The sequence below is a fragment of the Muscardinus avellanarius genome (assembly GCF_963383645.1).
Source record: "Muscardinus avellanarius genome assembly, chromosome: 4".
NCBI classification, from domain to species: Eukaryota; Metazoa; Chordata; class Mammalia; order Rodentia; family Gliridae; genus Muscardinus; species Muscardinus avellanarius.
In genome coordinates this window covers 1032947-1311425 of record NC_137789.1, presented here as the reverse complement: position 1 = coordinate 1311425, position 278479 = coordinate 1032947, and the positions used below count along the sequence as shown (strand labels likewise).

Here is a 278479-nt window from a genome sequence, read left to right as displayed (position 1 = left end):
GAGCTGAGCTTGACCAGCTTGCCCCCTCCCGAGGGCACACAGAACCTGGGCAGCCCAGAGCGAGGCGAACCCGCTCCCCAGAGCCCTCCAGGCAGTGTGCCCGCTCCCCAGAGCCCTCCGGCAGTGTGCCCTCTCCCCAGAGCCCTCCGGCAGTGTGTCCTCTCCCCAGAGCCCTCCGGCAGTGTGCCCGCTCCCCAGAGCCCTCCGGCAGTGTGCCCTCTCCCCAGAGCCCTCCGGCAGTGTGCCCGCTCCCCAGAGCCCTCCGGCAGTGTGCCCTCTCCCCAGAGCCCTCCGGCAGTGTGCCCACTCCCCAGAGCCCTCCGGCAGTGTGCCCCAGGGAGGGCTTCCGGTGCCCTCCGTCAGTGTTCTCAGCTCAGTGGCACTGTGGGGTTTTTTCAGTGACTCTCAACTGGTCTTCAAGAAGGAATAAATACATGTATCTGTTCTCCGGGGCTTCCGACAGCCCTGCGCGGCTCGTGACTCGGGGACGGATGGCCTGTCTCTGCGGGAAGCCAGGTGCATCTTTTACTAAAGGTGGTTTCCAAGTGATGGATGGCTTTCACAAACATGGAATCGTTGATGGTATTTACAAACAATTCATTTTTCACATTCTGTTGAACCCACCCCGGCATCCTCAGAGAATACAGGTGCATGTCAAGACTCCATGTGTGCACGCGTGCGTGTGTGTGTGTGTGTTACTGGGGGAATTTAACTCAGGAACATTTGTGTGTGTGTGTGTGTGTGTGTGTGTGGTACTGGGGTTCCTAGAAGCCCTTCTACCTCCGGGCTACACTCCCAGACCTATTTTTACATTTTTATTTGGAAACAGGGTCTCCTAAGCCAGCACACACGGCTGGCTTCGAACCTACGCGATCCTCCTGTCTCTGCCTCCCGAGCGCGGGGATTACAAGTGTGCGCCACCACGCCCGGCGAACTCAGGAACATTTTTACCTGTGAGCTACACCCCCAGCCCTATTTTATTTTTATTTTGAAATGGGTCTCACTAAGTTGCTGAGGCTAGCCACAAATCTGTGATTCTCCTGTCTCAGCCTGGCTAAAACTGAACTTTTTTTTTTTTTTTTTTTTGTGGGTCTGGGGAGGGAACCCAAGGGCATTTGACCTCTGAGCTACATCCCTGCCCTACTTTTTATTCTTTATTTTGAAACCGGGTCTCACTGAGTTGCAGAGGGCCTCACTAAGTAGCTAAAGCTGTCCGTGAACTGCGATCCTCCGGTCTCAGCCTCCCGAATGCTGGATTACAAGCGTGCCCACCACGCCCGGCTTAAAAACTGAACTCTTGATGTTCACAGCAGCGAACAAATAAAGAGCTAATTAAATCCTTCACCTCTGGCCAACATGTGCCCCCAAAGCCTGCCTCCTCCGCTCCCTCATCCTGAAAATGCAAGTGTAAATAAACAGCATCAGCAATGCCAAGTGACGGAGAACGGAGCCTGGTGGGACGCGGCGTCAGCGCGGAAGCAGAGAGAGAAGGGGTCCCAGAGTCTCCTCCAAGGGCACAGCCCACTAACCGAACTTCCTTTTTTTTTTTTTTTTTTTTGGAAACCCTTCTACCTCCGGGCTACACCTCCAGACCTATTTTTATATTTTATTTGGAAACGGTCTCTTAAGCCAGCGAGGCTGGCTTTGAACCTGCGCGAATCCTGTCTCCGCCTCCCAAGCGCGGGGATTACAAGCGTGCCCCACCACGCCCAGCTTAACTGAACTTCCTCCTACGAGCCCATCACCTACACTTCTGGACAGCACCAGGAGCTGTTGGCCAAGGCTTTAATGCATGGGCCTTTGGGGGTCATTTCATAGACACACCATGGCAGGGCTGAATCAGAAGATCACTGAGCTAAGTTCTCCAGTGCCCTCCGGGGCAGGGCAGCCACCGAGATGACCTCATCCTGGCCAAACCGGGACTTTCTGGAATCAGAGGCTTTCTCCAGATGGCTCCAGCTGGACCACCTGCCTTCAGTTGCACATCTGTTTCTGCGGTGACATCCCGTCACTGTGAGCATGGAAGGGGCCAGACCCCTCTAGGAGGGCTGACTCCTCTCCACGGCCAGTCTATCAGACAGCGTCTCCACCAAGACATACAAAGGCTCAGGAAGGAGCCTGGTTCCTCCCACACCAAATCTACATGTTCCAAATAGCATCAAGAGCCTGCCAGGAGCGCTGGCCACACTCGCCACCCCCATCCACGACAGCCTGCCCCGCTGCTGCCCCGCTGCTTGTCACACCAAAGCCCCCTCCACCTCTGTACCCCATCTCCCCTCCTCTCCTTTCCTCTCCTCCCCTCTCCCTTCCCTTCTCCCTCTCCCTCTCTCTCTCTCTCCTCTCTCTGGTATTGGAAAAGGAACCCAAGGGTGTTCTACCTCTGAGCTACAACCCCAGTCAGTGTCCACCATGACTCCTGGCATTTATTTATTTACTTGTTTGTTTGTGGTACTGGGGGTGGAATCCAGAGGCTTCCTACCTCTGAGCTATACTCCCAGACTTATTTTATATTTTATTTGGAAACAAGGTCTCCCTAAGTTGCTAAGAACCTCACTAAGTAGCTGAGGCTGGCTTTGAAACTGTGCAATTCTTCTGTCTCAGCCTCCCAAGCACGGGGATTACAAACTTGTGCCACCACTCCCGCTTGTTTTTACTCTGTAAAAACGTAGCAATGCCAGTCAAGAATGGTGGCGCACGCTTGTCATCCCAGCATTCGGGAGGCTGAGACAGGAGGATCGTGGTTCATAGACAGCCTCAGCTACTTAGCGCGGCCCTCTGCAACTCAATGAGACCCTGTTTCAAAATAAAGAATAAAAATAGGGCTGGGGTGTAGCTCAGGGGTAGAATGCCCTGGGCTCCATCCCCAATACCACACGCACACACAGTGTTCAGACATGTGCCAAGCTCAGTAATACAGAAGAACATAAAGAAGCTCCTCTCACCCTGCGGAGCCGAGGAGGACTCTGGTCTGTGCTTTGTCAACACACAAACAGGTGTGTAGTTTCTTCTCTTTATAAAACTATCAGCACAGGCCGGGCGTGGTGGCGCACGCTTGTAATCCCCGCGCTTGGGAGGCAGAGACAGGAAGATCACGCAGGTTCGAAGCCAGCCGCGCGCGCTGGCTTAGGAGACCCTGTTTCCAAATAAAAATATAAAATAGGTCTGGGAGTATAGCCCGGAGGTAGAAGGGCTTCCAGGAACCCCAGTACCACAATAAATAAATAAATAAATAAATAAATAATAAAAAATAAAGTGAGATGAACCCAAAGCCAGCATTCTCCTTCTGAGCGACACCTCCAGCCCAATTTTATTTTTTATGTTGAAATGGTTTGCTAAATTGCCAAGGCTGGTCTCGAACCTGCGATTCTCCTGTCTCAGCCTCCCAAGTAATCTCCCAATTCTATGCACCCGCTTCTACCCAGCTCCTCCTTCCTATTCCTGGAACATTTTGTGTGCAGTGGTGGAGATTAAGCCCAGGGCCGCAGGCTCTCCTGTGTGCTAGGCAAGCACTATCACTGGCCAAACCCCAGCTCTGAACTATTCTTTTCTAATTTAAGGATTACCTGCTGATACACCCTCTCCCCTCTACTCATGACAAAATTGCCTGGGTGTCAGGATGATGTGGAAACACTTGAATCTGGCAACAGTCAATGGCTTTTGTTTTGTGCTGGGGATTGAACCCAGGGCCTTGCCCGCGCCGGACCACGCTCTACCGTCGCACCACACCACAACCCCCGCTCCGAGGGCTACTTTCTCCATAGCGGGAGCTCGCAACTGTCTGACCCTGACATCACTGGGATGTTCAGTGCATCCTTCTCACAGTCCACTGACTCAGGACATCACCTCGCCCTGAATTCAGACACACCACTAGACTTGCCAATTTTACCTTCCTGGATGGGTACTGGGGAGTAAACTCCCACCTCCAAGCCACACCTCCAGCTCCTCCTTTTTTTAAATTTTGAAACAGCCAGGTGTCGTGGTGTACACTTATAATCCCAGCATTTGGGAGGCTGAGGCAGGAGGATTGCAGTTTGGGGACGGCCTCAACTACTTAGTGAGGCCCTTTGCAACTCAGTGAGACCCTGTTTCAAAAAATAAAAAAGAAGGCCGGGCGTGGTGGCGCACGCTTGTAATCCCCGTGCTTGGGAGGTGGAGACAGGAGGATCACACTGGTTTGGAGCCAGCCTCGCTGGCTTAAGAAACCCTGTTTCCAAATTTAAAAATATAAAATAGGTCTGGGAGTATAGCCCGGAGGTAGAAGGGCTTCCAGGAACCCCAGTACCACCAAAAATGAAAAAAAAAAAAAAGACTAAAAAAAAATAGGGCTTGGGGTGTAGCTCAGAGGTAGAATGCCCCTGGGTTCCATCCCCAGCAACACACACACACACACACACACACACACACACACACGTTAAATTTTGAAGTAAGGTCTCACTAGGTTGTGAAGGGTCTCCTTACCTTGCTAAGGCTATTCTTGAATCTGCAATCCTCTTGTTTCAGCCTCCAAAATACTGGGATGATGATTAATAATTTTTATGTATTAATTTTTTGCAGGGCTGAGGATTGAACCCATGGGCATTCTACCTCTGAGCTACACTCCCAGTCCTATTTTGTTTTTTATCAGGAACAGGGTCTCGCTAAGATGCACCATCTTACTGTCTCGGCCTCCCAAGTCCTGGGATTACCAGTGCGCCCCACCACGCCGCTCTCAGTGCTGGGATTTGGCAGGTAGCACCACGCCCAGCTTGGACAAGCCTCTTCTGACCTGCCGCCGGCTCCCTGGCTGTCCTGGGCAGGGCTCCTGAGTCTGTCTGGCGTCTCCCCTGCCCATGATTCACCCCACAGCGTGCTGTGCAGCTCTTGTGCATCTCTTCCCGTGTTGGGAGTAACTCCCAAGTAGATGCCAGAAGGGGGGTGTCGAGCGCGCAGCTCGTCCTTGGCCCTGGGCCGCCAGCGGCTCACGAAGAAAGGGGCAGTCGAGCCACAGCCGATAGCTACTCTCCAGCCTGATTTTTTAGCTGAATCTAGGATTCTCATTCTGAAATCTTTTCCTTCAGAAAACAAGCATCCCTGAGGGGGTTCTTAGGACCCCAAAGTTTCAGTGACCTCCTAGTGGCCTCGGGGCTGGACTTACAAGCCCTGCAAAGCTGCTGGGTGACATGAATACTCAAGGCCGGCTCTTACTGCAGCCACAGGAGCAAGCTGGAGGGAGGGGGAGGAGCCCAGGGGGCCTAAGTGGGTCTGGGTCTCTGCTCACTGGTACAGGATCAGGCCCAGACCTCACAAGACAGACAGGAGCCGCTGCCCTGGAGGGAGCTTGGGCCATGGAGCTGTAGGTGGAGGGAGAGTGAGGACGGCTGGGATCCCCCAGGCAGGGGAAACGCTAAGGGTGAGCAGGGAGCAGCTGCCGAGGGGCCCCAAGAGGCCACCGGGGGGGGGGGGGGTGCAGAGCTTAGCTGATAGGATTAGATCTGGAATGACGGGGCGCTGGCCGGGGGTGGAGTGCGTGGAGGCTGAGCCCCAGCTCGACGGCGGGCAGGGTGGGGAGTTGGCACCGGGAGGCCAGGCACAGGGCTGCGGTCCCTGCCTGCGCCCTGCTCTTCCTGCCCGCAAAGCTGCGTTCCCGGGCTAGCGAGCCCGCCAGAAACCAGAGTCGCCGGACACCTGCGGGCAGACCTGCAGGGCCAGCCCTGCGGGGAGCGCCGGGTCTGGAAGCCCAAGGCTGCCCGCAGGAGGTCGGGGAGGCAAGTGGGCTCCGGCGGGTTCCGAAAACGTGTGCCCGGGAAGCAGGCTGAAGCCGCGGGCGTGGAGGCGGCCCGGCTCGGCGGCGCGGGGAATAAAGCCGGCTTTGTTCGGGAACTCGCACACGCACTTGCGTCCAACGGCCGTCTAAAAAAGTCATTGTACACATTCTCCGGCCAGTCCTCGGAGGGTCCGGTTGCCGAGGTGACGGGAGAGGGCCCAGCAGCCCGGCCATCCCCGGCGCGGCGCCGCCCCCGCGCTCCAAGTCGCACCCTTCGGCCAACTTCGGCGCGGCCGAGCTGCCCAGGGCGCACGCGCACTGCGCGCGCCGCGGCCCGCGGTTGCCAGGGGTTACCGGACTCCGCGGGACCCCGCCTTCCTCGCGCTCTGCTTGGCAGCAGTTGCTGTCCGTCGAGGCGGCGGCCGCCGTCTATTGGTCATCTGCAGCCCTCGTGGGCGGGGCCCGGCTGCGAGCCCCCGGAGCCGCCGGGGAGGGGGCGGTGCTCGGCGCGGGCGGGCCTCGCGGCCGGAGGAACCTGCTGCGCGCGGCTTCGCGCCGACTCCGGCGGCGGCGATGATCCTCGAAGAGAGGTCGGAGGGTCCGGGCGCCGGCGAGGACAGCGCCGGGCTGCAGGCGGCCGGCAGCACCCTCCAGGTGGGCGCGCGTACTGGGTGCAGGTCCCCGGCCTCCTGCCCGGCACGGAGCCGCACGTTCCGGCTCGCGGCCTCCCGGGTCGCTCCCTCCTGTCGTCCACTCGCCCCTGCATGCTGCGGGGTTTATCCGCTGGGGAAACTGAGGCCAGGAGTGGAGGCCCGAGCCTGCGTCCCTCCTCCGCTGGGTTCCTCTCCTGCCCCCATTGAGGCACCCAGTGGGGAAGAAGAGGAGGCTTCCAGAAATCTGTGGGACCACCCTCCCCCTGAATCTAGAGGCCCTTTCCTTGGCAGTTGGCTCTGGTCAGCGACAGGCTCCTCCAGCCAGCTCAAGTTTGCTTCTGGCGCTTGTACAGCCTCCGTCCCGCCTAACCCGGTGTCCATTGGACGTAGCTTGTAGTAGCAGGCAGCCAAAGCCTCCTGTCCTCACTGCCAGCTTTCGTCCCAACTCCTCGTCCCTAACCCGGGGCTGGAGATTCAGGGTTTCCAGGTGCACCAGGGAAGTAGAGGCAGGTGTGGAGACCCGTCAGCGTCTGGGGCGGGAGTGCTTGCCCAGCCGAGCCTGGCGTCCCAGGGGGTCAGAGAGAGGCTGCCCAGGGTTGCTGTGGGCCCTGGGCGCTCAGGTGGGAGGTGCTGCGCTAGTGCAGGTGTCTGTCATGGCTCCTCGCCTCCTTCCCTCCCGGTGTCAGGCTACACACTGTCCTGGCTGGTTCTGTTCCGCTTTTGTGTTCCCCGGGCTCAGGTCTCCCAGTGGGCAGTGGGGGGCGGGGGAGTGGGCCAGGCTGCAGGCCAGGGGGAATGAGCCAGGTGGTGCTGAGCAGACCCCCAAGGGCAGGCGCCTGCCACAGTACCTAGTGGGTACTGGAGAGAGAAGTGGCCTGTCCCCTGCCTGCCATGAACTCTGCCTCACAGGGTAGCCGTGCCTGCTGGTGGCCTTTGGAGGGAGCAGGTGTTGCTCTGGGTGGAAGGAATATCAGGGAGGTTGCACAAACAAGATGTGCCAGGAGGGCCAGGTACTTAGTACAGCACTTCTCAGCCTGTGGGCTGTGGCCAGGCCCTGCCTTTGCTTTCACTTGGCTGCCACCCCACAAGGGGAGGCAGAAACCATCTCCTGTGGCTTCTCTGGGCCTCTGGGTCCTGTGTGCCTGTCCTGGCGTGACCCAGCAGTCAGGATATTTGGGGTGGGCCGTGGAGGCGGCCTTGGGCCCTAACTCACACCACACGGCCCAGATGCCTGCTCTTGGGCTAGAGTGAGGCCACGTGCCCCTGCAGCTCCTCTAGCCAGCCCTGTTGCTTAGTCAGCTGGGTATAAAAGTCATGCTGGGTGCAGGCCCCTGTGGGCAGGCCTGGGTGACTCAGACATGCCCAAGAGTAGAGTTCTGGCCTTCTGTGAGCACCTACCTCATGCAGGGCCTAGTGAACACACTGGTGGGCCACGTGGGTACCCTGCTGTACCCTGGGCCTCAGTTTACCCATTTGAAGAACCAGGTGAGGATGTGGTTCGAGGGTGCTCAGCAGGGACGTGGAAAAGCCTGGTCACAACCTGAGGTTGGTTGACCTCACGGTTTCCCTCTCCAGACCAGAGCCTGAGCCTTTGGGAGGAGGGTGGCCAGCATGGACAAGCTTCCCTGCGTCTCTGGGTTTCCTGGGAAGATCAGGGGCTGAGGGATCAAGGCAAGCCAGCGGGAGAGGTGGGGAGGACTGGGGACAGGGCAGTGGGCCGGGAGGGCGGGGCCTCTCATCGGTGTCACCCACAGGCCGAGGCCAGGCTCCCCCGTCCGGGTGGGCCCAGCCCAGTTAGGTTTGGCTCTGAGAGTGGAGCGGGAAGGTGTCCAAGTAAACATGGAGGCTGGCAGCACCCTTGGGACACAGGCCCCAGCTTGGAGCTGCTGTGCGCTCCACTCTGCTCTGTGTCCTGTGTAGCCACTGCCCTGAGAGACCCTTTGCAGCGATGTCTGTAGGAGCCCGTGGGCAGCGTTTAGGAGAGAGGCGGCCGGTCTGGTGGGTGCTAGCGTCGTCCCTCAGGAGGGACAGTGCTCCCTGAGAGGCGTGGGTGTCTCCAGGCAGGTGGCCCAGCAGTCGGGATATTGGGGGTTGCGGAGATGGCCAGGCAGGTTGCTTAGGCCCTGGGCCTGGGAGGAAGAAGCTGGTCTGCAGGCATGGATGCCTCTCCGAGGCCCCTGTCTCCAGGCCTGTCCTGGGACGGACATCTGCTTCCTGTGCTAGTCCCAGGGGCGGCCCAGTTCTCGCCAGCCATGCCAGGCCATGGCCAGGCCCTGCCCCTGGCTGCCGCACCCCTGTGGGAACACCGAAGGCCGCTGAGGGCAGACTCGCTCTTTCCTGGAGAGGCAGGAACAGTCGCAGTGGGGTCGTGGCACAGGGAGGGTGAGGCGGCCTTTGTTTCCACGGGGCAGGAGGTTGTGTGAGGAGGAGGCTGATTACCCAGTGTCCATGCCCCTCCCTGCTGGGCACGTTCCTCAGCCCAGGGGGGACGCTGGGTGTGGGGCCTGCAGGCCCAGCCCTGGCCCACTGTCCACTCCCACCCACTCAGTTTGGGGGCCCCTTGGCCTCCTGGAGGGAGCATTCAAGGTAGAAGGGCTGAGGAAGGGCCCAGAGCCGTAGGCTTGCGCCTGCAGAGGGCACCCCCACCCCAGATTCCCAGCCCCACAGAGGGCGCACCGCCAGGCCTCACTTCCCCTCCCTCTCAAGCAGTGGGGGCGCCGTGGGGGAGGCGAGGAGGAGGCCGCGTGCCACCAGGTGGCCAGCTCCCTCGGGAGGGCAGCCAGCTCAGCCACTTTTCCTGTCCCATCTGAGTGCTGCCTGGAGGTCCTGCCTTCAGCTCCAGCCGGGCAGCCCTCCTCAGGAAGCCTTTGCTGCCCGGCCGATTGGCTGTGAAGCTGGCCCTGGAGGAGAGGGGCCGGGGCTGGGATTGAGTACCCATGCGGGGCACGTGGTCCTCCTTAGGACATACGCTTAGAGGAGCTGGGACAAGAGAAGGCCCCAGGGTCTGAGACTGTCCTGGCGCGACAGTAAGCCAATCCTCTTCCAGTGCGCAGCCAGCACTGGCTGTGCATAAACCAAGCCCCACCCCCGTCCACACCATCAGGACAGGGTGCAAGGCTCTCCAGCCTCTCCCCGGGCTCGGTGGCCATTGTGGGGGTGCTCCCCAGGGAAGGAGATTGCCGAGACATCCTCGCCAGCTCCTGGGGGGGCAGGTGACCTAGGCCAGACGAGGCCCCCAAACAACTCAGAGACCTTGGGCTGCGCCTTGCTCCTGCACCCCAGTTCCCTGCACCCCACTCCCTGGCAGTGATGGGAAGAAGCCCCAGGTTGACTGGCCCTGTGGCCCGAGAGGAGGGACGCCACCTCCTTGATGTCCCAGAAGGAACCTGCTGGGGCGGGGGGACACTGGGACCTGGCGCCTACTGGCCACCCCACAGCACTGGGCACCTGCTGCACCTCGGGGTTGGGCCTCCTGTTTGGCAAGCTCACCCTGGGCCGCAGTGGTGGGCGCTCTGGGAAGGCGGCCCCCGAGGTGGACTGTGCATCTGCATGGACAGGGGACCAGAGAACATGAGGTGGCAGTTAGGGAAGGCTTCCTGGTGGAGATTCACATCTGCCTTGAAAGGTGCGCCATGGGGATTACAGATAGAACTCCAAGGAAGAGTGCCTGCCTAGCGCGTGAGCCCTTGGAGTTGATCCCCAGCACTGCAGGAAACAAAACAAACCCGTAATCACCTACAGTGTTTGGAGAGCCAGGAGACCACCTCGGCTACTTGGGAGGCTGAGGCGGGAGACAGGAGGATCACTGGTGCCCAGCCCTCATCTTTAAAAAAAAGTGGAGTGGCCGCAATTGTAATCCCAGTACTTGGGAGGCTGAGACAGGAGGATCTCAGGGTCAAGGACAGCCTCAGCAAATAGTACAGCTCTCATCAACCTAGCGAGACCGTTTCCAAATAAAAATAAAATAAAATAAAATATGGCTTGGAAGTAGAATGCCTCTGGGTTCCATCCCCAGTACCCCCCAGAAAAAAAGGTGGGCCACAGGGTCCTGGTGTGAGGAGAGTGGGCCATGCAGGAAGCCACCGAGGATCCCTGTCCCCACACAGGCCCCGCCCCTCCCTGCCTGACAGAAGCCAGCCTGCTGGGGCTAGGCGAGCTGCCTGCTTCCTCCCCGCAGGGTTCTGACCCCCTGGCGCAGACTCCACACAGCCGGCTGCAAAGCCGCAGGGCGCGGATTCACCAGCAGATCGGCAAGGAGCTGCGGGTGCGGGCGGGCGCTGAGAACCTGTACAGGTGAGCGGGCTGGGGGAGGCAGGTGTCTGCCCAGAGTTGGTGCAGGAGAGAGACGCAAGCAGGTGGCGGCCACTGGTGCCCACGCTCATCCCGGCAGCCGGGCGGCACACTGGTCTGCCCAGCCCCCAGCAGCTGTCCTCAGGGACTGGTCCCTCTGTCGCCCCCACCCCTGTGCAGCACAGAGAGGGGGCCTGGTTCTTCCCAGCACTCCGGGAAGTGTGTTGGAGTAGCAGGAGGAGTAGCTGGAAAGAAGCCCAAGTCAGAGAGGTGGGGCCCAGGCACACGCAAAGGAGCATCGGGTGGAGGAGGGAGAGGGAGGCTCAGCACGGCCCCCGGGTGAGCTGCGCAGCTCTGGCTGGCAAGAGGGCCGTGGGGCCTGCCTCGCTGGGGCTTCTGACCTCCCCTGGCCTCTCCCAGAGCCACCAGCAACAGCCGGGTCAGAGAGACAGTCGCTCTGGAGCTGAGCTACGTCAACTCCAACCTGCAGCTGCTGAAGGAGGAGCTGGAGGGGCTGAGCGGCGGCGGCGTGGATGTGGACCAGCCCGAGGGGTGCGCGGGGGACTCGCCGGAGCACGCATGGGCGCCCCGGGCTATGGGCGTGCGGGTGGCGGTCCCAAGCCTATGCTTCTGGTTCCAGTGAGGGTGTTGCTGTCCCCATGATCCCCCTGGGCCTGAAGGAGACCAAGGAGCTGGACTGGGCCACGCCCCTGAAGGTGAGGTGGCTGCGGCCAGTGACAGCGTGCGCGAGGCCTGGACTTCCTGGTCCTGCTGTCTCCTGGGACAGACTAGGATGCCGAGGCCAGCAGGGCCCCGGGCCTCCCCTGGGCAAGCTGCCTCCCTCCTCCTGAGGGTCCCCTGAACTGGCTCAGGGTGCCACTACCCCAGGGGAGCCTGTGCTCCCTGCGTTCTGGGGGGCTCGGACCCCAGATGCGGCCCTGCCTCAGCTGCCACCGCCCGTCAGGGCCCGTGGGGCAGTGACCCCGCCCATGCCTCGTCCGGGCCCCCAATTGGCAGATGGCCCCTACGTCTTAGGGCCGCTGTGGATTAATAAGGGAATTCCTGTAGAACTTGTACCAATAAGAGTCCCAGTGCACTTCTGTAGGGGGGGCAGGCATCGATACCTGCCCCACTGCCCGCCAGGCTCCTCCAAAGCCCGGGACCCCGCCTCTGCTGAGGCCCACTAGGGCCCTGGCCCCTCGTGGGAAGCTGGCCTGCTCAGTGCCTGGACTTCCCCCCTGCGCGGCAGCCTGCGAGGCCCAGGGCCCAGAGACCAACAATGCCCCTCTGTCAGGAGCTGATTTCGGGGCACTTTGGAGAGGACAGCACCTCCTACGAGGCAGAGATCAGGGAGCTGGAAGGCCTGCGGCAGGTAGGTGACCGCCCCCACCCGCGCCCCACCCACCCGCAGCCCCAACACCCAGCCTAGAGGGCTGGCGTTCTCTTGGCAGGAGAGCCTGCCACTTGGGAGGACCTGGCCTCCTGGATGCCTGGGCCTCCATGGCTCCGTGCCTGCCTGGCCTTCCAGCCATCGGTAGTGACTACTCTGCCCGTCTTGGGCCCCGCCTGAAGCTGCCAGAAGCTCACTGGGGTGGTTCCCCGGGTAGCATATGGAGGGGTCCCGGCAGTGGGGCCCAGCCGGCTCCTCCCTGCAGGCCATGCGGACCCCCAGCCGGGACGAGGCGGGCCTTGAGCTGCTCACGGCCTACTACAACCAGCTTTGCTTCCTGGACGCGCGCTTCTTCAGCCCTGCCCAGAGCCTGAGGATATTCTTCCACTGGTAGGACTTTGGGGTGGTGGGGTGCCCTGGCGAGGGCGGGCCCAGTTGCCATGGGAGCTGCACCTAGCCTGACCCCCTCCACAGGTACGACTCACTCACTGGGGTCCCGGCGCAACAGCGGGCACTGGCCTTCGAGAAGGGCAGCGTGCTGTTCAACATTGGCGCCCTCCACACACAGATAGGGGCGCGCCAGGACCGCTCCTGCGCTGAGGGCGCCAGCCGTGCTGTCAAGGCCTTCCAGAGGGCCGCAGGTGAGAGCAACCCAGACCTGCCACTCGAGGGGCCACGTCCCAGCTTCCCTGGGGCAGAGGCTGCAGGCAGGTAGGGTGGCTACGTGGTGCCTGCTCCATCCACAGGTGCTTTCAGCCTCCTGAGGGAGAACTTCTCCCATGCACCGAGCCCAGACATGAGTGCTGCGTCCCTCTCCGCACTGGAGCAGCTCATGTCTGCCCAGGCCCAGGAGTGTGTCTTCGAGGGCCTCTCGCTGTCAGCGCCCGCCACTCCCCATGACTGCCTGGCTCAGCTGCACCTGGCTCAGGAGGCTGCACAGGTGAGGCCGGGGAGGCCTGCCTGTGCCTGACCCTCAGCAGCTCGGCCGGACTGTGCTTGCTCAGTGTAGGAGGCCTGGGCCCAGGTCCCGAGAGCAGGGTCAGCAGGACCGCAGAGCCGTGGGCAGCGGTCAAGGGGAGAATCGGAGCAAGAGCCTCACCTCCTCCTGCGTTGTTCCCAAAGCCAGTGCAGTCCCGGTCCTTGGGGTAATAAGGCAGGACTGGGGCCCTGAGTCCCCAAGGCTCGGCTCAGCTTGGGGAATCCAGAGTAGCCACCAAAATGTGGGTGGGCGTAGATGGAAGCCGGGCCTGGGTGTGGAGAGGCGACAGCTCGGGCGACTGCATGGAGTCCTGCTGGCCTCGTGGTATGAACTCTCTGGGCCCCCAGGGAGGCCAGAAGCCCTCATGTGCCCATGTGCCTGTTGGCAGGTGGCAGCCGAATACAGGCTCGTGCACCAGGCCATGGCCCAGCCGCCCGTCCGAGACTATATGCCTGCCTCCTGGTGCACCCTGGTGCATGTCAAGGCTGAGCACTTCCGCGCCCTCGCCCACTACCATGCGGCGCTGGCCCTCTGCAACGGCTCCCGTGAGTGCCTGCCCTGTGCCCATGTGCGCTGGCCAGGGTGCCGTGCTCAGGGCTCACGGCCTCTCTGACCCCCGCGACAGCTGAAGGAGAACCTCCCGCGCGTGAGCAGATCTTCCAGCCGCTGGCCCCCAATGAGCCCCACGGCCCCACTCTCCCCCAGCAGCCAGAAGAGCGCAGGAAGCTTGGTGAGGCCCCGTGGACGGAGTGCGTGGAGGCCCGGGGCCCCCAGGTGGCTCCACACCCACCCTGTGCAGCTGCCCGTCCCCGTGTTGGTGGACACTGCTGAGGGCCGGGTGGGGGAGAGGCACCCCTGGGGCTGTCCTTCCCCGGCCCACCTTTGCACCTAGCAGAACCCCGGTCCAATCTGCCTACGCAGCCCGCACCCTCCGCCCGATGGGGGCCTCACAGCAGGTGACAGGGCTGTGCCTGTGTGCAGCCAAGGCCCACCTGAAGCGCACCATCCTGGGTCAGGAGGAGGCACTGCGGCTGCACGCTCTGTGTCGCGTCCCGCGCACGGTGGACCTGCTGCAGGCCGTGGTGGCCCAGGCGCTGCGGTGCTCTCTGGCCAAGTACTCGGAGCTAGAGCGTGAGGATGACTTCTTCGAGGCTGCCGAGGCCCCCGCCATCCAGCGTGAGCAGCCAGGCCTAGCGGGATGGGTGTGCACCACGTAGGGGCTCAGTCCTGGCCAAGCCCTGCGATGAGGTCCCAGGGATGGCCATGAGCTCTTGCGCCTAGAGGAAGGCCACAGCTCCTCCCACACCTCCCCAACCTGTCTCTTGCCCCAGGAGACAGGCACCGGGGCTTCTGGAAGGGCTCCCGAGAGCCCGGGCCAGGTGGGGGGGTCACGTTCAGGGATCTGGGGCAGCTCTGCCTATCGGGAGGGCCCCATGCAGCTGCCCCTCTGGGGCCGAGTCAACCTCGGACTTAGTTCTGTGCCTGTTTCCTCTCACCCTGTCAGCTAAGACCTGTCATAAGCCCCAGGTCAGGATGCCCAGCCTGAACCAGGCGACGGTGGCTGACATCTTCCACCGGCTGGTAAGCGCCTCATCCCGCCGCTGCGCCCACGCAAAGGTGTGGGCCAGAGGCCGGGCCCCTTCCTGATGGGAGCCCTGGCTCCCATCGTGCCTCAGCAGGTCCCAGGCTGGGAGGTACAGGTGGAGGTGGGGCATACGCAGGCCAGGACCCCTCAGGCTGCAGCCAACCCCGGCTCCTCCAGGGGCCCCTGTCTGTGTTCTCAGCCAAGAACCGGTGGCGGCTGGCAGGGCCTGTCCACGTGACGCCAGGAGAGGGCGGCTTTGGCTTCACTCTTCGGGGAGACTCCCCAGTCCTCATTGCAGCTGTCGTTCCTGGGGGCCAGGCTGCGGTAAGGCCCCCCAGGCCTCGAGGTCATGTTCCGGCTGCCCGGCGAGGGGTACGTCCCCTCACTGGGCTGCGTCCCCTGCAGGAGGCCGGCCTAAAGGAGGGGGACTACATCGTGTCGGTGAACGGGCAGCCGTGCAAGTGGGGGAAGCATGCAGAGGTGGTGGCCCAGCTGAGGGCCGCGGGCGAGGCAGGGGTCAGCCTGCAGGTGGTGTCGCCACTGCCCAGCCCAGAGCCACGCAGCACGGTGAGCCTGGGGCCCCGGCCAGCGTCCCCAGCCCCTGCCCTGCCTTCGCCAGGCCTGCCCCGGCTGCTCAGGAGACCTCAGAAAGAACAAGCTGTGCCCTGTGCAGCTGTGCCCTGCTCCCCAGCATGCCTCCTGCCCAGCACCTTCAGCGCTGACTCACCCACCCAGTACTCCAGCCCAGCACTGTGGCCCAGCACGGTCCTGGATACTCCACCGCATGCCCGCCTCCCAGGCCACGCAGGCAGGGTAGGCAGCAGTGGCTGACCACATCTGTTTCTCCTGGCTGCAGGGGGACCGCCGGCTGGCTCTGCTCGGCCCCGGGGGACTTCTGAGGAGCCAGCGGAAGTGTGCTTTTGAGACGCCGGCCCCTGGACGCGCCAGCCCCCGGTCCTTCCTTGGCTGGAGTTGCAAGGCCAAGCGGGGCAAGACCCAGGGCTGCCCTCCCCCAGTGCCAGCGGACCCTGCCAGGCCTGCTCCTGAACCAGGCCCGGCCCCCGGACCTGCTGAGCACCCAGCGTGTCTGTGAGAGCCAGGAGCAGCCTGTGCCTTCGTCCTTTACCTGGGGGACCTTCAGCTTTTCCTGCCTGCTTCAGGCCAAAGCTGCCCATTAAAGATGTGGCAGATGAGACCGGTCTGAGGCTAGTGCTGGGACCATGGCCACCTTGCCCACACCAGCTCCCCTGAAGAGGGCAGCAGGGTGGACTGAAAGGCCTCAAGTCTTTCCTGACAAGATGCCGAGGCTCTGGGGTGAGGGTGCCGCCTCCACCCCATGCATGTTCCCCCCAAAAGCCCCCATACCTTGTACACACTCCCTCCAAGCCCCCCACGCCCTGTGCACGCTCCCTCCACGCCCCGTGCACGCTCCCTCCGAGCAGTCCACCCTGCTGCCCAGCTCTGGCCTCGCCCCCCCAGGCCCAGCCTTGCCGGGCCATGCTTCTTCCCAGTGCGCAGTACTCCTGCTGGGCACCCTTCATTCCCTGCCTGCCTGGACACTGCTCCCTCTCTGGCCAGCCCCTCTTCACAGGGCTGCAGCCAAGGCCCATCCCACGAAACAGCTCACTGCACCTCTTGGAGTGGCCAGCAGTGAGGCCTGGGCCTCCCGGCCGCCTGCACCCATGTGCCCTTGCCCAGGCTCTGGCGGTCCTGCCCTTATCATGGGTCCCCAATGCCACTGGCAAAAACACTCGGGTCCCTTGGGGGGTGAACCAGGCCCAGTGAGGGAGTGAGAAGGGCCACATGCAGACCTGAGGATGGGCTGGCCGCTGGCACTGCTCCCTGCAGCCACCAGGGGGCGGCCGCCGCCACTCAGCCAGAGGAAGTGATGGTTCCCGGGGAACAGCCCCCTCAGCATTGGAGACCCCGCCCTCTGCCAGCCCCTGGGGAGGGGGCCCCAGGTGGGAGCAGCCCACTCTGCCTTCCAGCTCTGGTTCCATGGCACAGGGCCCTGCCATCCCTCACCGCACACACGCACACACTCACTCTCGGGCATTGGCTCAAGGCTCCAGGTGCTGGGCTGCACGCAGGAGTCAGGAAGACCTAAGCATAGAGATGCCGCCTTCCAAAGCCAGAGGGGAAGGGTCCCCAGCCTGCGAACCACTGGGGGTTGGGGGTCCAGGTGTGTCCTTCCCACCCGCCCACCCTCCTGGGAGACCCCCATCAACAGAAGGGCCAGGCCTCCAGGCAGCACGGGTTAACTTGATTAACAAACCGCAAGGAGGAGACCTTACAGGATGGCCAGGGCGGGCAGCCCCGCCCCCTCACCTGTAGGAGTGGGACGGCCTGGGACGCACACAGCCCTGCCTGCGGGCTGCTGTGGTCTCTCACCAGGCCCGCACCCCTGCTCAAGCGGTCCCCACTTAAAAGGTCTCCCCAGGGCTGTCTGCTGTCCCCTGCCTGCCATGGGCTCCTCCCTGTCCTCAGTCAACACCTGGGGCAAACAAGGGAGTCAGAGCACTGCGCCTGGCCGCGGTGGTGGCCGAGGTCCAGCCGCAGGGAGGAACACTCCTGGAGTGGGGACCCTGAGGTCCAGAGCCCTACCAGGCAGACTAGGCAGAGCGTAGGTGCTGGGTGAGTGGCAGAGCTGCACAGTTCTGGCCACCAAAGGGGGCAGCAGGGAGGCCTTGAGTCCCAGAGGGCACTGACCCCGGTCCTTGCCCATGGGAGGCCGCTGGCAGCCACCTGGGCATGCTGGGGTGGACTCCCCGTCAGCCTCCCAGGCATCTATCCACCAGACAGACGATGGCTAACTCGGCAGCCGGTGGAGTCCAGCTGGCCCAGGAGGCCTCAGGGGCCAGCAAGGTCAAGGGCCTGGCTCAGCGGGGCCGGTCGCAGCGTCACCCAGCGAGCCAGCTGCCCAGGCAGGGCGGCCCTCCAGGGATCATGGGGCGGCACCCTCGGCAGCCGCTCCCGCAGCTCTGGGTGGTGGGGTACCCCCCTGCATAAGCCCCAGGTTCCGCTGTGTTAGGGGCTTTCCAGGCTGAGCCAGGGCGGGGGCCCAGCTGCTGGGAGAACCTGTCTGGCAAACGCTGCCCTCACCACCTGGACCATGGCAGGGCACCTGTCTGGCCTGCCCCTCGCCTTTGGCAAAGCACCCCCGTAGCCAGCCACTTCTCTTTCCGCCGGCTCCTTCCTGGGGTCCACGTGTCCCCACGGAGGGTACACGGCAGTGCCCCACAGCTGTGCCGCCCGTGCTGAGGAGCCCAGGGACCCGCCTCTCCGTGGCGCCCAGAGAGCCGGCCCTGGGGGGGAGCAGGCAGGTGGAGGCGGGGTCTGAGATGGGGCCTATGCGGGTGGGTGCACCAGGCCTGTGCACACCCTCCCACAGGCAGGCTTGTTTCCAGAGTGGATCCCTGGGCGGGAGATTGAGGTGAGTGTGCGCCGAGATCCTGTTTGCTTTGCCAACAGAAAACTGCCGAGAGGGGAAAGGCAGACTCCGTTTTGCTAGGTCAGCAAAGCGCTGCAGAGATTAATGTGGGGAGAGGGAGGAGGCCCAAGGCAGGCATGTGGGCAGTGGGTGCCCGGGGCAGTGGGAGGTGGGTGGGAAGGGGGCTTGGGTGCAGTGGAGGACTGGGGTCCACAAGGCGGGGGGATCCCTGGGACCAACTGGGGTGGGGCAGGAGTGGGCGTGGGGGTGTGGCGGGAGGAACCCCTTCCCACTGCATTCTCTCCCTATCCGGCTCCTGCCAGCCCTCCCAGCTACAGCTTCAGGACCAGACACACGCCCTGCCTATGTGTTGGGGGCTGAAGCCCAGCACAGGGCTGCCAGCCCCTGTGCTCGCCCTGGCTCGGGCTGCACCCCAGGGACCAGGCATTTGGGCGCTCACCTGGCAGGTCAGAGAGCCCGTGGGAAGGTGGGGTGAGCCCCGCCAGGCCCCCCAAGGAATGTAGGTTCCTCCTGATAAGCTGAGAAGGCCTGATGGGACCAGCTAAGGTGGAACAAAGGTGCCACCTGGGCCTGTGGCCGGCCGAATAGAGCGGGCGGCCAAAGCCCCCGGAGATGTGTGCAGGACAGTGGCGGCCAGGCCAGCACGTGGGCAGACTTAGAGAAGGGCAAGTCGCCTGGGCTTCCCGGCACAGGAGGTGTGAGCTGGCCCCACACCTGCCCGCCCAGCTCCAGGTCCAGGGCAGACCAGGATCTGGCCCTGTCAGCCTCGCCCCGAGGGCCCCTTCCCCGCTGTGGTCCACAACAAGCCGCCTCTGCTTCACGAAGTGGAGCCTGTCCCCCAGGACGCAGGGCTGAGAGAGGAGGGGGCGCTGTCCAGGGAAGGTCCTCTGGCCACCCTGCACCCCACGGAAGGAGCAGGCCCTCAGGTCCCATGGACCGAGCTCCTGTTGAAAGGGACTCCAGCCCAGCCCGCCTGCGCCTTGCTGGTTCCCGTTTCCAAAGCCCTGACAGTGCCCACTGCACCGCCTCTGCGAGGGACATGACCCCCTCCTTCCCAGCCTCCCAGTCCCACTCTCACTGAAGGCAGCGCACCCGCCCCGCCACACCCACCCTCACCCTCACCACCACTGATGTCTACTCACTCCAGCCACGCCCCCTGGTGTTAACGTCACTGCCACCATCGCTGATGTCAGCAACGTCACCCCCTCCACCACACTCTCGTTAGCGTCACCCCAGCACCACCGCACCGTTGTTGGTGTCAACAACATTGCCCCATCACCAGCGCGATGTCAGCAGCGTCACCCCATCACTGCTCTCAAGGTCACCCCAACATGACTGTCACCATCCCTGCCGTCAACAACTCACCCCATCACGATTGCGACCTCACCCTCGCTCAGTCGCTGGTACAAGTTCCCAGCCGAGTGAGTCCTGGACAGCCGTGGGGACCCCAGGGAGAGGAGGCGAAGCTTAGGAGTGGGATGAGCCTGGCTGGCCCTGTGGCCCTGGGCGGCAGTGGTGCCAAGGAAACCGTGCCCAGGATGTGGCCGGGCACACTCGGCGGGGGTGAGGTCACTTCAAGCCTGGGGGGCAGAAGAGAGGTGGCCTGGGCACCTGGGGGAGAGGCAGAAGGGGGGAGGGAAGAACTCCACCCGCCCCAGGCGGGCTCTACTGGGGCTGTTCTGGGCTGCAGGGCCTGGTGGGTAAGAGAGAGCAGTGGTGCCCACTAGCTGCCCCCAGGCAGGGCTGGGGGCAGCCCTTCTGCGGGAAGGGCTCCGAGTGGTGCGGAGGCTGAGGAGAGACCTGGGCTCCTGCCCACCTTGCTCTTCTGGGTCAAGTACCCCCAGGCTTGAGCACCCCATCAGGAAGCGGGGTGTCGCCTGCCAGCTGCCTGCAGGGCCTGCCCCAGGGAGAGGGCCCCACGCAGCCTGGGCCAGGAGGCACACTGGACACTTGCCCCAGCATGGCCTGGACTCCACGGCCCATGCATAATGCAGTGTTTACCTGGGGGTGATCGGCGGCCCCCGGCTCCGGCTCCCCTCCCCCGCGGCCCCCAGACAGTGAGCCAGACGTGCATTAAGACGGGAGTGACTTATCGAGCTGTCAGGGGGAGCGTTTTAAGACAGAATTATAGGGGAGAGGAAAAAGATTTTTACCAAATTAATGAAAAATCAATCTGGCCTCAAAAATCCATTAGCCTTCATAATGCACCGGTTCCAGGCTGAGCCGCACAATCCAATGCCGGCTGTTAAATACCGCCGCGGCTCCCCCGCCGCCCGCCATTCATTAGGACCGGTGTTTACTTCTGAGAGTGACACCTGCCTCCAGCTCCAGCCTTGTCCACGCTCTGTCCCCACGACCCTGGGGTCAACCTGGGGGGCGGGGCAGGGGCCACAGGGAGGGGTGGAGAGCTCAGGGGAGGCCGTGTCCAGGGCTGGGAGTGTGCTGCTGCTGCTGCTGGCCGTGTCCATGGGAACCGGCCACCATGGGTCGCTGCCGCATCGGCAGAGGGATGGCTGTGGGGCCAAATAGAGTGGCCAATGGGATGGTGGAGAGTGACCATAGAGTGAGTGACCGTGTGGGTGTCTGTAGAGTGAGGTGACCGTGGGGGTGATGTGACCGTGGGGGTGATGTGACCGTGGGGGTGAGGTGACCGTGGGGGTGAGGTGACCGTGGGGATGAGGTGAGGTGACTGTGGGGATGACCATGGGGTGAGATGACCGTGGGGGTGAGGTGACAGTAGAGATGAGGTGACCATGGGGATGAGGTGACCGTGGGGATGACCATGGGGATGAGGTGACCATGGGGATGACCATGGGATGAGGTGACCGTGGGGGTGAGGTGAACGTGGGGATGAGGTGACCATGGGGGTGAGGTGACCGTGGGGATGAGGTGACCGTGGGGTGAGGTGACCGTGGGTGAGGTGACCGTGGGGTGAGGTGACCGTGGGGATGACCATGGGATGAAGTGTCCGTGGGGGTGAGGTGACCGTGGGGGTGTCCATGGGGGTGAGGTGACCGTGGGGATGAGGTGACCGTGGGGGTGAGGTGACCATGGGGGTGACCATGGGGGTGAGGTGACCGTGGGGATGAGGTGACCGTGGGGGTGAGGTGACCGTGGGGATGAGGTGACCGTGGGGGTGAGGTGACCGTGGGGGTGAGGTGACTGTGGGTATGAGGTGACCGTGGGGATGACCATGGGATGAGGTGACCATGAGGGTGAGGTGACCATGGCAGTGAGGTGACCATGGGGATGACCATGGGATGAGGTGATCATGGGGGTGAGGTGACCGTGGGGGTGAGGTGACCATGGGGATGACCATGGGATGAGGTGACCGTGGGGGTGAGGTGACTGTGGGGATGATCATGGGATGAGGTGACCGTGGGTTTAGGTGACCGTGGGGGTGAAGTGACCGTGGGGGTGAGGTGACCGTGGGGGTGAGGTGACCATGGGGGTGACCATGGGGGTGAGGTGACCATGGGGATGAGGTGACCGTGGGGGTGAGGTGACCATGGGGGTGAGGTGACCATGGGGGAGCAGATGACCTCCCATCCCTCCTCCCACCAGACAGAAAAGCTGAGACCCAGCACCTGAATGGTTCATGCTGGAGGCCCTGTGCCTCACTGACCCGGCGCATGCTGGGCAGGCGAGGCCAGCCTCATAGTCCAGGAAGACCAGGCAGGCCGTGCCTCTGTGGAGGTCCCGGGCCTGGGGGGCAGAGACAGGCTTGGCTGGCTCTCCTTCCACCCCTGTGTTCTGAGCTGCCTACTCGCCAGGCTAAATAAAAGTGTCTGAGGTCACTCTGAGCCTGACACACACCTGGAGGATGGATTGAGTTGAATGTAATTGGCAGCCCCCCCCACGAATCCCACCTTCAACCCCTCCCTGGCACCCTGACAGCTGCGTCCCCCGCAGCCACACTACTCCCCTTGAAGGAGGCGACCCGCACCTCTCAGTGCCTCTGGGCTCAGCCTGGGGCCTGGCCCCCTTGCTGGACCCTGCTCTGCCCGATGCCATGTAGTGGCCGCTGGCCCACCTTTCCACACACAGACAGGTGGTTCTGCCATAGGCTTACGTTCTGGGGTGTCGACCACCTGGTGCCGGCCTCCCGAGTTCTCTGGGTCCCTTCTTGCACACGTTCTCCAGAGGTCCCGAGGCTCTCCCGGACCTGCCCTGTGTGCACGGCTCCATCCTGCCTCCTGTCCTCCAGGAGTGGGCGGCTGGCAAAGGCCCAGGGCCCAGAGGTGGAGGCCAGGCATGGGACAGAGGCTTGGCTGGCAAGCAGGACGTGGAGAGCCAATGGCTCAGCTGGGGATGGGCCGGGAAGGCGTGGAGAGGCGGTGGGGCTGTGGGACCCCAGGTCCCCGTTAGGGCAGAGCTGAGAGGACCCCGCACCCCACCCTATGGCCTGGCCTAAGCCAGCTCAAGAGGTTGTCATAGGGAGCTCTGGTGGCCACGGCCGGGCTCAGAAGAAGGGGATACAGAGGCCCGCGCGTACTCCAGCCCAGAGAGGGCTGACAGCCCAGGGCATGAGCAGGAGGGGCAGCAGGCAGTGCCAGCGGCCCCTGCAGACCCTCAGCCAGCGGGGCCAAGCTCGAGGGACTGCGGGCAAGGCTCCGGCCCCCGCCCACCCGCGCCTTGCCTTGCTGGAGCCAGGTTGCCGCAGCTGAGACCTCCTGGATTAAATCCCAATTCATTAGTGGTGGGGGTTGTGTGGGAGGGGTGTGGGCAGCCCTGGGCCCTGTCTGCGGTCTCCAAGTGGTCTGGCTGCCTGGCTCCGCAGGCCGCCAAGCCCACCCAGCAGAGCTCCTTCCCACGATCAGTGTGTGGACGATGATGCGGCCAGCTGACCGCACGGGCCGCACCCCTGCCCCCGCCTGGCCTCTGTCTCGGCACCTCTGCTGTCCCCCACATCTCTACCTCCGGGTCTCAGGCTACGCATCTTGGGGCCCCTGGTCCTACCTTCTCTCTGTGCCTACCTTCTGCCTCAGCCTCTGGGGCTCAGCTGTCCCCTCCCTCCCTGTCATGGGACACCCTCCCCCACGGTCTCCACAGAAGCACCTGTCCGCTCTCTGTCACCGTCTCACACCTGGGGAGTACAAGCATGCCAGGGCTAGCCACAAGAGAGGGGGCGGGACTGCAGCTGCCAGCCAGGTGTGGTGGCCACAGCCCTTCCCCCGAGCCTGGAAGTGTGACCACCCAGCAGGGCAGGAGGCTCAGAAGGCTCCATCTCCAGCTCTGCCCTGTCCCCAGCAGCATCAGACTCCATCAGAGTCTCCATCTGGAGCAGGGCAGAGTGGGGGTTGGAGAGGGACCCCGTCAGCCAGGCCAGCGTCCGGCTGGTCAATGGCCCAGCACATCCTGAGCCCTGAGCGGATCTGCTGACCCAGGCCCGGCCTGCCCCCATCCCCCCGTCCTCATCCCATCAATAGTGGATCTTCCAGAGAATGATGTCCTCAGCCCCCTGGGGAGCCGCGGTAAGGACCCGGCCTGATCCTGCAGCCCTGCGGGCGCCACCCTGAAAGAGCTCAGTGGCCAGCTGGTGGCCCCTGGCTTTGCCCATCTCCCCAGGACCCCAAGTCCATCAGGATGGGTCCCCAGGCTGGCCGCAGGACCCCTCCACAGACCCTGTGACCAGCCTCAGGGGCCTCGAATGTTGGACCGAGAGCCAGGGCAGCCTCAGGATCCCCCAGGGACCTGGAGGAATCGCTGGACGGGACCCTTTCAGTAGTCCCAGAGGCCAAGGGGGCCCCACTCCGGTGTCCACCAGGAAGCCAAACACCCTGCCTGACCAGAGGGCCCGGCCCGCTGTCCTCTCCAGGCACGCCCACTCCTCTCCTCTGCCCTGGACAGCCCGGGCTGGTGGTGCAGCAGGACAGTGAGGCATGGGGGAGATCAAATCGGTGTCCTCTCCACCCCACCCAGAGGGGCAGGCAGAGGGTCTTGCTTCCCAGCCCCGCGAGCCCCCAGGACCCCGAGGCAGGTGAGGGTCATGGCAGGCGGCGGGGCAGGCAGGGAGCTTCCCAGGAATGGAGCTGTGGAGAGATGCTGGCAAGCATGGGAGACCCAGGCTGGCCCAGGCACACGGCACCTCAAGCCCCTCCCCTGGCCTGGCCCTCCGAGACCCTGCCCTCTGCCTCTGGCCGGGGTGCAGGACTGGACCCACTGCGGAGACCTGACCTTCTAGGAGTAGGGGCACCCCACCAAGATGCCCTCAGGCCCAAGGTGTCAGAGCAGCGGTCAATGCTGGCCCCAGAGCAGGTGCGCCAGGGTCAGCGCAGGGATCTGATTCAGGCCGCCTTCCCTCGCCCCTGCCTCCTCCGCGAGCTTCACAAAGCAGGTCAAGCACAAACGTTGAACAGGTGGACGCTGACCTGGGCTGCTGACCGACCCACTCAGGAGTGCTGTGAGCACTGTGCGCACCACAGAGGAGCCGCCTCTGAGCTCCTGTCCAGCGAGTCAGCCAGATGTTCCAGGGAACGGTGGGGCTACCCGGGGCAAGTCCAGCACCTGTGCACGGTGCGCCGGGCACGAGGGTGGACTGTGCCCCCCCCCAGGAGGTACAGGGGCGGCACACAGGGCATGGTAAAGAAGGCGCAGAAGGATGCCAGGCAGGTCTGGGCTGCGTATACGGGAGGCCCCAGCAGGGCTGGAGCTGTAGACAGTGTCACCTGGCCGCGGAGGCGGTGCCCTGGACCTGATGCAGACTCACAGGTCCCTGGGTCAGCTCAGGCTCCTGTTTTAGTGCTCAGAGAGCTTCAAGACCTGCCCAGGTCACACAGCATTTGGGCCAGATGAGTGGGACCTGGACATTCACCTCCAGGCCAGACGTCCCTGGGGAGGGCAGCTGAGCGCCGCTCCTTCTGCCCCGGGGGAGGAAGGGCTGCCTTGGGTGTTCCCCCACTCCAGGAGTGACTTGGCCTGGACACTGGGACTTATCTGTTCTTGGAACCGGTGTTTACGACGGTTCCTAAAGAGGAGAGTCAATCAATTATCCCGGAGCACAGTCGTTTCTCTAACTGGGAGAACAAGCAGCTTCCTACACCTCGGAAGAGCCTCCGGGTCGATCGTCGGATAGGGAGAGTGCTGCCCTCCAAATCCTCTCTGGGCTGGCGGCCGCCTTCCCTCGCCCCTGCCAGGTCAGTGGCTCTGGCCGGAAGACTGACTCCTGTTCTGCCCCCACTACCCTGCCAAGATGGAACCCTCACCCAGCCCAGACCTCGCTCTTCCTTGAAATCCTACGTCTGCTGGCAGGCCTGCCCTCCACCAACCTGCTTCCTCACGGGGCCAGAGAGGTGGCCCTTGCTGTCCCCTCTGCCATTCCTCCTGGGGCAGCGACTGAGGCTGCCCCACCTGCTGGCGCACCACCCCCAGGCACCGCCAGAGCCCCGCAGGAAAGTCAGGCCGGCATGAGCCACCCAGCAGGTAGGTCTGTCTCCTGCATGGACAAGGCCACGGCCAGGGCCCGCAGCTGGCGCCATGGCACAGTAGGTTCTTTTTTTTTAATAGAAATATCAGCCAGTGGGGCCTCCAAGGCCGGGATTGGAGCCTGCCGAGGGGTTAGGCCGGTGCTGGGGCCAGCGAGGCCGGCATCGGAGCCTACCGTGAGGCAAGGCCGATACTGGGGCCTCCGAGGCCAGGATAAGAGCCTGCTGAGGGGTTAGGCCTGTGCTGGAGCCAGTGAGGCCGGCATCGCAGCCTGCCGTGAGGCATGGCCCGTGCTGGGACCTCCGAGGCCAGTATCGGAGCCGGCCGAGGGGTTAGGCTGGTGCTGGGGCCAGTGAGGCCGGCATCGGAGCCTGCCGTAAGGCAAGGCCGGTACTGGGGCCTCCGAGGCCAGGATAAGAGCCTGCCGAGGGGTTAGGCCGGTGCTGGGGCCAGCGAGGCCGGCATTGGAGCCTGCCGTGAGGCTAGGCTGGTGCTGGGGCCTCCAAGGCCGGGATTGGAGCCTGCCGAGGGGTGAGGCCGGAGCTAGGGCTAGTGAGGCTGGCATTGGAGCCTGCCGTGAGGCAAGGCCGGTGCTGAGGCCTCCGAGGCCGGGATCGGAGCCTACCTTGAGGCAAGGCCGGTACTGGGGCCTCCGAGGCCAGGATAAGAGCCTGCCGAGGGGTTAGGCCGGTGCTGGGGCCAGTGAGGCCGGCATCGGAGTCTGCCGTGAGGCAAGGCCAGTACTGGGGCCTCCGAGGCCAGGATAACAACCTGCCGAAGGGTTAGACCGGTGCTGGGGCCAGCGAGGCCGGCATCGGAGCCTGCCGTGAGGCGAGGCCAGCATCAGAGCCTGCCGTGAGACATGGCCAGTGCTGGGGCCTCCTAGGCCGGGAACAGAACCTGCCGAGGGGTTAGGCCGGTGCTGGGGCCAACGAGGCCGGCATTGGAGCCTGCCGTGAGGCTAGGCCGGTGCTGGGGCCTCCAAGGCCAGGATTGGAATCCTGCCAAGGGGATAGGCCGGTGCAGGGGCCAATGGCCAGCATCGGAGCCTGCCGTGAGGCAAGTTCACTCCTGCGGCCTCCAAGGCCGGGACCAAAGCCAGCTTAGGGGTTAGACCGGTGCAGGGGCCAGCGAGACCAGAACTGGGGCCTCCCATGAGGCAAGGCTGCTGCTTGAGCCAGCGAGGTCTGGATCAGTCCACTGAGTAGCCAGGCCACTACTGAGACCATCAAGAGTGGGATCGGTGCTTGCAACGCAGCATGCACAGAGAAATATCACAGAAAATATAAATCAGACACTTCTCTTAATCAGCAATAACTAGGAGGAAAAGGGCAACAGGAAGAGGTTGAGCTATAGAAAGGGCCCTATAGTGAAGCAACTAATGTGACCAATCAGAGGGTATAGAATACTGGAGGACGGAGCCTCTTTAAAACGCAGGAGGTACATAAACAAATGTATCAAAGTAAATCACCAAAGAAGCCTGCGATGGAGGGAGGGGGAGGGAATGGGATGGGGGCTGGAGGAGGGCTAATTGGATGATGTGTGCTTGTATATCCTCTCAAGTCTTGTACTCCAAAATGATTGATATATGACTACAATGCACCAATTTAAAAAATAAATTAATAAAAAAAATAGAAATATCAGCCAGGCGTGGTAGCACACACTTGTAATCCCAGCATTCGAGAGGCGAAGACCGGAAGATCACAGTTCGTAGACAGCCTCAGCTACTTAGCGAGGCCCTTTGCATCTCAGGGATTTATTTTTCAAAAAAAATAAAAAGACTAGCTGGGCATGGTGGTGCATGCTGGTAATCCCAGCATTTGGGAGGCTGAGACAGGAGGATCCGAGTTCGCAGACAGCCTCAGCTACTACAGTGAGGCCCTTTGCAACTCAGTGAGACCTTGTTTCAAAATAAAGAATAAAAAAGTGGACTGGGGGTGTAGCTCGGAGGTTCTACCCCCAGTACCACACACAAAATAAAAATAAAAATAAAAAGACTAAAAATAGGGCTGGAGATGTAGCTTGGAGGTAGAATGCCCCTGGGTTCCATCCCCAGTACCCCCCCAAAAAAAGGAATATCAAAGTCACTATTTAGCTGTTTTGAGCACATGTCCAGGGGCATTAAGCACACCCACACTGTTGTCAGCCAGCCCCATGGTCCACCGCCAGGACTTTCCACCTTCCCCAGCTCAACCCCCACCTGCACACGGCTCCCCAGGCCCGTGGGAGCCCACGGCTGTCCTCTCCTGGCTGTCCTCTCTGCGCCTCGGTCCTCCAGCACTGCCACCCGGGCATGTGTCCCCAAGGCTCTGAAGGAGGGGCCCAGGCCAGGGATGGCGGGGAGGGAGGAGGAGGAGCAGGGGTGGAGGGTCCGGCAGCAGATAGACTGCACCGGCGGCCAGCCGGCGGGCAGCAAGAGGGTTTTTAATGGTCCCTGAAGCCCTTGGTCAGCCAGCGCTGAGCTCAGCACTGGCCCTGTGTGCAGGGAGGGGCACAGGCCGCCTGTGGCTCACCTCCGACCTCCTCCCCCACCCTCTGCCTCCCTCCTGGCCAGGGCTCCCAGAACTTGCCAAGAACTCGGGGTGGTAGAGCCCCATCCTGTGCCCCGGCCTGTACTAACCCCCTGGGATGGGCCGGAAACGCCCTGCCCCTGGGGCCCTGTGGAGGAGGGACAGGTTGGAAGCCCCCAGCACCCCACCCCATCTGTCAGAGGCCCATTAGGTGCTGACAGCTGCTTCCCGTCTGCCCCGCTCGGGGCGGGCGGAGGCCCCCAGGTGCCCATCAATCACGAGCCTCCACGTTGGCCTGGGCTGGGGGCCTCTGCAGGCAGCCTCCTCTGCCCCACGTGCATCCGGGAAGGACCACTGGACACATGGGGGAGGGGCTCCCCACGCCAGAACCGGCAGGCCGGGCCAGCCCGGGCACCCAGCATGGTCCGCCCTGGTGGATAACCAGAGCCTGGCACCTGCCTGCACCGGGGCAGGTCGGGCCGACTGTTGGCTTCCCACATTCACAGTCCACCCAGTAGCGCTCTGTTTGCCCAACACCTGGGCCGCAGGCCACCTGGCAGGGTCCAGCCATGACCTCCTAGGCACCAGGCAGGGGACCAAGAGAGGGCCAGGGACTCCTCGGCCCTCCTTGGCTGCCCACCTCACCCTATGCCTCTGCCTGGGGTCCAAGGGCTTCTGGGATCCCCTTGTGAGCCCCTGGGAAGGCCCAGCAGGCCCTCGCTCTTCCTGGAGGCTCCTGGCAGCCCGGGCTGCTCCACAGCTGCCCCTGCAGACAACAGTTAATAGACAACACAGCTCATATATTTATACCCCTTGATGGGAGGCGCCGCTTCTGTCTGAGCCCCACTGCAGAAGCGAAGTGCCCCACCCTCAGGAGCAGTCCCCAGAGCCCCAGCCTCCTCCCCCAGGGCAAAGCAGAGCCCACGAGGGTGTGCCAACCAAGGGTGGTGGTGACATCTACTGAGCACCTACTAGGCCTGCCCAGTGCTCCGTGGGGACCTGCAGGATCCACCGGGGAGGTGAGGACGGCAGACAAGAGACTGGGGGTTTGCTCTCTATCCTGGGCCCCTAGAAAACACACAGGTGCCCAACACTGTGAGGCTTAGATAAACAACAAATTGTTCCTTTTTTTTTTTTTTTTTTTTTTGAGGTACTGCAGCTTGAACCCAGAGACATTCTACCTCCGAGCTACACCCCCAGCCTTACTTTTTTTTTTTTTAATGGGTCTGGAGATGGAACCCATGGGCATTCGACCTCTGAGCTACACCCCCAGGTCTATTTTTTATTCTTTTTTTTTTGGTGGTACTGGGGGTGGAACCCAGGGGCTTTTCTACCTCTGGGCTATACTCCCAGACCTATTTTATACTTTATTTGGAAACAGGGTCTCACTAAGTTGCTGAGAGCCTCACTAAGTAGCTGAGGCTGGCTTCAAACCTGTGCGATCCTCTTGTCTCAGCCTCCCAAGTGCTGGGATTACAAGCGTGTGCCACCACGCCCAGCTTATTCTTTATTTTGAAACAGGTCTCACTGAGTTGCAAAGGGCTTCACTAAGTAGCTGAGGCTGTCCTCAAACTGCGATCCTCCAGTCTCAGCCTCCCAAATGCTGGGATTACAAGCTTTATTTTTCATTTTGAAACAGGGTCTCAGTAAGTTGGGGAGGGCCTCACAAAGTAGCTGAGGCTGGCCACAAACCTCGGTCCTCCTGTCTCAGCCTCCCAAATGCTGGGATTACAAGCGTGCGCCACCATGCCCCACTCAAATAGTTTTTTCTCATATCTTGAATAGTGCATGGGCCATACTTATATTGCATTGGTATTTTTTTTAATCTGAAATCTGAAAGTACCAGGGCCTCCTGAGCTTCCTTGTGCTAAGTCTGGCTAATGCCCAGCATGGGGTGAACCCCCTCAGGGAACCCAGTGGGCAGAGGAAGGCGCACACCTCAGCAGACAGGATTTGGAGGCTGGGAGCAGCTGCCCCCACCCACCTCTTCCCACTCGCCCTGTCTCCGCCTCTGTAGCCCAGATTAATTTGGGAAGGACAATGTTTATATTAACCACTCACTTATTGATGTCCGCTTGCTGGGTCAATGGCCAAATTTATTGTCTCACAAGATGGGCCGTATCGAGCTGGGCGGCCTCCCTCCCCCGCAGCCCTAGGGTGGACAGATGCCATCGATACCCAGGGTGCTGACCTTGGGCTTGCATGTCTGGGGGTACAGGCAGGGGAGGGCAGTGGGGACGTCCCTGCACCCACCACCGCTGGGGTGTCCCCGGCGCCACATGCACCCTTGCAGCTCAGGGTCATGGCCACAGGCTGGGGTCTGACCAAGGCAGGGGAGGCCCGAGGAAGGAGAGGGGGCCTGGGGCAGCACCACCCACAGGCATGCTGCTGCCAGGCTGCCGGGCTGTCGGGGGAGGCAGCCACCAGGTGACCCAGGAGTCAGTGTCCCTCACACACACAGTGGGCCGAGGCAGGGCCCGGGCCTGAGAGGTCTGTCCCCGGGCCTGGGAGCCTGGCAGACGGGCAGAGAGGCTGGTGGCCGCTGCCCTCTCACACCACCAGGCTGTGCCAGCCTTGTGGGGAGCGCTGAGGAGCCATGAGGGGTAGATATAAACACCCAGACCCTCAGCCTAGGGGTTGAACATGGCGGCCGCTGGCCTCTGGGCTGCAGAGCCGAGCTTCCTCACAGCCCAAGACTCAGCCACACCCGGGGGCCTGGGGCCTGGGGGTCAGGGTGGCCTTGGTCTTACCAAGTGCTACCCAATGGCCCTGCTCTAGGAGGGAGTCCAACTCCCAGCATGCCCTTGGGCTGTCCAACCTCAAAAGATGTACGCTGAGGAGCTGGCAGTCAGCACTCAGGGTCCTGGGGAGGGAGAGCCGGCTTCAGCCCCACCCGGCTCCATAACCACTGGGCTCTCCTTCAACAGCGGGTACTTACCGAGCACCTAGTGTGTACCAGGCCCCGGGAACAGCCCCTTAGCCAGCAGGGTGAGCTAGGCCTGGCTGCAGGGCCAGGGGTTCTAGAGAGGTGGGGAAGTGCGGAGCCAGGGCAGGCTGGCAGGGGCTGGCAGGCTCTGGGGCCCGCTGGGTGTGGGGAGGGAGCACTGTGCATGGAGGAGGGTCCTGTGGGCTGTGAGGGAGAGGGTCAGGGGCAAATCGCTCGGGGCGGGGCCGCTGTGCCTCCTCCAGGCAGCACACAGGCACCTCGGTCCTTCCCCGTGCTCCCGCTCCTCCCCTCTCCCCGCTCCCCCTTCGCTGTCCTCCCGGGCTGGGAGCTGTGCTACCGCCTGCGGCCACCAGAGGGCGCGGTGCAGGCCCGGGCCGCGCGGCCGAGGGAGGCGAGGGCCGTCGACTCGCTCATTTGTCAGATGGCCGGCAGTCCACAGTGCACGCTGATTGAGGCCACACTTGAGTTAGAACCTCCCGCGAGCAGTGATGAGCGATTGATCGGCTTGCCAGGGAGCGGCTGGAGGGGGGGAGATACAAGACCAGAAAGGAGGGGGGGAGACGCAGGGGAGAAGGCACAGCCCGCCCCACCTGCAGGCCTCGGTTTCGCACCTGGGACCTTAGGGACAGTGAGCCGCCCTTCCCCTGTGGCCCTCCGGCGGGGTTGGGGCCCTGAGGTCCCCACCTTGTTGTGGGTCCTATGTACATAATCAATCAGCTATATTTTGTTTATTTATTTTGCAGTACTAGGGATGGAACCCAGGGACCTTCTACCTCCAAGCTACACCCCCAGCACTATTTTTTATTCTTTATTTTTGAAACAGGGTCTCACTGAGTTGCAAAGGGCCTCACTGAGGCTGGCCACGAACCTGTGATCCTCCTGTCTCAGCCTCCCAAATACTGGGATTACAAGCATGCGCCACCATGTCCGGCAGTCAGCTTTATTTTTTGAGCAGTTTTAGATTCATAGAAAAGTGGACAGGAAGTCGAGAGTCCCCTGTTGCCCTCAGCCATGCCTCGGTTTCCCCATTACCACTCTTGTCCAGGGTCTGTGTGCTACCGACGACGACCCCAAGCTGACAGCTCGCCCTGGGTGGCATGATGCATGTGTGACCCGCCAGGCAGTGCGTCCACCCTCCCCAGGGCCCTGCCCACCACCGCCCTCACTGTCTCCACAGAGCCACAGAGCTGGAGCCGTGCAGCTGGAGCTCTCACCAGCCTCGGCCGCTCGGTGCTAGGCACGTCTGGTGCCCTGGCTCCCTGGCTCCCTGGCTCCACGGCTCCCTGGCTCCGCGGCTCCCTGGCTCCCTGGCTCCCTGGCTCCGCGGCTCCCTGGCTTCGCGGCTCATTTCTTTTTAGTGCTGGATAATATTCCACTGGGTGGATGGACCTCAGTTCACTTATCTGTCACCTGAAAGCCTCTGGGCCTTCCCTTGGCGCGGTGCTGTGTGAGGCCATCTCTGCCCCGTGGCAGCTCCCCGGGCCCGGCCTCCTCCTTCGCGGCTCGCTCCATTCCTGCAGCCCTCCTGCCCTCTGCTCCTGTGGGGTGGTGTTCTGTCCTGCGGAGGATGGGGCTGGCTGAGAAGGGCCGCGCTGTGGCCCTTCCAGTTTCCTTCTTTGTGACCTGCCCCGGCCTGTGGAGGCTCCTCGGTCTTCCCTGTCCTCAGGGTGGTGAGGTTTGGCAGCAGCCGGGCACCAGCCACAGGCGGAGCCTCACTGCAGTGGGCAGCAGGGCAGGGCTGGACCGTCCACCCCACCTTGGTGTGTGGGGGCCAGCTACAGGCACGTGAGACCCATGAGCAGGCTCCCACTGCCCACAGGGCAGAGTGCCTCTGAGGGTCCTTGTCCCCACACTGCCTGTCCACCCAGCCCTGGGTGGCAGCTGCCCAGGGGGACCCAGTGGGGCATCCAGGGACGCTGGGCAGTGTCCGGGCAGCGGGGAGGGGCTGGGGAGGCATTGGGTGTGCCTGGGCTAAGGTCACCTTCCAATCTCAGTCAGCTGCAATATTCATGGCCTGGCAGAGTAGCCTGAAACCCAAGCTCATGGCTCCTCTTCCCTCTAGCAGACCAGGGAAGGCTGGGCTGGCTGGGGATGCCCCTGAGCCCAGTAGCCCCCCGGGGCCCTGCCGAGGCCGCCAGAAGAGGCCGCCGCTGCCCAGGGCGCTCAGTGGGGCTCTGCCCACAGCCCTGCCCCTGGCTCCCCTTCACACACCCCCTCAAGAAACCTCCCCCTCTGCCGCCTTCCTGAGGGCCATCTGTCCCTCCCCAGACCCCAGGGCAAATTCTGGGCACCTGCCTGACCCACAGACCGCCTGCCCCACGACCTTCTGCTTGGAAATCAGTCTATGGCGATGGGCCTGCGCTGCCTCCTGGCAAGGCCTCTGGTGCCCTACAGGCAGGTGGCAGCATTGCAGGGGTGGGGAGGTGTGCAAAAATGCAGATTCCCAGCCAGGCGTGGTGGCACACACCTGTCATCTCAGCATTTGGGAGGCTGAGACGGGAGGATCGCAGTCATGGCCAGCCTCAGCTACTTAGTGAGGCCCTTCCCAATTCAGTGAGACGCTGTTTCCTATTTCAAAATAAAGAATAAAGCCAGGCGTGGTGGCACACACTTGTAATCCCAGTATTCAGGAGGCTGAGACTGGAGGATCACAGTTCACAGACAGCCTCAGCTACTAAGTAAGGCCCTCCACAATTTAGTGAGACCTGTTTCAAAATAAAGAATAAAAAATAGAGCTCAGAGGTCAAATGCCCCTGGGTTCCATCCCCAGACCTGCGAAAAATAAAAAATAAAGAATAAAAAAAATGTAGCTCGTAGGTAGAATGCCTCTGGGTTCCATCTCCAGTACCACAAAAATGCAGATTCTCAGGCCTGCCTTGGCCTCGGCAGCCCAGGGCTGGGGACGCGCACTCTGGCTGGTCGCTCTCTGGGCTAGGCCCATCTGCGGTCCTCCTAGGGGCCTGGCACAGGACTCCCCTCAGAACCCCTTTGGACCCTACAGAATCCGAGTCCCTGGGAGTTCTCAGGAGAGGAACCTTTCACCGGCCCGCCCCGCTGCGCTGTGCACCACTTCCTGACTTGAGTCCCTTTCTTCAAAAAAATGTGGAGTAGATTTGACTGAGGAAACAACTGAGCTAAGCTTTGTTGTCTTGAGAGCTCCCCTGCACTCTGGCTGGGGTTGGACTCTTTATTATTTATTTAAATATTTGCGGTACTGGGGATGGAACTTAGGGGCATTCTACCTCCGAGTGACACCCCCCAGCCCTATTTTTTATTCCTTATTCATGGCCAGCTTATTTGTTTACATATTTTTGTGCTGAGGTTGGAACCCGGGGACATTCTACCCCTGAGTCATACCCCAGCTCTATCTTATTCTTATTTTGAAACAGTCTCGCTAAGTTGTAGAGGGCCTCTTAAGTTGCTGCCGCCTGCCTGAGGCTGCGATCCTCCTGGTTCAGCCTCCCACGAGCTGGGATTGCAAGCGTGTACCGCCAGGCCGGCTCACACTCGGTTTTACTAGTCCTCTGAGCCTGGAGCCCGTGCAGACCTACGGGGCCCTCTCAGGCCTGGCTCCAGCTCACTGTCCCTGCCATTCCTGCAGGCCGTGGATCTGAGGCAGGGTTCTGGTCTGAGTCCCTGTCATAGCCCAGGGCAGCAGGACACGGTGGGGCAGAGGAGCCAGGCTGAGGCCCCGCACCTCCAGCCAGCGCCCTGGTCTCACCCCGCAACACCCTCCACCCGGCAGCACCACTCTGCCCGACCCTCTGCTGAGGCCCCTGGCCGCCCAGACCCCACGCCATCACCTTTGCCCACGGCACCCGGCTCAGAGCCAGCGGCACAGGGGCTCAAGCCACACCACTGCGGTGAGAAGGAAGGCCCGGGCCACGGGGCGGCTCTGTCCAGGCCTGGCCGCAGGCCCTCTGGGGCAAGGGAGCCAAGACTGCTCTCACAGGCCTCCTGTTTCCACCCGGCAGTCTGGGTCTCCACCAGAGGCTGCTGCTGGACCTCCTGCCTCCCTCTGTCCACCGTGGGGGGGGGAGGGGGGCTTCTGGAGCCGCTCAAGCTCTGCCCACCCGGCCTGGGGGCTGCTCCCCCTGGCTCCAGCCAGGACAGGCAGGGCCTCTGGTCACCAGCACCTCCTCTCCCTTGGTGTCCAGCCATCGAAGGCTGTGTCCCTATACACGCTGGCTTCTGGAGAACAGGGCCTGCTCACGCATCCTGCTTCCCCTTGGGCTGCCCTCCCTGCTGGCTGCTCAGCATGAGGACCCCCATGGCAACAAGCCCCCAGAGAGCGTCCCACGTTCTGACAAGGAGCAGGGAGGGCGGTGAGCTGAGCTGAGCTGGCCTCACACCAGAGAGGGTGTTCCCAGGCTCTGTCCTCCCTCCTGAGCCCTACCAGCTTACCTGGGACACGGGAAGCTGGGGTGGGGTGGTGAGAGCCTGGGGTCCCGAGTGCGCCCTGTCTCCCCTCGTGAGGGAGCAGGCTATCTTGCTTGCTGGCTGCCCCCCAAGCCCCACAGGGAGAGCAGACAGCTGCCTGCACGGCTCCCACCCCGCCCACCCGTCCGCCACAGCTCAGGACAGCCCGGGGCACCTGTGTCAGCGCCCCACCATCACCTCTCCCGCCACCTGTGAGGTGCAGCGGGCCCCTCCAGATGCGCAGAGCTCTGGGTGCGCCACATCCCTGGGGCTGTGCCACCTGACACCCCACCCCGCCGCACCCTCCCCAAGCCCCTGCCATCTGTCTGGTGGAGCTGCGCCAGGCCATAGCTTGGGGCCAGCCGGGAGCCCCACCCCCACGCCCACGCCCCAGACCCAGGCTGCCCTGCGGACCTCCTATTTCTTCCCAGTGGCGCAGGGCAGGGAATTCGACCAGAGGACCTGGGGAGGCACCCCGCCCCGACACCCAGAGGCGCTGCCTACCGGGGTGCCACCCACCTGGGTTCCCCATCCCCGCAGGGAGCCTTCTAGGCCTGCCCACCCTCCCACCCACCCCCTGCGCCACTGCTGCTTGTCCTCCAGGGCCAGGAGGCCTAGCTCAGAGGAGGAGGAGGGCTCCTCCAGGCTCCAGGGCCTCAGTGTCCGCAGGCCCCTGCCGGGGTGAGGCTGCTGCTCCTCCCAGCACCCAGGGGTGGGCCTGGCATCTCCACCCACTCTATGCTGGGGAAACTCAACTGTAGGCTCAGAGGCAGCACGGCTGGCTCCTCCAGGGGTTGGAGGGGCGTGGTCCTCTCCCAGGCCTCACAGGGATGGAGGTCACTGCGGTCACTGCAGTTCCCTGCTTTGAGGGCTGGACAATGGAGGGTGAGCTCAACACCCAGCCTCCTCGCCCACCCCAGCCTCCCCAGCCCAGAGAGTGACTGTCCATCACTGTGTCCTCCCTTCCACCTGAACCTGAGCTGCCTGGAGTGGTGGAGCAGAGTCCAGAGGGCCCCAGACAGCCAGCGCTGGGGCCCGGCCCTGGGGGAGGGCCAGAAGGCCTCCCGGTGTCACGGTGGCCAGAGCCCGGCAGAGCCCCCTCTGCCAGGAAGGCCGTCTCCAGGCAGGTTTGGCAGGCGCCGTGGCAGGAAAGGGGCCAGTACGTATGCGGAGGCAGAGTGGACGCGGCCACCAGCAGCAGGAGGGCACTAGACGTTGGGAGGATGCAGGAGGGAGGCTGGGCTGGGTAAGGTGAGGCCAGCGCCACTCCCTGGGTGGGCCGGGCCAGTGCATTCAGGGTGAGGGGCCACCCAGGGTCTAGCCAAGGTTGAGGTGGCAGTTGGGGTGGGTCCTGGGGCTGCAGAGCCGGGCAGGCAGGGGGTGCCGAGTGCCCTTCACCCTCCTCCACTCTCAATAAAGCCACTAATTAGCATCCTGACCACTCGATTAATTAGGCTGCATGTGCCTAATTATGACGGAGTGGGGGCAGCGCTGTCAGCCCCACCCCAGGAGCTGAGGTTTATTGAGCAGAACAGACACAGGAAGAGAGTGCGCCATCAGCACCACGCCTGGAGCGTGTCCCCGGCCCGCGGGCCGCCTCTGCCAGACGCAGGCACCCAGGATCCCTGAACCCAGCCACCGTGGGTGTCTGAGGCGGCTTCTCCCGCCACCTCTGTCCCTGCTGCCTGCAACACCACGAGTGTTTTAATCCAGGCAGCCCAGGGACTCATCGGCCTCTGTTCCGTTCATCAAATGTTCTTCCAGACTGACAGCCACAGTGGCTGGCCGGCCAGACAGGGCTGTGACGGCACAGATCGTCAGCTTGACGGCTTTGCTCAGAGATTCCAGAGGTCATGCCTTATCTCTTACCTCCATCATAAGGCTTGCGAGCCTTGGTATGCGCAGAACCGACGGGAGTGCTAGTGGTGATGGTGGTGGTGTGGTGGTGATGATGATGGTGGTGATGGTGGTGGTGTGGTGGTGGTGGTGTGGTAGTGATGGTCGTGGTGTGGTGGTGATGGTGGTGTGGTGGTGATGGTGGTGGTGGTGATGGTGGTGTGGTGGTGATGGTGGTGGTGATGATGATCGTGGTGATGGTGGTGTGGTGGTGGTAATGGTGATGGTGGTGGTGTGGTGATGGTGGTGGTGGTGGTGATGGTGGTGGTATGGTGGTGGTGATGGCGATGGTGGTGGTGTAGTGTGGTGGTGATGGTGGTGGTATAGTGGTGATGGTGGTAGTGTGGTGATGGCGATGGTGGTGGTGTAGTGTGGTGGTGATGGTGGTGGTATAGTGGTGATGGTGGTAGTGTGGTGATGGCGATGGTGGTGGTGTGGTGTGGTGGTGGTGGTGATGGTGGTGGTATGGTGGTGGTGATGGTGATGGTGGTGGTATGGTGTGGTGGTGATGGTGGTGGTGCGGTGATGGTGGTGGTGATGGTGATGGTGGTGGTGGTGGTGATGATGATGGTGGTGTGGTGGTGGTGATGGTGATGGTGGTGGTGGTGGTGGTGTGGTGGTGATGGTGGTGGTGGTAGTAATGGTGGTGGTGATGGTGGTGGTGGTGGTGTGGTGGTGGTGATGGTGGTGGTAGTGATGGTGGTGGTGATGGTGGTGGTGGTGGTGTGGTGGTGGTGATGGTGATGGTGGTGATGGTGGTGGTGATGGTGGTGGTGATGGTGGTGGTGGTAGTGATGGTGGTGGTGGTGTGGTGGTGGTGATGGTGGTGGTGGTGATGGTGGTGGTAGTGATGGTGATGGTGGTGATGGTGGTGGTGGTGTGGTGGTGGTGTGGTGGTGGTGATGGTGGTGGTGGTGGTGTGATGGTGGTGTGGTGATGGTGATGGTGGTGGTGGTGTGGTGGTGGTGATGGTGGTGGTAGTGATGGTGATGGTGGTGGTGATGGTGATGGTGATGGTGGTGGTGGTGATGGTGGTGATGATGATGGTGGTAGTGTTGGTAGTAGTGACAGTGATGGTGGGGTGGTGATGAGGAAGGAAGAGGTGACAAGCGGTGTAGGCAGTTGGGTGGTAAAGACAAGGGGCTGCTGGGACCACGTGGCTAGGGTTGAGGATGGCCCAGGCGCCGGCCATTCTGCCCTGCAGGGTCCTGCCTGGGGATGCCTTCACCTGCTCTGGCGGCCTCTTTCCTGACCACACCCTGGGACTGTCAGGGCCACCTCCCTATTGGCAAATGCAAGACAGGGCTGTGGGCTTCAGAGCCCCCGGCGCCTGGAGCACATTTGGGGAAGGGGGTCCTTGCCAGAGGCTCGGTGGGCTCTGGGTTTCCTGCATCTCCTGAGACCTCATCCTCTGGATGGGGAGCCTCAGAGCGGGATCTGGCTGACCTCTGACCTCTACCCAGCTAGCTGGCTGGGTGCCCTGGAGGGCCAGTCCTAGCAGGGCTGTCAGCAAGGGGCCCGGAGTTAACCAGCCTGGGGTTGCAGAGAGTGCGGCAGAACTGGGGGTGCAGAGGGGGGCCAGAGTGGCTGGGGGAGTAGCTCCCCAGTGAAGAGGCTGAAGAGAAAGTCCACCATTCACAGGGCTTCACACCACTGGACCAGGGCAGGAACACGTCCCAGCAGAGACAGGCCAGCCGTGCCCACTCTGCAGAGCCAGCAGGCCCGGGGCTGTCTGTGGACAGGGCCTTAGGGCCTGTGGGGAATCCTCGTGGACACCTAGGCCCAAAGGAGTGGGGGGCAGAGGCTTGCCCGGCCCTGGGCTGATGGCCACACCATGGCTCTGAAGTGGGGTCCCAGGGAAGCAGATGGCCTGGAGGCTTTGCAAAGCCACAGGGCTCCGGGTGGGGGCTGGTGGCAGCAGAGGGCAGAGCTACACAGGCCAGGAGGGCCACGTCCCTCCCTCGACCATGGTGGGCGCTGGAGTCAGATACAATTACTCACCCCGTGTATCATAATTACTGCAAATAGCCCATTAAAGAGAAATTATCATCAGTGTGATATTAGCGGACAGCGGGGAAATGAAGAAAGAAAAGTGCTTATTCTCCCTCCCATTGTCCCCTTAATGGGGACGCAGAGAGGAGCGGCAGAGGCTTCCCTCACTGGCAGCCCCAACCTGCCCGCTGCCTGGGGAGAGCGCCCCAAGTGGGCCCCCGGCCCCCAAGAGGAGAGGCTGAGGGGTAGCGAGCTCAGCCTCACGCTCAGCCACAGGCTGGTGCTGATGCAGGAAGTGAGGGACCCCAAAGCCAGCCACGGGGGGCAGGACCCCCAAAGCCAGCCATGGAGAGCAGGACCCAGCCAGGTGGCACTCCATGAGAAAAGTGGAACAGGGTGGAGAGGGACAAAGAGACAGAGACAGAGAGACAGAGACAGAGAGACAGACAGAGACAGAGAGGCAGAGACAGGGACAAGAAAGATGGAGAGACAGACAGAGAGGTGGGGAGAGATGGAGACAGAGACAGACCAGGAGATCAAGATGAGGAGAGAGAAACACAGAAAGAGACAGGGAGACAGGGAGAGACCAAGATACAGGGAGAGACAGATGCTGACAGCTGGAAATGCGGAGAGATCGATGCTCTGGGAACGGGGAGAGTGCTCAGTGGGAGACAATCTCACCAGCAAGATCTGAGAGGAAGCAACAGAGACACAGAAAACAGGAAAGGGGTCTTTTAAAAGGTAGGCTTGACCCAGGAGGTCCGGATTTCAAAAGGAGAGAAAAAGCGGGCCCTGGGTAGCAAAGAGCAGCCCAGCCGAGGCCTGGGCTGGGAGAGCCCCTGACCTGCGGGAGCTCCCTGTGATCCCAGTGCCTGGGAGACGGAGACAGGAGGCTCACAGGTTCCAGACAGGCTTCAGCAACCTCGCAAGGCCCTCAGCAACTGGGTGCGAGCCTGCTTGAAAAGGGCTAGGGCTGTAGCCAAGAGGCAGAATGCCCTGCATTCAATCCCCTGCACCGAAAAAGAAAAGGTGCGAGCCTCCGAACAGAGCCGCGTCTGCGCCCCGCGAGATGACAGGGAAAGCCTGAACTTTATTGTGGAATTTTAGACCACTCATACCAAGAAATATCCCAAAAAACTCCCAGGGAGAAAAAATTGGTCACATGCCAAGAAGCAGCAGCGGACTCCCTGGAGCCACACAGACGCTCAAAGCGTATTAAAGACGGGAGGAGAGCACCCAGCCCGTGCGGCGCCGCTGTGCTGCGTGTCCCTCCGAACACTTCCCTCCCCGCACCTGTTCTCAGAAAGCATCTGGAGATGCTCCCCAAAGGAGGAGCCCGCCAAGAGGGGCAAGGGGCCACGCAGGCGGGCGAGAAGGGCGTCCCGGGCCCTGCTGCCAGAGGTGTCGGGAAAGTGGGCTCCGTAGATTTCCTGGTGCGAGGCCTGTGGAAAGCAGGTCCACGGAGATTTCTAGGATGCTGAGAGCACTTTTACAGGCAAGAGCGGTATTTACATAGTCATAGTAATGTGAACTTGGGAGTCTTTTAACTAAAAAGGTCGACATGGAATACGGGAGGATGTGGGGAGGGGAAAGTGAAGTGTGATAGTGAACTCTTGAAATATTTATCCATCCACAGACCCACGCACATTTCTAAAATCAAGAAATCTGCCGGGCGTGGTGGCGCACGCTTGTAATCCCCACGCCTGGGAGGCAGAGACAGGAGGATCGCGCAGGTTTGAAGCCAGCCTTGCTGGTTTGAGAGACCCTGTTTCCAAATAAAAATATAAAATAAAATAGGTCTGGGAGTGTAGTCCGGAGGTAGAAGGGCTTCCAGGAACCCCAGTACCACCAAAAAAAAAAAAAAAAAAAAATCAATAAATCAAGAAACGGTCACGCACGCCCTTCCTTTGGCGAGCTGGAGGAGGCCGAGAAGGCGGTGCGGTGTGAAGTCTGGCTCAGGCGCTCTGGAGGTGCCAGGCTCCCCACAGCACTGCCGCCCGTCATCACCGCCCATCTCTCTTGGCCCCTTTTCCATTACTATGACCAAATGCCAGGGCCGCGCTACTTATGAAGAGAAAGGGTTACTTAGCGCATTGTTTTGGAGGCTGAAAGTCCAAGTGGCACAATGTCAGCTCCAGCCAGGGACCCGGGACAGAAGCGAGGGCCTCCTCCCCAACCAGCTCGGGCTTTTGTAACCAGCCTCTGGCGAGAACTCAGTGAGGGCTCCTCCCAGAACGACCTTGCAGTTATCATCCCAGCACTCCGAGGCTGAGACTGGAGGATCATGGTTTGCAGACAGCCTCAGCTACTTAGGCCCTTCACAACTTAGTGAGACTCTGTTTCAAATAAAGAATAAAAAATAGGGCTGGAGCTGGAGCTTGAAGGTAGAATGCCTCTGGGTTCCACCCCCAGTACCGCAAAAAGAAACAAAAAAAAAAAAAAAAAAAACCACACACACACACACACACACAAAAAAAAAAAAAAACACAAAAAACAAGGCTGGCCACAAACCCAGATCCTCCTGTCTCAGCCTCCCAAAAGCTGGGATTACAAGTATGCATCACCATGCCTGGTTTTTATTTTTTATTTTGGTCCTAAGGATTAAACCCAGGGGTAGTCTACCTCTGAGCTACATCCTCAGCCCTATTTTATTTATTTTCTTGAAACAGGTCTCAGCCAGGCGTGGTGGCGCACGCTTGTAATCCCCATACTTGGGAGGCTGGGACAGGAGGATCGTGTAGGTTCGAAGCCAGCCTCAGCTACTTACTGAGGCTCTCAGCAACTCAGTGAGACCCTGTTTTCAAATAAAGAATAAAACAATAGGGCTGAGGATGTAGCTCGGAGGCCCCTGGGTTCTATCCCCAGTATCACAAAAAATAAAGAAACAAAGAAAGGAGGGAAGGAAGGGAAGAAAGAAAGGAAAAAAGAAATGAAGGAAGGAAGGAGAAAGAAACAGGGCCTCACGAAGCTGCAGAGGCTGGTGAGGAACCTGTGATCCTCTGGTCTCAGCCTCCTCCTGTCTCGGCCTTCCATGTACTGGGATTATAGGTGTGCACCACCACCCTTTGCTAGGGCATTTTACCCCCTCCCGAGCTACAACCCCAGTCCTATTTTATTTGTTATTTTGAAACAGGGTTTCACTAAGTTGCAGAGAGCTCACTGAGCTGCTGAGGCTGGTGTGGAGCTTGTGGTCCTCCGTCTCAGCCTCCCCAGCGCTGGGATTTCAGGTGTGCACCACCACCCTGGCTGGGCGGTCTTCTCTGGGCTACACCCCCAGCAGGGTCTCACTGTTACCTCATGTTGGTCTCAAAGTTATAACCCTCCTGCTCAAAGTTACTATGCAATGCATTTTATTCATCTATTTATTCATTTTGCGGCACTGGGGATGGAACCCAGGGGCATTCTACCTCCAGCTATACTCCTAGCCCTATTTTTTATTCTTTATTTTGAAACAGGGTCTCACTGAGTTGCGAAGTGCCTCACTAAGTAGCTGAGGCTGTCACAAACCATGATCCTCCGGTCTCAGCCTCTCGAGTACTGGGATTACAAGTGTGCACCACACTCCGCTTGCAATGCTTTTTTTTTTGGTACTGGGGTTCTAGAAACCCTTCTACCTCCAGGCTACACTCCCAACACCTATTGTTTTATATTTTTTTATTTGGAAACAGGGTCTCTTAAGCCAGCGCAGCTGGCTTCAAACCAGCGCAATCCTCCTGTCTCGGCCTCCCAAGCCTGGGGATTACAAAAGTGCGCCACCACGCCCGGCTGCAATGCATTTTAAATGTTATTTAATGAGCAGGGGACAGATTTGATGGCTAGAAGTGCTAGACAGTGGGGTCTGGGAATGTGGCTGGGCTTTTCACATGAATCCCTGCAGAAATAATTCTCTTTCAGTGCTAAATGTCTCTCCTCCCTGGATCCTGACCTTGACATGGTCCTAACTTCTGCAAGGGCCCAGAGCTCTGAACTCTGCCTAACTCAGCTCTGCAAAGCTGAGGGTCCTGCCCGGCTGGCCAGGCCTGGGCTCCGCCTGCGCTGATGGGTGGGGCCAGAGTGGGCTGGGCATGGAGGTGCATGGTAGAAGGTGAGTCACCTGGAGCTGTGCCCCCAGGACAGGCAGCTCTGGGCCCCAGGAGCCAAGCTCCCTGCAGGTGATGGCTCCGCCCTCCAGCCCCTGGCACAGGTGGCCCAGATCCATGGAATGGCAGCCATCCCTGCACACCCGCTCCATCCCCTCCTCTTCAGGGAAGCCTTCCAAACCCACCAAGAGTGCGCTGGGCTCTGGCCTCCTGGTCCTTGCAGGACCCCATGTAGATAGAGGGTGTTAACTGGGGATGGAACCCAGGGGCATTCTGCCTCTGAGCTACACCCCCAGCCCTATTTTTTATTTTGAAACAGAGTCCTACTAAGTTGCAGAGGGCCCCCTAAGTTGCTGAGACTGGCCACAAGCCTGCAATCCTCCTGGCTCAGCCTCCCAAGTACTGGGATTACAATGTGCGCCACCACTTCTGTCTGCTTAAAGCCTTTTTACCGATGGGGCATGAGGCCAGGAGGTTAACCCTCAGCAGGGCACAAAGCTGGGAGTGGGCTCAGCCTGACCCCAGCCCAGCCAGGGGCCCTGGACTGGGAATGGAGCAGGGGAGGTGCCCCAGCCCGGTCTAGCTCCTAGGCACCTCCAGGGAAGGGGCCCTGGTCCAGAAGGCCCTCAGGCCTTTCCTGGCTCCAGCCTCCCTCCAAGCGCTGGGTGGGGTGGGGGCACTCACAGCACCTGGGTCTCACCCCACAGGACCTGGGCAGTCAGCGGCCTTCGCCCTGGCCCACACTCCTAGAACCCAGGGGCTGAGAAAGTATAGGCAGAGGCCATGAGAGGGACAGAGGGTGAGGCCGGGCCCCAGGGCCTCGGCCTGCTTAGTCCTGGGGAGCCAGGAGCAGGCTCAATGGCACGACTCCACCTGAGCTTGTTTTGTTTATTTATTTATTTATTATTTTGCGGGTCTGGGGAAGCTACACCCAGCTCTATTTCATTTTTACTTGGGAGCAGGATCTTAATAAATTGATGAGAAGCTCACACTTGCTGAGGTTGTCCTCAAACCTGTAATCTTCCTGTCTCCGCCTCCCAAGTACTGGGATTACAAGGTGTGCCACACACAATCCCATTTTATAGTGGTACTTCTCGTGTGTGTGTGTGTGTGTGTGTGTGTGTTACTGGGAATTAAACCCAGGGGCATTCTACCTCGGAGTTCTACCACCAGACCGAGTTCCTTTCTTCTTTTTCTTTCTTCTTTCTCTCTCTCTCTCACTCTCTCTCGCTCTCTCTCTCTCTCTCGCTCTCTCTCGCTCTCTCTCTCGCTCTCTCTCGCGCTCTCTCTCGCTCTCTCTCTCTCTCTCGCTCTCTCTCTCACTCTCTCTCGCTCTCTCTCTCTCTCGCTCTCTCTCGCTCTCTCTCTCGCTCTCTCTCGCGCTCTCTCTCGCTCTCTCTCGCTCTCACTCTCTCTCGCTCTCTCTCTCGCTCTCTCTCGCTCTCTCGCTCTCTGCTCGCGCTCTCTCTTCTTTTTCTTTCTTCTTTCTCTCACTCTCTCTCGCTCTCTCTCGCTCTCTCGCTCTCTCTCTCGCTCTCACTCTCTCGCGCTCTCTCTCGCTCTCTCTCGCTCTCTCTCGCTCTCTCTCTCGCTCTCTCTCGCTCTCTCTCGCTCTCTGCTCGCGCTCTCTCTCTCACTCTCTCCTTCCTTCCTACCTCCCTTCTTTCTTTCTTTTTTTTTTTTTGTTCTTTCTCTTTTGTGGTACTAGAGATTAAACCCAGGGGCATTCTACCTCCAAGCTACACTCCCAGCCCTATTTTTTATTCTTTATTTTGAAACAAGCTCTCACTAAGTTGCAGAGGGCCTCGCTGAGTAGCTGAGGCTGGCTATAAACGTAGGATCCTCCTGTCTCAGCCTCCCAAGCGCTGGGATGACAGGCCTGTGCCACCAGGCCTGCTTTCAAAGTGGTGAAGACCAGGGTCCTCAGGGGTCAAGGTCGCAGCCCAGCCAGCCTCCTCCCTGCACCCTGGCCTCTACCTCACCACTGGTCCACAAGAGCAGAGGCCCTGCTGACCCCACTGGGCCTCTCTGCACCCTCCCTCCTCCCTAGCTCCTCCCTAGCTCCTCCCCCTCCCCAGCCCCCATGTCTTCCCTCCCCCTCCTCTCCTCCCCCAACCACTCCAGCTCCCTCCCCTGCCCTCCCCCTCCTTTCTCTGCACTCCCCTTCCCTCCTTCCCTCTCCCTGCTCTGCCCCTGGGGGCACTGGCTGGGCCGCAGTGGAGAGCGCATCCCTGTGAGGGAGTGGGCACCAGGCTGGGGGAAGGCGGTGGCAAGGGGCAGTGCCAGCGAGGTGGGGCCAGAGGGCAGAGGTGCCTGCCCACTGCGACGGTGAGGGCCAGGGGGCAAGGGAGGCAGAGGTGGGCCCAGCTCCCCTGTCCAGGAAGGCGGTGGCCAGTGATGGGAAGAAATCGCTGGAGGCCAGTCGAGTGGCCTCAGGACTCCCGTGCTGTTGTCTTTCCCCTGCAAGGGCACTGGAGTTGCAGAGGCCAGCGTACAGGCCGTGGCACAGGGACGGGCGGGCAAGGGGCAGGGGTGGCCGGCAGCTCCCCCGGGCACAGCGACACCAAGAAAGCAAAGCCGGGCCCTGCGGCCCGCCGTCCCCACACCCTGCCCAGGGCCGCCGCCCGGCCGCGGGCTAATTGGCTGTGACAACCCGGGCCCTCAGCAGCCGAGCGGTGTCATTGCGAATTAGGCCGGCACTGAGCCCGCCAGCCGCCAATTACTCTGTCACCGCCGCGCTTACAGCCCGCCGAGTGCTGAGCGTGCGGGTGTGCGGTGCGCGGGGCTGGGGCGCCCCTCTGTCCCCTCTCCTAACTTGGCCCCGGTAGAATCCCCGACCTAAGCTCCCTCCCTTCCGCCCACCCACCCAGGTCCGCAGGTCCTCCCCAATGGCCTCCAGCAAGGACTGACTGTCTCAATGGACTCTGGAGGACACCCCCAGCTCCCAGGATCCACCTTCCCACATAAGGGCCCTGAGCTGGGGCTCAGCCAGACCCTCCCTGCCCACCCCAGCATCCTCCAGGCCCTGAAGGCGGGACCCCAGGCTGCCTCGGGGCCCCTGCGCACACCCCATCCTGCTGGGAATGCTGCCCTCACCTCAAAGTTTAGACTTATGTCCCCACCCCCTAGAAGAGCCCTCTGCAAACAGTAAGTGCTTAATCAACGCTGGGATAAGTTGCTCCTCCAGAGCCTCTGGACACAGGGCAGGGGACTGGAGAGACCGTTCCTGGGTGGGGACTAGGGACTGAGCCCCAGGCCCCATCCCTGCGCCCTAACAGGGCCTCCTGGCCCCTGGCCCAGCTGGGTGGCCTCAGGATCTGCTGACCTCAGGATCTGCTGTCCCCTGCTGGGCCTGGGGACAGGAGAGGCAGGTGGGTCCTGCAGTCAGAGCAGCAGGCAGGGGGGATGGGCGGAGGAGGGCAGTGGACCCCCGCAGGCCAGGCAGCCCTTCCCTGCCCCAAAACCCAGCCTGTCTCCATGAGCGTGAGCAGCTGGCGGGTGAGGACACTGGACCCTCATGTGGGGCGAGGCCAGCTTCCTCCTGACACTGGCCCGTCCTGGTCCCGGCCCTGGCACAGCAGCCCCACAGCAGAGCCAGGGGATGGCTTCACCCTTTCTGGGGGCCCCTGGGCCAATCCCCTGGGGAGCCTGTGTGACCTGTCAATCACGTGGACACTCTGCGGCCCCTGGCCAGGCTGACCAGGTTCCCACTGAGAAGACAGGCGCTGTAAGAGGCCCCCGGCCCTGCACGATTGTCTGGGCTGGTGGGTGCTGATCCAACCAGGGTGCGGGCTGGTCCTTGTACCCCACTCTGTCCTGGAAGAGAGCAGGTCCAGGGAGCTGAGTGAGTTGGGCCACGAGGCTGGGCGGCTGGTGTCAGGGCCCACGGTGGCCCGCGGACAGGACAGGACAGGACAAGCCAGCCGTGGGGTCTGGGCTTGCGCTGCACATGGGTCCACACAGGGATGCAGGCAGGGTAGGCGCGGGGGCACTGGTGAGCGCCTGTGTTCTGTGCATGTGTGTGCATCTGCCACATATGTGGCTTCATGCACAGGTGTCCGTGTGTGCCATGCGGGTGTGTGCGCACATGGCTGTGTGCTCTTCCCAGGGCTGGGGAAGAGGGCAGCTGGAGACATGGGTCCACTGCAGTAGGAGGCAGGGCGGGGCCTGCTGCAGCCGCTGAGGAGCAGAGAGCCAGTGCAGGAGGGATCGCAGAGCTGGGGCGCAGGCGGCAGGAGAGGGGGTGCCCCAGACGGAGCAACCAGGTTGCCCAGGGTCAGCAGCAGGGATAGAAGGCCGGACCAGACATGGCCTGACTGCAGCCAGGAGGACTGATGGGGTTTTCTGAGCCCTTGGGGAAGCTGGAGGAAGCAGGCCTGGCAGGGTGGCTGTGCGGAACGGAACGGGGCGGCTGTGGGGTGCTAGCGGAGGCTGAGCCCTGAGCGGGCAGGGGTGGAGCCAGGAGTCTAGGCCCTGGTGTGGGTTGTCTCGGCTGGGCTCACTTGCTTGGTCTGGAAGCTGAATGGCTGGTGCAGGGGCTGCCCCAGGCCCAGCACCTGGGCTCTGAGGTTGGGGGAGGTGAACTGGGTACCCCCTCCCTGTCCAGGTCCTGCTGGGGCCCAGGTGGGGAAAGGGCGGGCAGGAGGCGAGAGCTTGGGAGTGTGTGTCCAGTGCAGCCCTGAACTTGTCAAGGACGTACACGCTGTGGGCCCTGCAGTTGTGGGATGCACAGCTGGCCCCTCCAGCCTCTCTGCCCACAGCTGGAGGGAGGGGAACTTCCGGAGCTACAGCTCCAAGCCCCTTCCAACAGACCTCTCCTCAGGCCGACCCTCCTGGCTGCCCCACATCTCCTGGGAGGGGCACCTGGCCCCTGCAATGCCAACTTCTGCCCTTCCTCCAGGGAATGGTGGCCGCCTCCGGCTTTACTTGGGCTGGTTTTACTGTGGTCATTTTGGCGCAGCTCTACCCTGGGGGCCTCAGGCTGCCTTGTCAGCAAGCTGGCTCCCCGGGTGTGAGAGGCCAGGCCTGCTCTGGCTGCACACTCTGAGGGTACTGAGGCACAGCTGCCCCATCCTCTTGGAGCTTCGGCGGGGGTGGGGCTTGCAAGGGCCAGGTGGAGAGTGGGGTGGAGAAGGGATGCGGCCTAAGGCACAGGGCAGACCTGTGGTCCAAGCTCTTCCCACCTGGCCACGGCGAGTGACACACACTGGACACCTGTTTGCACACTCTGTTCACAGAGCTCTCAAAACCGTCCTGTCTGAGGCCCCAGGCCGTGGAGGTGGGGCTCTGAGACTCCCAATTTCACACCCCCCAATCACCCCAAACCTCCTGGGCCCTGAAAGCCCAGAGCTCCCCTCTCCCTGCCTGCACTGCACAGCAGTCCCTCCCTGCGGGGACACACTGTCCCGTCAGCCCCTTCCAGGGCTGGTGGAGTGCGGCAGGTGACCCATAGGAGCCCCCAGCGCTAGCCGCTCGAGGGCAGGACAAAGCAGGAGCTGGAGGCACTTCCCACACACGGGCTCTCCCAGGGGGCTCAGAGACCCCAAAGAGTTTCTCAAAGAGATCTGTATCTGGAGACTCCTCTCGCCCCACAAATCCTTGGTTGTCCTTTCATTTTTCTATTCCATCTGTTCTAGGAGAAAACCAGATAAAAGAGAAAGGAAGGGAGGGAGGGAGAGGGGCAGAGTGAAATCAAACGCAGAGGGCGGCAGCAGGCCTGGGCCCGGTAGAGAAACGCCCCTCTGCCGCCTTCGAGGGTGAATCCAGCCCCAACGACCCTGAAGCAACAGGGTTCCCAGACTCCAGCACCAGGCGGAGGGGAGGAGGACAGGCAGCTGCCACTGCCCCTCCCTGAAAAGCATCTGTGTGCCGGGCCCGCCCTGCGTTCTCCTCTACAGTGGAAGGCTCTGCGCCTGGCCCCTCAGGACAGGGGGGGGACGGTGAAAACGGAAGTGCCCCGTCTCTGCTCTCCACTAGGGCTTCGACCAACTGACCCGGGCCAGCGGCCCCCAGCCACGGTCAGCATGCCATGGTCAACATGCCAGCGCTCCTGATACCCAGGCCTGGCGGCTGCTTCCCTGGACAAGCTGCAGCGGCCGTGGTTAGTCCCTTTAACACGGCCGGCAGAGGTGGAGGCTCCAGGCGCTGCTCTTCTCTCTGGCCTGGGATTTTGCTCCAGTGCCACAGGGCCCAGGAACTGCTTTTTGTGGCTCCTAGAATTGAGGAGATAAACTCAGTGCCCAGGACAAGGGGGAGCCTCTGCTTCGCCAACAGAAGAGCCTCCTCCTGGAGGCACCGTGGAAAGCCCACCACAGATCCAGCCAGTCTCCAGGTCTGCAGAGCGGTCCTCACTGTACTGTGGTGACCCCGGCCAGCAGCCTACAAGCCCTGCCCCTGGGCCACTAGAGGGTAAGGTCTTCAGGGGCCCCAGGCCCTGCCTCTACCAACTGAAGGTGGAGGGCGGGAGGCAGCAGGCGCGGAAGAGCCGCCGACAGCTCTTGCCACCAGGCCACACCGGCCACACTTGGGGTTACCCCTGAGGGCGCTCCTGGCCAGCACCCCAGCCAGCCTTAGCTTGGTGGGGGCCTGCTCCCCTGTGGTGCGGAGCTGGTTGCCACCTGTCAGCCTCGGGTCACCCAGAGGCAAGCAAAGCCCAATCCAGAAACCCCCTTTTTCTTAATGTTCAGGCAGAAACATGGCAAAAACGAAAACCACGGACAAACCAGCCAGGATCCAGTGACTTTGGGATCTAAATGGATTTATTTTGTTTGTATATTAATTTTCCTTTCCCTCAGTTTTGTAGCAAATGAAAAAAAAAACAACAAACAACTGAATTTTGAAGGAGTTGGCGCAGAAGCGTCCTACTCCAGGAAGGCTGGGCAGGAGGGGAGCGGGGAGGCACGGGCACCAGGACCTCAGAAAGCCAGGGCTCCACCCTGGGAGTCTCACCCAGCTTAGCCGTGCCTCTCTCCAGCCGGTCCAGAAAGTGGCCCAGCTTTAAAAAGGGTTCCACAAACAAAACGAAACACAACTTAAAATAAAACACTTTCTTCACCCGCCCATGCCAGGAGGTTCAGGCCTAACCCTCCTCTTTAAATTCTTTCTTTGAGAAATACTGTGCATTGTTTTTCTTTCACTTCTCTTGAAGGTTAAAATAAGATATATTTCCCCAGGAGTCATAAATACGATCTGGTGCATAGAGAAATAGCAGCGCGGGAGTCTGGGCCAGCCCCACCCGGCTGAGCACGGCGACCCCCTCCCCCCCACCCCTCCGTCGAGTACAGCTGGGCAGCAGGCAGCGTCCCCTCGGCTTCCATCTCCAGGGGGCCGGGCAGGGTGGGGGGCAAGCGGGCAGCGGGCAGGCAAGGGCCGGGCCCCCAGCGAGCGAGCAGGCGAGAGAGACGCATGCGGGGACTCGGGACGTCCGAGGGCGCACCGTCTGGGGAAGGAGGGCCTTCCTCCGAGTTTTCTAACACCAAGCAAAATAAATAAAGATGCTTCGAAAATAAGACCGCTTTAAGGAGGAGGAGGAGGAGTGAAACAGGGTAAGGAGAGGGAGGCGGGAAGAAAACGAAGGAGGCGCGGGCGAGCAGAGGCCGCCCGGGAGGGCGCGGCGGCTCTCCGCGGCCAGGCGACGGTGGGCAGGACAGCCGCGCTCGCCCGACTTATGCACAGTGGACGCTCGCGCGAACGTAAGACCCGGCTCGGGCTTCCGCGCCCCCGGGACGCGGCCACCTGGACGGCGGCCGAGGCTCGCGCGGCGGGAGGGCCGGCACCGGGCGGGCGGGCGGCCGGCCACTGCGGGCCTGGGCTGGGGCCGCGGCACGGCGGCCGGCGCGAACTTGTCCCCGGCCGCGCGCGGACCGGAGCCCGCGCTCACAGGAAGAACTCGGGCGCGCTCTTGGCCCCGCCGGGCCCGGCCTGCGGCGGCGAGGGCGCCCGAGGGAAGCCGCCCCGGCCCGCCAGCTTCTCGAATTTCTCCTTGTACAGGTCCCGCTCCTTGGCCAGGCGCCCCACCTCCAGCTTCAGCTGCTCCACCTGGCTCTGGAGCTGGCACTTCTCGCTCTCCAGAATGTGCCGCTGCTGCACCCGCTTGAAGCGGCACGACTGCGCGTAGCCGCGGTTCTTGAGCGTGCGCCGCTTCTGCTTCAGCCGGATCACCTCCTCCTTGCTGAAGCCCCGGAGCTGCCGGTTCAGCTCCCGCACCGACATGGACACCAGCTGGTCGTCGGAGAAGCGCTCCTCCAGGCGCACGTGGAGGCCCGCGCCGCCGCCGCCGTGGTGGTGGTGGTGGTGGTGGGCCGCGTGGTGCGCGCCGTGGTGGTGGCCGGCACCCATGTCGTCGGCGCCGCCGCCGCCCGCGAAGCCCTGGCCCCGGAAGGCCTCGTAGGCCGAGGCGGCCGCCGGGGGGTGCGCGCCAGGGTGCCCGGAGTGGTGGCCACTGCTGATGAGCGCCTCCACCGCGTCCTCGGGCGTCAGGTTGAGCGCCTCTGGGTGGAGGTGGTGCTGATAGCCGCTCATCCAGTACAGATCCTCCAGCGCGGGCTTCCCCGCGGCGCCCCCGACGGCGCTGGGGCCCCCGCTCGGCGGCCCCGAGGCGCCCCCGGCCTGGGAGGCAGCGCCGCCGCCCCCAGCGCCGCCGCCGCCGCCGCCGCCGGTGCCCGGGCTGGGCGCGCAGAAGCTGGGCGAGGAGGGCACCGAGGAGCAGGGCGTGCTGAGCGGCGTCGAGGACAGCGAGCCGGGCGGCAGGCGGTGGCAGAAGCGCTCGGCCTCGGGCGGCTCCTTCTTCACCTCGAACTTCATCAGGTCGAAGTCGTTGACGTACTCGATGGCCAGTGGGCTGCTGGGCAGCTCGGCGCCCATCGCCAGCTCCGCGGCCATCGCCCGGGGCCCGAGCCCGCGCCGCGCCCCGACGGGCGGCCGGGGTGTGTGTGGCCGCGGGCCGCTCGCCCCCCTCCCCAGGAGCTGCGGTCCCGGCGAGGGGGAGGGCGGGCGCAGGCGGGGCAGGCTCCGGGCTGGGACGCCGCAGCGCACCAGGAAAAGTTTCGCGCAGCCAACTCCGAGGCGGGGCGCTGGGGAAGGCCGCCGTCCGGGCCCCTCGGCGGGCCCGGGCCCGCTCCCTGCGGGCGCTCGGGCCCGCGCCTGCCCCTCCTCGTCCTCGGCCGGGACCCGGCCCGCGGCGGTGCGGCCGCGCCTCGGGCCGTGCCGCCCCGCCCCGCGCCCCACCCGCGCTGGCGGCCGGCCCCGCCTCCCAGGCCGAGCGCCGAGCCGCGCGCGCGCTTTTATAGAGCCGGGCACCCGGGCCCGCCTCCCCGGGAGGGGGCGCGCGCCCGCGGGCCAATCGGAGCCCCAGCCCCGCCGCCCTCATTTGCCTATCCCCATGGCAACCCGGAGCCCAGCTGTCAATCTCCTGCGGGAAACAGCTGTGGGAAGGGGTGGGGCTGGGCCGCTGGCCCGAGGAGTGGGCCGGGCCCCCTGGCGGCTGCGGCGGAGGCTGCCCGGCCGGCCCGAGCTGGCGGCGGCCTCCCGGAGCCCGGCGTCCGCGACGGGGCAGCGGCAGAGTTTCCGGAGCAGAACCGGGCGGTGCCCTCGGTGCTCCCGGCCGGCCTCCGGGCCCCGCGCCGGGCCCCAGCCGGGAGCCGCGTCCCCGGTGCGGGCGGCGGCCGCCCTGCCACGGGGTGACACCGCGCGGCCCGAGCGCCGCTATTTTTAGCCGCGTGGCTCGGGCGGGTTCAGGAATCCAGTCAACAAAGTTTCCGGCGCCCCGGGCGGCGGGACGCGAGGCACCCGCACCTGCGGGCCGGAGCGCGGGAGCGGGCCTCCCCAGCCGCGGGCGAGCGAGGGCAGGAGGTGCGGTGGCCGCGGGACACATGGGCCAGAGCTGCAGAAGCTCCGCTTCGGATGGCCCGGTGCGGGTCTTTCGGTTACCTAATTTTGAGTATTGCTGATTTTTAATGACTTTGACAATTAAGCTAAATGTTAAATGTAACCACCTATGTACAGAAGAAGAAAACACCTGGAAGGAGGTGCACTGGAAGCCAGGGATGCGGCGCCCCAGGCCTGGGCTGTGCCTGCTCCTGCTCCTCCGCACAGGGCCAGGGTGCAGCGCACCGAGTGCTTCCTAGCATGCGGGAGGCCCTGGGGAAGGGAGGGAGGAAGGAAAGGAGGACGGTGGGAGGGAGGGAAGAAGGAAGGGAAAAGCACAGGTTCAGGGGCACATGCCTGTAAATTCAGTACTTAGGAGGCTGAGACAGGAGGATCACAGTTCAAGGCCAAACTCTGCGACTTAGCAAGGCCCTCGGCAACTCAGTGAGACCCTGTTTTCAAATAAAAAAGAATGCAAAAGGGCTGGGGTGTAGCTCAGAGATAGGCTGCCCCTGGGTTCAATCCCCAGTACCAAAAAAAAAAAAAAGCCCTGAGCTCCTCCTCCCTGCGAGGCCCTCCTCATCCTCCCATTCCTCTGGGTGGGGCTGGGACTAGGGCTGGGCTGGGGACTTGGAAGGCCAGTCCTTTTTCTAGGAAGGGCCAGGGACAGCTGAGCCCCCCTGCCCAGACTCCCCCACTCTGTGTCCAGAGGGGGCTGTGTTCCCTAGCGGTGCCTTGCTGTGAGAGCTGCAGTCTCCTGCAGCGGAGCCAGAGGCCTGGAGCCAGGGGACCCTGCCTGAGTCCCAGGAGCCCAGGACCCCCAAGAGCTGCATGCCTAGGTGCTGCACCCCATGTGGCCCTTGGGTGTGCTGGCAAGGGAGCCCAGGGGGAAGGAAGGGGTGCGGCCTTGGGTGGCCTGACCCCCTCACCAGGCCCCCTGGTGAGCTGCGGGAGGGGGCTGCCTGCCTGCCTCAGATGTGGCCCCAGCCAGGTGGTGTGGGGACTCAGTCACAACCCAGGAGGACACCCCAAACTCTCAGAGAAGGGAGGACCCCCAGGCTGGAACAGGCAGGGACCCTCCCAGGGGCCACAGCCCCCAGCCTCGGGCCAAGGGACACGCCCACAATGCTGTGGCAGGAGGCACCCCAGCCCCACCCAGCCTGCCTGACCAGTGCAAGGCTCACACAGCTCCTGGACTCAGTGTAAAAGCAAATGTTGGAGGGCTCTGGGCCAGAGCCAGCCCCTCCCTTCCCACACTCCCAGGCCCCACAACAGCACTGACACTCATTCTCCTCCTTGCTGTGGGGGGCAGGGGACTCACTGGGACGAGACCCTTCTGGGAGAGGGAGCGGCCAGTGTGGGGAGAGGTCAGCTTGGCTCTCCCAGGACCACCCTGGTGACCGACACTGAGATGAAATGACCAGGGCCCGCGGGAGCTGGCGAGCGGGGCTGCGTGCAGAGCTGGCTGGGGCCGGGACCCTCCTACTCCTGGACAGGCTTGGTGCTGGAGGTCGGCAGCTCTGTCTGGCATCCTAGAAACTCTTTGGCCCTCAGCTCTTGGCCCCTTGGTGTGGGAGGCCAGCCTTCCAGGGCTCCTGCCTGTCCCTGCCACCTAACCCTCGGTACTTGCAGCTTGGCCTCTGGGTGGGCCCCCCTGTTATTCCAGCCAGGCCAGGAGCAAAGGGTCGAGGCCCCCAAAGGGTTCTTCATCCGGCCAGACCATGGATGCCTACAGAGCAGGCGCACAGGCTCCAGGGCTCAGGGGCCCGAGGCCTGCCAGGCCCCTGTACCTGTAAGTGGCCCTGTGGCCCCAGCGAGGGCCCAGGTCCACTTGCCACCAGCCTGGAGTGGCTGAATGGGTGAGGTGGAAGGGAGCAGACGCACCGCAAGCCCATCACGGCCCACGCTGCCCAGGGCTTTGCACGCCAGCCTTCCAGGCTGGCAGAACTCTGGAGAGGCTGCTGTGTGGTTTGCTGATTAAACACACTCCACAAAATCTTTTTTTTTTTTAAACTGGGGGTTGACCCAGAGGCATTCTACTTCTGAGCTGTACCCACGGCCCTTTTTATTTGATCTTATTTGTTTATGGCACTGGGGATTGGACCCAAGGGCATTTTATCTCCACTTTATACCTCCAGCCCTATTTATTTATTTATTTATTTATTTATTTATTTATTTATTGTACTTGGGATTGAATCCAGGGGCATTTTACCTCTGAGCTACACCCCTGTCCTATTTTTTAAACAGGGTCTCACTAAGTTGCAGAATACCTTGCTAGGTAGCTGAGGCTGCCCACAAACCTCCAATCTTCCTGTCTCCACAAGTACTGGGATTACAGGCATGTGCCACCACACCTGACTTTATTTTTTATTTTGAAGCAGGTCTCAAAATAATCAACAACTAAATTGTTGAAACTGGACTTGAACCTGCACTCCTCCTGTCTCAGCCCCAGGTGCTGGGATTCCAGGTGTGTGCCACCGGTGCCTGGCTTGCACTCCAGAAAGTCTTTCTTGAGCACCTACTGCCCCAGGGATGGGCTTGGTCAGGTAGCATGTCATGTCTGTTCTAGAGCGTCTGTTCTAGAGCGGGGGGTTTGTCCTTGGGGTTGGGGACAGCTGGGGGGGAGGGAGCAGGAGGCTGGTGTAACTGGCAGCGGGTGTAACCTCACGGAGCGGAGCTCTGCGTGCTGGGGGTTCCCTCCCTGCAGGTGTGAGCACCCCAGAGAGAAGGTTGTGTCAGAAGCCACGCCCACCATCCAGGTGGCACAGGTGTGCGTGTGTGCACGTGACAACCTCATGCTGGTTACACTGAGGAGGAGTATGTGGGCTGCCAATACCTGGCCCCCCATATTGTTGGAAAATGCAGTCTGTAAGAGTGGGTGTCGAGACATAAAGTCACTTGGTAAATAGTTTTCTACTGCTGACGGCTGACCAGGGCTTGAGCAGCTCAGAACAGAACAGATTCCTTGACCTCTCCAGTCAGGGGCCCGGGAGGACAGGTCTCCCAGGCTGCAGTTTCACGGGGGCTGGAAAGATCTGCTTCCAGGGCCCTGGGGTTGCAGGCTCAAATCTCCTTGACTCTGTGGGTGGCTCCTACGGTGGAAGGCTGGAGGCTGCTGGGCTCCTCCGCATAGGAGGGCAGGTGGGCTGGCCCCATGCCCCGACTCCCCCGGCCAGTCTGCAGAGGAGATGTGGTCTGTGGGTAGACAGCAAGCCACAGGTTCTGCCCAATGGGGGGCACCAGAGCAGGGACCCCAGGAAGGGACCGGGGTCACCCCAGGGCGTCCTCCATATAGCGAGGTGGAGGACGGCCAGGTGAGAGGGCGGGGGCATTGAGCACGCAGAGGGTGGCCAGCGCCTCCTTCTGAAGGCAGGGGAAGGAGCCCGTGCCTGGGCAGGGTGGCTGACATGGGATCAGGGAGGCTGTGGCAGGGCTGGGTGGCCCGGGCCAGAGGGGCGCCCAGCACAGGGCCCACCAGCTAGCCAGCACCGAGCTCAGTGTATCCCAGCACCCCGAAGGTCCCCAGGGGCTGTCCTAGCCCGGGACATGGTGTCACAGGCAGGACAGTCTGTCTACACTCCCCGGCAGGTGTGCACCCATCAGAATGCTGGGTGTGGTGGCACACGCTTGTAATCCCAGTACTTGGGAGGCTGAGACAGGAGGATGGCAGGTTCAAGGACAGCCTCAACTACTTAGTGAGATCCTTCACAACTTAGTGAGCCCATTTCAAAATAAAGAATTAAAAATGGGGCAGAGGGTGTAATTCAGAGGCAGAATGCCCCGTTCAATCCCCAGGTCCGCAAAACAAAACAAAACAAAACACAAAAACAAATGAAAGTATTCTGCATTGATGCCTCTGTGTCCAGAGCCTACATGTCCATCTTGTCACGGGGATCTCGTGGGGACACAGCTTCTGGGTGTGGTGGCAAGTGCTGAGGTGCTGGTCACCCCAAGCCAGGGGGTGAGAAGTTTGGTTGCTTCTCTGTTCTGCAGAATGATGCTCAGGTCTGGGTCCAGGCTGGGGGCTGTGGGTCCCAGGGCGGGTCAGCTGAAGTGACCCCCCGGGGACTCACTTGCCAAGCCTCTTAGCAGAGATGAGGCTCCCTGGGAGTGAGCCCGCCCTCAGCCCCCCCACTGTTGGGCACCTTCCTCATGCCCTGCCCCAGCACCCATGTAGCACCTGCTGTATGCCGGGCACCAATTGGGGTATACTGGACCACAAACACATCCCAGTTCCTTGCCCTCCCGGGGACAGAGGGCAGCACTGCGCGACAGGGACATGCTCACCAGCAGGGAGGAGAGGGTGGAGAGCAGGGGGCCGCCAGGACACCCTCCCAGCCCCTAGGCGAGCTGGCCAGCACCCTGCCACACACAAAGCCTCTCCCAGGCACACAGGGTGGGGTGCAGAACCACACCCAGCCCACTGCCCTCCCTCTCTGTCCCTGTCCCCCAACCTCAGGGCTCAGGGCTCCCTTGGAGGAGGCCACAGCCCTGGGCCTGCTCTCAGCTGCAGCAGAAAGACCGGCCAGCTGGGGGCTAGGCTGTGAAGCCAGCCCTGCTCCCTCGGCCCAGGCCCTGCATGGGCTCTGAGGACCTCTCAGGTCGCCTACAGACTTGGGGGCTGGGCTCCTGCTGTGGCCACCTGCCTGCTGATGGGCCTGTCAACTGCCGGCTCTGGGACCAGCAGCGCCCCCTAGGAGGCCAGGCCACAATGGCCAACCTCCCAAGGCAGCCTGCACCCATGCACCTCAGCTCTGGCGGTGCAACAGGGCCCTGGTGTCCCTGTCTCAGCAGGAGGGCTAGGCCCTGGCAGGGCAGATCTGGAGAGCTGAGGGTGAGGCTTCCCAGAAGTCGTTGCCACCCTCTCTTCTGGGTGGTGGCCAGGTGACCTCACCTGTAGCCCAAGCTTCTGCTGGCCCCAAGGCCCCTCGGTCAGTTTCCTGGAAGAGGCTCATCCATCATCACCTGCTGACTATTACATGTGAAGCCCAGGGTAACCAATGGACACACACAGCTGAGGGACCGCAAGGACTGACCAGGCCGGCAGAGCACTTCCCAAGCCTTCTTGCCGCTGCGTGGGGCAGAGGGGCCTGGGTCCCGAGCACTGTCCTACCCTTGCTGTCTGACAGTGCCGGGGCCTGCGTGTGGCTGCTGGGCCTTGGTAAGCCCTGGCCATGGTGGAGTGGGTGAGCTGGGGCCCGAGGAGCACACCGTCAGAGTGGGTTCCCAGTGCCCCTGGCAGGCAGGATCTACCAGCCCTCTTACAGCCTTCCCAGGGTTGTGGCTTGCAGGGCCTCGCTGCAGGGACACTCAGCTCACCTGAGCACAAACAAGAGGCCCCGGAGGGAGGCTGGTGCTCCCAGCAGCCAGCCAGCCGAGGCAGCAGCCTGTCCCTGGGCTGGCCATGCGCCGTCACTGTCTCCAGCTCACCTGGCCTGTGACCGTGCTCCTCCCCCGGGAGAGGAGAGCACAAGGGAGGCACCCTGGCTCCTCCTGGCTTGCCGTTCACCCAAGCCGAGGCCCTTGGCCGCGGGTGCCTACTGGGTGGGTGGCACTGGGTGGTTCCAAGGTGCACTTCACCTGCTCTCCTGCACCTGGGGCCAGGGTGGCTCTGTGCCCACCACCCCGGAGGTCGCTGCTGCCAGCCACCCAGGTTGTCTGCTGTGGTAGCATGCCCCCACCCGCTGGCGCTTAGCCCTGGACCCCTGCTCCCCGAGACAGCAACATGTCAGCCCACTCGCTCCGTGAGAGTTGGGCTGCAGCTGCTGCGAGGCCCAAGCGAGGTGTCCCAGGCTCATGTGTGGCTCTTGTGTGCCCAGCAGAAGCAGCCCACCCCATCCCGGCGGCGCAAGGGCCAGCAGCAGAGGCTCCGCCCAACACTGCCGGGCGCACTGGGCTTTCCTTTGGGCCTCCTGACCAGCTACCAAGTCAGGCAGGGAGTCAGTGGGAGTGACAGGGCGACTGCTCTGCTGGGCTGGGACCAGCCCTGGCCCTTGCCTTTGAGGCTGGTATCAAGATCCCCACCTCCTGGCAGGGGCCGCAGTGGAGAGCAGGACCACGGCCTCCCTCTCGCCTGCTGTGGGCTGGCCCCGGGGCCTACAGAAGCCAGGGACCCTCGCAGACATGGTGTAGGCAGAGGCTGGTGCGGTGGCCAGGGGACCAGCCGTGTGGGGGCCGCTAGGTGGGGAGGGGTAGCAGCTGCCCCATGCCAGCATAGAGGCGCCAGCCCGGCCTGGCAGTGTCCCCAGAGTGCATTCTTGGCCTCCCCATCCAGAAGGCTCCCTCCCAGATCCAGGGCTGGGGCTGGCATGGTGGTGGTCAGATGGCCAACTGACACAGGACAGACCTTTATTGCTGAACATAAAATGCCCACCAGGGGCCTCTCCCCTCCCGACAGGAGTTCTGGGTAGAGAGGGCTGTTGTGGAGGCTGGGACGGGGTTGGGGGGGTTGGCGGGGCTGGGTGTGAATCTGCAGGCCCAGGGCAGGGGAGTTAGGGGGCAGGGGGCCTGCTGGGCAGGGGCCTGGCCAAGGGAGGAGAAGGCCCTTGGCACCCTGGCAGCAGAAGGCCTGGGTCCTGGTGGGCAGACTGGTACCACTGCAGGCCCCGTGGGGCTCAGTGGTGGGCAGTCCTCCTCCGGGGCAACGTGGTGGGCACAGCCTCCGTCTTCTCCAAGGGCTCGGGTCTGAGGTAGGTGCGGGCTGGTCCCCGAGGCCCTTCACAGACGCGGTTTGATGTGTAGCGGCTTCCCTACACAGAGAGGGCAAGGTTCAGGTGCCAAGCCACCCAGCCAAGAGGAACCACCCGCTTCCAAATTCCTACTTGAGCAGGGCTCAGGACAGGGACGCCATCAGCCCAGTCCTGCCCCTTGGGGGCTGTAAAGACCTGGCCACTGTCTCCCAGGCCCTGGCCAGCCCAGGGACCTGCCCGGGCCCCAGCAGCTCCTGCATGGTGGTGGGCTCACAGGTGGGAGCCACAACTTGCTGCAGGCTGAGCTATAAATTCTAGGCACACACAGATACACCGGCACACATCGCGCTCACACCGAGGGGGGCTGCCAGACACGAAGGCAGGGCGCTGTGCCTCTGAGTGGGAAGCGGGTGCGTGTGAGCAGGTGGCTGGGGGGCTGAGGACAGGGGTGTGCACACGCTGGGCACCGGCCTGGGCCACCCCCTCAGGAGCCAAGCGCCTGCTGACTGCAGCGGCTTAGTGTGGCTGCCCGTACCAGCATGGTCCGGCCCAGGTGGCCCCGGAAGGCCCCTCTCCTGAAGGTGCCCCTCTTCAGCATCAGGGTTGGGGGCAGCTCAGCCAGCCACAGCCACTTCTACCAGGTGACACATGGCTGGCGCAGCCTGACCTCCTGCCTCCATCCCTCAGCTCCCCTCCTGGCTGAGCCCTTCATGGTCACTGGAGTCTTTCCCCAGCCAAGCTGCTGGCAGTCCCCAGAGCCCTACACCTCCCAAGGTCCTAGGACTGGCAGTTAGGTTCTCTGTCCCCACCCCACTCCACCCAGGGGCCGCCCACATGGGAGGAGCTGGCAGCCCACCCGGGTCCCAGGCGAAGAGGATGAGCCAGGAGGCGGCCCCTCCCAGCAGGCGCTGAGCGTGCTCAGCGGGGCTGTTAGAGAAGCCTGCCGCAAGCATCTTCCATTAACGTTACGACCGTGAAATATGACAATAAAATGATAGCCGTATGGTCGCAAATTTGCAGCCCGCCGAGCTGCGTGGGGTTTATCGTCACTCAAACGCGCAGAAAGCTGTAAAATGTTTACAGAAAGGGTCGTTTGCAGCCATAAAATCCTCTTTTCTCTCCTAAACAAGGCTGAGCGGAGCCATTTACCAAGCCCCAGATGCTCATCGGGGAGAGGCAACATCTGTTCTCTCCAGGAGTGTGCGGTGATCTTCCAGAACAAATTAACAGAAATGGGTGCTTTCTAATTAAATCAGCCCTCGCTGCAGTGGTCTGAGTAGCGGCCACTGCCGCACTCGCTCTCCGCTGGCCCCGCCCCTGGCCAGCAGGTGCATACCCTCCGCCCACTGACGCACCAGGTCCCACCTGGGGACCCCTCCGGTGGCTCTGCTTGGGCGTCAAAGACCCCTGCGTGGCAGAGAGGCTGGGCTGCCTACCTGAGTCCTTGCTGGGGGGCATCCTGGGGGCCCGGGGGCCCGGCTGGCTTGCTGGGCTGGGTGAAGACTGCAGGGAGATGAAGGACGGCAGCTTGCAGAGGCTGCCAGGGCCCCTTCTTGACAAGGCGGCCTTGTCGCGCAGAGATGGCTCCTCCTGGCCCAAGCAGGGAGGAGAGGAGGGAGACGAGGAGGAGGAGGCAGCCTTTGATGACAAGGAAGAGGCCAAGGCCAGCACCCTGGGGGCACGGGGAGGGGATGCTGGGGCTGCAGCCCTGGAGCTGGGGGAGCTGGGCATCTGTCTGGCAGGGCGCTGGGCAGCCGAGGGCTTCCTGCAGGAAAGGAAGGAAGGTGAGGGCAGGCAGCTCCTCTGCCAGCGGGGTGGAAAGGGCTCCAAGCATCCCCGGGTGGCACCCGGCCAGTGGTGGGCTCTGGATCCCTCCTACCCACTTCCTGCCCAGCAACCAACTGGCTCCACACTGAGCCCTGTCCCCCACCTTCAGGGCCTCAGCCTTGGCCCAGGGGAGCCAAGGTGTGGGCATCTCTACAGGCCACCTCACCCCCTGCCTTGAACTGAAGTTTCTTTTTGTATGTCAAGCCCAAAGAGCCGGGCTGGGGCTCACCCCAGAGGGTACTCAGAGTCCCCAGAGCATGGAGGAGCCACCTCTGGCTCAGGTGCAACACCCACTGTCCCATCACCTGGGCCCGTGGCCAGCCGAGGCCCTGCTCCTGGGGGCGGCATCGCTGGGCCCTGGGATGGGAGGCGCTGCTGCCCGCCGGCCAGGGCGCCTCTGGTTGCGATGCAGCAGCTGGCACTGGGTGCCCCGGGGACATGCACCTCTGCGAGCGAAGTCAGGGCACAGCAGCGTGTGTTTCTTCTTGCACTGGGGAAGAAGGGGCACAGCTGAAGGGCACCACGTGGGGAGGCCCAGGCTGGAGGTTCCTGTTGGAAGGCCTCTGGGCACGACCTGAGGACGGAGACTGGCCAGCTAGAGGCTTCCCAGAGCCCAAGGACTGGCACTGCCTGCAGCTCTGCCTGCCTACCACCCCATATGACACGCCCACCCTGGCAGTTCTGGAGCCCAGGGGAAGGGGTGGGGCTCCAGGCCTCAGGGGCCTCTAGCAGGCAGGGCTCAGGCCTGAGCCCAGGCCAGGGCTAGGGGTGCAGTGAGCGGGCCGGCTGAGGCCGGGCAGCACTGGCTCAGGGTTGGGCCAGGCACTTGATCCATGGCACCTGTTATGGGGCTAATTATACCCGTGGGGGAGGGGCACGTCAACAGGCAGGTGCCCGGGCATCGGCTGAGCCTCAGCTCTGTCCACCAGGGCACAGGGAAGCGAGAAACCCTTTCCCTTCCAGCAGCGGAGCCTGCCAAGGGAGACTCCCAGAGAGGGCCAGGCAGTATGGCCTGCCTTCCTGGCCTACCACCCCTCCTGGCTCCACTCTGCAGACCCGCTGTGAGCCCAAGGTCTTTCCAGGGAGCCCCCACTGGAACGTGGCCGGTGCACCAACTGGGAGTTCATGCCATGGCTGAACGCCACTTTCCCAGGCTCTAGGGCTGCCCTGACAGCATGGGTCCTGTGGGAGTGGTCCCGGGCCTCGCGGGGAGCACAGTCCTCTCCTGGGCCTGCAGCAGCAGGGCTGGCCGGGGCAGCGGCCCTGTTCATCTGCTTCCACCACCCCGCCACACAGGAAGGGCCCCGGCCTTGCTCGTGTGCTCCCTTGAGGGTTCCTTCACACAGCGTGGTCCCTCTGTCCTGGGCCTGGGCGGGCACTGGACCCCAGGGCGGAATGGCCAGCAGAGGGGACAGGAGATACGCAGCCAGTGCCCTGAGGCAGGAAAGCCCCCGCCAGCAAGAGCCTCGGGGTGCACTTCAGAGCCAGCAGCAGCCTCAGACAGCAGGCTGGTGGGGCGAGAGTGGACGCAGGGCACTGGCGGAGAGTGGCCGGGCCGCCTGCACCGCATGGTCCCAGAGGGTGGCCACTGAGCCCCTGGAAGCAGCCGATGTGCTACAGCGATCAACACTGGCACTTAAGACAGGAGGAAAAAGCGCTCCCTTCCATGGCATGCACTAAAATTGGAATGAAAAAGAAACAGGTAAAGACTCCTGTTTTTTTTCTTTTTTCTTTTTAATGTGGTACTGGGGGTGGAACCCAGGAGCTTTTCTACCTCTGGGTTATACTCCCAGACCTATTTTATATTTTATTTGGAAACAGGGTCTCACTAAGTTGCTGAGAGCCTCACTAAGTAGCTGAGGCTGGCTCCAAACCTGTGCGATCCTCCTGTCTCCGCCTCCCAAGCGTGGGGATTACAACCGTGCGCCACCACGCCCGGCTCAAGACTACTGTTTTTTCTTGATTACACTTTGAGATGCTTTTTTACTTTTCTTTCTTTCTTTCTTTTTTTTTTATGTGGTACTGGGGATTGAACCCAGGGGCATTTGACCTCTGAGCTATACCCTCTGCCATGTTTTTTATTCTTTATTTTAAAGCAGGGTCTCCCTAAGTTGTGGAGGGCCTCCCTAAATAGCGGAGGCTGTCCATAAACCGCAATTCTCCAGTCTCAGCCTCCTGAATGCTGGGAATACAAGCATATGCCACCATGCCTGGCTTTCCAGCCCTGTATTTTATTCTTTATTTTTGAAACAAGGTCTACGAAGTAGCTGAGGCTCCCACTCACTGGGATTACAAGCATGCATCACCATGCCTGCTGAGATCCTTGATATAGTGAGTTAAATAGAATATATTTCGTGTGTGTGCGTGTGAGTGTGTGTGTGTGTGTGCGTGTGTGTGTTGGGGGGAGGGGCTGGCAAGAAACACAGGGCCCCAAGCATGCTAGGCCAGTGCTTTATCACTGAGCAGTACTCAGTTCTCTTACTTCTCCAGTGCTGAGGACTGAACCAGAACCTCAAATAGGCCAGTGCTCTACCACTGAGGTGCACCCCAACCATTTTCACTTTTTATTTGAGCTGGGGTCTCAGCAAGTTGAACAAGCTGGCCTGAAACTCGAGATCCTTCTGCCTAGCCTCAGGAAGAGAAGCTGGGTTACAGAGGTGCACCACTGTGTTTTTGTTTTTGGTGGTGCTGGTGATAGAACCCATGGGGACCTCCTACCTCTTGCCTACACCCTCAGACCTATTTTATTTGAAAACAGTGTCTTTTCAAGTTGCTTAGAGCCTCCTCGATAAGTTCCTGAGGCTGACTTTGAACCTGTGATCCTCCTGTCTCAGCCTCCTAATTACTGGGTTACAAGCATAGACCACCACATCCTGCTTGAGTCTAGCTTTTTAAACTTTTTTAAGGTAGCTACTAGATAAACAAAAAATAGGGCTGGGGTGTATTTTGGAGGTAGATTGCCCCTGGGTTCCATCCCTAGTACTACAAAAAAATAAAAAATAAAAAATAAGCCGAGTGTGGTGGTACACACTTGTAATCCCAGTACTTGGGAGGCTGAGATAAGAAGGACTGCAGGTTTGAAGACATTCTCAGCAAGTAGTAAGACTCTCATCAACCTAGCAGGACCCTATATCCAAATAAAAATAAAATAGTGCTGGGGGTGTGGCTTGGAGATAACATACCCCTGGGTTCAACCCCCAGTGACACACACACACACACACACACACACACACACACACACACACGGAAAAACATGCTTCTACTGGGAAGGGCTGCTCAAAACTAACCTTCCTCCCCAAGCATCCTGAAACTAGGCTGGAATGTAAACACCCTCTTGGCTCACCCGGGAGGATGAGGACACGCAGAAGGGTGGAGCAGAAGTCTGGGCGCACAGGCAGAAGCGGCCCTGCCTTTCTTTGCTGGGCCACACTCCCGAGACCCAGAGGAGGACCGCTGCCCCGGGAGCTCACCAGGACGCGCTGGGCGGCGGCGACCGGCTGCAGCCGCACCTGCCGCAGTGTCCTCAGAGCTACGCAGCTTCATCCTGTGTGGAAAGAAGACCCTTCTCCACGGCAGGGGAGTGACAGGAAGGACCAGAGAACAGGAGGGAGAAGAGCAGGCGACAGTGCGGGGAGTGGGGAGAGGCGGACGACTAAAACAGCAAGAGACACCAACGCACAGGCTTGGTCGCGCAGCCTGCACTCCCAGGACTCCGGAGGCTGAGGCAGGAGGATGCAGGGATGAGGACAGCCTCAGCAAGTGAGGCTCTCATCAACCTAGCGAGACCCTATTTTAAAATAAAAAGCCAGCCGGGTGTGGTGGCGCATGCTTGCAATCCCAGCATTTGGGAGGCTGAGACAGGAGGATCACAGGTTTACAGCCAGCCTCAGCTACTTAGGCCCTTTGCAATTCAGTGAGACCCTGTTTCAAAATAAAGAATAAAAAAATAGGGTTTGGGGTGTAGCTCGGAGGTAGAATGCCCCTGGGTTTCATCTCCGGTATTGTAAAAATAAATAAATAGCCAGGCTTGGGGCGCACGCTTGTAATCCCAGTACTTGGGAGGCTGCGACAGGACGACCACAGGTTCAGGACAGCCTCAGCCACTTAGTGAGGCCTTCACAACTCAGTGAGACCCTGTTTCAAAATAAAGAATAAAAAATGGGGCTGGGGTGTAGCTCAGAGGTATAATGCCTCTGGGTTCCATCCCTAGCCCCCCCCCCCCAAATACATCAAATCCCATAAATCTGAAATCGCACAGCAATAAACCTGAAAACCATCTGGGTGTGCAGTGGCCCTCACCTGTAATCCCAGCACCTCCACCGGCCACACCCCAGGCCCTTTATAGAAGTTCTTACAAAGCTCAAGTGACCCAAGTGTGGCACTGGCTCAGGCATAACCATGGCAGAACAGAGCCCGAAGCAAACGGACACCACGGGAGGGCTCAGGGTGTGGGGCTGGCCGCAGGCCTGACCACAGTGCGCGGCAAGTGGGGCTGGGCCCTGGTCACAGGGGCTCAAGACCCTCCCCGTCGGACTCAGGAGCCGAGCCTCAACGCAGAGGCCTTTAGCATGATTTAGGGGAGAGAGCTTCTCATATAAGACACTCAGGTACAAACTCCAAAGAAAAGACTGACAGAACTATGCATTACGATTAAGAGTTCCCAGCCAGGCGTGGTGGCGCACACTTGCAATCCCAGTATACGGGAGGAGGCTGAGACAGGAGGATCACAGGTTTGTGGCCAGCTGCAGCTACTTAATGAGGCCCTATTTCAAAATAAAGACGAAAAAGTCATGTCCCTGGGTTCATTCCCCAGAAAAAAATAAAAAATTAAAAAATTAAATAAGAATTTTTGTTCTTTAAAACACACCTCAAAGAAACAAAGCACAAATCAGGAAAAGATTCATGTCACTCATGTGACCGACAGAAGACCCCAGCCAGGGTATTTCCTATTTCCTGTGTTGACGCTCCTTTGAGTCAGTAGATAAAAGGACTTTGGGGAGGATGGCCCCTCACCAGGCAGCACCATGAGGGCGGCCTGGGCGACGCAGAGGGCTGCAAAGGACCACAGGAGGCTAACTCAGCCGACAGCAGTGAGAAGGCTCAACACCCCGTGGTCGCAGGTCCTGCCTGGTCCGCACGGCCCACCCCGTGAGCATCCTCGGAGCTGCCCAGGGCTCTGCAAAGCCACAGATCTGCTCCAGAACTCGCGCATCACCTGCCTTTCTCAGTGGCACCAGGCATGGCCAGCCACGGCGCGAGGCCTCTTGGCGATCCTGCGGTGGTGTCAGACCGCGCACACACAGATGCAGCGGGGGTGCTCTCTCAGCCCCCACCCACCAGCTGGCCCGGCCACAGCGGGTGCAGGTCCGCCACAGGTCTGCCCTCCTCCTCCATGGCTCTGCTGGTGGCCCTGTTCCTGGAGGGCTCACCAGTCTCCTTCCCACCCCACCCGAGGCGGCTTCTCTGCATTGCTGCTGCCTCCCCTCCCCTCTCCACTCACCCAGCACAACGTGGAATCCCAGAACAGAACATGAAGAATGGGGAGATGGGGAAGAGCCCCCGCCCAGCCTGGGGGAGGCCAGCAGAGGCCGGCAGGCTGTGCGCACATGGGCTTCTCAGGTGTGTGTGTGTGTGTGTGTGTGTGTGTGTGTGTGTGTGTGTGTGTACTGAACCCAGGGTGTTCTACCTCTGAGCTTCACCCCCAGCTCAATTTTACTTTTTTTTTTTTTGAAACATAATTTCACTAAGCTGCTGAGGTTGGCCTCAAACCTATGATCTTCCTATTGCAGCCTCCCAAGTACTGGGATTGCGGGTGTGCACCATCATGTCTAGCCAGCTCTGTCTTGAGGTTAGCCGTCTAGCTGTGGTTATGGAGGATGTCACCAGGAGGGAAGACAGAAGGACCAGAACTGCCCGTGGGAGCTTTGTGCATTTTTGGCAAATCTAAAGTAATTCCAAAGTGAAAAGCTTATTATTTTGGATTTGCCAAAATCTATTTTTTCCCCGCATCTGGGGATGGAACCCAGGGGTATCCGACCTCCGAGCTACACCCCCTGCCCTATTTTTTTTTTATTATTCTTTATTTTGAAACAGGGTCTCACTAAGTTGCAGACGGCCTCACTAAGTAGCTGAGGCTGTCCACGAATCACGATCCTCCGGTCTCAGCCTCCCGAGTGCTGGGATGACAAGCGTGCCCACCACGCCCGGCTTAGATTTGCCAAAATCTAAATGCCAAAATCCTTCAAGTCTCGGGAGGGGCCCTGGAGGGGAAGCGAGGGTGAGAGTGGTAGTCAGGCAGTGGAGGCTGGGGTGGGGACTCGTCAGGTACCGTGAGATGCTCCACAGAGGTGAGGATGAGGAGGGCGCGGTCCAGAAGCCCTCCCAGGACTGGCTGGGAGGGCCTGGGAGCAGGGAGGGAGAGAGCACTGCGAGGCCAGTGGAGCGGCTGAGGCTGACCGAGAGGCTCTGTGGGGACGTAAGGTGGCAGAGAGCTTGTAAGAGCCGGCTCAGGGTCACAGGTTTACAGCCAGCTTCAGCAGCTTGGAGACCCTCTGCAACTTAGTGAGACCCTGTTTCAAAATAAAATTGGGCTGAGGCTACAGCTTGGAGGCGGAACAACCCTGGTGCAATCCCTAGTCACACACAGAGTCTGTGAGGAAGCCTGGATTCTGGAGAGAGGTCACAGGTGACAAGGTCAAAGGCTGGAGGTGGTGGCAGAGCGCGCCAAGGCTACCCAGCGGGGGGATGAAGGTGTGGGCAGGGGCTGGGGCTCTGGATTAGGGTCGGCACTAGGGGAGAGCGGGTGACGCTGGGGGTGACAGGCAGAGGAGGGCAGTCAGTGCAGGAGAGGCGAGCCAAGGCCCAGGGGCAGTGGGTGGAGGACAGGTGAGAGTGGTGAGGACCATGCTGTCTCTCTCACCAGGACTCCCCTACCCCAGGCTGGCCACACATCCCGAGCAGAGGAGCCTGGGCAGGACAGGCAGCTGGGAAGAGGCTCCAGGGAGGGCCAGAACCTGAGCCCCTCCACAGGAAGACAAGGGTGGAGCCTGAGCCCAGGTCCCGAGTGCTCACACAGGGGACGGAGGGCTGGGAACCCCAGAGGAGGGAGGAAATAGAGAAAAAGGGCGGGGGTGAGGAGAGATGCCAGGGACACTGAAGCGCTCTCCTAAAGGGGTGGCGAGACTCAGCAAGGGCACGGGAAGGGCACGGGAAGGGCACGGGAAGGGCACGGCCCGACGCCTCCACACCCGAACACCTGGGTGGATGGATCGCCCTCTTGGGAGAAAGAACCCAACATCAGCAGAAAAAGCAGCCGTAGGGACGCGCAGTGCTGGGAAGTCAAAGCAGACGAGCCGTCCCTGCCCTCTGCCCAGCACAAGTGTGCAGGCCCTCATGATTCAGAGGCCCACTGCGTGCGGCCCAGCTCCTGTCGTCCCGCACATCCCAGGCCACCTGCAAATGCTGTGTGTGAGCAAGGGTCAGCTCACAGACAGGAGCGCTCTGCTCCCACCAAATACCTCAGGAAACCTGCCTCCCCGCCACACCGCTGCAGCGGCTGGGGTGCAGCCTGGACCTGACGCCTGGCCACGTGCCAGGAGGCTTCTCTCCTCTGCGCCGGGTGGAGGAAAGCCAGGCCTCTGCCCAGCCACCATGTCAGGGCAGCGTGCTCCTCCTCACCCAGGAGGCCTGGGCGCAGTGCTCCCTGCTCCCTGGGGTGACAAGCAGGGCCTCTGCAGTGCCGGCGGAGGCCAGCAGGGGACAGCAGCTTCTACCTTCAACTGGCCATAAAATGGTAGCACCTCCTCCAACAGCCAAAGTGTTCGCGTTCCCATAGAAAGTGATGGGTCGTACCAAGAGCAAGAAGATCTCAAGCAGAATACTGAAGCCACTGGCACAGCAAAGAGTCAGAATTGCCTGACGAGGGTTTTTAAAGCAGCACCGAAAACGCGCTTCAACAAGCAAGAACAAACATGTTTGAAACAAATGAATCAGAAACCATCAACAAGAACAAGAGGATACAGTAGAACCAAAGGGAAATCTTCAAACTGAAAACACAGCAGTAACTAAAATAAAAAACTCCATGTATGGGTTCAACAGCAGAATAAAAGAGCGCTGAAAAGGAACGCAATATCGAAACGACAGGGACAAAATCAGACTGTGAAGACAGACAGAAGCTCCAAAACCTGTGACTGCAACAAAAGCCTGACGTCCAGACACCTGCAGACGAGAAGGGGAAGAGAACAACTCACAGAAACGAGGGACACCTCCCTAGTCGGAAGAACAAAACACATGCTCAAGAAGCTGAGTGAACCTCAAACAGAATAAAGAAATCTACCCAGAATACATCACACTCATAGAACAAAACGCATGCTCAAGAAGCTGAGTGAACCTCAAACAGAATAAAGAAATCTACCCAGAATACATCACACTCATAGAACAAAACGCATGCTCAAGAAGCTGAGTGAACCTCAAACAGAATAAAGAAATCTACCCAGAATACATCACACTCAGACTTCTGAAAATTAGACACAAAGAAATAACTCTCAGAGGAGCCAGAGAGAAGCCGGGCGTGGTGGCGCCCACTTGTAAACCCAGGACTTGGGAGGCTGAGACAGGAGCAGCGCCGGTCTGAGGCCAGCCTTAGCAAACTAGTGAGGCTCTCAGCAACTAGCAACCCTGTTGCCACAGAAAAAATAAAATAGGCTGGGGGTATAGCCCAGTTATAGAAAGCCCCACCCCTAGTAAAACACACACACACAAAGAAAAAAAGAAGCCAGAGAAAAAGAACATTTTATCCACAGGAAAAAAAAATTAAATGACAGTAAACTTAGCAGACACCATGGAGGAGAGAAGAAGGCAGTGTAGTATTTTTCAACCCAGAATTTTACATTCAGAGAAACACCGCTTAGGAATAAAGGGAAATCAAGCTGTTTTCAGATGGGAGGGGAAAAAGCCTAAAAGAACTTGTCAGTGGTGGTCCTACGCTAAAAGCAAAGACCCAGGTGTAGTGGAGGTACCTGGAGTCCCAACTACTCAGGAGGCTGAGGTGGGAGGATTGCTTGAGCCCAGGTGTGAAGCCAGCCTGGGCAGCAGAGCAATACCTGGTCTCAAACAAACACACACACAAAGATAAACTAACACAGAAACGAAAATAAATTTAAAGGAAATTCTATCTCAGAATAAAAAAGAAAAAGGGTTGGGGAAACCAGGCATGGTGGTGCACGCTTGTAATCCCAGCATTCGGTAGGCTGAGACAGGAGGATAGTGGTTCACAGATAAACTCCAGCTACTTAGTGAGGCCCTTTGCAACCCAGTGAGGCCCTGTTTCAAAATGAAGAATAAAAACTACTGCTGGGAGTGAGGCTCGGAGATGGAAAATGCCCCTGGGTTCCATCCCCAGTACTGGAAAAAAAAAAAAAAAGAAAAGAAAAAGGGTTGGGGAGCAGGCATAGTGATGTACCCCTGGTCTCAATGTTTTGGAGGCTGAGACAGAGGATCATAGGTTCAAGATCAGCCTCAGCAACTCAGCAAGTCTCTTAGCAACCTAGTGAAACCCTGTTTCAAAAACAATTTTTTTTCTTTTCTTTTTCTTTGCAGTACTGGGTATAGAACCCAGGAGCATCCCCGGCCCTATTTTTTTATTCTTTATTTTGAAACAGGGTCTTGCTAAGTTGCAGAGGACCTCAGGAAGTAGCTGAGACTGGCCGCAAATCTGCAATCCTCCTGTCTCAACTTTCCAAATGCTGGGATTCCAAGCCAGCGCCATGACATGGGCCTCAAAAACAAAAATGTGAGCTGGTCATGGTGGCGCACGCTTGTAATCCCCGCGCTTGGGAGGCGGAGACAGGAGAATCGCGCTGGTTCGAAGCCAGCCATGCTGGCTTAAGAGACCCCATTTCCAAATAAAAATATAAAAATAGGTCTGGGAGTGTAGCCCGGAGGTAGAAGGGCTTCCAGGAACCCCAGTACCACCTAAAAAAAAAAAAAAAAAATGTGAAAAATGGCCTGGTAGTATAGCTCAAAGTAGAATGCTCTGGGTTCAATTCCTAGTAACACACACACACACACACACACACACACACACACACACACACACACTTAAAAAACTGTAACAGGCCGGGCATGGTGGCCCACGCTTGTAATCCCCGTGGCTTGGGAGGTGGAGACAGGAGGACTGCACAGGTTCAAAGCCAGCCGCACTGACTTAAGAGACCGTTTCCAAATAAAGTATAAAAAATAGGTCTGGGAATGTAGCCCGGAGGTAGAAGGGTTTCCAGGAACCCCAGTACCACCAAAACAAAACAAAACAAAAAACCAAAACAACAACAACAACAACAAAAAAAAACTATAACAGTGTCTAATATAGTTTTTTTGTTTTTTGCAGTATTGGGGATGGAACCCAGGGGCATTCTACCTCTGAGCGACACCCCCAGCCCTATTTTTTGTTCTTTTTTTTTTGCAGGTCTGGAGATGGAACCCAGGGGCATTCGACCTGCGAGCTACACCCCCTGCCCTATTTTTTTTTTTTTTTTGAAACCGGGTCTCACTGAGTTGCAGAGGGCCTCACTTAGTAGCTGAGGCTGTCCACAAACTGCAATCCTCCGGTCTCAGCCTCCCAAATGCTGGGATTACAAGCGTGCACCACCACACCCGGCTTGTTCTTTATTTTTGAAACGGTCTCATTGAGTTGCAAGGAACCTCACTAAGTAGCTGAGGCTGTCCACAAACTGCGATTTTCTGGTCTCTGCCTCCCCAATGCTGAGATTACAAGCATGCGCCTCCATGCCCGGCTAATATAGTTGTAAATGTATGCCAAGAAAACATTTAAAGCAATTACAAATGGAAGAGAATAGAGCAGAAAGTAAGCTCCCTGCACTTCACTCAAACTCATACAACGCCAAAACTAAGACTTGAACACTTCTGATTTATAACATAATGCCTCGGGCAAACACTAAGAAAACTACATAAATGATTAATCAAAAGACGATTTTTTTTTTGTGTGTGTGTGGGTCTGGGGATAGAACCCAGGGGCATTTGACCTCCGAGGTGCACCCCATCCCTATTTTTCTTAAATTCTTTTTAAAATTTCAAACAGGGTCTCACTAAGTTGCAGAGGGCCTCACTAAGTAGCTGAGGCTGTCTCCCGAATGCTGGGATTACAAGCATGAGCCACCATGCCCAACAGAATACGATTATTTTTAAAAGGTTTAAATAATTCATAGAAAGGCAAGAAACAAGCCAAGAATGGTGGTGCACACCTGTAATCCCAGTACTTTGGGAAGCTGAGACAGGAAGATTGAAAGTTCACCACCAGCCTCAGCAATTTAGCAAGGCTCCCAATAACCCAGCAAGACTTTGTTTTCAAATTTAAAAAAAATAGGAAAATCAGGCTGGGATGTAGCTCAGAGGCAGAATGCCCCTGGGGTTAATCTACAGCACCACCAGAGGGTTTGGGAGGGGGAAAAGGAGAGAGGAAGAGAGGGAGAGAGGGACAGAGAGAGAGAAAGAGAGAGGTAGAAAACAAAATAAAAGAGAAAGAAAACCCAGAAAAACAAAACCAATGGCAAACTAAACCCTTAATAGCTCAATAACTACACTAAATGTAAATGTCATAAAGAGGTCAATTACAAAGATAGGACAAGCATGGGGGCACACTCCTTTAATACCAGTACTTGGGAGGCTAACATAAGAAGATCACAGATTCAAGGCCAGTCTCAGCAATTTAGTGAGCTCCTATTTCAAAATGAAACATAAAATAGAGCTGAAGTGTAGCTTAGGTAGAATGTCCCTAGGGTCAATCCCCAGGTACCACAAAAAAAAAAAAAAAAAAGAAAGAAAAGCAAAAACAGAGATAGGCAGAAGAAACTTAAAAACAGGACCCAAAGCTGGGCATGACTGAAATTCCAGCATTTGGGAGGCTGAGACAGGAGGACTGCAGGTTCAAGGACAGCTTCAGCTACTTAGTGGGGCCCTCTGTAACTCAGTGAGACCCTATTTCAAAATAAGGAATAGAAAATAGGACTGAGTGTATAGCTTGGAGGTAGAATGCCCCTGAATTCCATCCCCAGTACCACCAAAAACAAAAACAAAAACACAAAACAAAACAAAACAAAAAAAACAGGACCCAATTATTTGCTGTCTACATGGTCACTTCAAATACAATGTACAATCTGGGCACAGCGTTGCACACCTGTAATCCTAGTTATACCCTCAGTGAGACCCTGTTTCAAAACAAAAAACAAAATAGAACTGGAGGGGTGTAGCTCGGAGTAAAACTCCCCGGCTTCAATTCCAGTGACACATTCGTGTACATGCATGCACGCACAAGCACACACACATGAACAACAACAAAAATGCATAAGCTAAAAATAAAAAGATGGAAAAATGTATCATGAATATTTGATCCAAGTCAACAGGAGCGGTGCTGGTCATGGTGGCGTGTGCCTGCAATCACAGTCCTCGGGAGGCTGAGATAGGAGACAGCAGGTTCAAAGCCAGCTGCAGCTACGTAATGAGGCTCTCGGTAACTGAGCAAGACCCTGTTTCCAAATAAAAAATGCAATAGGGCTGGAGGTGTAGCTCAGAGGCAGAATGCTCCTGGGCTCAATCCCCAGCTCCACAAAAACAAAACGCTCCGGCAGTGGTTATATAGTATTTGGTAAGAACGCTTCAGAGGAAAGAAAGTTAGCAGAGACAGAGAATCTTAGACAATAACAAAAGGTTGATTTATGGAGAGGACATACCAATTCTAAACATACATGCGCCAAAGAGATGTAAAATATGTGCAGTAATAGTGACAGACACAAAAGTAGAAATATACATCGAAACTATAATATAGTTAGGTGTAATATAATATAGTTAGCTGGGCGTGGTGGCGCACGCTTGTAATCCCCACACTTGGGAGGCTGAGACAGGAGGATCGCGCGGGTTCAAAGCAGCCTCACTGGCATAACAGACCCTGTTTCTAAATAGAAAGTATAAAATAGGTCTGGGAGTGTAGCCCGGAGGTAGAAGGGCTTCCAGGAACCCCAGTATCCACACACACACACACACACACACACACACACACACACACACACACACACTCTCTCTCTCTCTCTCTCTCTCTCTATATATATATATATACATATATATAATTTAAATATAATTTAATAGATAATTAATATGGTTAGAGACCTCCTTTCTCTCACCTAAAAACTAAACAGAACACTGGAAAGGATGCAAAACTAAAAATCATCTTCAGCGAAATCTATGAGATGTTTACAAAACACTCCATCCAGCAACAGAAAGAACACATTCTTCTTGTACACTGCAGCACTTCATTTCTCCGTAACACAGCTGACAGTGCTGGGGCCTTATGCGCTCACATCACAATAGAAAATAAAGATCTGTGGTCATCTCTTAAAGAGTTGAACACAAGACTCTTCACTACATTAAAGTGATAAGCCAGGCAGGGTGGTGCACACTTGTAATCCCAGTACTTGGGAGGCTAAGACAGGAGGATCACAGGTTCAAAACCAGCTTCAGCAACTGCAGCAAGCTCTCAGAAACCTAATGAGACTCTGTTTCCCAAGTAAATAAAATTGGGCTGGGGCACAGCTTGGAGGGAATGCATCTAGGTTCAATTCCCAGTACTAAAATAAATGATTAAAAGCCAGGCGTGGGGGCTCACAACTGTAATCCTAGTACTTGGGAGACTGAGACAGAAAGGTTGCGGGTTTGAGGCCAGCCTCAGCAACTTACATAAACCATGTTTCAAAGTTTAAAAATAAAGGGCTGAGCCAGGCGTGGTGGCGCACGCTTGTAATCCCTGCGCTTGGGAGGCAGAGACAGGAGGATCGCGCAGGTTCGAAGCCAGCAGCGCGCGCTGGCTTAGGAGACCCTGTTTCCAAATAAAAATAGGTCTGGGAGTGTAGCCCGGAGGTAGAAGGGCTTCCAGGAACCCCAGTACCACCAAAAAAAAAAAAAAAAAAAAAAAAAAGGGAGCTGAGGGTATAGCTCAGTGATAGAATGTCCCCAAAACAAAAATAAAAAACAGGTTTAATGCAAACCATTTCCACCTCAAGGCGAGTAAAAGCCCATGTGTTCTGGCTGGGAAACATCAGGTAAGGACATGAGGGCTCAGACTTTCTCACCTGTAGAAAACACATTCTTTCCAAGCAGACCTGGAGGATATAGTAAAGCAGGCCATATCCTGAGCCGCAAAACCCAAGAAGCTTGGGACAAATAAAATTGTACGGAATATATTCTTCACCACCATTAAATCAGATTAGAAATCAAAGACAGAACCGGACGTGGTGGCGCCCACTTGTAATCCCAGCATTCGGGAGGCTGAGGCCTAAGGATCGCAGTTCGCGGACAGCCTTAGCTACATAGTGAGGCCCTCTGCAACTCAGTGAGACCCTGTTTCAAAATAAAGAATAAAAAATAGGGCAGGGGGTGCAGCTCGAAGATCAAATGCCCCTGGGTTCCATCCTCAGTGCTGCAAAAAAAAAAAAAAAAAGAAAGACAACAGGAAAAACTTCGAGAGGAAGTCTCAGAGGAAAAGAAAAGGCAGAACTGAATGAAAGCACATCTTAAAACTTGTGACAGAACTAACTAAATTCATATATTTGACAAAAGAAAAAATTCCAAAGCAATGAGTCAACAATCTAAGAAAAGATTCGCTCCTACCTGAAGAAGCTAAAGAAAACAAAGAACAAACTACCGCCAGCGGTGGTGGGCGCTTGGGAGGCGGAGGCAGGAGGACGCACGGTTCAAGCCAGGCTCCGCTACTCAGTGAGGCTCTCAGCAGCTTGGTGAGACCCCGCCGCCAAATAAAGTACAAAACAGGTCTGGGAGTAGAGCCCGGAGGTAGAGGTAGAAAACCCCTGGGTCCCACCCCTAGTACCACAAACAACAACAACAACAAACTAAATCCAAGCCGATCAGATATAAAATAATAATAATAATAGCAGAAAGTAATGAAACTGAAAAGAGAAAGAAAATAGAGAAAAAGCCAATGAAACGAAGAGCTGGCTCTGGAAAGACCAATGGGACTGGCTGGCCTGCCTGTAACAAGAGCCAATGAAGCAAAGAAAGTCAAAAGACTCCAACCAGGAGTGGAGCCGGCGTCACTGCAGACCCTCGACAGCAAGGGAGCGACTGCAGCCGGGCGGCGGCACACCCGAAGCCTCCGTCCTTGGGAGGCTGACAGGAGGTGCGCAGCTGAGGCCTCCACACGGTAACTTAATGAGGCCCTGTTTCAAAAGAAAAAATAAAAACCCCTGGGTTCAATTCCCAGTACCAAAAAAAAAAAAATTTAAATAACTTAAAAAGTCCACATACATAAGCTTGTCAATTTAGATGAAATGGACCAATTTCTACAAGTGTAAAACCTTCCAAAAGTGACTCAGGTAGAATAACAAATCTAAATAGACCTCCCATAGTAGTAATAACACTGAATCAAAGAACCTCTGTGGGGGGCAGGATCAGAGGCCTTGCTGATTCTAATAAAATTGTGTGTGTGTGTGTGTGTGTGTGTGTGTGTGTGTGTGTGTGTGTGTGTGTGTTACTGGGGATGGAACCCAGGGGTTTTCTATCTCTGGACTACACTCCCAGGCCTACTTTATATTTTGTTTGGAAACAGAATCTCACTAAGTTGCTGAGAACCTCACTGAGTAGCTGAGGCTGGCTTCGAACTTACCTCATCCTCCTGTCTCAGCCTCCCAAGTACTGGGATTACAAGCATGCGCCACCATACCCAGCTAATAAAATAATTTAAAGAAGAATTAGCACCATTTCTCCTAAAACTTTTTCCCAAAACTGAAGAGCAGTAACTTTTCCCCAACTCACTCTACAAGGCTAGCATTACCCTGCTCATCAAAGCCAGAGAAAGTCAGTTTCAGAAAAGGAAAGCACAGCTGGGTGTGGTGGCGTGCTCCTGTGACCCCAGTACCTGGAGCCACCACACCTGGCTGGAATGAAGGGAAAACCACAAGGCTGAGCCAGGCAGGTGGCGCAGGCGTGTAATCCCAGCATTCGGGAGGCCGAGACAGGAGGATCACGGTTTGCAGACAGCCTCAGCTGCTTAGTGAGGAGCTCCACAACTCTGTGAGACTCTGTTTACAAATAAAGAATAAAAAGTAGGGCTGGGGGTGTAGCTCGAAGGTAGAATGCCCCAGGTTCCATCCCCAGTGCTGCAAAAAAAAAAAGATTATCTCAGTAGAAAGAGGACAAAATTCAACACACCCTTTTGTGATGAAAACACCCAATCAACTAGGGATAGGCACGCTTGTAATCCCTGTGCTTGGGAGGCGGAGACAGGAGGATGGCGCAGGTTCGAAGCCAGCCTTGCTGGCTTAAGAGACCCTGTTTCCAAATAAAAATATATTTTAAAAAAATAGTTCTGGGAGTGTAGCCCAGAGGTAGAAGGGTTTCCAGGAACCTTAGTACCACCAAAACAACAACAACAACAACAACAACAACAAACAACAAACTAGGGATAGAAGGGAATTTCCTTAATATGATAAATGCCAAATATGAAAAACCCAAAGCTAACATCATATTCATTATGAAAAACAAAAGCTTCTCCTAAGATGAGGAAGAAGACAAGTGTCACTCTTAACATTTCTATTTGACACAGCACTGGAAGTTCCAGCTAGAATGATTAGGCAAAGAAAAGAAATAAAAGGCATCCAAAATAAAACAGAAAAAAACTATGTCTGTAAATGATCTGCTCTTATATATTAAAATATCTAAGAGATTCATCAAAATTCTAATCAATGAATTCACCAGCGACTGGTGGAGAGAGCGGCAGTCTCCCGCACTGCAGGCGGGCGCGTGAAGGACCCAGCCCCTAGGGAGCGCAGCTTGACCGCATCTCCAAAGGCGCAGTCGAGGGCCACCGCATGACCTAGCAGGTCAGCTCCTGCGCGTGCACCGTGGAGGGGAAGGCAGGCACCTGCGTGCCAACGGGCATCGCACCACTATTCACGACAGCCAAAACACGGGGACGAGCCGTGTGCTCGTGGACAGACGCATGGGCTACCAGAATGGTGTGCAACACGGAATGCAGCATCATTGAGCCGACGGTGGGATGAAGTCCTGCTGCACACTGCAACGCGGATGGATCTTGAGAGCAGATGCTAAGTGGCCAGATATGAAAAGACAATACTGTATGACCCGATTTACATGAAATGCCTGGAACTGACTGTCAGAGGTCAGGGGTTGTAAAGAAAGGAGAGTTGTTGCTTAATTTTTATTATTTGTTTAAAGTGATAAAAAAAACTTTTAAAAATATTTGTAATTAGGAACCGGGCGTGGTGGTGCACTCTTGTACACCCAGCACTTGGGAGGCTGAGACAGGAGAATCGCACAGGTTTGAAACCAGCCTCAGCTACTGAGTGAGGCTCTCAGCAACTTAGTGAGACCCTGTTTCCAAATAAAGTATCAAATAGGTCTGGGAGTATAGCCCGGAGGTAGAAAAGCCCCTGGGTTCCACCCCAGTACTATAAAAAAGAAAAAAAAATTAAAATTAGCTAGGCATGGTGGCTCAAACCTGTAATCTCAGTACTTGGGAAGCTGAGACAGGAGGATGGTAGGTTTGAGGACAGCTTCAACAAGTAGTGAGATTCTTACCAACCTAGAGAGACCCTGTTTCCAAATAAAAATAAAATAGGGCTAGGGGTGTAGTTCAGAGGTAGAATTCCCCTGGGTTCAATCCCCAGTGTCCCCATTCCCCCCCCCCAAAAGGGTTAATATTGGCTGGGCCTGAAAATCCCAGTACTTGGGAGACTAATACAGGAGGATTCCAGGTTCTGAGGCCAGCCTTAGCAACTTAGCAAGACCCGCCTCAAAAAAAAAAAAAAAAAAAAAAAGGCCATGGCAGAAAACCCCTGGGTTTAAGCCCCAGCAAAAGACAGACAGACAGACAGACAGATACACACACCCCTAAGGATCTGGGCTGAACCAAGGACACACACTGCTGACAAAGCTAATTGTGGTGGTGGAGGCCAAGAAGCATGCTGTCCATGGGGGATATACGGAGCTGGTGGCTCCGCTGCTGCTGCTGCTGGAGCTGAGCCCTAACACTCAGCAGGTCGCCGTGGGATGGGGCCAGGCATGCGAGGGGGGAAGGCGGAGCAGGAGGCCAGAAGTGGAGCGAGTGAGTCCAGCGGAACACACGTCTGCACCAGCCCCAGCTCGTGCACTGGAGCTGGCAGCACTGACACCAGCCGCACTGAGCACAGTTTTAGCCATGCTCCTTGCCAAGTGCTTGCCAGAGCTGGAGTGTCCTGAGAGGGCAGAAAGCAGGAGAGTGCTCCAGACACCTTGGGGTGCGTGAAGACGACGCACCCAAGGCCTCCTGCTGGCCAAATCTGAGCAACTCCAAACTTAAGTTTAAAAATGAGCATGAGCCGGGCATGGTGGCGCACGCTTGTAATTCCCGTGCTTGGGAGGCTGAGACAGGAGGATTGCGCAGGTTCGAAGCCAGCCTCAGCTACTGAGTGAGGCTCTCATCTACTTAGTGAGACCCTGTTTCCAAATAAAATATAAAATAGGTCTGGGAGTGTAGCCCAGAGGTAAAGAGCCTCTGGGTTCCACCCTCAGTACCACCAAAAATAAAATAAAATAAAAAATAAGCATAAGAGCAGCACGTGGTGGCACACGCTTGTAATCTCAGTACTTGGAAGGCTGAGACAGGAGGATTGCAGGTTTGAGAACAGCCTTAGCTACTTAGTGAGGCCCTCTGAAACTTAGTGAGACCCTGTTTCAAAATAAAGAATAAAAATCAGCTGGGGTGGAGCTCGGAGGTAAAATGCCCCTGGGTTATTCCCCGGTATCACCCCACACACATACACAAAAGTGAGTGTAAGGGCCCTGAGCACAGGGAGGACACACAGGAAGAAGTGCCAAGGCGGAAGCTGCAGGCTCCTCCACACAGGGGCGGCAGGGAGGACGGAAGCAGCCTGGGCAGCCAGAAGCAACAAAGGCCGTCCAGAGCCGAGCTCGCCCCCACCAGGCGTGCACAGCTGGCGTTACAGCCATCCGCCGGACCAAGGCGAGCCTGCGCTAGCGCCAGGACCCGAAGGCAAACACTGAGGCCCGCACCTGCCACGTCCTGCTTGAGCCACAAGGACACGTCAGGACAGCCACTGTGACTGTCCTCTGGTCTGCAGGGCCGGCTGGCCTGGAGCAGCTGTGGCCCCCGAAAGGGAAGGCACGCAGATTTACCCCAGCCTAAATTATTCAGAAGAAGAGGGAGTGCACCTCTTTAACAAGCCATGGCTTTATGAAGCAAGGTTAACAATTTCCCTTGATTCAGTGCAATATTATAAACTCTCTGGGGCCTGTTTGAGGACTTCTACTTCAGGCGCGAGGTGACGACTCAGCACTTTTTATATTATTTAGAGAATAAAATTAACCCTCACGGGCCCAGGCTGCTGCCTCTTCCCGCTGGATCTGGCCTGCTCAGCGCTTTCCCCATATATAATTACAAGCTGCTATCCATCATGTGGCAGCGACGCTGCGCTGACATGCGGAAAGGGGCGCAGTAAGCACTTCCACTAATAGAAGCAGGACTAAATATCGCTTTGATATTTTCATTTACATTGGAATACTTTACAATAATCATCTGTGGCCTCTGTGGGGTCTGGCCCATACCTGGGCCAGCCCACCTCCTGCGCAGCTTCCCTGGCCAGTTCCTGCGCCCTTCAAGGTGACCTGCCATGTGGAGAATCAGCGCTAGCTTCAGGCACCCCCAGCCTCGGTGCCCTCCCTGGGAGGGGCGTTCAGCACCTTGGTGGCAGATGGCCGAGAGAAAGCATGGAAGGGCTGTGCCCAGGAGAGAGGGAGGGTAGGTGGGCAGGCGAGCCATGCTTGTGTGTCCCATGGTGTGAGCCAGTGGGCGGTGCTAGCGTGCACAGCCCAGGCTTGGTGACCTCAATGTCACTGCGGGGCCCTGAACTGGTGGCTCCACACTCACCCATGGCCCTGCTGACCCCGGTCCCTGTGTTTCCTGCACCCCACAGCATCCTCTTGGGGGCTTTACAGCCCAGCCCCCACTGTTCAAGGCTCTGCGGACAGAAGGTGCGGCAGGGAGCCTTGCCTAGCCCCCAGGCTGCCATGGCTCCCTCTCAGGGTGCCCAGGACCCAAGGGTCCTTTTCTCTCAGATCAAACCCCACCTTCCCTGGTGCTGTTTCCCCTGGGCAAGTTGCTGGACTCAAGTCAGCTGTAAGGCAGAGAAAATGTCAGGCTGCACAAGGGCTACACAGACCACCAGACAGCGCTGGGAGCCTTTGGGGCCTCCCATGGATAGCGCCAGGAGTCTTTGGGGCCACACAAACAGCACCGGGAGCCTTTGGGGCCTCCCACAGACAGCGCCGGGAGCCTTTGGGGCCACACACAGGAAGCACCGGACGTCTACAGAGCCCTCACCTTCGCACCCAGTGGGCAGTAACCTTTGAGGAAGTCCTTGCAGACCTCGGCCTTCCGGGACACATACACGTGGCTGTAGGGGCAGTTGCTGTTGCTGCAGACCCCCTTCAGGAAGTAGGAGCACACAGGCATCTGTGGGAGGAAGGCAGGCAGTGAGGCCGCGGACCTACTCTCAGCATAGACATCTGCTTCACGGGCAGGACTGCCTGCCACAGGTACTGTCCAGGGCCCACAGCCAGCATCGGTCACGCAGACCCTGCCTGGAAACCCTACCTTTGCCTTCCCGAGGGTGAAATGGGTGCTCAGTGCTGGACAGCAGGAGCCAAGGGCAAGGGCTATCTGCTCAACTGAACCACTGCTCCCCAAGTGACCCTGAGCGTCGCCCACACTCGTCGGATGAGCACAGGTGGTGAGCAGTCTGCAGCTGTGGCACGGGCCTGAGTGTGCACCCCTCACCTGCTCTCAGCGTGAGCCCCTCTGACTTGCTCTGAGCCTGCCCGGTGATCAGGGCTGCCCACCCAGTGGAGGCCACCTATGCCTTAGAGCAGGCTGGGTCTGACGCTGACCGCAGGATGGCACTGACACCTGGCCCATCAGCAGGAGGGCACAGAGCGGGCGGCAAGGACCCATCCTGGCTGCTGCTGACAGGCAGGCCCAGGCAAACTGTGCTGCTGGTTACCACCATCTGAGCCTGAAGAGGTAGGAAACAGCCCATTCCTCTCCCAGTCTGGCGAAACCAAGGTATCAAGGGGCAGAGGTGGCAGAGCCGCCCAGGGAAGGAAGCAGGGGTGTCTCTAAATTTTCTACGTGACCGCTCCCTGCCCCTCCTGGAGCTAGCCACCAGCACTGTCCTGGGCTGACTGGAAATGGGGTGGAATCTGTGTCTTGGCTTAGCATGGAGCCCACAAGGAACAGCCATCGGACCTCCCCTGGCGTGGCTTCCTGTCACAGCGTCACATCCAGGCCCCCCCTGTCTCAGGCTGGGCTTCCTGGCCTGCCGAGGGCGGCGCAGCACTGAGGGCCAGAGCAGGCCTAGGGACAGCCACGGTCCTTAAAGAGTCACCTATCTGAGAGAAGTGGAGAGGAAGAGGCAGGGGCTGCTGAGGCCAAAACGGGTGCGGGAGAAGCCTGGGCAGCAGCTCTGGAGCTGAGAGGGAAGGAGGGAGAAATCAGAGAAACAAAGGGTGATTTACTGAGCAAGAGTTTATTTTTAATTGTCTTTTAACTGCAGCCGCAGAGGGGAGAGGGGCTGGGGGCCCTGTTTGGGGCTGGCAGTGGTGCGGCTGTAGACAATTCCCTTAATGTGGTTTTTGATATAGAGCCCAAATTAGCTCTAATAAAAAGGGATAATAAAGCCAACTCTTACACCAAACGGAGCTCCTCCTGGCTGTCAGAGCGGGGCTGTTACCAAGAGGAAACTGTGTTCTCATTTCAATTAACCTTGTTTGCACCCCACCACGTCCACACAAATAACAATAACATTAATTCAGGGCGCTGGTGCGGCCCACACATTAGACAGCTTGGAGTGTGTGCCGGCTTTGGAGCTGGCGCTTAATGAACCCGAAACTCGACGTGAATTTCCAAATTGCTCACGACAGAGTTTCGAAGCTCGATTAGGGAGAAAAATGCTGATTCTCTCCAAGCTCCTCAAGGGGAAAAGCTGTCGGAGCAGCAGCGGGCCTCGCCCACACCGCCTCCCTCACGCTGCTGCCTGAGTCGGCCCTTCCGTACCCCGTGGCCAGGCCGTGTCCTGGGGTGGTGCCCAGCCAGCTCTGAGACCTGACCACAGCATGCCCTGCAAGTGTCCCCTGAGCTCCCAGGGGAACCTCCAGCCTCCTTGGTCAAGGCCAGGCCTAAGGAGGCTGGTAAGACCTCAGCCCTGTACACCAGAGCACCCACAGGGCCACCTTCTTTGCACATGCAAGGGGTCAGAAGCAGCCTGGCATCACTAGGGGGACAGGGACGGGAGCTCCCTGTGTATGGAGTATGGGGAACTAGGCTGGTGGCACAGTGGGCATGGGGATGGAGGGAGCGGCACGCTGGCTCCATGCTGACATCAGAGCAGGGCTGCTGCCTCAAGCCCAGAGAAAGCCATGCAGCACCATCTGCCTGGAGGCTGGCCCACCCCAGGGAGCATCTGAGAAAGTGGGCTGCTAGCCAGGAGACACTTACCTTCTCCTTGGACACGTGGTGGGAAAAGGGGCAGGTCCCGTCGGTCTTCTTACACGTGCCCCGGAGAAACCTGTGGCATGGGATGGGGGAGTCTGAGTGCTGGTGGGGCTGGGCAGAGGAGAGGGTCCTGCACAGACCTCCCAACCCCACAGGCAGGCCGGGTCGGGCACCTGGTGCACACGGCCACCTTCTCGGGGTCATGGATGTAGGGACAGCGTTCGCCGCGGTTGCACCTGCCGAAGCGGTTGTAGTACATGCAGTACTCTTTCCTCTTCTCCTTCCTCTGCCTCGCCTGCCGGATGATAGCCAGGCTGCGCTGGACGGCCCGGCTACGGACGGACAGAGACTCATGAGCCCAGGAGCGAGCAGAGAACCCCACCTGCCCAGGCCCAGATACACACCTGGCCAGGGAGCGGCTGCAGCTGCTGGTAGGGTCCAGTCGACCTGCAGGGGGAACGATGAGGGAATCCGTCGGGCCATCGCCCAGTCTATAGACCTGCCCAGCCTCCCCTGTGCCCTGGCCAGCGTATGCCCTCTCCCAGCTGACAGACTCCAAGGCTCCCTTGGGGTCCCCAGCACTCAGCCCAAGCATGGCGACTCCTCTAGAACACTGCCCACGGCCCCTCCCTCCAGGGACATGGCTTCGAGGGTGGGGCTCTGCAGGTGGCCACCCAACGGAGCAGTCTGCTCAGGGATAAGATCTGAAGCAGCCTGTACCCCTGCTGCCTCCCCAGCCATGCACAGGGCTGCCTAGACCTCTCCATCCACCTCTGGCCTCTACTCCCCCTCCAAGCCCACCCAGCAGCCAGAGGGTCAAGGGACAGGTCCTCAGGGTGGGGGGTCCCGGCCCATGGACATCTCTCCAGGTCTGTCCTCAGCCTGGCCACCCAGGGGGCGGCCATACAAATGGCACACAGAGCAGCGGTGTCTCCCCCCTCTGCCAAAGCCCCAGAGCAGGATTGGAAGGGCCTGCCTGGACCAAGAGGTGAATATGGCCCTGTAGGAATAAGAATAGATTTCACGTTTTCAAAGGGCTTATAAGGCAAAATCAGAAGCACATGCAGCAGAGACGTATGTGGGGGCAAGCCTGCAAAGCCGACTGGTGGCCCAGGCCTGGCCTGTGGGTACCACTTGAAATTCCAGAGGTCCCTTCAGATGGGCCTGAAACCCCAAGCGCAAAGACTGACGCAGGCTTTCTGAAGCCAAAGTACGTCATGAACAGGACGGTGGGGACAAGACAGGAGCCGGGCGCCCACACGGTGGCGGTGGGTCCACAGAGGGTGGGTCCTGCTCACCACACAGCCATCTGCCTGTTAGGGGCACAGGCCAGCCCCAGGGCTGTGGGCGGGCAGGCTGCTCAGACTGCTTCCCCAGGTTCCTCAAATACGCACATGACCCTTCCCAGACCAGATCCGGTTTCCTGCAGGGCAGCTGCTGAAATGAATACGGCACAGAGGGGCAAAAGTGACATCACTCAGAAATTCTGAGGACCTGAGGTGATGACAAAGCCATCCGGGTTCAAAAGGGGATCTCCACACAGCTGGTCCCTGCGGCTCCAGAGTGCGGCATGGGTTGGGGAGACTGCCCCAGAGCAGCCCTCTCCCTCCAGGCCCTGGCAGGCAGGCCCCTGGCCTGTCCAAACCCCAATGCCTCACGCCACACAGGCTGCAGCCTCAGACCCTGCTCTCTGGGCATCTAGTGACCGCTTGGCCTGGAGAGCTCCCCAAGTCTTCCCTGGGCCCCGGGTGTGATGTCACCACACCCTGGCACCTGGGGGCCAAGCAGAGGACCTACTGGGCAGAGGCTGCCTGCTGCAGGGGATCCCAAGGCGTACTCGCTGGGCAAGCCGAGAAACTGGATGCTGCCCTGCTGGAGCTGCGGACCCCTCTGACCAGCGCTCCCCTGCTCTCAGCCTCAGTTCCCTCAAGTTCAGCAAGGGCACCCAGGGCCGAGCGGGGCTGGCAATGGTGCCTCAGGGTGGTGGGGCTGAGAACACAGCAGGGATGAGGGGAGAGGCCCTGACAAGCGTCTCAGGGTGTGGGAAGCAAGGAGGGCAGGTGCCCACAGTGGCCCGGTTCCTAGTTGGGGGCATCTGTCCATTGGGTGGCCCGCGGAGCCCTATCCAGGTGGCACGGAAGCGCCCTTGCACCAGCCAGCCTTCGTAGCGAGGGATGTGCAATTTGATAGCCCGTCAATGAACGCGGGTTCTCGGGCTGTCACCAGGCTGCTGGTGACACTGGCGCCATCTGCTCCCAGCCAGGGACACACTGGTATCACGTGCTGCCTGTCAGGACCCGAGGGGGACAGTTTTCTCCTCTTTCCACTTGTGCTCTTAAAAACACGGCAGCGTGGAGCTCACGGTGGGAGTTTTGACAAGAGCGGGAGGCACCTTTCCAAATGCTCTTCTGCAGTGTTAAAAATGCACATAAAGTAGCTGGCTTGAAAAGAGGCAAGTGGAGGTGCCAAGAGCTCCGCTCAACAGCCCGACCTCAGGAGCACAAGGTGCTGCCGCTGCTGCGCGTCTGGAGAACGCGCATTTCCCAAAATAGGTGCTGCTCCCTCCAGCCTCACCCCCTGCTTGAAGCCCCATCTGCTCCCTGCACCTGCCCAGCAGTCCTCCCAGGAGCCACGGGGTGTCGGGCTCCTCTCCCCATCAAGTCACTAAGAAATGCCCTTCTCAGCCTGGCGGCAAGAGCCAATCTCCTCGGCCCTCCCCTGTCCACTGTGCCAAGCTGGCCAACCCCTTCCCAGAGGGTCAGAGGAGTCAGACGAGGGGCTGCCTCAGACCTGGTCTGCTCGGCTTGAGAGGCCCCACAAAGCCACACAGCCGGCAAAGGAAGGAGAGGCAGCAAGGGGCAGGGTCTTGGCAGCACAGGCCCCTCACTTGGTAGTGTCACCTCGTGGCTCCCTGGCAGGGTGGCCAGGGTACAGATGTGCAGCAGGGAGGCGCCTGTGTCATATCCCTTTCCCCTGGGGCTTGGGGCTCAGCCCTGGCCTGCAGCCTGCAACCAAGCCAGAAGCTCTGTGACAGACTCGGGGCTCCTGCCCACTGCAGGGGCCGCAGCACAGACCAGCCAGCTGAGGACCCAGCCCCAGGCCGGAGTATGTGGGGAAGCATCCAAGGGTTGGGCCCTAGAGGCGGCAGGTGGACCTGAGAGGGAGGGGCTTACATCACGGGCCCAGGGAAGCCAAGGGCTGGTGCGGACTCTGCCGACTCTGCCCTCCAGAGCCCGGGGGGCAGCAGGAAGAGGAGGTGAGCTCCACCCCAAGGAGGGCTACACTTCCTTGCTGAAGTCAAAGTTTTGCTGACACCAAGGGAGGAAATTTATTTCTTTAATTACAAGTCATCTAAGTAGGCCAGTCAGCAGCGGCCCACAGCTGGGAGCGATCGACCTTCCTCACAGCGAGGTGGCCATATGGGGTCCAGGCAGCTGGGGCCACTACCCTCACCTCCCACCTGAGGAAGGCTCTCCAGCCTGCAGGCCCCACATCCTGCCCACGGGCAGGAAGGCTGAGCCCCGGGGCTGTCCCATCGTGGCCGCCAAGGCTGGCTGGCAGGGTGTGGGTAGCTGTAGCCCTGCCTGGGACCAGGCAGAGCCTCTCCAGGGCAAGGCTCCAGGCCCCGCGCTGCTCTCCACCAAGCGCTCCCTCCTAAGGCTGAACAGAGGCAGGCTCTAGGTGGCTGCCGGGGCACAGGTGTGATGCATGAGGGGCTGGAGGCATGGGGACTGGGTCTCAGCCAGTCGAGGGCGAGAAAAGGGCTGGGCAGAGGCGGGGGCTAGGGGAAGGGAGGCCGGAACGGGCTGTCCATGGCAGGGTGATGCCAGGAGCTCTGTGCCTGCCAAGGTTCTGCCACTGTGCCAGCGGGAAGGCAGCTTCTGCAGAGCTCAGCACTTGGCCCCGAGGGTCCTGGGAGGGGGCAGGCAGCTCCCAAGGAGGAGTGACAGCCCTGCCGCCCTGCTCTGTGCTCGACCAGCCCAGGGCGGCAGCCTGGCTCTCATGGAGCACACCATGTCCGTGAAGAGGCCAAGACAAACCCACCGCTCACCCCGCTAGCCTTTTGTCTATCACACCTCGCTAGACTTGAGGGGAATGAGGATCTGGAGAGGCAGGTGCAGCCCTAGCCCAACACACACGGGTGGTGGGACCCAGCCGCAGGGAGAAGGTGCTGAGGTCTAAGGTCAGGACCTTGGGGAGAGCGAAGAGGAACCCGAGCCCTGGCGAGAGCCTGCTGGTCCAACGTGGCTGGAGCTGCAGCAGCGCCAGGCCATGCGCTACACAGGAGGTCTTGGGCACGGAGACTGTGGCGGGGAGGAAACGGCTATCAGCAGAGGGCAGTCGCTCCCCGGGGAGGCATGACTCAGGTCAGAAGTGACCAGAGTGGGACCGCGGGGTATTGAGAGGCCCTGTCCCACAGGCTGGGGGAGATGACAGGACGGGATAGGGAAACAAGCCACCGGCAGGGCAGAGCCAAGTCCTCCAGTGTGTACTGAGCTCTCTCGCCCCAGGGGCCACATCGCAATGCATCCTGCCTCAAAGCCCCGGTCTCAGGGACAGGCTCTGGGAGCAGCTAGGCGGACCCAGCCACAGGGTTGGCTTCCAGGGAGGGGCACTCCTGCAGCTGACTGGACCCTGGAGGGGCCTGTGCCCGGTGACCCTGCTCCTACTAAACCACACTCCTCTGGCCCCTCCGGCAGGTGGCTAGGCTTGCTGGTGCAGCGGGCTTGAAACCCACAACTGCCTGCCATCACACCTCTCTTTTGATGGATGAGGAAGAAGGTAAAATTGGACTGAAACCAAAATATTTTTCTAGTTAATTTGTACAATAAACGCATTCAAAGCATTTCCTTCTTCTTAGCCCGCTTCCCCAAGCAGTAGAGGCTGGGTGGCGGCAGCGGCTGCCCCAGACATGGTTGGCGAGGCGTCACCAATGCGATTAGGGGTGTCTCGGCCCCAGGTGTTTGCTCACCCGGGCGTGTTTACCATACCTGGCTCATCTTTTGTCCAAGAGTAAAACATGGGACTCAGGCACAGCTCCCATGGATAATCAGGGCTGCTCAGCCGGGCGAGAGGCAGGCACCTCTTGGGGTCTTCCCGGGGGAGAGCGCGCCTGCAAGGCGTCCAGCACCCTCCTGCCCTGGCTGCCCCTTCTGGTCTCCTGAGGGACATCTACAAGGCTGTGCATGTATCTAAGAGCGTGTAGTCAACTGTGAAGCACTCATCTGGGTCAGTTCCCTGGGGCCCCGGGCCCCAGGCCCCGTCTTGTCCCCCACACAGGACTGGGTCCACTCCTGGGGGAGGGGGTTGGAGCTGAGGCCCGGGGCCCCATATGCTCTCCAGCACCTCCCTCTCACCTGTGCGGAGGAGGGTCCTACTGCCCCCATCACCAGGCCGGCTGGGGCCGGAGGTCTTCGAGAGCTTGTTGGCTGACACTTTGTAGAGGACTCCTCCTATGCAGCGGTAGCCTTTGCTCCGCCACCGAGGGGAGCCAGCCGGGGCTTTCCCGCCCCCGCTGGCGGCACCCCCACTGATGGCTGGACGCAGGCGGTTCAGCACAAGGGACCTGCAGAGAGAGCAAACGGTCCATCAGAAGTAGCCCAGGCTGGGTGTGGTGGCACATGCTTGAACCCCCAGTACTTGGGAGGCTGAGATGGGAGGACCCCAGGCTCACAGCCAGCTCAGCAACTTAGCAAGCCCCCCCAGAACTTAGTGAGACCCTTCCCAGCCAGCCATGGCCCAGCAGGGGCGACTGCGATCAGAGATGCCGAGTAACCGCTGTGAGGGCCTACCTGCCGGCTGGACAGGGTGGGCTGCAGCATCGTCACCGCCAGCCTGCCAGCAGAAATGTGGGCGGGGAGGCGTGGAGCGGCCCCGCTCTTAGGCTCGGCACCTCGGCCCCCTGGGCCTCGGTCTCCCCATCTGCAAGCTGGGCTGACGCTCACCAGCCCATTAGTGAGATAATGTGAGCAAAGGGAGCCAGGCACGCAGGGGCGGGGCTGCAGTGTAAGCACAAGCCGCAGCGGGAGGCTGCAGAAGGCACTTAACCCAGTTCCCCTTAATTAAAATTCAAGTTCATGAACACCAATCTTGGAGGGAAAGAAAGAGTCCCACCGGGGGCAGGCTGCGGTGAGCGGTCTGCTGGGTGCCTGGCCCCCCCCCACTCCATGCTCCAGTGGCCCCACAGGGTACCATGTGGGCAGGAGGGGAGCGCCAGCTCTCCCGCACCCCTCAGGGAAGCCCGGCAGGCTCAGAGCTTCTGCCCTCATCAGACCTTGAGAGCCCAGGGCCTCCTGGGACCTGACCCAAAGGGCACCTGCCCTGTGTCCTCGGCTTGCACTGGAGCTGGGCCAGGGCACTGAGCAGGCCGCTTACTTTGAAACACCCACTAGTCCTGGAGGAGCTGCAGCTGCTGCATGAGGGATAATCAGCGTGACCCCAAATCCAGTCAGAAACGCAGCCCAAGGAGTGGCCACTCAGGCTTGCCTGGCCTGAGACAGGCGGACCCCTCCACAGCTTCCCCGCCCACAGAGCAGCAACCCAGGACACTAGCCTGGGGCAAGCAGCTCTGGGAGGGTGAGGGCTGTGGCTGGAGGTAGGCACTGGTCTTCCCTACCGGGGCCAGCCCCAGCTCTGCCTACAGAACACCTGTGTCTGCCCCTGGCCACCAGCCCTGGGAGAACGCCTCACCTGTGGGGGTACGCCGACTGAAGCCCCAACTCCACCTCCCTCCAAAGGTGTCCTGGGGCTGCCACGCCATGCCTGTGGAGGCGCAGCCTGCTCCCCACCAGCCCCTCCCCAGGGACAGCCATGCTGGTGAAGCCACATGGTTAAAGCAAAGTGATACAGCCACAAGGCCAGCCAGGCCCAGCGCCAGCACCACGGAGAGCTCCTCGGCTTCCCGGAGTCTCTGCAGCGGGGCGGGGCCTGCAGTCCCTGCCTGGTCCTGAGCCTCACTCAGGCCGGGCGCTGTCAGGGGTCCTCCTGGAGTGCGGGAGCCAGCTGGGCTGCGGCACATACACGCACCGTGTGCACCCTCAGGTGGCGGAGTCAGCGTCCCTAACTGTCCTTAACAGCCGCTCCTCAGAGGCAGAGGTGCGACGCTTCTGCCTCAGACTCTAGACTATTCCATATTCATTCATTCATTCATTCATTCATTCATTCATATTCTCTCTCCCTCTCTCTCTCTCTCTCTCTCTCTCTCTCTCTCTCTCTCTCTCTCTCTCGTGTGTGTGTGTGTGTGTGTGTGTGTGCGCGCGCGCGCGCCCACAAATGTTACTAGGGATTAAACACAGAGGCATTCTACCTCCGAATTATACCTCAGCCCTTTATTTTTACTTTATTTATATATTTATTTTGTGGTACTGGGGTTCCTGGAAGCCCTTCTACCTCCGGGCTACACTCCCAGACCTATTTTTCCTATTTTTTATTTGGAAACAGGTCTCTTAAGTCAGCACGGCTGGCTTCAAACCTGCGTGATCCTCCTGTCTCCGCCTCCCACAAGCGTGAGCCACCACGCCCGGCCCTCAGCCCTTTTTTAAAACTTTTTGTTTTAAAGCCGGGCGTGGTGGCGCATGCTTGTAATCCTGGAGCTTGTAATCCCGGAGCGTGGGAGGCGGAGACAGGAGGATCGCACAGGTTCGAAGCCAGCCTCAGCTACTTAGTGAGGCTCTCAGCAATTTAGTGAGACCCTGTTTCCAAATAAAGTATAAAATAGGTCTGAGAGTATAGCCTAGAGGTAGAAAAGCCCCTGGGTTCCACCCCCAGTACCACAAAAAGAAAAAAAAATTGTTTTAAAACAGGGTATGGAGACACACATTTGTAATCCCAGCATTTGAGCAGCTGAAACAGGAGGATTGCAGTTCACAGACAGCCTTGGCTACTTAGTAAGGCCCTTTGCAACTCAGTGAGACCCTGTTTCAAAATAAAGAATAACATATAGAGCTGGGGGTGTAGCTCAGAGATAGAATGCCCCTGGGGTCCACCCCCAGCACCACAAAATAAACAAGCAGGGTCTCGCTAGGTTGCTCAGAGTCCACTAGATTGCTGAGATTGTCCTTGAACCCATGGTCCTTCTGTAAGTCTCCCAAGTGTTAGACCTACAGGCGTGCACCACCATGCCTGGCTCAACTTTATTTTTATTGTGAAACAGGCTCTCACTAAGTTGCTGAAGCTGGCCTCCAACCTGCCGTCCTGCTGTCTCGGCCTCCCAAGTACTGGGATTCCATGTTTATTCTTGTGGATGATCACAAATGATCTACTTGTCCTCTTCTCTTGCCCCTAGAACCGGACTGCCTGGATTCTGACAGCAGCTACCAAACATCTGAGATCCATCCGGGCTGGCTGCAGGCTCCCCCCATGCGCTGGGCCCCAGCAGCAAGGGGTGGCATGGAGCCCAGGGCTTCCCAGGAGCACAAGCCGGGTGCTGATGCGGGCCACCTACCTGCCCCGCCCCGCCCCCTCCCCTCAGGGCCTGCAGCTCTGGAGCCTGCAGAGGGCGGGTGCTGGGCGGGGCCTTGTAGCTTTTCACTGCCACCGTGTCACAGCACTCCAGTAAATTGTCACCCTAATGGAGAGGACAGCCTTTGGAAACGAACTGTACAGAGAAGAGGGGATAAAATTAATGAGATAATAGCAGGGCCAAGGACCCTGCGAGCGCCTGCCCTCACGGCACGGCTCTGTAATTCCTTTTCTGCAATGGGAGCCGCAGATCTAAAGGCTTCTCCCATCCGTCCGGCAGGCCCATGCCGCCAGGAAATTTCATTAACGCTGGAAAATAGGAAAGGTATTAAGCGTGGATAATGAAGGCCAGGGAGGGAACAGTGCCTTAAGATAGTCTTCTTTCTCGCCTTTGTAATGGGAGGCATGAACTTTCCCTTCAAATCCATTTCTAATCCATTTGAAATACTACAGCAAATTATCTTTCCTTCAGCCCGAAAGCGGCCAGCCAATTTACTCCGAATAGAAGTGACAATGCCCCAGGATTTATCACCATAACCTTGACTACACCAGGGTGAGGCTGGGCCTCCCCTCTCCCCCTGGGGGGCACAAGGATGGACGGGGCGGGGGGATAACATCTGAAATGAAAAGCGGTGGTGATAGGGAGAAAGACACACACACCACAAAAGTAGGTTTATAAGAAACTGCGTGTCCACAAAGCAGTGGAAACTTCCAGAACAGAGGCTGCCCAGGCCAAGGGGGCCTGAATCTTCCCCACTTGGAGAGGTGTGAGCATGGCAGAAGGGGGCTGTCCCTGATGCACCTCTCTGCTGGGTGTGCCCACGAGCAAGGCCTAGAGTGGTGACCTAAAGGGCTCCCACACCCTGCAAGGGTCCAGGATGACTTGCGCAGCCAACTGGGCAGTACTCGGGGTCCAGGGCTGGCCCAGGATGACTCGCACAGCCAACTGGGCAGCACTCGGGGTCCAGGGCTGGCCCTGGAAACCATGCTCTGCCCTCCCTGAGGTACTCCTGGGGAAAGGCCGGCACAGTCCCCAGCACACTTCGCGCGGGTCCCCACCGGGTCTGCACCTCAGCCTGCATGCCCAAGACCAAGTCCAAGACCACCACCTCTTGGGCGTGTGTGCACACATACTGGCCCTCTCTCACTGGCAGCGTCTCATCCAAGGCTATGGGTGTGCATGTGCACACGTGTACACACAACTGCCCGCCTCCCCAGTGGGGCCTCAGCAGCAGCCCGGGCTCAGCAGACGTGCACTTGACAACTTGGGCTCCTGCCCTCTGCGAGCACAGCCCCAGGCCCAGCCTCCGGCACCCAGAAGGTCACATGCCGTTCCCTTGGTCCTGAGCTGTCTCCATGCACGGGACTCGGCCACAGGACTGACTGGAGAGGGCCAGTGCCCCTCTCCTGGAGACCCGTCTGCCTGGGCAAAGGGGACAGTGGCTACTCAGGTAAGGGGCCAGGGGCCCGGAACACCCTGGGCAGTATCAGGAGGCCTAACCTGGAGCCCCATGCAACAGCCCCACAGCCTTTCAAACTCAGACATTGCGTCCCACACTGGCCACAGTCAATGGCACCTCTGACCTGCCTGAAGCCCAGGGGTGAAGATCCTCTCGGGGAGCTAATGCCTGACCTGGCCCCTGGCCCGGGAGGCAGGGACCAGGAGCCACCCAGAGTTCCAGAGAAGAAGCCAATCGGGCTCTGGAGGGACGAGGGCAGAGTTTGAAATTCCTTTTCTTTCAGCACATGAGGAGGCCACATAGAGTACAGCAGGCCACAGGATGTGGACATCCCTCAGGCCTCAGGACAGTAAGGTCTCCACCAAAGTCCCATCCGTACCTCCCAGCCAAGCTGTGCCCTGTGCCTGCCTCCTGCCCTGGGCCCCTCCCCAGGACCCTCAGCCTCGCTCCAACTGTGTATGAGCCTCAGCATCAGAAGCTTGCTGCGGCCCTTCAGACACCACACGGCCAGCCTGGCCTCTCGGCAGTGTGGGCTAGCTAGGTTTCTGCCCTGGCTCACAGCTCCCTGGTGGGCTCCCCCAAACCTACCCAGCCCTGACCCTTCGTCTGAAACTACATGTTGACCAAGTCCCCTCATTCCCACGATGACTGCATCACGAGGCCCTGTGGCCAGGCCCTCCTGTCCTCCCTGGATACTGCTCCCACCCGCTCCCTCTAGCCCAGAGCTCCACTCTCCCTGGAGAGCCTGGAAAATCCTAAATCCTAGAAATTACTGAACACGTCGCTCCCCCGCCTGATGCCCCTCCTCCCCCACTGCTGATGGCAGTGAGACTCTCCTGGCCTGGGCACTGTGGTTCTGGGCTCTGCCCAGCCAGCAGCCTGTTACCCAGGGATCCCTGAGGCCTGGCCCTGTCTGCTGAGTGCACTGCCGTGCCCACCCTGTGCTGTACAGCCCATGGGCAGCTCTATAAATCTGTGCAGAGGACACATGCACAGTGGAGAGCGGGGCTGGGGAGGGCCACCGAGGTGCCGGCCGGAGCTCCCAGGGCCCCTCAGGTCCTGAGGCTCTGCTCAGTTCCCGGTCAAGGGCAGGGGCCACAGGAAATAAGAATGAGGTAGAGGATGGCAGCAGCAGTCACACACAGCAGGAGCAGCATGGCGGGGAGGCAGGGGCCACAGGAGCAGGGGCCATGGACCTTCTGACCCTTAGAGTCAGGGTGGGGACCCTACAAGGTTGGCTGGAGCAGTGTCTGGGCCTCAGGGTACCCTGGCTGCTGGTGGTGCAGGAGATGGGCAGGCCAGCTGGGGAGCGGAGAAAACCAGGGAAGCATTTTTCAGGAAATGGAGCACGGTGTTTGAAGCCTGGAGCTGAGCTAGCGGGAGTGCGCAGTCAGCAGAAGAGGCAGCTCGCACGGCGAATCCCCAAGTAGGTCAGGCGGAGCCGCCGTGACAGGCGCTAAACTGCTTAGCGGGGCTTTCCACGGGAAACGACGACCGCCCCACCGCGCCACTTAGCTGGAGAGGCCAGTGTGCTTGCGGCCGCTGTGTGGGCGCATGCGTGACAAGGCCCAGCCCACAGGCTTCTCCACTGGCCTGCACCACACAGCCTGGGCCAGCAGGAAGGGCCCCGCATCTCAAAGGGTCCAGCCCGGCAGACCCAGGGCAGACCCCAGCATCCGAGGCTCCTGGGATGGAGGCAGTCTTTCAGGAGGGTCTGACGTGGCCAGGGGTGGGCAGAGCAGAGATAAGAGGCGCAGGTGAGTAAATAGGCTCATTCCCACTGACTGTGCCCAAGGGGCCAGGCCTGCCTCTGAACTGCCGAAGCAGAAACTATCAGCTCAGTAGACCAGGCATTACAGTGCTACGGCCTTCTGATCTCCAGTGACTGTCCTCCACCCATATACCTGGCTCCTCTAACCCACCACGGCCCACACCCCTTCCCCCGAGCATGGGACACAGGCAGCTCCCAGCACCCCCCTAGCCCCGCTGTAGCACCATGACTGGGGCTGTCCCGTCTGCAGCTGTACTCCCCAGTAGCACCACCTTGGAGACCATGTGCAGTGACTGGCCGACAGCCCGGCTTGCCAAGACATGCCCCTAGCAGGTGGGCAGGTGGGCAGGTGGGCTGTAGGCCTGGGAGGGAGCTGGGGCCAGGCTGGAGGTCTGGGGTACCTGAGAGGGAAGGACCCTGGCTCAGGCAGCACAATGGGAGGCATCGGGCTCGCCTTGGCGGGGTCAAAGCCAGGGAGGGCCAGATGGCGAGGACAGGCTGATGGGGCACCAAAGCAGGCTCTGTTGCATGCCTGAGGACTCCGTCAGGGTGCCAGGGACCCCGGGGATGAGCAATGATCCGGGGCACCCTCGGCAGCCCCACTGCACGGTGGGGGGACACCAACGGCACTGCCTCTGCTACCAACGCCACCGCTCCACTCTGAGGCCAGGACTACTTTATGTATTTTATGTGCTCGCATCTATTCAATCGGTATTTCGATCAATGGATGCATTACAAGCTTTCCCTTTAAGAGCCTAATAAACAACAAGATGGAAAGTAAAATTCTCCATAAAATGACACTTTTAAAAATCCATTTCAGCGAAGCTATTGGTGCTTTGTACATATAGCTGCAAAAAACAGGTATTGCTGAGCCTTAATGGCCCTACTCGGGAGGGCAGAGTTCAACGTGATGGGCAGAGGGCTGGGGCCTGACAGTGTGCTTGCCCTTGGTGGGCCTGCTTGGTGTGGGCACCAGGCAGTACCTTCAATCATCTGTATCCGGTGCTGCCCAGGACCCACTTGGTACGTGCCAGTTGGTGGGAACCCGCAGGCCACTGCTGTCTGAGGGGACTCACAGCCATACTCCTCCCCTGACTCAGGAGATGGCCCTCCTAGGATCATACAACGAGTCCAGCTGGCTGCCCTGGTGAGGGTGGAGACCTCAGCAAGCCTCCCGCAGCCCCCAGGAGTCTTACGATGACACGCTATCCATACAAACACCAGAGAACAGCCCACGGGCACAACAAAGTGTGTTAGATTTCGAGGGTGAACAGGTGACTGATGATGAAGTAGAGATGTGGAAACCAACACCCTTCTTAGACATCAGCAAAACCAGGCAGCACACAGGCAGGATCACACAGCAGGTGTGTGGCCCCACGTGGAACAGAGCATGCTCCTGAAGCACTGTGGGCAGGAGCCACGCAGAGTGAGGCTGGGTCCCGGGTGGCACGGTGAGAACACAACGTGATTTCGCTGATTTGGAGGGCGGTTGTTGAGGGATGGCTGAGAGCATGACCCAGTGCCCCTAAGGTCCACCTGGAGGGACGAACACTCGGCAGTAACTGGGAAGTGCGTCCACAGCAGGACGGGGAGGCCAGAAACAGCCCCACCAGGCATGTGGATGACAGCTGATGCTCCAGCACACTGAAGGGTCAAGGGGCTCATCTCAACAAACTTGGGGAGACGAAAGAACCTTGATCCACACCTCCTACTTTTGCACAAGCAAAACTCAACCCCAGAAGGATGACAGAGAGCTGAGCTTGGTGGTGTACAGCTATAATTCTAGTACTTGGGAGACAGAAACAGGAGGATTACAGGTCTCAAAAACTTAGCAAGACCGTTTCCACATTAAAAAAAGAAAAAGAAAAGAAAAGTGGGGTATAGCTTGGAGGTAGAATGCCCCTGAGTTCAATTCTAAGTGTTAAAGAAAAAAGGGCCGGGGAAGTAGCTCAGTGGGAGAGCACTCTTGGGTTCCAACCCTACCACCACAAGTACAGAAAGATCACAGATTTAAATGAGCGCACTTATAAAAATAAAAGACTGATCAAGCAGACATCGTTTAAAAGCAAGCCCTAGGGCTAGAGGTTTGGCTCAGTGGTAAGCACGGGCAAGAAGCACTGGGTTCCATATGTACAAACAGAGGCAAAGGCCTCCACAAAAAGCACCGCCACAAAGCACTCGGGGAATGAAACACCACACCTTGCCCTGCCGGGCACGGGGCACACCTGTACTCCCTGGACTTGGGAGGCTGTGCCAAGAGGCCAGCACGCAGTAACTGAGCAAGACCCCATTTTAAAATAAAAAATAACAGGCTGACCGTGCTGGTGCACACTTTTAATCCCAGTACTTGGGAGGCTGAGACAAGAGAATTGCAGGTTCAAAGGCAGCCTCAGCAACTTAGTGAGGCTCTTAGCAACTTAGTGAGACCCTGTTCCCAATTAAAAAATAAAATAAGGCTGGGGGTATAGCCCGGAGGTAGACTGCTCCTAGGTTCAATCCCCAGTACTGCAAAAAGTAATACTAATAAATAAGTAAACAAGTAAATAATAAAATATGCCTGGGACTAGCTCAGAGGCAGACCATGTCCAGCATCATTTACTCATCAAGGCATGCAAATTAAGCCCTCAGGGTGGTGTTACCACACCCCACCTGCCTGCTCCAACAGGAAAGGCTCAGGAGAGCTCCCTGGAGCTGCGGGACAACTGAACACAGCAATGACTACAGGCTGGGAGCCACCGCAGGAAATGGGCTGGCCTTATCTACTGAACTCAACACCACCCCCTGGAGGCAGCAGCTTCACAAAAACAAGGCTCAGGGTCAGCGAGAGACTGCCCAGCAAGGCTTCTCGAGAGCAGGGCTGTGCACAGCCACAGAAACAAGAAGTGTGCCGAGGCTGTGCACGACAAAGCGGGGCCGCGGGGCACGGAGGACTGGGCCACTTAGGAGCTGTGGACGCTGGCCAGCTTGGGCTGCTCTGCGGGAATGCCGCAGGCTGCACGGCATCAACAGTGCACTTCCCGAGGAGCACGCGAGTCCGGATCAAGGTGCTGGCCGCCTGGGCCCTGGAGGCCGCCGCGCACTCCAGTGTGGCTCCTTCCTCCGTCCACACGTCCTAGTCTCTCCTCCTTCCCATAGGCACGTCAGTCTGAGAGGATCAGGGCCAGACACAGTGACCCCCCTGACCGCGCGCCTTAAGTCGTGTTGGGAGTCAAGGCTGCGACTCGTGGATCTGGGTGGGCACATCAGGCTACAGCAAGAGGTGAACGAAAGGAGCGAGCGCCTCCCTGTGCTCCTCCCGCAAGCCCAGGACTAGGCCCAGGGAGGTGAGAAGCGGTGCCGGGTGCACAGGGCCTAGGAGGGCTGGTCTCGGAAAGCCAACACTGTCTTAAGAGGCTGGCAGACCTAGGGCACTAAGCGCCTCCGGTATTTTAGGTCCTCACCAACAGAAAAGTAGAGCTGATACACTGAGGAACATGGCCAAGTGACTTCCGGAGTGCTGAAAGGGCCTCAAAGTCCAGAGAAATGGGCGTGAGCATGCACCGCGGCCGGCCCGACAAAGACCACGCGCCAGACTCAAACGAAGCTGGACCACTCAGTCTGCATCCAGGTGTCTGGTGACCGCTGACATGCCTGGCAGGAAAGCACCAATCCGCCCGACGCTCCTGCAGGAGTCCAGCCTGGCTCTGCCTAAACCAGGGCCAGCCCTGATCACCAGGCCCAGCAGCGGCCCCTACTGTACCTAGTGCCCCGGCACACGCCAGCGTCACCTAGACGAAGTCTCGGGCACACCACGGCAGCAGGAGCCTCTGCCTGCCACTCTGCTTTGCCCTCCCCTCGTGCCTTGCAGGCCCCGCTAGCACCTGCGGGCACTGCCAGACACATGCTGCTCTGCCAGGCCCTGCGCAAGCAGGAGCCAGGAGGCCAGGGCTAAGCCACCAGGCAACCCCATCCCGGCTGCTCAGACCTGCACCTGCAGCCCCTGGAAGAGCAGGAGCCGAGCCCCACAGGCTGGGGCCTGCCCCCAGCTCAGGCTGACTGCAGCACGGGAACCGCTGCCCCACCCGAGCCCACCCACCCTCTCAGACCCCAGCAGAGGGGAGTTGTGGGCCATAATTTATGCTCCCCGCCTATGCTTTATGGCTTTCTTAATTCGGCTCCTGCTACTATTAATGTAGTTAATGCTGAGATTATATCTATTTTCTGGCGTCAGGCAGTGATTTATTCAAGCCATTTTTCCGGTGGAGGCTCCCACGCTGTTAAATCAAGCGCCTTGCCAATTAAGTGCTGACTTGGGAAGTGGACGCAATCTTAACAGACATCCCACCGCAAATTACACCGGGGCCGCAGGCCCTGGGGAGTGGGCAGGCAGCCACGGCACCCTGCTGACTCCTGGCAAGCCAGCAAAACAACAGACCTGGCTGGCCGGCTGCACCCCAGCTGCCTCACAGCCAGCCGAACATTTCCCACAACACTCCCCTGATGCCTCCACGATCTCCATGTGCCCCAGGTGGCACCTGTCACGGAGGGAGACCTCTGACAGCCTGGGCAGGGGCAAGAGCTGTGCAGACGTGAGGTGGAGAGGGGCGGCCTCAGGAGCCAGGGCAGGAATCCTCCCACAGGCGCAAGGAAAGGCAACCCCATGGGCTAGGGAGAAGTCGTCACCAAAGTCCCATCTCTGAAGATATGAGTGCTACAGGGACGAGTGCTGCGAAGGACACCCTCGCCGCTCCCCTCCGACAGACGTGGGTGCTCCAGCACCTGCAGCTGAGTGGCTGCTCAGCCAGGCCCAGCACAGGAGGGATGTGGAGAGGAGGGGGCCACCTGTGAGCCCCGCCCAGCCCAGGGCCCCTGCCCCGCTCCTGCCTCACAATGTCACTACCCATGCAGCCCTCTCACCCACATCACAGCGGGCCGTGGGCTGTGGCCACCCAGGCCCTGAGCGAGCACTCAGCAGGAGCCCTCCTGATCCTGGGTGGCCCGGGCAATGGCTGTACCCACCATCACCGGACCTCGGCCCCATGCAGTAAGGCCAGTGGGATGAGGTCAGTTGGAGGGTTGATAAATGTGAGGAGTTAGGTATGATATTGATTATTTGACCCATACTTTACTACCACCTCTAAAACCAGGGTAAAAGTGCCATTTAAAACAGTATTTAATGGTGTAAGGCATCTGGGTGGCACTGAGTGACAAGGATAACTTGCCTTTTGATGTGGGTGTCTCCAGTCCCTCTGCCCCATGCTTCTTCCAAGGACTGTCCTTGCCTGCCCTCCCCATGGGGCTTGGGCAACTGCAGCCACACACACATGGTCCTTCCTGTTGGTCAAGGGCGGCTGGGGCTCAACACATGGGATCCCCTTGGGCCCCACAGGAGGAACCTAACAGGATCTTTCCCAGACTTCCTGGCAAACATCTCACAAGACGAAGGGAGGTGCCCTCCAGCGCTGTCACCAAATCCCCAAAGCTCATCCCTATGGGTTGCTGCTGGACCACAGGGGCCACGATGTGGCCTGCGGTTTAGCTGCGGCAGTGGCTCACCAGGGGCTTCCTGGGTCCTGCCCGAGGCCTCTCCCACAACAGAGATGGGACAGCCACCCATAGCCCGGCCCTGTGAGGTCACACCTGTACACTGCTCCCCACAGGACAGCCTGGAGACTGTAAAGGCAGGACCCAGGCTGCACACAAACCAGTAAGGACAAGGGGCCAGGCAAACTGGCCCACATCTGTAATCCCAGCATTTGGGAGACAGAGAGAAGGATCTCAGGTTTAAGGCCTGCCTCAGCAACTTAGTAAGGCTGTCTGCAATGTAGTAAGACCCTGTTTCAAAATGAAACAGGGCTGGGGGTATAGTATAGCTCAGTACTATTAAAGGGGGGGCAAAGAAGTCAATTTCCTATTCCGGGGGCCCGAGTCCCTGTGCTACACACAGGCTCAGGACCCAGTGCCACCACCAGCCCCTTGGAGGCCAGCCCAGATCTGGAGCCCATGAGTGTGCCGGTGGGTACAGAGAGGGTCCCTGGTGCTCTGCCCACCCTAGCCCGGCAGGCAGCCGTCCTCGTGCAGCAGGGCCTAGGGGCCTAGGCTGTCAGGCAGGGGCATCATCCAGGCTCTGGGGTGTCTCTGCCTCCCTCTGCCTGTCAGCAAACCCCTTGGGGGCACTCCCTCCTACCCGTGCGGGGGCCGCAGCACCAAGGCCCAGATGACAACTGGGAGAGAGGACTGCGGACGAGGAGTGAGGGCAGAGAGGGCATGCTACGACACAGCCACAAAGAAAGACAGAGGCAGAAGAGAAACAAGACACGCACGGGCACGCGGACAGACAGAACCAGGCCACACGGTACTCAGAGACAGACAGAGGCCCGCAGGAGACGGCCGGGGGAAGAGCCTCAACAGAGCCCAGCTCAGGGCTGCAGGCCCTGTCTGGGCAAGACACCTGCCGAGCCCAGGCATCCTCGCCACCGCCTACGGGGCCCACAGCCCAGGGGCAGCCCAGTGGGGTTAGGGAGCAGGCAGGCATGTGGCCCATAGGGCCATTTCAGGGCCATGGCCTAGCAAAGGGCTGACTGTCGTGGTGTGACCCTGCGGAGAATGACCCTACGGGTGCACCCTGGCTCTGCCCCGCCAGACCTGTGCTGCCTTGGGTGGCAGCCGAGGCACAGAACAGGGGCTCTGTGGCTGCCCTGGGGGCGTGCTCTGAGAAGCTGCCCACCCAGGTGGGTACAGTCTGGGCAAAGGAACTGACCTAGACCCACGGCCCAACTGGCTTCCTGCTGATGTGAGAGGGCCTGAGGAGGGCATCAGCGCTTGTGTGGCACCGCACCTGTTGCACCGCTCACCAGAAGAGCAAAGGGGGCGGGCAGCCAGAGTCTTCACCACCGGGGCCAGCTGGGCCCTGGCACCCTGGGCTCCCTCCTCAAGGCCGGGGCTCAGCTTGGATGTGGCTCACCTACCGGTGAAGGCTGGGTTCTAAGATCTCCAAAAGAAAGTCCCCTCCCTCCTTCCTTCTAGAGGAAATCCTAGAGGACCTAGCTGTCCCTCAGAGACACCCCAGCCTTGGTGCCAACTGGGGCCAGCTGATGCGCTGGCGAGACTGGCCCTCCCCACCCCACACTTCCCCGAAATCCAAGAGCAGCCCACAGCCCACATCCAGCTCAGGAGGGCACCAGCTCAGCCCTGCAGCCCCAGTACTGCCGAGGGCCCGAGCTAAAAGCCTGCCTGTCTCAAACAGAAATAAATAAATAACCACAGTGCGCTCCAAAACGACTTCCAAATTAAGAGTTGCCGCCGCGCTGTCAAGCCCCTGCTAGCAGCTTCCATGGCACCTTCCGTGCAAAAATGCATCTCAGCCCATTTATTAGAATGATGAAGGCAAAGGGATCTAAAAATTGCACTCCTTCCTTAATGAGCAGCCGAAGGGATCGGTAAGCATAATTCCAGAGGCCAGTAATATTTTATATAATCGCCGAGTGGTTTAAATTGAAAACCCCCAACTGAATCAATATTTACTGCATTGAAACGAAATGAATAGTAATAAGTCACTAAGCTCCCTGTCCTGTTTCATAAAATAAAAAATTATAAAAATGAGCACAGGCGCACGGAGGCCATCACATTAACTTTTACAGCACTCGGGGAGCCGTAACCGCCTGTTCTCATAAAATAAAATTCTAAAAATCCTGCTGGAGGAGACCTGCTTCAGCACCACGTGGGGAAGCCTGGGGCAGGGCGCACCACGCTCCTGCACAGAGGTCAGAGGGCCGCGTCTGCAGGCACCCGCCACCACAGCGAGCGTCCTGCACTGGTCTAGTTACCTGCTCTCTCGAGTTCCAGAGCGGCAGAACATGGTGAGCAGCACTGGCAGTGGGGATGTGGGGATGGACGCGGCCAGCCGGCCTACGTCTCTGACAAAGCTGAGGGCCGCGGGGGCCTCCAGACAGACACGTGGGGACAGCAGTCACAGGAACGGGAGCCCCTGTGCCGACTGTGGGACTCCTGCGAGGCAGAAAGCTCCACCAGGGCTGGCTCAGCAAGGGAAGGAGAGGCACAGGGCCTTCAAAAACTAAAGGCAGAGCCGGGCGTGGTGGCGCACACTTGGAATCCCAGCATTTGGGAGGCTGAGACGGGAGGTTCGCGGTTTGTGAACAGCCTCAGCTATTTAGTGAGGCCCTTCACAACTCAGTGAGACCCTGTTTCAAAATAAAGAATAAAAAAGTGGGCAGGGGTTGTACCTCAGAGGTCAAATGCCTCTGGGTTCCATCCCAGACCTGCAAAAAAAAACTAAAGGCACCCGGGCATGGTGGCACACACCTGTAATCCCGTACTGGAAGGCTGAGACAAGAGGAGCGCAGGTTCAAGCCTGGCCTCAGCAACTCAGCAAGATTTTCTGCAACCTAGCAAGACCCTAGGAATGAAAAGACAACTCCTACTGAAAAACACCCACTCCACACATGAATGGGTCTTTCTCGAAGGCTGAGAGCAAACGGCCTTCGAGCAGCCTTCCTCGAGGTTGAACACCATGGGTCACCAGGGGAAGGCAGGGAGGCTGCCACACATCGACACCCACTGAAAGGGGACAGAAGGCGTCCCGTTGCTCCGAGTCAGGCTGGCTAGTCTTGTGTACACTTAAGCGTATGTCTTCCCCTGTCCCAGCAGCCGCACAAAAAGGGAAGCGAAAGCGCGGGCACATCTGAATACCCCACAGCCCTGGCCACAGCCCCCGGGGGGGAACAGCTCAACCATCTATAAGGGACTGCAGGCCAGAGCGGAGCAAGCAAGCTCACTCCTTGCCAATGAGGAGTGAGCACAGACTCCAGCACAGGAACGCGAATCAGACCACGCAGAGCCTGGAGACGCTTGTACCTGCAGCATCCCAGAACAAGCAATGAGCCACTGTGCAAACGTCCAACCGGGGCTGCCGCCAGCGCTGGGGCGGGAGCTGGAAGGAGCACAAGGGGCAACCCAGGGTGGTGGGACTGTGCCTCCGTGAGGTGTGCGCTGCACAGCCGCAGGCAAGCGCCAAGACCCACAGCCTGGACCCGCAGATTTCTGTATCTAACCATGTGAATCTGACCTAAAGAGAGAGCCGCAGGGAACACGGAACTCCAGTCAGTAGGCTCACCTTTCCCCATGGCATCAGTCAGTCAGCAGTTCTAAGACCGTATTTCAGGCTCAAACAAATGAGCACACAGACCGAGGCTGACGGAGGGCCTCCCCACAAACACAGAACAGGGTGGCGTGGCGCTGGCACCTGAGTGCAGTGTGCGTGCACGTGGCAGGAGTGTGCGCCCAGGCCCGGGGCTCGGCACACATGGCCCCCAGCAATGAGGGGCTGTCCTGCACACTACAAGCAGCCGAGTACCCTGCACTGCAAGGAGCCAGGGTCCTGGAGAAATGGCCGATCCCAGGCCAGTAGAAGGAAAGTCGAGGTGCACCCGAGACACCTTGCTGCACAGGAAGTGAGAGGGTGTCTAGAGAATGATAGGACTGTGTCAAAGGGCCCGGGTCGGCCTGAAAGGGCTTCCCCAGGAAAGGGGGGGGGGCAACTGGGGTCCGCAGCAATTACTGAGCATAACAGATTCTAACCTATAGAATAGATAGGACCCAGGCCCTTATAAGTAAACGTACACATAAGGAGTCAAGGGGGACTCCTTACAGGAGAGCCACCTAGCAACACAGAAGGAAGGGGGCTGGAAGAAACCAAGGGAGTTAGAAGAGGGGATGCATGGCCATAGGGAACAGGACACTGGGAAGTCCTCACTGGCCGCCCACCGATCACTGAGGACCAGCACCTTGGAGGCGGGCAGCAGCTCCTGGTCCAAGTGGCTATGCAAGGCTGCCTGCTACCCGCATACCAACATCTGTACAGCTTTCCTGACAAAGCAGCGGGTCCAAACACAATTCTGAGAAGCTGTCAGACGAACCCAATGGAGGGGCAGACCGCCACAGACCGGCCACTCCTCTCCACATGTGCGAGTCCAAGGCCAAGTGAGGCCCCAGAGGCCCTCCTACCCAGAATGAGGGGACAGATCCAAATGGCTGGGTGTAAGGGAGCGCAACACTGAATGGCGCAGTGTGCAGTGGAAGCTTGAAGAATACGTGGGAGTTCTGTATGCTACTTCTGCAACTTGTTTGTACATGAAAGTGTACCAAAATACAGTTACCAAACAAATTAAATGCAAGAAACTAGTTAGGAAGGGAAATGGAAGTAAACCCAGGACCCATGCGTAGGGTGCTGCTGACACAAACAAGAAGGGGCCACCTACGGCGCACCTGCGCCAGGAGCCCCGGCCACACCAGCCTCAGCAGGCAGCCGCCCTGGCTCGGCCTCGCTGCCCCACCAGGCTCAGCAGCTGTGCTGCGGTCAGCAGGGCCCCAAGAGGAGCTAGGCAGGGTGGCCGCCGGCCATTTCTAACCCTCACACTGTCCTCCAGGACAGCCCCTCTGCGGGAAGCGGCAGAGCCTGTGCTGGCTTTGCCTGGCCCCCGGGCAGGCTCCTTGGCGTCTCCCAGGGCAGTGCAAGCCAACTCCTCTTCCAGGGGAGCCCCACTGTGCCCGCAGCCCTCTACTCACTGGCGCTTCAGCTGCACAGATCCCACGAGTGGTCCTGGCCTGCTGCAGCCTCAGCCTGGGCTGTGACCTGCTCAGGTCTGGCCTCTGCTGAGCAGCATCGTTGGGCAGGCACTGGGACCATGCCTGATGGAGGAGTAGCAGGGCCTGGGGGGAGCCATGGTCCCAAGGCAAGCCACCAAAGCCTCCTCGTGAGGGCCCTGCTCTCAGCACGTAAGCCACCTTCTGAGATGCTCCCCAGTGAGGGCCACGGCTCTACCCAAAGCTGGGAGTGCTGAAAGGCTTGGCAGAGCAGACTCCAGGCCTCAGGGGAGGCCCAGAGCAGAACTGGGTAGGTCCGGGAGGCCGGCTGCTCAGCAGCACTGGGGCCTCCGCACCCAGGGGCTTCGCTGCAGAAGCAGCCTGTGAGGCCCAGCTCCGCCCTGCCCGGCCCACCAGTGTGCGACCTGGAAGTCCAACTTTTCACTGGAAGGGAAAGGAGAAATGGGCTGGGGCGAAGAGAAGACGGGAAGAGACAGCTGGAGCCAGGCCCAGGCCTCTGCTCCATCTCACAGGGAGCTTCCAGGCCACGCTAACTCCAGTGCTCACAGCCTCAAGACCAGGACCCTACCCCTTCCGGCCAGCGGGCGGCCACAGCGGGGCTCCCTCACCTCACTGGAGACTCACACCTCCACTGCTGGCTTTCCCTGGTGATGTGCTCACACAGCCTCCGGCCAACAGCAACCTCCTGGGGACCAAGCAAGCAGGTGCGGAGCGGCAGGGCCCTTCCCCCATTCCTGGGGGGGTGTCACACAAAGGCACCCACCCATGACCCTGCTCAGCCCCCCATCGAGTGCAGCAAGGCAAGCCCAGCCCAGAAGAGGAAGCACTGGGCAGAGGCCGGGGGCCCCAGGCCAGGCCAGCCCTTCCCGCAACACAGAACCAGGATCACCCCTGGGCCAGGCTGCCCTGGCCACACAGGCTGGCCTGAAGCCGCATCCTGGACCAGTCCTGGTGCTGGCACACAGCATAAAAGCAGCAGAGGCCCTCCCTGAGGTGGACACTTTTGTTTTTAATAGAATCAATTCAAATCTCTGCTACTCCATTAACCTAAACCAGAAACACCAATCTCATTTTTTTTTTTTTTTTTTGTGGTACTGGGGTTCCTGGAAGCCCTTCTACCTCCGGGCTACACTCCCATACCTATTTTTACATTTTCATTTTGGAAACAGGGTCTCCTAAGCCAGCGCACGCGGCTGGCTTCGAACCTGCGCGATCCTCCTGTCTCCGCCTCCCAAGCGCGGGGATTACAAGCGTGCACCACCACGCCCGGCAATCTCATTATTTTTAAGCCTGTTTACAGGGCCTCTTCAGGCAGTTTGCATGAGCTACTCTCAAGCAGAGCCATCCTGGGACTCTCAGCCAGCAGCCAGTATTTGGGGGTCAGACGGCACCAGGCACAGCAAACAGCAGGGTTTTGGCGCTTCCTCCTGTGTCCTGAGCTCTGCGTCCAGGGAAGTGGGGGAAATAGGCAGACGCCTGGGAACATACCAGCAGATGCACACAGTCTCGTGACCCAGGGGCTGAGGAGTGCCCGCAGTGGTGCTGCCACTCGGGCAGGAGGGCACAGCCCATCCTGATACCCTCCCGGCTGACGCGGCACAAGTCCCCGTGGGTCCCACCTCTCCCTCCAATCTCCCAGGCCTGTCCTCTCAGCAAACATTCTGGGCCCTTCTCCAGGTCCACAGGAAGGCCCTCTGGTGTGCCTCTACTCCACCAGTGCAAGCCCCCACCTCCAGATGAGCCTTCTGGGAGCCCCACCATCCCGGCAGCCAGGGTCTCAGTGTGTACCCCCGGAAGCCATCCATGAAACCACCTGCCTCCTTTGTTTACCTGCTCCTGACCACCCTCCCGAAGGAGACCGGCTGCGCCGATCCAATCTCTACAAGCCGAGGGGACTGGGGAGTGCCTCTGCATCCTGCCAGGGGTGGGCTGAGGGCACGGCGGCCGTTCCAAGGCAGTGCAAGACCCGGGCGTCAACAGGGAGGGAAGCAACACTTCCCATGGCACACTGAGGGAGAGGACACTGGCCTCTCAGGCGTCACCGGGCACCTCTCACCACAACCCTGTGACATGGCAGAAGGCTGTGGGGATTCTTGTGCCACCTGGCCTCAGCACCACATGCTCGGCCCTGAGCTGCATGCGTGTGCCCCTCAAAATCCCTATGTTGCTGGGCATGGTGGCACAGGCTTGTAATCCCAGTACTTGGGAGGCTGAGACAGGAGGATCACAGGATCGAGACCAGCCTCAGCAATTTAGTGAGGCCTTCTGCAACTTAAAGAAGAGACCTTGTCTCAAAAAAAATAAATAAATAAAAGATAAGAAAGAAAGAAGATAGAATAGGGCTGGGAATGTAGCTGAGGTAGAATGCCCCTGGGTTGCACCCCTAGTACAAGAAAAAAAATCCTTATGCTGAAGCTCTAACCTCAATGAGATGGTATTCAGAGATTCAGAGATGGGGTCCTTGGGAGGCAACTAAAGGTCAGCAGAGGTCCTTAGGGTGGGGGCCCTCAGGATGGGATTAGTAGCCTTATAAAAAGAAACTCCAAAGCTAGGCATGGTGGCAGACACTTGAATCCTAGTACTTGGGAGGCTTAAGATGGGAGGATCACAGGTTCTCGGCCAGCCTCGGCTACTTAGTGAGGCTTTCCACAACTTAGTGAGATCTTGTTTCAAAGTAAAGAATAAATATATATATGACTGGGAGTAGTGGCACAAGCTTGTAATCCCAGCATTCGGAGGCTGAGACCAGAGGATCACGGTTCAGAGAGCCTCAGCTACTTAATGAAGCTCTCCGTAACTTAGTGAGACCCTGTTTCAAAATAAAGAATAAAAAATAGGGCTGGAAGCCGGGCGTGGTGGCACTTGCTTGTAATCCCCGTGCTTGGGAGGCTGAGACAGGAGGATCGCGCAGGTTCGAAGCCAGCCTCAGCTGGCTTAAGAGACCCTGTTTCCAAATAAAATATAAAATAGGTCTGAGAGTGTAGCCCAGAGGTAGAAGGCCCCCGGGTTCCATCCCCAGTAACACACACACACACACACACACACACACACACACACACACACACAAATAGGGCTGAAGTGTAGGTTGGAGATAGAATGCCTCTGGGTTCCATCCCCAGACCTGTAAAAAAAAAAAAAAAAAGGGCTGGGAGTGTAGCTCAGAAGTAGAATACCCTTCGGTTCAATCCCCAGTTCCCCCCCCCCGCCAGAAAAAAACAGAAACTCTAGGCCAGGCATGGTGGCACACACCTGTAGACGGAGGAGCTCAGGTTCAAGGCTGGCCTCAGCTACTTAGCGAGGCTCTTAACAATCTGCTTCAAAATAAAAAATAAAGCCAGGCGTGGTAGCGCACGCTTGTAATCCCAGCATTCAGGAGGCTGAGACCAGAGGATCACGGTTCGCAGACAGCCGCAGCTACTTAGTGAGGCCCTCTGTAACTTAATGAGACCCTCTTTCAAAATAAAGAATGAAAAAATAAGGGGGTGTAGCTCAGAGGTCAAATGTCCCTGGGTTCGATCCCCATACTCGCCAAAAAATAAATAAAAATAAAAATAAATTCAAGCAGAGCGTGGTGGCACATGCTTGTAATCCCCGCTCTTGGGAGGCAGAGACAGGAAGATCGTGCAGGTTCGAAGCCAGCTGGGCTGGTTTAAGAGACCCTGTTTCCAAAAATAAAAAAAAGTATAAAATAGGTCTGGGAGTGTAGCCCAGAGGTAGAAGGGCTTCCAGGAACCCCAGTACCACCAAAAAAAAAAAAAAAAAAAAGAATAAAAATAGGGCTGGGGTATATCTTGGAGGTAGAATGCCCCGAGGTTCCATCCACAGTACCACAAAAAAAAAAAAGAAAGAAAGAAAGAAAAAAAGAAAAGGTGACAGTTGGCAGCCTGTCCACTAGGCTGTGGGTGGGCGAAGGGGCAGGCTCCATCCTCGCCATACTGCACTAGACAGAGGAAGTTGGGGACGTTATCCTCTAAGCCTGGTCCCCTGACCTGGAAAATAGGCCAGCCGCACTGGCTTAAGAGACCCTGTTTCTAACTATAAAAAAAATAGGTCTGGGAGTGTAGCCCCGAGGTAGAAGGGCTTCCAGGAACCCCAGTACCACCAAAAAATAAATAGGGCTCAAGAGTATAGCTCAGAGTATAGCCCCTGGGTTCCCTCTCTAGCACTACAAAGAGAGGTGGGCACGCCATATGACCTCTCCCTCCCCTTCCCCTCCTTCTTTCTCTCCTTGCCTGGGAAGACACAGTGAGATGCCCAGCATGCCAGGGACAGGCCCCAGCAGACACCAATCTGCCAGCACCCTGATCTCGGCCCCCGGCGTCAGGGTCAGCTAGAGGCAAGCGCCCGCTGCTGAGCGCGTATGCGGCGGGTGGTGCTGTCACAGCAGTCCCTGACGAGAGCAGTCCCACGTGGAGCAGGGCGGTGGCTGGCGACAAGGCCATGTGGGCGCACCTGCTCATTAGGGAGGCCCGTGAAGGGAGCACGCAGGAACCGGGGCCACGCGGCAGGCACCTCCCATCCCAGGCTGAATCCTCTTTAATGAGACGTCACTTTGGAGACGCGTTCCAGAGCCTTTCAAAATCTAGGCCTAAGCCTCGTCAAACCACAGAGAGATTACTTAAGATTTACCGCACAGACACAAAATAAAATAAAATAAGGCAGCCAGCAAGCAGCAGCCCTATGACAGGACCATTTGTAGTCGGGATGGAAAAGCCTCCCGATTCATCTGCTTAAGCACAGTGGCTTCTGTTTATTTCGCACTTTCATGTCAAATGAATTTGGGGAGAGAAAAAAAGTGACAGGCAGTTTAAGGATATAAGTCACACTTCAGCTTCAGTCCAGATTAGTGAACTTGGAAGCCGGCGAGGGCAGAGGCAGATCCACAAATCTTAGGACAACGAGGAAATTAACTCTACCCGACGCAAGCCTCAGCCCTCCGTCAGTGGGCTCTCCAGGGCTCCGCACTGGCTCCTGCCTTTGCACCCCAGAGCTCAGGCCCACATGGAGACCCTCTGCGCCCTGAGCTGGGCCTGGGCCTGGCTCCCCAGGGACGGCCCACGCCAAGGTAGCAGCGGTGCACCGTCCTTAGGACCAGCGTGGGGGCATGGAGGGCCAGCAAAGCAGTGTGTGCAGTGGGCTCCAGGCGGCCCACGTCCTAAGCCACAGTCCCACCAGTCCTTGGCAGAGCAGCCCAATCTAGACCGCATCATCCGCCCCACACCCAAGCAACCCCAACCCCAGCCGCAGATGCCGCCACTCGACGGGCTGCTGTCCCTTCACACCGTCTCTCTGCCCCTAAGCTCTGTGTGCTCACCTAGCAAGCAACCCCCCCAGGGCCTTGGCAGGCGTGTCCATCCTCGGAGAACCAAGGGCTCTGCTCAGTAGGGACAGGGGCGGGCGCTGGCCAGCTGGGAGAATCTGAAGCCACTAGCTGGCTCCAGCTGACCTTCTGTGCCCGCCCCTCCATGTCAAGCCCGGAGAACGCCAGTGGTAGAAGGGGCTGCCTGTTCCCTCCTAAGAGCATGACTGTCAACATGGCCCACAGTGCCTCCGGCGCTGAGGGTAAAACCACCTCGCAGGGCAGAAGAGCACGCCTAGAGACAGCAGCCACAGCTGCAGATCTGTGCCGAGCACCACCCACTGCAGGCTCCAACTGCGCAGACTGTGGGAAAGAAGAGTTTCTGGCACTTGCCTCAGGCGGAACAGGACGATCACCTGGTGTCCTCTCCCCAGAACAGAAGCTGCATCAACAGCTCAGTGTTGGTGCCGAGGACCTCCCACCTGGCCAGCAAACAGCGGGGGGCACGGGTGCAGAGAGGAGGCAGCAGGGTCAGGGAGGCTGCCTTGGGCAGCAGGAGTGGGGCCTTGCCACACACTGCCCTGCATCCCCTGACCCTGCTGAGGCTCCAGGGCCCTCGAGGTGCAGGCCCTGCCCTGTGCGCCACCAGAATCAAGCCTGGCAAGCCTTCCAAGAGGGCAGAGACACGCCAAAGCCCCTGCCTGTTAGGGAGGGAGTATTGGTTGAGCCTGGCAGGCCCTGCTCTCCAGGGAGCACTGAGGCCTGTCCTGGACCCCTAGATCCTTCTTGCCCCTCAGCTGCCCATGGCCTCTGCCCTCACCACCCTCCATCCTCTCTGCAGCGAAATCTGAATGATACCGTTTACAGGGTCTGGTTGGGGAAGGCTCTGAGCAGGAAGAGGCTTGCCAGAGTCACTCAACCCACTGGGGTTTCCTTGGGGCAGCAGCCACCCCTCTACCCATCACATCCCTGCTTCTTTCCTGGAGTGACCAAATCTCCCAGCACAGTGCGTGTCTGCAAAGCATGGGCAAGGACTGTGCCATGGCCATGCTAGCAATCAGCCCACTCACGGCCCCTCCAGGAGCATCTTCCCTCCAAGGTAGGGGAGAGACCTAGGGACCCAAGGAGAGCCCTAGTGGGTGGCCTGCCTTCCTGCCCTCCCTCTTCCCTGCCTCCAGCTGAACCCAGGGGCATTCTACCTCCAGGCTAGACCTCCACCCCTTTTTTATTTTGAAACAGAGTCTAACAAAGTTGCTGAGGGTCATGCTAAGTGCTGAGGCTGGCCTTCAAACCTGCAATCCTCCTGTCTCACCCTCCCAAGTACTGGGGTTACAGGCGTGCAGCTCCACTCCCGACTAGCAGCCCTGCTCGCTCATCGGTGAGTGGCCCTGGCGGTGGTGGCCTAGCTTGTCCCATTGCTAGGCTGCAGTGTCAAGGCCAGTGAGGGAGCCTGCCAGCCAACGCAGGCAGCCCTGGCTCTCACAAGGGAGAGGCAGTGGGAGAAGGCCCAGCTCGGCCACCAGCCCCAGACAGGCTCTTCCTGCCGCCTCAGCAAGCCAGCCAAGACACAGGGAGTGGACGACAGGCAGGCAGCTGGCTGGCGGCAGTCACAGCAGGCCCAGCCCACTGGCAGCCACTGTTCCCAAGACTGCTCAGCTCAGCTCCCTCTCCCAGCAGGCCCAAGGGTCCCAAGGGCTGGGCTGGGCCAGGGGCTGGACAGGACCAGGGTGAGGTGGTCAAGGAAGAAAGAGAAGGCCCCGCTCACATACCCTCCTGGGGTAGACTCCACCTGAGGAGGCGCCTGTGCTGGGAGGGCTCTGAGGCCTGAGACCCGCGGTCACCGGCACGGTCAGGCCACCAGACGTGGACTGACTTCCGGCCTCTATCGTTGCCCTCCTGGTCTCCCGCCCCCATGCTCACAGTGGAGCCATGCCCGCCACCACCTTCATACAACAGGACACCTAGAACAGCTGGCCTACCCTTCCAGAGCCCCAGCTGAGGCTTTGCAGGAAGCCATACAACTTGGGGCTGATATGCACGTGGCCCCCTCACCCCTACCAAACCTGCTCGCCCAGGAGGGCCTGGGCACAGTGTCTGCCAGTGACCCCTTGAGGCCCTCCTAGACCCGAGAGCAGGGCTTCCTCAACCCTCAGAGGCGGAAGGGAGAGGTCCGCTGGGTCCCTGAGGAAGGTCACGGCAGGCCCTCAGCCATGACCCTGGGAGAGGGGGGATGTCAGGCCAAACACTGGCTTCAGGAGGGGGAGGATCTCAAGAGTTGAGAATCAATAAATCTGAACCTCATTCACGATGATCTGGGGCTCTTATTAAGTAAATTAATTTAAGTTAATTTAGCTCGATCATGACTCCCGATCACAGTGATTTAGTGAGGGGGAAATTGCATTAGGAAAGGCCATGCTCACCAGATAGAGGAACGGAAGAAAATTAGATCCACTTAGCAATGTGAATTAATATGGAAATAGCAGGTGTAAATTTAACCTTATCGAGAGAGTAAAAATTATCTTCATAAATTTGTAGAAATAGCCCCCAAGATGCTTATAAATCTATTTAAAACAAAAATATTACAAAAAGTGCAGTAAAATTAATTTAAAATATACTTCCAGCTATTGCCTCCAGAAAAGTCAGAAGCAGGGCCGAGCCTCACACAGCCAGGAGTAAAGGAGGCCGCAAACCTTGGTCAGGTGAGTGGTGGGCTCGCTTGCCACAAGCCTCCGAGTTGGTGTCCCCTGGGCTGGCCTGGAACCCTCTGGACAGAGCAGGAACAACTATGGCCAGGCAGTCATTGCTCCAAGGGTAGCAGGCCCCTGGACGTGTGCTCAGCCCGGTGGGTCTGCCCCGCCATAGTCACTAACCCTCTCATGTCCCCAATTCCACCACTGCCTGCTTCCCGCCTACCCATCAGGCCTCCCCAGACCTAGAGGTAGACACTTCCACTTCAGCAAAAGAAGGGCCGTGCCCTCCAGAGCCTGGCCTCCTGGAATCCAGAAGGTGGGCCACCTCTATCAGTGGGTGGCAGGGTCTCGGCTGTGGGCCCCAGAAGAGAAGCCCAGAGCACGTCTCCAAGCCCCCACCCCCACCCCCGCCTGCTGCTCTCACACACGGTAGGGACAGCAAGGCAGCCATACTCAGGGCAAGACCCTGAGAGGAAGCCTGGATGAGGCAGAGAGGGGCCCCACTACCACCTGGACAACCAATACACCGCCAGCTTCCAGACATACTGCTCAGAGCCAAGCTTTTCTCGCCACAAGTTTCTCCTAGAAAGACGCCCAGGGGCAGCTTATGGTGTGAGCCCCAACCATCGGGGTGGCCTCTGCTCCCCCAGCACAAGGCCCAACAGCTAACGGGCATGCAAGCCACTGCAGAGGACATGCATGCATGTGTACCTGCGGTATACGTAGGCTGGCCATGTATCGGGGCACAAAAAGCTAAACACACAGAAAAGTTAGGCTGTTTGCCAGCTAACAGCTGTACGCCATGCTGCTCTCTGGGGGACACTGGGTTTCTACAGCCCTCAGGCCCCACTGCAGCCTGAGATGCCCAGATAGCCCAGTGCACAGGCCTGCAGGAGCCTGACCAGGTCTTCCTACCTGGAGAGTGAGAGCCGCCGGGACCGCCAGGAGGGAAGAGCCAGGGGGAAGGGTGGGGTGCTGAGAGGAGAAGCCGGGGTCTTCTTGACGATGCGGTAACGGCTCTTGATCACCTTGCTGGTGGGTGGAGTCCGCAGGGTGTGTGTGGTGGACACTGCAGAGAAAACGCACAAGGTTGGTGGCAGTCAGCAAGGGCCCCAGGGGCCAAGAGCTGGCCTCAAGGCTGGCCTCACCAGCATACCCTCAGGGGTTACAGGGCTCTCCCAGCCCGACTCCAGTCTGGCCCCACACAGCCCACATAAGCACCCAGAAGGCCTGACAGCCAAGGTCAGGAGCTGGCCAATGTGGCAGGGTCTAGGCCCAACACATCCTCACAGCTGCCCAACAGGCAGGATGGACTGCTGAGCGACTACCCGCCGGGAAGCAGGAGACCAGGCCCCAGGTGACCCGGAAGCAGGAGTGCCAGCCTTCAAAGTCCAGGGCGGAGCAAGGCCCCTGCCCTATGCCCCATGTGTGGGAGGGCCCAGAGAGGGCACCTTCTCTTCAGGCGCCTCCCACCGCCGTGCCCAGGCAGATTTATGTACTTAATCACTGTTTTCATAACATTCTGCAGGGCGATATCCACAGCAGCTTTTTTTCTTGCTGAATGTTTCATGCAATTAGCAGGGATCTGTTTTGCCTGAGTTCCCTTCCACTTGATAGCCGGCAATTTCTCCATAGCTTCGAGGAACGAGTCTAATTGCCCGACTTTCATAATGTACAGCTCTAACTGCCCAGATAATTAAAGCTAACACGGCCACCGCTCAGGGCTGCTCCCCTCCATCCCTGGGCTCAGGGCCCCAAGCGGGCCACCCTGAGCCCAATGGCCTTGCCTCCCTCCCAGTCTAAGCCCAGCTTCCCCCGCCCTGGGGACCCTTGGTGGCACCCAGCACCCCATGGCTCCTGAGAACTAGCACCAGCAGGCCTCCTGAGGCCACGTCAGCCATGTTGCTCTCAGGGAGGCTGGGGACAAACACCCCACATCTACTAAGCCTGCACCTACACAGCCAGAAGTGTCATCACCTCTCCTCCCCAGATGCTAGCAAGAGCCCCTCCATCATATGCCCCCCCCCAAGCATCACACACATTGGGTGGGTCGGGGCGAGGGTGAGAGCCACCCCAGGGAGCCCTCCCCACCCTCCTGCAGCCCCTCAAAGGGAGGCGATGCAGGCTGTGCATGGCAGCCTGGCTCAGGGAGTGATAGGCAGGGCGGCCCTGAGCGTGGTGGGCACGAGAGCCACTCCTGGGCCTGAGAACCAAAGGCAGGAGCCAGAGGCAGCCGCTCGCCAAGACCAGATGAGGCCAGGCTGGAGTACCCCACCCAGTACCCTACCCTGCCACCACCCAGCAGGCCCCCAGCACCTGCCGCACCCCTCGCCATCTGTCTCCCCGTGTCCTCCCCACTCCTTTCCTCTCTCTCCCTCTACCCTGTCTCTCTTCTCTTCTCTTCTCTCCCTCCCTCCCTCCCACCAAGAACTGTGGCTCGAGGACAGGCAAAGGAAAAAGAGCTGAAGAAAAGAACAAAAGTCCTGCCTCTGGGACTGCCTGGTGCTCAAGGAGGCCAAGGCCAGCGGCTCACTCTGAGCACCGCCACCCCCCACACGCGCTCGGGACACAGGGGACTGCAGGGTATACAGTGGGCGTCAATAAATAAATGTTTGTTGAATTGAATTTTCAAGGTCTTACAAGCAAGGAGAGACCAATGAAAATCAATAGTAGCTTGTTCCAACTAAGAGCTCAAGAATGTAAGATTCCTTAAGTTATCAATAACCCCGAGCCGACCCCATCGCCAGCGAGCCCAGCCCCAGGCTCCTTTTCCGCCCAAAAGGACAGTAGCCACCTGGCCCCACTCCCGCCAACCCAAGATGGCTGGGTGGCAACCGGAGGGAGATATGCCCACTGAAAATAGCTCAGAGCCCCCTGCCTGCGCGCCCAGGTACGCAGAGAAGTCTCAGGCTACCACTGGCTGGTCAGCAACCATTCAGACCACATACAGCTTACGGGCCTCGCAGCACTGCCCTTGACTGCTTCCAGGACACAGATCACAGAGCTATACCCCCTTGGGGCCACACGACGAGCTCTGCCATCCCCCTTTCAGTACTGTAGCCCTTCCTGCAGCCTGGACCAGGGCCGCAGACCAGCTGGGCTCCACTCCCATTCCCAGTGTACAGCATCCACTGTCTAAAACCGCATTCTCCTGACCACAGGGGTCGAAGCCCACCCTTTTTCCCTGGCCAAACAGATGCCATATCGTATCTCCAGCACAGGACCAGACTCTGAATTCTAGAAAGCCCCTCTGCGTGGGGCGGGCCTGTGCACTGGCACTTGGGTGGGAGGCAGCACCTAGGCCGAGGCCTCTAATGGGTCTTCACACCTGCCAGCCCGCCAGTGTCGGTATGAACATGTTCCTGTCCCTGCAGCCAGGTCAAACCCCTTCACCAACTCACTGCATTGACTTCAGTGCCCACAACAAAAAAAAAACAGCAGGTAATAAAGCGGGCTCCCTGGCAGAAGGCGGCCCTGGGCCCTGTAGTCTCGAAGGATACCGTGAGGCTTCACTGAGGACAAGTGGAGCCTCACCCTCCACAGCCTGCCAGACCAGAGTCTTGTCTTGCCCAGATGGGCAGCTCAGATGCGCTTGTGACAGGGACCCTGGAGGGCACAGCACAAATGCTCAGATGGGCTGTGGGGCCACACCAGCCAGGGCCCAGGGCTCCTGAGACTGCCTGGTGTACAGGGACCCCGAGAGTCGGCCGGAGGGCGCTGGGCCCCTCCAGTGGCCAGGTGCAGAGCTCAGGGCTGCAGGGCTCAGGGCTCGCACACTCAGGGGCAGCCCTACCCTCTCTCTGAGGACACAGGCGGGCACAGCCCACCCCTCCTTGCTGGCTGAGGGGTTTTGTGTAGATAATCATGTTATTTAGATAGGATGTTGGTTTAATTCCCTTCATTACAGACTCCCAGGGTTGTAATTTTTTTTCTCCGCATGATGTATCCCCCATGGCACGCTTCACTCAAATCAAGCCCCTCGTGCCTTTATTGCCGACGGTGCCCGCGCCGCGTTATCAGGCCCACACACGCAGCCCTCTCCGCCCGCCGTCCGGAGGTCACTTCTAATGACTAATCGATCTCATTAGCTTTCCTAATTAAAAACTTTACTACCGCAATGGAAGACAAACTACAGAAAAACTGCTGGTATCATATTTGAATGGGATATGAGCCCCATCTATCAGAAGGCTCCAGCGCCTGCCCGCAGCACTGCCCCTCAGCTGGGGCCTCCGGCCTCTGGCCTCCCCCTCCCAGGCAGGGCAGAGGGCCAGCCGGAGGACATCAGAGCGTGGCTGTGTGCTGAGCGCCTCACCAGAGGGCAGGCCACCGGGAGGGAGGCCACAGGCCCAGGGAGGTAGACTGCACGGGTCGAAAACCCGGCCGAGTGTCCGCTCCGACTGCAGCGCCTGCCATTCGCAGGCTCTCCCTCTTTGGCAGCCCCACCACAGATGGCAAAGCCCATCAGATGGAGGTCATGCTCTCTCTGTTTTAGTGTAGGAGGGAGTTGAGAAGAAGTTCAGATTTTTATAGAACTTTAAAACAAATTAACTAAGAAGAAGCCAGGCGTGGTGGTGCACGCTTGTAATCCCCGCGCTTGGGAGTCAGAGACAGGAGGATCGCGCAGTTCGAAGCCAGCAGCGCACGCTGGCTTAGGAGACCCTGTTTCCAAATAAAAAATGTAAAAATAGGTCTGGGAGTGTAGCCCGGAGGTAGAAGGGCCTCCAGGAACACCAGTACCACCAAAAATAAATAAATAACTAAGAAGAAAATGAGTTGCTGTGCCGGGCGTGGTGGCGCACACTTGGAATCCCAGTACTTGGGAGGCTGAGTCAGGAGAATCACAGGTTCATGGCCAGGCTCAGCTATGTAGTGAGGCCCTCCAAACCTTAGTGAGATCTTGTTTCAAAATAAAGAATAAAAAATTGGGCTGGAGTTGCAGCTCAGATGTAGAATGCCCCTGGGTTCAATCCCCAGTGCTGCAAAATAAAAATGAGTTGCTAAGTGCTAATTTCATGGCTGGTTAATGGAAAAGATGGAACTAGAGCTACTACCTGTGCAAAGACCAGCACAAGACCGCCGATCCGGAGGAGAGCCGCTTCCCCTCCACCAGAGGCTGTGAGCAGCTGGCTGCCTGCAGCACCACCCGCCCCAGCAGCTACCACAAACAGCATGGCTCCGCAGAAGACAGAGCCACTGAACACGGAGCCTTGCCCCAGGCAGGCGGCCGCAGCTTCCCGCCCCAGCCCCGGCCTCGCTGACCACACCTGGAGACGGAGCACAGGCTCTTCCAGGAAGCAGGCAGGTAAAGCAATAGACCCTGTACTGAGGAGGCTGGCACCGAGGGCTCCGGCCAGAGAAAATGCCCTGTTCTAGAATCCCCTTCACCCCGGTTGAGGGATGGGGACAGCTAAGGAAGAGGTGAGAGACTGGACCCTGAGCACACCACTTGCTAGGATCAGCCATGAGGCACCCGTGCCGGCAGAACAGGAAGGAGGATGTGCCCTGCCACCAGGGCCTAGGAAGCCCTGCCCTGGTGCTGAAGCAACAGCCCTGGGGAGCAAGCCAGGCAGAGGCCTGGCCGCAGCAGGTCCATGGGCACCCAGCCGCCATGGACATGCAGAATGGGCCTGGTGGGCAGTTGGTGCCGGCTCCTCAGGGCCGCTGCGTGGACCACCCAGATGGAGAGGCCCTCCTGGCATAGGACAAGGAGCCAGGCCGCAGGGTGGGTGAGGCACGCCATCTGCTGCCTGGCCGGGCTCTCCATCCGATTTTGGTATGATTCACTCTCTTTGTATGTTGCCTGATCTGCTCTTTACCAACGGCTGCCCTGACACTTCTTCAATACCTCGAGCTGTCTATACCCTTCACTGGCTAAAGACAGCTCTGAAAGGCTGTCGTGCTCAGCCCTCTTAGAAACCGCATTGATTTCTGCTCCCCTGCCCCATAAACCATCCTCCCTTCCTGGCCAGCTCAGGTCCCACCTGGCCTGTCTGCCCGTCAGTGAGGCCCTCTCCATGGCCTCTGACGCCTACCCAACACAGTTGCTCCCTCTGCTCCGGCTCCGGCACACACGGCCTCAGCCATTCGGTGTGGGGAGGCAGTTCTGCAGGCGCGCTGCAGGGAAGCGTGGCAGCGGTCTCAGGTCTGCTCTTCCCCTCCTGCTTTTCTGATGAGCTACCAGCCCTGGACTGCTCAGGACCTGGCCTGCATGCTGGTGCCTGTGATCCAAGGGAGGTCTGAGTACTGGAGGGAGAACCACCACTGGCTGGCCCACTGGCATAGGTGGGTGGGTGGCAGAGGGCTGCAGGGCACCCATAGGCGCCTGGAGGGAAGGCAGGGCCAGGCAAGGCCCCGGGGCAGAAAGCCAGCAGGGTGGGGCTGCCTCACCTCCCTGTGCCCATCTCCCCTACAAGACTTCCTCCTCTTCCTCAGGCACTGTCCCTGTACCTGCGGCTCAGGTGACCACACCATTATCCCCACAGATCCTAGAATATGCTAGGGCCAAAGCAGAGACGTGCTCCCAGAGAAGCGACTTCTCACAATTAGCTGCCTAATTAATCACACTTAAAACAGTGTTCGGGGTGCCAGGAACACACAGCGGGCGAGACTGGGAAGCGACCGTCCAGAGGAGCTCTGAAACTGTCTTCCAAGGGCAGCAGGGGCTGCAGCTTTCAGGAGCAGGCAGTCCTAGGCAGGGGCACCCTGGCTCCTCCTGGCAGAAGTGGGAGGAGAGCTGGGAGCAGCTAGGACTTGGTCCAGCTCCCGTGCTGCCTCAGAGCTACTGCCCGCTCGCCGGGCACTCAGTAAGCACTGCCATGCCCAGGCTTCTTCCCACCCCCCTAGGTGCCTGGCTCAAAGGTCCAGGCTAAGGGAGTGTTCAAGGGCAAAGGCTGGACGGCGGGCAAGGTGGGGACCCCTGGCCCAGCTGGGCCCAGGATGGACAAGGTCCAGACCATGGCAGGAACAAGGAGGAGCCTGAGCTCATGGCTGCTGGGCAGACCCTTGGAGGCTAGGGAGCTTGGTGGGGAGACTCCCAGCCCCTCAGGCCTCCTGCTCCATCCATCCGATTCCCAGAGGCCCTATGCCCTGCGCTGCCAGCCCTCCCAAGCCTGCCTAGGGTGCTGCAGATCTGTACTCCACCCAGATCACAGACAAAGGCCTAAGAAGACAGACTCACCAGCCAGCACAGCCCTGCCACGCCGCCCCTTCCCCAACAACTGCTGAATTGCATTCCTGGAAAAATGGCCACAAAATTTTAAACAGAATGTGTGGCATACACTTCTCAGGCCTCTGCTTCCACATTTAAAACCATGACGTGCACCTGAGCTGTCTGCGAGCCTGCGGGAGCAAGATGCCCACTACCACAGCCAGAGAGGAGGCAGCACCAGCAAGAGTTCTCTCTTGCTGAGGGCGACACAGGCTAGCTGCACCTGACAAGGCCAAGGGCCAGGACAGCACATCATAGCCCGTGCAGTGGCCAGCTGGGGGACACAGCAGGCGGGGCTTGGAGCCATGGCAAGGCCCAGGCAGGTGAGGCCTGCAGAGTCAGCCAGTCCCTCCGCAGTGACTCAGCCCAGCCTCAGCAAGGGCGGCTGTACAGATAAGCCCTGACACAAGAGGTGAGAGCGGAGACCACCAGAGCAATGAACAGGTGGCGGCACACGGGCTGGGAGGATCACAGAGGAGCCCTGTGGGTCGGGCTTGCATCCAGCCTGCCCCTCTGCTGCTCCCACTGCGCACCCAGGTGGCACTCCACCGACCTGGACCCGGCCCACCCAGAAGCCCAGCCTCCGCCCTCAGCTCCCCAGCCCAGCCAGCGCTTGAAGCTGCTTCGTTTCCCAGGCAGAACAGAGGGGCCTGTGCATGCCCCACTCGGCCTCGGCCCTCCATCACACCCAGGGAGCAGCAAGAGGACGCGGTGATCAGTGCTGATGAGCACCGAGTCCCGGCTGATCACGCATGACACCCGCTTCCCTGCTGGTGGCACCAGCGGGCTGGGGACCCTGCAGCCTCGAGGGAAAGCAGAATTGAAGTGGCTACTGCACGGTTTGGAGGGGAGGGGAAGGACCCAGGGAGGAAGGACTGCTTCTGCCTGGCTCTGGCAGCTCCAGTGGAACATCCCAGGCTTGAGGAGAGGAGCGCCCTCCGTCTCTCATGTCCTCACGCAGGACACACAATGCCAAGCCGGGAGTGCTGGGCACACCTGTAACCCCAGCACTGGGGAGGCTGAGACAGAAGGATTGCAGGTTCGAGAAAAGCCTCAGCAACTTAGCGAGACTGTCAGCAACATACAGAGACCCCGATTCAAAATAAAAATAGAAAGGCTGGCAGTATCGCTCAGGAGCAGAGTGCCCCGAATTCAATCCCCAGTATCAAATAAGTAAATGAAATGAAATGGGGCTGGGGGTGTAGCTTGGAGGTAGAATGCCTCTGGGTTCAACCTCTAGTACCAAAAAGCAAACAAACAAACAAAAAAAAAAACCTCACCCCACTGGCTGCACGGCAGAGCTGGGCACAGCCTCTCAGCACACTGACATGAAGACGGCCTGGACGAGAGGTGCAGTGGCCCCGACACCCAGCACATGGGGCAAACAGCCTTCCAGTGCCTCTCAATTCCCTGACACAATCAAGGAGGCACTCTGCATTTCACCCTTGACAACCTGCTAGAACATGCCTGCCCACCTCCACCTGCGCCCAGAGGTGCACCTGTGTGAGCAGAGCCCAGATGTGCTGCACACAGGCCCACTGGCCACCTGGAGCCGCCCCAGGGCCAGCTCCACTCGGCGCAGCAGCCCAGGCCAGCCCAGGCCTGGGCAGCAAGTGTACGGGCACCTGCTTCCGGCCCTTGTCTGTGAGCATGAGCCCTAATACTATAACAAAGACCCTACCCCCACCTGCCCTGCTTTGAGAACAGCAGTTCCTGTGCTTCCAGGGGCCCGTCCATTTCTCTAAATGAGCCAGGATGGCAGCCAAGGCAGGGGGCGGCTGGTGGCTGCCCCGCCCCCACGCTTGCGCGGCGGGAGCTGCCAGGGACGGTGCTCTAACAAGCTTCAGATGCGGAATGACTAGAATCACAAAGTGTGAATTTTTATGAGTCTAATAAATCACTCCACTTTTCCTGCGCTTGATATCTCCAGCACTCAAACATGGGAACAGGCTCACCGCGAGCAAAAGGGTCGGGCCCTCGTGTCTGGTGCCCCTCCTAGGAATCCACAAACACCAGCTGCACCCAGAGGCCAGAGGCCAGATGCGCAGCAGGCCCGTGGGACAGCAGCGAGCTACTGAGCCAGGCGAAGGGCAGACAGGAGCTCACAGCTGCTGGCAAGGCCCTGCCAAGGCCCACAGCGGACGCCCGGCCCAAGGCCTCGCCGGCGAGAAGGCAGCCCAGCCACGAAGGAAGGGTCAGATTCCGCCAGCAGACACCATTGTGCACATGCACAGACACACGCACGTGCACGCTCACATGCTTGCCCTCAGAAAGACCCAGGCGCTGGGCACGACTCCCTGAGCACGACTGGGAGCTGGGAAGTCCAGCCACTCTGCCCCTGGCCACACAGGCAAGCCCAACACTGCACCCGCTCGCAGCTGGCCTATCACCAGTCCTCTTCACGGCACCAAGGAAACAGGCCTCCATCCTGGGTTATCAGATCCCAACGGCAGCCCCAGACGGGCCATAAGTCACTGTAAGCGGCTGTCCGCACTGCAGTGTGAGGAGCTGGGCAGCTCCGTGCTAACAGATAACTGCTGCCGCCGCCCGTGCCCCACACAGGGCCGCGCTCTCTGCTGTTCCACAATACCCGGTGTTTAATGACAACACTGTCAGCCTGAGACGCACTGCCACCGAAGCTGCCGCCGCTGCCGCAGACTGTCAGGGCCCTATTAGAGAGAAGATTGAGACCCTGCTCTTCCCAAAGTCACTCAAGCAACACAAGCCGCTAGTTCCTGTAATTATTGTGCGTGAGCCATCGATCGCGTGCCGACACCTGACCTGCTAGTATGAAATGGGAGTAGTTTGCTCTGTGACAGTCACTATAGATTACGGAGGGTGGGTCTCCACTCCCCTTCAACCACCACTCCGCCACCTCAAAAGCAGAGGAGGCAACTGGGTGTGGTAGCACAGGCTCGTAATTCCAGTACTTGGGATCACAAGCTTACGGCCAGCCTCAGCAACCTAGGGAGACCCCGTTTCAAAATAAAAAATAAGAGCCAGGCATGGTGGTGCACGCTTGTAATCCCAGTGCTTAAGAGGCTGAGACAGGAGGATGGCACAGGTTCAAAGCCAGCCTCAGCTACTTAGTGAGGCTCTCAGAAACTTAGTGAGACCCTGTTTTCAAATAAAGTATAAAATAGATCTGGGAGTATAGCCCGGAGGTAGAAAATCTCCTGGATTCCACCCCCAGTGCCACAAAAAATAAAAAAAAAAAAATAAAAAGGGCTGTGACTTAGAGGTAGACTATCCCTGGATTGGATTCCCAGTACCAAAAAAAAAAAAAAAAAAAAAAGCAGGGAAGAGAGGGAGAGGGGGAGGTGGTGCTGCCCACCATCACAGAGCCCTCCCCCCCACAGGTGTGCAGCCTCGTGGGCAGGGGCCCACAAAGGCTGCATCTGAGAGGCCTCCCTGGCCACCACACGCCACAGAGTGGACGGTGTGGGATGGCTAAGGGAACACCACGAAGGTGGGCACATACAGGAGGGCAGCGCCAGGAGGCTGGACCTGGTGCTGCCAGCCTCACCCCACCCTCCCGCACCCCTTCAGAGAAGGGAGCAAGGCCAGCACACGCTCACTGAGCAGGTCCACTCAGAGCCCCACCTCCCCCAGCAGGGCTCCAGGCCCCAAAGAACGCCTAGAAGAGCATCTTCTTCTTCCCCTGGGGCTGGGAGCCCAGCTGGGCCCTCAAGGCCTCTTCTCCTTGTCTCTGCTTGGCCTCCAAGCTCGCAGCCTGCAGCTTTCCCCAGGTCCCGCTGTGGCAGCACCTGCAGGAGAGATGGAGGCCTGCTGCTTGCCTGGCACCGCTGTGCCTACACCACAGGGCTGTAGCTCATACAACGGGCCTGTCCTTTCTCCTCAGTGCCTGATGATGGGCTCCCTCAGACCCTCAGGAGTCCCTGCCCAACCTGCACACCTGCACCACCCAGGAACTGGCCTGGCTGCCAGATGTGTGGCCAGCAGGGCAGTCCCAGAGGACAAGGCCTGCCAGGGCCAGTACAGGAGCTCAGGCCTGAGTAAGAAACAGAAAGAGCCCCGCCTCTCCTCTCCAAGTGTCAGGGGCAGCTGGGAGGCGGCCCCTCGGGTTCAGTCTCCGTCCCCTCTGCAGCTGAGGGAGGCCTGGAGCACACGCAGCATGGGCAAGTTTGGCCCAAGTGAGCGGTAGCTGCCATAGAGCCCAGGCTGCCTCCCGGGCCCAGGAAGGCGGCCCTGCTAGGGCGGCTGGGTGGGGAGTGGCCTCGGCTCGCTCCAGGAGCCACAGTTCTGATCAGCACTGGGACTGTTCCCGCGAGCCAAGCTGTGAGCCTGTGGGCAGTGTGGCTGGACTCCGTGGTCAAGAGGCCAGCCCGGGAAACTCAGTGGCTGCCGCGTGGCCTGGACCCAGCTGGAACTTGCAGCCCTGCCCCAGCAGCTCCCCACAGCCTGCCTTCCCTCGGCATCCCTTCCTGAGTCAGGGCCAGGGTGCTCCTGAGAGCCTGGAAAGCAAACGCCACAGCAGCAGCTGCAGCCAGGAGCAGCAGGGCCCTCAGAGACAAGAGGCTGTCACAGGTCTCCTGGCCACTGTGCCCTCCACGCCTTCCCGATACCAAGTTGGGGCTGCAGGGCAGTGAATGTGCCACAGAAGGGAGCCCCGGGGCAGGCCTCATGCACCTCTAGGGCCCTTGGGAGAGCGGTGTCCCAGCCACTCAGCACACCTGAGGTCTGGAGACAGGGTGGGTGGGACCTTCACTCTCAGGAACGTCAAGTCCATGGCGCAGCTTCTGGGCATTCACATAGTCCTTGTGATTTAGCATGTGTGCGAGCACACACACACGTGTACAGACAAGAACTGCCCACAGAGCTTCGGCACGAAGACGGCAGCACAATGGGAGCTTTGAGAGGGTGGCGAGGCCCTCCCCTGGCCTCAGCCCCGCAGAGAGCGGGCCCCAGCCTCAGATGGGGCTGCACTGGTGGCACTGCGACGGCACCCCTGCCTTCGGGGTGGGGCATCCCTCCTCTGGAGCTCCCTACCCCGGCAAACTGCACAATCCTGCTCCTGGCTCCTGGTGACCTCGCCCAAGGATCCCAGGAGCAGAGAGGCTGCTTGTGCTGCAAGGCAAGGAGCAACAGGAGCAACACAGACCAGACACAGGGCCCTGCTGACGGTGCACTGGCAGTGCCCACGGGCAGGCCTGGGGGGGAGAGCTGCAGGTAAGCCCTCAGCTGCCCTAACCACACGCCCTAACAAACAGCACTGCTGCCCGGAGCCTGGCTGCTGGCCAGGCGAAGGCACCCAACACCCCTCTCTCAGCATTACGGCACCACCTGGCCTGCAGCCAGCCTTCCCTTGAGGTCTAAGCTGAACCCTGAGATACAAGTGAATCTCTCTGGTCTCAGGACCAGATCACTGCAGTACTTGGAAGGCTAAGACAGGAAGATCACAAGTTCAAGGCCAGAGCGTAGTGACTTACCAAGACCCTATCTTCAAGGTCAAATAAATAAATAAAATAAGATAGATGAATACATTTAAATGGCTGGGGAAGCTGGGCATGGTGGTGCACACCTGTAATACCAGTACTTGGGAGGCTGAAGACAGGAGGATCACAGGTTCACAGCCAGCCTCAGCTACTGGAGGCCCTCCTACACTTAGTGAGACCCTGTTCAAAAAATAAAGAATAGAGCCAGGCATGGTGGTGCACACTTGTAATCTCAGTACTTGGGAGGCTGAGACAGGAGGATTGCGCAGATTCAAAGCCAGCCTCAGCTAGTGAGGCTCTCAGCAACTCAAGTGAGACCCTGTTTCCAAAAAACATAAAATAGGTCTGGGAGTGTAGCCTGGAGGTAGAAAGCCCCTGGGTTTCATCCCCAGTTCCACACACACACAAAGAATAAAAAAAAAAAAAAAAAATAGGGCTGGGATGTAGCTCAGCGTTTGTAAAATGCCCCTAGGTTCAATCCCTAGTGATGCAAAAAGTTTTAAAAAGTAAAAATAAAAAATAATAGGTCTGGAACGTAGCTCAGATATAGAATGCCTTTGGGTTTAATTCCCAGTACCAAAAGAAAAGAAATGGTAAAATAAAAAAGGGATGGGGTAGTGGAGCTCAGAGGTAGAACTCCCCTCTTGGTTCAATCCCCAATTAAAAAAAAATACGTACTGTCTTTAAATTCAGCAAGAGTTCAATCCGGAGCCATTTAGCAACCACCTAGCTAGCCCCCCTCCAGAGACAGCAGCCACAAAAGTGCTGGCAGAAAGGACCCGGGCAGAGAGCATCTTCCTACAGTCCAGGGCCAGCTGGAGGCAGAGGCTGGCGGGGGGTGGGGAATTCCTCTCTCTGCCGAGTGCTCTGTGGCACCATCTCCCCATTCGCCCAGCACTCTGGCGGCAGAGCTGGCCCATGGCCCACCCGTGTGCACCTCCATCGGTGTGCCCTGGCACCAGCACTGCAGGGAAGGCAGGCACGAGTGAGACCCAGAGGCCTGCAGAGCCAGCAGTCCTGAGGCAGGCTCAGGGCCCTGGAGGCCCAGCATAGACGGGAAGGTGACTTGGGGAAGCGGTGCTTGCACAACCTCCCAGCAGAATACGGAGGGAGGACGGCCACTGGGGACCGTCTTGTGACTTGGAGCCGCATGGGAACAATCTGCAGGCTTCACGGCCCAGCCTGGTGTCTTCCTGGGACAGCTCGGGACTCCAGGGCATTCTTGAGTCAGGCCTGAGGCCTCTGCTGCCCGCGGCTGGACCGCCCAGCCTTCCCAAAGCCGCCTCTCAGGCACCTGTGGTCATGCTCCCACACCCAGGTGGACCCAAGCAGCTGCAGGAGCCACAGCTGCCACACTGGTCCCCATGGACTCGTGCCAGGCGGCACCCTGCAGCTCATGCAAAGAAGGCAGTCCAGAGAAAGCTGCTAGGTCCTAGCTAAGCCCAGAACACACCGTGAAGCAGAGACGCAGCAGCCCAGGGCTCAGAGGAACAGAGTCCACAGAAGGGCAACAGAAGGCCCGGCGGAGCGGGGTCCTGGCTGGCCACCGGGCCACAGCAGCCTAGAGGACCTGCACAGGGGAAGGGGGCATAGCCCTGTGTGGGCACCAACACATGCACGGCAGTACAGCCCTGGGCCAGTGTCCCTGTCCGCACACAGGCATGCAGGCACTCAGGCAACATGTCTCAAGTCCCTTCCATGCCCGCACACGTCAAGAAGCCAGGAGGAGAGGCACAGTGCCACAGACACCGCAGCACCAGGCCTCCTCAGCATGCCCTGGGTGGGCCCTGGAGCAGGGTGGCTCACAGGGAGCAGGCCCAGGCGGGCTCTGGGCCTCAACCCCCCTCAGCACAGCTGCTACAGGTGAGCAGATCCCAGGAACTCAAACACACTCCCCAAATCCAGGCTGGAACTGTCCCAGCACAGAGATCCACCTGGGGAGGGCCTGGGCCACAGGCAGGAGCACGGTTAGGCCGCGAGCTCAGCGCTACTGTACTGGACAGCTCCATCTGGCAGAGGAGCCAGAGCTCACTGTGTGCACCACGCACACACGCACACAGGCTGCTGCGCGACACTGCAAAGCACAGGTGGGTCAAGGCCTGGAGTGGCCTGTCCACCAGTCCCGGGAGAGAAGACAGGCCGCGGAGCTCAGGGAACACAACCAACACCTGCACGTCTAGGGCAGGGCCAGGCTGTGCTCCTCTGCACTAGCGGTGGTGTGGCCCTGGAGCTCAGCACCATGTGGGAGGGGCAGGGAGAAGGGAGAGGGCAGCAGTTTCTTCCAGCATGAGACCCCGGCAGGATGTCTGACAGCCTCTCTAAGTTGCACACCTTGTCCAGAGGCTGGGGGACATCCAGTGGCGGGAGCACGCCTAGCCCCTGGCCTCTACACACACCCCCAGGTCAAGCGCACCAAAAGGGAGCTTGGGGCCCTGGGGCTTATCGCTAAGACCAGGGCTCCTCACGGCCAGGCCTGGGAGACGGACATTCAAGCAAACCCACAAATACCTGGACACTTAATGATCAGAAGCTGTTGACTGCATGGTCGTCATACCCAGCTATAGATTTCCCCTACAAATTCCATTGTATCTGTGCATTTAGGCCAAGTCTAAGATTTGGAAGGCTGTGAGCCCTGAGAAGCCCCAGGCCATGCAGTGACATCCAGGTGGATACAGAGGACCCAGATGTGGCTGCGGTGCTTTCTCAGCCCCTCCAGGCCCACCAACACCCACCCCCCAGGCTCTGCCTGGCCTGGGCTGCAAAAGCACTAACTAGCCTCCTGCAGAGCAAGAGCTCTTCACAACAAGAGTCGTGGGCACTCGCAGGCTACTGTCAGCTTCTCCGACACGAGACAGGACGAGAAGCAGAAGACCTATGAGGAGGAGACGGTCACAACAAACCCAGGCTCCTCCCTTGGCATTCCCATGACTTCTGCAAGGTTTTTTGGTTTTGGTTTGTTTGTTTGCTTGTTTTTGTGGTACTGGATTGAACCCAGGGCTATTCTACCTCCAAGCTACACCCCCAGCTCTATTTTTTATTTCTGTTTTGAAACAGGATCTCACTAGGTTGATTAGCATCTCACCACTTACTGAGGCTGTCCTCGAACCTGTGATCCTCCTGCCTCGGCCTCCCAAGTACTGGGATTGCAAGCGTGCACCAGCATGCTCGACTAACATCTAAGAAGTTCTGACAGCTGAAGAGGCACCCCGGCCTGGCCTTTTCTGGAACGGCAGTACCCACACACCCCGAATCTCTCCCTTGGCAGAGCCACCGGAGGGTCGGCAGCAGCAAGACAGGGGAGGGTCTCAGCTCGAAGGCTGGTGGGGAAGGCCATCCTTGGGGCTGGAGGTAAGAGGGCCCTGTCTGTGTCAACATGCCCTGGAGAGACCTGGCCCAGTGCAACACACCAGGAGGGACAGCCCAGGGACTCCACAGTGCACCACAGATGGCCTGCCAGACTACAGGCCTGGGGAGCAGGAGCAGGGTGCCGGGGCAGAGAGGAAAGGGCCCGGCCAGGCCTCCCAGCCAGGAGCACCCCATTAACCCCACCGTCTCTCCCCCATGGCGGCCCAACTAGCAGCAGTGACTATGAGAGCCCAGACTGAGCTGCTGGGAAGCCCACTGTAGCCTCTCCTCATGCCCCACAGGCCGCCCCCTGGCCTCCCCATCCTGGCTAACACCAGCAGAACCCCTCTGTCCTTCAGGGTGGCCTGAGACAGCAGAACCCGGACCATTCCCAGCTCCCTCGGGTCTGAGCACCTGCCCCAGCTGCCCTCTGGAGTTCCCTGAGGGACTTCCTCAACTCAGCACCACCCCAGCCAGCACCCAGCCCCAGCAGCAGACCATGCACACATGGATGCACACAGTGGAAGGTGCTCACCCACCCAGGCCTAGTGGCACACGCCTGTGATCCCGGAATCCGGGAGGCTGAGGCAAGAGGGTCACAGCTTTCAGGACACAGCCTAACAGGACTCTCAGCAACCTAGCAAGACTCTGTTTCAAAACAAAAAATAAAAAGGGGTGAGGGTGGAGCTCAGAGGTAGAACACCTCTGAGTTCAAGCCCTAGTACCACAAAAACAAAACAGAACAGAGTAACTGAAATTGAGAGGTCAGTGGATGTATACAGTGGCAAATTATACAAAGCAGAAGAGAAGTAAACTAGGAATACTACAAAGCCTAGATAGGATACATTAAAGGCACATCTAAACACATAGCAAAACTGCTGAAACCAAAACGAAATCCTAGTAACAAGAGAGAAGGCAGGAAGCCATCTCCCTCCCAAGGAGTGTCAACGGGGACACCAGCAGCTGACATCAGAAGGTAACAGAAGCTGGGTGTGGTGGCACCCTAGTAACCCCAGCATTTGAGACAGGAGGATCGTGGTTCGCGGACAGCCTCAGCTACTTAGTGAGGCCCTCGCAACTCAGTGAGAGCCTATTTCAAATATAGGGCTGGGGATATAGCTCGGAGGTAGAATGCCCCTGGCTTCCATCCCTAGTACAAAAAAAAAAAAAAAAAGAGGAGGCAGAACAGTGCCACCACGGAACAGAAAAGAATAACTGCCAGCCTACTTCTTGTCCTCATTTTTGTCCTTTTTTTGGCAGTGCTGGGGATCAAAGCCAGTGTTTCCCAGGTGCTAGACAAGGGCTCTACCATTGACCTGCCTGTTGCGATAGTAAATGCCTATAATCCCAGCTACTCAGGAGGCTGAGGGATGAGGATCACAATGCCAAGACAAGCCTGCCTCTCTAAGAAAGAAGGGGAAAAAAAAGGTTTTCTTCAGAAACTAAGACAAAAACAAACACAAACACCTGCATTATTTAAAAAAAATATATTAGGCCAGGCATGGTGGCCCACACTTGTAATCCCAACATACATTCAGGAGGCTGAGAACGGAGGATTGCGGTTCACGGACAGCCTCAGCCACCTAGTGAGGCCCTTTGCAACTCAATGAGACCCTGTCTCAAACATAAAAAAAATATTAAAAATTTTCCTTAAAATTTAAGGAAAATTAAAAATTTTCCTTAAAAAAAATTAAGGAGTGTTCTTCAACTATAACTAGAAAAATATAAGAAACAGAATAAATATAAGAGTCTGAGTAAATGTTGATGACATAATTATGTCTCCTGATATCTAAAATATGGAGAAAATTAAGAGCCAGGAGTGGTAGCGCACGCTTGTAGTCCCAGCATTCGAGAGGCTGAGACCAAAGGATCACGGTTCGCAGACAGCCTCAGCTACTTAGTGAGGCCCTCCACAACTTAGTGAGACCCTATTTCAAAATAAAGATTAAACCAGGCGTGTTGTAACCCCAGCGCTTGAGAGGCTGAGACAGGAGGATCGCACGGGTTCCAAGCCAGCCTGGCTACTCAGTGAGGCTCTCAGCTACTTAGCGAGACCCTGTTTCCAAATAAAGTACAAAATAGGTCTGGGAGTAGGAAAGGCACCTGGGTTTTACCCCCAGTACAATATAAAGAATAAAAAATAGGAAAGGGGGTAAAGCTCAGAGATCAAATGCCCCTGGGTTCCATCCCCAGACCTGCAAAAAAAAAATCGAGTTGGGGGTACAACTCAAAGATAGAATGCCTCTGGGTTCAATCCCAGGCACCACCTGGCTGAGTGTGGTGGCGCACACTTGTAATCCCCGCGCTTGGGAGGCTGAGACAAGAGGATCACACAGGTTCAGGGCCAGCCTCAGCTACTTAGTGAGGCTCTCAGCAGCTTAGTGAGACCCTGTTTCAAATAGAGTATAAAATAGGTCTGAGAGTGTAGCCAGGCAGTAGAAAAGCCCCTGGGTTCCACCCCCAGTACCACAAAAAAAATAAAGATAAAAATAAAATAAATAAAGCCTGGCGTGGTGATGCATGCTTCTAATTCCAGCATTTAGGAGGCTGAGACAGGAGGATTGCAGTTCATGGACAGCCTTCCGCTACTTAGTGAGGCCCTCTGCAACTCAGACCCTGTTTCAAAATAAGGAATAAAAAAGAGGGCTGGGAAACCAGGCGTGGTGGTGCACGCTTGTAATCCCAGCATTCAGGAGGAGATCAGAGGATCACAGCTTGCAGACAGCCTCAGCTACGTAGGCCCTTTGCAACTCAGTGAGACCCTGTTTCAAAAAAGAAAATAAGCCGGGCGTGGTGGCGCACGCTTGTAATCCCCGCACTTGGGAGGTGAAGACAGGAGGATTGTGCAGGTTCGAAGCCAGCCATGCTGGCTTAAGAGACCCTGTTTCTAAATAAAAAGTATAAAATAAGTTTGGGAGTGTAGCCCAGAGGTAGAAGGGTTTCCAGGAACCCCAGTACCACCAAATAAAAATAATAATAAAATAATAATAAAATAATAATAATAAATAAAATAAGCCAGGCTTGGTGTTGCAAGCTTCTAATCCCAGCATTTGGGAGGCTGAGACCGGAGGATCATGGTTTGTGACAGCCTCAGCTACTTAGCGAGGCCCTCTGCAACTCAGTGAGACCTGGTTTCAAAATAAAGAATAAAAAATATGGCTGGGGGTGTAGCTCGGAGGTCGAATGCCTCTGTGTTCCATCCCCAGACCCGCAAATTTTAATTAATTAATTAATTAAATTAAAAGAAAGAAAGAAAGAATAAAATTAGGGCAAAGGGTGTAGTTTGGTGGTCAAATGCCCCTGGGTTCCATCCTCAGACCCGCCAAAAAAAAAGAAAAAAGAAAAAAAAGAAAAGAAAACAAGGCTGAAGGTGTAGCTCAGATGTAGAATGCTCCTGGGTTTCACCCCCAGTACTGCAAAATAAAAAACAAAAAGGGCTGGGAATGTAGATTGGAGGTAGAATGCCTCTGGGTTCAATTCCCAGTAACACACACACACACACACACACACACACACACACACACACACACACACATCTCAACAGCATGATTAACACGATTTACACTATAGCACCATACACACAACAGCTGGGAATCACACGCTTCAAATGCAGAGGTTTACCAAGACGGAGCACAAACTGAGCCCTAAAACAAGTCTGAGCAAACGCTGAGGGTCTAAAGTAAGACTGCACACAGGTGAAGTAAGCTAGAAATCATTAGAGCAACTCCAAAGTCCCCACTGTTTTGGAAGTTAAGCAACAATACCATTCCTTCATAACTCACAGGTTAAAGAAAAAAATCCCATGAAAATTAGAAAATGATTTTGAGGGTATGGAACACAGCTAAAGCTATGCTCAGAGGGAAACAGGAACCTTAAAGTGCGTATCTCTCGACACCTGGCCAGCGCTCCCTCTGGCTCAGGGTGGCTGGCCCCTAGTGAGAGCACCCCCTCGTCCACTACTGCTCAGGCTCTGCCGCTCCATTCAGCGCCTGGACCTGGACGGGATGCAGGGTTGCTCGCAGAGACCCCCAGACCATCCCGTCCTTCCCAAGCCAGGGGACAACATGGCCATGTGGGTGGCACTTGGGTCAGGGACAAGCGCAGCAGCTTGAGCCGAAGCAGACAGCAAACTCCACACAGGTTCGGCTGCCCTTCAAAGGAACGGAGCGAGGAGACCCAGACCACAAATTGACATCGCCAGCCTCTACTCAAGCAATGCCCATCCAAGGGACCCCAGAGCAGCTGCCCACCAGACCTGATGGGCTGGGCACCCAGGCGGAGGCAGGCCAGGTGGCCACTCACACCAGGCTCAACACACCCTGGTTCCCATCTCAGAGCACATCGCTCTGGGCCCCTGCACAGGCTGCAGAAGGGGCTCATGCAGCAATGGCAGCTCCACGCACCCCACCAGGCAGCCATGCCCTGCTCCTCCATGGGCCCAGAGCGCCACAGCTCTGACCTATCATACTTCCCTGTAAGCTGAGGGCCCAGGCCCCACTGTCCTCCTCACCCAGCCCTCGGTGCTGTCCCAGACCTGCAGTGCAACGGAGGGTCCATTCCGGTCCTGGACCAGGCGGGTCGAGGCCAGGTCCTGCCGCCTGTGGTGGCTCTCCAGAGGGATCCCCTGGCTCAGAGGCAGGAGGAGGCTTGGCCCGCCTGGAACTCCACGTGCCCTGCGGCTGGCCTGGCCGCCTTCCACCTGGAGTGCCGAAGCCTGTGGTGAGCACCCTCCCAGGCTGGCAGCTCCCAGCAAGGCTCTGGGGTTCGTGACTCCAGCGCCAAACGTAGTGCTGCTGCTCTGGCTCTGAGGACACTACCTCAGAGCACGGCCGGGTCCCTGGCCCCGGACTCCATCCTTGCTCTTCTTGGTCACACAAGACCTCCAGGCTGGGAGGCCAGGGCCTGGTTTCTAGCTCCAAATGCCAGGGGAAGCAAGGCTCCCCACACACACTGGCTTCAAGGATGGCCGGGGAGGCCAGCCCTCCTATCAGGTGTGCCCTTCAGAGGTGTCACCTCCCCACCACGTGGAATGGGACTGAGCTGAGCTGAGGCCCTGGCCAGCAAGCGATGAGGCCCAGGATGCTCAGCACAGCTGGAGGACTGACTGCCCGGCCACAAGGGGCTCCTGGTGCCCTGCCCTGCAGTGCCTTCCTCTGAGGCAGACATGCAGGGCCCACGCCCCAGCCCATCTCTGTCCACTAGAGGTCAGAGTGTGGGCAAATGGATCTCTGCACCAGCCCCTCCCAGAGGCCTCCCGGGCCCACCTGGGCCACGCCTGCTACTCAGCCCCAAGCCTGCATTTCACCAGGGCTGGCCGTCTGCACTCCACTGGCATCTGCCGGCAGCTGGCACCCAGTCCAGCCAGAGCTTCAGCTCCCCTCCACGAGACACGTCAAACATCCATCTGGACAGCACCGGCTCAGCAGACCATGTGGCTCCTTCCCCTCCTTGGCTGGCTCCCTGGGAGAGGCACAGGCACACACAGCACACAGAAAGCCCATCTCGGAACCACTGCGGGCAGGGGAGGACAGAGGCATGGAGGGAGGCCCAGGAGGGAGCCCGCACTCCTCACTGTAGCGGGAAGCCGGTCCCAACACTTGGAGCTGAGGAGAGCCAGGGGACACGCTGGCCTCAGGAGCAGCCCACCCGCCCTCCCTAGAGTCAAAGAGCTACAGCCCCGCCTTGTGCTTGCCTGGCTCCCAGGCCTCTCCCTCCTCTGTTCCTCATGGGCCCAGTCTGGGGCCACCTCCCTCCAGGGACCGCCCACCAAGAGTCACCTCGGTGCCCTTGGGTCTTGTGGCAGGGCAGTGGAAGGCTGGGCTCTTCCTCCCCTAGCAGGACCGCCTGTGCTAGCAAAAGACAGCACAGGAAGTGGGACTCCTTCCCACAGAGAGCCTGCTCTGGCACGCTGCACGCTGGGCAGCGAGGCGACGAGGGTCGCAGGACCTCGGCTGCAATCCCCGGCTGAGACCACACCCGGGCCTCCGGCAGGTGGGAACTGCCCAGGCACTGAGTCACACTTGCTCCCAGGCCCTTCTAGCAGGTGGCCCCACGAGAACGGCACAGCCTGGCACCTTCCCAAGGAGGAGACCGTGAGCTGGTGAAGGATGCCACCTGGAAATAAGCAGGAGGACCCATGTGTTAACCACAACCCCACGCCTGGGTCAGACCCCAGGAAGAACACTGGGCAGCCTCGTGCAGGCTGAGCTCATGGCTGCCAGGACACATGTGGAGAGAGAACAGTGACAAGAGGCCCATCCCAACTCGTCCAACACGGGCGCGGACGAAACGTCCCCAGCCTGGAGAGCCAGGGCCCACCCTAGGAGCAGGAACTCCGGCCTTCCCAGCCCAGGAGTCGGCCAGGCAAGGCGACATTAGCTTCGTGGATACCGGACTCTGAGCACACACGCGTGCACTCTCACGCCAATTCTGGTGGAATAATTAATTAGCACGGCCAGGACAAACGTAAAATTGGAGCCTCCGGCGCGCCTGATAATTTATGCAAGAGCCAAGGATCGCTGCGGCTGCCTTTCCCAGAGCCTAATTCAGCATTTTCTTTTTCCCTTATGAAAGCAGGACTCCAGATTTAACTGCTCTCACGCCCTTTAACAGTGTTTGCCATAGTAAAATCGAACAGCCCAGCTGCACACCAGCGCACAGAGATGGATCGCAGAGCCCACGGTGCGGGCAAGGCCTCCCAGGCAGCAATGTCAGCGGCCTCCCGGCACACAGGGCTGGCCCAAGGCACCCGAAAGCTCCCTTCCCTTGACCTGGGCAGCCACCCCACTAAGAATCAGCTCCCACCCCTCTGCGGACAGGGACACAGACATCAGCACAACAACACCAAGGACCCAAGTCCCCGAGCCAGGCAACGCCAGCACCAAGCCTGGGGGCTCAGAGGCTCAAGTTCCGGGAGGGACCTGAGCACCGATGGCAGGCTGCTCCCAGCATCGGGGGGAAAGGGCAGCCACCCAACTCACCTCTGCTCAGCCCCCAGGCCCTGAGCCCTCGCTATAGGCACAGCAAGCCCACCCCAGCACCGCCAAGCCTCACCCAGCACCCTTCTTCCATCCTCCATGGCGTTGGCCTCCTCAGCTGCAGCCAGGTGGAAACAGCACACACCTCTGTCTCCAGGAGGGAGAGGCAGCAATGCTGGGCTCCTGACTGCAGCTCCCTGCTCCCCACAGGTAGACCTGTGCCTTTCCCGACTCAGAAGAAGGCGGTGGCCACCTGCACTGCCAATGGCCAGCACCCATGCTAGATGGAGCAAGGCACAAGCATGCCATCCTGCCCCTCCCGACATCACTCCTGCGGCTACTGGTCGGGCGCCCAACATCTGGCCTCCCCTGACACGAGCTCAGAGCCCCCAGCAGCCCGGTATGGAGAGGCTGCAGCACAGGGTGCGTGCAGGGATGAGTCCGCGGCACTCTCAGCTACTGGCCCTTCACCCCTGACCATCCCAAAAATCCTTGGCAATATGGACAGTGAGAAAACGCCACCCCATGGGGGCCCAGGATACGAAGCAGCAGTCCTCTTTTGTGTGTGTACATGTGTATCCATGTGTGGTACTGCAGATTAAACCCAGGGACATTCCACCTTGGAACTACACCCTAACCTTATTTAACTTTTATTTTGAAAAAGGGTCTTACTAGGTTAATGAGAGTCTCACTACTTGCCGAGACTGTCCTTGAACCTGCAATTCTCCTGTCTCAGCCTCCCAAGTGCTAGATTACAAGCGTGCGCCACCACGCCCAGCTAGAGGGCCCTCTGGTCCCTTGGCCCACAGACCCTCCAAGCACACTGGGCCTGCCTTTCCACTCAGCGCATCTCACAGGGAACAGGAGCAGTCTGAGCAGGGAGGCCTGTTGCTCCTCCTGGTGGTCGGTCAGTCCCTTGAGCTGCCCTGAACATGATGGCACTCCAACTGCAGGCAGCCTGGGGCCCGAGGCCTTCCATACCACAGGGTACACCCCCGCCCCGCACTGCCCAGCCTGTGAGGTCCGTCGCAGGGGTTCCCGAAATGGCAGGGCTTGCTCACACAGTGGGCGCTCTGGAGAGAGGCCAAGGGCCTGCTTTTGACATAAATGAAGACAGAATTGTGGAGAACAACCCTGGTCCGGCAGAGGCCAGAGCAGGTCCCCACGGGGCCACCTGCTGTTGGGGCCTGGGCAGCACTGGAGGCCCTCCCTTCTGCCCTGTCCCCAGAGGCTCGTGTGTGTTGGGCTTAGGCAGACACTGAGTGGGCCAGAGCCCTCACAGGCAGGGCCTCCCAATGGGCAGTACAGGCACACAAAACCAACAGAGAACCAGGCAGGAAGCAGGGTTGTGCAAAGCGACAGGGCAGCTGGGAAATCTCTCAGAGGAGATGGGCTGGGAAGGCTGACCGCCACCCTCTGAGGCCCAGTGGAGGAGTGGCCTTGGGCATCTGAGGGAAGAGCAGACTAATGGAGAGACAGCGTGCGAAGGGAGGCGGGCCAGAGTGAGCCTGGAGGCCAGTCTCCGGAACAGGCTGGTCCAGAGAGGCGGGGCCCGCAGAGAGGGAACCCACAGAGGCAGAGAAGATGGATCCGAGAGGGACTCAAAGGTCCCCGCGGCAGCCAGAGGCAAAGAGGTGGCGGGGCCAGCACACACCTGTGCCCCGGTGCTCAAGGAGAGCCCTGTAAACAACGGAGAAACCAAGCATGGTGGCGCATGCCTAGAATCCCAGTACTTGGGAGGCTGAGACAGGAGGACCACAGGTTCAAGGACAGTCTCGGCAATTCAATGAGACTTTTAGCACCCTAGCAAGACCCTATTTCAAAACAAAAATTTTGTAAAAGGGCTAGCAATATAGCTTGGAGGTAGAATGCCTCTGGGTCCAAACCCCAGTACCACAAAAAATATACATAAAATAGGGCTGGGGGTATAGCTCAGAAGTACAACACTCCTGGGTTCAATCCTCAGAACCACCCCAAAAAAAGAACAGAGCCAGGCATGGTGGCACACACCTGTAATCCCAGTTCTTGGGAGGTTGAGACAGGAGGATCACAGGTTCAAGACCAGCCTCAGCAACTCAGCGATTAGTGAGACTCTCAACAACTGAGCAAGATGCTCTTTCAAAGTGAAAAATGGAAAGAGCTAGGGGTATTTCTTGGAGGTAGAATTTCCCTGGGTTCAATCCCCAGTATCAAAAAAAAAAAGAAAAAAAGAAAAGAAAAATCAAGCCAGGCGTGGTGGCGCACGCTTATAATCCCAGCATTTGGGAGGCTGAGACCGGAGAATCACGGTTCACAGACAGCCTCAGCTACTTAGTGAGGCCCTCTACAACTCAGTGAGACCCAGTTTCAAAACAATGAATAAAAATTAGGGCAGGGGGCGTAGCTCGGAGTCAAATGCCCCTGGGTTCCATCCCCAGACCCGCAAAAAAAAAAAAAAAAAAAATCAACAAACTGAGTGCAAAGCCCTGGCTAGAGGGCGGGGGGGAGGGTTAGCCAGGGCTCTGGTGCCAAGGCTGCCTGGCAAACTGTGCCTCAACCAGGACAGCTAGGGATAGGAGGCCAAAAGTACCCAGCTGTACCAGGAGGGCCTGCTCTGACATTCTGCGGGGCAGAGGGCCATCCAACTACACCAGAGAGCCCCAGGGGCCTCTGCGGGGTGAAAAGAAGGGCCTCGATGGAGCTGGACATGGAGGCACATGCTTGTGATCCCAGTACTTGGGAGGCTGACACAAGAGGACTGCAGGTTGAAGGCCAGCCTCAGCAACTTAGCAAGGCTCTCAGCAACTTAAAAAGCGTTTCCAAATAAAAAATAAGATAAGACTAGGGGTAGCTTGGAAGTAGAATGTGTCTGGGTTCAATTCCCGCTTACACACACACACACACACACACACACACACACACACACACACACTCAAAAATCAAAAAGAAGGACTGGACAGGCAGGCCTCCCAGCCCAAGATCCATCAGAACAGCAGGACCCAGGCACACCTGCCAAAGCAGCCAGGAGGCAGGAGAGCCCCAGCCCACCGCAGACCCCCCACGGCTGAGGAGGCCGCCTCGGGAGGACCAGGGACTGCCGGGAAATCCAGTGCCCAGAGAGCCCCACGGGTGCCAGCCCGAGGGCTGGGGAGGGCAGGACAGTTACGGGGGGGCAGGGACCTGGGCGCTGGGCAGACTAACAAGCCCACACGGGAGAACTCCTGAGCACTTCCTTGGGGAGTCTGGACTCAGGAGTGAGCACCCATCCCAGCGGACTCTTGACCTGGGCTGGGCCCAGGACTAGGTGACACCTGTCCTTTCTACCTGTAACCAAGGGTGAGTGAACACGCCTTTTTTATTTTTTTTATTTTTTTGCAGGTCTGGGTATTGAACCCAGAAGCCCTCCGAGCTACACCCCCAGCCCTATTTTTTATTCTTTATTTTGAAACCAGGTCTCACTGAGTTGCAGAGGGCCTTACTAAGTAGCTGAGGCTGTCTGCGAACCTGGATCCTCCTGTCTCAGCCTCCCGAATGCCGCGATTACAAGTGTGCGCCACCACGCCCGGCTGGGCACTCCGCTTTCTTATATGTAAATGGTGAGAGCAATTCCTCCACACCGACAGGGCCAGTACAGTGGGGTGAAGCAGCAAATTACCCATCGTGTCAGGCAAGCTCAGTGCAGAGCCAGGCGACCATGCCTGGCAGGCAGCTCCAGAGAAAGCCTAGAGAGCCAGCAGGTGCAGGGCAGCTGCTGTCACACACTAAGACCCCGTCCGTCTCAGGGGCTCCTGGGGGAACACCCAACCCTACCCCGCTCTCTGGCAGAGCCCAACCCCGACCCCCTCGCTATGACTCGCCTGCGAAGGCTGCCGCTCCCCAGGCAGAGCCCCAAGCTGAGACAGGCACAGGGAGGAGGTGGGAGCAGGCCTCCCACCAGCTGAGCTCTGGGAAGGGGCAACATCACAGCCTGCCTGCCCATCGAGATCTCCTGGGCACAGCAGACGTTTCCCAGTGGCCGTCAGGAGTCCCTGCCTAAGCCAGGCACCATGGCACACATCTGTAATCTCAGTGACTCAGGAGGCTGAGAAAGGAGGTCCTCAAATTCCAGGCCAGCCTGGGCAACTTAGCAAGACCCTGCCTCAAGATAACATCAAAAAGGTTGGAGTACATGCCGGGCGTGCTGGCGCAGCTTGTAATGCGCACTTGGGAGGCAGAGACAGGGGGATCGCGCAGGTTCGAAGCCAGCCGCGCGCGCTGGCTTAGGAGACCCTATTTCCAAATAAAAATGTAAAAATAGGTCTGGGAGTGTAGCCCGGAGGTAGAAGGGCTTCCAGGAACCCCAGTACCACCAAAAAAAAAAAAAAAAAAAGGTTGGAGTACATGTAGCTCAGCCTGCATGAGGTTTCAATCCCCAGCCTGGGCGGGGCACCCAGCAAGGCATGCCAAAGTACCACCAAAGAAAAAGAATCTCTGACTTACTGGCACCAAGCAGCTCCCGAGGCTGGGGCACAGAATAGCAGGTAAGAGAGCTGGCCCAGGCACACACAGGCTAGATGGCAGCCTTTGCTAGATGGCGCACAGCCACAGTGCTGGGCCTGGCCGTGCCTGAGAACAAGCCTCAGAGCCACCCCGAGCCCGCAGGCCCCACGTCCAGCACAGGAATGAGAGCCCAGACAGGTGGCCACGCCATGTTACTGACTGCCGCTACGACAGGCAGCAAATCCAACAGTGTTTCTTAAGATCCTTAAGGGCTCCACCTCCTCCGCCCATATACCTCCCCCATGACATCCAGGGGACAGATCACCCAAGTCTCTGCAGCACGCCCAGCACATGCAGCTCCTCTGCCCCCCAAATCACAAAGAAAAAAAAGGAAGACAGATGGCAAGAGGCATGGGTCAACAAGGGGACCCCCAAGAGCCCCCACTCCGTCCCCCCAGCCAAAGCCTAACTCCAGGTGGAAGAACCTGAGGTCCAGAGCACTCTCGGGAAAGCTGAGAGGCAGGGAAGGAGGGGACACATGGAGTCAGGCGGGAACCTTCCTGACACTCCAGTCCCCAGGCTGAGCGGCCGCAGGGCTGCTGAACAATGCAGTTTTGAATTCAATTAAAGCGATTATCTGTTGTGCCAAATAAATTGTGTACAGCATATATCCTGCGGCACTTTACACCTTCGGGCTCATTATTTCCTAACTGTTTCCTCCTGTTTATGCGCTCTCAAATTAAATTGCTGATAATATGCGCCAAAATAAAAAATGAACGCACCTTGTCCCAAGAAAATTGATTCTCCCTTCTCCTGAACTGGCGATTGCCAGGTTTTATATACTCTGTTCCTGGTGATCATTAGTAATTCAATTTTCTTTTTATTAGCCCCCTTATCTGCTGAGCAATATAGTGGCAGGGCTGACCTCTTTCGCACGGGTAAATGTTTAAAATCTTTTCTCTGATTAATTTTGCCAGTTAAGAAAAAGAGAAGAAATGGCCCGGCTCTTAGCCATCACAATGAATAAAGCTTAATGTTGATTGTGATGGAATTTCTAATGCCAGGGAAATTGATTGAACGCGGCAATTACGCTGCAAGAGTAACTCGAGGGAGATGGGATCGCTTTCTCCTGGCCGTAGCCTTTTGGTTATTTAAAACAATCCAATTTGCAAGGATAATTATGTATTAGTGTTTTATCTGCCACTTGAAATGAACAGGGGAGTTTCGATACTGGCCCAGCATTAGCAGGTTATTGCTGCAAATTACTTGATATCTGCTTTCTTTCACATAAAGAGGAAATTAGGCAATCAATTACCAGAAAAAGGCGGACTGAGGGATACGAGGCGCGAGCGCGCCCTCTGCTGGGTGCTGGGCCACATGGCAGGGCTGACGCTGCCCCTGAGGGGGGCTGCCCCGCAGCTAATTGCCAAAGGCCTCTTGACCTGTCTGAGGCACAGGAGCCCACTGGGCCATCAGGTCCCTCCCTGGACACCTGAGAACTGCTGTCTCCCGGCAGAGGAGAACTGGAGCTGTGGCTAGGTACTTGCTGGAGTAAAACAGAAAGCCAAGACCAAGCAGCTAAAGAAGGGGCAGCCCCTGCCGCTAACCCCATCCACTGGGGGGCCCTGCTATGGAGCAGCCATGCAAGCGTGGGGTCTGCACCCTCCCGGAGGCAGAACTCGACTTCAGCGCCATGTCAACATCCCCAGCCTTGGGCCCGGGACGGGCAGGCCTCAGTTCTTAGGTGGGCAGGCAGGGAGACAACAGGCCTTGCGGAGAGACCTGGGGAAGTCCTGTGACCACTGGGATGAGCTAAGGTCCACTCAGAGCCCAGCCTAGGGAAATGCCATCCTCACTCCCATCTCTATGCCTGCCTGGAGCCTGTGGTGGCAGTCTCTGGGGCCACCTGGCCAAGCAGCCATGCTAGGACACAGGCTCAGCATCTCACCTTCCACGTTTATCTTCTGGGCTCCCTGCCCACCTCAACTGGCCTGGCATGCAGGGCCTTACAAGGCGGCCCTCCCGACTCACCACCAGCCTGCTGGGTCCCAGGGGTCCCACACTGCCACCTGGCATGCCTCAGGCCCACTCTGGCCTCACAGCAAAAGTAGAACCAACCCACTTCCTTACCGTGGCTTACAAGAGCCATCCTCGTGATCAGGTGCCCCCAGAGCTCGCTCGCCCCCCTTCCAGATCCTGGATGACACATCGGTCACACGGCCTTCTCTCCTGAACACCACGTGCTCAGTCCCGCCACCTCCACCCGCTGAGCACTAAGCGCTCTCCTCCCTCAGAGGTCCTCAGAGAAGCCCTCCAGCTGCCTGGCTGGTCCACCACCTCCCAAGGCTCACTACTACACTCTTCTGCTTCCTCCTGCTCACAGCACATCTACCACCCGGAAGCATCTTTCTGGGCCACTTCTGAGGACTCAGGTCACCCTGTCTCCACTACCAGAATGTGGCTAAAGCCCCCCAGGAGCCAGCAGGATGCTGGCCCCGAGGGCCCACCACGCACTTGGTGAGAGGGGGGACTCCTGAACCCCTTCATCAACTACTCCCACCTCGAGTCAGCCCATGTCTATAATCACGGGTTAGTCATTACTCTGCCAACCCCTGCAGAGGCAGCCTTGGCTGGTGACCTCAGGCTCCCACACTCCTCCCTGACCCTCATTGCCCCAGCCCCTGCACCTCATTCTGCCCTAGGCCTAAATGTGGAACAGGCAAGTCATGGGTGACCCCAGAGACCACCAGTGGAGCCCCTCACTTGGCCCCCTCCCACCTGCCCGCCGGTCAGGTTGGCAGGCCCTCCACCCACAGCGGAGGCTCCCCAACCTGCCCTGCCCACCTGGCCACAGAGCCCCACCCACTGCCCCACACACCTCCACACTCCCATCAGGACCTCACTACCACCACAGGCACCTCCCCTGCTCCCTGTCACCTAGGAGGGTTTACCCTGGACCCAGCAGGCGGCAAGTGTCAGCTGCACACACTCGTGTCCTTGCAGGCTCAACCCCAGCTGAAGCAGCCCCATCAGTCCCCCAGCACCGCCCTCCCAGCACCACCAAGGCCTTCAGACTCCTCACCCGCCATGGATTCCCCAGCACACGTCAGCCTGGAGGTGGCTCCCCAGCGTGCCTGACACATCACCTCCCAGTGAGGACAGAGTGGTCCTCAAAGGGGTCACACCACAAGTCACAGGCAAGACCTATCCAGGCGACCACAAGGGCTCTCAGGGCTCACAAAGGTTTCCAGCTGCCTACAGCAACCATGTGACTCTGAAAGTGCGTGCAATGAAGCCTCCTGGGCTGCTGCAGGGGGGTGGGGTAGTGGGGAGCCTGTGGCCCACAATAAAGCCTCCTGGGCTGCTTGGGGGGCAGTGGGGAGCCTGTAGCCCACAATGAAACCTCCTGGGCTGCTCGGGGGGCGGTGGGGAGCCTGTGGCCCACAATGAAGCCTCCTGGGCTGCTTGGGGGGCAGTGGGGAGCCTGTAGCCCACAATGAAGCCTCCTGGGCTGCTCGGGGGGCAGTGGGGAGACTGTGGCCCACAATGAAGTCTCCTGGGCTGCTCGGGGGGCAGTGGGGAGCCTGTGGCCCACAATGAAGCCTCCTGGGCTGCTTGGGGGGGGAGCCTGGGGTCCACAATGAAGCCTCCTGGGCTGCTTGCGGGGGGGAGCCTGTAGCCCACAATGAAGCCTCCTGGGCTGCTCGGGGGGCAGTGGGGAGCCTGTGGCCCACAATGAAGCCTCCTGGGCTGCTTGGGGGGTGGTGGGGAGCCTGTGGCCCCACAAAGGCTGTGGACAGAAGCCCTAAGGAGGATCACTGTAGAGATCCAGGTCTGGGTGACCGCAGCCCTCACCTCCCCAGAAGGGATACAGTGGGTCCACCAAGGAATGGACAGAAAAGGCCATCGTGCTCCTGCCTGCTTGCATACCCTAGCCAGCTACAGACACAACACCCCTGTAGGATGTAGGGATCCCTGTGCCTCTTTCTGCAGCTGTCAGCATGGCGGCCCACTGTCCACCAGGTGGAGCCCTCTGTGGCTGTGGCCCTCAGATAGCATCAGCAGGAGGGAGCACAGTTCCTAACAGGCCAGGGAGGGTACAGCTCACAGCCATTCCCACCCCTCCCAGCTGGCCTACCTTCCTTGCCGGGGAGGTGGGCCCGGCTGGGCGGCAGACGGCACAGCCGGTGCCGTGTGACCTGCAGCAGGCCCTTGTTGGGGGTCTTCTTCAGAACAGGGCTGCTCTTCCCACGGAGGGCCTGTTTCCGTCGCAGGCTGAGATGGCTCTTGGTGGTGGTGGAAGCCAAGTGGCTGTTCTTCTTGTCCCCAGGAAGGCTACAGAGACAAAACACAAGCAGCTACAGACAGGCTGGCTGGCAGCTCCACCCACCCGCAATCCAGGCAGGCTGAGCACAGCCGCTCCTTCAGAATCCCTACCTTTCCCACCCAATTAGAGGCGGCATCCAGCGGGCTGCCGCTCTGCTCCCTGCCCTGGAAGCCAGGCTGAGGAGGCAGGCAGGATCCACAGCCAGCGCAGGCTGCCACGCTGCCAGGACAGGAGAGGAGAGGCCTCGCCTGAGCCCCTCCAGTGTGGCCAGCCTCCCCAGGCCAGGGGAGGGGGTGATGGAGGATGCCATCTCTGAGGAGGAGCAGCCACCAGGCCCCATGCCACCCCCAGCCCACCCACTAGAGGGGCACTCCCAGGCTCCTTCTCCACACTGCCAAGAGCAGAGGAAGCCACCAGCATGGTCAGAACAAAGCCACCCTCCAGAAGCCAGAAGGAAAGGGACTCAGACCAAGACCAGACCACAAGAAGAACGTCCAAGGGACTCACAGCAAGGAGGCAGCTTCTGGGATGGCACAGGGAGGCCTCTGTCCAGCAAGGGTGGCTGATGCCCTTGCCATCAGCTATTGACCTGATAAAGTCCCACACTCCAAACCAAAGACGCTGCACTACAATGACATCTTTGAGTCTCCCCACAACCGTGGAAGGGACAAGCAGCTATAAGGCAATCCATGGACCACACCCAGCTGGCAGTGGAGATGTAATACCAGTCTGCTCCCTTCGGGGCCCATGACCACCCACCTCAGCTCCTTGAGGGTGGCCAAGAGCCCAAAGCTGGAAAAGCCTGGGAGGCTGCCACGCACCAGCCCCAACACAGCACAACCTGGCCTGGGCGGGGCACCCAGCAAGGCATGCCTGCTGGACCCCAGCGCCCTGGGCCGTGGGCACCCAGGCCCTACCCAGAGCCCAAGGCCACCACCCAGTGAGATGCAGTTCCCAGCTCCAGGATGGGGCAGCCACAGGCTTCACACTGCCTCCCCAAGCACTGCTCCCTGAGCAGAACACCCATGGTGGCCACTCCCTGAAGACCTAGAAGGGAACTGCCCCAACAACCCCCTGGTCCCTCACAACAGGAGAAAGGGGGAGACTGCCAGCATTATGAGGGCCAGGCTCTGGCCTCCCTGTCCCTGCCTGACCCTGAGCCCCACCTTACACAGCTGGAAAGGACAATACCTCTAGCCTCGTTCCCACTACAATCATGCACCGCAAAGCCCCAGCTCAGGCTGACAGGCCAGTAGCGCTGAGCATTCCAAGGGCCTCCCCTCCTCGCTCCCCTCTTCACTTCCTCCCATCCACCGGGGGACCAAGGAGTGAACACAGGCTAAGGAAGTCACACAACTCCCCCCAGTTCTACAACTCAGGGGCCAAAAGGCCCAGCCTGCCCACCCAGACAGGACAACCGGAAGGCAGACACACACCTGGCACTGCCCCGCCCCTGCCCACCCAGACAGGACAACCGGGAGGCAGACACACACCTGGCACTGCCCCGCCTCCGGATGATCTTGGTGCGGCTCTTCACTTTGTAAGCGGAAAGCGGTGTCTCCCCAAAGAGGGGCTTTAAGCTGCTGGAGCCCACCGCTGGCCTGTCCCCTGGGGGGGACCTAGATGGAGCCGGGGAGAGGTGGGAGGCATGGTCCTTGCTGCCAGCCTCTGACTGCCAACGGAAGGAGGAGGAAGAAGAGGCAGAGGGGCTGGAGGCCTTCCACTTGTACTTGCTGGGGCAGAGCCCGGGCTTAGAGGACGTGGCTGACCTCCTGGGCCTGGCCTCTGGGTCAGCTCTGGACTGCGGCTTCTCTGTCTTTCCAACACTGCCAGAGGGAGCCCTGCTCACATTCTCCACAGCTGCTCTGGGACTGAGCGCCCTCCGTGTGGCCCGGGGGCTCTTTGCTGAGGCGGCCACCCATCGGTAGTTGCTTTTCCGGAACTTGGTAGCTCGCCCAGACATCAGTGACGAGGCCTCGCCAGCCTGCCTGGCTCCCAAGGCTGGGGTGGCAGAGGCCACCACTGAGCCCAAGGGAGCCGGCTGACCTGGTTGACTGGCACTCTCTCTCTCCTCCTCGAGGGGCTGCGCAGCACCGCTAGCTGTAGGATGAAGGCTCGTCCTCCGACCCAGGGCCGTGGCCGCGCGTGTGGGCGGGCCAGAGGACGGGAAGCAAGCCTTGACAGCAATTGCGCTCTCACTGACCGTCCTCCGGGGCTCCGGGGGGCTGTCGCCCACTCTGCCCATGGACTTCACCACCCGGGGCTTGCCAGGCTCCTTCTGGCACACCAAGAGGGGGTCCTGTGCACTGCAGTGACCCCTGGTTCTTCCCGGCCTGGAGGGCTGCAACTGGCCACCAGGGGGCTCACCCTCGCCTTCCTGGGGTCTTGGGTCACCCCACTGGGTGTCCTCATAGTCTCCCAGGGAGCCCCGCTGGGCCCCTGGAGCACTGGTAGAGACAGACTTTGGTGGCGGTTTGATTTTGATGACCATGTTCTGATCTGGACTGAGCTGGACCTGTCTCTCGAGGACATACTGCTGGGGGCCAGGGTGCTGACTGCCCCCAAGCCCGAGGGGTGTCTGCACAGCAAGGTCACCAGCAGGGTCTGAGGAGCCCGGGGGCCGGTTCACAAGGGAGTACTTCTTGCGCCATGCAGGTCCCTGGTGTGAGGAGAAGCCCCTCCGGCTTGAACGAGGGTAGCGGGCAGCAAAGGCCCGGCCGCTGTGGTAAGCGGGTGGCTGCCACTGGGAAGCAGCTGAGGTGCCTGGGGCAGGGGCGTTGCCGTGGAGGTTTTTGTAGTCATCAATCAGACCTGAGAAGACAGTATCACAAGCTCAGTCAACCTGGGTGTAGATAAAAGTAACAATAATCAACTGCCCTGGGGGGGCATCAACTGGCAGAATCTCCCAGACCCCATCTCCTGGGCTCCTGCCAGCTTCAGAGGCACAGCCCCTGGGCCTGGGAATTACTGACAATTCAGCACCAACCCCGAGGCCTGTCATTTCCACCAGGCTACTCCACTTTGGCCCTTCTTCAACTCTATTTCTGCCTACTTCTCCTGGAAACGCAGCACTGGGGTATGACAGTCTTTGCATCTGGTCGGTCCACAATCCTCTGAGGAGAAGTATCATTCCACAGGCAGAGGCCCAGCCAGGCTCCAAGCTGTGATGCCTGGACAAGAAGGGACAAGTCTGCCACCGAGAACCTCCAGCTTGCCCACCGATGAGAATGCAGGACTGCACCTTGATAATCTCAGCAGAGTGTAACAGAACTGACACACTTGACAAGAGAAAAGGGAACACACGGCACACAGACCGCTAACGTGCGTCTCCCACAAAGGAGAGGCCTGACACCACCGCCGTGGGCTTTACGGAAGCTTCCCTGGAACAGAGGGCAGGTACACGGGCACCAGGAATCAGGCCCAAACCAGCAGGCAGCACTGTTAACTCCGCCCCCCACACGCACACGCAATTATTTTTAATCCTTAATTCGACTGACACGGGTCTAAAGTTCTGAAGTGGAAAGCGAAGGGCCGGGGAGTCGGCCTGGAATCCCAGAGGGCTGTGCCTGGACGAGGGAAGGGCTCGCGCAACGCGGCGGAGGGGGAGAAACGCCCCGAGCCGGCTGGGCCGCACTGGACCGGCCAGCGCCAGGCAGGGCGAGCGGAGCGCGTCGCCCCACCAGGCCGCCCCGCCCGCCAACCCCGAGGGTCCAGGCCGCCGCCGCCGCGCCCGCCCGGCCCACGACGCCCCCGAGCGGCCACAGCGACCGCGCCGGAGGGGGCCCGCACCAGGTGAAGGGGAAAAGAGGGCGCCGGCGTCCCGGCCACCGCCGACCCACCCTGCAGGAGGCGGATCTGCCGCCGCAGCTGCTCCTTTTCCTCCATCTCCCCAGTCCGCGACGCCCGGCCAGGCCCCCGCGACGTCATTGCTGTGCGACCGCGCCAGCGGGCGGGGCCGAACGGCGGGACGCGGGGAGCGGCGAGACTGCGCCGCTGGGGGCGCCGTCGCCCCGGCAACGCGGGCCCGCGCCTGCGCAGAGCGAGCGGTGACGTCATCGCTGAGCGCGGGGCGTCGCGGGAAGGGCTCCGCGGGCTGTCCCGAGCTCCCGGCCGCCCGGCCCCCGCGGCCTAGGGCTCCCGGGGCAAGTGGGCCGGTTCCCGGTTGCCCTGGACGCGGGAGGCGCCGCCGATGCCCATCCCGCGGCCGGCAGAGAGGACAGTCGGAGAGGCGTGGAGGCCTCTGAAGGCGGAAAGACTGGTTTATGGGAGGAAACAGGTGTTAAACTGTGCGATGTCACTCGCCTGTGCTCCTGTCATGGGTCACGCGATAACTCCTGTGGCTTCTTGTGGCTTGTTGGCTTCCAAGGTGAAAAGAATTTCAAATGCGCCAGGCAGAGATAAAGGCAGAGGTTTAAAGTAAAGTAAAGCAATGGAACTTTGACAAAAGGTGAAGCTCTCGGGTCTTAATCGGGGCTTAGGAATTTCCTGAGCCAGCCTATTTGCAGGGTTTTTTTGTTTGGTTTGGGGGCGATTTTTGGTGTTTTTGTTTGTTTGTTGTTTGTGTGTTGTGTTTTGTTTGCTGTACCGGGGATTGAACACAAGGGGCATTCTACCTCTGAACTAAACCCCCAGCCCTGGTTTTTATTTTTTATTTTGAAATAGGATCTCCCTAAATGGTGGAGGGCCTCACGAGTTGCTGAGGCCCCCGTGAACCTTCGGATCCTCCTGTCTCAGCCTCCCAAGTACTAGGATTATAAGTGTGCACCACCACACCTGGCTCCGTTATGTCTTCAAAGTTTGGTCCTGGCTCTGTTTCAGACTTTTTTTTTTTTTTTTTTTTTGGTGGTGGTGGTACTGGGGATGGAACCCTTCTACCTCCAGGCTACACTCCCAGATGATCCTGTCTCTGCCTCCCAAGCGTGCCCCACCATGCCCGGCTGTTTCAGATTTTAAAACCATATCTTACTTCCCTTCTCAAAGCATCTCCTTTCTACATAAAATTTTATTTTTTGTATTCTACCTCATCAGTCCCAGGCTGAGATAAGAGGATTTTCTTTTCTTTTTCTTTCTTTTTTTTTTTTTTTTTTTTTTTTTTTGCGGGTCTGGGGATGGAACCCAGAGTCTTTTGAACTCTGAGCTACACCCCCTGCCCAATTTTTTATTCTTTATTTTGAAACCGGGTCTCACTGAGTTGCGAAGGGCCTCACTAACTAGCTGAGGCTGTCCACAAACCGCAATCCTCCGGTCTCAGCCTCCCAAATGCTGGGATTACAAGCTGCGCCACCACACCCGGCAAGAGGATTTTCAAAATAAAGAATTTTTAAAAATAGGGCTGGGAGCTGGGTGTGGTGGTGCACGCTTGTAATCCCAGTACTTGGGAGGCTGAGACAAGAGAATTCAGGATTTGTGGACAGCCTCCACTAGTTTGTGAGGACCTGTTTCAACATAAATTTTTTTTAAATCGGGCTGGTGGTGTAGTTCGGAGATAGAATGCCCCTGGGTTCAATTCCCAGCACCACACCAAAAAAAAAAAAAAAAAAAAAAAAGGAGTGTAGCTCAGAGGTAAAATGTCCCTGAGTTAAATCCCCATTACTTGAGCCAGGCGTGGTGGCGCACGCTTGTAATCCCAGCATTCGGAGGCTGAGACAGGAGGATCTGGGTTCACAGACAGCCTCGGCTACTTAGTGAGGCCCTCTGCAACTCAGTGAGGCCCTGTTTCAAAATAAAAAATTTTTAAAAATAGGGCTGGAGGTGTAGTTTGGAGGAGAATGCCCCTGGGTTCCATCCCCAGTGCCAAAAAAAATAAAAATAAAAAATAAAAATAAATCCCCAGTACTGCAAAGAAAAAAAAAGTAGAGCCAATATGCCTCACTCAAAGGTAATGGATACCCATAACAATTTTAATGGTAGTGTGAATAAACATGATTAGCTAATATTCAAATATTTCACTTCAATTCGAAATTTTAAAAAATGGATACGGGCGTGGTGGCGTGTCGGGGCCCACTCGGCAGGACCGAGGTGGCACCCAGGCTTGTTGCCAGCATGGACTCAAGATGGCGCCTGGGCTTGCAGCCAAGTCACGAGGCTCACGAGGCTGGCGGTGCCCTGAGCCTGCGCAGTGAGCCCTATCAGGCGCCTTACGGATGATTAGTGACGCAGCGCCTCGTGCTACCACCTGCCCGCCCAGGAGAAGGTTAAAAAGCGCGCATGCCCTAGCGGGCGGGAGCTAAGAGGGTTGGTGGAGTGATGAGGGAGAGGATAGAAGACTGATGTTGTTTTTACCTGAGAGGGCGTTGAGAGAGCATTAAAGAGGAACGGGAACTGTATAAGAACCTGGGGTAATAAAACTGCTTGAGGAAGATCGTGTAAGAGTCGTCACTGCGACCGACAAGTGGTGGCCCGTACGGGGACCTTCGCTTTGATCAGAACCTCGGCAGTCCAGGGCAGCTGGCTGGTAAGTACTCCTTTGACTCCGAAAAGGGAGGAGGAGGCTCCGTTTACGGAGGGTTATTTTCCCCGATCAAAGGGGGCTCCATTAAGGAGGGCAGCTGGCTGGTAAGTACTCCTTTGACTCCGAAAAAGGAGGAGGAGGCTCCGTTTACGGAGGGTTATTTTCCCCGATCAAAGGGGGCTCCATTAAGGAGGATATTTTTTAGTGTAAGCAAGTTACCCCGATCAAAGGGGGCTCCATTAAGGAGGATATTTTTTAGTGTAAGCAAGTTACCCCGATCAAAGGGGGCTCCATTAAGGAGGATATTTTTTAGTGTAAGCAAGTTAGAGAATCGGGCTGGTCCTGATTCGACAAGATAGGAGTAAATAAGGCTCGCGGGTAAGCGAGGCTCGCGGATAAGCGAGGGACAGCGCTGTGAAGGTTCGCAGGTGTTGCGACGAAAAGGTCTAAGGTTGCTAAAGTGAAAGCAGCCATTTTAGAAAATTTGAAAGCGAAAGAGATTTCTAAGAAGGAAGAAGCTCTGTTAGAATTCATAGAAAAAATGAAACGCCCTAAACCTTCCGCTCCTCCCCCTCCCTCTCCTAATCCGCCACCATAGATGGAAGACACCTGAGGTTAGTTGGAAAAGGCGCCTAATGTGTAAAGGATAGGTCAGAAGATTAGTTCCTAACGTAAGAGTTGTAAACTGCTGCTCGGTACCGTAGAGATGAGTTGTTTTCTTTAAGATCTTTGGGGAATTATTTCTACTTTCCCTCTTCCTTTACCTTGGTTAATGATGGTTTAGGTTGTTTTATTGATACCTGTTTTCTGACTTTCTGCTATGCTTCTATGCACCCTTGGAGACTTTGGAATTTCTGCTCTTATTGCTGTAATTGTGGCCTCTGTGGCCGTGGCAGTTATTGCAGCCACTATGAATGCTCTATCCTCACATGTGGCTGCTGGCATGGCTCAGCAAGCTCAATTATCTGGACTATATGTATAACGTATGTGCAGTATCAGAATTTCTCCCATGCAGGCAATTTGTTTCGTCAATTAAGCAAGACGCTTCTAGGAACTTGGAGCCGTGAATTTGAACACACCATGATTGAGCTACGAGCGTCCATCGCTGCAATTAATCCTACCCGCGTAGAAGTCGCTGCAGTACAACAATGGATGGACTTGATACATGGAACATTGGGTTTTTTAAAAGACTGGGGTGGCATGGCGTTCTGGGCATTCTTGCTGGTGGTAGCATGATGTTTCATGGTTGGATATATCAGGCGAACTCGACAACGCACACTGCAACAACAGCGCATATTGGTGCAAGCTCTGGCAGCCCTTGAAGCTGGCTTATCTCCCCATGTACGGCTCAGTATGCTGGATCGGTAGTCAGTGACGGGTAAGATCGTCCCCGGGACCTTTCAACCTAAGACAGGGAAACAATCATGCTATTGTTCTCCCAATGACGGGTAAGAATGGTCCTTGAGGGTCGGCAACCTAAGACAGGCACGATCCCGAGCCTTATTTTAATAAAACAAAAAGGGAGATATGTCGGGGCCCACTCGGCAGGACCGAGGTGGCACCCAGGCTTGTTGCCAGCATGGACTCAAGATGGCGCCTGGGCTTGCAGCCAAGTCACGAGGCTCACGAGGCTGGCGGTGCCCTGAGCCTGCGCAGTGAGCCCTATCAGGCGCCTTACGGATGATTAGTGACGCAGCGCCTCGTGCTACCACCTGCCCGCCCAGGAGAAGGTTAAAAAGCGCGCATGCCCTAGCGGGCGGGAGCTAAGAGGGTTGGTGGAGTGATGAGGGAGAGGATAGAAGACTGATGTTGTTTTTACCTGAGAGGGCGTTGAGAGAGCATTAAAGAGGAACGGGAACTGTATAAGAACCTGGGGTAATAAAACTGCTTGAGGAAGATCGTGTAAGAGTCGTCACTGCGACCGACAGTGGCGCATGCTTGTAATCCCAGCATTCGGGAGGCTGAGACTCCGTGGTTCGCAGACAGCCTCAGCTACTTAGTGAGGCCCTCTGCAACTCAGTGAGAGCGGTTTCAAAATAAAGAATAAAAAATAGTGCAGGGGGTGTAGCTCGGAGGTCGAATGCCCCTGGGTTCCACCCCCAGACCTGCAAAAAAAAAAAAGGCTTTGTCCTCTATTTGAATTGATCTACTTATTATAAGGTATGCACTATTAGCGAATGTGTGAACAAAGACAAGACCTTGTTAATCTGTTGCATTTCAAGAGCCTGCTCAGCGTACCTAAAGCAGTGTGAGCAGTGAGAGCTGGCATCCCAGGACCTGCAGCTGTCCAGGATGAGGCCGACTTGACAAGGCCCTGTCGTTCTCCACGGCAAGAGCAGGAGGGTGTGAACAGAGCCATGTTGTGGCAACCTGTCTTCAAGAACGTAACACAAGCCTGGAGGGCAGTTTGTAATCCCAGCCGCAGTCCCCACGCTCCATAGGCTGAGACGGGAGGCTCACACAGGCTCGAAGCTAGCCCCAGCCACTTAGTGAGGCTCTGAGCAACTTAGTGTTTCCAAATAAAATAGAAAATAAGTCCGGGAGTATAGCCCGGAGGTAGAAAAGCCCCTGGGTTCCACCCCCAGCACCACAAAATAAATAAATAAAAAGGGCAGGGTGTGTGGCGTGCACTTGTAATTCTAGCACTTGGGAGGCTGAGACAGGAGGATCCTAGTTCTTGGACCGCCTCAGCTACTTAGTGAAGCTCTTTACAATTTAATGAGAACCAGTTTTAAAATAAAGAATAAAAGATGGAAGCTGGGCATGGTGGTGCACGCTTGTGATGCTGGGGATGGAACCCAGGGGCATTCTTACCTTCGAGCTACACCCCCAGCCCCGTATTGTTTTGTGGTAATGAGGATGGAACCTGTAGGCATTTTACCTCTAAGCTACACCCCCAGCCCTATTTTTTATTTTTATTTTTTGAAACAGGGCCTCACTAAGTAGCTGAGGCTGGCCACAAACTGCAATTCTCCTGTCTCAGCCTCCCAAGTACTGGGATTACAAACATGTGCCACCACACCCGGCTTATTTTTTTTTTTAATTTGAAATAATGTCTTGCTAAATTGAAAACAGGGTTTCATTAAATTGATGAGGTTCTTACTAAATTCCCGAGGCTGGCCTTGAACCCATGGTCCTCCTGCTTCAGCCTCCCAGGTACTGGGATGACAGGTGTGCGCCACTGCACCCAGCTAGGGCACTTTGCTAGACGCTGTTACTGCCAAAATGCAGGCATTGCTTTGGGAGCGGGCGTGTTTGTTATGGGGAGGGGTCTGCGGCTTGCCTGGGACGGAGCCCGCGTTGAAGACTGGGACTGTGAGAGTCAAACCATTTGTACCCTCATGACCCGCAAGAGTCCGGCGACCCCCACCCGAGCCCCGTCAAGGAAGGGAGACTGATTGCAACCTAAACACAGCAAGAGCTGCTAAAGACTGGTGTGCTGTTCCTTTGACATGGGAAAGTGTGTTTTGTGATACTTGAGTTTTTAAGGGCAAAAGGGAGATAGATATTCAGGTAAGCTGCTTGGGTTTGACGGGACTTGGCATCAGCTGGCTCCTGCAGGTGCCTTATCCGTGCACACAGCCCTGTTTTAAAATAAAAATAGAGCTGTGATGCAGCTTAGAGGTAGAATGCCCCTGGGTTCAATCCTTAGTACCACAAAAAATTAAAATAAAAACTCGGGTGTGGTCGCACTCGCTTGTAGTCCCTGCATTTGGGAGGCTGAGCCAAGAGGATCATGGTTCGAGAACAAGCTACTTAGTGAGGCCCTTTGAAACTCAATGGGCGCGCTTGGGAGGCTGAGACAGGAGTATCACACGGGTTCGAAGCCAGCCTCAGCTATTTAGTGAGGCTTTCAGCAACTGAGTGAGACCCTGTTTCCAAATAAAATATTAAAAAAAAAAAAGTCTGGGAGTATAGTCCCGAGGCAGAAAGCCTCTGGGTTCCACCCCCAGTACCACCACCAAAAAAAAAAAAAAAGAAACTCAATGAGACCCTGCTTCAAAATAAAAGAATAAAAAATAGGGCTGAAGGTGTAGCTCAAAGGTAGAATACCCCTGGTTTTCGTTCCTAGTACCACAAAAAAAAGAAAAAAGTAAATTTTTAAAAATCTACTTTAAGCCAGGCATGGTGGCGCACACTTGTAATCCCAGCATTCGGGAGACTGAGACTGGAGGATCTCGGGTTTGTATACAGCCTCAGCTACTTAGTGAGGCCCTCTGCAACTCAGTGAAACGAGGTTTCAAAATAAAGAATAAAAAATAGGGCAGGGGGGTGTAGCTCGGAGGTCGAATGCCCCTGGATTCCATCCCCACACCCACAAAAAAAATTTACTTTAAAAAAATAAATTTTAAAAAATAAAAAAGGGTGTGGCTCAGAGGTAGAATGATCCTGGATAAATCCCCAGTACAAAAAAAAAAAAAAAAAAAAAGTGGGGACTTCTGGGAAGATGGCGACCGAGAAAAGCGGGGCTTAAGAGTCCCGCTAACAACCAATCTCCATTACCACAAAAAGATGCGCCTTTCATAGCCAGAAAACACCATCACCAGAAAAACAAAAAAACCACCAGGCTCCAGAGAGAAAGCGGACTGAGAACAGAGCTCAGGGCCACAGAGGAGACACACGCGCCCGAGGACGCGGCAGCAGCGCCATACTGCCGGCGGCAGCGGCGAACTCAACGGACGGCTACAGCAAGCCGAGGTGAGCCGATGCGGAACAGCCAGGCGGGATCTTTCGGCGCAGACAGCATTTAAAGCTCCCAGTGGCTGAGCTCAGCACACGCTGCAGGGAATCAGAGTGGAAATCAAAACCAGAGAAGAAAAAATACGCCAGCCTCATGGCCGAGGGCGTGGCAGAGGCGCCATATTGCCACCGGCGGCGGCAGCAGCAGTGAATTCACCGAGTCCAGTACAGCTACATCTACGTACTCAAGAACAGTGAGTCAAATTGCGGGCCACAGAGGAGAAATCCCAGTATTGTGCCTCCTGGGACTTGACCCAGTGAGGGAGTGGTGGTGGCAGAGATATCACACCATAGGAGAGCGTGCAACCTGGCACCCCCCATAGTTTAAAGCAGCCTCTATCGACTCCCTGGGTCGGAGACTCTGTGATACAACCCAGTAAAGGAGTAGTGGGGTCTGAGATAATACAGACTCGAGATCCAGAGCACCTTAAGTGAAGCCATAGTGACCCAAGGGAAGAACCCAGAGAAGGCACAAACCTCCGAAATCATGGGAAAGAGGAATAACACTGGAGTAATGAATGTGCACAACCCCACAACATCAGAACCTGATAAAATAGAAAATCAGAGATTTCTAGAAGATCAAATCAGGAAAATAACTGTAGAAATAATAGAGGTGCTTCGAAAAGAACTCAGAGAGAGCCAAAAAGAGATAAAGGATGCAATTAATGAAGTAAAGGCCTCAATTCAAAGCACAAACAACCGATTAGAACACATGGAGAACAGAATCTCGCTCTTAGAAGATGAGCAATCCAAAAATGAATGCATAGTTTCTAATCTAGAAAAAGATATCCAACAGCAGGAATCTGACATTGAAGAAATATGGGCCCATCTTAAGAGAGCTAACCTAAGAATAATTGGAATAGAGGAGGGAAAAGAAAGTGATACCAAAGGGATCAACAATCTCTTCAAGGAAGTAATAGCAGAAAATTTTCCAAATATAGAGCAAGAGGTTGATACACAGATCCAGGAAACTTATAGAACTCCCTTTAGACAGGATCCGAGAAGAGGATCCCCACGCCATATAATTGTCAAAATGACCAATGTGGAAGCCAAGCAGAGAATCTTAAAGGCAACAAAAACAAAGGGCCAACTGACATTCAGAGGCAAACCAATTAGAATCACTCCAGACTTCCCAAACCAAGTCATGAGAGCCAGAAGGGCTTGGAGTAACATATTCCAAACTCTGAAAGAAAACAACTTCCAGCCAAAAATTTCCTATCCAGCAAAACTTTCTATCAAATTAAATGGAGAAATACGAAGCTTCCATGACAAACAGAAACTGAAGGAATTTATGTCTTCAAAACCAGCGCTAGAGAAAATACTCAAAGAGATTAACTACAAAGAAGAAATAGGTAACACACACCAGAACCAGAGAAACAAGAGTTTCCATCCAACAGACAACTAAGATTGGTTATCTGTGGAGATTCATTATTTATGTTAGTCTTTTACCTATCTCTAAATTGTATTGTTTGCCTTTATTGTTGTTAATTTTTAGGATTTCTAGTTGGAATATTAATATACCTTCAGATATAGCATTTGGAAATATTTTATCCAATTCTATTAGTAACTTTTAACTCTGTTTACATTGTCTTTGGATATACAATATTTTCTTTTATTTTTTAGGGAGTTTGTATATTCTTCTGTTGCCTGTGCCATTGAAATCATATCCAAGAAATCACTGCCAATTTCAATGTTGTGAGGTTTTATGACCCAGATTTTCTCCTAAATGTTTATAGTCTTAAGATTTATATTTAGGTCTTTTATCTAGTTTGAGTTAATACTTGTATGTGGGATTAGGTAAGGGTCCAATTTTATTCTTTTCCATGTAATTATTATTTTTCAACAATATTTAGTTAAAAGATTATTATTTCCACCACCAAATCTTCGTGGAAACCTTGTCAAAAATAACTTGACAATATAGGGAAGAAGTTAGCTCTAGGCTTGTATTTAACTCCAATGGTCTATATATCTGCCTTTAGAACAGTACTACACTGTTTCAATTATTGTAGCTTTATATGGTTTGAAATCAGAAAATATATATCTGCTAGCTTTGTTCTTTTTCAAGATCGTTTTGGGTATCTAGAATTCATATTCCATATTAGGATAGATTTTTTTTCTGAAAAATAAATATATAAATATATGATAGTTTCACCTAAAAAAACAGAAAAAAAATATGCTCTGGTAAGAAAGAAAGCAAAAAGAAATATTGAAATGTTATCTTTAAATCATCAAACGCTTGGTATCAGACAAATGAAACTGTTATGTGAGATTATCATTTTTAATTTTGGATAAATTGCTATAATACTAGATGTCAACCACTAAGCCAAGCATGGGAAGGAGGGATGGGGAGAGAATGGGGTGGGGATCGGGTGGGGGCTGACTGGGCGATGTGTGCATGTATGTCTACAAAAGTTTGTATCCCACTATGATGTATGAATATAGTGCACCAATAAAATAAAATTTTTAAAAAAAAGGAAAAAAAAAAAAAAAAAAAAAAGTAACCCAGACCCAGGAGGGGCGAATCAGTCCGCAAAAAACTAAGTTAATTAGTTAATTGAAAAATAAGCTAGGCATGGTGGCACATGCTTTTAATCCCAGTATTTGGAAGGGTGAGACAGGAGGACCCCAGGTTCGTGGCCAGCCTCGGCTACTTAGTGAGGTCCTCTGCAATTTAGTGAAACCCTGTTTTAAAATAAATAAAAATAATAAAAATAGAATCAGTCCCAGCTGGGGTGATCACAGCAAGGCTCTGTGTCCCCTCGACCCCTGAGAAAAGCCAGGGCAGGGACCCCAAAAGGGGACAGGTTGGAGAGGTGTACCGAAGGGGCGTCAGGAGGCGCCGGCCCCGGGGGGAGGTGAGCCCCGGCGGACGCTCCCGCGCCCTTCCCGCGGCGCGACGGACCCCACGCGGGCCGGTCCCCCTACGTGGCCCCCGGAGGCGAAGGGCGGGCACCGAGGGGCGGGCCAGCGAGGAGGGCGGCACCGGCGCCGCGGGGACAGCCGCCCGCCCCGCCCCGCCGCAGCTGCGCCGTGAGGCCTCCGCGCAGGCCCCGCCCACACACGGCCCCGCCCCGCCGCAGCTGCGCCGTGAGGCCTCCGCGCAGGCCCCGCCCACACACGGCCCCGCCCCGCCGCAGCTGCGCAGTGAGGCCTCCGCGCAGGCCCCGCCCCGCCGCAGCTGCGCAGTGAGGCCTCCGCGCAGGCCCCGCCCACACACGGCCCCGCCCAGGCCAGCTGCCGGGAAGGGCTCGTTTCTCCGGGCTCTGGATTGCGGTCCAGACTCCTCCAGGGCGACCTCACCCGCCTGTGGGACCTGGGCCGGAAGAGTCCTACGCACACCTGCCGTTCTCGACCTCGCGAGAATAGGCCCCCCAGCCTGTGAATGGGGGCCGGGAGAGAGTGGAGGGGTGCGGGCCTGCCCCCCACACCTTCCTTCCGCCTTTCCTCATTTCCTGGGTTATTACTAAAGAACTGAAATTATAGCCAGGCGTGGTGGCACATGCTTGTAATCCCAGCATTCCGGAGGCTGAGACAGGAGGATCGCGGTTTGCCGGCAGCCTCAGCAACTTAGGCCCTTGCAACTCAGTGAGACCCTGATTCCAAATAAAGACTAAGAAATAGGGCATTACAGCTTCCAGCCCTGCTGTGTTACAATCAACATAACAAAGTTCTATGATGGGAGGGGCACGTCTGTAATCCTAGAATTTGGTAGGCTAAAGCAGAAGGATTCCAGGATGGACCTCAGCAATATAGTGAAACCCTGTTTCAAAACAAAAAATAAACTAGGCCTAGGGGTATAGCTCAGAGGTGGAATTCCCCTGGGCTCAATCCCCAACACCATACAAAAAGGTCTACCATGTCCTTGAGGGACCCCTCCCCAAAGAAAAACCTCAGGGAACAGGTACTGCTGCCTCTCTATAAAGAGCCAGGCAGGCTGGGGGCATGCACCTGCAACCCAAGTTCATGGGACGCTGAGACAAGGGTCACAGGTTCATAGCCAACATCAGCAATGTAGTGAGACCCTCCACAATTTAGTGAGATTGCAAAATTTTAAAAAGGGCGAGGGGGAGGCCGGGCGTGGTGGCGCACACTTGTCATCCCCGCGCTTGGGAGGCAGAGACAGGAGGATCCCGCAGGTTCGAAGCCAGCCGCGCGCGCTGGCTTAGGAGACCCTGTTTCCAAATAAAAATGTAAAAATAGGTCTGGGAGTGTAGCCCGGAGGTAGAAGGGCTTCCAGGAACCCCAGTACCACCAAAAAAAAAAAAAGGGCGAGGGGTGAAGCTCAGACGTGGAATGTCCCTGGGTTCAATCCCCAGTTCACGTACATGCATGCGTGCACACACACCAAACACACACAGACACAGGCCAGGCATGGTGGCACATGCTGTAATCCCAGAACTTGGGAAGCTGAACAGGAGGATTACAGGTTCAAGGCCAGTCTTGACAACCGAGTGAGGCCTTCAGCAATTTAATAAGACCCTCTTTCAAAATAAAAAATAAACCGGGCGTGGTGGCGCACGCTTGTAATCCCTGCACTTGGGAGGCAGAGACAGGAGGATCACACAGGTTCGAAGCCAGCTGTGCTGACTCAAGAGACCCTGTTTTCAAATAAAAAAGTATAAAAATAGGTCTGGGAGCGTAGCCTAGAGGTAGAAGGGTTTCCAGGAACTCCAGTACCACCAAAAATAAATAAATAAAATAAAATTTAAATTAAAAAAAAAAGCCAGGCATGGTGGCATGTGCTTATAAACCCAACATTTGGGAGGCTGAGACAGGAGGATTTCAGGTTCAAGGCCAGTCTTGACAACCTAGTAAGGCCTTCAGCAATTTAATGAGACCCTCTCTAGGAGATAGAAAGGAAATAGGCAGATAGGGAAAAAGCCTTGGTAGAAAAAAGTTAATTTCCTGAGTTTCCTGAGGGGCGACAAATGCCTGAAATTCCAAAAGCTCAGGAGATAAGAAGGCCAGAGCTTCACAAAGCCATCCTGAGTTTCCTAAGGAGACCCTTCAAAGGACTTGCAAATGTCCTATGCAAATTCTCCTTGGAATCTCAAAGTCACCCTAACCACAAACGGACTTGCAAGTTGTCAGGCATTGGCCAGTCAGATGGCAAAAGCTGGGGACTTCCCGCTCAGGACCCCCTCCCCTTTTGGGGAGCTGTTCTTTCTCTCTCTCTCGCTCTCTCGCTCACATGTCAGGTTGTGTTGGTCCTGAGAGAAGGCAGAGTGCATCTGAGGGCACGTGGCTCGGGCGACTCTTGAGTAGTGACCTGAAGGCCTCTGCTGGACATCATAGCTGACCAGGCCCCTAGGGGTGATCTGTACCTCTTTTCTGGCAGATCGTGTGGACTCTGGGAGAAAGTAGTTTGCAACTGACGGGCACTTGGCTCGGGCAACACTCGGGTAGTGACTCTGAAGGCAGCTACTGGACCCTGGAGTTCCGACCTTCTGGCAGATCGCGTGGACTCTGGAAGAAAGCAGCCTGCTCCTGAAGGCAATTTGGCTTGGGCTACTCTCAAGTATTGTCCTGAAGTCAGCTGCTGGACCCAGAGTTCCAGCCCCTTTGGGGGTGTTCAGTCACCCTTGCCCCATTCCCTGCTGCTTCCAATAAACCTTTTACTCCCCTTCCTGAGGTCTGCGGGTGTCATTCTTCGCTCTCCGTAGACAAGAACTCGCCGGGGTTTTCTCGCAAGAAACCCCCGTTTCAGCATGTGCTTGTAAACCCAACATTTGGGAGGCTGAGACAGGAGGATCACAGTTCACAGACAGCCTCAGCTAGTTAGTGAGGCCCTCCACAACATAGTGAGACCCTATTTCAAAATAAAGAATAAAAAATAGGGCAGGGGGTGTGGCTGGGAGGTAGAGGCCCCTGGATTCAACACCCCCCCACACACACACACACTCATACACAAATGAGTTGCAGACTTTTTGGGGGGAATCTCAGGCCCTGCCAGCCAGGTGGAGCAGGAGGTTGGGTGGGCTCCAGAATGTCTGAGGGTGTTATGCCAGTCTGTTATCTGCCAGTGACCACCAGGAGCCGATCCGATGCAAGAAGCAAGAGGGTTTTTTTCAAGCTCAAGCCTGGACTCCCCACGTGCACCAACACAGTGGTCAAGGAGAAGAGCACTTTGCCCCTCAAGAACAAAGTTTTTATCCCCTAAGAAACCGTCCTTCCCACCAATACACTTGAAAGGTTTGGAGAGTCCCCTTGGCGCATAGATACACGCGGAGATCCATAATCGGTATTACAGATGTCTTTATTCGTGGGAGATCGCTCCCTCTCGGGCTCGGGCTCCTCTCCGAACTCTCTTCTGAACTCTCTTCTTCCTGACTGGGAGGCATGGTCCCCTCCTGGAATCACAGAGCTCCACCTCCTAGTTTCCGGCCCCGCCCCCTGTGGGGCAGGGGCGACTCGAACCTTTCAACACTGATTGGTTATTTTAAAACAAACATCTGCTGTCGCCAACCCCCAATGACTTATCTTTCCCACCTTGGGAAGGGGTGGTCACCAAGGAAGTACTGGCCATATTAGGTGGCCTTTAAGTTGATTGGTCTGGCCTGCAGTACCAAGCTTATCTTAGGAATGTTCAGGATGGGTGGGGGTCTCCTACTCCATGCAGAGTGACCTTGCCCTGAATACCTGCAAATTCCAGACCTAGATATACTTGACACTTGATTGGTTGTTGCTGGGGGTAGATCAGATTAGCGCAGTGAGCAGCTTCTTTCCAGGAAATAGGGCAAAGGTTTCAGGGGAACAGGAACTTAGGCCTACTCTACTTAAAGCTTTATTTATTTTTATCTTTTTGGTGGTACTGGGGCTGGAACCCAGGGGCTTTCTACCTCCGGGCTACACTCCCAGACCTTTTTTATATTTTATTTGGAAACAGGGTCTCACTAAGTTGCTGAGAGCCTCACTAAGTAGCTGAGGCTGGCTTCGAACCCATGCAATTCTCCTGTCTCAGCCTCCCAAGCATAGGGATTACAAGTGTGCACCACCACGCCCGGCTTCTACTAAAAGCTTTAACTGGAGCCTGTCATGGCATCTCTTTGGTCCTTCAAGGGACCAGGAGGCAGCACCTGGTAGAGGAGGAGGGAAAGGAAGGGTGCCACGCTCCAGGCTGCCATTGTGCTCCTGCCGTGGGTACCCCAGTGTGACACAGGCTGAGCTGCAGGGGCTGGCTGGTCATCCCCCTTACCTTCCAGGGCCTTGACCCTGCTGGGACAGAGCAGAGTGGAGCAGCCCCCAGCACAAGCGGCCTCCCAGGGTGTCTTCACCATGGAGACTGCCAGGACAGCGCCATGTGTGGGCCGGCTTGCTCAGCAACAAGCCGCTTCCATCCCTGGGGCTGCAGTGTGGGTGAGCTTCTTGCCTGTGGGACCCAGAAGGAGGCCTGTCCTGAGATGAAACCGTAGAGTCACCTGGCCAGTGAAACAGGTCCCCAAAGAGCTGGAGGCAGCGCTGGAGGGGTCTGTCTCTGTTCCTGCTGTGACCAGGCCTGGCCCTCAGTCTGGAATGGACCAAGTTACATCAGAATGAGTGCCGGGGTCCAGCCCTGGCAAGAGTCGAGGCTCCTGTGTTGGTGAGAGGAGAGTCCAGGTCGAGTGAGAGAAGGCGCTGTCACACGAGACCAGCTGCAAGCTTCTCCAGCCTCTCTCTCACTTCTTTCCTTACTTCTTACTTCTCTGCTTTCAGGATTTGTTACAATCTTTATAGTCATGCAAGCAGGAACTTCAAGGACAGAAAAAGTTTTTTACAGCCTTCAGGGCAGGTGCCAGACATTTAAAGAATCATAGAAAACGTGCTTTGTCTCATCGCAAGGCCGACTTGAACCTAATCTTATACAGTGGCCCAACTAAGGTCAGTTTGAACTTAATCTTTGGCCCAAACTTTATCCTTGGGAAAAAAATCTTTGCTGCCTGAGTCTCTCACAAGCCGCTGCCCACCAGTTTTAGTTATAATGCTTATACATAAAATTCCAATTATACATACTGATCCACATAATCCTAAAATAATTTTATGAAGAAAGGAATGCTAGACATACATCATGGGGACCTACGCCGTTGCTGTCCCCTGACCGAGCTTTCTCAGGTCTGCATGAGGTGCTGTGGCACATGAGCCAGGGGCGGGGCATAAAGCAACGGTGTGCCTCGGCGGGCCACGGCGACCCAGGCAGTGGGTGCTAAGGATCCTGTGAGCAGCTTGTGTATTATCACTGGGCTCTACTTTATTTTTATTTATTTATTTATTTATTTATTTATTTATTTATTTATTGCTGTACTGGAGATGGAACCTAGGGGCATTCTACCTTTCAGCTATATCCTCAGAACTTTTTATTCTTTTTTTTTGTTGTTGTTATTGTGTTTTTTTTTGAGGGGTTGCAGGACTGAGGGTGGAACTCAGGGGCATTCAATCTCCAAGCTATACCTCCAAGCTACACCCCCTACCCTAGTTTTTATTCTTTAAGTTTTTGTTTGTTTTATTTTTGTATGTGTGTTACTGGGGGTGGAACCCAGGGGCTTTCTACCTCCAGGCTATACTCTCAGACCTATTTTCTATTTTATTTTGAAACACATTCTCATTAAGTTGCTGAGAGCCTCACTAAGTAGCTGAGGCTGGCTTCGAACCTGTGTGATCCTCCTGTCTCAGATTCCCAAGTGCAGGGATTACAAGCGTGTGCCACCACCTCCGGCTAACCTAAGCCTTTCTTAAAACTAGGCCCCAAGCCAGGCATGGTGATACATGCTTGTAATCCCAGTATGTGGATTGCTGAGGCAGGTTCATAGCAACTCAGTGAGACCCTGTTTCAAAATAAAGAATAAAAAATAGGGCTGGGGGTGCAGCTTGGAGGTAGAATGCTCCTGGGTTCCATCCCCAGTACTGCAAAATAAAGAATAAAAAATAGGGCTAGAAAGCTGGGTGTGGTAGCACACAGTAATCCCAGTACTCGGGAGGCTGAGACAGGAGGATCGTGGTTAGCACACAGCCTCAGCTACTTAGTGAGGGCCTTTGCAACTCAGTGAGACCCTGTTTCAAAATAAAGAATAAGACCCATGGTGGCGCACGCTTGTAATTCCAGCATTCGGGAGGCTGAGACCAGAGGATCACGGTTCGCGGACAGCCTCAGCTACTTAGTGAGGCCCTCCGCAACTCAGTGAGACCCAGTTTCAAAATAAAGAATAAAAAATATGGCACGGGGTGTAGCTGGGAGGTCAAATGCCCCTAGGTTCCATCCCCAGACCTGCAAAAAGAAGGAGGAGGAGGAGGAGGAGGAGGAGGAGGAGGAGGAGGAGGAGGAGGAGGAGAAGGAGAAGAAAGGAACCTCAAAGCCTCAAAGCCGGGCGTGGTGGCGCACGCTTATAATCCCAGCATTCAGGAGGCTGAGACCAGAGGATCGCGGTTCTTGAACAGCCTCAGCTACTTAATGAGGCCCTCTGTAACTCAGTGAGACCGTTTCAAAATAAAGAACAAAAAATAGGGCAGAGGGTGTAGCTCAGAGGTAGAATGTCCCTTGGTTCCATCCCCAGACCCGCAAAAAAAAAAAAAAAAAAAAAAAAAGAAAGAAAGAAAGAAAGAAAGAAAGAAAGAAAGAAAGAAAAAAGAAAAGAAAAAAGAAACCTCAAGCCAGGCGTGGTGACACATTTGGGAGGCTGAGACAGGAGGATAACAGTTTGTAGACAGCCTTGCCTACTACTCAGGGAGGCCATTTGTAACTCAGTGAGACTGTTTCAAAATAAAGAATAAAATATAGAAGCCTGGTCTGGAGTGTAGTCCAGAGGTAGAAGGGTTCCACCCCCAGTACCACAAAAAAAAAAAAAAAATATATATATATATATATATATATATATATATATATATATATATACACACACACACACACACACGCATATGTGTGTATGTGTGTGTGTGTATGTGTGTGTGTGTGTGTGTATGTGGAGACTGAGACAGGAGGATTGTAGATTCTTGGCCAGCCTTAGCAACTCAGTGAAGCTCTCAACTTAGTGAGATTCTGTTTCAAAATAAAAAAAAATATAATAGGGCTAGAAGTGTAGCTCAGAGATAGAATGCGTCTGGATTCAATCCCCAGCGCCCCGGACTCCCTGGCCAGCCGGCGCTCGGCTCCCGTGTTGCACTTTGCGTAGGGTGATGAGCTCATGGTTTTCATGTCCCTGGTGACTAACGATGATTAGCAAGTCATCATGCCCTTGCTGTCTACTGCTTTGTTTACATATGCATTCATTTATTTTGGTACTAGGGATTGAACCTCAGGATATTCTGCCTCAGTTACTGGCCCTTCTTTGGTTTTTTATTTCATTTTGAAACAGGGTCTGAGTCACCTGCAGCGGCCTCTAACCTGCCAGCCTCCTGTTTCAGCCTCCCACGTACTGGGATTATAGGCAGGCCCCATCCTGTCTATTTAAACATCTTGATTTTTAGAGGAACTTCCTTCAGAACCTTTACTGTGGCCCCAGATTTCTTAAGAAAGAAACAACCACAAAGCGCGGCTTCGTTTACAACAGGCTGCCAGAAGGCAGCCCCCGCACAGCCCTGCAGGCTCCCAGGAGGAGGGGGTCGGGGCGGGCTCACAGGCGGTTCCGGGAACCCTGGGCCCTGTGTCAGGCAGCAGTTTCACTTTTGGGTCCGGAGCCTCCAGGACGCGAGCTCTCTTGGCACGCACGGGCTGAGCAAGTTCGAGACCCTGACCTGCAGGGAAGGTGTGGCTTTGCTTCAGCACCCAGGGCCAGGTGAGCTGCGCCCCCACCCTCGATTGCGCGCCGCCCCTCCCGGTGCTGGGGAGCTTCAGGGCGGGCCAGCCGCCAGCGGCAGGGTGGGGATGGGGCCCTCCCGGAAGCCCTGTGGAGAGGAGAGGGGAAGGCTGCCCGCTGGCCCGCACTGGGGCCAGCCTCAGGGTTTGGGCTCCGCTCCAGGATCGAGGCCCCTTGCTGCCCTGTGGCCCCCATGCCTTCCTGCCCCACCCTCCAGCTTCAGCTGGCGCTGGGGCCCTCGGGCGGGGCCTGCTTCTCCGTGCCAGCCAGGCCTTTCTTGCTCCTGACTCCCGCAGCCTCAGCCCTGGACAGGTGGCTTATGAGCCTTGGGCACAGACAAGGCCCAGAAGACACAGCCGGGCCCCTGGCTGGCCTGGCCATCCACACCTGTGCCAAGGCTAGAGGCTTCCTCCCCATCCCTCCAGCCCTCCATCACTGGCAGCCCTAAACCATGCTGGGCTGACAAGGCTTTGAGGCCCTCAGCAGGTGCCCAGGGGCTGCCCCCAGCACTAGAGCCCCGGGTGGCTGCAGAACATGGTGTGGATGGCCTAAGCTGGAGAGCCGAGGTGCACACTGTCTCTGGGTTAAGTAGTGGCCAGGAGCAGGGGCTTTCTGCCGGCCACGACAGACATCCCTGGTCTAGCAGGCAGGGCCACTCTGGAGTAGGGACTGACACACTGGCCCTCCTCAGAAGCATGCCGTCAGCCTTCGAGGGGGTGGTTCGGAGCGTGGTCCGGGAGCTGGACCACAGCGGGGAGCTCACCCCAGTGCACAGCCTCCGGAACTCCAGCAGCTTCCGACCCTACTGCCTGCTGAGCAGGAAGCCGCGCAGCTCCTGGTTCTGGAACCCGCGGTACAGCTGTGTCAACCTGTCGATCAGGGACATCCTGGCGCCTGACGCCCCGGAACCAGGTACACCCCCAGGGCCAGCTGGAGCAAAGGAGTGGGCCCAGCCCCTCCAGCTGCGGCCCTCTGCTCTGGTTCCAAGGGGGGACCTCTGCAAAGCTCCCCCTGCCCTGGGGGCAGGACAGGGCAGTAGCCTGTGGGCAGGGCCTCAGGTCTGGTCTTGCTTCAGATCTGCAGCGTGGCGGCCCTTTCCACTTCTCTGATATGGTGGACGGGCAGCTTCAGGGCAGCATGGAGTTGGCATCCCCAGGACAAGGGAGGATCTCCGGTGGGGCCATGGTGTCTGGCAGTTCCAGTGCCTCCATGAACGTGTGCACCCTGCGCGTGGACCCAAGCATCTGGGAGACCATGCAGAAGGAGAGGTGAGCCCCGGAGGGTGCGAGGGCCCGTGGCCCCATACAGCCACGACCTTCTTGGGAAGGCCACCGGGTCCCGGGAACCAGGAGGGGCCCAGCTGCGCTTATGGCACAGAGCAGGGAAGTCCAAGAGGCAAGACAGCACCGCGGCCGCGCTGATTGTCTGGGAAGGAGCTGTGCAGGTCCCCTGGGGCTCAGCCGCCAGGACTATATCTTCAGGTCCCTGGTGTCCAAGCAGGGTCCAGGGCTGTGGGGCTCAGACTGAGCCTCAAGGTGCTCTGAAAAAGGGATGAGCCAGGCGTGGTGGTGCACGCTTGTAATTCGGGAGGCTGAGACAGGAGGATCGCGGTTCGCAGACAGCTTCAGCTACTTAGTGAGGCCCTTCACAACTCAGTAAGACCCTGTTTCAAAATAAAGAATAAAAAATAGCTCGAAGGTAGAATGCCCCTGGGTTCCATCCCTAGACCCACAAAAGAAAGGAAGGAAGGAAGAAAGGAAAAGGAAATGAAACGGATGGGCCTGTGGTGGAGAGTAGAGGATGGAGGACGCCTCCAGGGGTCAGTGTCCACCTCTCCCAGATGGAGCTTGTCCCTCTTTCCCACACCTGCCAAGCCACTGTTGGGAGCCTCCGGAGAGGATGGCCGTGGCTGGCATCCTCAGGTCCAGGTGCCAGTGCCACCCCACCCACCTCTGGGCAGGGGGAGGGAAGCCAGTCTGTGGCGGGCACACCCTGTGAGCTTCCTGCAGGTGCCTGCGGAAGCCGGAGCCCAAGATCCTGCAGCAGCTGCGGAGCCGCAGGGACAATGTATACGTGGTGACAGAGGTGCTGCAGACGCAGGAGACGGTGAAGGTCACCCGGACCTCCAAGCAGGAGGGCTCGGGCCAGTTTGCACTGCCTGGAACCATGTGTTTGCAGGTGCGTGGCCAGTCCCGGCGGCAGGCAGGCAGCAGCAGGAACAGCTCACAGCCCTACACTCGGCCAGCCAGCCAGGCCGCCCCAGCCCAGGCCATGGCCAGCAGCATGCCCGTCACTAGCACCCAGCCCACACCTGTGCCCCTCGGCTGTGCCCAGACCCAACCCTCACCCTGTATCCATCCCTCAGGGTGAGAGCCAGGGCCACCTGAGTCAGAGGAAAACCGTCACCATCCCTGCAGGCAGCATCCTTGCGTTCAGGGTGGCCCAGCTGGTCATTGATGCTGACTGGGGTGAGCTAAGCTGTGGTGCCTGGGCCTGGGGCAGAGGGGCAGGAGGGCTAGCTGGCCTGGGAGGGCTACCGGCTGGCCAGGGCCTGGGCTGCACGGCTCCTCGCCTGGCCTCACTGGATGGGGACCCTGTGGGGGAGGGAATGCTGACCTGCTTCCCCCTGTCTGCCAGACATCCTCCTCCTCCCAGAGGAGAAACAGAGGACCTTCCCGCTGCCCTCCACGGGTGAGGCCCGAGGACCCCTGCCCCTCCTGTCCCAGGGAAACGAGGCCATCTGTGGCCATCAAGGCCTTCTTGCTCAGCCTCCTGCGGGGGCCCCCTGCCCACCACCCCACACACGGCGGATAGTCAGGTGACACCAGGCCTGCGTGGCCTCCTACCGTGCACCATGGCCTGGGCTGCCCATATTGGGGGGCAGGGCTGGAGGGCCCAGGGAGGCCGCACACCCCTCTGGCTCGGGCCCCACCCTGGCACTCAGCAGCCCTGCCCCCCTCCCCGCATCATGCCTCTGTCCAGACCCCCAGGTGTCCAGCAACTCAGACAGCCTTGACCTCTTCTCTCTGCTGCGGTCCCTCGGTGATCGCTTCAAGAACCTCTCAGGTCTGCACCCTCTGGAAGCCGTGGGACCCCATGGGCTTTCCTCCCGCCCCCCCCCCCGGTCAGCCCTTCTCAACTGGGGCTGTCCAGAGCTCTGCGGGCACCGGGCAATGCCAGCCCTCTGTCCCCACAGATGGGATACCTGAAGAGCGGGAGGTCACTGAAGACTTCCAGGGCCTGCGGGCAGAGGTAGAGGCAGGCTCCAAGGAACTAGAGTGCCTGGAGGCCGGGCTGAGGCGGCAGCTGCTGGGGGCCCTGGGGCAGGTCCTGCGGGACCAGGCGGCCCTGCACGCCCTAGAGGCCTCACTGCGTGGGGCTGCAAGGGGAGGGTGGGGCCTGTGCTGCAGCGGGCACGCGGAGCCTCTGGGGGGCTCCGCAGGTGCTGTCCTCGACTGCCTGGTGCTCCCCTCCCATGTGCTGGTGCCAGAACTTGCCGCCCCTGTCTTCTACCTGCTGGGGGCACTGACCGGTGAGTGACCACTGGGGAGGTAGGTATGGGACTGGAGGGAGGAGCCAGCGTCCCTGCTGGGCTCAAGAGAAGCCCCCTCAGCCCAGGTCTCTCCCCAGTACTGAGTGAGACGCAGTGCGAGCTGCTGGCTGAGGTGCTGGAGGCGGGGGCCCTGTCGGGGCAGCTCACGCTGGTGAGAGGGTGCAGCGGGTAGGGGCAGGCACCGCCCGCCCTGGGGCTCAGGCTCCCCAAGCACCACCTCCTACCCTGACCCGCAGGTGGAGCAGCTCCTGCAGCAGAGCACCCCGTGGCGGGAGCGGGTCGCTGTATCCTGGCCCCCCGGGCTCCTTGGGAGCAGCTGGGGAGAGGAGGTGCCAGCCTGGGCCTTGCTGGAAGAATGTGGCCTGAAGCTGCAAGTGGGCGCGCCCCAGGTGTGCTGGGAGCCCCAGGCCCGGGGCATCACGTGTGCACTCTACGCCTCCCTGGCTCTGCTGTCCAAACTGAGCCAGGCCCCCTGCTAGCCTGCGAGCCGTGCGCTGTGTGCCCATCTCCACCACAGCTCGTCAATAAATGAGATGCACAAAGGAAAGGGTGGGCACTGAGTCCTTGCAGGGCCCTGGCCAGCAGGGTGGGTAGGGGTGGGGCTGGAGGGCGGGCCACTGCAGGTGCCTCCTAGCCTCTCGCTCCTGCCGCACCAGGAGACTGAGGCGCGCTCACCCTGGACTTGAACCTAGGCACACGCCTGCCTCCGGCATGCTTGCCTGCCTGTGAAGATGGGCAAAGCGGAGGAGGTGAGGTAGATGGCCGGCCTGTACCAGGAACAGAAGGCTCCTTTGCCTCAGGCAACAGGGTGGTAGCAGAACTGGCTGCAGGGGTGCAGCCGCAGACAGACTCGGAGGAGCAAGGGGTGACCTGTCCTGAAGAAGTGCCTTCGACCTGTTCCCAGATCCATTAGCTCAGAGGGCGGCGTCTCTGTAGACAGGAGGCTCCCCGGCCCTGCGCTGCAGGTCCCTAGGAAGTCAACAGGCCTCAGAGCACAGGGGTTCACCCCTGCAAGGATGAGGGGCCTGCAGCCCCATGCCCAGGAAGAGACGGGCATGATGATGTAGCCAGGGCGTTACGGCCGCCCCTGGGAGGGAGTGTGCGGGCCAGGAGGTGTGTCTTTATCTAGTGGGTGCCCCAGTCCACCGAGTGTGCAGTCCAGCCTCACTAAGCTTGGTGAGGGGTAGAGGAAGCTGCGGCGTCCCCTTCGGCCCCAGCACATGATTAGCAACTAGAAGGAGAAGGGGAGGTAGGTTCTGCCGTGGCCGGGGCATTAGACACCCAAGAAAGCTGGACAGTGAGATTAATATTGAAACCCAAGTATCGAGCCGGGCATGGTGGCTCACGCTCATAATCCCTGAGCTTGGGAGGCTGAGACAGGAGGATGGCACAGGTTCGAAGCCAGCCTCCGCTACTTAGGTTCTCAGCAACTTAGTGAGACCCTGTTTCTAAATAAAATATAAAATAGATCTGTGAGTGTACCTTAGAGGTAATGTGACTGCCCTGGACTTCTCTGCTAGAATTCCAGGGAATCTGCCGGTAGCCAGCGATTCGGCCCCTCTGTGGCCATGCCGTAGCTCCAGGAACCCTGGGTTCCATCCCAGTACCACCAAAAGAAAATAAACTCAAGTATCTGAGGTCTGAGTTACAGAAACCTCCTAGAATCAGCTTCCACACGTGATGAAGCAGCTCCGCTATCTTGAGGCCCATGGACCTTTGAAAGCCGTCTTTCAGATGGCTTGAAAACAAAACCATGAAGCCGGGCGTGGTGGCGCACGCTTGTAGTCCCCGCGCTTGGGGGGCTGAGACAGGAGGATCGCACAGGTTGGAAGCCAGCCTCAGCTGGTTTAAGAGACCCTGTTTCCAAATATATAAAAAAATAGGTCTGGGAGTGTAGCCCGGAGGTAAAAGGCCTCTGGGTTCCATCCCCAGTACCACCACCAAAAACAAGAAAACAAAACAAAAACATGACCAATGGGCTGAGGACAGCCCATGTCGAGAAGGGGCTGAACAGCGGAAATCCCAGCACCGCCCCTGAGGCCCCAGGACCCTCAAGGCCAGGCCACAGCAAGGTCCTGCCAGCCTCGCTGAGCCCCATTTGGAAGGTCCAGCTGGTCTCTGGATATGGGGCCGCTGGTGAGGCGTTCAGTGACAGGCCCACCTGAGTGCAGTCCAACACCGGAACAAGACTGGCTGCCCCAGAGGCTTGGCCTTGTGGAAAGGAGGTGCGTGTGGCAGGGTCCAGCGCCCAGCACTCAGCTGGGAGAATGACAGGGGCTTTGTGCAGGGGCAGGTTGACCTGGAGCTACGGCATGGCCACAGAGGGGCCGTATTGCTGGCTACCTGCAGCTTTCCTGGAATTCCGGCAGAGAAGTCCAGGGCAGTCATGCTCAGAGGCCGTGCCTGCTTTACGTGAACCCCACACCCTGGCAGGAGTGCAGCTCGCTGCCAGCCACCAGGCCGGGGCCAGGCAGGCCGGGCAGGCACCACAGAGCCACACAGGCCTAGGGAAATAGACAGACTGCCTGCCAGCAGCCAGGGCATTCGGCCTCTGAGCTACACCCCAGCTCTATTTTTATTATTATTATTACCATTTATATTATTAGTGTCACTAGGCATCGAACCCAGAGGCATTTTCCCTCCAAGCTAAACCCTCAACCCAATTTTATTTATTTGGAAATAGGATCTCACTAAGTTAGAGGACCTCGCCAAGTTGTCAAGGCTGGCTTCGAACCTGTGATCCTCCTGTATCAGCCTCCCAAGTACTGGGATTACAAGTGTGCACCACCCAGATTTTGTTATTATTTTTTTTCAGTACTGGGGGATGAAACCCAGGGGCTTTCTACCTCTAAGCTACACCCCCAGCCCTATTTTTCATTCTTTATTTTGAAACAGGATCTCACTGAGTTGCAGAGGACCTCACTAAGAAGCTGAAGCTTTCTGTGAACTGTGATCCACCTGTGTCAGCCTCCTGAATGCTGGGATTACAAGCCTGTGCCACCACACCTAGTTGTTGTTATTTTATTTTATTATTATTTTTTTTTTTTTGCAGTACTGGAGATGGAACCCAGGGGCATTCTACCTCTGGGCTACCTCCCCCAACCCTATTTTTTTTAATTATTCTTTATTTTGAAACAAGTCTAAGTTGTGGAAGACCTCAATAAATTGCTGAGGCTGACTGTGAACCTGTGATCCTCCTGTCTCAGCCTCCCAAGTCCTGGGATTACAAGCATTTGACACTGCCTCTGTTCTTGTATATTTAATCCCTTCTGGCGTCTGTGCTGGAGGGTCCAAGCGAACGCACCACTCCTTGACTCTGGACCCACAAAGACCCAGGCCCTCGGCTCTCCCGTGTCCCCTGAGCCCCACCACAGAGAGCGCCTCACGGGCACTGTGGCACATGCCTGGAATCCCAGAGACTCAGGAGGCCCAGGCAGGAAGATTGCAAGTTTGAGGCCAGCCTGGACAACTTAGATCTTGTTTCAAAATAAAAGTATAAAGGGTTGGGGATGTAACTCAGTGGTATGGTGCCTCCTGGGTTTAATCCTAGTACTACAAAAACCAAAAGCTGGGAATGGTGGTGTACACTTGTAATCCCAGTACTTGGGAGGCTGAGACAGGAAGACTGCAGGTTTGAGGACAGCCTCAGCAAGCAGTGAGACTCATCAACCTAGGAGACGCTGTTTCAAAATAAAACAATCCGCCGGGCGTGGTGGCGCACGCTTGTGATCCCAGCGCTTGGGAGGCTGACACAGGAGGATTGCACAGGTTCGAAGCCAGCCTCAGCTACTTAGGCTCTGAGCAACTTAGTGAGACCCTGTTTCCAAATAAAATATAAAATATAAAATAGGGCTGGGAGTATAGTCTGGAGGTAGAAAGCCCCTGGGTTCACCCCCAGTACCACAACAAATAAAAAAAATAAATAAATAAAACCAGGCATGATGGAATACACTTGTAATCCCAGCGCTTGGGAGGCTGAGACAGGAGGATCGCACTGGTTTAAAGCCAGCCTCAGCTACTTAGTGAGGCTCTCAGCAACTTAGTGAGACCCTGTTTCCAAATAAAAAGTATAAAATAGGTCTGTGAGAGGCCAGGTGTGGTGGTGCACACGTGTAATCCCAGCATTTGGGAGCCTGAGACCGGAGGATCACGGTTCAGGGATAGCCTCAGCTACTTAGTGAGGCCCTCCGCAACTTAGTAAGACCCTGTTTCAGAATAATAAAATATAGGGCAAGGGGTGTAACTCAGAGGACGAATGCCCCTGGGTTCCATCCCCAGACCTGCAAAAAAAAAAAAAAAAAAAAAAAAATAATAATAATAATAATAATAATAATAATAGGTCTGGGAGTATAGCACAGAGGTAAAAAAGCCCCTGGGTTCCACCCCCAGTACCACCAATATAAAAAAATAAAAATAAACAGGGCTGGAGGTATAGCTCAAAGGTAGACTGCGCCTGGGTTCCATCCCAGGTGCCACACACACACACACACACACACACACACACACACACAGAGTCTGATACCAGTCATGATGGAGGTCTGACCCTATCAGTTCAGGGGACCAGATGACAGCAAACTCCTCCTCTGACCCAGGGTACACCAGGCCTGCCCCTGGCCACACCTGCCGCTGACCTTGAACCTGACACCAGCTGGCCCTCACCTGCTTTGCACTGACTCCCAATCCTTCCTGCTGCTCATAATTATATCCTTGGACAGATGCCCAATCCCTGCAGGTCACGTGTACTTTATTTCATTTTATTGATTGTGGTACTGGGGATTGAGCCCAGGGACCTTCTATCTCTAAGCTACACCCCCAGGCTGTTTTGTATTTTATTTTATTTTATTTTGTGGTACCAGGGATGGAACCCAGGAACATTCAACTTCCCAGCTACACTTCCAGCCCTACTTTTTATTCTATATTTTGAAACAAGGTTTCACTGAGTTGCAAAGGGCTTCACTGAGTAGCAGAGGCTGTCTGCTAACCCTGATCCTCCTGTCTCAGCATCCCAAATGCTGGGCTTACAAGCCTGCGCACCACCACTTCTGGCTCTGTGTGTTTATTTTAAATACTGTTTATGTGGGTGCCAGGGAGAGAGGAGTGGCAAGACCCCATGCTTGCTCCTACAGGAATGGCCTCCACTTCACCAGGCTGTGGACATCTTGCAAGAGGAAGGAGGCTCAGAGGAGGAGGCACTTCAGAGGCCTTGAAGGGCAACAGGACGTCTCAAGGCAGGCATCAGTCAGGGCACCCCAGGCAAGAGCCTGTCTGCAGCAGCGACCTCACGTTTTGGCAGGCCACAGAAGGGCCTCTCCCGTCTGTCCAGTGAGGGCATCCACGCTCAGTCTGGTAGTGGGGTGCCTGCGCCCCACACCTCAATCCACAGGAGTAATCCAAACAAGCCAGCCCCAGGAAGGTTGGAAGCTTCCAGACAGGGCCCCATGGTTGGAGCCGCTGTGAGCAGGGCTGGGGCAGTGGCTAGCAGAGGGGGAACAGTGGGTGTGGGCACCGGGAGGCCAGCACCTCTGCAGCACAGGACACGAGCACGGACGCAGAATGGCGACAACTGGTGTGGCCGGAAGACTGTGGCTTGGACAGCTGAGGCCAGGCAGGAGGTGGAGGCCCAGGGAGGGGTAGGGCTGCTAGGGTGGCACCAGCTTCAGTGTCCTCACCAGCCCCTGCCTAGGAGGCCATGCTGCCCACACCCGGTGCCAGGACCCGGCTGGGGTGCAGAGCACACTCCAGAGGGCTGGAAGAACAGGCCAGCAGGGACAGGTGGACCCAGAGGTGCAAGAGGCGAGGGCTCCGGGGGAGAGTGCCAGCTGTTCCCCTCTCGGTCACTCGGCGGCCTGGCAGCAGTCTGGGCAGGCTGGGGCGCCCTTGGGTGGGGCCTCTTCTGGGGGCTGGAGCCTAAGTCAGACCCGACCCGCGGGCCCTGACGCTGGGCACGGCCGGGCTCAGCGCGGGCCTGCGCAGCCCCAGCGGCCCGCCAGGCTCGGGCGCTGGAAGGGGCTGTCCCCGAAGAGCGGCGCGGGCGGGGCGCGGCGGGCGCGGCGGGCGAGGCGCAGGAGGCGGGCGCGGCGCGGGCGGCCCTGGGCGCGGGCCAGCAGCGCCACCTGCTGGCGGGACACGTGCGCCGCCGCGGCCACGGCCGGCTCGGGGTCGGTCTGCAGCTGCCCCAGGTCTGCGCGAAGGCAAGCGCGGCTCAGGCAGGGCCGCCCCGCTCCGCCCCTCCCCGGGACACCGCGCTCGGGCAGGGCGGGGTCCTCACCCTGGAACAAGGAGTCCAGCAGATCCTGGTGGACGCGCCTGGGGCTGGCATGGTAGACCAGAAAGCCTGCAAAGCAAATCCTTGAGCTCTGGGCGCCGCCAGCTCCCAGAGCCCTGGGCGGCAGGGCATGTGACTCAGGACCCTCACCGATGAGAACCGCGGCGGCCCGGCGCAGGCGGTCCTGGGGGCTCCTCAGGTAGCCCTGGGTCTGGCTCAGGAAGCAGGGCACGTGGTTGGGGTACCGCTGAACCTGGGAACAGAAGGACAGGAAGGCCAGCCCTAGGAGAGGAGCCTACAGAGGGGTCCCCCAGGGAGCCCCTGGGAGGGCAGTGCGGTGCTAGGCATGATGGTGCTGTACCGGGGGTTGAACTCAGGGCATTTTACCTTCCAACTACCTCCTCAGCTTGTATTTATTTATGTATTTGTGTGGTACTGGGGATTGAACCCGGATGCTGGAATTACAAGTGTGCACCACCACAACCGGCTTTTTTCTTTTTTATTCTTTTTTAATTTAATTGTGTGTGTGTGTGTGTGTGTGTGTGTGTGTGTGTGTGTGTGTGTGTACTGGGGGTGGAACTCAGAGGCTTTCTACCCCCGGGCTATACTTCCAGACCTATTTTATATTTTATTTGGAAACAGAGTCTCACTAAGCTGCTGAGCGCCTCACTAAGTAGCTGAGGCTGTCTGCAAATCATCCTGCCTCAGCCTCCCAAATGCTGAGATTACAAGCCTGTGTGCCACCACACCTGGCTCTGGCTTCATTTTTTATTTTGCTACAAGGTCTCACTAAATTACTGAGGCTGGCCTCAAACCTACAATCCTCCTGTCAGCCTCCCAAGTACTGGGATTGTAGGTGTAATTACAGGTCACCATGCGGGCTGACGCCATGATTTGGGTTGGGCTGGAGACGCTGCTCTTGGAGTGACCCTGGTGAATCCTGGCCCAAGTGGGCAGCTAACCATATCCCTCACTCTCACCCTGCTCCCTACTGACCAGGCGGTGGCAGACTCTGCTCAGGGCCTCGGGGCTGTCGTAGTGGGCCACAGTGACCATCTCCTCCAACAGGCCCCAGCGAAGGGCCTGGTCACAGCGGGCCAGGGTCCACTCTGAGCTCTGGCATGAGGAAAGAGCGGGGTTAGGGGTCTAGGAAGCTCAAGAGGTGGGGTGGGCTGCTTTGGAGGAGGGTTGGCTGGAGCCCAGGGCTGAGGGCGGGGCTCACTACTGCAGCCCCAGGGAAGACCAGGAGCCTGGGAAGCCTCTGAGGTCTCACCTCGAGGGGGCATCCCTGACCTACGACCTTCAGCGGGGGCGGGGCAGGCGCTGACCTGGGCGGCGTCCGGGCTGGGGTCCTGCAGGCGCAGCAGCAGCGGCACCACGCTCTGCAGCACGAGCGTCCGCAGGGGGCGGCGGAGTCCCACCCGGAGCCCGCCCTGGCCGCGCCGCACCAGGGTCCCGAGGAGCCCCACGGCCGAGGCACGGACGGAGTCCCGGGCCTGCGCGGGGAGGAGGGCGGCGCAGTCAGGGGCGGGGAGGGACCTGCAGGGGAAGGTGGTCTGGGGGCGCAGGGGGGCGGGGCGGGGCGGGGAGGGACCTGCAGGGGAAGGTGGTCTGGGGGCGCAGGGGGGCGGGGCTGGGCGGGGCGGGACCTGCAGGGGAAGGTGGTCTGGGGGAGCAGGGGGGCGGGGCGAGGCGGGGCGGGGAGGGACCTGCAGGGGAAGGTGGTCTGGGGGCGCAGGGGGGCGGGGCGGGGCGGGGAGGGACCTGCAGGGGAAGGTGGTCTGGGGGCGCAGGGGGGCGGGGCGGGGCGGGGAGGGACCTGCAGGGGAAGGTGGTCTGGGGGAGCAGGGGGGCGGGGCGAGGCGGGGCGGGGAGGGACCTGCAGGGGAAGGTGGTCTGGGGGCGCAGGGGGGCGGGGCGGGGAGGGACCTGCAGGGGAAGGTGGTCTGGGGGCGCAGGGGGGCGGGGCGGGGAGGGACCTGCAGGGGAAGGTGGTCTGGGGGCGCAGGGGGGCGGGGCGGGGAGGGACCTGCAGGGGAAGGTGGTCTGGGGGCGCAGGGGGGCGGGGCTGGGCGGGGCGGGGCGGGACCTGCAGGGGAAGGTGGTCTGGGGGCGCAGGGGGGCGGGGCGGGGAGGGACCTGCAGGGGAAGGTGGTCTGGGGGCGCAGGGGGGCGGGGCGGGGCGGGGAGGGACCTGCAGGGGAAGGTGGTCTGGGGGCGCAGGGGGGCGGGGCGGGGCGGGGAGGGACCTGCAGGGGAAGGTGGTCTGGGGGAGCAGGGGGACCGGGCGAGGCGGGGCGGGGAGGGACCTGCAGGGGAAGGTGGTCTGGGGGCGCAGGGGGGCGGGGCGGGGCGGGGAGGGACCTGCAGGGGAAGGTGGTCTGGGGGCGCAGGGGGGCGGGGCGGGGCGGGGAGGGACCTGCAGGGGAAGGTGGTCTGGGGGCGCAGGGGGGCGGGGCGGGGCGGGGAGGGACCTGCAGGGGAAGGTGGTCTGGGGGCGCAGGGGGGCGGGGCGGCGGCTCACGTCGTCCAGCAGCGGCGGCAGGCGCCGGCGGAGCTCGCAGCTCAGCAGCCTCACGGGCGCCCGCGGCTGCCCCAGTAGCCTTCGCAGGGCGCCCAGGGCGGCACCCACGAGCCGCGCGTCGCCCTCGCCCAGCGCGCCCAGGAGCGCGGGCAGCAGCGTGCTCGCGTGCCGCACCTGCGGAGAGCCGAGTGGTGGCCGCGCCCTGCAGACCCGGCCCCAGGCCGCCCGGAGCCGCCTCACCTTCCCGCGGTTCAGCGCCAGGTGGCCGAGGCCGAGCAGGCCGAGCCAGCGCACGGTGGGCTCGGGGTCGCCCTGCCAGGCGCGGAGGCGCTCCAGGATCAGCTCCTCCCGCAGCAGCCTCGCGGTCGGCCGGCTCTGCAGCAGCTGCGGAGGCCCGGGGAGCGCTCAGTCCGCGCCCGCTGGGCGGGGGCCGCGCCCCCCGCCGCCAGGGAGCCAGCTCACCCCGGTGAAGAAGGCCATCGCCGTGAGGCGCTGCGGGCCGTCGGTGCTGCGCAGCCTGGGAAGCAAGTCTGCGAAGAGGCCTCGCAAGTGGTGGTCGGCGTGCGCCACCATGGCGCTGGGGTGGGCAAATGGAGGCTGTCCCTCCGCTTGGGGGCCTGGCCCCTCCGCGCCCGGGCTCGCGTCCTCCCGCCCTCCCGCCCGGCACCCCAGGGCCCTCCTCACCTGGCCAGCAGCAGGACACCCTCCAGGTGGGTGTGTGCGCCCACCAGTCTCCTCCAGCCTCCCGCCTGCTCCATGCACGTGACCACCATGCGGCCGCCGTCCCCGGTGAGGAGGGCCTTTAAGGCTTCCACCGCACAGCTGGGGGCAGCGGCGGGTGGGGGGACAGTGAGGACCGGAACGTGCGGCCCCTCCCACCCGCCCGTCTCTTCTCACCTGGCGTGGCTGTGCGGTGGCCCCCGGTGGGACGGGGCCCAGACCTTAGGGCTGTCGTGGGAGCACGCCCCGCGAGCTAGCTCGTGGAGCTGCGTGACCAGCGCCAGCAGCAGGTGCGGGTAGAAGCCCCGGGTGGCGCCCACGCAGCCCGACACGGCCAGCATCTCTCCCAGAGCCCGCGTGGCCTGCATGGCAAGTGAACCACCTGGCTTGGGCAGGCATCCCCACACCAGCCCTTGGTGCCCCCTGATGCCCCCTGGCCCTGCCGTGGGCTGCTTACCGCCAGTGCCCCCAGCTCCGGCCCCGCAGCGCCCTTCAGCACCCACAGCAGCTGCACTAGCACCTGCCCGTTCACACGCTGGTTCCGGCTTAGGCTGCGCCATAGCTCTGCCGCCGCCCTGGGAAGGGGACAGGACAGGGTGGCCGCGTGAGACCGGGCAGGAGGAGCTGGGGGCGTCCCGTCCGGGGCAGAGGGAGGAGGAAGTAACTCCCTTCCACCTCCCTCCCCCAAGTCCCAGAGAGGAAGGTAACTGGCCACTGCAGACCACAGCGGAGCCGTCCTGGACATCAGCCGCCGGGGCTGGTGGGCCCACTTGGAGCCCGGTTGGGTCAGCGACAATCAGACCTGGCATTGTAAAAGAATCACCTTAGAGAATGAAACCCATTGTAACTCGGTCTGGGGCAAAGTAACCCACGAGTTAGAGGCTTTGGGGCCAAGCCCTTCTGGCTGCCCCAGCCCGAGCAAGCCCAGGCTGGTCTCCCGGGTGACCCAGGAGAGAGGCTGTGTCCCAAGGCAGGATCCCAGCGCGCCGCCAGAGGCCGCGGGCAGCGGGGCTTGGCTAGAGGCAGCCTGGGGCATCAGTGGAGAGGAGGGGATTCCAAGGCTCTGGCCCCTCACGGCCCACGCCGGAAGGGGGAAGGAAGCCGCGTGGGGCCGCGGCGGGCCGCAGGTGGTTACCCGTCCGGGGGCAGCGAGCGCGGCAGCAGCGCACACACCACGTCCTGCGCGTGCTCCAGGGCCAGTGCGCTCAGCACCCGCAGGGCGGCTCGCCGGGGCCTTCCCTCGGCCAGGCTGGGCACCTGCGCCAGCAGCCCGCGCACCAGGGCGTGCACCTGGGTGGACAGGACAGACTCAGGCTCCCTCCGGCCAGCACCCCTGAGGCGGCCAGCAGGGGGCGTGCGTGCCTGACAGCTCCACCGCTCCTCTTGGGGGGGCGCTCCCGGGGGTGATGGGGGCCAACCTGGTTCTCCAGCCGCTCCCCCCGGGCCTCCAGGGCTGAGGACAGGGTGAGCGCTGTCGCCTGGGTCCCTGCAAAACCGGCCTCCTCCAGATAGGCAGCCGTGTAGAGTGCGAGGTCAGCGAGGGCCCCCTCTTCCCAGGATCTCTGGGGGGCAAGGGCAGGGTGAGTGAGCTGGCAAGAGGTCCCCAAGCCTCGCCCAGCTTCTTCACCCTCCAGTGCCTCCCCCAGCTCCACCAACCCTATTGGTTCTGTGCCCAGGCGAGCTTGAAGATGGGCCACCCCCAACCCGCACCCTCAGCGCCCATGTCTCATGCTCACCTGGGGGGGGCCCTCAGGGGCTGGCTCCTGGGCACTGTGCGGAGAGCAGGGCTCACTTCCAGTTGTAGGGACAGTGGCCTCTCTTCCAGGCCCAGCCTCGGAGACGGAGAGTACCTGGGGCCCCGGCTGAGGGCCCGTGGAAGCGGGTCCCAGCGGCTGGCCTCGGCCGGCCCGGATCCCTTCAGCTAGAGCTGTCAGGGTTAGGGCCCCCACGGGGGCCCCGCGGCCCCGGCCCCACACGCCCCCAGCCATGGCGCCCCACCAGCAATGCCTGCTACTGCTCCTCCCAGGAAGTCGTGCCCAGGCCTGACCTAGAAGCAGGTCCTGGGCGGCCCGTGGACAGGCGGGGTAGCGTGTCGCGCGCATGCGCGTGATGAGCCCGTACTGGGGATGCCTGAGGAAGCACAGCGGTCCAGGTGTGGGCCTGTGAGCGGGTCACTGCCCCGGGTGCCCGGTGGCTGTGGTCTGCCTCTGCCTCTCAGGGCCCTGTGAGACGGCAGATCCTCAAAGCGGGCAAAGGGCCCTTGCTCCCAATGCTAGCCCCTCTTGCCTGAGCCCCGGGCAGCTGTGGACGTTCCTGAGGAGGTCCCAGCAGGCTAGGGGCCCAGCCAGACATCCTGGGGCAGGTGCCTCACGATGTCTGAGCTTGGGGCATCCCAGCTGTGGAGCAAACCTGGCCAGTCCTGTGGTGGTGACCCTGGGGCTGGGTTTGGGTACAGGGCTGAGATCAGTTGCCCCTGGGTGCCTGGGTATGAGCTCATATTTCTGTCCGGACGCGTGCTCCCCAGGGCTGGCCTGATTGGGCCTCTGTCCTAATTCCCCACCCTCCGTCCTCAGCCAACCACACAGTAGGCACTGCCCGGTGTTGAGCCGGGGGAGCTGGGTTAGCTGGTCTGGCGGAATGCCTGGCAGGCGGAAATGCTCCCGGACAATCGGGCTCCTCCGGCTCCTCCCCTCGTCCTTGTTGGCCTGAGCACCTCAGGGGGCCTGGATGGGAGAGGCCCAGGCCCTGCCCACCTCCCACCAAGCCTCGGGCTCCCTTCTGGAAGGTCACTAGCTGGCCCCTCCAAGCCCCAGCATCTGCTCCCTCCCTCACCTTCCCTGCTGGCTAAGGAGCTGCGGCCCCAGGCCAGGGCCTGGCTGGCCTGTTACAGAAGCTGGCGTGTGCAGGGCTGCAGCCATGGCAGGGACGGCCGGCCTCTCTACTGACCCTGAGCCCAGGGACAGTGTCTTCGTGCTGGGGCTCTCTGACCTCACCCCTGCCTCTGGCAGAGACCTTCCACAGCTCTGAGGTGGACACCACCACCCTCCCTCCTCTCGCTGTGGTCGCAAGGCTCCCGCCTCAGATCTGACCCCATGGACCGGCCCCCAGCCTAGGGTGAGCCTGCACCCCCGGTCCTGCCTCAGCCCAGCCGAGGGAGGTCCCAGGCCCGGTGAGCAGCGGGCGAACAAATGACTCGTGACACGTTGTGGGGACAGGAGAGACTCCTGTTGTCTCCTCGCAGCCCCACCCATGGCCTTCACAGGGGGCCTCCACCACCCAGACCGTCCACCAGGGCCCGGAGCTTCTCAGACAGCACAACCTGCAGGGACAGAGGAGTGGCTGCTGGGTGGCTGAGGGCAAGGCAGAGGGCACTCGGGGTGCCCACCGCTGGCCCTCTGCCCACCTGGTACTGCGCGGGGCTCTGCGGCTGCTTGTGTGCGGGGCTGAGGCGGCTCAAAGATCGCTGGGCAAAGTCTCTGGACTCGGCCAGGGATGGGAGCGGCTCACACAGCTGCAGAGGGGAGGGAGAGAAGGTGGCGAGCTGGCCCCGTCAGCCCTGGCTGGAAATGCAGGTGTGTGGTGGGGGGGACGGTCACCTGCCCCTGTTGCAGCCAGAGTCGCAGCAGCGGCTCCACCTGGGCCGGTCTCACAGTGCAGGGCTCTCGGGCGCCTCGAGGCCATACTCTCAGCTCCTGCCCAGCCTGGGGCCAGGGCTCTTCTACCAACTGAAGCAGGTCCAATAGCAGCGACCCTGGGGTGGGCAAGAGCAACATGTAGAGGGCACTGGGGCCTTGGAGGGGACCAAGGAGCAGCCGAGGGGCTCACCATCAGAGCCTAGGAGCCGGAAGGCAGCCTTGCTCCCTGGCAGCGTCTGTTTCTCAGGGTCCTCAGTCAGCTTCATTCGAGGCTGGCCTCCCACGGACACCAGCTGCAGGCAGAGTTGCTAAGGCTGGACCAGTGCCCCAGACCCACCCACCCACCCACGCCCAGACACTATCTCCACCTTGTAGACGCAGCCCAGGGAGGGTTGTTGGGGACAGGTGACCACACTGGTGCCAATGCCGATGACGTCCACCTCACTGCCCTGGGGGAGAGGAGGTTGCACTGGCCAGCCGGGGCTGTGGAACCTGGGGCCTTCAAGCCACCCTCTGCCCACCCCTCCCGCCCCACCTCCTGGGCCAGCTGGGCCAGCGCCTCCTCATCAATGTTGTTGCTGACCGCAATGGGGACCGTCTCCAGCCAGGGCACCTGGAATCTGGACATGGCAGGGTTTGGGGTTGCCTCTCGGACACTTCTGATGTGCCCTGTCAGGCACGGCCACACTGGTCTTAGATTACAAGCTCAGGTGGCCCCATTCCTCATCTCCTAAGGCCTGCCCAATTGCCCCTGAAACCAGACCCCAAGCCCTCACTGGGCAAGGGGCCTGGTCCCTCCCCGCCCTGCCCTCTCCTGGCTTCCCACAGGACCTTCTGCCTGGGAGGACTCACCGGGCGGCCACGGCACGAAAGACCCTGCGGGTCTCCTGAGCCTGCTGAAGCAAGTCGCCGCTGTCTAGCCTGATGCCCACTGGCCGGTAGCCCAGCTCCCCCAGCGCCAGGGCCACCGCCAGGAAGTTAGGAAGACCACTCCTGCCGGCGGACACCAGGGGTCAGGGCTGCAGTTGCGTGTTAAGCCCAGCCCAGGGGGTGCCCATGGCTCACCTCTGCACACTGTAGGAATCCAGCAGGCCCTGGAAGGCCCGGGGGAAAGCCAGGGCATAGGCCACAAAAGCCGCCCGCTCCCCTGGGTGCGGCTCCTGCAACCCTAGCCCCAGGTGGGCACATACTTGCTCCAGCCACAACTTGACGCTGGCAGCCAGGTCCACCCTGGGGCCCTCACCAGAGGCGGGAGCCAGCATCTGTGGAGAAGGGTCACGGGAGGCTGGACCCAGCGTGCAGTGTGAGCCTGAGTGGCCAACCTGCCCTGGTCTGAGGGCAAAGGCCAGCTTCCCGGGGCTGAACCTGGGGCTATGTGCCCAGGATGGCATCTGCTAGTGTGGGCAGCTGGGCCTTCTCAGCACAGCAGGGCTGAGAAGAGGTACTGACCGGGTCAGGGGGCACCTCATTGCCAGAAAATGAAGTGACAAAGGAATGGGCCAAGGTCCCAGCCACTGGCACGCCCCGGAGCTGCCCGGCAAGCACGTTGCTGCTGCTGTCAAACCCTGGGCAAGGAAGGGAGCAGGCTTGGGGGCTTGGGGTCACATGAGGGCATCCTTCCCGTCCCCAACTCCTCCAGGCTCTCACCGCCCAGGTAGCTGTAGGTGGAGGCCGTGAGGCCGCCATCAGGGCCCTGAGCCCGCCGCAAGCCCAATTCCAGCAGTCGCTTCTCTGGCCCTGCGATCAGCCGAAGCCGAGCTGCATTGGTGGCCACGAGGCTGTGCGAGGGTGTGTGTGTTAGGGACCCCTGTGTGAGGGTCCGGAAGCCACAAGTGGGGGTAGCTGCCTGGAGCCTGCAGCTCCAGCCCCAGAGCCTCCCTGTGCACTCGCCCTGCCGCTGGCCCACCTGGCATAGCTGACCAGGCAGAGGAGCGGGGTCTCCAGCAGCTGCACCAGCAGGAGTGGCCCAGACACCTGCAGCAGCGGCACCTGGGGGGAGGGCAGTGAGCCCTGAGCCCTGGCTGCTGGCCAGGCCGCGCCCTGACCGCCAGCCCACTGGCCCCGCACTCACGCCGGGGAAGGCGAGCGAGCCCTCAGGCAGGGCCCGCACCGTCACCGAGGAGCAGTCCAGGGCCCGAAGGTGCTCGAAGAACGCGGGCTCGGTGTCTGGGGGCAGGACCGAGGCCAGGAACCGCACGTCTGGGGAGAGAGTGGCCGGTGCTGGAGGGTGGGCGGGCTCTGGGGACGGGCTCCCGATGGAGGCGGGGGCTACCTGCATCGCGCAGGTGGAAGGCGCGCAGGAAGCGCAGGCAGTCGCGCAGGCCCGCGGCCAGGACGAAAGCGCCGCCGAACGGGCAGCGTCGGAAGAAGAGCTCGAACTCGGCGGGGTCCTGTGCTCGGCCCGCGCGCCAGTAGCCTAGGGCCATGGTGGCCTGGTAGAGGTCGGTGAGCAGCGGCCGGGCAGCCGCGCACCCTTCTGCGTCCAGTTCCGCCGCCATTCCGCTTCTTCCCGGCATGATGGCAGGGCAGGAAGGCCGGGTCGCCTTTCCTGGCACCAGTAAGTGGGCGGGCCTCACGATCCCGCCCTCTTGGAGGACTGCCCGGCTCTGGAGCTCTGAGGGCGCTCCTCCCTGCAGGCTGCCTTGCCAGATTGCTGGAACTACAGACCTTGGGGACAACTGGGCTGCCAAAAGGACCCCAATGTCTCAAACTAAACGTTGTCAACCCCAGCTAGCATCATAAAGCTGTTCATTAAGGCCCAGCCAGTGTCCCCAAGTGGTGGGTTTCATAGGGTCCTATAGCCCAGGTCCCACAGAAAATCAACGCTCCTGTGTGGCCCTGAGGACTGAACCCAGGGACACTCTACTTCTGAGCTACACCCCTAACCTCATTTTATTTGCAGTACTGGGGATGGAACCCAGGGGCATTCTACCCCAGAGCTTTACCAGGCCCATTTTTATTCTTTATTTTGAAAGGGGGTCTCACTGAGCTGCAAAGGGCCTAAGTAGGTGAGACTGTCCGAGACCTTTTGTGATCCAACTGTCTCAGCCTCCCGAATGCTGGGATTACAAACATGTGCCATCACACCCAGCTTACTTTTTATTTTCAAACAGGGTCTAAGTTGCTGAGGCTAACCGCACTCCTGTCTCCACCTCCCGCCTTCTGGGACTACAGGTGTGCACCACCATGCTTTCGGGGGGCCTGCTCACATCAGCTCTGACAGCAGCCCCGCCCCACAGCCTGGCTGTCCTGGCTACAAGCATAGGAGCAAGGTAGAACAAAGCCTTCCAAGGGCCCAGGAGGTGAGGAGGGCCTCGCCAGGCGGCACACACCGCTCTTGCTTCTCCTAGTCTCCCGAGCGCCCCTCCCTGTGAAAATTAAGCGAGAATGCTGAGAATGTGTAAAAGAGCTTTCACGTCCTGAACCCGAAGCTTTGCTAACAGCCATACCAGGGCACCAGCTGCGGCCCAACTCTGGCCCCGGGCTCGTCCCTGGTGCCCACCGGCATGCAGCTAGTTGGGTGCGGCCAAGGGTGGCACACCGTGAGGCAGGCCTGGGGACATCTGCCCTGGCAGCTGCAGCAACAGGGCCGGACATCGGCAGAGTGAAGTGCCCTCCTCAGGGAAAGCGCACCATTCCTGGCTGAACTGGACTCGGCGCAGCACTGGAGCGTGAGACCGACAGGGACCCACATCAGATGAGGCAGCTTTTCATGAGCTGTGGGCCCAGGACTGCCAGGCAGGAGTGGCAGCTAGGAGAGAGGACCAGGACGGGTCTGGGGCGAGCGGAGTGCTGCCCCCAATGAGGACAGGAGCCAGACTGCTGGGTGTCAAGTCTTTAATCTCAGCAGGGCCTCGCACCGCGCCTGTGCTCAGCCTCAGATCTTGTTGAAGGCGGCAATGTCCACACTCTGCACCTGTGGAGGCGGAGGGCATCATCACGCTGGTCTCCCCACGGCCCCTGCCCCAGCAAGCCGAACTGCCCCTGCTCCTTGCACCCCACTCACGTGTTCCTCAAACTTGGTGATCTGCTCCTCCAGCAAGTCGGTGCCCACCTTGTCGTCCTCCACCACACACTGGATTCGCAGCTTCCGGATCCCGTAGCCCACGGGCACCAGCTGCGAGCCCCCCCAGACCAGCCCATCCAGCTGGACGGAGCGCACACAGGCCTCCAGCTGGGCCATGTCCGTCTCGTCATCCCACTGTAGCAGAATGGAAGGCCAGGTGAGCCATCTCAGAAGTCCCCAGAACACCAGGAGACCCACCACACTGCCTCAGACCACAAGGACACAATTCTTCCTTGATGGCTCCTGGAAGAGTCCAGCTTTTTACACCTGCACTGCCCACGCTTCTTCTTCTTCTTTTTTTTTTTTTTTGTGGTACTGGGGATGGAACCCTTCTACCTCCGGGGTACGGTCCCAGACCTATTTTTGTATATATTTTTTATTTGGAAACGGGGTCTCTTAAGACAGTGCGGCTGGCTTCAAACCTGCGCAATCCTCTTGTCTCTGCCTCCCAAGTGTGGAGATTACAAGCGTGCGCCGCCACGCCCGGCATGCCCACACCTCTTTGTGTGTGTGTGCGAGATACTGGATGACAGCAAGATTGAGCCCAAGGGTATTCTGCCTCTGAGCTATACTATACCCCCAGCCCTATTTTATAACTGAGCTGCAGAAGGCGTACATGACCCAGTGACTGTCCCACTTCCCAAGCAGCAGGGTCACGGCGTGTAGCACATCTGGTTCACTTACCCCAAACTTTCTAAATGTGGCTCCCCACCAGAACTGAGGAGGGTGGGGTGAGAGGCCACGCAGCACCCCTGCAGCTGAGGGCACGCCCGGCTCCCGAGGCCCCGGCCCCACTCACGGGCTTAACGTCCAGGAGGATGGAGGACTTGGCCACCAGGGAGGGCTTCTGGGCCTTCTTCTCCGCATACTGCCGCAGCCTCTCCTCCCGCAGCCGGGCTGCCTCCTTGTCCTCCTCCTCATCGCCGCTGCCGAACAGGTCAATGTCATTGTCCTCATCGTCCTCGGCGGGTGTGGCCACCTTCTTGGTCGGGGGCTCCACTTGGCGCATGGGAGAGACGTGCTGCCACAGGTGAGGGGAAGCTGAACCCACCCGGTGCTCTCTAGCCTGCAGGAGCCAGCTGAGGCTCTGCGGACACAAGCGTTCCACCCTGCCCGGAGGCCTGCCTGAGCCCTCAAGCCCTCCGTTACTGCTGCCAGGAGGCCCAGGTGAGGCTGGGGAGGGCGCCATACCTGGGTCTGCGGGGCCGTGGCTCGGTGGGCAGGCGAGCTCTTCTCCAGGGTGCTCAGCCGCGCCTCCAACTTGGAGAGGGCCTGCTGCAGATCCTGCACAACTGTGGGCACGAGGGGTGTGGGTCAGATGGTGGGGTGGGGTGGGGTGGGGTGGGGTGGGGTGGGCCCGCCCACCCGGCCCTGGGCCTCACCACTCCGCAGGTTCTGGTTCTCCACTTCCAGGCTGGCGATCCGAACAACCAGCTCGCTATGGTCTCCACCAGGCCCGCTGGAAGCCCCAGGGCCTGAGCTCTGCAAAGAGGAGAAAGGGCTCAGCCCTTGCAGGGAACTCAGGGAGGCCTTCCCTGCCGACCTCAGCCCCGCTGGCTGCACAGACCATGGTGACATTCTCGGACAGGCAGAGCACACTAGACAGGCAGCAGGGGCCAGAGGAACCGAAACAGAGGCGGCATGCGGCTCAGAGCTACCACTGGCCAGTGGGGCCTGCTGAGCAGCCAGACTTGAAAGCGGACAGGTGGCAGCAGGACTTACAGTCCCAGGGGCGGCCTGGCTCAGGGCCTCGGGGGGACCGGGCAGCACCGCCTTGAGCTGGAATGGGAGGGGAGAGCAGGTAAGGGCACAGCAGGAAGGTGCACGCATGCAGGCTGCCAGCCTAGCCCTTCACCCAACGTGGGCCACATCTGCCATCTCGCTCCTGAGCCGCATGCCCATACAGCAGGGACCAAACTGGGAGCCCTCTACACTTGAGCTACATCCCCAGCTCTTTTTGAGACAGGTCCTCACTCAGTAGCCCAGGCTGGCCTCGAACTTGTGATCCTCCTGCCTTAGCCTCCCAAGATGGCCTCTGAGGGCTCTAGGTGAGTGCAGGACGGGATCTCCTCCTACAGCCTGCCTTGGCTTCTAGCCTCCTGTTCCCAGGCGTCCTTAGAGAGGGGCCGCCGTGCACGGCCTAAGCAGTCTCTTGGCTCTGAGAGCAGGGTGCACTTGACAACACAGGAGTCTGAGCTCAACTGGGTGTCCCTCGGCACATGCTTAGCTCGCAGGACATGGGCGCTATCACAGCCATGTTAACATGTCCTGGTGTGAGCATGGGATCTGGGCAGGCCTGCATCACAAGTTCCAGGAGGCCCGAGAGCAAGGCTAGACAGGGGAGAGCAGGGCTGTGCCCTGGAGACTCTCCCACGATGGCCAGCAGGGCAGTCCTTCCGGCCTCAGGCAGTGGCCCTCACAAGAGCTCCCACCCTTCAGTCCACCTCCAACCCGGTGCCGGCACTGAGCACTTCCCAAGGACCTTGCTGGGTCTGTTTTGGGTTGAATCAAGTCCCTCCAGATCAGGACATAGGCACAGAAGGCTGACCACATGAAGACAGAAGACGCCCTCTACCGGCCAGAAAAGGGCTTCAGGAGAACCAGCCCTGACTGTTCCTTGATCTGACTTAGGCCCCAGTGTAGTGAGAAGCCTTTCTGCTTTAAACCACCAGCCTGGCCGGGCGTGGTGGCGCATACTTGTAATCCCTGCGCTTGGGAGGCTGAGACAGGAGGATCACACAGGTTCAAAGCCAGCCTCAGCTACTTAGTGAGGCTCTCAGCTACTTAGTGAGACCCTGTTTCCAAATAAAATATAAAATGGATCTGGAGTATAGCCCGGAAGTAGAAAGCCTCTGGGTTCCACCCCCAGTACCACCAAAACAAACAAACAAACAAACAAACAAACAAACAAACAACTAGCCTGCGCAGTCCCTGCGCCCTCATGCCCACCTGTCTACCAGACGCGGCGGCTGACCCCAACACGACCAGGACCTGGAGTTCCAGCACTGCTGAGCCTCCCCAGAACTTATGGGCGGAGTGCCCAAGCTTAACGCACCTCACTCCAGTGCAGAAATTTGTTACCCCACCTCTGTCTGCTTGACCTGAACTCATCTGGCGCCAGGCAAGCTGGGCGCCAGGCGGTCTGGGGCTTGCAGGAAGAGCAGGTGAAAGGCAGGAGCAGTAGGGAGCCAAGACTGGGCCGACCGAGACAGGAGGATCACGGTTCACAGCCAGCCTCAGCTACTGAGTGAGGCTCTCAGCAACTTAGTGAGACCCAGTCTCCAAATAAAATATCCGCACGTCAGACTCTGAAACGATGCCATGCTATGAGGGGCTATGAGGTGTTTTGTGTTTTTTTGCAGTACTGCAGATCAAACCCAAGTGCTCTCTACCACTGGGCTACAGCTCTAGTCCTCTTATTTCTGATTCTCTGCCTCAGCCCCTTGAGTAGCTGGGATCACAGACATGTGTGCACCTGTGCCAGTGGGGCTCAGATCTTGAGGACACCGGTGGGTAACAAGTATGACACAGATGTAAACCTTTGGGGACCAGAGGGTAAACTATGATAGGCAGAATGATGGCCCCCAAAAGAGTCCCAACCTGTGAGCTTATGAATCTATGACCTTACATAGAAAAAGGGAATTAGCAAATATGATGTTCACAATTCTGGACCATCTGGGCAGGCCAGATATAAACACAAGAATCATTGTGCCAGGCATGGCGGCGTACACCTGCAATCCCAGGACTCAGGGAAGCTGAGACAGAAGAGTGCGTGTTCCTGCCAGCCCCAGAAACTTAGTGAGCCGCTGTTAAAAAGAAGAAAGTAATTAAGTTGGGTGCAGTGGCGCCTGCTTGTAATCCCAGCATTTGGGAGGCTGAGACCAGAGGATCATGGTTTGTGACAGCCTCAGCTATTTAGTGAGGCCCTGTGCAACTCAGTGAGACCTGGTTTCAAAAAATAAAAAATAGGGCAGGTCAGAGGAAGAATGAATGCCGGGTTCCACCCCCAGACCCGCCAAAAAAAAAAAAAAAAAGGAAATAGAAGCTCAGAAGTTGAATGCCCCTGCGTTCAATCCCTAGCACTATAGAAAAGAAAAAAAAAAAAAAAAAAAAGAATCTTTGTGATCCAGCATCTTAGTACTTTAAGTAACTTATAAAAGATCATTTCAAGCTGGGCATGGTGGGCACGCTTGTCATCCCAGCATTTGGGAGGCTGAGACCTGAGGACCTCGGTTGGCGGACAGCCTCAGCTACTTAGTGAGGCCCTCTGCAACTCAGTGAGACCTGGTTTCAAAATGAATAAAAAATAGGGCAGGGGGTGTGGCTCGGAGGTCGAATGCCCCAGGTTCTATCCCCAGACCCGCAAAAAAAAAAAAAAAAAAAAAATCATTTCAAAATAAAAATAAAATAAGCAGGGTATGGTGGCGCATGCCTGTTACTTGGGAGGCTGAGACAGGAAGATAGCAGATTCACAGCCAGCCTCAGCTACTCAGTGAGGCCCCCATAATTTAGTGAGACCGTTTAAAAAAAAATAGGGCTAGGGTGTAGCTCAGAGTTAGAATGCCCCTGGGTTCAATTCCTGGTACATCAAAAAATTAAAAATTAAGCTGGGCATGGTAGCACATGCTTGTAATTCCAGGATTTAGGAGGCTGAGACAAGAGGCTCAAGGTTCCCAGACAGCCTTGGCTACTTAGGCCCTTTGCAACTCAATGAGACCCTGTTTCAAAATAAAGGACAAGCCCGGCGTGGTGGCACAGACAGGCTTATAATCCCCACGCTTGGGAGGTGGAGACAGGAGGATCACGCAGGTTCGAAGCCAGCTGTGCTGGCTTAAGAGACCCTGTTTCAAAATTTAAAAGTATAAAAATAAGTACTGGGAGTGTAGCCCAGAGGTAGAAGGGTTTCCAGGAACCCCAGTACCACCAAAAAAAAAAAAAAAAAAAAAGGACAAAAATTAGGGCTGGGGTGTAGCTCGGAGGTAGAATGCCCCTGAGTTCAATCCCCCCCCCCCGTACTAAAAACAATAAGAATAGTAAGCAGGGCGTGGTGGAACATGCCTATAATTCCTGTACTTGGGAGGCTGAGACAGGAAGAAGACAGGTTCGAGGACAGCCTCAAAAAGTAGTGCGACTCACCGGGCGTGGTGGCGCACACTTGTAATCCCCGCGCTTGGGAGGCTGAGACAGGAGGATCGCGCAGGTTTGAAGCCAGCCTCAGCTACTTAGTAAGGCTCTCAGTAACTTAGTGAGACCCTGTTTCCAAATAAAAATATAACATAGGCCTGGGAGTATAGCCTGGAGGTAGAAAGCCTCTGGGTTCCACCCCAGTACAATTAAAAAAAAAAAAAAAAAAAAAAAAGTGCGACTCAAAATCAACTTAGTGAGACCCTGTTTCAAATTAGAAATAAAAAATCTGGCTGGGGGTATAGCTCGAAAGCAGAATGCCTCTGGGTTCAATCCCCACTACCACAAAATAAATAAAATTGCTCTGGATAGTATAGTTTGGAGACAGAATGCCCCTAGGTTCAGCCATCAGTATCCTCCCCCTAAAAAAAGTAGACTTCCATGCCGGGTGTGGTGGCACATACTTGTAATCCCAGCATTTGGGAGGCTGAGACCGGAGAATCGAGGTTCGCAGATAGCCTCAGCTACTTAGTGAGACCCTGTTTCAAAATAAGAATAAAAAATAGGGCTGGGGCCGGGCGTGGTGGCACACCCTTGTAATCACCCTGCTTGGGAGGCTGAGACAGGAGGATTGCACAGGTTTAAAGCCAGCCTCACTGGCTTAAGAGACCCTGTTTCCAAATAAAAATATAAGAGGTCTGGGAGTGTGGCCCGGAGGTAGAAGGGTTTCCAGGAACCCCAGTACAACCACCAAAAAAAAAAAAAAAAAAAAAAAAAAAAAGGGCTGGGGTGTAGCTCAGAGGTAGAATGCCCCTGGGTTCCATCCCCAGTACCGCAAAAAAAAAAAAAAAAAAAAAAAAAAAAAAAAAAAAGGGACTGGAGGTTAATAATTTTTTTTTCCCCCTTGAAAAGGAGGCTGTAAAGCCAGGCATGGTGGTGCATGCTTGTAATCCCAGCATTTGGGAGGCTGAGACAGGAGGATCACAGTTCACGAACAGCCTCAGCTACTACTTAGTGAGAGGCCCTTTGCAACTCAGTGAGCCCCTTTCAAAATAATGAATAAGAAATAGGGCTGGGGGTGTAGTTCAGAGGTAGAATGCCTGAGTTCTACCCCCAGTACCTCACAATAAATAAATAGAAAAGGAGGCAAACGTCTGGAGAACTCAGGACCTCTTAGAGCTTCAAAAGGAGCCCCACTGGGACTCCAGTCCTGTAGGACCCATTTTGTCAGACCTCTAGGACACAAGATGATAAATCTGTGCTGTTTTAAGCACAAGGCTTATGATGATCCATTACCAAGGCCAACAGGAAACAGGCCTTCAAAGCGGGGAGCCCCAGGAAGAGCCAGAGCAGGTCTGCCCAATCTCCAGGTACACCAGAGCCGGACAAGCTCCGGCCTCCACTCATCTCTCTGGGGCTGGGGCCAGCCAGAGCTGCAGGGCTCCTCTCGGGGTCTGGAGTCAGCACATCCCGTGCCACTGCACCCTCTGCCGGGGAGGGCGCGGCCAAGGCGCGGAGGCGGGCCGGCAGACGCGCGCTTTAGAGGGAGCAAGCAGGCAGAACAGGCTTCCGGGGCTCATGCCTGCCAGGTGCACCCTGCAGACGACACCACTCAGCCAGGCGACAGGCAGCAAGCAGGAGAGGCTCAGGAAGATGAGAGAGGCCGCCTTCCACGGCAGCCAGGGCCGGGTCACTCAGCCTGGAGGCCTCGGTGATCCGTGACCCGAAAAACACAGCACTACATCCTGTGTGCTAACTGCTCCAAAGGACCAAAACCGAGCAGTCTCGGGAAATCCCGACATGCCGCCTGGCCGAGCACGAGCCCACGGGTACGCGGGCCGTGGGTACTCACTCCGGCCAGGGATTTCTGGATGTTCTCTCTCGCTCTCGCAATGTCGCGGAGGATCACGCTGGCACCATTCTCCTGCAGACAGTGCAGAAAGAACCAGTCTCTTTTTATATTGTTTAAAAAAAAAATTAAAAAAAAAAAAAAAGCACACAAAACCACCCAAGAACCCACGCTCAGGGAACAGGAAAGCACTGCACAGAACGAAAGAAAGCTCAGGGCCAGTGGGCAGCAGAAGTGCTGAGGCGGGCTCCACCAAGGCCTGCCCGGCACCGGGGAGCAGCCAGCCAAGGCCCCGTGAAGGACCCCCGCCCCAGCCCCAGCGCGCTTCTACCCTCCGGACCCAGCCTGCTCTTCCCGATGTACCTCAGCTGATCCTGCTGGGCAGAGGGTGCCCGCCGCCCAAGCCAGCCCTCACCTGGCGGGAACCTCCAGTCGCAGGCCCATTCATCTGCTCGTAGAATCTTCTCTCTGCATCATCATATTTGAACTTGTCGAACCAGATCTTTTCGTGCACTAGAAAGTTTGTAGCCATTTTTCTGCTAAGAGGAGGAGGAGAGGCTAGGTCAGTCTGACTAGAGAAGGGAGTCCCGGCCTCCACTCCCTGGCCCAGCCTGCCTGAGTACCCTGGAATGGCCCAGGTGGGCTCAACAACCCAGGCTCAGACACGACTCAGGGCTGGCCCAGTCCTGTTGGCTCAAGCTTGGTTAAGTCCTGGGGACCAAGGCTCCAGACCCCCAGGGAGACACAAGTGGTTCTCGGCATGATGACAGAGCCCAGGGGCCCCCACACCAGTGGCCACGCCAACAAGTAGCCTGTTCTCGGGTCCCCAGGCCAGTAAAGGCTCTGGTTTGGCCTTTGCAACCACACTCCGAAAGCAAACAATACACCAGCACAAGGGGGAAGCAGCTGAGACCCCACAGCCTTCATCCCGCCAGGCACAGCAGATGCAAAACAAGGCGCCCGTCTGTGGAACCGTCCTGCCTCGGGACAGCACGCTGCACAAAACAGGCTACCTGACCACTGTGCGACCACCAACTCACCATTCAACAGATATGTACTTTGAGAATTATTCCTGTTTTAATCACCAAGATGACAAAAGTCAATGGTATAATGAAAGCTCTTTATACTTGGAGAATCACTGCTGTAGACCAGAGTTCGGCAGACCACAATTGTGGGCAGAGCCCCCACCCTACCCCATAGTGGGCCTACCCTGCCACAAGCCACAGACCCCAGCCCACTGTGCCACCAACTCCCTGTGTGGGGACCTAGCCATCCCTGCACTGTGTCCCCTCAAAGCCACAGACCCCAGCCCACTGTGCCACCAACTCCCTGTGTGGGGACCTAGCCCTCCCTGCACTTTGTGTCCCCTCAAAACAAGAGCAATGTGGCCTTGTCTATTCTTCCCCCAGGTCATCTGGGGCAGCTAGGCAGGAGCCCTCCAGGACAGGATCGTCCAGCCCCAGTCCTCCCTGGGTGTCCAGGGCCAAGGTGGGCACTGCTTCCTAGTTCTACCCTTCCATGTCTAACCATCCCACCTGCTTGCCCAGGGTCCGCTGGCTGGAGGCAGGGAGGCCTCCACAGACCACTGCTGGGACTATGTCCACCTGTCCTGGAGTGAGGGCCCTCAGAGGCCACTGGACAAGCCACGTGTCTTTGGACGTGATGCCCACCTTACCTCAGAGGCAGGCCCAGGACAGACGGCTGGGCTGGCTGCCACAGGGCCCTCATGACTCATCCTGCAGCTCAGGGCTGGGGGCCCAGCTGCAAGGCTGCCCACTGCATGGTGGGCAGAGCAGCTAGAGGGCCCACGCAGGGCAGAAGCGTTCTGCCCCACTGAGCCTCCCACCCACCTCAACCTGAGCGGCTCAGGACTGTGGCCCCAGAACATGTTGCCCTCGCCCAGCCTGCCCTTTGTGCAGCGTGGCTGGGCCCCCAGGGCAAGAAGGGAAGCATAGGGGCCCGGCACGGGGATGCTGGCCCTGCGTCTGCAGGCCAGGCAGGGTACCCTCCAGCACGTGTCTCCTACTTGGGTCTCAGGCTGAACATGGACGGGCCGGAGCGGGGCCCAGGCCGGCGAGCCAGGGAGGCGGCCTCGAGGCGCCAGGCCATGCGCAGGGCCTCAGCAGTGTGATGGCGGCACTCAGCACTGTCGTAGGTGGGCTTGTTGAGCCAGGGGGCCTCCGCGTCCTTGTGCAGGAAGTACCAGTAGGGCAAGGCTGGGGACGCCTCTCCGTCAGTGCGCCATGGCCCGGGGCGCTTGCTTCCGGTGGCATTTCGGCCCCTCCGATCTCTGCGGCCCCGCCGGGTGCCGTCCACCTGGCCAGCTCTCTCCTGCAGGCGCACCTTTCCAGGGGGGTGGCCATCAAACAGAGCCTCGTAGAAGCCCCTTTCGGCGGCATCGTACCGGGGCTTCTCCAACCATACCTCCTGCACCAGCGCCTGCAGGCTGCCCAGAGGGGGCTGACCGTTGGTGGGGGTGCTGGGCTGACAGGCCAGGGCCAGGCTGGGGGCGGCCGCTCGCTGGCGCACGTCAGGACGCCCTTGCTTGTGGCTCCCCTCTGCCGCCAGCAGCAGGGCCTGAGACCACTCCACAAAAGCCCGCTCGGCCTGGTCAAAGGAAGATTTGTTGACCCAGATCCCCCAGGTCACGTGGTGGCAGGCCACCTGGCTGCCATGTGTGCAGGGACCCCGAAAGGCCAGGGCAGGCGGTGGGGCTGCCTGGGCGGCCAGGGCTGCCAGCCTCTGGCGATAGGAGCTTTCAGCCTGGTCGAAGAGCGGCTTGTCCAGCCATACGTGGTCGGCTGAGAGGCCTACGAGGGCCAGGTCTGCCTGGCCGAGACCACTCTTGGGGGAGCGCTTCCTCTTCTTCTGCAGGGGCTTCTTGCCATCTCGGCTCTTCCTGGAGTCGCTACTGCTGCTGGCGCCAGGCACCTCTGCCTCATCAGCCTCCTCCTGGCCGGGCCCGTTCACGGCTGGCGCCCGGGCCAGGAGCTGCTGGGCAGAGGCGGCGGCTTGCGTGGCCGCAGGCTCGTGGAAGAGCCGCTCGGCTTCCTCATGCTTTCGCTTGTCCTCCCAGACGGTCTCCAGGGCACAAGAGGCCTTCCCGCTCCTCATCTTCGGGCACAGCGTTAAAAAGCAAGCACAAGAAGGCAGTTGCAACACGGCAGGCAGGACCCGGCTTCCTGACGGAGGGTGGGCAGGGAGGCCGGGAAGGAGTGTGCAGGGGCTCCCGGGGCCACCAGGGCATGCAAGGGTGAGAGTCAAGTGCTCGGGACTCCCACACCCCCGACACCAGAAACACACACAAGGCCGGACCTCTACTGCAGTCGCCTCTGCTGCCCCCACCAACATGCCCACAGCCCCCAGAAGGGGTCTCCACACCTGCACAGAACCTCTCCCATGGAACCACGGGTAAAATGTGCTCAGGCTGCCTTCTACGTAAACTGTCAGTCGTTTTCTACCATGAACTGGCTAAGACTAACTTATACTAATAAACTACTCATTGCCAGAAATTAACTTTGATTTTGTTTTTTGGCACTGGGGTTGAGCCCAGAACACTGCACCTCAGAGTTACACTCCCAGACTTATTTTATTTTTGCGGGTACTGGGGATGGAACCCAGGGGCATTCGACCTCCGAGCCACACCCCCAGCCCTATTTTTAATTCTTTATTTTGAAACCGGGTCTCACTGAGTTGCAGGGGCCTCACTAAGTAGCTGAGGCTGTCCATGAACTGCGATCCTCGTTTCAGCCTCCCGAGTGCTGGGATGACAAGCGTGCCCACCACGCCCGGCTCCTATTTTTTTTTAAACAGGGTCTTGCTAGGTTGCTAAGTGTCTGTCTAGGATGCAGAGCCTGCCCTCCACCTGCGGTTTCTCCTGTCTCAGCCTCCTAAGCACTAGGATCACAGGCGTCTGCCGCCGCGCCCAGCCTAGGAATGAGCTTTGGCTAAACTTCCTGGGGGCCTGTGTGAGCTAAGCGTGCGGCCCCCATGTCAGGGAGACACTGGCGGCCACCGAGGACTGCTGGAGCACAGGTCAAGGGTGCAGCCGCCAAGGGCCATAGCAACAGTAGCCACCAGGAAGCATGGAGCGCCTCTCCAAAAGTGAAGGGGCCAGAGGGCAGGCTCCTCCCAGTTGTCACCACCTCCCCACAGGAAGCTGAGCCACCCTCTGGGGCCACGGGAACTAAGAGGGCGTTATGGGAACTTCAGACTCAGGGTGCCCGCCCCACCCACTGTGGCCAGGGGACAGGCCTCTTGCTCTGGGAGCCTCTGCGAGACAAGGGCCAGGGAGCAGACACACCAGCAGTCACACGGGGAGAATGTCTCTGCTGCTCCCAAGGAGAGGAGGCCCCCCGAGAGACTGCCAGGAGTGAGCTGGACACAGGTCAGCACCTGCACGCTCAGCTGCCTTGCCCAAGGGGGCGCTCTCTCAGGACTCTTTATAGCCAGACCCAAATAAAACCCCCAAGCAGCCTGAAACAGTGGCAGGGCAGGGGTACCCCACTGCTTCTGTGGAGCCACCAGGGAGCCCCTGCCCAGAGGAAAGCAGCCTTCACACCAGGGTTCAGGACTCTTCCCTACCCCTCCCACACCTAACTTCTAAACCCCACCCCTGCACAGGACCTGGGAAGTGAAAGCTAAGGCTCTTTAAAGGAAGCCCGCTAGGCCCCTCCATAGTAAGGGGCCAGGGCCAGGAGCCACAGGAGTCCAGAGTGAGGAGTCCCCAGGCCACCCCCGCACTCACCAAGGCCAGGCTGCTGGGGCAGGGGCAGGGGCAGGGGCAGGGGCAGGGCAGGAGCCCAGGAGGGCGGTATTGTGACATCACCCTCTGTTGCTGAGGAGGCGCAGGCAATACCCCCTCCCAGGAGACACCATGGCAGGTGGTCTGCCCTCCAGCCTCCCAGCCATCGAGCCCCCAGCCCCTTCAGCAGTGTCCATTAAACTGAGCTGAAGCCCGACCAGACCTTACTGGCTTAAGTGACCTCAAGCCAGGGAACAGGGCCTCGGACACCCAGCGCCTCTGGGGCCACATCTTCACCTGTGGCTACCACTGCCCTGCAGGCAGCAGGGAGCTCTCCTGAGCACGGCAGCGGCTGGCCTGACTCACGGGAGACACAGAGCACGGGGAGGAGTACTTACTTTTGCCTTGGCCTCCTAGGACAGCATGAAGAAAAAGCAGCACAGTTAGAGCCTTGGGGAGAGCTGGCCGGGCAGCAGCCTGGCAGAAGCAAAACCCAGCAAGACCCAGGAGGCAATGCTGCCATGCCCCTTGGAATGCAGTCCTTGGGGTGCTTGTCAGCCAGAGCTGCAGGCCCTGGGGGACTAGCAGACTCCCATCAGAGCTGCCCTCGCCCCCTTTCCCCAGCAGAGCCCAAATCAACCTTGGACAGGTTAAGCCAGCACCCTGGAACTGCTGAGGGGACCCTGCCCATCACCTGCACGGGGTCTAGACTGCTGGAGGGGCCAGGTGGCCCGGCCCAGCCCGGTGTCCACACTGGGACTGGGCACTCGACAGATACTGCTGGCACAGGTGGCAGAGCCAGGCAGGCAGGGTGTCCACCTCAGGGTTCCCGTGGCAAAGGCTCAAGGGACAGTACTACTCCAGACTTGCCCTCCTCCAAGTACACGAAAGAATGGGCTTTCAGCCTGTTTGCACACTGGTGGCGGAAGAGCGAGGCTGACACTTTCCAGGAAGGACACATGCCAGCCCGCAGCTGGCCAGGACAGCCGGGAAGTGGCAAGTGCCTCAGCACCAACGGGACAACTGGGGACACCCACACAGAGGGCAGTGGGAGGCCTGCCAGAAAGGATGGAGCACAGGAGCAAGCTGGCGGTCGCTGAAGAACGAGGACCCGGAGCGGTGTTCTGAGCAGCTCCTGCTCCACTCTGGGCGGAAGGGCCCATTGCCACAGTCCAGCCATCAGGATCTCTCCTCTGACAGGGCCAGTGCCAGGCACAGACAGGCAACCATCAGAAGGAACTTGCCAAATGCACTCGGCAGCCACGGCAGCTTCTTCAGCACATGTGGCCAGGCCGCATCCACCCTGCTGCAGGGGGGACTGGGGCACGGGCCCAAGGGCACTCCAGGTTGGAGAAATGGGCCTGAGGAAGAAGAGCCACGGGGGCCAGGGCTTGGAGTCTCTGGGAAGGCTGCAGGTAGCCCGTGCCCACAGTAGCCATCAGTCACCACACCAATGGACCCCCAGACTATGCACCCTACAACACGGAATGGAGATCAGCAAGGGAGGCAGGCGAAAGGGCCTGCCAGCCAGCCCAGCCTGTGTCCCACCCAGCAAAACTCTTTCCAGGTCTCCTGGCCTGCTCTGTGAGCCAGTGCTGCCAAGAGAACTTCCAGCTGGGCTGGTGGCGCACACTTGTAATCCCAGCATTCGGGAGGCGGAGACCAAAGGATCACATTTTGCAGACAGCCTCAGTTACTTAGCAAGGCCCTTCGCAACTGAGACCCTATTTCAAAAAACAGACTAAGAAATAGGGCTGGGGGTTTAGCTCAGAGGTATAATGTCCCCAAGTTTCAATTCCAGTACCGTTAAAAAAAAAAAAAAAAAAAGCAGGGGCAGCTGCTTAGCACCTGAAATTTGGCAAGGATGCTAGAGGAAGGGGCTTTTCTTAGAAAGCCATGCAACCTGGGTGTGGCGGCACATGCTTGAAATCCCAGTATTTGGGAAACTGAGGCAGGAGGACCACAAGTCAAAGCCAGTCTCTTAACAAGGCTCTCAGCAACTTAGTGAGACTGTTTCCAAAAAAAAATTAAATAAAATTGGGCTGGGGTGTAGCTTGGAGGTAGAATGCATAATTGCCAGTACCCCCCCCCCAAAGACCGATCGCACAGCCACTGGATAGAGCATGATGCTTTGGGCCTATTTTAGGTGCTAAACTCCATAGCTACAGGTCCCTACTCGGCTGCTCCCCTGCACACTTCCAGACCCAGACACCCACTGTGGCTGCCCAAGCGCTCCACCTAATGCCCGGCCAGCGCCAACAGCCTCCTTGTCTCAAATGCCAGAGCTCAGTTCTATTTCTGTCCCAGCCCCTGGAACCCTAGCCTGGGCCATCAGCCTAGCTAGCATAGCCACAGAGCCTATTAAGTGACTTCTGCTTTTTTTTTTTTTGTACTGGGGATGAAACCCAGTGGCTTTCTACCTCCAAATCACACTCCCAGCCCTTTGAAACAAAGTCTAAGTTGCAGAGCGCCTCAAATGGCTGAGGCTGAAGCAGATGTGGATCTCAAGTTTGCGGCCAGCCTCCACTACTTAGTGAGGCCCTTCTCAAGACCCTGTTGCAAAATAAAGAATAAGCCCAGCATGGTGGCACATGCTTATAATCCCCATTGGCTGAGACAGGAGGATCGTGCAGGTTCAAAGCCAGCTGAGGCTGGCTTAAGAGACCCTGTTTCCAAACAAAATATAAAATAGGCCTGGAAGTGTAACCCAGAGGTAGAAGGCCCCTGGATTCCATCCCCAGTATCACCCCCCCAAAAAAAATGAATAATAATAGGGCTGGGGATGTACCTCAGGGGTAGAATGACCCTGGATTAAAGCCCCAGTACTACCAAAAAAAAAAAAAAAAAAAAAAAATTGCTGAGGTCGTCTGGGAATCGAAAATCCTCCTCCTGTCTCAGCCTCCCAATTACTGGAATTACAAGCATGCACCAGCAGGCCCGGCTAGACTCCAGTTTTTTTTTTTTCCGGGTCTGGGGATGGAACCCAGGGGTATTTGACCTCCGAGATACAACCCCTGCCCTATTTTTTCTTTTGGTGGTACTGGGGTTCCTGGAAGCTCTTCTGCCTCCGGGCTACACTCCCAGACCTATTTTATACTTTTTTATATTTGGAAACAGGGTCTCTTAAGCCAGCGGGGCTGGCTTCAAACCTGCACGATCCTCCTGTCTCAGCCTCCCAAGTGCGGGGATTACAAGCGTGCGCCAACACGTCCGGCTTATTATTCTTTATTTTGAAACCGAGTCTCACTGAGTTGCAGAGGGCCTCACTAAGTAGCTGAGGCTGTCTGCGAACCGAGATTCTCCAGGTCTCAACCTCTGGAATGCTGGGATGACAAGCGCCCCGCTGACTCGTTTTCTTGACACTTCCCCACAGCCACCAAAAGCTGCAGTCAGTGGGGCAGGGGCTAGTGTCCCAGGGCAAGCTCTAATACCTGCACTTCATGCAAACGTCTCTGCTGCCATTTCTCCACACACATCTGTCAGTTTGGAATTCTAGCACAGGACAAGGGCCCCGCAAATGACTAACGCCGACATTTCCTGCCCTCAGCTCCCATCTGGGGCTCCGGAGGTGCTGGACCGCCAGCACGCAGCACTCTGGGAGTTCTCTTTCCAACCATGAAGCCCTGGTCAAGCACATTTGCCAACCTGTTCTAAAGCTCGCCAGCTCCCCAAGAGCCAAGCCCAGAGGGCTGACCCTGCACCAGGAAACCCCAGAGAAGGCAGGAAGCCACCTGAGCAGTTCCAAGCAGGAAAGTACCAGTTTTGGCCTCATGCACACGCCCAGCAGCCTGTAAGATGCTGCCCCATTCCAAAAAGGGGAAACAAACCGAAAGGGACTGGCCCTACTTTGACGACCACTTCTTGCTTCCAAGTGGATCCCGCCTCTGCAGAGGCGGCAGGCCTAGGAGTCCAACTGGGCCTGGGTTTACGCGCTGGGACTTTGCTGAGACTTTCCCAGACACTTGGGGGATGCTGCCACGTGAGCTAGGCCCTGTACAAGAGACTACTTCTATTCCACCCACCACCAACCACTTGCACAGGCCGAGTAAAAAAGGGGCTCGGGAGGTTCCCAGACAGGCAGTATCTATTCAAGAAGCACCCCCCCCCCCGGGAGCAGGGGGCGCCCAAAAGTTCACTACTCAAGACGTCCTTTTGCTGCGCGGAGGGAGTCCTTTATTTCGGAAACGACCCCCTGTTGTCCCATTCGGTATCCACTCCTCTTACTCTGACCTTTCCCTGTTCCAGTGTCCGAAGGCGTTCATTTCTTGGAAAGAGCACGACAGTACCCTTCAAGCCCCCTTCTCCAAGACTTTACCCACACCGGAAGCACCTAGCCTCTCCCGACCCGCTTAGCACCACATCTTCCCGCTTTTTCGAGTTCAGGAACCATCTGAGTTCCACGAGGGGGTTTAGAGCCCGGCGCACAGAAGGTGCTCAACAAAAACGTGCTGGGCGAATGCAACGACTACAGGCCAAAGCAACAGCCGGGCCGATGGCACTGCGCTCCGGGAGGGGACTAGAGGCGGCCCCAGGCCCCCGCGGCCCGGCCGGCGCAGGCAGGGTCCCCGGCGGGGCCTCCGGCCGCCGCTCCGAGCCACGTGGCCGCCGGGCCTCGGCCCGCGCCGCCCTCTGCGGCCGGCCCGGGGCCTCGCCAGCGCGTGCGCGCCTGGTGACGGGGCAGCAGTACTCACACGCCGGCCACCGACGCAGCGACCGAGAGGAGGGACCTGCGGCGCGGGACTGCGGAGGAAAGGGCGGGCTGCCGGCGCGGCGCACGGGAACCCGAGCGGGCCGTACCACGCCCTGGGCCGCGGGGGACGCAGCCCTCCGCTCGCGCCGCCCCGCCATCGAGGGCCTCGGCGCGACGCGCCACGCAGCTGCCACGGCGGAACGGGGCGGCGGTCCACTCCGAAGGCGCTCTCCTGGAGACGAGCTGCCGCCAGGAGCCAGGGGCCGGCCCGCAGCCGGCCGGACGCCCCCACCGCGTCCCGCCGAGTGGAGCAGCCCGACCGCGGTGGGCGGGGCGGGCCGCAGGGCGCATGCGCCGAGTGACGCGCCGGCGGCCAGGGCGCAGGCGGCCAGGGCGGGGCCGAGCGCCGGGAGGCGGGGCTAACGCGCACGGCGGCGGCCGGCGAGACAAAAGGGAGGAACCGGGGCGGCCCCGCCCCCGGGCGCCCCGCCCCACGCGGCCGGCGGGCGGGCGGGCGTCAGGCTCCCGCGCCCGGCGGTCCCCGCCGCTGCCGCCGCAATGTACCCCGCGGGCCCCTCGCCCGGCCCGGGGCCGCACTTAGCTCCGCGCCGCGGCCGCCGTGCCCCGGCCGGGCGCCCCGCCGAGCCGCCGCGCACCCCCGGACCTGCCCCGGGCCCCGTCGCGCGGCCACCGCCCCCAGCGCCCGGGCCGCGGCCCCGCGTGGCAGTGAAGATGGCTTTTCGCAAGGCCTACTCCATCAAGGACAAGCTGCAGGCCATCGAGCGAGTCAAGGGCGGCGAGCGGCAGGCCAGCGTGTGCCGCGACTTCGGCGTACCGGGCGGCACGCTCCGCGGCTGGCTCAAGGACGAGCCCAAGCTGCGCTGGTTCCTGGACCAGCTGGGCGGCGAGGTGGGCACGCAGCGCAAGAAGATGCGGCTAGCCAACGAGGAGGAGATCGACCGCGCCGTCTACTCGTGGTTCCTGACTCTGCGCCAGCACGGCGTGCCGCTGTCCGGGCCTGTCATCCAGGCGCAGGCCGAGGCCTTCGCGCGCCAGATCTACGGGCCCGAGTGCACCTTCAAGGCCAGCCACGGCTGGTTCTGGCGCTGGCAGAAGCGCCACGGCATCTCCAGCCAGCGCATCTATGGCGAGGCCGAGTCCCCGCCCGCCGGGCCCGCGCCGGGCCCGCCAGTCAAGGAGGAGCCCGCGCAGCTTCCCGGCGTCGCCCCCCTGCCCGACCGGGCTCTGGCCGCGCCGTCCCCTTCCGAGGGTGGCTACGGCGACGAGCAGATCTACAACGCCAACGTCACCGGCCTCTACTGGAGGCTGCTTCCCGAGCAGGCCGCGCCCCCGGGCAGCGGGGACCCCCGGGGGAGTGGGTGCAGCTGGCGCGCCGACCGGGTGACCGTGCTGCTGGCAGCCAACCTGACAGGCAGCCACAAGCTGAAGCCGCTGGTCATCGGGCAGTTGCCCGACCCGCCCAGCTTGCGCCACCACAACCAGGACAAGTTTCCAGCCTCCTACCGCTATAGCCCTGATGCCTGGCTCAGCCGCCCGCTGCTGCGTGGCTGGTTCTTCGAGGAATTCGTCCCTGGTGTCAAGCGCTACCTGCGTCGAAGCTGTCTGCAGCAGAAGGCCGTGTTGCTGGTTGCCCATCCGCCCTGCCCAGCCTGGGCCACCAGGATGCCCACCCTGGAGGAGAGTGGGGAAACCTCCAGGCGATGCCATCCCGATTCCCCGGGGCCCCCCGAGGAGCTGCAGACGCCTGACGGCGCAGTGCGGGTGCTCTTCTTGTCCAAGGGCAGCAGCCGGGCGCACATACCGGCACCGCTGGAGCAGGGCGTGGTGGCCGCCTTCAAACATCTGTACAAGCGCGAGCTGCTGCGGCTGGCTGTGTCCTGTGCCAGTGGCTCTCCGCTGGACTTCATGCGCAGCTTCATGCTCAAGGACATGCTATACCTGGCCGGCCTCTCCTGGGACTTGGTACAAGCAGGCAGTATCGAGCGCTGCTGGCTGCTGGGCCTACGGGCTGCCTTTGAGCCCGGGCAGCAACCAGCCCACCAGGCTGAGGAGGCTGCGGAGCACAGCAGAATTCTCAGCGACCTCACGCATCTGGCTGCCCTGGCCTATAAGCGCCTGGCGCCTGAAGAGGTGGCCCAGTGGCTGCACCTGGACGATGATGGGGGTCTCCTTGAGGGCTGCAGGGAGAAAGTGGGCCCTGTGGCTCCTCCATCCCCAGCCAGCCTGCCTTCTAGCATGGGGGGTGGCGAGGAGGAGGAGGAAGCTGCCCAGCGTGGAGGGGTGTCAGTTCCTACTGCAGGGGAGGCCGTCTGGGGGCTGGAGACAGCTCTGCGCTGGCTGGAGAGCCAGGACCCCCGTGAGGTGGGGCCACTGAGGCTGGCGCAGTTGCGCTCCCTCATCAGCATGGCGCGGAGGCTGGGGGGCGTTGGGCCCTCTCCCGCAGTACCTGACCATGGTGTGTGACCTCCGCATTGTCCAGTGGCCTTTCCCTGCTGCACTGGAAGGAGAGGGCACATGTCTCCATCTCCCTCCTCCCGAGGTGGCCCCTGTGGGTCCGAGGGCCAGAAGCCCTCCAGCCTGGCTTGGAGGGCTCTTGGTGAAGGTCCTGGCCCGAGGTCTGAAGTCTCCCCAGGGGGTGCCCAGCAGGCCTGCGCGCATGCTGGGCACAGGCACAGCACCTGTCAGCACTGCTGTGCTCCGCCCTGGCCCCGTGGGGCTCGCACCCTCCATCCCCAGCCAGCCACTGCACACCTCACGTGCCAGTCAGCCTGGTGCTGCCTGCTCCTCTCAGTGGGGAAGCAAGCCACTTGTTTTTCTTTAACACGTTAAGTCTTTTTAAAGATGCTCTTAAGGGGGGGCGTGAGAATCAGGGATAATGGTGTGGTCTCTGGGCTGCTCCTGAGCTCCGTGGTGCTGGGTAGGAGGCTGGCCCAGGCGGGCCTGCTCACAAAGGAGCGGGAGGGGAGCATGAGGCTCTGGGTGGAGCAGGCAGATTCCCATGCCACTTGGATGTTTAGTTCTTCAGAAAATAACATACGGACAGCTCTTTTATTCTGTGAGGTTGGCAGGCGTTTGGCTTGAGCAATGGCAGGACAGATTCCCATCACTCCAGAACGCTCGTCCTCGTGCCTGCAGCTGTGCGGGCTACTGAGCAGACCCTCGCCCTGGCAGCCAGCCGCGGGCGGCCCACAGTGCCTTACTGCTGCCTCGCTGGGCGCTCTGCCCTGCCCGCAGTCTTCCCGTGGCACTCCCAAGAACGTGGCTGCTGAGCTGTCCCTGAGCCGCCCAGTTTAAAGAGGAATCGCCCAGCTCTCATACTGTCCGGTGCTCTGTCCAGTCTGCAACTGAGGCGCCTCAATCGTGCCCATGCCTTCTGGGGGCGCTGCCCTGAGCCCTTGTGAAGCACAGGAGCCAGGTCTGCAAGGCTGCCTGCCCCTCCCGCTGTCCTCCGCCTGGCCTTGCCTGCCACTGCCCCAGTGGGCTGAGTCTTGTAAACAAAAACACACTTGGTGGATCAGGGGCCACAGGCCATGAGTCCGCGGTAGGCAGTGAGCAGCCGGAGGAAGCGCCGCCCAGAGGCGATTTCCACACAGGTCTAAGAACAAGCAGTTCGTGGGACTTCTATGGCAAGAAATCAATTAAAGATAGAGCCCTCCCAAATCTAAGTACTGAGGGAAAGTGTAAGAATTAGGTTCGCCTCATTTTCACCAGTATTCTCCACATTTACCTGGGCTAGGAGATGCCACCCAGCCCTGCCAGGCCTGGCTCCGGGGCTGTGAGGATGGGGTGCCTTAGGCCATCAGCATGTTGGTCCTGGGTGGCTGTTTCCAACTTTGGTTTACAAATGGCACCCACTTGTAAACCCAGTACTTGACAGGCTGAGATAGGAGGGTCTCCTGTTTGAGGCCAACCTCAGCAGTACAGTGAGACTCAGCAACAGGCAAGACCCTGTTTCAAAACAAAAATAAAAAGGGCTGGGGATCCAGCTTACAAGTGCAATCCCCTGAATAAAAAATAAAAAAGAGACCAAAGGACAGGCGTGAGATTGCTCACCTGTCCCGCCCCTTATGTGGGCACTCAGATTCTAGGAGGTGCTCTGGCCTACTCCACTGGCCCCAGGTGTCCTCTTTAAACGAGGCATGTGCTGGCCGAGTGTCTGTCGAACATATGTGGGAAGCTGGGCTCCATCACCAGAACTGGGGTGCAAAAGACATCTTTGTAAAGCGGGGTACACTAGTGTTCCTGGGGTGCCACTGGCAGAGTTTCATATAAATGACATGTTTCCAGAGAAAGCTGCTCTGCCTGGTGCCTGGCCCCTTGGGCAGCCCTAAGTCCCAGGGACCTATGGGCCCGCAGCGGTGCACAGCTAGTGCGCAGGAATCTCAGTGCCTGTCACAGCTCTGCCACTGGCTGGCAGCACCCAATCTTCCGGGCCCAGCTCAGTGTCTGCAAAGTGCTGGGATGCCCCAGGGCTGTGGGCCCCAGCTGAGTGGTAGGGCCTCTCAGAGGGCCCATGCTAAAGGCTGCATACCCGCCCTGCCTGCTCTGACCCTGTTCCCTATAGGCGTTTGGGTTTGCCGCTCATGGCTTGGGATAACAGGAACCGACAAGGGGTTGGACAGGTGCTGCCTTGGGTAGCCACTGGCTGCCTCCCAGGTGCCAGGCACCATGCTGGAAACTGGTTCTCACCCTGGAGGATCTTGCCTGTCCCCCTCCCTGCAGCCTGAGAAGTGCAGACAGCCACCCTCGTTGGGAGGCCCTGATCAAGACAGGCTGCTGCTCTTGCAGGGCTGGGGAGGAGAAAGCGTGGGGCGCGCAGAGATGGGCAGGTGCAAGTTTCGTTGGAGCCACCACTGGGCCAGTTTTCAGGGGAAAGGAGAAGGCCTTGCCCCAGGGCTCTACACACCTGTGAAGCGACCCCCTGGGTGGCAGCTGGGCTGGGTGACACCACATGGTAAGAGAGAAGGGAGTACCCCAAGGCGGGAGGTGAGACTTAACCTAAATGGGGTGTCCTTGGGAGGACCTTGGGCTTTTGGGGTTCCAACAGTGTCGAGGGGCCCTCCAACACTAAACCATGCTCACACCTGGCCAGGTGGCCCCGGGGCACTTTTATAATAAATGTGGAACATGTCAACTTCATGAACACCTGTCTTAGTCTTGTTTTTGTAGCTCTTGGCCCAATGCTTGACTTAAATCAGGAACATGACTTAGATTAGGGAGGCATAAAAGTGGACAAATAGCTGAACATGGTGGCACACAATTGGAATCTCACCATTTGGGAGGCTGAAACAGGAGGATCGCAGGTTCGAAGCCAGCCTCAGCAACCTAGTGAGACCATTTTTAAGTAAGAAATAAGCCAGCAAAGTGAGGTGGCACACACTTGTCATCCCAGCACTCTGGAGGCTGAGACGGTTCACAGACAGCCTTGGCTACTTAAGGCACTCCTCAACTTAGTGAGACCCTGTTTCAAAATAAAGAATAAAAAATAGGGCAGGGGTTGTAACTCAGAGACCAAATGCCCCTGGTTCCATTCCCAGACTTGTAAAAAAAAAAAAAAAAAAAAAGAGTGTGATTGTGCACCCTTGTAATCCCAGCATTTGGGAGGCAGAAACCAGAGGATTGCAGCTTGCAGACAGCCTCAGCTACGTAGTGAGGCGCTCTGTAACTCAGTGAGACCCTGTTTCAAAAAAATAATTCTAGCCAGGCGTGGTGGCACACGCTTGTAATCCCAGCATTTGGGAGGCTGAGACCAGAGGATCATGGTTTGCGGACAGCCTCAGCTTAAGCCCTCTGCAACTTAGTGAGGTTTCAAAGATAAAGAATAGCCGGGTATGGTGGCGCACGCTTGTAATCCCAGAGCTTGGGAGGCTGAGACAGGAGGATCACACAGGTTCAAAGCCAGCCTCAGCTACTTAGTGACTCTCAGCAACTTAGTGAGACCCTGTTTCCAAATAAAAATATAAAATAGGTCTGGGAGTATAGCCTGGAGGTAGAAAGCCCCTAGATTCCAACCCCAGTACCACCAAAAAAAAAAATAAAAGAAAAAGAAGAAACAATAAGGCTGGGGGTATAGCTTGGTGGCAGAATGCCCCTGGGTTCTATCCCCAGTATCGCAAATAAATAAATAATCTAAAATAGGACTAGGGTGTAGCTCAGAGGTAAAATACCCCTGGGTTCCATTTCCAGTACCTAAAAAAAAAAAAGAGACTCAGGCTGGGGATATAACCTGGAGATAGGATGCCTCTGGGTTCGATCTCCAATACCACAAAAAGTTAGAGAAGGGGACAAATACTGTCAAGCATGGTAACACATGCTTACAGTCCCGGTACTCAGGAGGCCGAGACGAGGACTGCAGGTTCGTGGCCAGCCTCAGGAGCTTAAGCACTCTGCAACTTAGTGAGACCCTGCTTTATAAAATAAAATAGGGCTGGGGATGCGTAGCTCACATAGAATGCTCCTGGGCTCCATCCCCAGTACCACAGAGGAGGGGGAGGGGACAAGTATTGAGCCTGGCAGCATAAGGTGAGAGAGCCCGGGCTGACAGCCCTGTCCTGTCTCCCCCCCAAAAGAGCTGACCCTCTTGAATAAGCAACAGGTGGCCTGGGGCTCCACTGCAGCCTGCAAAAGGCCAGGTCTAGACATTACCAGCATTGAGACCCTCCAGTGCCAGGGGCAGACAAGTGCCAGCTCACTGCAACAGTGATTCTCTGGCAGGTGGGGTCAAGGTCCGTGTGAATGCAGGCAGCTGCCCAATGAGTTCCTGCTGGGTGCAGCCTTGGTGGTGGCCTGGAGCGACTGCCAGGCATGCAGGGAAGCTAGCAGCCCATCATCCCAACCCAAGTGACCGTGAACCTGCCAAGATGGAACCCTCAGAGTCTTCCGGCCCAAATTTCAGGGGCAGTGCTCCAGGTGCCCATCTCAGTATGTGGTCAAGTTTCAGCCGCTCAGCACTGTGAGACAGCATCTTTATTCCCACTTCGCAGACATAGAAATCACGGTGTGAACTGGAGTCAGGCAGGGCTTCTGACGAGCGGCAATGCCAGGGTCTAGTCAGACCAGCCATCAGCTGGCTGGAGTGGGAAGCCAGGGGAGGCAGACGGGATTAATGTTCCTCACATAGCCAGGTAGCAGATGGCACCATGGAAGCTGCCCCAAGCCACACGGGCAGGACCTCGGCCCAGGCTCGGGAGGATGGGGCAGAAGAAGGGAGAGTGCTGTATCCCAAGGTCTGTGTGGCCAGGGAGGGCTCTGGGGTGGTGCCCAGTACAAGGCCCTCAAAGTCCAATGGCCTGAGTCCTGGCCTGCAGTCATGGTACGGCTTTTCTCCTTGAGCTACACCCCCAGCCCTAGTGTGTGTGTGTGTGTGTGTGTGTGTGTGTGTGTGTGTGTGTGTGTGTGTGTAGTGCTGAGGATTGAACCCAGAGGCATTCTAATATCAAGCTACACCCCCCAGCCCAATTTTATTTTTTATTTGGAAACAGGGTCTAACTAGGTTGATGAGTCTCACTAAGTGCTGAGACTATCCTCGAACATGCAATCCTCCTGTCTCAGCCTCACATGTACTGGGATTACAGGCATGAGCCACCATACCTGGCTCTTTTTGTGTGTGTGTGGTACTGGGGATGGAACCCAGGGACATTCTGCCTCCGAGCTACATACTCAGCCCTATTTTTTATTCATTTTTTAATTAAATTTAATTAAAATTTTTTGCGGTACTGGGGATGGAACCCAAGGGCATTCTACCTCCAAGCTACACCCCCAACCCCATTTTTTATTCTTTATTTTGAAACAGGGTCTCAAGCCGGTGTGGTGACGCACGCCTGTAATCCCAGCGTTTGGGAGGCTGAGACAGGAGAATCATGCAGGTTTGAAGCCAGCCTCAGCTACTTAGTGAGGCTCTCAGCAACTTAGTGAGACCTTGTTTCCAAATAAAGTATACAATGGGTCTGGAAGTATAGCCCGGAGCTAGAAAAGTCCCTGCGTTCCACCTTCAGTACCACAAAAATAAAAAAGAAAAGAAACGGTCCCACTGAGCTGCAAAGGGCCTAAGTAGCAGCTGAGGCTGTCCGCGAACTATGATCCTCCTGTCTCAGCCTCCCAAATGCGGGATTACAAGCGGGCACCACCACACCCAACTTGACTCTTTTTTTATTTGAAAGTAGATCTGAGTTGCTGAGCCTAACTTTGAACCTGCAAGTCACCTATCTCAGATTCCCAAGTACTGAATTACAGACATGTGCCACTATGCCCAGCAATCGTCCTAGCCTTCTTGACCTGCTGGTCTATTAAGGAGGACATGCTGAAGAACTGAGTCCTGCAGAGGCCTGACGGGGAAGGGTCTCTTCAGGGCTGGGTTGCACCTGACCATGGGGAGGAGCTATGGCTGGAGGCTGGGTCTATAGTCTATGCTGCTGTCTGGCCCACCCTCCCGGCCCGGGAGCAGCCCCTTCACATACCCGCTGCTTGCCTGGTGCTGCCCAGCACGGAGGCAGGCCCAGTGGATAGAGCCCTGCTGTGCGGGCCCTCTGTAGCTCCTCCTTGGCTAGAAGAGCACGCCTGCTCGCTTCCTGGGGGCTGGGGTCTCCCTGCAGCAGGCCCAAACCACTGGCTTTACAGAGGGGAAGGGCGTCTGTGCAGACATTTGTCCTCCCCTCCCCTGCCCAGAGCTGTGAGGGGCAGTCCTGGCTCAGCCCCTGCGAGTTGCGTTTCGTGTCAGGGGCAGTGGGGACACTGGTGGGATGGAGAGAGGCCATGGTCCTTAGGGGAAGGGCAAGAGATGACTGGGTGGCCCAGGGGCCAGGAGGCCTGCTGGCCTTATCTGGATGGAGCCCGCGTGCTATTTTCTGCTGAGCTCCTGGGCCCGGCGGGTGGCTGCCTCCACGGCGCTCATGGTGGCTGCTCGCAGCCCGCCCTGCTCCAGGGCATGGAGCCCGTAGATGGTGGTGCCCGCCGGCGTGAGCACATCTGTTCGCAGCTGGGCCGGGTGCTGCCCCTCCTGCTGCAGCATCTTGGCAGTACCCTGAGGGGGACATGAAGGCTAGTGACTTGGGGGGCACGGCTAGGTTTCCCCAACCTTGGGCTGGGCTTTGTGAGCCCAATGACTCCCGGCCACTACAAGTGGTCCAATCCTGAACCTTCCCAGCATCCCCCGGGAGGTCCTCACTCACCAGCAAAGTCTGGGCAGCAATGCGGTGGGCTAGATGGCTGGGCATGCCCATCTTGATGGCCCCTTCAGCCAGGGCCTCAGAGAACATGCACACCTGAAACAGCAGCATGGGGGACCAGAGTCAAAGCTGACATCCTCCTGGACAATCACCCAACCTGGAGAAGGCACAGAACCTTCTGGAAGAAGGCCCGGAGCATGGGTGCCCAGGGGTGGGGCCGGCCTCGAAGGCCCAGCAAAGCACACAGTTCTGAGGGTGAGCAGAGCGTGCAGGTGGCCTAGGGGCCAGGCTTGAAGGTGAGGCTGTCAGGGAACGTGGGGGGCCTCCTTTTGCTCAGGGCTTCTCTGCTGGGGTGTGGGCAAGATGATACTCACAAAGGCCACGCCACTGCCACTGAGGCCAGTGTGGATGTCCACGTAGGCCTCAGGCACCTCCTCACACTGCCCACAGGCCTCCAGCAGGTTCTGCAGGAGCTTGGCTTCGTTGCTCCCAGCATGGCGACCCCGGGCCATCACCATGGCGCCCTCTTGGACCACACAGGGCAGGTTGGGTGAGACCCGCAGCACTCGTGTATTTGGGGGCAGCAACTGGCCAGAGAGAAGTCAGACTCAGGCAGCCTGTGGGATCGGCTCCAGTCTCCACATCCCGGGCACGGTATCGGGAGCGAGTGCCACCAACCCAGGTGGGCCTCCTGGCGACCTCTGTAGGCTGCTCGGAGGCTGTCTGCCACCCACGTCTGACCTAAGAGCCCAAGCCAGGGTCAAGGCCTCGCCCCAGGGCCACTCACCTCCTCCAGGGTGCTCAGGGAGACCCCAGCAGCCACAGACACCAAGACGTGCTCAGCGGTGACCGCAGGAGCCAGCTCTGCCAGGACGGCCGGGAGGACCTGGGGCTTGGTGGCAAGGAAGACAAGCGAGCACCCCTGCAGCACCTCTCTGTTGGAGTGGGTGGTCCGGCAACCCAGAGCCTGCACGCCAGGACACCAGGGCCAGGGGCTGTGTGAGAGGGGCGCCCTCCACACCACGACCGCCAGCACCCCACGGGTCCCCACAAGCCTCTTCCACTCTAAGTGTCGCAGCATGCCCGCTCTCAGTGCTCAAGAATCACTCGGCTGGCTCCGTTCCCCAGACCCGCTGAGCCCGCGCCCCTTCCAGGCTCCTCGTCCATCCCTGCCCACCCCAACGCACGAGGGAATGCACCTGCGTCTGCTTCTCCACGGCCTTGGCTTGCCCCCTGGCCTCTGCCTCCCTTTCCCCAGCTGCCCAGAGTCTTGAACCTGCAGCTAAATAAGCTATGCTTTCCGGACCCTGATGAGTCCCAGGCCTGAGCCACCTGGGCCCGCTCACCCGGAAGTGGCAGAGATTCCTGTCCGTTGGAGCGCTGGCCAGCACCTGCTGGGCTTCCACTTTGCCTGGAGAGACAGGCAAAGGCAGGGGGCCAGTGAGGAGTGGAAGAAATGGAACAGCCCACCTGGCCCATCTCAGGCGCAACCAAGCCCGGCTGAGCCCTGTAGGAACCCGGGGCTGGGGCATGTCCACCCAGGCCCGGCCCATCAGACCCATTCAATTCTACTTGGCAGTCACTGCCACCTCCTGATGCCGGATACTGGGGCCAGGGATCTGTCCAGTCCTGTAAGGGACAGACCCAGGGGCCCCAGCCTCCAGGGAAGAGATTGCTGCCTGAAGCACTCGGGTTTGTTGGCCGAGGGCAGAACACCAGAGGGAGGCCAGGCCTTGAGCTGGAGGGGCGCTATGTAGGTCTGAGGGCAGCTAAAAGAAGGCTCAGCAGGGCCTCAAGGGAAGAGCATGCTGGGACAAAGGAGGGGCTGAGTGCCCATGGGGTGAGAATCATTGCTTTTGTGGGGTACAGGAGGGGAAACTGGGCCACACTGCTGTAAGGCTGAATAGGAAGACCAAAGTATACACAAGCTGGGCGTGGTGGGCATACTTGTCATCCCAGCATTCGGGAGGCTGAGACCGGAGGATCGCGGTTCGCGGACAGCCTCAGCTACTTAGTGAGGCCCTCTGCAACTCAGTGAGACCAGGCTTCAAAATAAAGAATAAAAAATAGGGCAGGGGGTGTAGCTCGGAGATCAAATGCCCCTGGGTTCCATCCCCAGACCCGCAAAAAAAAAAAAAAAAAAACAAAGTACAGCCCTGGGAGGCAGGTCAACCACCAGGTTCTACAGGTGCAGACCTGCAGTAACTCCTTTCTGATTGATTGTGACCTCTCTGGACTTTGAAGTAATGGTGGAAGGCAAAGAGCCAAAGGTCATGAGCTCTCTACCAGTAAAGGCTTCTAGGCACTGTGCAGTGAGTTAGGACAGTAGTAATAGCCTGCTGTACACCGCCGTACTCAGCTGGGATTCTCTCCTCTCTCCCCCAGCAGACCTGACAGAATCTGGATACAACAGTGTCAGGACTCTGAGGTGCTACTGGCATCTAGTGAGGAGGGGTGGGGATGCCCTCCACCACTGGCACGCAAAGAAAAAAGCACCAGAGGTTCAGAAAGGACCACCTGACAAAGGCCAGGAGGACAGAGAGTTGACCACAGATGCGGCACTAGCCAACGCTGCCCAACAGAAACTTGGCTTGAGCACATAATGGAAGTATGATTGAAGATTTTTTTTTTTTTTTTGCGGGTCTGGGGGTGGAACCCAGGGGCATTCTACCTCCGAGCTACACCCCCTGCCAAATTTTTATTCTTTATTTTGAAACCGGGTCTCACTGAGTTGCAGAGGGCCTCACTGAGTAGCTGAGGCTGTCCCGAACCTCGATCCTCCGGTCTCAGCCTTCCGAATGCTGGGATGACAAGCGTGCGCCACCACGCCGGGCTAAGAAGGTACTTCTTACTTTGAGAAGGTAGGACGTTTCAAAACACACACGAAAATCTTTAAAAAGGGCTGGGGTGGAGCTTGGAAGTAAAATGCCTCTGGGTTCAATCCTCCCCCTCTCCCTCCCCCCTCCCTCCCTCTCTCTCTCTCTCTCTCTCTCTCTCTCTCTCACACACACACACACACACACACACACACACACACACACACACAGAGTAACTTGGGAAGATAATTAAATTTACACCCAATGTATACAAAGTGGTTTATGTTCAATATGTAATCAATATTAAAAAAGAAAAACTAAGACCCGTTACCTTTCTTGTTCTAAATCGTACAAATCCGAGAGGTCCTTTATTCTACTCACTCCTAGCCGGCTACTGTTCGGCCCAGCCCGCTTCGCGCGCGGCCCGAGCTCCCGGCCGCGCCCCGCAGGCCCACGCCCCGCACTGCGGCTCGGCGGCGCGCCCCTCCCGCCCGGCCCGGGCCCTCCCACAGGCGCCCCCACCAGGCCGGCCGCCCCACCTGCTCGGATGAGGCCTCGCGCGATGGCTTCGGCCATGCGGCCCGCGCCCACGAAGCCCACAGGCCCCCGGCCGCGCACAGCCTCCGCCGCCATCGCGCTCCCCAGGCACTGCGGGGCGCCGCGAGAGCGCCCCGCCCCCTGCTGCTCATTGGGCGGAGGGCTGCGCGGCCCCTCACCGCTCATTGGCGGAAACCGGGTGGGCGGGGCGTGCCTGGTGGGCGGGGCGTTCCGGGGCGGCCGAGAGGGGCGCGCGAGCACTGAGGTCTGTTCCCGCCGTGGGGTGGGTTCAGGGCCAGCTTGGGTACCGCAGACCTTCGTTTTCCGGAGGGGGGAGGTTGCGAAAGGTGGAGAGCTGGTTTCAGGCATGTTGTCTGTTTCATCCTGAGAAACCTGAGGCTGGAGTCACCCCGAAAGCAACGCAAGGGGCTTCTCACGCCGAACGCGTCAAACCATTCCAAGATGGGGATAGTGGGGATTCCAAAGAAACGCTAGACCCAGGCGCGGTGGCGCGCACCAGTAATCCCAGTACAGAACAGACTGAGACAGGAGGATCACAGGTTCAAGGCCAGTGGCCTCAGCGCTTTAGCAAGACCCAGAGCAATGTATTGTTGTAAAAAAGAAGGGGGACCCGGCGCGGTGGCGCACGCTTGTAATCCCCGCGCTTGGGAGGCGGAGACAGGAGGATCGCGCAGGTTCGAAGCCAACCGGCTGGCTTAAGAGACGCTGTTCCCAAATAAAAATATAAAATGGGTCTGGGAGTGTAGCCCGGAGGTAGAAGGGCTTCCAGGAACCCCAGTACCACCAAAAAAAAAAAAAAAAAAAAAAAAAAAAACAAGAAGAAGGTCGAGCCAGGCGTGGGGGCACACACTTGTAATCTCAGCATCTGGTAGCTGCTGAGACCAGAGGATCGTGGTTCATGGACAGCCTCAGCTACTTAGTGAGGCCCTCTGCAACTTAGTAAGACCCTGTATCAAAATAAAATAGGGCAGAGGGTGTAGCTCAGTGGTCCAATGCCCAGATTCCATCCCCAGACCCGCAAAGAGGGGGGGGGGGTAACCCAGGTGTGATGACACACACTTGTAATCTTAACACTTGGGAGGCCAAGACAAGAAGTGCTTGGGAGGCTGAGACAGGAGGGTCACAGGTTCGTGGCCAGCCTCAGCTACTTAATGAGGCTCTCTGCAACTCAGTGAGACCCTGTTTCAAAATAAAGAATAAAAAAATAGGGCTGGGAGCCTGGCGTGGTGGCGCACGCTTGTAATCCCCGCGCTTGGGAGGTGGAGACAGGAGAATCACGCTGGTTCTGAGCCAGCCTCGCTGGCTTAAGAGACCCTATTTCCACATAAAGTTCAAAAAATAGGTCTGGGCCGGGCGTGGTGGCGCACGCTTGTAATCCCCGCGCTTGGGAGGCAGAGACAGGAGGATCGTGCAGGTTCGAAGCCAGCCGCACGCGCTGGCTTAGGAGACCCTGTTTCCAAATAAAAATGTAAAAATAGGTCTGGGAGTCCAGAGGTAGAAGGGCTTCCAGAAACCCCAGTACCACAAAAAAAAAAAAAAAAAAAAATGTACTAACGTAGATGGGCGTGGTGGGCACGCTTGTAATCCCAGCATTCGGGAGGCTGAGACCGTAGGATCCCGGTTCGCAGACAGCCTCAGCTACTTAGTGAGGCCCTCCACAATTCAGTGAGACCCTGTTTCAAAATAAAGAACAAAAAATAGGGAAGGGGGTGTAGCTTGGAGGTCGAATGGCCCCGGGTTCCATCCCGAGACCCCCACACACACACACACAAAAAAAACTGCCCAAATAAGTGGAGCCGAGGACCAGGTAAGATTCTTGACCCTGCACTTAGTAAGTCACTGTCTGGAGACAAAGAGGCGCCACCTGGCTAAGGAATAAGTAGCTAGCCCACCGCCTTGGTGACACTGATGAGAAAGACGCCAATACAAAACCTAGTTAAAAGCTGGGTCCCAAAGGGCGGAGCTCCGTGTCCCGCTCCAGCATGCGGGTCAGCACGCTGCTCTTTCCTCCTCTTCTCTGTTTCCTCCTGATATTGTAATAAAGATTTATTAAAGCTGACTGAGCTGCCTGTTAGTTTTAATTCTTCTATTCAACAAACTAGTTGAATAAGAAAAAGAACCCCCACCATTTAAACTGTAACACTTGGGAGGTAGAGGTCTGTAGGTTCAATCCTTAGGATGAAGAATAAGTCAAATAAATAAAAGAGGATTGGAGTGTAGCTCGGAGACAGACCATCTCTGGCTTCAACCTTCAGTACCCCCCCCCCACACACACACGCATAAAAGAAAAAAGGGTTTTTTTGTGTGTGTGGGTCTGGGGATGGAACCCAGGGGCATTTGACCTCCGAGCTACACCCCCTGCCCTATTTTTTAATTCCTTATTTTGAAACCAGGTCTCACTAAGTTGCAGAGGTCCTCACTAAGTAGCTGAGGCTGTCATCGAACCGTGATCCTCTGGTCTCAGCCTCCCGAATGCTGGGATTACAAGCATGTGCCACCACACCCAGCTGGAAAAAAAGTTTTTAATGGAAGGAATTTAACAGGTAGAGGTCTTTTTGTTTTGTTTTATTTATTTATTTATTATTTATTTATTTATTTGGTGGTACTGGGGATGGAACCTGTGCTGGTATTGGGAAATTGCTCTGGTATTAATTTGCAAAATATAAAAAATAGAGCCTGAGTTCCTCTCTTTGCCCTTCATTCTAATGACTAACCTATAGTAAAATAGTAAAAGCCTTAGATAGAGCCGGGCATGGTGGCGCACGCCTGTAATCCCCGCACTTGGGAGGCTGAGACAGGAGGATCACACAGGTTTGAAGCCAGTCTCAGCTACCTAGTGAGGCTCTCAACAACTCAGTAAGACCCTGTTTCCAAATAAAATAGAAAATAGGTCTGGGAGTGTAGCCTGGAGATAGAAAGCCTCTGAGTTCCATCCCCAGCACCACACACACACACACACACACACACACACACACACACACACACAAGCTCTAGATAGCCGGATGGTGGTGCATGCTTGTAATCCCAGGAGGATGGCAGTTTGTAGCCAGCCTCAAATACTACTTAGTGAGGCCCTCTGCAACTCAGTGAAACCCTGTTTCAAAATAAAGAATAGCCGGGCGTGGTGGCGCACACTTGTAATCCCCATGTTTGGCAAGCGGAGACAAGAGGATCGGGCAGGTTCAAAGCCATCCTTGCTGGCTTAAGAGACCCTGTTTCCAAATAAAAATATAAAATAGGTCTGGAAGTGTAGCCCGGAGGTAGAAGGGTTTCCAGGAACCCCAGTACCACACACACACACACACACACACAGAGAGAGAGAGAGAGAGAGAGAGAGAGAGAGAGAGAGAGAGAAGCCCTGTTTCCAAATAAAATATAAACTAGGTCTGGGAGTGTAGCCCTATTTAGGGCTGGGGGTGCAGCTCGGAGGTGGAATGTCCCTGGGTTCCATCTCCAGTACTGATAAATAAATAAATAAATAAATAAATAAATAAATAAATAAAAGCCCTAGAGACAATTGACACCTTCAGCCCTAAAAACATATCGAAGCAATCAGTGCCTCTGTTTGCCTCCTCTCCTCTGTGACCTGGCCTGGGTATAGGAAAGGTAAACTCTGTGGGCTGCTTCAAAGCACCCTAGGTGATGAGCAACCAATACAGCGCCATAAAACAGAGGTGGGGATAAGGTAGATTATTGACCCTTGCACTTAGTAAGTGCGCTGTCTGGCGGCAAAGAGGCGCACCTGCCTAAGAAGAAATAAGTTACTAGCTCATTCCCTTGGTATGGCTGATAAAAAGACACTAATACAAAATCTAGTCAAAGGCTTGGAATGAAGAGGTCAGGGCTCCATTTTGGGCTCTTTAGCGTGCGGTTCAGCTGCTTTTTCTTCTCTATTTCCTACTGATTTTGTAATTAAGACTTGATAAAGCGGCACCAAGATGCTTATTAGTTTTAATTTTCCTATTTAGCAAATTTTAGTTGAATAAAAGAAAAAGAGCCCACAGTTTCATTTACAACCATAAGAGAACCCGGGGGGATTTTACCTCTGAGCTACACACCTGGCCCCCCTATTTTTTTTTTTTTTTTTGCGGGACTGGGGATGAAACCCAGGGGCATTCAACCTCCAAGCCACACCCCTGCCCTATTTTGTATTATTTATTTTGAAACAGGGTCTCACTAAGTTGTGAAGGGCCTCACTAAGTAGCTGAGGCTGTCCGAGAACCGTGATCCTCTGGTCTTAGCTTCCTGAATGCTGGGATTAAAAGCGTGCGCCACCATGCCCAGCTCCCATCTTTTATTCTATTTATTTATTTATTTATTTATTTATTTATATTTTTGGTGGTACTGGGGTTCCTGGAAGCCCTTCTACCTCCGGGCTACACTCCCAGACCTATTTTTACATTTTTATTTGGAAACAGGGTCTCCTAAACCAGCGCGTGCGGCTGGCTTTGAACCTGCGTGATCCTCCTGTCTCTGCCTCCCAAACTCGGGGATTACAAGCGTGCGCCACCACGCCCGGCTTATTCTTTATTTTAAAACTGGGTGGGAGCCGGGTGTGGTGGCCCAGGCTTGTAATCCCCGTGCTTGGGAGGCTGAGACAGTAGGATTACACGGGTTCGAAGCCAGCCTCAGCTACTTAGTGAGGCTCTCAGCAACGTAGCGAGACCCTGTTTCCAAATAAAAATATAAAATAGGTCTGAGAGTATAGCCTGGAGGTAGAAAGCCCCTGGGTTCCGCCCCCAGCACCACCAAAAAATAAAAACCAAAAAACTGGGTGGGTCTCATTGGGTTGCAAAGACCTTCACTAAGTAGCTGAGGCTGTCCAAGAACTAGGATCCTCCTGTCTCAGCCTCCCAAATACTAGAATTACAAGTGCATGCCACACACCCCGCCCTTTTTTATTTATTTATTTATTTATTTATTTATTTATTTATTTAATTGTGGGCCTGGGGATGGAATCCAGGGGCATTTGACCTCCAAGCTACACCCCCTGCCCTATTTTTTATTCTTTTTTTTTTTTTTTTTTGGTGGTGGTACTGGGTTTCCTGGAAGCCCTTTTACCTCCGGGCTACACTCCCAGACCTATTTTTACATTTTTATTTGGAAACAGGGTCTCCTAAGCCAGCGCGCGCGGCTGGTTTAGAACTGCGAACCTCCTGTCTCTGCCTCCCAAGCACGGGGATTACAAGCGTGCGCCACCACACCCAGCTTTATTTACTTATTATTTTATTATTATTTTGGTGTGTGGTACTGGGGGTGGAACCCAGGGACTTTCTACCTCCGGGCTATACTCCCAGGCTTATTTTATACTTTATTTGGAAACAGAGTCTCACTAAGTTGCTGAGAACCTTACCAAGTAGCTGAGGCTGGCTTGAACCTGTGTGATCCTCCTGTCTCAGCCTCCCAAGAGCTGGGATTACAAGCATGCGCCACCTCGCCTGGCTCCCTTTTTATTTTTTAAAAAGGCAAATGCTGGGTTTTGTGAGGCTGAGCATGCAGCACCTGGCTTGGCCGAACCTCCTTCTTTTGTGTGGGGGGCAAGGAGGTACTGGGGAGTAAACCTAGGAGCATTCTACCATCGAACTAGATACCCAGTTCTTTATTTTGTTTGTTTTGTGGTAGTGGGGGTGGAACCCAGGGGATTTTCTACCTCTGGGCTATACTCCCAGACCTATTTTATACTTTATTTGGAAACAGGTTCTAAGTTGCAGAAAGCCTAAGTAGCTGAGGCTGGCTTTGAACCTTTTCGATCCTCCTGTCTCAGCCTCCCAAGCGCTGGGATTATAAGTGTGTGCCACCACACTCAGCTTGTTTATTTTTTATTTTATTTATTTATTTTTGTGGTACTGGGGGTGTTACCCGGGGGCTTTTCTAGCTCCAGGCTATACTCCCAGGCCTATTTTATACTTTATTTGGAAATAGGGTCTCACTAAGTTGTTGAGAACCTCACTAAGTAGCTGAGGCTGGCTTCAAACCTGTGCGATCCTCCTGTCTCAACCTCCTAAACGCAGGGATTACAAGCGTGCGCCACCATACCTGGCTATTTTATTTTGGAACAGGGTCTTACTAGGTTGATGAGAGTCTTACTACTTGCTGAGGCTGTCCTCAAACTTGCAATCCTCCTGCTTCAGCCTCCCAAGGACTGGAATTACAGTACCTCAGGTATTTGTTAGTGACAGAATGCTAACCAGTACAGGGAATGCAGAATGAACGGTAGCATCCCCACAGCGAGCGGGAGGCGTCCAGCGAGGTGTGTCCACGGCAAGGGAGGCAGGCTGTGGTCTTTATATGAGAGCTTATGGAATTTGGTGTGGCCCAAGGCTCGTTCTTTCCAGTGGTTTGACAGCAGCCTAAGTCCCGTTTCTTGGGCTTGGGAATGTTCAGGGGCTCCCTGCAGCTGCCTGGTCACAAAGCAGTGAAGCCACTCTGATATTCAGACAGAACAGGGAAGGAAACGAGGGTAGATAGAGGTGGAGCCCTGCTCCGGCTCCTTCCCTGGATCCAGGAGGTCGGAGGACACCTAGTGGCTGCCCCTTGCCACGACCATGCAGAGCGGGCACCGACAGCTGCTGGACAGAGCCTCTGCCCAGGCTGTAAGGAAGGGGAGGCCAACCAGCAGGTCCAGGGGAAGCAGGTGTGGCCAGCTCAGGCCAAGCCCTCGGTGGGGGCGGCATCCTCAGTCCCTCCCTGAGTGCTGGACTCTGGCCAGAGGACAGGGCCTGCTGGGAGGCTGGGGTGGAGCTGCAGACATGAGCCAGAGAGAAGGTCACAGTAGAGGCTGGCTGGCTGTGTCAGTGTGAAGGACAGAGGTTGTGGACTGTCCAGCTAGGAGCCCAGGGTCCTGAAGGGAGGCCCCAGGCCTCAGGATGTGGGCGTGGACCATAGAGCAGGGTGGAAGACAGTGAGACGTGTGTCACATTTCTGGAAGCTGAGAGGCCGACCGTGCGGGAAGGTGACGGGGCTGAGGTATGGGAAACTATGACGCTCAGGGCGTCAGCTTGAGCAGCCAGGAGGCCCCTGGGCTGGGTCTGATTCTCTAAGGGAAGGAACAGGTAGAGACAGGCTCAGGGAGACTCTTCTGGCTGCATGCAGTGCTTGGCTTTGGCTGCAGGACTGGAGGCGGTCATAAGCTGAGCACTGGGGGATCGGTCCTCACGCTTTGCATGGGTATCAACGGTCACTTCTGCCCATAGGGACCCATGGCCGCTGCCCCCAGGGACAGTGGTGGCTTAGTCTGAAGGCTGGGGAGGCACGAGGGGCCTTAACCTCCAGCCCCGTGCCATTACTACAAGGATTAAAGCCAGTTGCCCTGGGTGAGTCGAACCTAAGCAGATGAAGGCCACAGCAGATGACCCAGAGGCGCAGTGAGTGGACAAAGCTCACAGTCCGTTCTGCCCGTCCCTGGCTATGGGCACCGCAGCTCCCCTGGGCCCCACACCACACTAATGGGGGGGACCCTGACACTCAGCCTCTCTGACATAGCTGTCTCCCCACTGGGAGGGCAGAGGTGAGAGTGCCCACCCCTCTGGTGGCCAGAGCTGACCTACCACAAGGCAGGCCTGGCCCAGCTCTCCTGGGGCCCCAAGAGTCTGCGCCACCCCATCACCAGCCTCCCCTCCAACTGAGACCGGCCCCATCCCCACAGGTCCTCAGGCCCAGGTCCTCTGGCTCCCAGGCAGGAGCTAGGCACCTGTGCCAGGGCTGGACTGGCAGGCCCCAGCGGGGCTGCTGGAGGGGTGCTCTGGCCTGCACTGCGGCCTGCTGACGGGCCACATCTGACCTGAGCTCCCGCAGCTCCCCACACCCTCGCCTCAGTCTGTGTCTGCACCTGGGGCCCACGGAGTTGCCGAGGCCTGACCTGTAGAAATGTCTTTATTGGCTGCCAGTGGCGGAACAGCAGACCTGAAGTGGATGCACTAGGCCAGGGCGGCGCGGAGGCCAGTGCTCGGCCAGCCCTGCCCTGGCTTCCCTGAGGACGAACGCACATAGGGCCCCTTGGCAGAGGGCGGAGACATGAACTGGGTTGCTGGGCCGCGTCCTTGACTCCTGATGAGGCTGAGGGGGTCGCTGGGCTCTGCCAGCTGAGCTGCACCCACTTCTTGGCCTCACTTCCGGGCCTGCTCATAGTTGTCTACGAACCAAGCACAGGTCTCCTTCACAGCTGTGGACAGACAGGTGAGGGCTGGGTATGCAGGGACCTGAAGAGGTGGGGACGTGGAGGCCCCTGGCACACAGGGCGCCGCCCCTCTGAGTGCCCCGCCTCCCAGCACTATGGCATCCTGGCTTGTCCAGAGCCAGTCTGCAGGGCAGCCCTCCTCCCAGAGGGAAGACGCAGCCACAGCAAGCAGGAGCTGGGGCAGTGGTGCGGGCGCCGAGGGAGGAACAGAGGACAGGGAGAGCTCACCCTGCTTGAAGGGCGTGAACCGGAAGTCGGGCAGGTAGGCCCGAAGCTTGCTGTTGCTGGCGGTCTTCTTGAACTGCCCGTCAGACTTGGTGGTATCAAACTGGGAGCTTTGGTCAAGGCCACGGAAGACGACACAACCCACCCATCCCACCCGGCCTCAAACCTCTGCCTCTGGGGAGCACCTAGCAGGGACAGTGGGCCCCTCTCCTACTGTTCCTGGGGTGAGTACCCCAGGGGACAAACTAGACCCCACTGCCCCACACGGGTAAGCCATAGTGCCCTCCACAGTGCCCAAGCCGGCTCCACTTCCGAGCCTCAGGATACGGTGATCTCTCCGCGGAAGCCCATGGCCTCTACCACGGCCTCTGCTGCCTCCTGGATAGAGACCTCATCCTCCTCACCCACTGTGGGGGCCACAGGCGGGGGCCAGATCAGGCTTCCTGCGCAGCCCCTCCCAGGCACTCCTGCTCCCACCCCCTGCCGGCCCTCAGAGAGACACAGGTCCTGCCCCGCTGTGGGGAGCCGGGCCTGCAGGGTGCCCACCTGAGAGGATGATGGGTTCCACCTCCCTGTACTCCCGCAGGACCCAGAGGAAGAGCCGGGCCAGGTCCTGGAGCAAAGACAGGCAGGTCAGAGCCCACCAGGGCACGCGGCTCAGCGGGCACAGCCAGGGCTCTCTGGCTAGGACGGGTAACCTGGCAGGCAGCCCTTTCTTCCTCTGTGCTCAGAGCGGCACCCAGGGCCTCCCAGGGGACAGGCACCCCCGGGGCCTGGGCAAGGGCCAGGCACCGCCCCACCTACTTCCCAGGCCCCCTTGTGCCGGCCCCTCCCGCACGCACCAGCGAGTAGATGAACTGCCGCCGCGGCTTCCCGGTACCCCACACGGTCAGCGCCGAGCCACTGCCTGCGGGGCGGGGCGGCGAGGGTCAGAGCGCTCGGCCGCTGCCGGGGCGCTGGCTGGCTGTGCCGGGGCATCCACACTCACTCTTGGCCAGGTGCACCTTGTGGATGAGGCCGGGCAGCACGTGGCCATCCTCGATACTGAAGTTGTCATGGGGCCCGAAGACGTTGGTGGGGATGACGGCCGTGAAGGTGCAGCCATGCTGCTGGAAGTAGGCCCTGCGGAAGCCCAGCGTCTCATCCCAGGGCACGCACGCCACGGGTGCCACCCTACCGCCCAGCACTAGCATCTTACAGGTGCCAACACGAGGCGAGGTACGACACGGCAGCCCACCCGGCCGGCCCCCTCTTCCCCCTCTCCCGGCTAGGCCCGGCCAGACAGCGAGGGAGGACCTGTTCTGCACGTCAATCATCCTCTTGGCGTAGGAGTACCCAAAATTGCTGCTGTGCGGCGGCCCGTTGTGGATCTAGCGGAGCAGGAGAGGGCAGGAGAGGCGCTGAGCCCCGACTTCCCAGCCCCGCCCCAGCCCCGCCCCCTCCAGAGGGTCTGCCCCCTCACCATCGTCTCATCAATGGGGTAGGTGGTCTTGTCCGGGAAGATACAGGTGGACAGGCAGGAAACCACCTTGCTGACGCCCACCTCAAAGGCGGTGTGCAGGACGTTGTCATTGATGTACACGTTCCTTCTCTGAGGGGTGGAGTGGGACAGATGAGGCCAGTCAGGAGCCCAGTCCTTGCCTGCTTGCCCAGGGACAAAGGTGGGCTCCCCTCCCTCAGGGCACTGCCTGCACTTTCCTTAACAGCTCCTGGGACAAGATGAGGTCTCCCAGCACTGGCTGCCAGGCCACTCCCCCCACACTCACAGAGGGGCCTGCAGGGCTGTAGCAGAGGGCCTTCTACTGACCCAAGCCAGAGGAGCTGGCCCAGCCCCCTTCCTGCCCCTCCCCAGGCCCCAGGGCCCTTCCCTCAATTGACAGGAGATGGCCAGGAACTTGGACTGGTTCTGCAGGATGGGCAATCTGCGAGGGAGGCTGACAGAAAAGGAGGCCCTGGATGACCGGGGGCCCCCCGGGCAGGTCAGGAGCCCGGGAGCTTCTGCTGGCCCAGCAGTGAGTCAGGCAGCCAGGCCCACCCCAGCAGGGGCAGGGTCTCGACTTTACATGCCCTCCCAAAGCCCACGGTGCAACCACATCTCCACCCTGAAGAGTAGTGGGCCTGCTCCAAGACGCTGGGCCAGCACTGCCCTGGAGCCCCAGGCGCTGGCAGTCCAGAGCACATAGGAGACAGGAGCCAGCCCAAGGGCAAGGCGAATGCTGGCTTCTTTCAGATTCCAGGAGGTCAACTGGACAGGTGTGTGTGCGTATGTGACTAGGGTTGAACACAGATATTCTACCTCTGACTTACACCCCTAGCCCTCTCTTATTTTTTTGTTTGAAAGAGCATCTCACCAAGTTGTGGAGGCCTCACATTGCTGAGGTGGGCCTCCGACCCGTGATTCTCCCATCTCAGCTTCCCAAGTACTGAGATTACAAGCACATGCCACCACGCCCAACTTCCACAGCTTTTCTATGGGATAAATGCCCCCTGACCCTCCTGCATTCCCCTTTGCCCCCAACTCCTTGGGAGTGCCCAGGGGCTGTGACAAGCCTCAATCCTCAGGGACTTCCTGGGGCTCGAACATGAACCCTGAGTGCACAAGTTCCCAGACAAATCTGGTCTTCTGGCTCCTAGAGCTTGCTGTCTCCCCCTCACCCCAACTTACCCAGAAGTCCAGGTTGTATTTGATATTCCGGAACAGGCCCCCCACCATTGCAGCAAGATGGATGACGTGTGTGGGCTGGATCTTCTGAAACAGGGCTTTCGTCTGTGCTGCATCTCTGGAGGAAGCCAGGCCGTCAGGTCCCAAGGGGGCCTGAGCAACCGGCACCCCAGGGTTGGGACAGTGGGGGCAGGAGCCAGATGCGGCCATTGCAGGAGGGGCAGCCAAGAACATGTTGGCCAAGCTCAGGGCCTAGCAGGCGGAGGGGCATGGGCTCAGGCGGATGTTTGCTCAGGGCACAGCAGCACACGGCGGCCACCTGGCAGGAAGGGCCCAGGTGCGTCTCTGGCCTGGAGTCATGGGGTGTGGGGGATGCTCTGGGGATGGTCTCAACTCACGTGAGGTCAGCATCCTTGGAAGAGACAAACACCCAGTCCTCTCCGGGCAGGCGGGCCCCGTCTTCCACCACCTTCTGTATGGCTCTGCCCACCAGCCCAGAGCCCCCTGTCACTAGGATGCGCATGGACCCCTGGGGCTCACCCATGTCGGCAGCACCTGGAGGGCCAAGTGGTGTGAGGCTGAGGCTCCTGTGCCACCCTTCTGTGTCCCCTCCTTGGAGCAACGGGCACAAGGGCAGACTCCAGGGGAGGACACGGGGGTTGCTTAGGAAGATCTCAGCGGCCGCCCTCACGCAAAACCCAGGAACTACAGACCGGCAAGAGGCGCGCCCGCAAAGGCAGCCCCGCACCTGGCGGGCTCAAGAGCCCTCGCGGGCCCGATTCCTCCAGGGCAGCCCGGCTGCTGTCAGCTCGAGGACCTGCGCTGGGAGCCGGGCACCTGCTTGGCCCCTGCAGGACGGCTGCCCTCGCCGCAGGGCCCCGCTGCTCTGCAGACCGGAGGGGCCCCGTCCCCCGCCCGGGCTCACCTGCGGCGGCTGCAGGCCGAGGTCGGGTCGGGGCAGCAGGCCGGAGCCGGAGCCGGAGCCGGAGCCGGAGCCGGAGCCGGAGCCGCCTGCGCTTCCGGACACGTGTCGCCGCGGCCGCCGGAGCCCGCGCCCCCTGCTGGCCACGCCGGGGGGGGGGGGGGGGGGGGGGGCGCCTCCCCCCGGCCTTTGGGCGGGTGCCACGGGCGCCCTGGCGCTGGGCGGAGCAGCACCTCAACTCCTCGTCCTGCAAGGCCTCGCACTGCCGTGGATGACCACACGTCCTCCACCGCAAGCCAGCAGCCCTGCTTGGCCACGGTGCGCTCTGATCTGGGCCATGCCCCTAACGTTCCTAGTCTCCTGGCAGGAGTTCACAGAAACCCATCCTTCTGTGCTTTTTGAGCTTTTGTCTGCAGCACACCCCCAGCCTTTACCTTTCTTTTTTTTGGAGGTACTGGGAATTGAACCTAGGGGCATTCTACCTCCTAGCTACACCCCCCAGCCCTATTTTGTATTCTTTATTTAGTGTCTCATTGAGTTGCAAAGAGCCTTACTGAGAACCCGAGGCAGGCCACGAACTGCAATCCTACTGTCTCAGCCTCCCAAATGCTGGGATTACAAGCGTGCACCAGCACACCCGGCTGCGAGGTGAGTCCTGATTGCAGAAATACTTAATGGAGAGGAAAAGCCTTCCTTTAATGATCAAGGAAATATAAACACTTCATGGTTACATAATGGTTTTGCGGGTGATAAGAAAACAAATTTAAAGCCAGGCATGGTGGCGCAGGCTTATAATCCCAGCATTCAGGAGGCTGAGACAGGAGGATTGTAGTTCGAGGACAACCTCAGCTACCACTTAGTGAGACCTTTTGCAACTCAGTGAGACCATTTCAAAATAATAAAGAATAAAAAATAGGACTGGGGGTGTAGTTTGGAGTTGAATGCCCCTGGGTTCCATTCCCAGTACCAAAAAAAAAAAAAAAAAAGGAAAAGAAATTTACCCCCTAGGTAACTCATTCAAGCCCCCTTTGAAATTTGCAGAGAATAGCACTTGTCCATTTCCTTAAATAAAACCTGAACAGAAGGTGTGTGTACACAGCTCCTGAGGACTGGAAGCTTGGCAAGGAGGGGTTCTAGGGCTCTCCTGCCCAAGGAGGGCACTGACCCAGGCCCCTCAACACCCCCAGGATGACCGATACCTGAGAGGCATTCTACCCATGGCCCTAGTGATCCGGATGACCCGAGGACCCTCCCTTTCCTGGGAACTGACCGATCCTTGGCCCCAGAGGTAGGGATGACCCCAGAACAGCCCCTGCCCCAGGAGATGACTGACCTGTGACCCTCAGTGCCTAAAGGGCGGGCCTTGTAGAACCAACTGGTTTAGTCAAAGGTCTTTGAGTCCCCTTTCCTAGAACATTTACTGAAAATGATTACAATGTGAATGGTTTCTTTTATGGTTCAGGAGAGTTCCTTGAAATACCAGCAAGGATACTGTGTCCATCCTAATCTACTACCTCAAACGCTTTGCTACTCTGCTCCCCTTTTTGGCACCAGTTACCTCTTCACAAGTCAGAAAGGAGTTCAGGTCTTCCCATACAGTCAGCAGATATTGAATAAAAACTATTTTCACATCTTTAATTGTTGCAGGAAAACTAGGTCCCCAGGACGGGAGTGGTGTCTTGACTTCAAGGACCCAGTTTTTGTAATGGTTTGAGATGTCGAGGTGGGTTCTTGTTCTTAGCTAGTTTAGAAAAAATAGCCAGAACTATACTACTGCAAGCTTAACCAAAATTTATTATTATAAAGGTAGAAAGAAGGGCTAGAACAATAAAGCACTGCTTTAGAGAAAAATGCAGTGGAGTGCCTTGAAGGTAAGACACTGAAGTCTCTGAACACGTAGCATTTTTAATAAGAATTTATTATCTCCTTTCTCCCATCCTGCTTAGCCAATAGTCCTTTTTTCCCACCAAAAGCAGATACAGGCTCACCAGCATCTCTGCTGTGTAAGCCTTCCCTCACAGGGACAGATAAATCTGATCAAAATGTGCTATTCGGTTAACGAGGTCAGCGGGCTGCATGGAAGAAGCCCACTTTGTCTTTTAGTTTTAAAACCTTCCTTGTCCACCTGTGTCCTTTGGTGAATTCTTAGTCTTTCCCTATCTCTGTCTGCTAAAAAGTTATTATGTTTTTTTGGTGTTACTGGGGGTGGAACCCAGAGGCTTTCTACCTCCAGGCTATACTCCAGACCTTTTTTATATTTTATTTAGAAACAGGGTCTCACTAGGTTGCTGAAAGCCTCACTAAGTAGCTGAGGCTGGCTTCGAACCCGTGCGATCCTCCTGTCTCAGCCTCCTAAGCGCGGGGATTACAAGCCTGCGCCACCATGGCTTGCTTATTATGTTTAAAAACTTGTCTTACAATAAAGAAAAGAAAGACACAGGAATATAGTCTTTTTTTGTGGTACGGGATGGAACCCAGGGACATTCAACCTCCAAGCTACGCCCCCTACCCTATTTTTTTAATTCTTTATTTTGAAACAGGGTCTCAACAAGTTGCGGAGGGTCTCACTAAATAGTTAAGGCTGTCCACGAACCACGAACCTCTGGTATCAGCCTTCCGAATGGTGGGATTACAAGCATGCACCACCATGCCTGGTGTATAATTAGTAATTGATATTGGGTTAATATAGCTTGCTTTTTCATCTTTAAATTTAACCTAAACTATAACTCTTCCCCTAACTGTAGGCATTTGTGTTTTTTTAACATTTAGTATTTATCTGGGCTAGCAGCCAACTCTTAGCTGACCAAGGTCAGTCCTGGCTGCAGATCTTGGCTGACAGTTTAGAGGCAGAGAAACCAATTTTATTGTTCTGCCTAAGTATGAGAGCTTGTTCTTATTACCAATGAATACAGCTCCCATCAACAATCAATACAGGCTCAACCCCCACCAGTTTTCCTGCAACAAGTCAATGTTCTTTCCTGTGATACTCCTTAAAATGTGCTAGGTGTGCGCACGCTTGTAATCCCACCGTAAGGGAGGCTGAGACAGGAGGATTGCGGGTTCGGCCAGCCTCAGCTACTTAGTGAGGCCCTCCGCAATTCAGTGAGACCCTATTTCAAAAATGAAGAATAAAAAGTAGGGCTGGGGGGGTGTGGCTCGGAGGTAGAATGCCCCTACATTCCACTCCCAGTACCCTCCCCCCACACACACAATGTAACAGATGTAATTTGAATGTCAAAGTGACATATAAACTCTAGAAGTGTACAACCAAACCCTTCATTAATGCTTGGAAATTTTTTAAAGATTTACCCCTCTAGCCGGAGGTGGTGGAGCATGCTTGTAATCCCCGCGCTTGGGAGGCAGAGACAGGGGGATCGCGCAGGTTTTAGCCAGCCACTCGCTGGCTTAGACCCTGTTTCCAAATAAAAATGTAAAAATAGGTCTGGGAGTGTAGCCCGGAGGTAGAAGGGCTTAGCTCCGAGAATGCCCTTGGGTTCAATCCCCAGTAACACACACACACACACACACACACACACACACACACACACACACAACGCACACACACAATCACACACAGGAGACGCTGTTTCAAAATGAAAACCAAACAGGACGTATAAATTGGAGGTAGAATGCCCCTGGGTTCAATCCCCACTACCAAAACAAAACAAAACAACAACAACAAAAAACACAGATAAGGGGAATATGCCATCAACAGAGAACTGGGAGTACCTAAAGATGATGAGGATCACTCCAGCATCTCACAAGTACCCAGGGAGGGACATCATGGGAGAGATGTATCCCGTTTTAAATACCGGAAAACAAGAACCTGAAAGCCGGGTGTGGTGGTGCATGACTGTAATCCCAGTACTTGGAAGGCTGAAACAGGAGGATCGCAGGTTCACAGCCAGCCTCAGCAACTTGTGAGGTCCTCCACAACTCAGTGAGACCCTGTTTTCAAATGAAGGATAAAAGAGGGCTGGGGTGTAGCTCGGAGGTAGAATGCCCCTGGGTTCCATCCCCACCAGTACAAGGCACGCCTGGGCTCACCGCTCGCCGGAGCTGAACACTTCGCGCCTTTTTAACTTGTAAGCAAACCCTCGCGAGCGCGCCGTCCCCCCGCCCCCGGCTCTTCTAGGGAGGCCCCCAAACATCTTTTACATTCACCTGGGGGCAAGCCCTGAGAGGCCGGTCCTGGCTGCGACCGCGTCCCGCCGCCACCCGGCTCCCTGGGCGGCGCCCGCCGGCTCCGGCAGCCGCGGCCGGAAGTGCGGGCTACCGAGAGGGCGCGGCCGGGTGCTAGAGAGGCGCCGGAAGTCCTCCGGGAGGGGCCTCGGGCCGCTTCCGGTCGCGCGTGCGGGCGGCCGTGCGGCTTTGTCGGCCGCCTGCTGCAGCTAGCGTCGGGCCCGCGCCGTCCGTGTCCGCCGGGCGCCGGGTGAGTGGCGCGTTGCGGCTGGCGCGGGTCAGGGCCCGGGCCGCCGGTCTCCCGGGCTTGTCTCCGCGGGGCCGCCCGGCTCGGAGCCGCAGTCTCCCCGCGCCGAGCGCGGTGTCAGCGCCGGGCTCGGGTCTGCGCTCCTGCGCCGAGCGCGGCCCACACGGCTGCACGCCGAGCCTTCGAGCCGCCGGGAGGTGGCCGCCTCGGCGCTTTGCGGATGCTGTGCGGCGTCTGTGCCGTCGGGCTCGGCCCTGCCTGCCCTCCGTGGGCCTGGCGCCCTCTGCCGCGGGATTTGGAACGCCAGTGCCTTTGGTGCTGCTGGGCTTAGAGGCGGAGAGGGGAATGTGACAATCCATTCCCAGGCTTGGGTCTGAAGGAGAGTTCCCAGATAAGGACAGGTGGCCGGCTACGCTGCCCCAGCTTTCTCCCGAAGCTTCCCTTACGCCTAGAAATCCAAGTTCGGTGGCCTCTCTGCTGATGCCAAGGAAGTTTTGAACACGGGCTGTCCACGGTACCTGCATAGGATGCCAGAGGTTTTGCAGATTCCCTTTAAGACTCTTAAGGCATCACTTTGCTCTTTGTCTACAGAGAAGGGCCCTTCATCACTGTCGTAAATTTGACATACCAGTGTCTTTATAACTGTCACAACCAGGACACTCCATTTCCAGTAGATACAAAGATTTCACAAGCCTACCCATGTGTCTCTGTTCTCCTGGAGTTATGGAAACAGATGCCGGGATCTCCTAGAATAGTCCTGAGGGTGAGGAGAGAGGGCAGAACTGGGAAAGTCCTGACAACAGGCATGAGCTCAGGCAGAGAGGAGGGGGAAGGTCACAGACTTTGCAGACCAGGACAGGCTGATGCCATGGAAACGGAGCTGTGTGAGCCGCCTGGGGTGGCGGAGGTGGCAGCTGGCTAGTGAAAGGATTTCAGGGAAAGCGGATCGTGTGGGCACCCTTGTAAGATCCCTGTGAGCAGCTCTTGGGGGCAGAAGCCAGAAGGCCTCTGGCTTAGGAGGGAGAGAGGGTCCAAGAGGTCAGCTAGCAGCTGCCTCCACTTCTCTCTTTCACTTGGAACGAGTCAGCTCCCAGAACCTACTAGCGAAGGTGAGAACACACACCTGGCCTGTCATCTGACACACACGCAGCTCCCTCGGTGATGTGGCACATGTGTACAGGCTCATATCCCTGCCGGCACTGAGGCCCACTCAGCCCCCCCTCCTTTGCTATTCCTAAGGGCAAAATTGCCACACTTTCTTGCTCCTTTTCTTTAGGCCCTGAGCAGACAGTTGGCTGAAAGCAAGGCTGGAATGTCCCTTTACCAGTTGCACGTGCTGAGCTCCCAGAGCCACAAGGGGCACGCCCAGAACACCCAAACCCACTGTCACTACTGATGCACATGCCAGCTGTGGTTTTAGACTGTCCATGTGGTGTCTGCCAGTGGAGTCCATATGTTGCAACAGGACATGTGGGGCCAGAAGCCTGGCATACTTTTACTTCCTGTTGTTAATGTCATTGAAATTTCTTTTTTTTTTCTGCAGTGCTGGGGATAGAACTAAGGCAATCTACCTCTGAGCCCTACTTTATATTTTTGTTGTTATTTCATTTTTTGCTATATTGGAGATGGAACCCAGGAGCATTCTACCTCCGAGCCAAACCTCTCACCCTTTGTTATTTATTTATTTATTTATTTATTTATTTTTGGCGATACTGGGGGTGGAACCCAGGGGCATTCTATCTCCAAGCTACACCCCCAGCCCTATTTTTTATTCTTTATTTTGAAACAGGATCTCACTGAGTTGCAAAGGACCTCACTAAGTAGCTGAGGCTGTCTGCGAATTGCAGTCCTTCTGTCTCAGCCTCCCAAATGCTGGGCTTACAAGGAACACCCCCACACCTGGCTATTCTTTATTTTGAAACAAGGTCTCACTAAGTAGTTGAGACTGTCTGCAAACCACTTTCCTCCCAAGTACTAGGATTGTATACAAGAGTGCGGCATCATGCCTGGATTATTCCTTATTTATTTATTTAGCAGTACTAGAGATTGAACCCAGTGGTATTCTACCTCCAAGCTATACTTCCAACCCTATTTTTTTTATTCTTTATTTTAAAACCGGGTCTCACTAAGTTGCAGAGGGCCTCACAAGTTGCTGAGGCTGGCCATGAACCTGCAATCCTGTATCAGTCTGTCACTTACTAGGATTACAAGCGTGTGCCACCATGCTCGGCTTTTATTCTTTATTTTGAGAGCTTGTTTGGAGGTTCTAGCAGGGGAGCGCAGCTACTCCTATACCTCTGATCAAGCGCAGGTCCTCTACTCAGAAAGGTCACTCTTTGACCCTGTGCAGGTTCAGGAGGGACGCACGTAGAGCCGTGAGAGAGAAAGTAGACACTTGTGTCACCAGCCAGATCAGCCGGATCAACCCTGGTGATCATGGGATGGCACATGTCACAGCCAAATCGCCCTCACATCCTTTTATTCTTTATATTGAAACAGGATCTCACTAATTTTTGGAGGGCCTCAGTAAGTAGCTAGCTGATCCTCCTGTCTTAGCCTCCGAAGTACTAGGATTAAAAGCGTGCCCCACCACACAAGGGGTAACTAAAGTTTCTTGAAATGAAAAAATACTGATTTAATTTTGCTTATATTCATAGAAGTAAAAGAAGCAAACCAGAATGTTGATATTGCTGATTTTGAAATAACCAAACCTACCATCCTTCCTTTTTTTTTCTTTTTCTTTTTTTGTTGCTGTACTGGGGATGGAACCCAGGGGCATTCTATCTCAGAGCTCCACCCCCAGCCCTATTTTTATTCTTTATTTTGAAACAGGGTCTCACTGAGTTGCAAAGGGCCTAAGTAGCTGAGGCTGTCTGTGAGCTGCGATCCTCCAGTCTCAGCCTCCCGCACGTTGGGATTACTAGCGTGTGCGACTATGCCCGGCTTTTATTCTTTATTTTGAAACTAGGTCTCATTAAGTTGTGGAGGGCCTCACTAAGTAGTTGAGGTTGAGGCAGGCATGGTGGTGCATGCTTGTAATCCCAGCATTTGGGAGGTTGAGACAGAAGGATCGCAGTTCACAGACAGCCTCAGCTACTACTTAGTGAGGCCCTTTGCAACTCAGTGAGACCCTGTTTCAAAATAAGGAATAAAAAATGGGACTGGGGGTGTAGCTCGGAGGTAGAATGCCTCTGGGTTCCTTCTCCAGTACCACACACACACAAAAAAAGTAGCTGAGGCTGGCCATGAACCTGCAGTCCTCCTGTCTCAGCCTCCCAAGTACTAGGATTACAACCGTGTGCCACCATGCCCGGCTTTTATTTTTTATTTGAAACAGGGTCTTAGCTGTAGAGGGCATGGCTAAGTTGCTAAGACTGACTGGGAATCTGATCCTCCTGTCTTAGCCCCATGAGTACTGGGAGTATGGGTGTATGCGACCATGTCTGGTTCTTTCCTTCCTTTGTTTCTTCTTTTATGTGTTGTCCTGGGGATTAAACACAGGGCCAGTCTACCCCACCTCTGAGCTACAACTGCAGCCTCTTTTATTTGTTTTGTGGTGCTGGGGATGGAACCCGGGGGCATTCTACTTCCGAGCTACAACCCCAGCCCTCTTTTTTATTCTTTTTTTTTTTTTTGGGGGGGGGGCTTTCTACCTTCAGGGGCTTTCTACCTTCAGGTTACACTCTCAGACCTATTTTCTATTTTTTTTGGAAACAGGGTCTCACTAAGTTGCTGAGAGCCTCACTAAGTAGCTGAGGCTGGCTTCGAACCCCTGCAGTCCTCCTGTCTCAGCCTCCTAAGTACTGGGATTACAAATGTGTGCTACCACGCCCAGCCCTTTATTCTTTATTTTGAAACAGGGTCTCACTGAGTTGCAGCAGGCCTCACTAAGTAGCTGAGGCTGTCTACAAATACAGAGATCCTCCTGTTTCAGCCTCCCAAATGTTGGAATTATAAGCTTTTGCCATCACACCTACCTGTTTCCATTTATTTTTGGTACTGGGGATTGAACCCAGGGCCATTCCACCCCTGCGGTATACTCCTAGCTCTTTTTATTTCCTCCTCCTCCTCCTCCTCCTCCTCCTCCTCCTCCTCCTCCTCTTCCTCCTCCTCCTCCTTTTGGTGCTGGGGATTGAACCCAGAGGCATTCTGCCTTTGGGCTACACTCCTAGCCCACTTTTTTAAAAAATTTTAAATGATATCTCACTGAGTTGTGGAGGACCTCACCAAGTAGTTGAGGCTGGCCATGAACCTGCAATTCTCTTGTCTCAGCATTCCAAGTACTAGAATTACAAGTGTGTACCACCATGCCTGGCTTATTTTTTAATTTTGAAACAGGGTCTTTGCTAAATTGTTGAGGCTGGTCTTGAACCTGTAATCCTACTGTCTCAGCCTCCCAAGTACTAGGATTATAGGTGTGCACTACAATGTTCAGTTTAATTATTTATTTATTTTATTTTGAAACAGGGTCTCACTAAATTACCATGCACTGACCTGGAAGCTTCAATCTTCTTGTCTCAATCTCAAATACTGGGATTACAGGTATGTGAACCATACTCAGAAAAATATCTTTTTTTTTTTTTTGCGGTTCTTGGGATGGAACCCAGGGGGCATTTTTCTTCCCAGCCACACCTCTGCCCTATTCCCCCCATCCCTGTACTGGGGATAGAACCCAGGTACATTCTATCTCCAAGCTACACCCCCAGCCCTATTTTTTTATTCTTTATTTTGAAACAGAGTTTCACTGAGTTACAAAGAGTGTCACTAAGTAGCTGAGGCTGTCCATGAACCATGATCCTCCTGTCTCAGCCTCCTGAATGCTGGGATTACATGCCCCACTATTCTTTATTTTGAAATGGTCTTACTGACTGGCAAAGGGCCTCACTAAGTAGCTGAGGCTGTCTTCGAACCATGATTCTCCTTTTTCAGCCTCTCAAATTCTGGCATTATAAGCTTGCGCCACCACGCCTGGCTTGGTGGTGGTGTTTTTTGTTTTTTGTTTTTTTTTAAACAGGGTCTTGCTAAACCAGGTGTGGTGGCACACGCTTGTAATTCCAGCATTCAGGAGGCTGAGACCAGAGGATCGTGGTTCAAGGACAGCCTCAGCTACTAAGTGAGGCCCTTTGCAACTCAGTAAGACCTGGTTTCAAAATAAAGAATAAAAAATAGGGTTGGGGATGTAGCTCGGAGGTAGAATGCCCCTGAGTTCCATCCTCAGTACCGCAGCTAAGAGGTAGAATGCCCCTGGGTTCAGTATCTAGTACTGCAAAATATATCTACATATATTTCATTGTCAGGATTAGCAATACTCTTCAGGTCTTAGTCTGAAGACAAGTTTTAGTAAAACAAATACATTTAGATATTTATCATTGCTCAAACTTTGCTGTGCTATTGTGAGCTAAATAGGGTAAATCAGCTAAATTTGATCACAAATAGTGGTTTTGTTTTGTTTTGTTTTGTTTTGCAGTACTGAGAAAGAACCCAGGGGCATTTGACCTCTGAACAATACCCCCTGCCCTATCTTTTATTCTTTATTTTGAAACAGGGTCTCACTGAGTTGCAGAGGGCCTCACTAAGTACCTGAGGCTGGGCTGTGAACTTGTATCCTCCTATTTCAGCCTCCCAGATACTGGGATTGCAAGCATGTGCTGCCATGTCCAGCTAAGTATGTGTCCTTTGAGTAGAGCCGCAGCCGTAGCCATGCCCCCCCCCCCGCCAAGGGCCAGTGGGGTGCTGTGTGCCACAGAGCTGCCTGTCCTGAGGATGGTGTGTCTGAGGCGGTGCCACAGAAGCCTCCTGAGTGGGGCAACTGGGCTGAGTAGAGCACAGAACAGTGCAGGGTCCAGAGTGGTGCAGAAAATGTCTCCCACCTCCTGGAGTTGAGTCCCACACCTGCTTCAGCAGCTTCCTCGTAACCAGGGAAAACATAATCAGCTTCTCTTGTTTCAGAATTTTCTGAAGGAACTGGCAGCAAGAGTATGACTGTGGAGCCTAATTTCTGAGGATGAAAATTTGCATAGTACGATGTCAGACAAACTGGCAGTGATGGAGCTCCCTCCCTCTGAGGCCGGGGAGGCCCATGAGGCCCGGCTAGGGCAGCTGTTTGGAAGCCCCGCCGGGCAGAGCCTGGAGAGCCCTTCACCAGAGGGGGGCCTCAGGCCAGTGACGGTGACCCACTGGAAAATCCAGACAGGAGAGGCCGCACAGGTGCGTAGCAGGTCAGGAAGAAGCCCCGTGCTGAACTCAAACCTCCTTATCCTTCAGAGAGAGCTCGTAGAAGAGGAGGCCTCTCCTTGTGGCGTTTGTGGCCAAAGCTTCCCGTTTGATTCAGACCTAGTTAGACATCAGACTTTACATGCCCAGGAGAAGCCCTACAAATGTGATCGTTGTGGGAAGGGCTTTGGTGAGACCTCAGGCCCCACAGAGCGTCAGAGCGTGCACGCTAGAGACAGACTGTGTGTGTGTAGTGTGTGTGGGAAAGACTTGGCTCACTGTGCAAACCTCCTCGAGCATCAGCGTGTGCACATGGGAGCAGAGCCGCTCAAGTGTGCTCAGTGCGGGAAGGCCTTCAGTCACGGCTCAGACCTGCTCCGCCACCAGAGGGTCCACACTAGGGAAAGGCCTTTCGAGTGCAAAGAGTGCGGGAAAGGCTTTAGTCAGAGCTCCTTGCTCATCCGCCACCAGAGAATCCACACGGGAGAGAGGCCCTATGAGTGCAACGAGTGTGGGAAGGCCTTCGTCAGGAGCTCGAGCCTGGTTCGGCATTACCAGACGCACACGGAGGTGAAGCAGTACGAGTGCGGGGACTGCGGGAAGGCCTTCCGCCATCGCTCGGACCTGATCGAGCACCAGAGGATCCACACGGGGGAGAGGCCCTTTGAGTGCCGTGAGTGTGGGAAGGCCTTTATTCGGAGCTCGAAGCTCATTCAGCACCAGAGAATTCACACTGGAGAACGGCCCTATGTGTGCAAGGAGTGCGGGAAGCGCTTCAGCCAGACTTCCAACTTCACTCAGCACCAGAGGATCCACACTGGGGAGAGGCTCTATGAGTGCAATGAGTGTGGGAAGGCCTTCTTCCTAAGTTCCTATCTCATCCGACACCAAAAGATCCACACTGGTGAGCGGGTGTATGAGTGCAAAGAGTGTGGGAAGGCTTTTCTGCAGAAAGCCCACCTCACCGAGCACCAGAAGATCCACACTGGGGACAGGCCGTTTGAGTGCAAAGACTGCGGGAAGGCCTTCATCCAGAGCTCTAAGCTGCTGCTGCACCAGGTTGTCCACACTGGGGAGAAGCCCTACGTGTGTGGCTTCTGTGGGAAGGGCTTCATCCAGAGGTCGAACTTCCTCCAGCACCAGGAGCTGCACACAGAAGAGAAGCGGTACCAGTGCGGTCCGCGCGGGAAGGGCTGCACCCCGCCCCCAGGCTTTGTCCCCCAGGAGGGCCTCTCCCTGAGTGAGGCCCCTGCACGTTCCGGTGAGAGGGCCACGGCTCAGGGAGCCTGTGCAGGGAACTTGTAGAACCAGAGCTCTCTGGGTGCTCGGAAGTGGTGCGTGGAAGTAGGTAGAACAGAATTCACGTGTCTTCTAAGGCTTGGGCATGTCAGTTTCCTGAACCGTGGACAGGCTGCTTTTGGAGTGGACTCCTGACCCTGGGCAGGCGAACTGATGGCTGGCCGTGGGCTGGGCTGGCTGGGGCAGTGTCTAGATAGGCCCTGCACAACTCAGACCCTGCTTCAAAGTAAAGAATAAAAAATAGGGCTGGGGATATAGGGGGTATAGGTAGCCCCTGGGTTCAATCTCCAGTACCCCCCCACACACAAAGAATGTCTAGATTTTCTTCACAGTTATAATCCACACTTGAATTGAGTCCTTTCAGAGCAGAGCTAGTTCTTTAATCCCACTGCATAAGGGAGGGCTACCTATCAGGAAGGGAGGCCGCACGCTGGGTCCCGGGCTCCAAGGCTGGACCCAGCCCCGTCCTGTTTTTTCCTTCCTTGGCCACGCACTCCGAGCACACTACTTCCCATGTCCTCCAAGCTGTTCCTGCCTCATTCATTGGGGTTTTTTTCTTTGTGGTACTGGGGATTTAACCCAGGGACATTCTACCTCTGTGCTCTACCCCTAGCCTTATTTTTTATTTTGAAATGGTCTCACTGAATTGCGGAGGGCCTCACTAAGTAGCTGAGGCTGGCCGTGAACCTATGATCCTCCTGCCTCGGCCTCCCAAGTACTGGGATTATAGGCGTGTGCCACGGTGGCCGGTTCTGTTCTCTTTGAAGGGCCTCTGGGCTCCCCTAACTCCTGGCGGAGGGGCATGTCCTCTGGGGCATCATGCAAGGACAGTTCGGGCAGGGAGCTGCTGCCAGGGAGCTGTGCAGTGCCTCGCCTGCTTTTGTTACCAGTGCTTGCTTCTGTTACTGTGTTTAACTTGAAATGTGGGAGCTCCGAGTTGCCTCCCATCATGCTCCATCGCTGGAGGACAGCGACCATTGGCCGATTCATGTTTCCCCAGTGTCATGTGTGTAGCAATAAAATCAGCCCCAGTCTGTGCAGTCAGCATTGCCCTATTTGTACTGTGAGTTTTAAATTTGGAGGTCTTACGGTGTTCATTTTGCTCTAGTGTGATTGTGGTGCTGGAGGTTTCTTCCCCCACCCCTATTAACACCCTCTGACCCTCGGGCCTGTGTGTTGCCGCCCGACCCTCAGGGCATGCTGCCCAGTACCACACAACCTTTTCCTGTCTCAGCAGCTCTGGCTGACTCCACCTGCATTTGTGAAACCACAAAAATCAAGAAAGGTAACATTTTTCACCCAGAAAGTTTTCCTCTCGGCTCTTCCAGTCAGCCCAGCCCTGGCGCCAGTAACCATCGAGTGTCCTGGACCTCCCGCACTTGGTGTGTAAAGTGCACCCCCTCGGGTGGCATGTTTCCAGATGCAAGGAGCGTGTGTCTTCTGGTCCCCTGCCGAGCCGCGCCATGCGAGGGCTCAGGCGGCCAGCGCTTGTCCATCCACCTGTTTGTGGACATTCAGTTTTCCATTTGGGGCTCTTAATAAAACCGAGCATTTGTGTCAAAGTGTTTGCATATGAATTTATTTCTTTTGGGTGAATACCTACAACTTTCATTGCTGAATTATAAGTATCTTAGTCTATTCGGGTCAGTATAACAAAATACCATAAAGTGTTTTGTTTTTATTCTGTTTTTCCCGGTACTGGGGATGGAACCCCGGGCATTCTGCCTCCGAGCTACACTCCTAGTCCTTTTTTTTTTTTTTTTTTTTTTGGTGGTACTGGGGGTGGAACCCAGAGGCTTTCTACCTCCGGGCTATACTCCCAGATCTTTTTTATATTTTATTTGGAAACAGGGTCTCACTAAGTTGTTGAGAGCCTCACTAAGTAGCTGAGGCTGGCTTCGAACCTGTGCGATCCTCCTGTCTCAGCCTCCCAAGCGCGGGGATTACAAGCATGCGCCACCACGCCTGGCTTCTAGTCTTATTTTTTATTCTTTATTTTGGAACAGGATCTCACTAAGTTGCTTAGGGCCTCACACGTTGCTGAGGCTGGCTGCGAACCTGGGATGTTCCTGCCTCAGCCTCCCAAGTACTGGGATTACAAGCGTGTGCCATCACGCCAGGGTTATTTATTTCCCTATTCATTCGTGTGTGTGGTACTGTGCTTTATTTTGTAATTTGAGACAGTCTCACTAAGGTGCCCAGGCTTGTCTGTAACTTGGAATCCTTTGGTCTCAGCCTCCCAAGTACTGGAATACAGGGATGCACCACCGAGCTCCGGCTTCCAGGCGCATTCATTGGCCAGGGCGCCACGTACGTAATGGCCCCGACACCCAGGACAAAAAAAAAAAGGTCCGGGCTGGTTCAGACTAGCTCACAGCCGGCCGGAAGGTCAGGAGTGGGGCCGGCTGGCGCGCGGGGCGGGGCGGGGCGGGGCGGGGCGGGTGGCGAGGGGGCGGGGCGAGTACGAGGGCGGGGCCGGGGGTGGCGCGCGGGGCGGGGCGGGTGGCGAGGGGGCAGGGCGGGGCGAATACGAGGGCGGGGCCGCGGGGCGGGGCCGGGTGGCGAGGGGGCGGGAGCGGGGCGGGTGGCGAGGGGGCAGGGCGGGGCGAGTACGAGGGCGGGGCCGGGGCGCGCGGGGCGGGGCCGGGTGCCGAGGGGGCGGGGCCTGGGGGCGCGCGGGGCGGGAGCGGGGCGGGTGGCGAGAGGGCGGGGCGAGTACGAGGGCGGGGCCGGGGCCGAGGGGGCGGGGCCGAGGGGGCGGGGCCGGGGCGTCCCCCCGCCCGTCAGCTCCGGGTGGTCCGCGCTCCACCGAGTCGCGCCTCCTAGAGCGGCCGGGCGCCTCGGGGCGCGCAGGCCGTTCCCGCTCCCGCCGCAGCCCCGGCCGACCCCCAGGTGAGCCGCCGCGGCCTCGGCCTCGGCCCCGGCCGCGCTCGCGTTTCACCCCCAGGGAGCGGCCCCGCGCTGGCGGAGCGCTCGCTGTGCCCGGCATCTCTCCACTGTACTGCTTTTCTGAAGTGGCTGTTCGGATATCTTGCTCGTTTGTATTTTTCTTAATTTTATGTATTTATTTCTAGGCGGATCATATTGATAATGGCACACATTCAGACTGTGCTTGGGGCCCTACCCCCCTTCCCTCCCCCTCCCAGCAGTGAGTGTCCAGGTTGACCGTGCTACATTCACACTCACACATATCCGAATGTGGCTCCTCCAGTAATCGACCTCAGCCTTCTTCCTCTCCTACCCTTCCTTTCTGGCTTTGCTGAAGTTTCCCCTCCATCATCTGGAGTCCCTCTGGTATTCCTCATACTCCCTAATTTGGCCATATTAGAGAAAACACATGCCCCTTCCCTTTCCGTGCTGGCTCGTCTCAACATAATGCTCTCCAGGTCTTTCCATCTTCTTGCGAATGACATGATTTTGTTCCTTATAACTGAGTAGAATTCAGTTCATTGTGTTATTTCCCATAGCTTTGCGATCCATTTGTCTGTTGATGGAGACCTAGGTTGGTTCCGTATTTTGGCTATTATGAATTGCGCTGCTATGAACATAGGTATGCATATGTTACTGTAGTTCTCTGATTTCAACGCCTTTGGAAAGATACCCAGGAGTGGCAGAGCGGGATCATATGGTGGATCCATTCCCAGTTTTCTAAGGAATCTCCACACTGGTCTCCATAGCAGCTAAACTAGTTTGCACTCCCACCACCAGCGTAAAAGAGTTCCTCTTTCCCCACATCCTCACCAGCATTTGTTATTTGACTTCTTTATGCTTTGCCACTCTTATCTTGCTCGTTTTAAATTTTATTTATTTATTTTTTTGCGGCACAGGGGATGAACTCAGAGGCATTCTACCTCCCAGCTACAGTACAGTTGTACAGTGTACAGTTGGACAGTTGGAAAATTGGACATATTACAGTTGGACAGGTGTACAGTGTAGAGTTGTACAGTTGTACAGTGTACAATTGGACAGTTGGATACCCTCAGCTACACCCTAAGCTTGTTTTATTTTTTATTTGGAGATGGTCTTACTAAGTTGTGGAAGGCCTTTTTACGACAATATGATGTATGAATATAATGCACCAATAAAATAAAAGTTGTGGAAGGCCTCACGAGGTTGCTGAGGCTGGCCTTGAGCCTGGGATCCTTTTGTCTCAGCCTCTCAAGTAATGAGATGACAAGCGTGTGCCACGGAGCCCGGCTTATTTTTCTTTTCATTACCGGCGTAGAGGAATTACTCTGGATATGAGTCCTTTGCTGGATGTATGTGTTGGGATGTGTTCTTAGTCTGTGGCTTGCCTTTTCACCAGCTGTCTTCCTGTTGCAGGGGATAGGTTGGGGGGGGGAGGTGTGTGGTGTGAAATAATCCCCCCCCCCACCAGACACACAGAGACAAACAGAAAAACCGTGGATTCTTGTCCTAAGCTAAGAATAAGTATTCATCGCTTGGACAGCTGCTGCAGATTTAAAGAAGTTTATTAAAAGATAGAAATATAGAGATAGTCACAGCCCTGTGCCGGAGCAGACACAGGGGGGCAATTCGAACGAAAATGCCAACAAACTCCAGTTTCCTGAATTTTTATATTGTCTAAGTCCAGCAGGTCCCTTTGATTTTTGGAGATCATGTTACACCTTATCGCCAGCCCCGGCTCTGCTTCTGTTATCTCTCCAGCTGGGTTTATGGCCTGAAAGGGGGAGACATCTCTATCTTCAAACACAGACCCAGATTTATGGCCGGAGGGGGGAGGCATCTCTGTCTTCAAACACAGGCTTTTACATTTCGTCTTTTCCCCCACAATGTGTTAAATTGTTCTTAGGAATGCAAGGACATGTTGGCTAACCCTGGCTTTCTTAGTAAAGACGATATGTTTCAAGGTTGGACATCTTTCCCAGGACTGATACATTAATACTTTTTAAACTCTTTTCCCAATACCAGTACATTCCCTGCTCCCACTGGGGGTTGAGCCCAGGTCTGCTCTGCAGCCGAGCTGCATCCCCAACTCTTTCTTATTTTGAGACAGAGCCCCAATAAGTTGCAACCCACTGCCTCAGCCTCTGAAATTACCACCGTACCTGGCTTTACGTGTGTGTGAGTGTGTGTGTGTGTGTGTTATAGGAGATTGAACCCAGAGACATTCTGAGCCACACCTCCGGGGGCATTTTACCTCTGAGCTGTACCCCCGGCCCTTCTGTGTGTGTGTGTGTGTGTGTGTGTGTGTGTGTGTGTGTGTGTGTGTGTTTGGTACTGAGGATGGAACCCAGGGGTTTTACCTCCGAGCTACAACCCCAGCCCCATTTTTAAATTATTTTGAAATAGGGTCTCACTAAGTTGCGGAGGGCCTAAGTAGCTGAGACCAGCCACAAACCTGCAATCCACCTTCTCAGCCTCCCAAGTACTGGGATTACAAGTACCACCATGCCTGACTTTATTCTGTATTTTGAGACAGGGTCTCACTAAGTTGCAGAAAGCCTCACTAAGTAGCTGAGGCTAGCTGCGAACCCATAATCCTCCTGTCTTAGCCTCCCAAATACTGGGATTATAAGCATGTGCCACCACGGCCAGCCCTTTTAATTTTTTGTATTGAAATAGAATCTGTCGCCGGGCGTGGTAGCGCACGTTTGTAATCCCCGCGCTTGGAAGGCTGAGACAGGAGGATCGCACAGGTTCAAAGCCAGCCTCAGCTACTTAGTGAGGCTCTCAGCAACTTAGTGAGACCCTGTTTCCAAATAAAATATAAAATAGGTCTGGGAGTATAGCCGGGAGGTAGAAAAGCCCCTGGGTTCCACCCCCAGTACCACAAAAAAAAAAAAAAAAAAAAGAAAAGAAAGAAAGAAAAGAAAAAAGAAATAGAATCCTGTCTCCAGCTCCCAAGTCCTGGAATTACAGGCTGTGCCACCATGCTGGGCTATATTGTGGGTCTATTTCTGACTATTCTGTTTTTCTTGATCTGTATGTCTAACTTTGTGCCAACTTCCAGCTGTCTTTATTACTGTACCTTTATAGATATGTTATTGGCAGTAAGTCCCAGCTACTTGCTCCTCAAAGGAGACAGTTATTGAGAAGGAATTGGGCTAGTTTTTCAAGGGGAACTCAGGTGTACAAAGGCTTTTTATAGGAAGAGAAAAGAACAAACAGCCTCTGAGAAGAGAGGGTCTGAAGATGTTGCTCATCTGTGGCCAGTGGCAGAATCAGTCATGCCACCTAATAAAGCCTCCGTAAAACCCCAAAAGGACAGAGTTGGGAGAGCTTTGGGGTGGCTGAACACTGGAGGTTGACCCAGCCTCCCACCTGCTTCACTCTCTGCATCTCTTGTGTGTGTGTGTGTGTGTGTGTGTGTGTGTGTGTGTGTGTGTGTGTGTTGTGGTACTGGGAATGGAACCCAGGGGCATTCTACCTCTGAGCTACACTCCCAGCCCGATTTTTTTTTTTTTTTTTTGTGGGTCTGGAGATGAAACCCAGGGGCATTTGACCTCTGAGCTACACCTCCTGCCCTGTTTCTTATTCTTTTTTTTTGGTGGTACTGGGGATGGAAGCCCTTCTACCTTCGGGCTACACTCCCAGACCTATTTTATACTCTTTTTATTTGGAAACAGGGTCTCTTAAGCCAGGCGACTGGCTTCGAACCTGTGTGATCCTCCTGTCTCCGCCTCCCAAGTACGGGGATTACAAGCGTGCGCCACCACACCCAGCACTCTTATTCTTTATTTTGAAACAGTCTCACTAAGTTACAGAGGGCCTCACTAAATAGCTGAGGCTGTCTGTGAACCCAGATCCTCCCGTCTCAGCCTCCTGAATGCTGGGGTTACAAGGGTGCGCCACCATGCCCAGCTTCCGATTTTTTTTCTTTATTTTGAAATATCTCACTAAGTTGTGGTGGGCCTCACTAAGTAGCTGAGGCTGGTCGCGAACCCAGATCCTCCTGTCTCAGCCTCCCGAATGCTGGGTTACAAGTGTGCCCACAACGCCCAGCTTGCATCTTTTCATCTGTAACCTTTGCCATGTCCATTACAGTACGCCAGTAAATATGTTTACCAAGCTCTGAACCGCTGTAGCAAACCAAATGGAGCCAAGGGGAGGATTCGGAAACTCTAGCGTGCAACTAGGCATCACAAGCACAGTGAGACAACCAGGGGTGGGTTCTGGGTACGAAGCCTCAACCAGTGGGATCCGACATCATGTCCAGGCAGATGTGTCGGAATTCAGTTGAATGGAGGATGTCCAGCTGCAGGATTGATGGCTTGCCTGGTAGGTGGGAAAACCCACAGAACTGGTGTTAGAAGCTGTAACTCTAGTACTTGGGAGGCTGAGACAGAAGGACCATAGGTTCTCGGCCAGCCTCAGTAAATTAGTAAGGTCTTCCACAATTTAGCAAGCCGCTGCTTCAAAACAAAAGAATTAGCCAGGTGTGGTGGTGCACGCTTGTAATCCGGTGCTTGGGAGGCAGAGACAGGAGGATCGCGCAGGTTCGAAGTCAGCCTCAGCTGGCTTAAGAAATGTTTCCAAATAAAAATATAAAAATAGGTCTGGGAGTGTAGCCCGGAGGTAGAAGGGTTCCATCCCCAGTACCACCAAAAAAAAAAAAAAAAAAAGGATAAAAAGAAAGAGCCAGCCTGGTGGCACATGCTTAGAATCTCAGTACTTGGGAGGCTAAGATAGGAGGATCGCAGGTTCAAAGCCAGCTCCAGCAGCTTAGTGAGGCTCTCAGCAATTTAGTGAGACCCTGTTTCCAAATAAAATATAAAATAAGTCTGGGAGTGTAGCCTGGAGGTAGAAGGCTCCTGGGTTCCATCCCTAGTAACACACACACACACACACACACACACACACACACTCACTCTCTCTCTCTCTCTCTCTCTCTCTCTCTCTCTCTCTCTCTCTCGTCTCTAGGGCTAGAGGTAGAATGCCCCTGGGTTCAATCCCCAGTTCTGGAAAGAAAAGAGGAAGGAAGGTAGGAAGGAAGGTATGAGAACCTAGGGGAGATTAGCTTATGGTTTTTCCTTGTAGGGAGGGTGGCCATTGAGCAGGGACCTTCTTGCTGTGTCATAGAAGGCAGAGAGAAATTGCTGGACGCCTTTTGTCAGGAACCCTCATGAAGATCGCTGAGCTGGTTCTGGCAGTGGTATCAGTTTGCTCCCAGGGCAGAGTCTTCATGACCTTGCAGGTCCTCAGCTACCTCGGGAAGGTAGAAGGTACCTCAGGCTACACTCCCAGATCTATTTTATACTTTTTTAAAATTTGGAAATAGGGTCTCTTAAGCCAGCATGGCTGGCTTCAAACCTGCGTGATCCTCCAGTCCCTCCTCCCAAGTGTGGGAATTACAAGTGTGCACTACCACACCCAACTCTTTTACTACTATTACAGTGACAAATTTCTTCTCTTTCTCTCTATTTATTTATTTATTTAAGTACTGAGGATTCTATATCCAAGGCACATCCCCAGCCTTTTTTTTTTTTTTTTTTTTTTTTTTTTTTTTTTTTTGCAGTACTGGAGATGGAACTCAGGGGCTTTCTACCCCCTCAACCCCCCCGGGCTACACTCCGAGATCTTTTTTTTTTTTTTAATATATTTTATTTGGAAACAAAGTCTGAGAGCCTCACTAAATAGCTGAGGCTGCCTTCAAACCTGTGCAATCCTTCTGTCTCAGCCTCCCAAGTGCTGGAATTACAAGCCTGCGCCACCACACCCAGCTTGAATATTTTATTTCCTATTTTGAAACAAGGTCTTGCTAGGTTGCTGAAACCCTTGTTAAATTGGTGAGGCTGGCTTTGAACTATGATTCTTCTGTCTATCTCCAAGGACTAAGATTTCAAGCATGTGCCACCACTCCTGTCTTAATTTTCAAATGACAGGAAAACTTGGGAAAATCAGTGTGATCAAAGTTGAGACCCTGCTCTTGAAAGGAAAAGGAGATCTTGTTTCAGAAAACCTTGGCCCCTCTTGGCCTGGTGGCGCATGCCTGTAATCCCAGAATGTGGGAGGCTGGGGAGGAGGATTGCAGGCTTGCAGCCAGCCAGCCGTAATAATTTAGCTAGATCTTGTTTCAAAGTAAAAAATAGGCTGGGTGTGGTGGCACATGCTTGTAATCCTAGTACTTGGGAGGCTGATTTAGGAGGATCACAGGTTCCAGGACAGCTTCAGCAACTTTGTGAGCTCTCTGTAACTGAATGAGAACCTTTTTCCAAATAAAAATAAAATAGGGCTGCTGGGAGTGTAGCTGCCCTAGGGTTCAATCCCCAGCACCAAAAAAAGAAAAGACATCGTAGCATCAGTGGCTGGCTCACCACTTGGCTGATCGTCATAAAGACTGCCCTGTATGGCCTGAGATGTGAGTCCGGTTAGCTGGTGGGCAAATAAGGTGGCTGTGGTCATGACAAGCCCGACCTACAGTCTCGAGCTATGAACATGATGCCATCTAGCAGAGTGTGGAGGTGAATGTAAAAGGATGCTGCAAAACGCCAGCGTGCTGGGCACCTTGTAATCCCAGCACTCAGGAGGTGGCGACAGGCAGGAGGATCACACAGGTTCACAGCCAGCCTCAGCTACTTAGGCTCTCAGCAACTTAGACCCTGTTTCAAAATAAAGAATAAAAAACAGGGGAGAGGGTGTAGCTCGGAGATCAAATGCCCCTGGGTTCCATCCCCAGACCCGCAAAAAAAAAAAAAAGGGACAATGCACCAGTGTACCCCTGAGTGTGCGGGCCGCGCCCCGACCCTGGTCACTGCAGCCAGCCAAGATCAAAACATCTTTGAAAGCCGGGCGTGGTGGGCACGCTTGTAATCCCTGTGCTTGGGAGGCTGAGACAGGAGGATCACACAGGTTCGAAGTCAGCCTCAGCTACTTAGTGAGGCTCTCAGCAACTTAGTGAGACCCTGTTTCCAAATAAAATATAAATTTGGTCTGGGAGTATAGCCTGGAGGTAGAAAGCCCCTGGGTTCCACCTCTAGTACCAAAAAAAAAAAAAAAAAAAAAATCTTTGAGTCCTTCAGATAAACTCAATTTGTCATGACAGAACTCTTTAGACAAACTGCTGTGTTTGGCATCCTGATTATCTTGAGAATGTGTCTCAGGAAGTGAAGGGTCATATGGAAGCTAGGGAGTATTTGGGATACCAGAGGACTCCAAATAATGCAGGAGGAACTTTAGTGGAGCCAGGGAGGTGTCTAGAGGAAGGGGAGGGAAGATGTGGGCTGAATACAGTGTCAGTCTCAGGAAAGAAAAAGAATGTCTGTGTTTATGAGAGATTGGCCTATTATTTTCTTTTTTTTTGCGGGTCTGGGGATGGAACCCAGAGGCATTCAACTTCCAAGCTACACCCCAGCCCTATTTTTTATTCTTTATTTTGAAACAGGGTCTCACTAAGTTGCGGAGGGCCTTACTAAGTAGCTGAGGCTGTCCGCGAACCACGATCCTCTGGTCTCAGCCTCCTGAATGCTGGGATGACAAGTGTGCAACACCACGCCTGGCTTGGCCTATTATTTTCTTCTGAAATATTCTTTCTCAGGGTTGTGCCTGCCTTATTAAGAAAAACTTGAAGAAAGGTGGTATATCCTGTAGTCTCAGTACTTGGGAGACTGAGACAGGAGAGTCACAGATTCAAGACCATCCTCAGCAACTTTGTGTGACTCTCAGCAACCTAGTGAGACCTTGTTTTGAAAATGAAAACAAAAAGGCTGGAGGTGTCGCTTGGAGGTAGAATGCCCTCTGGGTTCAGAAAAGAGAAACTGGAAAGTGTCCTGGTCTTCTGCCCTCAGAAGCTCTGAGGTGGGACTGTCCTCCATGGGCGGGTGGGGGCTCCCAGGGCCCGGCAGGCCTGATGTCACCGTCTGGGGAGTCCAGGTCCTGGGCAGCTAGTGAGCAGAGGCGCCCAGCTCCCTCCACTCCTCCAGTTCCGAAGGCCTTCCTCTGAATGGCTGGCCTGCAGCGGCTCAGTGCCCCTGTCCAGGAGTCTGTAGCAGCCTTGCTCCTGGAGGTGTCTCAGGGGTCTTGTGGGCTGGGCCCTGCTGCAGGGCAGTGTCTGCATTCCTAGAGGGTGGTTCCCAGCAGCCCTGGGGCATAGCTGCAGGGAGACACTCTACAGGTAGGGTGGTCCTGGCCCAAATGGAACAGGTAATGGGCTTGAGTTGGGGGAAGCTTGGGAGATATCCTCGAGTGGGAGAGCCCCTGAGGACAGTTCACATGGCGTCCTGTCTATCCAGGAGGTACCCCAGCTGCCTTGGTTGGGGATTTGGCCCCAGATGCTCCAGTGCCATTTTACAGCTGAGCTGTCAGCTCTCCATCAGAATTGGCAGGTCTCGCTTCACCTGCGGATAGGCCTGGAGAAGTGCTGCTGGGCCCTGGCCCCTGCCAGCTTCGCTTCCCCACGGCCCCATGTGGGTGGGTGCGGCACCCTGTTTCCTGGGCTCCTTGGCTTTGCTGGGGTACAGTTCCTGGGCCGGCTGCGCCTGCTTACTCGGCTTTGTCTCCCTAGACCGCTGCTTCTTGGACCTGTATCTCCCCAGAGGCGGTGGCACTGTGGTCCAATGGCTGTGTCCCAGGTGAGCCACAGCTCCCAGCCTCCCTCTGCCCTAGGGCACCCCAGCCTCCGTCCCAGGCAGGGGGTCCTGCCCAGGCTGCCTTTTTGCTAGTTCTCTCATGGTGCAGAGAACAAAAAAGGGGGGGGGTACTGGGGGTGGGACCCACGAGCATTCTACCTCTGGGCTACACTCCCAGCCCTATTTTATTTTTTTAATTTGGAAACAGGGTCTCACTAAGTTGCTGAGGCTGGCCTTGAACCTATACTCCTCCCAAATAGCGTGCAGCACCACGCCCAGCTGAGCCCGATTCATTTGTAAGGGTGTAGGACCCCGGTTCTTGGGAGGCTGAGACGGGGATCCAGGCTTGAGAACAGCATCAGTAGTTTAGCAAAACTCTCAGCAACTTAGACCCTGTTTTAAAGTGAAACATAGAGCTGGGCATGTTGGCACACACTTGTAATCACAGTACTTGAGAGACTGAGGCAGAAGAATCATAGGTTCAAAGCCAGCCTTGCAATTTAGTGAGGTCCTCTGCGACTTAGTGAGACCCTGTTTCCAAATAAGAAAATTGTGCTGGGAATATAACTTGGAGGTAGAATGTCTCTGGGCTCAATCCCCGGTACCGAAAGAGTAAAATAAAATAGGGCTGTGGGTGTAGCTTGGAGGTAGAACACCTCTGGGTTTAATCCCCAGTACCACACAGAAAAGTATAGTACAGTAAGGTACAGCAGTGCATGCCTATAATCCTAATACTTGTGAGGCTTTGACAAGAGGCTCCCAGGTTCAAGGCCAGCCTCAGCAAGTTGGCAAGATTTTGTTTCAAAATAAAATAAAGCTGGGTATGGTGGTACATATTTGTAATCCCAATTCTTGGGGAGGAGACTGAGACAGGAGGTTTGTGGTCAGTCTCAGCAACTTAGGCCTTCTGCAACGTAGTGAGACCCTGTTTCAAAATTAAAAAAAAAAAAAATGGCTGGGAGTGTAGCTCAGAAGTAGAATGCTGCTGGGTTCCATCCCCAGTACCACAAACAATAAATAAAGTAAAAAAGAAGCCAGGCGTGGTGGCACGCTCTTGTAATCCGAGCAGAGACAAGAGGATCGCAGTTTGCGGACAGCCTCAGCTACTTAGTGAGGCCGTTTGCAACTCAGTGAGACCGTTTCAAAGTAAAGAATAAAGAGCTGGGCATGGTGATGTACGCTTATAATCAGCATTCAGGAGGCTGAGACAGGAAGATTGCGGTTTGGTTCGTGGACAGCCTTAGCTGCTTAGGCCCTTTGCAACTCAGTGAGACCCTGTTTCAAAATAAAGAATAAAAAGTAAGGCTGGAGCCAGGTGTTGTGGCACATACTTGTAATCCCCCCTCCCCTGCTTGGGAGGCTGAGACAGGAGGATTACACAGGTTAGAAGCCAGCCTCAGCTACTTAGTGAGGCTCTCAGCTACTTAGTGAGACTCTGTTTCCAAATAAAATATAAAAATAGGTCTGGGAGTGTAGCCCGGAGGTAGAAAGCCCCTGGGTTCCACCCAGTACCACCAAAAAAAAAAAAAAAAAGGGGGCTAGGCATGTATCTTGGAGGTAGAATGCCCCTGGGTTCCATCCCCAGTACCACACAGGAAAAAAGAAGAATAAAAAATAGGGCTAGCTGGGCGTGGTGGCACACGCTTGTAGTCCCCACGCTTGGGAGGCGGAGACAGGATTGCACAGGTTCGAAGCCAGCCTATCTGGCTTAAGAGACCCTGTTTACAAATTTTAAAAAGTATAAAAATAGGTCTGGGAGTGTAGCCTGGAGGTAGAAGGGTTTCCAGGAACCCCAGGGTATAGCTCAGAGGTAGAATGTGGTTCTATCCCCAGTGCCACAAAAAATAAAAGTAAGAGGCTAGGGGTGTGGTTCAGAGGTGGAAAGCCCTGAATTCCATCCTCAGTACCACAAACAATAAATAAATAAAAAGTAAGAGAGGCTGGGGGTACAGCTCAGTGGTGGAATGCCCTAGGGTTCAATCCCCATCAAAAGAAGAAGATGCCACGTACAACAGACTTGGACAATGCCCTTGATTCTCTTAGGTGCTGTCTGAGTCCACTAAAGCTGCAATAACAAATATCAGAGACTGGGCGGCTTAAGCAGCAGCTACTCCCACCTCTGTTCTGAAGCTCCAAGTCTGGGATCGGTGCTGACATGCGGTCCAGGAAGGGCTGCTTCCTGGGTGGTAGGCTGCCTGTGGCCTTGTGTTTGGGGAGAGAGCAGGGAGCTCTCTGGCCTTTCCTATAAAAACCCCAGCCCTATTGCTACAGGGCCCCACCCTGTGATCTCATTCATTTATTTACTTATTCTGTACTGAGAGTTGAACCCGTGGGCAGTTTACTTCCAAGCTACATTAGCAGCTCCTTTTTGAATTTGAGACGGCCTCACCAGGTTGCTGAGGCTGCCCTGGAGCTCAGCCTCCCAAGCCCTGGGAGCATCAGTGCCAGCCGCGCTGGACCTGGCTTGCTGTCTGTGCATGTGCACACTGTATTGTGGTGGCACCCAGGGCACGAGTCTTGCTGCGTCCTGAGGCTGCCCTGGGACCTACAGTCCTCCTGTCTCAGCTTTCCAAGTACCGGCATTGTAGGTGTGCACCTGGATTTTTTTTTTTTTTTTTTTGTGGTACTAGGGTGGAACCCAGGGACATTCTCTCTCTGAGCTATACCCCCAGCTCTATTTTTTATTCTTTATTTTGAAACAAGATCTCACTGAGTTGCAAAGGCCTAAGTGGCTGAGGCTGCCACGAACCACGATCCTCCTGTCTCAGCCTCCCGAGCACTGGGGTTACAAGCGTGTTCCTCCATGCCCGGCATTATTCACTTTTAATTGCTTCCGTAGAGGCCCATCTCCATGTTCAGCCACACTGCGGGTCAGGGCTCCAGCCTGGATCCAGGGAACACAGGCATCCTGTCTGTAACAGGTGTCGTCCCAGTCCTTAGCTGTGGTTCCTGGGGGTTTTTGTCTTGGAGACTGCAGCCTGCCCCTCCTGCTCTTGCACGTGGGTCTGGGGCGCCCTGTCTCTGTGTCTTGCTCTTGTTCAAGGGTGGCCAGTCCTGCAGCTGCCTGTGTTTCAGGCACCGGTGACCTTTGAGGACGTGGCCGTGTATTTCTCCAGGGAAGAGTGGGAGTGTCTGGGTCCCAGCCAGAGGGCCCTCTACCGGGACGTGATGCTGGAGAACTTCAGGAGCTTGCTTGCTTTGGGTGAGCTGCCGGGCAGCCTCGGGTTGGGGCTGGGGCCGGAGTACTCAGCCCAGGGCACAGGAGGGCTCGGACCCTGTTCCACATCTGGCGAGAGCATTCCCACCTCCTCCAGAGGCAGCCTGTCCCTTCCCAGGCCCCAGGACCTGGTGTGGGCTGTGGCGTGGGGAGCTGCTTGTCTCCCCTCTTTCAGCTCTGCTAGCCCGGCTGCTGGCTCACCTGTGCTGACTCCATGGTGGTCTGGGCCCTGACCCTCCTTTTGTCCTCTGCTCAAATAACCTTTACTCTCTCTTGAAAAGGATTCTGCGGCCCCAGACCTGACCTTATCTCTAACCTGGAACAGTGGGATGAGCAGCAGGTGGAGGATTGTGAGAGACCCGAGTTCCTGGATGCAGTGAGCGGCCCCAGCCCAGGTGAGCATGACACAGGCTGGGCTGGGATTGGTTGCACTCCCTCTGTCCCCTCAGCTCCCAGTGAGAGGATACACAGCACCCAGCATGGGCACATGAGAGTGGGCACCGAGCCGCCTTTGAGGGAGGCACGCAGGTGGGCGGCCACTCCTGCCACGCGCCTGCTGGGACAGACGTGTAGGCGTGCTGTGGTCCTGGCTCGCCGCAGCTCTTCACCCTGTGTCTGCTCATTTGTAACTGGGGTAACAGCACTGCCTCCTTCCTTCAGGTGAGGGGTGGTCTTCTCAGTGGTCATTAGGTATTTTGGTTTTTCTTTCGGTGGTGCTGGGAATTGAACCCAGGGCCTCGTGCATGCAAGGTAAGCACCCTGCCGCTGAGCGACACGCCGGCCTTGGGTTTTGTTTGTGACTTCAGATCAGGAAGTGAGCTTAAGCAGCTGTGTGGGCCTGAGACCAGCTGGAAGGCTCTTGGATCTTGTGGAGCCCCAGGCTTGGAAGGGCACTGGGTCCCTGGTTGGACAGGAGCTCTCGGCTCTGAGGGTGAGTGGTTCCGGTCGTGTGGAGCTCCAGAGTGAGGTCCAGCCACAAGGGCACACAGGCTCAAGGGTGCTTCTGCAGCTCTGCAGAGAACGCCTGAGTGTGCCTGCAAATAGTGCTCTGTCTGCCGGTAACACCATGGTTTAAACTGTCTGGGTGTGCATTTGTGTTTTTTTGTTTTAATTTTTGTGGTACTGGGGGTTGAATCCAGCCAGGGGCATTCTACCTCTGAGCTAAACCCCCAGCCCTATTTTTTTTTTTTTTTTTTTTTTTTTAGTGGTACTGCGGTTCCTGGAAGCCCTTCTACCTCCGGGCTATACTTCCAGACCTATTTTATATTTTTGAAACAGGGTCTCTTAGGCCAGCGTGGCTGGCTTCGAACCTGCGCGATCCTCCTGTCTCCGCCTCCCAAGCACGAGGATTACAAGCGTGCACCACCACGCCCAGCAACCCCCAGCCCTATTTTTTAAATGTATTTATTTGTTTATTTATTTTTATGGTATGGGGGATGGAACCCAGGGGCACTGTACCTCCAAGCCCCACTTCCAGTCCTAATTTTTAGTCTTTTTATTTTTTTAATTTATTATTATTATTATTATTATTATTATTATTATTATTATTATTACTAGTGGTACTGCGGTTCCTGGAAGCCCTTCTACCTCCGGGCTACATTCCCATACCCATTTTATATTTTTATTTGGAAACAGGGTCTCTTAAGCCAACCAGGCTGGCTTCAAACCAGTGCGATCCTCCTGTTTCTGCCTCCCAAGCGCAAGGATTACAAGCGTGGGCCACCACGCCCGGCTAGTCTTTTTCTTTTTTCTTTTTCTTTTTTTTTTTTTTTTTGGTGGTACTGGGGTTCCTGGAAGCCCTTCTACCTCCGGGCTACACTCCCAGACCTATTTTATATTTTTGAAACAGGGTCTCTTACGCCAGCACGGCTGGCTTCGAACTTGCGCGATCCTCCTGTCTCCGCCTCCCAAGCGCGGGGATGACAAGCGTGCGCCACCACGCCCGGCTAGTCTTTTTATTTTTGAAACAGGGTCTCACTGAGTTGGAAAGGGCCTCGCTAAGTTAGCTGAGGCTGTCGGTGAACTGCAACCCTCCGGTCTCCGCCTCCCAAATGCGGGGATGACAAGCCTGTGCCACCACGCCCGGCCCGTTTCTGTATTTTGAAACAGTCTTGTTACTGGCTGAGGCTGTTCTTGAACCTGAGAGTCTCCTGTCTCAACCTCCTGAATACTGGGATTATGGGCATGCGGTCAGATGTGCATTGGAGTTCAAGTGTTTCTGTATTCATAGCTTTAGTTCATGGATGCGCTTTGAGCACATAGCTCGTGCCACTTTTTTTTGGGGGGGGTGGTACTGGGGTTCCTGGAAACCCTTCTACCTCTGGGCTACACTCCCAGACCTATTTTACATTTTTTTTAAAATTTAGAAACAGGGTCTCTTAAGCCAGCAAGGCTGGCTTCGAACCAGCGCCATCCTCCTGTCTCCGCCTCCCAAGCGCGGGGATTACGAGCTGCGCCGCTGCGCTCGGCTCATGCTACTTTTTTGGAGTGATTCGATTCGATTGAGATGAGTTGCTGTGACACATCTGAAGCGTTCCTCCTGTTCTGCTGGGTGGCCACTGAATGGCCTGTCCTGGACCTGGGACCCAGTTCAATGTAAATGTGCTGGTGTCCTCCACAGGGGCAAGGAAGCCTGCTGACCACAAGAGACAGTGTGATCCGCTGACCTGGGCCCATGAGGAAGTCCACCTCCGGGGAGGACCCCAGAGGGGTGCCAGCTTCAGGAAGAGCTTCCTACCAACCGTGGGTAACGTGAAGCCCCCCAGAACGGCTTCAGGGAGGAAGGCAGATGAGGCCGGGGCTCTCCGGGGCCGGGTGTGTGGGGAGTCCGGCAGACAGTGGTCCGGTCTCGGGGAGCGTGCGTTCATCTGTGGCACGTGTGGGAAGGCACTGAGCTGTCATAGCCGGCTAGCAGCTCACCAGATGGTGCACACGGACACCAGGTCCTTCGAGTGCTCTGAGTGCGGCCGGACCTTCCGCTGGTGTTCAAACCTCTTGCGCCATCAGAGAAATCACACAAGCGAAAAGCCTTTCCGCTGTGAGCTGTGTGGCCAGGCCTTCAGCCTGAAGGACCGGCTGGTGCAGCACCGCAAAGTGCACACGGAGCACCGGCCCTACTCGTGCAGCGACTGCGGCAAGGCCTTTAAGCAGAAGTCCAACCTGCTCCGGCACCGGCTCGTGCACACCGGGGAAAGGCCTTTCTTCTGTGCCGACTGCAGCAAGGCCTTCCGGACCAAGGAGAACCTGAGCCACCACCAGAGGGTTCACAGCGGGGAGAAGCCCTACACCTGCACTGACTGTGGCAAGGCCTTCAGGTGGCCCAAAGGCTTCAGCATCCACCAGCGGCTGCACCTGACCAAGAGGTTCTACCAGTGCGAGCACTGTGGCAGGGGCTTCCGCCACTTGGGGTTCTTCACACGGCACCAGAAGAATCACGGGCTTGGGGAGGTAGAGAGGCGCCAGGCCTGCGGGGCTCCTCCTCTGGAAACTCGGACCGTGGGGAAGAGCTGTAGTGAAGGCTCTTGAGCCTGGAAGGAAACCTTTCTCGGTCCTTGAAGCCTTCATTCAGGGTTCCCCAAATCCCTCAGGAAAACTGGCATCTGGAAAGGGGCCCTGGAGCGCACCCGTGGCCTGCAGGTCTGCTCCCATGCGCACGGGGCTGCGCAGCTGCCAGAACCTGACCCCAGCCCCAGCGCCACACACACGTACTTTAGCTCTCTCCTGGCTTTCTCGCTGTGCTCTGCACATCTCTTTCACCAGTGTCCTCTACAAGCAGTGCTGAGTTTTGCAAAAAAGCAAGGCTTTTTCTTGGCCTCCACAGGTAGGACTTGGAAATGAACACCCTGTGGCACAGCCAGCTTGTCGAAGGGTTGAGAGACCAGAATTCACAGGCAGGGAGGCTGGCACAGTGCTGGAACCAGTGTGCAGGTAGCTGCGCACCGCGGGTGGACGGTCACAAGCTGCGGAGGCCATCTTTGGCACTGCTTCTTGGGCACAGCCTCTAGGGCTGCGGCTCTGATAAAGCGCCATTGCCTCAGGCTCCTGTGTGTGCGTTTTCTGTGTGCCAGGACTGCTCCCCGGGTCGCGCAGGGCCCTTTTGCTTCCGGCAATGCCTTTGCCCAGGGACGAGTGGGGACCAGTCCGTCTTACCACCTGCCTTTGCACGTGGCCCAGGGGCTGCTCTGCTCGCCCAGGGCCCACGGGCAATAGGCCCAGAATGCTGCTGCATGTGGGCTTTGCGACTGCCAGGCAGCTCTGACTGCCTACGTAGGCAGTGGGTGGTGCCCACCAGGGAGTTGGCTCACAGCCTGCCTGCTGATGCGAGTGGGAAAGCAGTGGCCACCCACCTCTGGGCAGCCACTCCCTCTGCCCTGCTCAGTTGGTCGGCTTGTGTGACTTGGCCATGCCCCTGGGGTTGGTGAGGAGGCGTGTGTCTTAGAGCAGTGCAGACTGGCTTGTTCCTCAAAGGTCTTCAGGGGAAAGGTGACCTCTTGGTCCTTGGTTTAGGGGGTTTCTGCTCACCCAGTCAGAAACACAGGTCTGCCAGGCAGAGATGGCAGGGGCTCTACTTCAGAGCTGGGCAGGGCACCAAGCACTTCCTCCCACTGCAGCTCAGGTGGTCCACAGATCTGATGAAGGACTTTACTTAAGAATTCCAGGCAGCCAGGCATGATGGCACACTCTTGTAATCCCAGCGCTTGAAAGGCTGAGACAGGAGGATCACACAGGTTTGAAGCCAGCCTGTTACTTAGTGAGGCTCTCAGCAACTTAGTGAGACACTGTTTCCAAATAAAATATAAAATAGGTCTGGGAGTATAGCCTGGAGATAGAAAAGCCCCTATGTTCCACCCCCACTACCACACACACACAAAATTAAAAAAAAAAAAAAAGCCAGGCATGGTGACTCACATTTATAATCCCTGCTCTTGGGAGGTTGAGACAGGAGAATCGCACAGTTTTGAAGCCAGCCTCAGCTATTTAGTGAGGCTCTCAGCAACTTAGTGAGACATTATTTCCAAATAAAATATAAAATAGGTCTGGGAGTATAGCCTGGTGGTAGAAAGCCTCTGGGTTCCACACCCAGTACCACCAAAAAAATTTTAATTAAAAAAAAAAATAAACAGGGCTGGAGTTGTACCTTGAAGGTAGAATGCCCCTGGGTTCAATCTAGTACTGAAAAAAAAAAAAAAAAAAAGGCAGCCAGGCAAGGTGGTGCATGCATCTAATCCCAGTACTTGGGAGGCTGAGGTGGGAGGATTACAGGTTCCAGGACAGCCACAGCAAGTAGTGAGACTCTCACTAACAGAGCAAGACCCTGTTTCAAAATAAAAATAAAATAGGGCTGGGTGTATATCTTGGACATAGAATGCCCCTGGGTTCCATTCCTAGTACCACACACACACACACAAGTAACTGAGTATGGTGGTGCACACTTGTAATCCCAGTATCTGAGAGGCTGCAACAGGAGTTTCACAGGTTTGAAGCCAGCCTCAACAATTTAGTGAGGCTCTTGGCAACTTAGTGAAACCATGTTTTTAAATAAAGTTGGTCTGAGGAGCCTGGGTTCAATCCCCATTATCAAAAAATAAAATACTATTGGGTATAGATCAGAGGTAGAATGCCCTTGGGTTCAAGGCCCAGTGCCCTACACACACCCTTAAGGAAGCCGCCCTTTCACCTGGGCCAGCCACCTGTTCAGAACTGGGCATGGTGGCTAATGTAGGATCACAAGTTTGAGGTCAGTCTCAGCAACTTAGACCTTGTTTCAAAATAAAAAGGGCGCAGAGGTAGAGTGCCCTTGGGTTGAATACCCTACACCCTCCTCAAAAAAAGACCCAGGCACACAACAGACCTGGCGCCCGGATGGCCACAAGGAGCTCCTCCCAGGTTTATTGAGCGGCAGCGCAGGGCCCGGCCTGCCTGCAGTTGTGCCCGAGCTCCTCAGGACTGCCTCAGGACCGGAAGTCTGCCCTGGGACACGGCTTGAGAGCCCTGGTCCCTTGACTTCTGAGGGAGACCCTGCAGCTAGTTGTAAGCCGCCTGTTCAGCTGCAGCCCCTGACGCCATGGTCTGCTGTGTTCAGGGAGGCTCCTGGTCAGTAGTGTCACCACAAAGGGAGATATCGCCCGTTCCCTCACTCTGCTTTTTCCACTAACCCACGCATTGGCTTTTCATCAGTGTGACCTGATGTGAACAGCTTGTTTGAGAAAAGATTTCTTTGGGGTCCAGGTCGCAGAGATTCAATCCCAGGTCTGCAGCTCTGTGGCTTTGGGTCTGAGGACAGCGCAGCACAATGTGCAAGGGTGAGGCCAGGAAGCTACCCGAGTCCCTGAGGTGCCCTAGTGACCTTCCTCCAGCCATGCCCACCTGCCACAGTTCCCACCAGCCCCAGCAGTCCTGTCAGTACCAGCGAGTCAGCCCACGCATCCTGTGGCTCCAGCTGGCCCTGGCTGCGCAGAGCCCACACAGCACAGCCCGCTGGGATGCCCAAGCCCACACGCTCTCCTTCTTCATGTCACTTCCTCCCCAGACACGTCCACCACCCTTACCAGGAAGCCCCAGGTATGCCACCAGTGGGCAGGGTGGAGTGAGGTTCAGGTCTCCTGGCTCCTAAGTCAGGCAAGCTGGATGTGGTGGTGCACGGCTATAACCCTAGTACGTGGGAGGCTGAAACAGGAGGATCGCAGGTTGAGAACCAGCCTCAGCAAGCTGGGCGTGGTGGCGCACGCTTGTAATCCCCGCGCTTGGGAGGCGGAGACAGGAGGATCGCACAGGTTCGAAGCCAGCCGCGTGCGCTGGCTTAGGAGACCCTGTTTTCAAATAAAAATATAAAAATAGGTCTGGGAGTGTAGCCCGGAGGTAGAAGGGCTTCCAGGAACCCCAGTACCACCAAGAAAAGAAAAAAAAAGAAGAGAATAAAAAAGAAAACCAGCCTCAGCAACTTAGTGATGCTGTTGAGGAGACTTTTTAAAAAATTTTTGGTGGTACTGGAGATGGAACCCAGGGGCATTCTACCTCTAAGCTACACTCCTAGCCCCTAGCCCTATTTTTTATTCTTTTTTTTTTTTAAACAGGATCTCACTGAGTTGCAAAGGGCCTAAGTAACTGAGGCTGTCCTCGAACTGCAATCCTCCTGTCTCAGCCTCCCAAATGCTGGGATTACAAGTGTGCGCCACCACACCAGGCTCCTATTTTTTATTTGAGAGATGGTTTTACTAAGTTGCAGAGTACCTCAGTAACTGAGGCTGGCCCGGACCTTTGATCGTCCTGTCCCAGCCTCCCAAGTACAGGGATTACAAGCATGGGCCACCCATGCCAGGCTCCCTATTTTCCTTTTTTTTTTTTTTTGTACTGGGGATTGAACCCAAGGGCATTCTATCTCTGAGCTATACCCTCAAAAGAATTAAAAAAAAATTTTTTTTTTTTTGCGGTACTGAGGATGACTCCCAGGGGCATTCTACCTCCAAGCTACCCCCCATCCCTATTTTATATCCTTTATTTTGAAACAGGGTCTGAGTTGCAAAGGGCCTCACTAAGTAGCTAGCTGAGGCTGTCTGGAACCACGATTCTCCTGTCTCATCCTCCCAAGTGCTGGGATTGCAAGCGTGGGCCACACCAGGCCGTTTTTATTTTTAAATTTGGAATCAGGGTTTTGCTAAATTGCTGAGGGAACCTCACTAAGTTGCTTGAGGCTAACTTCGAACCTGCTATCCTATCTCAGCCTCTTAAATACTGGGATCCCAGACGTGGGTCACCAGACTCGGCTTTGGGACCGTTTGTCTACAGAATAAAATAGCGCTGGAGGTGAGGTCGGAGGTAGAATGCCCTGGGTTCCATCCCGACACCACACACACACACACACAAAGGAAAACTGCCGTAACACAGTGGCCGGCCGCGCGGGGAGCTCGGCGGCCGGGGAGAGGCCTGCGCGGGCCGGCCGGCTTTATTGCCCCCGCTCACTCTCCCCGGCGCGCCGCGGCCTCGGGCGGCGGGCTCCGGGGCGCGGCCTGGGCGGGCCGCGGCGTGTCCTGCGAGGCCCCGCGCCGGGAGGGCCGCGGCGAGGCCGGGGCTCCGCGGGCGCCCGCCAGCGACGCGGGCCTCGAGCTCGCGAAGGGCGGCGGCCGGGCGGCGGCGGGCGGCGGGCTGGCGGGCGGCGGGCTGGCGGGCGGCGGGCGGCGGCGCGCGGGCGGCGCGGGCGGGCGCCACAGGGCCGGGCCCGCGGGGCCCCGGCGCAGCCAGCCGTGCGCGCGCGCCAGCGCCCGCGTGTCCTCGTGCTCGCGCCGCAGCTGCTCGCGCTGCTCCAGCAGCTGGCGCCGCGTGTCGTGCAGCAGCTGCGCGCGCCGCAGCAGCCGCAGCAGCTCCTGGCGCAGGCGCCCGTTGTCCGCCTTGACGGCCTGCGTGTGCGCCACGAGCGCGCGCGCCGCCTCCCGCTCGGCGCGCCGGCCCAGGGCCTGCACGCGCTGGCGCGCCTCGCGCTCGAAGGCCGCCTTGTCGTCCAGGAAGCGCCGCTTGACGCGGTGCAGCAGCTGCGTGTGCTCCACGCGCATGTGCAGCAGCTCGCGCTCGAGCGCGCGGATCCGCGCCAGCCGCTCCAGCTGCAGCTCCTGCGGGGGGCGGGGCGTCAGCGGGGCGGGGCGTCAGCGGGCGGGGCGTCAGCGAGCGGGGCGGGGCGGGGCGTCAGGGGCGGGCGGCCACGCCCCCGGCACGGCCACGCCCCCGCACTGGCCTTGTACGGCTGCAGCTCCTGCACCTGCCGCGCCACCTGCGCCGCGCGCGCCTCCATGTCCAGCAGCTGCGCGCGCACGCCCTCCTCGCGCCCGTGGTACAGCGACGCCAGCTCGGCGCGCTGCCAGTGGATCTGCGCCAGGTCCACGCGGTTCTGCTCGTCCAGCCGCAGGATGGCGTTGGCGCAGCGCTGCGCGCGCGCGCTCACGTAGCTGGCGTACAGCCGGTTCTCGTCGCGCAGGCGGCCCGCCTCGCGGTCCAGGAAGGCGTTCTCCTGCAGCACCTGGTCCACGCGCACCTCGCAGGTCGCCAGCTGCTCCGAGAGCAGCGCGTACTCCCGCTGCAGGTACTGCGCGCGCTCCGACAGCGGCGGCTCCGCGCCGTCACCCGCCGCGCCCGGCCGGCGGCCCTGGTTGGGCCCGCGCTTCTTCTTGGGCGCCATGGGTTGGGGCTTGAGGAGGTGGGGGCTCGTGAGGGCCCCGTCCCCCGCTCGCCCAGCTCATCCCCTCCCTTCCCAGCGCGCAGATGCCGGCCCCACGCCCAGGGGGGGATGCATCTCAGGGTCCTGGGGTGGGGGAGAGGCCGAACCAGGGTCGCAGCCTGTACTCACTCGTGGGTTCCCGCCGGTCCTTGGCTGTCCGTCGGGGCACGTCCAACATCAGTAATGTTGTCGTTCAGCCAGCAGCATCTATGGAGACAGAACTTAGTCACCCTCCCCCACTGCAACTCGTTGCTTGGGCAACAACTGGACTCACCCCCCCCCATTTTCTCTGTGGTACTAAGGATTGAACCTCGGGGCATTCTATCTCTAAGCTACCCCCTCAGCCCTTTATTTTTTGTATAGAACCGGGTTCTCACTAGGTTCCTGAGTCTCGCAACTTAGTTGCTGAGGCTGGCCTTGAACCTGAGATCCTTCTGTCTCAGCTTCCCAAGTACTGTGATTACAGGCATGCACTTCCATGCCCAGCTCCATTCAATCTTGAGTAGAAGATGGGAGCATCCGTTTGGCGTCAGAGGAGCCATGGGCAGCGGTCAGCATCCAGCTCCTTGACCTGGAATAAGCCTCAGCACGAGGTACGGATGGCCTCTGGTAACACCCGTCTGCACCCGTGTTGTGTCCTGTCGTCACATTCTGGGTTTCTCCCCGGGGTTGTTCATTTTTGATGGGGTATGGACAGATTTAAAGTGTACGCGTTGAGCCGGGCACGGTGGCGCACGCTTGTCATCCCCGCGCTTGGGAGGCGGAGACAGGAGCATGGCACAGGTTCGAAGCCAGCCGCGCTGGCTTAGGAGACCCTGTCTCCAAATTTAAAAAAAGTATAAGAATAGGTCTGGGAGTGTAGCCCGGAGGTAAAAGGGTCTCCAGGAACCCCAGTACCTCACTAACCCCAGGGCCTCACTAAGTAGTTGAGGCTGTCTGAGATCCTCCTGTCTCAGCCTCCCAAATGCTGGGATTGCACGTATGCACCACCACGCCCGGCTCTCCGCTGCTCCTTTAAATGATGATGCCCTACAAGCTGGACGTGCTGGCACACGCCTGCAATCCTAGTACATGGGAGGCTGAGACAGGAGGATATCGCAGGTGTGAGGACAGCCTCAGCAAGTAGTGAGACTCATTAACCTAACGAGACCCTGTTTCAAAATAAAAATAAAAAAGGGCTAAGGTAGTGCCACGCACGCATGCACGCACACACACACACACACACACACACACACACACACACCTTGTCGCTTCAGTCATGTCTTTCTAAGATTACCACTTGGGTGTCTAATCACCTTAAATAATTTGCTTTGAGCTGGACGTGGTGGTGCACGCTTGTAATCCCAGCATTCGGGAGGCTGAGACCGGAGGATCGCGATTCACAGACCGCCTCAGCTACTTAGTGAGGCCCTCTGCCAATCAGTGAGACCTGGTTTCAAAACAAAGAATAAAAAATAGGACAGGGGTGTAGCTCAGAGGTTGACTGCCCCTGGGTTCCACTCCCAGACCAGCAAAAATAAAATAAAATAAAATAGTTTTGAGGGCGGGCATGGTGGTACATGCTTGTAATCCCAGCATTCAGGAGGCTGAAACTGGAGGATCGCGGTTCACAGACAGCCTCAGTTACTTAGCGAGGCCCTTTGCAACTCGGTGAGAGCCTGTTTCAAAAAATAAAAATATGCCAGGCGTGGTGTTGCATTCTTGTAATCCCAGCACTTGGGATGCTGAGTCAGGGGGAACACACAGGTTCAAAGCCAGCCCCAGCTACTTAGTGAGACCCTGTTTTCCAAATAAAATATAAAAATAGGTCTGAGAGCCGGGCGTGGTGGCTCACGGTTGTAATCCCCGTGCTTGGGAGGTGGAGACAGGAGGACCGCGCAGGTTCGAAGCCAGCCTCCGCTGGCTTAAGAGACCCTGTTTTCAAATAAAAAATATAAAATAGGTTTGGGAGTGTAGCCTGGAGGTGGAAGTCCCCTGGGTTCCATCCCCAGTACCACCAAAAAAGAAAAGAAAAATAGGTCTGAGAGTATAACCCAGAGGTAGAAAACCCTGGGTTCCATCCTCAGTACCACAATAAATAAATAAATAAGGACTAACTAAAAAGTAGGGCCAGGAGGGCACAGCTTGAAGTCAGTGCTCCTGGCCCGCCAGTGCTGCTTGCTTGTCCTGGGCTCTAGCAGGCTCTGCTTGCTCATTAGTCCAGGCAACTACTGAAAGGTTGACTTCTCACACAAAAATGACAGCGTCAAATACAGTAATCTGGAGAATATTTAATGATTGTAATGATGTGTGGGGTGGGTGGGCAGGGGGTAGCTGACTATTCTCCTGAATCTTCTAAGCTAATATTGTTTTTATGGAATTTTTTTTTTTTTTTTGTGTGTGTGTGTGGTACTGGGGGTCGAACCCAGAGGCTTTCTACCTCCGGGCTATACTCCCAGACCTTTTTTATATTTTATTTGGAAACGGGGTCTCACTAAGTTGCTGAGAGCCTACGTAGCTGAGGCTGGCTTCGAACCTGTGCGGGGATTACAAGCGTGCGCCACCACGCCCCGCATTTTTATGGAAATTTTAAACAAGGCATCATAATAGTTAATCAAACACAGAAGCTAGCAGTTGTCCCGGGTCAAGGTAAGGAAAATCGAGAGGCGGACGGGAAGAAGAGGGTCTGCGTTGCTGGGTGGAGAAGACAACAGAGACTGTCCTCTGTCCATTCCAGCAGGTCCCTGGAATCTGCCCCTTGAGGACAAATCCACCTGTCGGCTATTGACTCAGCTTGAGCAGGTCCAGATGTCGGCGCCAGTGTGCCATTCGAGACGGCGCACATTGTTGTTCTGTGGTGCTGGGCAAGCGCTCCTCCGCCGAGCGACACCTCCTGCACCTTAAACTTTTTTTTTTTTTTTTTTTTTTTTGGTACTGGGGATTGAAGTCAGGGGCAGGAACGTTCTACCTCTGAGCTAAACCCTCAGCCCTATTTTATTTTTATTTTCAAACAGTCTCACTACTTGCTGAGGCTGTCCTTAAACCCGCAGTCCTTCTGTTTCAGCCTTCCAAGTCTACAGGCGGTGCTATCATGCCCGACTTGCATCTTAAATTTAAAAGCCCTAAGCCGGGCGTGGTGGCGCACGCCTGTGATCCCAGCATGGGGAGGCTGAGACGGGAGGATCGCGGTTCGCGGACAGCCTCAGCTACTTAGTGAGGCCCTTTGCAACTCACTGAGACCCTGTTTCAAAATTAAGAATAAAAGATAGGGCTGGGGGTTCGCTCGGAGGTAGAATGCCCCTGGGTTCCATCCCCAGTACTGTAAAAAAAAAAAAATTTTTTTTAAAGCCCTAATTCCTTGGTCGCTGGCTACTTCTAACCCTGCCCTTTTCAGCCCTGTCCTTCCAGGACCCATGGAGGTTCTTCTTTGTCTAGGAGCTCCTGCAGCTGGAACCACCCTCATGGCCCAGCAGGATGCGCCTCCGCCTCCGCCCAGTGTCTCCCTGCGCTGGGTCTCAAGCCAGCTCCAAAGGGCCAGGTCATTCGCACCCCCACCAGGCTCCCCGCGCCTTCCCGGTCAGGCGTGGCTGCCCTAGCCGCTCTCCCCAAGGGAAGCCCCGATTTCAGGGCACCCGCACACCCTGGACCTGTCCAGTCTCGGTAGCTCGCAGGCGCTGAGGACGCTGGGATGCTCGGCGCGAGCCCCCCAACTGCTCCAGGTTGACAGCGCCCCCAAACCCACAGGCACCTCCGCAGAGCTGGGAGGAACAGCGGCCGCAGACCCCGCCCATCGGCGGGTGCAGGGGCGGAGCCTCCGCGGGTTTCCAGGGCGACCGGTCAACAGGTGCGACGCGCGGTCGGTCGGCGGATCCCGGAGCCGGAGCCGAAGCCAGCGGCCGGTATGTGTGCTGCCGAGGTGGACGCTCACGTAGCCCAGAGATACCTGCTCAAGCGGAGACTCGGGAAGGGGGTGAGCGCGGCGGCTCGGCGGGGCGCCGGGTTGGGGACTGGCCATCCTAAGCGGCGGCTGATCCCAGGGGGCTGCCTTTGTATATGCCCGCGAGACGCCCCATACCTCGTTTTCTTCAGGGAAACTGGGTGGCAACTAGGGACCTGGCTCTGAAGAGAGGTGACTGTCAGCCCCCCATCCCCAGCAGTCTCAGGGGGGTGAGGCCAGTGCCCACCATCCCGCTGCCCCGGTGTCCAGAGCCGCCTGTCCCTGGGCCCAGGAGATGCTCGGTAACCGAGGGGGAAGGGCGGGTGCCAGCATGGCCCAGGAGGCCAGGGCCAGGGGAGCTGTGTGCATACGTGTGTATGTGAAGCTGTGTGATTGTGCGTTCAGTGTTCGGTGCTGTGGGGGAAGGCATCCTGGACAGTGCAGACTGCAAGTTCCAAGGCCCTGCCGCCAGGACCTGATGGGGTGGGGGGGATCCACACAGTGTGTGGACAGTAGCACTCCGGGGCCATGTGGGCGAGGTTGTGTCCTGTGGGGCCCACCTCTGCGAAGCCTCCAGGACTTTGGCTTTCACTGGGATGGACCCTGGGAGCTTTTGCAGCCAGGGGCCTGGAGAAGGCCACCCGCCTGCCCTTTGGAGGCCCCGCTGTGGCCAGGGGAGGGCGTGTCCCTGTGGGGGGCTGGGAATGAGTTCTGAGGAGGCGTCAGCAGGGTTTGCCAAGCAGCTTGCATGGGTGGGAGTAGAACAAGACATGGCCCCAGGGGCAGAAGCCCACCTCCAAGATGGCTGGGCTGCAGGTTCTGCCCACAAGTGCCACCTGGGACTCTGTCCACACGGCGTTTCTGGCTCCCACCCACAGTGGCTGGTTCGGAACTCCCACCTTTTCACGCGCCCAGCTTGCATCTGCGGGACAGCCTGGGTGGGCAGGGGTGGCTGGGCAGTGAGCTGGCCATGCTCTCCCCCAGGCCTACGGCATTGTGTGGAAGGCCGTGGACCGGAGGACCGGTGAGGTCGTGGCCATCAAGAAGATCTTTGATGCCTTTAGGGACAGCACGGATGCCCAGGTACGCAGGAGGGAAGGAGGTGTGTGGAGGAGGATGGCTGGGTGTAACTCGGAGGCCCCGGCACAGCAGATTTCCTGGTATTTCTGGCCAGGTGGGTGCTTGGGGACAAGCCTCAGCCCCTTTGCGCGTCTCTGTCTCTTTCAGAGGACATTCCGGGAAGTCATGCTCCTCCAGGTGAGCGGCCCGGCCGCGCACCTCCCTTCCCCAGGCGCAGACCTCTCCAGGCAAGGGAGCCAGCCCCAGGGCGCCCAGAGCCTTGGCCTTCAGCAGCAGCCGACTCTCCAACTCTCCGCAGGAGTTTGGGGACCATCCCAACATCATCCGACTCCTGGATGTGATCCGGGCAGAGAATGACAGAGACATTTACCTGGTGTTTGAGTCTATGGGTGAGTGAGTCTCTTGTCTGACCTGGGGACCCACCTGCTGGCCTGGCTTCCTCTGTGTGTCCTGCTGCTGCCGGGGTGCCTGTGTGGCCAGCAGCGTCCCCTCGCGCCCCGTACCGTACCCGAGGGCGCACAGGCGGTAAGCGCCACCTCCACAGCCTAGTGGTGACCACCTTGACCCTGCTCCGTGGCTCTTTAGCTATGTCCTCATTTGTAGTACGCTTCCATTTATTTTATTTTATTTTTTTCAGTACTGGGGATGGAACCCAGTGACATTCTACCTTATAGCTATAGCCCTAGTCCTATTTTTTTATTCTTTTGTGTGTGTGTGTGTGTGTGTGTGTGTGTGTGTGTGTGTGTGTATATGTGGTACTGGGGATGGAACCCAGTGGCATTCTACCTCCGAGCTACACTCCTAGCTCTATTTTTATTTTTCATTTTGAAGCAGGGTCTCACTGAGTTTCAAAGGGCCTAAGTAGCTGAGGCTGTCCTTGAACCACGATCCTCCTGTCTCAGCTTCCCAAATGCTGGGATTACAAGTGTGTGTCCCCACGCCCAGCTTGTTCTTTTTTTTTTTTTTTCTTGGTGGTACTGGGGTGGAACCTAGGAGCTTTCTACCTCTGGGATAAACACCCAGACCTATTTTATATTTTATTTGGAAACAGTCTCTCTAAGTTGCTGAGAGCCTCACTAAGTAGCTGAGGCTGGCTTCGAACCTGCGCGATCCTCCTGTCTCAGCCTCCTGAGCACAAGGAGATTACAAGCATGTGCCACCATGCCTGGCTTTATTCTTTATTTTGAAACAGGGTCTCACTGGGTTGCAAAGGACCTCACTAAGTAGTAGCTGAGGCTGTCCATAAGCTGTGATCCTCCTGTCTCAGCCTCCCAGATGCTGGGATTACATGCTTGGCTTATAGCTACGTTTCCATTTTGCCACTCATTTTCATTTATTATTAATTAATTAATTTGGTGGTACTGGGGTTCCTGGAAACCCTTCTATCTCCGGGCTACACTCCAGACCTATTTTTATACTTTTTTATTTGGAAACAGGGTCTCTTAAGCCAGTGCAGCTGGCTTCAAATCTGCGCCATCCTCCTGTCTCCGCCTTCCAAGCATGGAGATTACAAGCGTGCGCCACCACGCCTGGCCTTATTATTTATTTTTTAGTATTGGTGATTCTGGGCTATACTCACAGACCAATTTTATTTCTTTTTTTTTTTGTGGGTCTGGGGGTGGAACCCAGGGGCATTTGACCTCCAAGCTACACCCCCTGCCCTATTTTATCATTCTTTATTTTGAAACAGGGTCTCACTAAGTTGCAGAGGGCCTCACTAAGTAGCTGAGACTGTCCGCGAACTGCAATCCTCTGGTCTCAGCCTCTTGAATGCTGGCATTACAAGCATGTGCCACCACACCCAGCTTCCGATTTTATTTCTTAATTGTTTTTTGTTTTTGTTTTTGCACTACTGGGGATAGAACCCAGGGACATTCTACCTCTAAACTACACCCCAGCACTATTTTTTATTCTTTCTTTCTTTTTTTTTTTTTTTTTGGCGGGTCTGGGGATGGAACCCAGGGGCATTCAACCTCCAAGCTACACCCCCTGCCCTATTTCTTATTCTTTATTTTGAGACAGGGTCTCACTAAGTTGCGGAGGGCCTCACTAAGTAGCTGAGGCTGTCCACAAACTGTGATCCTCCAGTCTCAGCCTCCCGAATGCTGGGATTACAAGCGTGTGCCACCACGCCCGGCTTATTCTTTAATTTTGAAACAGGGTCTCAGGAAGTTGTGGAGGGCCTCACTAAGTAGCTGAGGCTGTCTGCAAACCGCGATCCTCCGGTCTCAGCCTCCTGGATGCTGGGATGACAAGTGTGTGCCACCACGCCCGGCCAATTTTATTTATTTGTAAAGAGGGTCTCACTATGTTGCTGAGAGCCTTGCTAAGTTGTGGAGGCTGGCTTTGAACCTGTGACCCTCCTGACCCAGCCGCCCAAGCACTGGGATTACAAGCGTGCGCCGCCATGCCTGGCATTTTCCATTCGTTTTGTAAAAGGAAGACGTAAAGTACTAAAGGAATCCCACAAGCCTTCATTCCTGTGCCAACACTGGGCAAGGTGCAGAAGCTGGCAGGGCGGCCGGGCAGGGAGGCCAGGGCTGGTTCGGAGCGGGACAGACCCATCTGCCCCCCACGCCTCCGCAGACACCGACCTGAACGCTGTCATCAAGAAGGGCAGGCTGCTGCAGGACGTCCACAAGCGCTACATCTTCTACCAGCTCCTCAGGGCCACCAAGTTCATCCACTCGGGGCGTGTCATCCACCGGGACCAGAAGGTGGGCACCTGCAGGGACCCTGGGCGCCCTGGCCCCTCGCCAAGCCCCAAGCCGCCTCCTCTCTGCAGCCGTCCAATGTGCTTCTGGATGCTGACTGCTCGGTGAAGCTCTGTGACTTTGGCCTGGCGCGCTCCCTAAGCGGCCTCCCCGACGGGCTGGAGGGGCCTGCCCTGACGGAATACGTGGCCACACGCTGGTACCGGGCTCCGGAGGTGCTGCTGTCCTCACCCTGGTAACAGTGACATGCCCCAGCCACCGGTTCTTCTCCCAGCGGGTCCCCAGGCCCACCTGTGTGCGCTCGCCTCGCCCTGCACGCACTCACGCCCCACCCCTTCCTGCCCAGGTACACCCCTGGGGTGGACATGTGGAGCCTGGGCTGCATCCTGGGCGAGATGCTGAGAGGGCGGCCCCTGTTCCCGGGCACGTCCACACTGCACCAGCTGGAACTGATCCTGGATACCATCCCACCACCGTCCCAGGAGGGTGAGCATGTGGACCAGGTCCCCAGGTGCGCGGGTGCTGAGCACTGGAGTATGTAGTCATGGGGAGAGAGCACCTGACAGGCCAGTGCGATGGGGAGGACCGTCAGGGACAGAGTCCAGGGAGGGGCGGGTCCTGTGGGTGGAGGGTCCGGAGTGGAGAGGCTGCCAAGGAGCAGGCCACGGGGAGCTGAGGCCAAGCGCTGGCATGAAGGGGCATGGGAGGCAGGGTGAGGGCCGAGGCCTGGCTGAGCGCTGGGGCACTGTGGAGGAGCGGGAGGAGGCAGCAGCGGAAGAGGTGGGGTCGTAGCCAGCGGGGCAGTCGGAAGCCTCCAAGGCCCTCCTGTCCTTTAGTCCCCACTTCTCTGGGTAGAGCCAGCAAGGGATGGCCCTGGAAAGGGGAGGCCGACACCAGGGCCCAGGTGTGAGTGTCCTGCAGCCTGAGGGCCTGGGCTCCAGGCAGGAGCACCTGGGGTGCTCCGGGACTCATGGGGGCTGACAGTCCCAGAAGAGGGGGCTGGCCCAGGCACCCTTGAGCGGGCACACCTGGCCACACCTCCTCCTGCCGCCACCCCAGACCTCCAGGCCCTGGGCTCTGCCTACGCCGCTGTGATTCTGCACCGCCTGGGCAGCGGGTGAGTAGGGACCTTGGGTGTGGGGCGGCCTGTTCCAGAAATGCTCACCTTGCTGACCCACACAAGGGCCTTTTGTGCCAGCCCACGCGCTGTCGGTCATGCTAACTGAAGAAAGCGGGTTGTGCTGGTGCTTGCCTGCAATCTCAGTACTTGGGAGGCTGAGGCAGGAGGAGCCTTAGCTACTTAGTGAGGCCCTTTTTAACTTAGTAAAACCCTTTTTCAAAATAAAAGGATAGGCCGGGCATGGTGGCGCACACTTGTAATCCCCACGCTTGGGAGGCAGAGACGGGAGGATCACGCAGGTTCGAAGCCAGCCACGCTGGCTTAAGAGACCCTGTTTCCAAAAATAAAAAAGTATAAAATAGGTCTGGGAGTGTAGCCCGAGGTACAAGGGCTCCCAGGAACCCCAGTACCACCAAAAATAAAAAATAAAAATAAAAGGATAAAGCCCGGCATGGTGGCGCACGCTTGTAATCCCAGCATTCAGGAGGCTGAGACCAGAGGATTGTGGCTAGCCTCAGCTACTTAGTGAGGCCCTCTGCAACTCAGTTAGACCCTGTTTCAAAATAAAGAATAAAAAATAGGGCAGGGGGTGTATCTCGGAGGTCGAATTCCCCTGGGTTTTATCCCCAGACCCGCAAAAAAGGGGTGGGGGGCGGGAAATAGAGCTATAACTGTAGCTTGGAGGTAGAATGGCTGTAGGTTCTGTCCCCAGCGCACGCACAGGCACACACGTGTGTATATATCATCTCTATATAGATGTGTGTATCCCACACACACATGTGCATGCATATGGAGACCCCAGCATGAGCGGTGTAGGGGAGTCCCAAGGCCTGGGCTCCGGGGCCCTCCCAGGGCCGGAGAGGAGGCCACTGAAGGAGGGGCAGGGGTCTCCCCAGCTGTCTACAGTCTGGCTTGGAAGTGTCCCCAGAGACAAGCCTCGGGCCACAGCCAGGTCTGGGGAGGGGCCGCGCGGTGGACACAGAGACCCACCGCCTGCAGGCCCCAGCAGACGCTGGACGCCCTCCTGCCGCCAGACACACCCGCGGACGCCCTGGACCTGCTCCGGCGACTCCTGGTGTTTGCCCCCGACCAGCGGCTCAGCGCAGCGCAGGCCCTGCAGCACCCCTACGTGCAGAGGTGGGCGCGGGGTGGCGGCCGGGGCTGCCCGCCAGGGGCACGGCGGCTCCTGCAACCCCCTCCCGCCCCGCAGGTTCCACTGCCCGCAGCGTGAGTGGGTCCGCGGGGCTGCTGTGCGGCTTCCGGTGCTCGAGGGAGCCCCGCTCTCGGCCCCCGAGTATCGCAGGCGCCTCTACCAGGTGGGCGCCCCACCTCCGCCTCCCTTCCCGGGCGCCCCCTACCTCTGCGAAGCCATTCCGCCCCGCACCTCTGAGCGCTGCTCCCTCCCGCAGGTGATCCTGGAGCGAAGGGGCAGCGGCCGGACCCCGAGAGAGGGCTGCGGGGTCGCCGCCCCCGGGGCACGGCGCGGAGCCCCTCCGCTCCCCGCCGGGACGCCTACGCGGGACCCCGGACCCAGGCCCCAGAGTAGCCCGGGTCAGGACCCCGAGCGCGGTGTGTGAGCGTTACCAGCGCCCGCCCCCTCCCCGGGGCGCGGGGAGCAGACAGGACCTAATCCTGGGCTGACCTTCACGCCTGCAGAGATAGCCCAGCACAGCCCCAGGCAGGGTGCAGCCCCCGGCGGTGCAACGGAGCCCCCTTGGGCGTCCTCGGGGGTGAGTCGCTGGGGGGTGGGCGCGGGAGGGCCGCCTGCTGCTCTGGGTGACGTGACCATGCCCTTGCCAGGTGAAGCGCAGCCCGAGGGCCGCCCCACCCTCGCTGAGCAAGCAGGCCGCCGCGCAGGCCGCCCACCGGGCTCTGGTACGCCGCCGCGAGCCGACCGGCGCCAGGGTGAGCAGGCAGCCCCCCAGACCCCACCCCGAGCCCTGGCGTCCCCTCGACCGCCCCGCCCTGACGGCCCGCCCGCAGGTCCCTGTGCGGGAGGCCCCGGAGCCCCGGCCTGGCCGCCCGGGCCGGAGGATGTTCCACGTGTCGGCGGCGCAGGGGGCGCAGGGGGCGGCCAGGGCAGCGCTCGGGGGCTACTCCCAGGCCTACGGGACCGTGTGCCGGTCGGCGCTGGGCCGCCTGCCCCTGCTCCCGGGCCCGGAGCCTGAGCCACGGCGCCCAGCTTTGCCGGGCTACATTTGAGTCTGCAGCTTCTCTGGGCCTCCGGGAGGCACAGACGAGGTAGCCTCCCCAACCCCAGTGACTTCCGCTAATAAAGTTTTGTTCTCCCAGCCCAAATAGCCACCTTTTGTTCCCTCCCTTCTGAGGGGCTCCTTTCCTAGGCCACGCACCCTTCCCTGAGCCTGCCCCCCACCCCACCTCAAGGACAGGAGTCTAGGGCAGAGCTGCAGGGCCCAGTGGGCTGTCACTGTGCTGCTGCCCCAGCCCGGCCTAGGGCTCCTCAGGGATTCCTAAACTGCCTGGCATATTGCCCTTTACTGGGAGAAAAAAACAAAACAAAAACAGCGCCCCCAGCACTTCCACCACTCTTACTTTTATCCAACCTCCCCAGTTGCGCCTGAGGATACCACTGATTACTGCTGCCCCCATGGAAGGTTCCAGCATCCTTCCCCCCATCACCAGGCTTGGGGAGTCTATTAGACCCATGCTGTGTAAGGCACCTGTGGGTGCCCTGTCCATTGTCCCTGAGTGCCGTCAGATCCCAGCCTGGCTAGCCTCATGGTCCAAGCCACTCAGGATGGCCCTGAAGGCGGGGATTGGTGAACCCCTAGCTGCCTAGGTACACACCACCATGGGACCACTTGTGCCTCTGAGTCGGAGAGGGAGGGGGCAGTCCCCCGGAGGGCGGGGATCCCTGCAGAGGTACTCCTGGGCTCATCCAGCTCCACGGGCCAAGGGCCTGCTTTGAGTTCAAGCTGGGGGAGTGGGGCTGAGGAGAGGGAGGGGCCCAGTGGAGCCATGGAGGCTGGCCACACCTGACCCTGGACTGGGGCTGAGCAGAGGAAGGGGCTCACCCACTGCCTGGCTGGAGAGGCCATGGTGGAAGGCAGGCCTCTGTGGGATGGCAGGGAGGAGGCAGGGCAGACAGAGGGCCAGGCTCGCACTCAGACACCCTGCTTGGCTTGGGAGATGGAGTTGCTGGAGGCGAGGACCGTGCATGGGTCTTGAGCCCCTCAGACAGCGGAGTGGTCTTCCTGCGGGGCTGAGGAGTCGTCAGTTTGTGGAGGCAGAGTCCCAGCGGGGTGAGAAGCAGGACAGACAGCCGGTGGGGGCACACACCATGCAGAGACAGTGGCCGGCAGTGAGACCAGGGAGCTTGGCACCAGGGAGGAGGCGCTAAAGCCAGAGGGGACTACGTGGTGGTGCACCCTGGTTACCTAGTACTTGGGAGGCTGCCACTGGAGGTTCGCAGGCTCAAGGACAGCCTCAGTAATTTTAGTGAGCCGAGCCTCTCCGAAACCTATTGAGCCCTTGTTTTTAAATAGTAAAAATCAGTCGGGGGATGTTGCTTGGAGGTAGAATGCCTCTGGGTTGAGTTCCCAGTAACACACACACACACAACCAAAGAAACCCACAAAAGACGAAGCTGGGCGCTGCCTGCCGGGTGTGGTGGCCAGGGGTCTCTGGGTAAGTCTGCAGAAGGCCTGCACGGAGGTGCATGTACACAGGGTGGAAGGTGTGGTAGGACAG

General features: G+C 57.7%; 12 protein-coding genes across 14 annotated transcripts; 4 read left to right on the top strand and 8 right to left on the bottom strand.

Moving 5' to 3' along the window:
• Positions 1-6316: 6316 nt before the first annotated feature.
• Positions 6317-15733, top strand: RHPN1 (rhophilin Rho GTPase binding protein 1; the record flags this gene model as incomplete). Its single annotated transcript, XM_080694146.1, has 15 exons — positions 6317-6397; positions 10574-10689; positions 11107-11238; positions 11327-11402; positions 11981-12058; positions 12342-12466; positions 12551-12717; positions 12823-13016; positions 13444-13600; positions 13681-13785; positions 14037-14231; positions 14560-14636; positions 14818-14964; positions 15046-15207; positions 15497-15733. The coding sequence occupies 15 exons, from the start codon at positions 6317-6319 to the stop codon at positions 15731-15733; spliced, it is 2049 nt and encodes a 682-aa protein (XP_080550272.1).
• Positions 15734-51234: 35501 nt separating this feature from the next.
• Positions 51235-52239, bottom strand: MAFA (MAF bZIP transcription factor A; the record flags this gene model as incomplete). The annotated part of the gene is made up of 1 exon (XM_080695249.1): positions 51235-52239. One exon carries the CDS (start codon positions 52237-52239, stop codon positions 51235-51237), a length of 1005 nt encoding a protein of 334 aa, XP_080551375.1.
• Positions 52240-59940: 7701 nt separating this feature from the next.
• Positions 59941-150306, bottom strand: ZC3H3 (zinc finger CCCH-type containing 3; the record flags this gene model as incomplete). 2 transcript variants are annotated; one of them, XM_080693830.1, is made up of 12 exons in its annotated part: positions 59941-59972; positions 61349-61677; positions 62045-62229; positions 82159-82290; positions 84331-84400; positions 84501-84659; positions 84732-84774; positions 89685-89893; positions 115525-115678; positions 146191-146387; positions 147873-149190; positions 150219-150306. In XM_080693830.1, the coding sequence occupies 12 exons, from the start codon at positions 150304-150306 to the stop codon at positions 59941-59943; spliced, it is 2916 nt and encodes a 971-aa protein (XP_080549956.1). The 2 variants fall into 2 exon arrangements, with proteins under 2 accessions (XP_080549956.1, XP_080549957.1); XM_080693831.1 differs by having other exon boundaries at positions 89718-89893.
• An 18722-nt stretch (positions 150307-169028) lies between these two features.
• Positions 169029-172365, top strand: GSDMD (gasdermin D; the record flags this gene model as incomplete). The annotated part of the gene is made up of 9 exons (XM_080694144.1): positions 169029-169245; positions 169409-169601; positions 170343-170511; positions 170699-170801; positions 170971-171024; positions 171316-171399; positions 171530-171865; positions 171964-172037; positions 172123-172365. 9 exons carry the CDS (start codon positions 169029-169031, stop codon positions 172363-172365), a joined length of 1473 nt encoding a protein of 490 aa, XP_080550270.1.
• A 5475-nt stretch (positions 172366-177840) lies between these two features.
• MROH6 (maestro heat like repeat family member 6) lies at positions 177841-183383 on the bottom strand (the record flags this gene model as incomplete). The annotated part of the gene is made up of 14 exons (XM_080694649.1): positions 177841-178067; positions 178155-178220; positions 178302-178404; positions 179148-179267; positions 179480-179647; positions 180676-180849; positions 180916-181059; positions 181138-181252; positions 181360-181497; positions 181573-181757; positions 181853-181970; positions 182531-182685; positions 182814-182984; positions 183132-183383. 14 exons carry the CDS (start codon positions 183381-183383, stop codon positions 177841-177843), a joined length of 2136 nt encoding a protein of 711 aa, XP_080550775.1.
• A 1268-nt stretch (positions 183384-184651) lies between these two features.
• NAPRT (nicotinate phosphoribosyltransferase) lies at positions 184652-187528 on the bottom strand (the record flags this gene model as incomplete). Its single annotated transcript, XM_080693953.1, has 13 exons — positions 184652-184714; positions 184799-184906; positions 184992-185146; positions 185221-185323; positions 185399-185479; positions 185566-185650; positions 185883-186023; positions 186096-186292; positions 186480-186595; positions 186678-186808; positions 186937-187019; positions 187102-187229; positions 187303-187528. 13 exons carry the CDS (start codon positions 187526-187528, stop codon positions 184652-184654), a joined length of 1617 nt encoding a protein of 538 aa, XP_080550079.1.
• A 1379-nt stretch (positions 187529-188907) lies between these two features.
• EEF1D (eukaryotic translation elongation factor 1 delta) lies at positions 188908-205545 on the bottom strand (the record flags this gene model as incomplete). 2 transcript variants are annotated; one of them, XM_080695128.1, is made up of 8 exons in its annotated part: positions 188908-188946; positions 189037-189231; positions 189896-190117; positions 190288-190388; positions 190479-190578; positions 196073-196144; positions 196485-196608; positions 205505-205545. In XM_080695128.1, the coding sequence occupies 7 exons, from the start codon at positions 196599-196601 to the stop codon at positions 188908-188910; spliced, it is 846 nt and encodes a 281-aa protein (XP_080551254.1). The 2 variants fall into 2 exon arrangements, with proteins under 2 accessions (XP_080551254.1, XP_080551253.1); XM_080695127.1 differs by lacking the exon at positions 205505-205545 and adding an exon at positions 198096-199183.
• A 516-nt stretch (positions 205546-206061) lies between these two features.
• On the top strand, positions 206062-208818 carry TIGD5 (tigger transposable element derived 5; the record flags this gene model as incomplete). Its single annotated transcript, XM_080694143.1, has 2 exons — positions 206062-207979; positions 208637-208818. 2 exons carry the CDS (start codon positions 206062-206064, stop codon positions 208816-208818), a joined length of 2100 nt encoding a protein of 699 aa, XP_080550269.1.
• A 5542-nt stretch (positions 208819-214360) lies between these two features.
• PYCR3 (pyrroline-5-carboxylate reductase 3) lies at positions 214361-218137 on the bottom strand (the record flags this gene model as incomplete). The annotated part of the gene is made up of 6 exons (XM_080693648.1): positions 214361-214543; positions 214692-214784; positions 215063-215275; positions 215476-215655; positions 216035-216099; positions 218044-218137. The coding sequence occupies 6 exons, from the start codon at positions 218135-218137 to the stop codon at positions 214361-214363; spliced, it is 828 nt and encodes a 275-aa protein (XP_080549774.1).
• Positions 218138-226167: 8030 nt separating this feature from the next.
• Positions 226168-229669, bottom strand: GFUS (GDP-L-fucose synthase; the record flags this gene model as incomplete). Its single annotated transcript, XM_080693954.1, has 10 exons — positions 226168-226223; positions 226467-226566; positions 226791-226870; positions 227010-227076; positions 227306-227370; positions 227452-227585; positions 227760-227833; positions 227926-228054; positions 229129-229243; positions 229524-229669. The coding sequence occupies 10 exons, from the start codon at positions 229667-229669 to the stop codon at positions 226168-226170; spliced, it is 966 nt and encodes a 321-aa protein (XP_080550080.1).
• A 35019-nt stretch (positions 229670-264688) lies between these two features.
• Positions 264689-265899, bottom strand: CCDC166 (coiled-coil domain containing 166; the record flags this gene model as incomplete). Its single annotated transcript, XM_080694142.1, has 2 exons — positions 264689-265336; positions 265459-265899. The coding sequence occupies 2 exons, from the start codon at positions 265897-265899 to the stop codon at positions 264689-264691; spliced, it is 1089 nt and encodes a 362-aa protein (XP_080550268.1).
• A 3919-nt stretch (positions 265900-269818) lies between these two features.
• Positions 269819-276970, top strand: MAPK15 (mitogen-activated protein kinase 15; the record flags this gene model as incomplete). The annotated part of the gene is made up of 14 exons (XM_080694141.1): positions 269819-269887; positions 270839-270937; positions 271082-271111; positions 271233-271323; positions 273521-273651; positions 273720-273883; positions 273995-274134; positions 274708-274765; positions 275768-275905; positions 275979-276084; positions 276178-276337; positions 276425-276498; positions 276569-276673; positions 276752-276970. The coding sequence occupies 14 exons, from the start codon at positions 269819-269821 to the stop codon at positions 276968-276970; spliced, it is 1584 nt and encodes a 527-aa protein (XP_080550267.1).
• Positions 276971-278479: the final 1509 nt, after the last annotated feature.